Source organism: Molothrus aeneus, chromosome 14 (genome assembly GCF_037042795.1).
Source record: "Molothrus aeneus isolate 106 chromosome 14, BPBGC_Maene_1.0, whole genome shotgun sequence".
NCBI classification, from domain to species: Eukaryota; Metazoa; Chordata; class Aves; order Passeriformes; family Icteridae; genus Molothrus; species Molothrus aeneus.
Window position 1 is genome coordinate 14,828,613 of NC_089659.1, and position 286,166 is coordinate 15,114,778.

General features: G+C 45.2%; 8 protein-coding genes and 2 long non-coding RNA genes across 12 annotated transcripts in view; 6 read left to right on the forward strand and 4 right to left on the reverse strand.

Annotated features, from left to right (window-relative positions):
• TENT5D (terminal nucleotidyltransferase 5D) overlaps positions 1-14,036 on the forward strand; it is an 18,144-nt gene extending 4,108 nt beyond the window's left edge. Inside the window, exons 2-4 of one of the 2 annotated variants that reach the window (XM_066559689.1) lie at positions 2,663-2,784; positions 3,891-4,005; positions 8,844-14,036. In XM_066559689.1, the coding sequence (XP_066415786.1) occupies positions 8,859-10,034 (1,176 nt within the window). In that variant the 5' untranslated portion in view covers positions 2,663-2,784; positions 3,891-4,005; positions 8,844-8,858 and the 3' untranslated portion in view covers positions 10,035-14,036. The remainder of the gene's footprint in view (positions 1-2,662; positions 2,785-3,890; positions 4,006-8,843) is intronic. The other variant, XM_066559690.1, reaches the window with a different exon arrangement.
• Positions 14,037-45,002: 30,966 nt separating this feature from the next.
• LOC136562500 (syntaxin-1B-like) lies at positions 45,003-45,884 on the reverse strand. The gene has a single exon (XM_066559369.1). It carries the CDS (start codon positions 45,882-45,884, stop codon positions 45,003-45,005), a length of 882 nt encoding a protein of 293 aa, XP_066415466.1.
• Positions 45,885-48,284: 2,400 nt separating this feature from the next.
• Positions 48,285-98,100, reverse strand: BRWD3 (bromodomain and WD repeat domain containing 3). Its single transcript, XM_066559405.1, has 40 exons — positions 97,995-98,100; positions 97,851-97,909; positions 97,676-97,705; positions 97,366-97,425; positions 89,640-89,790; positions 87,488-87,586; positions 81,370-81,530; positions 80,185-80,406; positions 78,703-78,803; positions 77,993-78,063; positions 77,044-77,144; positions 75,846-75,886; positions 74,331-74,435; positions 73,205-73,358; positions 72,642-72,776; positions 72,122-72,250; positions 71,497-71,722; positions 70,692-70,862; positions 68,977-69,160; positions 68,444-68,537; positions 67,695-67,844; positions 66,149-66,225; positions 65,511-65,688; positions 64,803-64,919; positions 63,537-63,644; positions 62,371-62,495; positions 62,080-62,162; positions 61,538-61,649; positions 61,089-61,150; positions 60,848-61,003; positions 60,045-60,165; positions 59,412-59,537; positions 59,247-59,328; positions 58,639-58,695; positions 58,161-58,301; positions 57,791-57,943; positions 56,872-57,035; positions 56,287-56,384; positions 55,684-55,842; positions 48,285-54,490 (listed from the first exon to the last, which is right to left on the reverse strand). Exons 1-40 carry the CDS (start codon positions 98,029-98,031, stop codon positions 53,703-53,705), a joined length of 5,388 nt encoding a protein of 1,795 aa, XP_066415502.1. The 5' UTR covers positions 98,032-98,100; the 3' UTR covers positions 48,285-53,702.
• Positions 98,101-102,214: 4,114 nt separating this feature from the next.
• LOC136562442 (uncharacterized) lies at positions 102,215-118,903 on the forward strand. Its single transcript, XR_010784518.1, has 6 exons — positions 102,215-102,304; positions 102,561-102,775; positions 103,056-103,183; positions 107,025-107,197; positions 108,475-108,576; positions 117,993-118,903. It is a non-coding gene; the product is annotated as an uncharacterized lncRNA (long non-coding RNA).
• LOC136562443 (uncharacterized) lies at positions 103,400-109,317 on the reverse strand. Its single transcript, XR_010784519.1, has 2 exons — positions 108,911-109,317; positions 103,400-104,943 (listed from the first exon to the last, which is right to left on the reverse strand). It is a non-coding gene; the product is annotated as an uncharacterized lncRNA (long non-coding RNA).
• HMGN5 (high mobility group nucleosome binding domain 5) lies at positions 116,820-124,624 on the reverse strand. Of its 2 annotated transcripts, none has more exons than XM_066559272.1 (7): positions 124,595-124,624; positions 124,335-124,378; positions 123,173-123,202; positions 122,501-122,530; positions 121,998-122,048; positions 118,710-118,853; positions 116,820-117,525 (listed from the first exon to the last, which is right to left on the reverse strand). In XM_066559272.1, exons 2-7 carry the CDS (start codon positions 124,347-124,349, stop codon positions 117,478-117,480), a joined length of 318 nt encoding a protein of 105 aa, XP_066415369.1. In that variant the 5' UTR covers positions 124,350-124,378; positions 124,595-124,624; the 3' UTR covers positions 116,820-117,477. The 2 variants fall into 2 exon arrangements, with proteins under 2 accessions (XP_066415369.1, XP_066415368.1); XM_066559271.1 differs by having other exon boundaries at positions 124,335-124,437; positions 124,595-124,612.
• An 8,997-nt stretch (positions 124,625-133,621) lies between these two features.
• On the forward strand, positions 133,622-163,888 carry SH3BGRL (SH3 domain binding glutamate rich protein like). The gene is made up of 4 exons (XM_066559554.1): positions 133,622-133,773; positions 155,682-155,867; positions 158,772-158,852; positions 161,813-163,888. The coding sequence occupies exons 1-4, from the start codon at positions 133,729-133,731 to the stop codon at positions 161,843-161,845; spliced, it is 345 nt and encodes a 114-aa protein (XP_066415651.1). The 5' UTR covers positions 133,622-133,728; the 3' UTR covers positions 161,846-163,888.
• A 4,119-nt stretch (positions 163,889-168,007) lies between these two features.
• LOC136562691 (TLR adapter interacting with SLC15A4 on the lysosome-like) lies at positions 168,008-171,159 on the forward strand. The gene is made up of 3 exons (XM_066559663.1): positions 168,008-168,051; positions 169,246-169,371; positions 169,581-171,159. The coding sequence occupies exon 3, from the start codon at positions 169,626-169,628 to the stop codon at positions 170,538-170,540; it is 915 nt and encodes a 304-aa protein (XP_066415760.1). The 5' UTR covers positions 168,008-168,051; positions 169,246-169,371; positions 169,581-169,625; the 3' UTR covers positions 170,541-171,159.
• Positions 171,160-178,127: 6,968 nt separating this feature from the next.
• LOC136562591 (sodium/hydrogen exchanger 2-like) lies at positions 178,128-203,141 on the forward strand. The gene is made up of 12 exons (XM_066559518.1): positions 178,128-178,368; positions 179,765-180,228; positions 180,962-181,212; positions 184,444-184,661; positions 188,224-188,420; positions 191,597-191,686; positions 193,717-193,787; positions 194,830-194,994; positions 195,416-195,530; positions 196,713-196,826; positions 201,688-201,760; positions 202,691-203,141. The coding sequence occupies exons 1-12, from the start codon at positions 178,128-178,130 to the stop codon at positions 202,834-202,836; spliced, it is 2,145 nt and encodes a 714-aa protein (XP_066415615.1). The 3' UTR covers positions 202,837-203,141.
• A 7,209-nt stretch (positions 203,142-210,350) lies between these two features.
• Positions 210,351-225,527, forward strand: LOC136562699 (transmembrane protein 182-like). The gene is made up of 5 exons (XM_066559672.1): positions 210,351-210,506; positions 212,545-212,662; positions 214,597-214,695; positions 217,445-217,582; positions 224,361-225,527. Exons 1-5 carry the CDS (start codon positions 210,354-210,356, stop codon positions 224,588-224,590), a joined length of 738 nt encoding a protein of 245 aa, XP_066415769.1. The 5' UTR covers positions 210,351-210,353; the 3' UTR covers positions 224,591-225,527.
• The last annotated feature ends 60,639 nt before the right edge of the window (positions 225,528-286,166 follow it).

Here is a 286,166-nt window from a genome sequence, read left to right on the forward strand (position 1 = left end):
GTTTAGAGAGGAAACCCCCACACTGCATTGACTGAAGGAGCTAAATCCAGCTTCCAGCAAGGGGTTTTGGGGTGTGATCAATCAAAAAAGAGAAATCCACTCCGTGGATGTGGTTGTGTTGGAGCTCTCTCAGAACAGAGATGAATGTGATCCAGGAGAGTCCTCTCATGGTTTAGTGACCATGGGGATATTTGATAGTTGTCCTTTGGTGTAGATGAGGGAAAGACAGTTCTGGAGAGTTCCTGAGGAGAGCTTTGACTTTGTAATGCCCTTTTTACCCTGAAAGCAGCCCAGCTTTTGGGCTGCAGAGGCACATGGCATCACTCATCCCTCTTCCTCTGGCATTTGAAGAGGAGAGATGATTATGAAGATGGTTAATAGATGGAAAAGAAGGATTGTTTCAGTTTTTACCTTGCCTGCTTTTGCTGCAGTTTAGTCATAATAATGAGAGTTTTTGATAAGTGAGCTTCGGATTGAGTCACTGGGATCTCGAGTGAGTAAATAGATTTTGGGATTAGTCTGAGGAGCTGAGCAGAGCAGTCAGGGGAAGCTGCAGCACACAGGGGGAGGAAGGAATCTCTGGGACCCTGGGCTCTTGTTCCTGCCAGCTCAGGGGGCATCACCTGGAAATGCCCTGGGAGAGCTCATGAGGTGCTGAGCAGCCTCCACATCCACCAAAGATTTGAGGTCCACCTGGAAGGTTTGAGGGTGGATATTCCTCAGGGTGAGACCTGGGAGTGGGGACACCCAAAGGAGTGACCAGCTGGCAAATTGTGGCACAGAGAGAAATCCAGGGCACAGAGCCCCACATCATCTCCCAGACCCTGCTGCATCTCAGGATAGTCCTGTGCTCCTTAGGCACAGAGGCACCAGGGGAAAAGGCTTGGGAATGGCTTTGTTGGTGCATGTTGCCATAATTCACATCCCCAGTTCAGGAACAGGGAAATGTTCTCTTTAAAACACAGGGTAATTGTTGACATCATCATTTTTATTTTTGTTTTTCCTTCAGCTGAAAAAAATCCTGGGAACCCTGAGCGTAGAGTAAGGAAATGATGCTTTTTCCTGTGATGACTGAGCCAGTAAAAGGCAGCTGTTGGGAATAATGTCCCAGTAGGCAAAGCAGCTCATCAATCTCAGCTGCTGCTTCTATGAACATATTATATAATAATGCCTCTTCTACAAAAAAATGCTATAAAGGTCTCTCTCTTCTTCCCCTAAATATCACCAGGGGAAGCCATAAATTCTGCTCCAGTGTTAATCTGTTCTATCAGGGTGATATATCCATTAATGGGTATCATATATCCATGAAACCTTCCATACTTGCCCAGAAAGAAATAACAATGTTTCAGCATTAAAAAGAAATTTGTATTTTTTTTTGCAAAGTGACTGATTTGTCTGACTTTTCCAGACTCCACATGCTGAGATCCTTTTATCTAAGCAGCCCAGAACTCTTCCCTTTGCCATCAAGGCCTGACTGGCTGCTCACTGCCAGGCTCAGAGCTGAGCTCAGCCCTTGCCAGACTTAACCCTTTATTCAGCTGCCAACGTGAGCCGTCAGTGCACGGATTTGGGAGCGGGTCAGGAACACGCATTCAGCTAATTAGTGGCCCGTCAGGAGTTGGAAAGCAAATGAAAGCTGCAGACAGGCCCTGGCACAACAGACAGGTCCTCACAGGGTGAGCAAAGCGAGTGCTGTGCTTCTGGCAGCACTAAAATGGCATTTTCAGGGATAAAAATCTGCCTGCTGTAGCAGGGAGGAAAAATCCATTCTATTCCTAATAAAGGAATAACACATTCCATACCTCCTTGGTCTATAATTTCAGCTTTTCCTGCAGATTATGCAGATATTTACACTTAAATCATACTTTACATATTATCTTTACTAAGAACCATATGTAATTTGAGCATAAAAGCTGAGGTTGTGGAACACAACTCAACAAGGAGTAAATTTCTGTGAATACCAAACCATACAGTGGACAGGCCCTGCCTGGGATAGTCAGGGAACTTGAGTGGGTGTTGTGGGCTTGGCAGCATGGGGCGCTGGAATGGGAGGTCTTGCAAGGAGAATACTGACTGTCATCACATGTTTGAAATGAGAAACAAAGAAAAGGAAGTGCCTTTATGGTAGCAGGTGAATATTTACAGAAATACTTCATTCCAGCACATGGCATGAACATGGAAATTCCAGCAACAGGACCCTGGGCTTACTCTAAATGAACCAACAGCCTCGTGTGCCAGGAAACAAGAGCTTCCTGTCAGCTGCACACTCTGATAGAAAGAATCTAAAGCCACTACACAGTTCATAATACTTCATTCTGCTGAATTATTATTCATTCTAAATTTTATATGACTCTACTACATCCCTGCTAATTTGCATGTCTATTAATAATATTAAATTCCCACTCAAAATCCTGTAGGGAAAATGGCAGGTTTGTTAATATCCTTGCAGAGGATTAAGCATGACCTGAAACCCAGAGTCTTTATAAAGGCTTTGGTGCTTTTCCCTCTACTTTTCCCTTACCATTCCCAACTTCAAAGTCTGTTGTTACACCTGCAGGACTGCCAGGCTGTAATGCATCATTTATTATGTCCAGCAGGTGACCGGTGGTTAACATTGATCTCCAAATGAATGTGATTGTTTGTTGGGTTTTATTTCCTGCAGCTTTCCCGGGGAGCTTTGTGTTTCTGTCAGCGACAAGATGACAATTCATATTTCTACCAAATGATCCAGTGACTCATCCTATTAACTCTGCTGGAATACACACTCCCAGTCGTCCTGCCACGGTGAGTCCGTGGGATTTTGCATTCTTGCTGGCAATATTATTCAGGATTCAGCCCATAAATATGTGTTTGGTAGTACAAATAAGCTTTTCATAAAGCAAGAATTTCCCAGGGATGACCACAGCCCCCAACAGACTGAATATTGCATATGGCAGCTATTTTTTAAAAGTTATTGAAGTGTTTTAGAGCAATTGAGATACTGACCTCATGTTTTTAAAAGGGCTTGGTTGGTTTGGACTGGAGGCCCTGTGAGAAGGAGCCTCATGTGTTTTGGGAATTGATATCAAGTCATGATAAATAGGCCCTTGAAAATGTTGCCCTGTGAGGGGATCCCCATCTGGCTAAGAATGAGTCTGCCATGAGTCATGATGGAAAAATGGGACATCCAAAAAACCCCAAATATCCAGCATGACAGAATATGGATTATGATTTCATACTGGGTGCCCAATTTAAACTCCTCAATTTGTGCCTCTTGAGAACGCCCAGCTCATCGAGCCAATGTCCTGTAATATTCCAGTAGAAACAGAATCCCAGGATGGTTTGGGTTGGGAGGGACCTTTAATCCCATCTTGTTCCATGGGCAGGGAAACATCCTAGTCTGGGATGCTCCAGCCCTGTCCAGCCTGGCCTTGGACACTTCCAGGGATCCAGGGGCAGCCACAGCTTCTCTGGGCACCCTGTGCCAGGGCCTCACCACCCCTAAAGGAAAGAATTTCTTCCCAATATCCCATCCAACCCTTCCCTCTTTCCCTTAAAGCCATTATCCATGTTCCTTTTGTTGGGTGGAAAAAGCAGGACACATTTTTGTGGATCAAGTCTCGTCCTGTGTTGACTTTTTGTGCCCTTGGAGGTGCCATTCTGTGGCACAGCCCAAGCCCACAGCTTTGCATTTTGCCCACCTTGCAGCCTTATCTGCCAGGGAAGAGCTGAGCCATCATTTGTTATCCCAGGGAAACTCGATGGGAACTGGACTGAAAACTGATGGCAATTCATGCATTATCTCTTGATAACAGGATAAATAAACACTGCCTTCAGCACTGCATTAACAGTAATGGAAGGGAAAACTCATGGAAACACTGTCAAACCAGTTTAAATATGTCCCCATTTAGGTTTCCCAGATGTTTTACTGCTTCTCCTTGTCTCATCTGGGTTTAAATTACGACTGGAAGTCTCTCCACATTTGACATTCCTGCCTTTGGAGCTTATGCCAGCTGCAGTTCTAAAGTAAGTGAGCAAAATACTTCCAAATGTCCAGCTTAATAGAGAAATGGATCTTTGAATTAAAATAAAGCTTTAGGAGGAGATCATGGACATTTACAGTGATGTGTATAATGTGTAAACAGGAAAACCAGTGCAGAGGTGAGAGGAATAGCAGAATTTCTGTGGTCATTTCTGGAGTGATCCTCCAAAACAAGGCCACCACAGCAGCTCCCAAGACATTTTGCTGCATCTCTTTTTCAGCCTCTTCTCCCAGGGAACAAGGGACAGAATGAGGGGAAACAGCCTCAAGGCGTGCCAGGGGAGGTGCAGGTTGGACAGCAGCAGGAATTCCTTCATGGAAAGGGTGGTCAGGCCTTGGAAGGGGCTGCCCAGGGAGGTTTGGAGTCCCCATCCCTGGAGGTGCCCAAGGAAGGACTGGAGGTGGCACTCGAGGCTCTGGGCTGGTGAAAAGGTGGGGATCAGGCACTGCTTGGACTCGATGGTCTTGGAGGGCTTTTCCAACCTCCCTCACTGTGGAGTTCTGTGATCTGTGAGAGGTCCCTGCACAGCTGATTTCAAGTGCAAAGTAAAAAGAATTGGAGCATTTAAATATGCTTCAATTCCCAACCTTTATTGTAAACAGAAAAACATGGGAGCAGATAGAAGCAAAGGGAAGAGGATGGAGCTGCCACAGCTGCACAAAACCTGTTTCAGCTGTATCCTGCTTGAAAATGCCAGCACATGGCAAACTCTTTGAAAACACACTGAATCAACATTATGGAATATATAAAAAGAGAATCTAAACAGTTTATCAGTAAAATATGAGCTAAATTTGATGAGACTGTTCTCTAGACTGCAAGTATCTGTTTCTATGAAAGTTGTGGGGAACATGAAAGCTGTCATTAGCATGGCAGATTTGCTTCATTCAGATGTAAAGCCAGATCTGCTTGGATTTTTTTGATGAAGCTCATGCACAGTGGAGAGCTAAGAGGTGGTTAATGAAACATTTTAGCATCATTGTCAGCCCAAACTCAGAGTTGCTTGCTCCAAAAAGAAAATTAGAGCCTCTAATTTCAATAGGAAAATAAATGATAAAATCTAACAATATATTATGTTTAAGTATCCAAACATTTTTCCACATTGTGACTGCTTTGTCAGGTGAAGGTGACCACTCAAGGACAAGTTGGAAGTTGAGTCAGGGAAATATTTTTCTAACCTTATAATAAGAATGATATGTCACAAGATTTGACTGGGTCTGATCCATGTTGTTCTGTGCTTCTCGAGCCAGTGTATGTAAAAGGAAACACCTTGAAAACTGCTTTTCTTCATCCTTTTTTCTGGAAGAGATCTTAAATCAGACAGGATTCGGGGTCTATTGCAGTTTATGGTAACATTTTAAAATCCGTAAACAAAAAACTTCAGAAAAATCACTAGGAGAGAATCTCAGTAAATTAAAATATTGATGAAGTGTGGAAAAAACACCTTCTTTTGAATTTCATTGCCATGGTGGTGATGTTTGTGCATCTTCCATTTCCCCACATGGAGACTTGAGGACAAGAAAACCCAGAATGTGGAGCACCTGAGATGCTTTGGGGTATTTGTGTGGAAGGAGTTTCACAAAGGGAATTCCTTGTCAGAGTGCAGCAGGAGAGGCTTAGGGACAGCTGGGATTGGGGGTGCCAGTGAGGTGAGATGTATCTGCATCCAGGAATCACAGAATCCCAGGATGGCTTGGTTGGAAGGGACCTTAAAGATCATCTGCTTCCAGTGTCCTAGGCTGCTCCGAGCCCTGGCCAGCCTGGCCAGGACACTTCCACTCTGGAATCTGTGCCAGGCCCTCAGCACCCTCACAGGGAGGAATTTCTCTCTAATTTAACCTAAACCTCCCTTCTTTTCAAAACCATTCTGCTGTCCTATCACTCTCTTCCCATGTAAATCAATCATCCTCCATTGCAAACAGCAGCAGTTTCCAAGGAATAAAGTGATTTTCCAGCCCCTTTTCTAATTAAGCAGCTCAGTACTTATTTGGGCTTGGCTTCATCCAGGTGCTGTGGTCACATTCAGGGAGTTTCCTTCCCTTCATCCCAGGATCTCTTGTTTTACACAACCTCAGTGTTGCTGCTGATGTATTGTAACAGAGGATAATTACATTAATAATAACTCCTGGCATTAACCTGAGCACCTCAGTAAGTAAATTTGCCCCTGCTTTGAGAAATCAGGTTCCTAATGGCTATAAAAGTGCCTGGAAATTGTTCTTTTTGCCAGAGAAGATTGAAGAAAATAACAAAATAAAATCCTTCTAGGAGAGTGAAAGGTTAAAGTATTGGCTTGCAAACTGGTAGAAAATTAGTAAATAATAAAAAATACTACTACTACTACTAATGTTTATTTAGGCTCACCTGCAAATTAATTATATTTTTGAAAACTGAATTCCTGGGTTTTTTTCCTAGTACATTTTTCTTACTTGTCAGAGTTGAAGGTGTTATTTCAGCACAGAATTCTTTAATATTTATCATAAAACATTAATGGTGAGACTGAGCTCCCAAAGCCTCCTCAGATTCTCCAGGAATCACTTCAGAGAAATGACATTTTGAGGGATGCCTCTTCAACACAAAAGAGAGATTTACTGACATTACCTTCTCCTTCCAGTTTCAAACCTCAGTATATTGCAATAACATCTGAAATACCTAAAAACATGTAGCAATAAAGGAAGGATTTCTAAGCTTATTCAGAGATATGCCCATCTTCTGACTTTCCACGTGTTTGAAGAGGGTCCCTCTGCTAAAAAGGGGTTGAATTTCAACGCTCTCTTCTCTGCTCCGTTTTTTTTTTACGTCACAGCATCAGTCTCAGAAAGGTCAAAGCTTTGCAATATCAAACAAATGCCATAATAAAAACTACTGCTTAGACAACAATTCTGACAATTTTAAGTTTGCTATGGGATCATTTGGGCTGGTTCACCATAATCTGGCATATAAAAAGCTGGACTTGATGATCTTGGAAGTCTTTTCCAACCTTAATTCTGTGATTCTATGAATGACTCAGGTGACAACATGGCAGCAAAAACATTAGAACAAATCCTTCCAACCTGCCTCCACCCAAGGTTGTCCCACTTCCAGAATTAGCAGTAGCTCTCTGTAAAAGCTGTTTTTAGGATAGACTTGTACTGAGTTGTCATAAAGACTCTGAAGGATGCATGGCTTGTTTTAAGGGAATAACCATGGAATTCTAATGAATATTTAATGGTGAAATCGTTAGCATGTAAAATTGGCAGTGCTGTGAAGGGCAATTTCTCTCCTTTTCAGTTCAAATGTCCTCTAAATGCCTGCAGGAAAAATGTGAATATTTCTGAATACACCTGAAAACATACCTGATATCAGTGTGGAATTATACACAATGTACACAATGCCAGGAGCTACATGGTTCTGCCAGACCTGTGGGACTGATTCCAAGACCTTCACACTGTCAATTAAATTCCCAACTTCAGTCCCACTTTAGCCAACTTTTAAAACATTCCTTCAGCTTCAGACATCTGGTTAGTCCCATTCTTTGTCATGAGGCCAGGAAGGTGCTTGGAATTACATATGCTCCTGATCAGCTTAATGGGAGCTGGAATTCCAGCAGAAGTATGTGAAATAGAGCTCTGCCATATTCCCAAGCCATTTGGCAGCTCACAAGTTACTTGAGATTACTAAAATATTCCAGAATGTGGAATCTGAAGGCGAGGGAAGGGGAATGTATGACAACGTACATATGGAGTCACCACTGGTTAAGAAACAACAGTGGGGACTTTTCAGTAGTGTTGTTACTTAGTATGATTTTACTTTATTTTTATCCTTGAGCTTTGGCTGATAGAATATGTTTGAGCCATCTGGCTGCAGAAACACTCGGGGGTGTTTCGGAAGCGGGTTCTGGGTGCTGGCAGACTCCCAAAGGTGCTTCCTGCACCCAGCTGGTGCCTCACTGAGACCCTTCAGATGCCACCTGGCCACCACCTGAGTGTCTCATCTCCTTGTTAAATGTGGTGCTATGAATTCGAGATATCATTTTAAACTGAGAAGTTCCCAAAGCTGAGCTTTATATCTCGTGTATTCTATAGATGCTTCTTTCTTGAGGTCCTTTTTCCACAAGACTGGAAGGGGTTTTCTCACCAGATCTGCAAACCACGACTTGGAGCATTGATACATTAATGTAAAACATGGCTTATGGCTTAGAAGGAAATATTTTCCACAGAAACATCATGGAAACAACTTGACAATTATCAGATATCCAGTCTTTAAACCACAAGTGATATTAAAGGATGCGTGTGTTTAGATGATCCACAGAGACCAAAGTTCATCCAAGGCATATGGCTGGATAAACAGGAGCAGATTGCAACATTCCTGGTTTTCACAAGAGAACTTCCTAGTCTTTTAGTACTTTTAAGTATTCAAGTCACTGAAGATCAAGGGAGATGTCTAGGCAGGACAGAAAGAACAAATTTGCTTATTTTGCTCATTTTATCTCTTCGTGGTGAAATTTATTTGGAGTTCCATTAGAACCACCAAGTAGTTTGTGTTATTAACCTTTGAGTAGTTTTAAATTGGGTCTATATGGTTTGCTGCATTTACTTTGAGTCATGGGTTATACAATAACGTGATGGCTTCTCAGCAGGATTAAAACCTGAGTACATTAAAATTCAATTAAAAGCCTGTGACAAGCGCAGTGGTTGACTCAGACCGTTAAGTGGGGTTGTGTCTCAAAAATGAACAGCTCTGTCACTACACTGAAGGAGGAAGTTTGGTATAACCAAGTGAAATGTCCTCTCTGGTATTCCAGAAAGTTCTAACATTTGTCTCTAATTCCTTCTTCTCCCTGTTTAGCCAACCAATATCACAATGACTGAGGACTTGGACCACAGATTCAGTTATCTCACCTGGGATCAGATTAAAATCCTGGATCAGGTTTTGACTGAGGCTATACCTATTCATGGGAGAGGAAATTTTCCAACCCTGGAGGTAAAGCCTAAGGATATAATCCATATGGTAAAGGAGCAGCTCATTGAGAAGCAGATCCATGTCAGGGACATCCGCCTGAACGGTTCCACTGCCAGTCACATCCTGGTGAAGCACAATGGCACCAGTTACAAGGACCTGGACATCATTTTTGGAGTGGAACTTCCCAGTGAGCTCGAGTTCCAGGTGGTTAAGGAAGCAGTTCTCAATTGCCTATTGGACTTCTTGCCAAAATGCGTTAACAAGCAAAAAATCACGGCTCAGACCATGAAAGATGTCTACGTGCAGAAGATGGTCAAAGTCTCCACTGACCACGACCGCTGGAGCCTCATCTCCCTGTCCAACAATAGCGGCAAGAACGTGGAGCTGAAGTTCGTCAGCTCGCTGCGGCGGCAGTTCGAGTTCAGCGTGGACTCCTTCCAGATCATCCTGGACTCCATCCTGGCCGTCTACAGAGCCTCAGACCGGCCCCTGACACAGGACTGCCACCCCGCCGTCATCGCCGAGAGCATGTACGGGGACTTCAACCAGGCCATGGACCACCTGAAATACAAACTGATCTCCACCCGCAACCCGGAGGAGATCAGGGGAGGTGGCCTCCTCAAGTACAGCAACCTCCTGGTCCGTGACTTTAAGCCAGCGGATGAGGCTGAAATTAAATCTCTGGAACGTTACATGTGCTCCAGGTTCTTCATTGATTTTCCTGACGTTGCCGAGCAGCAGAGGAAAATCGAGTCCTACCTGCGCAACCACTTCATCGGGGAGGAGAAGAGCAAGTACGACTACTTGATGACCCTGCGTGGGGTGGTGAACAAGAGCACAGTCTGCCTGATGGGGCACGAGCGAAGGCAAACCCTCAATATGATCACAATCCTGGCTTTAAAAGTGCTCGGAGAACAGAACATCATCCCCAACGCGGCCAACGTCACGTGCTATTATCAGCCTGCTCCCTATATCAGTGACAGAAACTTCAGCAACTACTACATTGCCCATGGACAACCCCCTGTGTTCTACCAGCCGTACCCTTTCCACATACAGCTACAGAGCGGGATGGTGTAGGAGCACTCCAACCTCCAAGCACTCACCAGTCCTCTCTTTCCAGTTCTCTCCTTAATAAAGGCCTCATTAAAGCGAGTTTTATCAGCACTTTTGAGTTAAGGACATATTTTTGTGCAAGTTGCCAAAGTTGTTTGGTTGGTCAATGTCTAACTCACCATTAAGCAGGTGAAATAAGTGAAGCATCTGTCATTCGTGAAGTGTTTATACCTTGATGTGTGTTTGGGCTGTATTTTTTTGCAATGAAAAGAGAAGGATATAAATTATTCTAATTTTGTAAAAATGAAATGCACTAAGTTCTGGGTTCTAAAAAAAAATTCTTAAGAAAAATTTAAATGGTGTCAATGAAAACTGAAGCCAATGAAATACCTCTCTGTAGAAATGCCTGATGTTAGAAGGGACAGTGCTCTGGGTATGTCAAAGTCAATCATCCCTTGATTTTATCCATGCAGTTCCAGCAACTTTTATTTGCAGCACCTTTGAAAACAAACACACATTGCTGGGTCATCTCTTGGTGGCTGATCATTCCTCAGGTCAGTCAGAGACTCGGGGTCACTCCCCTCCCCAGAGAACTGGTTTGTACTGGTGAGCAGGAAATGCCCCTACCAAGAGCAGACTCAGCATTTTGTGTATCTGAAATTTCCACTGATCCCAGGGAAAGATTTGGCTGCTCAAGTCAGGCAGCGTCAGAGCCCAGGATCTGCTTCACAGGTAACGAAAGCTGTGAGAGGTACAAATACTCTGATTAAATTGGTTTTGATAACCAAGGCAAGAGGATAAGAAAGAAGGTGAAAATTGAGCAGAATGGGATCTCTTTCTATCACTAATTTGTTATTGATCACAGCTGCTTTAATGCACAACAAACAGAGTCAGGAAAAACTCCAAAAGCCCAGGACTGGCGCTATTTTTAGGTGAATTAAATCCTTGGCAGTGGCATTTGAAAAACTATTTTATACTGGTAAAGTCCTGTCTGTGTTTAGATACCTGCACACATCCACCAGTAGCAAATGAGGATTTACGATCAGGAAGCAAAACATGAATTATACATTTGTGTGTGTGTGAGTGTTTACCAAAGATAAGTTTTAAACATGTCACATAAGTGCCTCCCTGTGCCAGTTGCTCCATGAAATGCTGGAAGTGGTGCCAGAGAGCTCCTAAATTATGGAAAGGGGAACACGCCCTGGGGTTGCAGAGTGTTTGTAGCAGTGATGGGCAGAGGGTTTGCTCCAGGATGAGCAGGTTTGGGACAGATGGATCTAAGGTGGTGTCAGCAAAACCAAAGTTGGGAAAAAGAATATGGAACAAGAAAGACAAGCGGGAAAAGGAGATTTGGAAGGGGTGAGGGTATAAAATGGGAACAGCCAACTGGAAATGCAAGCTGTAGAGTTTCTTACATTGACTTTGTGTGTCGCTGTGTTGTCCCTGTCACTGTTCATCCTCATCTCCTCCTGCTCCAGAGCAGTGGCTGCATTGCATCCATTTACAACAGGTGTCAGGCCTTGGGAATTTCTTCTACTTGGGCATAAGAGTTTGATTTATTTTACAGAGAAATGTGGTCCATAAATGTGCTATTTTGAATCAAACATTTCTAAATTTTCTAAGGTCTGTGAAGTCCAATTGCCAGTGATATGTAGCTTCCCTTTCCCCCATTATATTCCTGTACATTTGAACAAAGAATTGTTCAAAGACCATCATCACTGAAGTCAACTTTTTTCTGTAAAATACAGTGCAAAAAAATGGTATTTCTACAATATAAGGGTTTGCTGATGAATATGATTAATTTTGTGATGTCTTTCATGAATAGAGTACTGTTACTTTTGCTGATTCTTCAGGTATGTCCAATTTGGTGTCTGAAAGCACACTTTATTCCACTTCCACCAAGATCTTTCCATTGGTTAAACTATAATTAATAAAACCATCTATTCTAATTGCTCTGTGATCAGCTATGGTAGCACCATGTTTGCATGAAAGCACTTCTAGGGAATTCCCCCTGTCAGGAGCAAAATGGAGTGAGACATGGTGGATTCCTTTCATTTCTGTTTTAATTGAACTGTCAGGATTATAAAGGGAACCTTTCCATTTCATTTGGTGTTTGCCATGTTAAATAGCACTGTGAAATTCTGTAAGAGCCTTACATGGGTCATGTCCCTGCTACTGCTTGGGATCTGCAGGGATGAGGAGCTGAGAGCTGGGCTGGGGAATCTGTGGGAATCAGGCATCCAAATGCCTTAAACTTCAGGGGGAAGTGGGCTCCTAATCTCTTTAGATTTGTTGGAAAGTCTCAGTCCATCTGCACTGACCTGTGACCTTAATGTAGTGTTGCCACATTGATTTATTACTCCTCCCCTCCCGGTTTCCGTGGTTGCTGGGTGGAAAAATGGGTTGATCTTCCCAAGAACCAGGGAACAGGTCAGGCAGGAAGGAGCATTTTCAGTGTGTCTTGCATGGCCAGTGATCCAAAACCCAGAAAAATTCTTCACTGAGGTGTTCTTTAACCAACAAGTAGAAACATGCATTGGGTAAAGCACTAAAATACTTTTTGAATCAGATATTGTGGAAGTATCAGGAGTGGTGAACTTGCTGTAGATTTGTATAAACCAGCCTGTGCACTTGTACAGAACTTTATTTAAATATATATTGAATTCTGTCACCTCTCTGTTGATCCAGGTTAGGTAAGGAAGGGCTCAGCCAAAGTCCATGGAGCTGGTGGGAAGAACCCACCTGGCTGCAATGGGCTTTGTACCCCAGGAAAGAGGAAGGACTTGGGGGAGCACCTGCAGGCAAAGGTACAAAGACATCAATATGCAAAAATCTCTCAGGTATAAATAAACCCTCTAAATTTATGGAAAAAGGTCTTATATTTCTTACCTAGAGGTAGTTCAGTTCTGAAGGTTGAGGTTGTGATTTTGTATATGTAAGCATAAATATATATATGTGTATATATATATGTAATTTATTTAGCCTTACATATATAAAATCCCGTGTATCTACACTACAGGGGCAATTAACAAAACCTGATGGTTTTAATTATTTCCTTCCAGATGTTCTATTGATACCTGGCAGCAGTAATTAACCTGGAGGGGGTTTTTTTGTTCAAGGTCATAATGACTCTGTAAAGTAATATTAAAAAGGGGATGATGTATTGACTGCTGTTTGCAAAACACTGACATCAGTGTGTAGGATGAAATATTGGAACCTCTTCTCCAGTTGTTACTGATTTTATCATGTGCAGATCTAAATCTACAAAGAATTGAGAGTTTTCTCAGTGCCAGTCTCCTGAGCTTCATGTTTGCATTATAATTATATCTCGTTGTTACAATCTGTTCAATGATTATAATGCCTGGAAATTGTAATGCTGATTTTATTTAATCACAAAACTTCTTAGGGTTTACAGCTTAAAGTAATCTAATGTTGTCAGGACCTAAGTGTTACAGTTTCAAGTGCTTTCCTTAAAAAAAAATGTCCTTTGAATTTTGTGTTTTGTTGTAAAAGGTCTATTTGAAGCAAATACTTTATGGTAGTTCCTTTAAAATGTATTTTGTGAGCTTTATACTCGACACGTTACAGAGGTTTTTGCAATGGATAAAAGAAATGCAAATTGTTCTCAGTGGAGGTGTTGCCTCTCCATGTGGTACCTGGAGCTTGAGGATCTGTGAGGGGATTTGGGTGGTGTTAGAGGAGTTACAGTGATAAATTGGAAATAAATTTGGAGTTATTCAGGTGTGGATTCAAGATGAGCTGCAGAAGTACCTGGAGAAAGGAGGGCAGCGAGCTCAGTTTTGGTTTGATCCTATTTTCTATTAAATAATCACATGGAAGGGCATTCAGGACAAAGCTGTTGCAGATGAAATATTCCTCTTAATGTGCCATCTGAAGCTGTGGAAAAAAATATTGTAATGCTACAAATGTGTAAGAATCCCACCAATTTGTAGGTCATTAGTCCACGGTGTTGACTGGTGCCTTTGGGTATTTGGGGGGTGATCATTAAAAGAACATTTTATTTAACCTGTGGTTTCCTGTAATCCCTTGACTGCTCCAGCTGGAGCAGGCAGGTTTCTCCAGGAAGCCAACCTGGAGTGTGGTAACTGCAAGAGAGATGAAAATTTGGTGACAGCTCCTCAGGTGGATACAGCACAGGCTCAGATTCAGCCTGGCAGACCCACAGGGAAGGTTCTAGAAGGGTTCCCATGGGTCTCCCATCCCTTGGAATGGCTCTGTGCTCCTCAGCACCGGGCTTGTGTCAAATACTCACATTTGAAGTGCCTACATCTCTGCATTTATATAATAAAAACCTCATTGTCTGCTGGGTCATTAAAATTAATATTTCAGTGACAAAGGATTGGACTTTACACATGCACATCCCCACAAATCTGATCCCATATCTATCCAGGATTTCTGGTGATGTTGCCCCAAGGTGGAAGAAACTCCCACAAACCTGTGGGTTTTAGCTGAGCAACATAACCACACTCATCACAGTCACATTTCTGGTTGTTTACTTGGGTTTTCTAGGTTTTGGGGAGTGGGTTTGGGATTTTTTACGGGGGTTTTTTGTTTGTGTGTTTCATGGGCTTGGTTTTGCCCTACTGCTCATTAATTCAGAGTTTTTGAAGAGGACAAGACAATATTGCTCTTTCTCTGTGGTAGGTGTCATAGCTGTTAAATCCCATGGACTCTGAGAGTCTTACAGAGGAGGAGCAGGAACATTCCAGAGGTTTTGAACCCATGTGAGAGCTTGGAAATTCCCAACTGGCTCAAAATGGTCCTCAGTGTTTTCCCCGGCTCCACTCAGCTCATCCTTGGGCACTGGAGCCATTCCAGGGTGTGGGAGGGCAGCGAGACCCCTGCACACCAGGGAAACCTTTTTTCCTCAATTTTATCCAACATTGCTCAAAGCAGAGTTTTTTCACCCCTTTTTCACTGTGCAATGGGTAAATTTTTGTAAAAGCCCTCCCATTATTTTAACCAGCAAACACTATTTAATAATAATTTCAATTCCTGACTGGTTTCTTTAATACAAATCAGATTTTTAAGAGTTTGCCTCAATAAAATGGGAAGTGGGGAATTGAGAAGGCAGCACATATAGGGGAATTTCCCTTCCTTAAATATTCACCAGATGCTTTCCTGAGGAATTCAAAATCTGAGGAAATACATGAAGCTGAGAGAGCTGCTTTGTGCTCTAGTCCCTGCCGCCCCCATTTTTTCTGCTCCATCAATCCCCATCATTAAATACCATTTCATAAGCAAGTGATTTTCTTCTTCTCAGCTGCCTCCATATTCAGCTCCATTTCATCCTGTGCCATTGCAGAACCTGTGCCTCAGAAATCACAATTAGTTACCATGGAAAGCAACTCAAGACCGTAATAAATACACTCGAAGGCTGCTCACTCTGCCTAGGATTCCAAAATAAAAGTAAAAATAAGTCCTCTGGAGAACTGGATGCAGATCATGGATGTTTATGGGCAGTGTGTGCTTGCACATCCCCAGGTTAATGCCATTTTTTATTTCATTTCCCTCCTGTCTGGGTGCATGGGAACAGCAAACCCCTCCACGTTGCAGCCCCACTCCCTCCCAAGCCCACCCTCCAGGAGGAGCCCCTTTCCCCATCCTCCATTTCATTCTCCTATAAATACTCCCCTCCTGTTGTTGACAGGAGTTTATTCACACTCCTCCTGGTTTGCTGCTGGAGCAGACAGGGACAGGATGCTGCCCATATGTTCCTGGATTTCTGCACACACAAACCCAGCAGCACTTCCACGTCCCAGGAGCTGTCCAGGGCTGGCTTTGCCCTCCTGTTTTCCCCATGGAGCAGCAGGAGGAGGAGAATTCCCAGCTCGAGAGGATGAGATCCCGCAGTGCTCTCACCATTCATGCCAACAATTTCTTCCTCCAGCATTTCCTCAGCTCCTGACATTTTCCAGACAATGGGCTGGAATTGCAGCTCGTGGTTCTGTCTCAAGGATCCAAATGGATGTTGGAATAGATCCCTTTATATTGTCCTGCTTATCCCTGGCTGTTCCAGGGAATGGCATTGCCCAAGCACGGATCTGCATTCACCACCAGCCTCAAATGTCTGATTTACCCCCAGATCAGGAGAAAGAGCTGTGACCTTCCCATGTTAAAGTACCCACAAGTCATTACACATCCTTAAAATTGATTAAACCCCAAATTCCATCCCAAACACTCAGTTGTGGAACATTATGATCATTTAGATCTTGAAATCCTGTATCCAGTGAATGAACTCCTCAACTCTTTTTGCAGGAAAATGAAGTGTCCCAAGTGTTTTCACCCAAGGTGTGATCCATGTGTGCTGTGCTTCTTTCACTGAGACACAGCCCTGGGTACATTTAGGTGCTTTCCTGAACTGAAATGGGATTGTTTCCACGTTGTTTCTAAGTAACATAACAAGAAAACAGGTTCTAGGACAAAAACTAAGGAAGATCTCTGGGAGAGAATGGTCCAGGTAAAACCAATCTGTGCTTCTGTGAATGTACACAACAAAGGGTGCTCAACACCTGTGGGCAGCCAAGGAAGAAGGATCCCAGCCTGGAACTCTTATATTATTTTTTTTGTTGTTGGTTTTGAAGCACAAACCAAAGGGGTTTTTTTCTTTTTAAATAAAACCAACTGCTCCCTTGGTCTGGGTGAGGCTGGGTGATCCCAGCTTGGGGGTCAGAATGGACCCTCTGGCCATGTCCATGTCCTGCCTGGTGGCCACAAAGGACCCTCTGTCCCACCCTGCCAGGACTGCAGCTCTATGGAAACACCGCTGGACATCGTCATTTGTGGCACTTCAGTCACCCTGGAAACAAAGTAGCTGCTCCCAGCCGTGACTTTTAGCACAGCTAATTATGTCATTAGTGTCAGAGCCGCTGAACCACGGCCGTGTCCCCTCCCTGCTGCTGCCGATGTTTCCATGGGAATGGCCAAGCTCCACACCTCGAGGTGTCACAGCTTCTGCCACTCCTCCCAGGGCAGGTTTGGTGGCTAATCCCAGTCCTGCAAATAGTCTTTTGCAGGACTGTTTGGAGAGCAAGAAACTGCTGATGAATTCAGTCTGATTTATTGAGAGCTCTGACCTGAAACGTTTCTGGTGCCATCCCCGTGTGCGGGACTCAGCAGCTCTCCCACCTCAGAATCCACTCAAGCAAAAGAATTCATTCAATAAAAGGTAATTATAAAAAAAAAAAAAAAAAGAGCGAAGTGAAAGCTTTCCTCCCTCTTTCCCAGGGCTTCCTGTCATCCCCAGCAATGCTGATCAGCACTTTAAGGTTTCAGAATGACTCAGAGGAGATTTTGGTGCGTGTCCAAACCATTCATTGTCTGGCACAAGCCACTGGTTCCACGGGGAGTGTGACCATGTCCAAGAGCCAGATCTGCTGCAACAAGAGCCTGCCAGACTCCTGAGATCCACAGGCCAGCAGGAAAACGCTGCTGTTTACTCCTCAGTTGCTCATACCTGGGGCCAAATCACTGCTGATGAGGTTTTGTGAAGTTTAACAGCATTAGAGCCACACACTCACACAGAATATTGGCTTTAGTTTCTGACTGAGCAGCAAACAGCTCTGTAAAGAGCTAATAAATGATGCTCGGAAGAAAAAAAACCCACTGAATTATTAAATCCCTGTCCTGAAGGATGCACAGGTTGGCTCTGCAGCCTTACAGAGCTGCTTCCCCCCAGGAACAGCCCTGATGGATGGGCTGGGGGCTCTGGGGCTGATCATCAGCATCCAGCTGCTCCACAGAGGTGCTGCCACCACGACTGGCTGGGGCTGGCAGCATTTTGGGGGTGATCAGTGTGTTCTGAGAGGCTGATCCCTCCCCAGAGCTGCAGGTGGTGGTTGCTGAATAAGGGGAAATAAGAGGAGGGATGGATGGGCACGTTGAAGATGAAAACTGAAACAGCACTTGTGGGTTTAGAGAAATCAGTTAAAAAATAATGAAAATCGCTAAAGAGCCACCGAGAACCACATGAGCCTGGTTCCCCTGGCCTGGGAGAGATGGATGGCCTCGTTAGCAGGTGATGCCCAACAGATCCAGCACTGCTGGAGGCCCAGCTTTAACCAGGGAATATGGAAACCACAGGGAGATGGATGTGGTGGAGCTGTGCCCAAAGCCCTGAGAATAAGCCCAAGTGCCTGCTGGATATTTCTCAGCACAGACAAGAAGTGCAGCTGGGACTGTTCTGCTGGGGTTCAGCTCCGTGGTTTAAATGCAATGGGAATTTTCCCCCTTTTGGGGATGCTTTTATTTATCCCTTACTCCCATCACTCTACGTGGAAAATCCCTGGACCCAGCCATGCAGGCACCTCTGACATTCCTTTACTTCTTGAGGACCCTCTGCCTGCTCTGTGCTGCAGCTGGTTTTTGCTCTAAAGCAGAAAAAACCTGGCAAAATGTCTTTGCAGAGACAATGTCAACATGAAATGACTCCAGACTGGAAATAAAAGGAAGCAGGTGGCTCTTGACTGGAAATCCTTGATTGCAAGGTTTGGAGGGCCCAAATTCCTGCTGCCACCCCATCCCCTTCCACCCCAGCTCTGGGAAAGGCAGTGGGACCAGAGGCTGGGCACTGCCACCTCAGTCAGGAGGGTGGGTTTGGGCTCCTGTCCTGGATTCCTGTTGGGAAAACCTCATGGAAGGTGGGGGTGAAGGGCTGCAACACAGCAGCAGAGCCTGTGCACTGCCACTGTTCCCCTTGGACAGAGGGGAATGGGGCAGGAATGGCTTCCACTGCCAGGGGACAGGGCTGGGTGGGACAGAATTGGGAAGAAATCCCTCCCTGTGAGGGTGGGGAGGCTCTGGAATGGATTTCCCAGAGCGGCTGTGGCTGCCCCTGGATCCCTGGCAGTGCCCAAGGCCAGGCTGGACAGGGCTTGGAGCACCCTGGGACAGTGGAAGTGTCCCTGCCATGGCAGGGGATGGGATAGGGGGGAACTGGATGAACTTTAAGGTCTTTTCCAACCCAAAGCATGCTGGGATTCCCTGTGCTGCTCAGGGCTGTGCTTGTGGCGACAGATCCTGCTGCAGATCCAAGGACACTCTGCAGAGAATTCCTGCTCCCACCGAAATCCCCTGGCAGCCTCTGCCTCAGGTGCCAATTGCTTCAAACCTGACTCCAGCTGAAGAGCACCTGCTCATAAATATCCACAAATCCTCCCACATCCTGTTTGCATCATCCTCCCTGTGCTTTGGTGGGAGAGAACATGAGTAAATGACTGACTCACAAGGTCTCATTTCCCAAATTTCATGCAGTTTTCAAGTTTTCCTTGTACTTTGCATTAAGATGCTTTTATAACCTTCATTACAGAGAGCACAGACACAAATAGCTCTTGAATTCATAAATATGGAGCAATCAATGTATTTTTTTTTGCAATTATTGGGACAAACAAATAGAATATTTTGGGGCTGCTCAGATGTGCTCTGTAAGTGATGCCTCCCGTTGTCCATTAATTGTAAGGATTTGGTAAATGAGCTTTAAAGGGTCTATTAGTATTCATTAGGCAGAAGCTCCCATGTATTTTCTGCAAAATTAATGAAATGGAACTGTTTCCTCTGCTGATGACATGGCTGAGCTGCAGCCCAGCTCAGTGCAGGCTCATTACAGGTATCTTTTTTTTTTGGTTCTGCCCAAATCCCCTCATGGGAAGGTTACAAAGTGGCTTTTTCCAGCTCCTGTCTCTAATCATGAACACAGGGGTGGGGACTCAGCAATTTTCTGAGGATTTTCAGGGTCGAGTCCATTGCCCAGCTGGGAAATGATCCTTGAAATCCAACTGGGTCTTGGAATGCTAAACCAGCATTGCCAGGGCAGCAGCTTTGGGGTGTCCCAGTGCTCCCCATGGTCAACCCCAAAAGTGCAGAAGGTGCTGCCAGTACTGGGGTGAGGGAAGAGGAGGTGACCCCTGCCCAGGGGGGGGTGGGGGCATGTGGAAGGCAGCTCTGCTCTCTTCTCTTTTTTTTTTTTAATATTATTTTACATCAAATGCATTTAAACCAGTTTGCAACTGTTATATTTTTGGTTGGGTTTTGAAACATAAACAAAACTTTATTTTTCTTTTTAAATAAAACCAACTGCAACCAAAAGCCCAAAGGACAGCTACACAAATCCAGAAGGGTTTATAAAACTCCAGGTGAAGAGCTGAGGACTTTTTTCCCTCTCAAATTAAGGAAAACTTGACCTAAGGAGGATTTCAAGCATCTCCACATGGTGGAAAATTCTTGAGGAGGTGATGAAGATGAGCTGAGGCTGCAACAGGCTGTGCCAAGGGGTGAAAATTCCACCAGCACAGCCCTCATGGATTCATGGATTGGATTCATGGATTAAGAGGAGGTTCTGTGGGAACACCCCCAGCAGTGGCTTTGTCAGGAGCAGGAGGCAGCAATGGGAACAAACCCTCCTGCGTCATCCCTGGAAATCGACACCCACTGCCTGTCAGGGCGTGAGGATAGAACACAATAAATTAATTTATAACGGAGCACATGAAAGAAAAATAACCCCAAGCATGAATGGCGAGCTCTGCTGACAGGAGGTTTGTTCTGGGTTTGTTGTGGAGGTGCCAGCTCGGGTCCTGGCAGGTGATTGATGACCCAGGATTGGAGAGATCCTGCAGCCATGCCAGGAGCTGGGTGAAAAATGAGCCAGGGCAGAGGCTGCAGGACGTGACAGGTTCCCACAGACGGAGGTAAAAAATGACTGAGGGGAAGGGTGGCTGAAAAACCAGCTCAAAACCAATCAGGAAAGCTATAAAAGAAATCAATTACAATATAATGAAGGCTAAGACATTCTGAATTTTCCTCTTCCCAAAAGTCTGATTAAATCAGCAGAGGGAGTGGAGGAGTGTGGGCTCTCATCCTGAAGGGAAACACTTGCTGGAACAGTGATCCATCAGACTGGGAGAAAAGTTCATCATCAGGGGATTACTTATGGCAAAAGAGAATGCCAGCCCCAAGTCACAGCAAACTGTGGGATTTGGCTCTAAACCCCAATGGAAGTGGCAGAAGCAGATTCATTTATCCAGAGGATCTGTTTAATAAAGAAGGGAGCAGGTCAAGCAGCTGATGGCTCTATATAAATATTTAAATGGCACCAGGGCAGCCCAGCATTTGTGTTGCCCAGGGGTTTAGGCTAAATAAATGAAATTGGCCTTTCCCACCTTGTCTTCTGTAGCTTGGTAAATATTTGGGATGCTCAGCACCAAGAACAGAGTTTGGGAGCAAACCCACACCAGGCACTGAATTTAAGAGCAAATATCTCCATGCTCCCACTCTGAGAGAAGAAATGATTGCTGCTTTCTGGTTAAGTCAGAATAATAAAGGATTTAGTAAATTTGCTGCTTAAAGGCATCTGAAATTACAGATAAATGATGCAAACTGAAATCTTATTGATCTTTTGATCCATCTCAGGGTCAGGCGAGGACGCTCAGCTCCACGTTTCTGCCATGTGATGTTAATGCATGGAAAGACAAACTGCAGCCTGCTTTCCCTGAGCAGGAGGAGCTCTGCTGGCTTTAATGGACTTTGAGGCATCCTGAGAATTCCATTTAGGACCTGGGCTGTGGTGTGTAGGTGAGGCATGAATGAGTCAGGGGTTTCTCTGGGTTGGAAGAGGCACAAGAACCTCCTCAAGGGCAGAGCAAGGCATTGATCCCATCCCTACCCAAATCGGGGATTTTGCACATCTCCATTCAAGGCAAAATCTCTCCAATCACCGTGTGAGTGTTTTTCTGTCCCCTCCAGCCCACGCAGAGCAGGGCAGAGGCTCAGCAGCCAGAAATAGAAACACTCCTCAGCAGAGCTCGAGCTCCCTGCACTTCCCCACCTTGGCCTCACGCAGGGGAGGGACAGGGAATCATTGCATAACTGGGCTGCTGCAGGAGCTGCTGGGCTGGAGCAGCCCTGGAGGGCTGGGAAGGGACAAATCCCAGCTGGAAATTTCTGACTGAGCTGTCTGGGGTTCAGGTGTGAGCAGAGCCACGGGGCAAGTGCCATGAGCTGGAAGTGCTGAGTGGCTGCCACAGACATCTTTTATGAAAAATCCTTTCCTTAGGATTTTTTCCTCCTGAGAAGCTGAGAGGCCTCAGGAACAAAATGTAAACAATGATTTTCTGCTGTGGAATGCAACAGGTGCATCTGTGATTGGTCTCACAGAGTTGTTTCTAATTAATGCCAGTCACAGTCAGCTGGCTCAGACTCTGTCCGAGACAGAAGCCTTTGTTATCATTCTTTCTTTTTCTATTCTTAGCCAGCCTTCTGATGAAATCCTTTATTCTATTCTTTTAGTATAGTTTTAATATAATATATATCATAAAATAATAACTCAGCCTTCTGAAACATGGAGTCAGTCAATCCTTATCTCTTCCCTCATCCTAAGACCCCTATGAACACCATCACAGAGTGGCTTCCCTACCAAGCCAATTTAAATTTTGTTATTTTATGCACAATGCAAAATAAAAGGTATTTTGTGGAATCACAGGATGGTTTGGGTGGGAAGGGATGTTCAAGATCATCCCACCCCTGCCATGGGCAGGGGCACCTTCCCTATCCCAGTTGCTCCAAGCCCTGTCCAGCCTGGCCTGGGACACTGGGCAGCCACAGCTTCCCTGGGAAATCCATTCCAGGGCCTCCCCACAGGGAACAATTCCTTCCTTCATAAATCCTCCATTCCCCAAAACAGAGCCAAATACAACCTCCTGTAACAGCACAGGGACAGGAGAAATGCCTGGAAATGGAATTCCAGTGATCAATGCAAAACTCTTCATCCTACCCCTGGCTAGACCAGGGCAGCACAAACATACATTGAGGGAGTTAAAACTGTCTGATCAAAGAAATCAATATTCCCCCAGCAGCTTTATTGGATCAGAATTTACCCACTGGGTAAGGCAGGAAGGTTTGGCAAGGAAACACCATTTCTATCCCCTCCCCTCTCCTTGGGGCTCACCTTGTTGAGATAAAAATGGGGAATTGCGTTATATTGATTTAAATCCTGCAGCTGGTTTTGCATCAGAGGAGCTTTGCAGGCTGCAGTCAATCATCCATTTGAAGGCTCAATAAGAATTACTTTTAGGGGTGGGAAGGAGGGGCCTGTATCACATTAATGATTAAACCTGGTCCTGGCTGCTGTGGGATCTCACCATGGCCCTTCCAACAGGGACAGAAATTGGTGCCAAACCTGGAAGAGAATCCTGAGAGTGTCCTGGTTCCTCCCTGCCCAGGCTGCCACAGTCAGAGGGAGATTTGAGATTGAAGAAAAGTATGAATCTACACTGGGTGATAGAAAAGATGAGATTTCTTCTAAAATGAGCCTTCCCAGCTCTATGAGGTGTGGAAAAATTCACTCTGAAGAGGAAAAAACTAAACTGTCATCATTGTGAGCACTGCTCAGAGACATCTGCAAGAGCTCTGCTGAAATGTCACAGATAAATGAACACAATAATGTAATATTGACAAATGAACACAATAATGGGATATTGCTGTGCACATCGTGGGAGCAGAGACAAAACACTGGAATGAGCAATCCCTGCTGGATGTCAAACACTGCACCAGGTGAGTGTGCAGTGCCTGGGGACCCTGTGTCATCCCAGGTCACGTTTCCAGGTGGGCTGGGACAGATCAATGCGTCCTCCTCGACTTGGCATGTGGCTCTGGAGACTCTGCTTTGGCATTTAATGGGATGTGGGCAGCAAAATACACAGGGAGGGATCCTGGATGGCACCCAGGAGCCTCTCCCACCCCTCGTCCTCCTCCTCTGGCCCCTCTGAGTTCATCCAAGGTTTCCCTCCCAGCTGAACCCAACTCTGCCACCTGAGCTGTGAACATTGGGGATTTTTTCCCCAGTCCCCCCATTCCCACTGCTGTGTGTTTTCAGGAACATCAAATCCTAAAAACTTTATACAGTTGGGTTAACACACACCTTTTATAAAGAGAAAATCCTGCCCTCACCATATTAAGTTATTTGTGATGAGGGGGAAATTAAAATAATGCAGTGGACTTTTATTTCAGGGGAGTAAAGGAGAGCACAGGAATTGTGTGTGTTGAGGGAATTTCCATCCTTTCACCCCAGAATAGCTCAGACCTGTCCCATTCCCTCAGTGTCCAAACAGGAGAATGAAGACACAACCCCACATGCACAACTGAAGGTCTGCAACAGCCAAATTCTGGCTGTTTGGCCAGAAATAGGGAATTTTCCAGAGATGGGAGCTGCAGGCGGCATCTGGATGTGGCACTGGAACAGGAGCTGCCAGAGGCACGTGATGGCCCCAGATCAGCTCTGCCAGACAGGAATAACCTGGGGTCCGTTCCATCACTTGGGGGGTATTTGCTGTGTCTTCCATCCTTCAATTCCCCCTAAAAACAGTTTCCCTGCCCAGGTTTTGGGGGCTGTGACTGCTTAGAAGATTTAGAGGTTCGCATCCTATGGAGAAGGAGAATTTCTGCTCATTTGGAGCTGGAATTGGAATTTTGACCCACCTGGAACACAGAGGTGTTTTCATCACTCCCAGGGCCTTTCCTTCCCCAGCCTCATCCCCTGGCAGGTAACCAGGGACAAGCATTAAGCATCCCCAAGAGCTTTTTGCAGATTTCTTGGTTTGTTTTTCAGGGAGACAGAAACATCCCCAGTTAGACTTACTCAAATAAAAGAATGGTAGAGCAGAGCAGAAAAGGACATTTGCCTGCAGAGCCAGCCAGGAGACAACACTGCACCTGAGGCACAAACAACAAAACTTTAATGAAATAACTACAATTTGCATAAAATTGAAGGCAAAGAACTTCCAGAGACCCTTATAAGAGCTCTCTTTCCCAGGGCTGGGAGAAAGGACAGCACTAGCCCAGCCTCTCCTGTTATTTACTCAGAACACCTGGTAGCAATTTCTTGCAGGACATAATTAGCTTTTAATTAGCAGGCAGGTCATTTGCTACCTGAACCTATTGAGCAACACCATGAGTGCTCCTTGGTGAGGGACCTTTGCTCACAGGAGCTGAGGTTGTGTCTGAGGTAGTGCCTACTATTAAAAAAAGGAGTTTATTTCTGGTGTTACTGGCTGTGGCATTGATAAGGCTGTGGTGGTTTTTATGTGCTGTAATGAGGTGGAGCCCGGGGGCTGCTGGTGCTGGGAATTCTCTGTGGGGATAAGGAGCAGAGAAAGGGGCAGGGCTGCTCCAGGGGGTGCTCTGGAGCACGGAGAGGGAATTTTTAGAGAAAGCAGCGGTGCTGCCTGCTTGGATGTTTTGTCACCTGATTCCAGCTGGTTTGGGCTGTGCTTTGGGGCTTGGACCAGCCTTTGAAGGAATTTATGCCCTGGATTGGTGTCAGCAGAGTGGAGGATGCTCAGGTTGGGGTTTGTCAGAGCTCCTGAGGGTGTCACAGGTGCGCAAGAGGCCCCTTCCCTGCCCTGCTGCTCTGGGGGATTGGGTGGAGAAGCAGAGCATGGAGAGGAGCTCTGGGGAAGGATGGGGCCATCTGAAGGAAAACCATTTGTCAATCAGGGTGGAAATCTACTGAGGAGAGGGGACCTGGGCACCGATGGCTTTCCTGGGTGACTGCTCAGAAAACATCCTCATAATGCGGGTTAAAAATCCTGATTTTAATATACCTGCTCATCCATCTGATTCACTCAAACACTTGGAAGCTTTTCTCCTGACTTTCTGTGGGGCAAAAAAAAGCTGAGTGAATATTTTGTAGGATGGTTAGGAAGGGTAAATTTGGTTAGGGTCAATCATATTAGGGGATTATTGCCTTCCTCTGAGGTGTCTCTGTAACAAACTGCTCCTTCCTTGCTCTCCCTGTCCCAGGCTCTGCTCCTTCACAGGTGCAGAGTGTGCAGGAGAAAAGAAAGCACTGAACTGAGGGGAATGCCATGGAGAACTTTCTTTGCTGATAGCTGGGGGCAGCAGAATTCTTCCTGACATGTATTGATTCAGCAGAAAGTCTATGATATATAATAATGCCACTTTGTCATTTTATATCCAATTATTTCTGCTCCACATCCTTGGGATTTCCCAGCTGAGCATTATGAAGTGGGAAGAGAGCAGCCTGCACTTTTTAGCTTGCTCAAAAGACACAGATGCTGCTGATCCTGGAGGAGCAGCTGAAATTCTTCAGCCTAGGCTGGGCAAGAAGTTCCCCCTCATGGCCAAAATGCCCTTTGCTCATCTTTGGGATTCCCCTAAACGTGGCTGCTGCCCTGATTTTCCTGGTCTTTGCAGCTTCCTCCCTGCAGGAAGCCAAGCTGTGATGTTGCCTGGAATCCTCTGTGCAGTGCTGACACAGCAGCCCCTGGCTGAGGGCAGGAGGAATCTGATTTTCTGCACAGATCATCCCTCACCTGAAATTCAGCTGCTCTCACCTGGAGCAGCTGCAGTGACTCCAAACACTGCCTGAGCTAATTACACAAATAACCCTCATAATGAGCCTTGGAAATTAATTGTTATTGATGCTCAAAACCACTGCAGAAAGACCCTGTGCTTGTGACCATTGTTCCAATTAAAGTTTTCTGCTCTGAAAACCTGAGACTCAAATTAAATTTTACAAAGAAATAGCAGGGGAGAAGATTCCTATGTACCACTCACGGTGAGCGAGTTGCTCCTCATGCAGCTGGGCAGATGTGATCTGAAAATAATTTGGGGCTGAAGGAGAGCAGGTTTAGATCAGATATTAGGAGAAAATGCCTCCCTGTGAAGGTGGGGATGAAACAGAGTAGAAATTTTCCAGGAATGGATTTTCCAGAGCAGCTGTGGCTGCCCCTGGATCCCTGGAAGTGTCCAAGGCCAGGCTGGACAGGGCTTGGAGCAGCCTGGGATAGTGGAAGTGTCCCTGCCCATGGCAGGGGTGGAATTGGTGATCTCTAAGGTCCCTTCCCACCCAAACCACCCTGGGATTCTGTGGAATGACTGGAGAAGGTGTCAGGTTGAACACCTGGAGCCACCAGGGGAAATAGCACGGCTTTGCTCCATCTCCCAAGGAAAAACCATCTCAAATACCAACAGAGTACCCAGGACTGATCCTTTCAATGACAGATCACCTCCACGTGTCCCTCTCGTCCCACCTTGGGCCATTTCCCATGCACAGGTGAAGCCCTGCCATGCAGATGAGCTGCATTTCCCGCAGCTGATCCCTTTCTTTTCCCTCTGCTATCACAATTGTTCCTTTCGGTGTCACCCTCGCTGCCTCGGGCCGTCATTACCGTACCGAGCACGGGCTCTTTCGGCGCTGTTAACATTCATTAGCGCTCCGGGTCCTCCCGCAGAGCCGGCCCTGCCCGGCTCATTGTCATTCCCTCGGTGACACCGGGGCCACCGCGAGCCGCCGGATTCCGACGGTGGCATCGCCGGGTGACATCAGAGCCTGCGTCACCCCGGTCCTTCACAGCCGTCCCTGGAGACACCCGGAGTCTGGGGCGGCGATTATTGAGATTCCTCTTGAGCTCCAGAGGGTTCCGAAGGGTTTCTGCTCCTCGCTGTCCTGTGCATCCCGTCGCCATGGTGACCGGGGCGGGATGCTGGCACCAGCCCGGCTCCCCCTCCTCCGAGGATGGGCTGGCTCGGAATGGAGCTGGTGGTTGCCACTGGAATTGTGCCGCACCTGAGGAGAAATGGTAAAAAAAAACCAAGCAGGTAAATCTGCTCTAAAAAAGACTTGGGATTTTTTGCCTGATGATCAGGGATTTGGGGTTTTTGTTATTTTCGTAGAACCACAGAACGGTTTGGGGTGGGAGGGGCCTCAAAATCATCCTGTTCCAAACCACGGCTGGGGACATCTTTCACTCTGTAGCTTAAATACAAAGATGAGAAGCCTAATCCTGGGGCTGGACTAAACTTCCCATGGATGGAGTAAACCTGAGTGGAGCAAACCTGAGCTGGGGCTCCTCAGTGTTGTGCCCTCACACAAATTTACCTCCCTCCACAGGTGACCATCACTCCTGTGACCACACACGGTCCCAGCAGGACTGAGGACAATGACTGACCACACATGGTCCCAGCAGGACTGAGGCTCCACAACTCTGTGCTCTGCCATACTGAGCCCTCTCCATTTCAGCAGGAAAGCACAATTCACTTTCCAAGCAACTGCAGAACTTTCTGCTACATGGTCTCTCACAGGACCATGTGTCCTGGTAGTGCACAGGGAAGTGTCTTTGCAGTTTGGAGTGGGTCACCCTTCGTGACCTGGCTTTTGTCAGAGCAGCTCAGCTGATGTGTTCTGCTGGACACCGTGTCTCACACAACCTGTTTGTGGAGTCACTGCATTCATTAAATACAAAGAAACCCAAGGAACATAAATTTTGCATTATCTATTTACTCACATCTCCCAGACCAATTGTTTATTTTGGTGGACTTTCAATGCCCAGGGCAGACAGGTCGTTGGAGCCACTAATAACATTTTTCTCCTCTGCTCAGCCTGTAATTATTATCTTTCCCTTTTATCTCTTCTTCTCTGTAGTAATAAAGTTCTGGTTCTTCAGTGGTACCTCAGGATGTCTGACCTACAAGACAGATGCCCAAAGGGATGCACTGCCACCAAAGCAGGAGACACCTCCAGCTGAATTTTAATGGGATGTTGTCAATTCAACAAGAAATCTGCTTTTTCTTGCTGGTCAGATGAAAACTTCCAGGCATGGGGAGGTTGGTGACAGAGGAAAGCAGGAGTGCTGCTGCCCAGGGAAGCCCTCGTGGGCTGGATGAAGTGAGAGGAGATGGATCTTGCTCACAGAATTTCCCTGGATCACTCTTGCTGCAGGGTCCAGGTGGCCAAGGGTAGAGTGTGGTGATTATGGAAAATATTTTTATATTGTCACATTTCCCTTCATGGACTGTGGAGTGTGGGACACCTGGAGAACACTCCCCTCTTGGCAGGTTTTATCTCACTTTGCCTGGGTCACCCTGGCACCAGCTCCCCTCATCTCCAAGCCCTTTTCCTCTCCTCCCAGAACTCTTGGATCTCTGTGTCAGGCCAGGAGCACCACTCCAGCTCCACTCCTGGTTTGCTCCTGGTTGGTTCTGCACTCTTTGGGAACTCTCCTCATTTCTGGGCTGCTTTTGCTTACCCTGAGCTTTCTGGGGAATGGTGAAAGCTCCTGCTGAGGTGGTTTCAGCCCAGAAATACCCTAGGAAGAGGTCACCTTCCTTTTCTGGATCCTGGTCTACCTCAGGCTGCCAATTTTAGCAGTGCCAGAGCTGAGGGTTTGTTCTTTATCGCCTTTCAACCCCTGATATTCCATAAACACCCAGGGCTTGACCTTAGAGCATCCCAATCAATATCTCCTTGGATCTGTATTGCACAGAAAATAGATAAAACATCCCCAAACCCTAAAGGATGTTGATCTTAGGGAAATTAGTGAAGGCCAAGCAGCTCCTTTATGTTTTTCTATTACCAGACAGATGTTAATCCTTAATGAATTATGTTTGCCTGAATCCAGGAGCACCATTTATCCCTTGTGACCTTTGCTGAGTTGAGTTATTAAGTGTTATAAATAACTACTCTTAATATGCAGGCAGTGTCCAAGTGCTTTTTATACTGATTCAGGAACAAAAACTAATTCCCCACAAATAATTCCTCAGATATTTGAATAAAAAGAAGGCTGCATTTGCATATCTGCCCAGAAGGAACTCATCTCCCTGAGAAATATTCTGGTTTGCAAACTGCTTTAGTCAATGGCTTTAGCACAGTCACTCTCACAAGAAATTATGCTAATCCATGTGGGAGATTTCATTTTCTTTCAAAAAGAATGGAAGCACAGTAAGACACAGAACGGCCCAAATGACTGCAGGGAGAGGTGCTGCCCTGAGAAATGGATTGCAGGATCTACTCAAATAAATCATGGTTTGTTAGGGAAAAACAGTTGGCAGGTTTAAATCAGATGCAGCCATGGACAAGTATTCAATGAACAAATGGAATTCAGCATTTAATTAGGATATGCAGGTGTTGTGTTACATGTGCAGGACTCGCTGGGATTGGCACCTGGAAAACTGGAAAATAACCACTTGGGAATATCCAAGAGAGAATCACAGGGTCCCAGAATGGTTTGGGTTGGGAGGAACCTTGAAGCTCATCTCTTTCCATTCCCTGCCATGGGCAGGGACACCTTCCACTGTCCCAGGTTGCTCCAAGCCCTGTCCAACCAAAATAGCTGGAATACAACTTAAAATCTCATGGACTGAGATTTGGCTGATTCACCCCACATATCCCTGCAACCAACAGGGTGGAAAATAATGCAAAAATCCTATGATTCTGTGATTTCTAGGCTATTTAATTTTGGATTCAATGAGGAGGACGTGGAGAAGCTCAGCATGGCCCTGTCACGAGGCACCTGAGGTGACCTGCAGAGCTCAAATCCAGAGTTTGCTCCTCACCAAGTGAGACAAACCCAGTGCCAGCACTGAGCACTGAATATTTCAGCAGTGGGGATGTGATGCCTTGGCCAAAACCCTGAGTCCTTAATTGCCAGCTTTGAATGTTGTCTCTGTTTGAATAAGACCATAAAGCTATGCTTTAAAGCAGCTTTTTAGTCAAAGGAAGATACAAATATTCTCATGTCTGTGAAGGATCCCATCAACTGAAAAAATCATGAGAAAGCCTCCCCTGAATGAAGCCTGGGCTGGATTGTGAATCTTTAATGTGCATTTCTGCAGCTCCTTTCAACACTCAGCAAATTCACATTCTCTTTGACAGAGTAGACATTTTCATGAAGTATTTATAGCAGCCAAGCAAAATACCCCTACTTCCTTTTTAACAGAGGTTTTTGGGAGGCAGCTCCCAAATCCCAGTCTTCCTTATTTACACTATAAACAACAGAGAGATCAAATAATAAAATGGAACTGCAATTACACTGGTTTTTTCCGGTGGAGAATACCTCCTTTTGTAAGAAGATCTGGGTAGATTCTGGCTGTTCTGTACAGCTCCATTATTTATGAGTCAGGAGGAGAAGGGAGAACTGGGAAGAGCTGAGGGAGGAGGAAAGAGCAAACCCAAACATGCTCCTGTGCCATCAAACCCAGCCCATCTCCTGGGCCTGTCCCCAGCGTGGGGAGAAGGGTTTGCTCTCCAGGGAAATCAATTCATCAACTGATAAAATTCACTGCCTGGCACAACTGACAGACTTCTCTCAGGAAAAACAGGGCAGACAAAGATTCTCCATCCTACAGGGGAGTTCCTTTCGCTTGATGGACAAAGTCCTGCAGGCTGGAGACCCTTGGAGGGTCCTCAACCTTCCTTCTCCAGTGGCACCACGGTGGCTGAATCCTGCTGCTGTCCCTCCTACCACCACAAATATTCCAGACTTTGGATGGATTTTCTGTTTCCTACAGGCTTGTGACTCATGATTTTCTGCCATTGAAGTGGCTGGGTTAACCAGTGGCAGAAAGAGGAGATTCTACAAATGTGAATCCTCTGCTCCAGCTTCTGCATTTTATAAGTCACTTGATATTTCCCAGTTTAAATGACTCCAATAAATGTGGCTTGCTGGTCAATTTTGCAAGATGAGTGTTTCTAGTGAGGTCAGTGCAAGACAAATAAGCAGGTTTCAGTAGAATGACTCGTAACATTTCATAGAAATTATTAAAAAATCATAAATGAGTGTTGCTTCCCACTAATTGCCCATTTACAGCCATATTCCTATTCCTTCCTTCAGGAGTTGCACCAGTCAGACCTTTAAAAAATATACAAGGAGCTTAGAGAAGACATTTGTTACGATTGATTGGATGCAGAATGTCTATAAAAAATGGAAAATGGTGAAAGGAGAGCAATATCTCTGAGTTTTTCTGGCTTTTATGGGCAGCAGAAGACCCGGCTGCCATCGTTCCTCTGCCTGAAGGCAAAGATTTCCATTACCAGTGAATCAGTCACATGGGCAGGGAAAGAGATAAAAATTGGTCCTTTGTACAATGTTCAGCTGAGGTAATTAATTGGGGATTGATTCAGGAGAAATCCAACTCATTTGAAGTCTATGGTGATAAAATCAGCACAGATGGGCTGGAGCAGGAGGAGCTCCAGCCTGGCAGGACACAGAGAGAGCTCTGGGTGTGGGAGCAGCCAGCCTGCCCCAAGGCTTTCCCAAGGCTTTCCAAAGCTGGGAATCTTCTGTTTAACTCTCAGGAGTGGCACTTCTGTCCCCATTTCAGCTCCATGGGGCAGCTCCCACCTTGGAGAGCTGAGGCTGCAGCCTCATGCCTGGTTCTGCTGGGATGGGACTTTTTAAAGCATGTAAATGTAATTATTCACAAACCACCTCCATAAGCCATGTCTTACTTTCCATCTGCAGAGTTTTCCCTGCTCTGAAATGTGATCCAGTCAGGGCTGTGCTGTCACTGGGCAGTCCTGTCCCTATCCCTATGGAAAAACTGGTGCCACCTACTCCTGGTTTTCCAGGCCAGCATCCCTGATTGCTGGATTACTCAGAGCATTACTGCTCTGTAATCTCTGCCTCCTCCCTCTCCTTCCTCTTTTCCGTCAATCTCTGCTGACCCTCTGTTTGGGAATTCCTCTATTAACACTGTCCTTTTTTCCTCTTCCAAGCCACCCGGGGCCATGGCTTCACCAGCCTGAAATATTCCCTTTAATACCAATTTTTAATGCAATTATGGATCCAAAAATCTGCCAGGCAGAGCAGCATCCCTGCTGATGGTGATGAATGGAGCAGAACCAGCAGGATGTCAGCCCCTGGATCCACCCCCCTCGTCTCCAGGACCAGGATGATGCTGGGATCCGCACACTCATTTGGAACCTGGAGCTGGAAAAGAGATAAAACCCAGGCAGTAAAGTCCTGCTGCAGAATTTAATGTTTCCCCTGCCAGTTTTTAAGGTTTTGGTACAGAACAAGGCTTCTTAAAACTGTTATTCCATAATGATGGGGGGGTTTTAAGCCTGTTATTCCATATTCCACTATTTTACTGGGCACACAGAGAACTGGACCAGAGCAGGAATTTTTTGTCTTTAATGTACAGCAGAGCTTGCTTGTTGTATTTTAGGTACATTAACTTCTCAAAGCAATTTTCAGTATTTCTAGCGAGTTAAATTAAAAAAATAATGAAGTTTTGTGTCTGCTCCTGGGGGAAGCAGAGGTGGAAATAATGAATCCAGGAATATTCCGTGTGTTCCATAAAATGGTGACACAGCTCTGGAGCAGAGGAGGCAGCCAGGGCAAAATCTGGCACCAAAGTTCCTGTGGAATTTCCTCCTGAATTCCCTGAGCCCTCTGGATACCCAGGAGAACACAGCCAGAGTAATCCTGACCCTTTATTTGGTCTGCCTGATATTCTTCACACTCAGGTGTTTGGAGTCCAGTGGCTCTGAGCAGGTTTTACCAGGATGCAGGAATGTCCTGTGTGGATAAAGGAAAACCTTTTAGAAATCTGGTTTTTTGTCAAATCTTGGGAAAAACACATTAAGAGAAGAGCTCCTGTATGTGGGTGGTTCAGGCTGTTTCTGTGTAAGCAAAAAGAGCCTTTTTCAGGTTTAAATTTAATTTGGATATCATTTGAATTTGAAATTGTACAGAAAATGTAGAAAATCGACCTCTCGATTAATCACAGTCCTCCCCCAAATGCTACCAAAATAAATGTAGCTGTTTTTGTGAGCAAAGGAGTGGTTTTGCAGCTCTCAGTAATAAAATAGCTCAGACAGAGCTAATGGCCTCTCTCCAGAGGCAGTGGAGTCATTCCTGCCCTCCAACTTTATAGATCCTTATTTTCATTAGGTTTTTATTTAATGAAAGAATAAAACCCACACACTCACACAGAGACAAAACCCCAGGAAAGTCTATTTTAAATAAGAAATCAATGTAATTTTGCACCACAACCCTTCTTCCTAGTCTTCCCAAAAATCTGCTCAGAAGGATAAATTTCAGGTGGGACATAGTGGCTGTGAGCAATGCTGGGTAGAAGATATTTTTATTTATGAAATATTGTATTTTATTGTAGATTCATGGGTGCCATGCCACTGATTCCCACAAATCTCCTGTCCCATCTGAGCTCTTACAGTTGTGAATCCCTGGATGTGCTACAGCCCTGCATCCCTTATCAGGTTTATTTAACATCTTATCTCCTTCCCTGCCAGCAATAACACCCATTTTAATTTTATAAGTTTAATTTTAATTTTAATTTTTGTTTTCTTGCTGAGGTCCCAGGAGATGGGATTTTCCTGGGCATCCTGGCATTGTCCATATATTAATGTGGATGAATATTTCCTGAATATTTGCCTGACACAGATCACCCCAGGACCTGGAATTGCTTGGTAAGGGAGGAATAAAATTCTTTTCCCTTATTTCCCTGGCTCTCAGTAGCCAGAGGAATGATCTGTGCACTTTGAGTTGGCCTCTGATCTCTTTTAATGGGCTCCCCTAATGGGAAATAAATAGATCAGGGTCAAACCCCTTGTCTGATGCTCACATGGAGATAACACGGATATCACTCCAACAGGAAAGAATTTCCAACCCAACAGGTCCCAGGGAGCTCCTCCCTCTCGGATACCACAGGACAAAGGTGGTTTGGAGCTAAAAATAACCTTTATTTGATCCAGTGGTACAAAGTGATGAGGGAGCTTTAACCTATTGATCCAGGGCACGGCATCATGTGTGGAACGATCCCTGAGGGAGCTCCGGGGCTGGATGTGGAGTTAAAGTAGCATTTACCACACTCACACGGAGCTCTGGAGCTCTCTCTGCCTTCAAACGTGTTCTCCTTGCTGCCTGCATGAATTGTGCCCATTGTTTCCCCGCTAAGAAAAAGCAAAATGCTTTCCAGCATGGAAATGATTTGCCATTTTATGAATAAAATTATCCCATTGTATCCAGCAAAAGGGCATTTGCTCCAGTTCTCATCACTCCCAGTTTTCCCTCTCTCAGTGCAGTTTCACAGCACTATATCCCAGCTTTTTTCCCACTGTTAATGGAGAGGAGAAAACATCACAGCCAGGGTAAATCCTGACTCTGCCCTTCTGCAGGAGCACAAGCACAAACCCCATCCCAGAAACAAACCTACCACCAAAAAGAAAAATCCCATTTTTGCCCTGTTTTGCTCCTGATACAAAGCTATTTTCCAAGGAAGCAAGCAAATAGGAAGGAGCAGTATCCATTACAACCAGAATTCTGTGTTATGAAGGCTGGAAAAAATATCTACCATGAGGAAAATTAACCTTTTTATTTTCCTTTTGCCTTCCTTAATGGTTCCGAAGTCACTCAAAGTTTTGAAGGTAAAAATTTCTTCCTAAGCAAAGCCTTGGACCATCCCAGTTCTGAGGGATGTTTATGGCCAAGCTATAAAGTGATGGTAATGGAAATGTTGGTAATCTTTAGCCACAATGATCCCAGCTGGCCTCTCTGATAATAAAATTATATAAAATGAGGATTTAAAAGGACTCTCTGATTCACCAGGGTTATCTGCAACTGAGTAGTGAAAACAAGTTGGATTTTCAGCCCTGCTGTGTGTTTTGGGTTTTTTCCCCAGTTTTTATTTTTACCCAATGGCTGGAATGTTTTAAATTAGTGTTGTGGATGTGTTAAGATTTTATATCGTGAATATTTCAGTGGATATGAGTCTTTAATACTCTGCTTTTTCATATTCTGCTTAGTTCAGGAAATTTGAGAATTATGGTGCAGAAATGACACAAAAAACATTGTTCTGTGGTGCACCAGGAAAACAACCAGCTGAAATTTCTCACAGTGCTAGCTGCACTCTTGCAATCAATTCAGCTTTGTACACATGCAAAAATGTTCCCTTTGGGAACGTGCTCGATATCCGATTTTCCCCGAGCCTCTGGAACACTGGAGGGATCAATAGTGACCCAAACCAGCAAGCAGATGGATGTTTCCCTCCACAGCCCGTTCAAATGTTCCCGATTTAAAATTCTTTGGGCTAAACAAGTCAAAATGCTTTAAGATGCTGGGAAAAAACCTTGGATCATCCCGTTCTGGAGCAGGGAACTCCCGGGTTTCCTGGGCAGAGCCACGAGCGCCTCGCTGCACAGCCTATGCTGGTGAGCCTCATTATTTAATGATAACCAGCAACATTTAATTAGTGCAGCCATTAGCACACATCAAGCCCTTTAATTAGGCTGGGGGGTTGTGGGAAGGGGCCGGGCCGGGCCGGGCCGGGCTCGGCCGGGCTCCGCTCCGCTCTCGACCGCGGGCAGGGGCAGAGCCGGGATGCGCCCGCGGGTTAATTACCCACGGCCAAGGTGTTAATTGGCACAGGGGGTGTTAATTGGCACAGGGATGGCTGCAGGTCCCTGGACACTGCCCGGGCTGGCGGTGACACCGCCGGGTGGGACAGGGATGGAGCAGCCGAGTTCCAGAGCGGGATCTCGGCCCCTCATTCCCTGCTGGCAGAGCCCGCAGCCTCCCTGCAAACCACCCACAGGCCTCGCTTCCTTCCCTTCCCTGCCGCTTTTCCTCCTCTAAAACGCATCCTCAGCCCTGCCAAGGTCTTTCCCTCTGGCAGGAGCGCCCACGGACACGGGGCCGGGAGAGGCCTGGCCGCAGCATCGCCCTCCTGCAGCATCCACAGGACGGATCTGATGAGGGATTCGGAGCTTTCCGCAGGGATCCATCTGCCGGGGCTGCTCCCCTGTGAGCCCACACATAAATAATTCCTTGTGTCTTCCCCGCTGAAGGCACAAATCCCTGGGACCCGTGTGGCAGATGGGCTGGAGGAGCCTGAGCAGCGTCCCCAGAGCTGCCAAGGGGCTGCTTGTGCCGACCCTGGGACACGGCTGTCGCTGGCTGGGAAAACCGTGAAACGGTGGGAAAACGATGAAAAATTATGAAACTGCCAAACTGGGGTGGAATTACAGCTCAGAGTTTGTCCCTGGAAGGATAAATGGATGCAGGATGTGGACCCTGGGGTGGATGGAGCTCTGCTGAAATCACCACTCGGGTTTTCTTACACTCCAAAGCCTGTGCTTGTACATCAGCCTGCCCCAAAACTGGCTGCCCTCAAAGCCAGGAGGGTTCACTGTCTGACAGTGAAAAGGACTGGCAGTAGCTTTTCCAGTGTCTAAAACCCAAATTTAATCAGTTAATCAAGTATTTCATAGTTAATTTTATTGATTACATCACTTTTCTCAAGAGAGAGCTTTGAATCGCTGAAGACTTTTATTGTAGCCTTTTCTAACTGAGAAATGACCATTTAAATAATAAAACAATAGGCCCAAATTACCCAAAACCACTTTTAGGAATGATATAAGTGCAAAAAACAGATTGCAATGAATTGGTGAGAAATTCTGTGGTGGCCGGGTCCAAGGTCAGGCTCTGAGGTCTGTACCTATTGTAACCCCTCCCACCTACCTGGGACCAGAATGTGCTGGGCTGGGTGACTTCACCCACCTTCTGCTCCTCCAGCTGGGTTATTTTCAACCTAAATGATTCCATGAGATGTTTCAAAGCCACTAAAACAAATTATAAATATCTGGCTTTACAACAAAGTAGTATTTTGCAAGTTTGGAAACTTCAGTTTTCTTGTGGATCACATTTTCTTCTGAAACTTTGTGCTTCTGCCTTTATTCATCAGAAATGCTTTAGTCTTAATTTACCATTATTCTGTGGCTGCTTTATGGAGGAGAACCATGTTGCTCTCCCCCCTCCTTGCATCTGCCAGGAGAACAAAAAGCTGATCCTCTGCACCTGTCCCCAATTCACCACCAGCTGAAACGAAATTCACTCGCTCAACAAAGTGCCAGCAATGACTCAGTATGGAAATAAGAATGATTTCTTTTAAACTCTATTCTGAGGCAGCACAAGAGAGAGGGCCCACGTTCCACGGCAGAGCAGATCTGCTGGGTCACGTCCACAATCCTCTCCCAGAACTTCCTCAACAGCTCAGAGACAAAAGGACAAAATACTGATTTTCTATCCTAGACTGAGGCACATCTGCTCCAGTCCCTATTTACATTTCTGAACGTTGACAAGGCATGGTTAAAATCCAAGAATATGGAGCAAAATTAGAGGAAGTGCTTCAGGTCCCAAGTTACAGCCAACCTACACTTCAGCTTTCTCAATAATCACCAAATTGAATAGAAATTTCTTTAACAGACTCCCCCAAGGGATGATTTCCCAGAGATTTAGGTCTCCATCCCTGGAGGTTGTTCAGACTTGGCTGAGCAGAGCCCCAGCTGACCTGGGCTCGTGGGATGCTGGACTCGATGAGCCCCACAGCCCCTCCAGTCACCCTGGCTGGGATTTCCTGCAGCTGTTGTGGATAGAGCTGAATCCAAACCCAATCTGGGTCAGGAATTTCATGGTCTTCCTGTGCTGCTGATGGTTTTCAGCCACCAGATTTTCCCTGTGAGCGTGGGGATGTCCTGGCACAGGGTGCCCAGAGCAGCTGCGGCTGCCCCTGGATCCCTGGAAGTGTCCAAGGCCAGGTTGGACAGGGTTTGGAGCAACCTGGGATAGTGGAAGGTGTCCCTGACATGGCAGGGGGTGGGATGGGATGGGATTTAAGGTCCCTTCCCACCCAAACCATCCTGACATTCTATATTGAAATAGTAAACCAGGAAACACTTCAGCTCTGAGGATGCTGGGGCAGGAACCATGAAAACTTCAAAAAATTCCTGTAGGAAACCCATGGATATCTGCTGCCCACCTTAACCAACCCAGCTCCCTGCTCCACTCGGATTATACAGCCACTAACTTCCAACAAAAGTTTGGGTTTCAGGTCTCCTATCTGCTCCCTGTTTTCAATAAAATCCTTTTTGTTGTGGTGAATAAGCCTCATCCATTCCTCATGGCAGTGAACACAAGGAGTTTTTGCAGCTATTTAAAAAGTGCTAATTGCTTCTTTTGGAAAAAGTGCCTGAATGTTCCCGTTCCAGCACTGAACGAGCTGCATTTGTACACTGCTCTCAAGATTGTTTATCTTCCCTGCTCCTCTCTTCCTAATATTCTCCACTTCAGTTATTCTGAAGCCTGTCAGGCTCCATATAAAAAGAAAATGAGTAAATGATTTAAACAGGAGCTGGTTTAGAGTTGAGCTGAGTGTAAAGCAGTGAGTAAAACAGAGTTTTATTGCAGTTATGCCATCCTAGTGTGGAAAAGCATGGAAAGCCTTTGTACCCTCACCTCAGAGAGGCACTGACACGATTATTTCTCTTCCCATTTGCATAACATCAGAATTAAATGTAGAAATATCCACCCTCTGAAGGATATGACGTGGGGACAAAAAGGAGCAAAGGTTTTCACCGTGTCACCCAGAGAGCAGGGAGAGGATTGCTCTTGAAAACCACTCTGGAAAACCACGCTTGGAAACAACTCTTCCAGTTTTCCCACTTCATGTTTGATTCACATCTCTGTTAAAAATAAAGATAAGTAAAAACTGATCTTTGTGGCCCAAATAATGATGCCAGTTAATAATTGTGATTTATGACATGGGCTGCTCCTGTTTGGTGCTTTCTGCCCACGATTCCATCTGGAAGTCACCACCAGTCTGCTCATTGTTGGCTGATGGCTCCAAAGCTTTCTACAGGTCTCAGGTTTATTGCTGTGCTAATATTTGGGAAATAGGATTCACTGTTGAGGAACATAAGGGAAATTATGTCACTCAGCCACCGTAATTTCGTGAAGAATAAAAAATACTGGGCCTTTCCTGGAGGACAGAGAGGCCACCTCCTTCTCCCATAAAACCAAGTGCCACAGGATCTGTCTTGGAGACAGACTCCTGCAAGCCAGACAGAACATCTGAGCTGTAAAACAGCTCCTCATCACAAATGGCTCTGTGCCACTACAAACAGGAGGGAAAACTCTCGTTAAGGTGTATTTGATACAGCAAAGTTCAGCCTGACCCATTTGCTGGGCTTGAACTGTCAATTCTGTTGTTTCTCAGTGTTAATCCAGCCTGAAAAACTCTGTATTCTGAGTGAAAGGTTATCAAAGACTCTGTGGAGAGGTTGTAGTGCACATAGATTGACAAAATCATTAAAACAAAGCCCCTTTTTAGAGAAGCAGAAGTTGATCCAGGTCATGAAGCCAAATTAAAAACATCCTGTGAAGAGAGGATTGCACCAGAACTCGAATTTAGGGCTGTTAAAAGCCTTGCTGATCACCGTGGGTGCAAAGGTGGCTCTGACCCGGTTTCCAGGCAAAGCCAGGACAGTCATCCCTGCACTGTCACCGCTGTCCCATCCCTGGGTGTGACTCATCCCCGAGGCTCCCAGAGTCCCAGCAATGCAGATTGCCAGGGACAGCATCCAGCTGTCCCCTGGATCTCACCTGGAGCCTCGCAAACAGCGCTTAGGCACCAAATCATCCCTGAGAAGCTCTCCTTGATCCATCCTGCAGTGCCACTGTGGGATCCTGGCAAACTGTGATGTATCCATCATTCCCGGTGTGATGGGAACATGGTGAGGATAAAAAATTGCCACAAATCCCTCTCCTTTCTCTCCCATCATGAAAATTCTGCCCTCCCATCCAGGAACAGCCCCTGAGTCTCAGCTTGGAAAACACAAAGATTTGTGCAAACAGGGCTTCAGGCTCTGGGAAACTGGAATTTCCAGTCTGAGCTGCCCAGGAGTGACAGGACAAGGGGGAATAGCTTCCCTCTGCCAGAGGGCAAGGTCAGTTGGGATAATGGGAAGGAATTCCTGGCTGTGAGGGTGGGGAGGTCCTGGAATGGGTTTTCCAGAGAAGCTGTGGTTGCCCCATCCCTGGGAAGTGTGTAATGCTGGGTTGGATGGGAATTGGAACAGCCTGGGATGGTGGAAGGTGTCCCTGCCCATGGCAGGGGGTGGGGCTGGATTATCTTTAAGGCCTTTTCCAAACCAAACAATTCTGGGATTGTGTGATCCTAAATTATTGCTGGTAGATTTTTGTATGAGTTGTCTGCAGGAAGAGACATGGAGATAAAATTTCATCCCTGACAGGAAAATCCAACAGCAGTATTTTAAACCTGAAAAATGCAATGTAGTTCATGCCTGTAGTGAAACCCCCTTAAAAACTGAGATGTGACCTGCTCCAGGCTGCCCACACAGATCAGGGACACCCAAGACATCCAGCTGAAGCAAACACCAAAAATGAGCTCAATTTGTTGCTAAAGCCCAAGGATGGGGTTTCCAAGACAAGCAGTGTCTCCCCTGAATTTCTTGGCAGAGATCCCCACTCCTGCAGAAAGGCTTGTGAGCCAGATCTCCATATTTTTTGGAGAGGCAGCAGCAGATATTTGATGAGCTCTATGAATACAGTTGTTGATTCACTGCAAAATACATGAAAAACTGGGGAGAAAACAAATCAAGTCAATTTAAACTGCTGACACATTCCTGGGTTGGGGAGGGAAATGTAAAAAAGTGTTTTGAAGCAAGGCAATCACTTGGTAGCCCCCACAGCAGAATGAATTTCTGATTTGACCTTAAGTATATTCAGAATAAAATTACCAAGTGTGATTTGAGAACTAAAAAATCCCCTTTTGAAAAATTTCTGGAAATATTGAGCAATGGTTTTCAATGAAAAAAAAATGCAAATATAATCCATTCAATATCTCCTATTGAATTAAAATCTTTAGATATTTTGAATGAAGAATTTATCCTTCCTCTTGTGCTGGGGAACTGGAGAACAACAAAATGAAATCATGGTTCAACTTCCTGCCCCCATTTTGCTGATAAATGTGGATGCCCAGATGTTTGGCCAAAGAGATGGTTCAAATGCAAGAGAATTCAGGGAACTGAGTTCCTTTTCAGTGTTCAGGAGGCTTTTAAAAACCTGCATTTACAAGAAATTATTCTGTTTGTGGGGCTTTGTTGTGACATCAAAAATCAACAACATTGAAAGGACCAAAGCTCAGTGTTTGAGCTGGAATTCACAACCTCCCCAGGGTCCCTGAGCAGGAACTCTCGAGCTGTGATAACCCACCTCACCTTAAAAACAAGTTCTGCAGGGTGATTAATTTGCTCTGGAATTATTTACTTGTCTAAATGTCAGCAAAAGATTTTGTGTTCTTAAAAAAAAAAATCTTTTCAGTGACACTTCTTCAACAGAAAGACTTTGCAGGTGCTACCAGCACAGTTACAAAGGCTTTGGGCTTTTCATAAGCTCCTTTTAACACATTTTACCAAAAATTCCTCTTTCAGTGCCTTCCATGAGTGTGAGTGCAGAGCAGAGCTGAGGGGCTTCAATTTTTAACTTTGGCTTTCTCTTATTTTTCCCTTTAAATGTGAACTTCTTACATTTCTGATGCTCATTTGTGACAAAACAGCTCTCTCGTGTATATTCTTGGAATTGTTCCAGCAGGTTCTGCACCTTGGTGTCACCATCTCCAGGAATATTCCTAAATGTGTTCCAGAGGCAGAAGAGAAAGGAATCTTCCCCATCCTGTTGGGCATTCATGCCCACATTACAATATCATTAATTATTTTGCTCTGCAATAATTAGATCCTGTCTGAGGCCAGTATTTAAAGAAAAGCCACCAGGCAGATTCAAAAATACATGAAGGCTCATTAACCACTGAATCCACTGGTGGGAAGATCCACTCCAAGGTATGAAGTTTCTCCTGTTTTCCTCCTCCTCCTTTAACTCCTCATGGATCCCTGAACACAATCAGGGTTATTTTCTCCACACTCAGGAGATCTCTGGCTGCTGAAGCCCCATGAGCACAGGACCATCCCCTCTGTGCTGGGCTCCAGGGGAGCTGTGCTCCATGAAATCCTCAGGGAACACGTCCTGGCTGAAGGCACTGCTGCTGACCCAGCCTTCCCCTGAGTTTGATAATGATAAATGATAATGATCTCCAGCAGCAAAACCAGTCGGGCCAGACGCTGCCCAGCCACCCGAGAGGGCTCCAGGGAGGTTGTTTGCACGGAGCTGTGACAGTGGGGCATGAAAGGAGGTTAAATATGTTTTATTGAGCTTAGATTTGCCACCTCCCAACCTCAGCAGGTTTATTTCCCTTCTCTTTGTATCCTGGGAGGCTGTAAATAACTTCAGTGCTTCCCAGGAGGTGGCTCTTGCAGCCACACAGTAAATGTGAGATGCAGGGCTGTTTCCAATGGTCTGGAAGTTGTGGGATTGTTGTTTTTTTTTAAATGAAAATTAAATAAAGGTGATCTTCCGTTCATCAAAATTTGAATGAAAAAAAGGAATATTCATTCAGACCTCACAAATGGAAAATAAAAAAGGAGGAAGAGGGCAGGAGCAGAGACCACTCAACTTGGCTCCCAGAGTTCTCATAGGGATGGACATTCCTGGCGTGGGGGTCTTCCAGGTCAACAGAAAATATGAATTTATCAGCCTGAAAATTAAGTTTTATACATTCCTAAGAATTTAACTCAATCAACACACTGAGAAGTGATTCAATTTCTGCTCTTCCTTAGCTTTGGGCTCCCTGCTGCAAAGAAATAACTCTCCACACTCAAGAGGTTATTGAGAAATTGTTTTATTAAAGCTCAGCCAGAAGATGAAAATAAATGTAAGGGTGGCTGAGAGCACTGGGATGAGCTGTCAGGACACAGAGGGACCTACCACAAAGGCTCCCAAAAAAACTTAATCAGGCCCAAAGCTTTAATTTGAAAGGTTTTGGGAAACTTAGGTGGTGATAGAGGGACCAGAAAAAAGGGCCACTTGAAGTTTCCAGCTTTCCAGCATGCGTGGGATGTTGGCTGATTTGGAAAGGTGCAGGTTGAAGTAAAAGCCTGCAGATTCCCAGAACAATTGTGCAAACCCTCTCCTGGTGTCAGAGCATGAGATGAGCCACGAGGAACACCCAGCCCAAAGCTGACCCACTGCCTGACAAAGCAGCAACGACCAAAATGCAACATGAATGCAAAAAATAACCCCCAGGGAGTGAAAATGGAGGAAGTGGGGAGAATCAGGATTGGGATGTGGTGGAGGAGCCTTCATGCTGCTCCTTGGTGGCACCAAGCCACTGGGTCCCCTCACATGTAACCACAGACCTGCCAAAAACTTCAACAGGGTTTTTGCCCTCTCTCCTTGAAACAGTAACAAAATCAAGAAATGTGACAGTTCTGAAGTCAGGTTTTGGAGTGTTAAAAGTGCTTTTCTTGGCTGGGTGCTGCAATGGAGGTGCATGGTCCCCATGATGCCATGAAGGTCTGCAAGGCCCCTGTGCCATCAGGAAAGGTGTTGACAGTCCTTGTGACACTGTGCAAGAGGTTCCTGGTTCTCATGCTTCCAGGTGAGGTGTGAATGGTTATTCTATCTCTGTGCAAGGTGCAACTGGTCTCTGTGCTGCCATCCAAGGTGTGCATGGTCCCTGTGCCATTGGGAACGGTGTGCATGGTCCCTGTGCCATCAGGGAAGGTGTGCATGGTCCCTGTGCCATCAGGATGGTGTGCATGGTCCCTGTGCCATCAGGAACGGTGTGCGTGGTCCCTGTGCCATCAGGATGGTGTGCATGGTCCCTGTTGCCATCAGGAACGGTGTGCGTGGTCCCTGTGCCATCAGGAACGGTGTGCGTGGTCCCTGTGCCATCAGGGAAGGTGTGCATGGTCCCTGTGCCATCAGGATGGTGTGCATGGTCCCTGTGCCATCAGGGAAGGTGTGCATGGTCCCTGTGCCATCAGGATGGTGTGCATGGTCCCTGTGCCATCAGGGAAGGTGTGCATGGTCCCTGTGCCATCAGGATGGTGTGCATGGTCCCTGTGCCATCAGGGAAGGTGTGCATGGTCCCTGTGCCATTAGGATGGTGTGCATGGTCCCTGTGCCATCAGGAACGGTGTGCATGGTCCCTGTGCCATCAGGAACGGTGTGCATGGTCCCTGTGCCATCGGGAATGGTGTGTGTGATCCCCATGCTGCCATGTGAGGTGTGCATGGGTCCTGCATCCCCAAGCAAGTCGTGCATGGTCTCTGTGCCATCAAGGAAGGCGTGCATGGTCCTTACACCATTCTACAAGATACACATGGTCCTCGCACCATCATACAAGGTGTCCACGTCTCCTGCCCTGCTGTTCCAGGAGCGCAGGACATTCTCCCTCCCACCAGACACCGTTTCTCGCCCGGCACGGGTGAATCCCGGAGCGCTGCTGCAATGCCCCAGCAGCCCCGGCTCAGCGCAGGCCCCGGCCGGGGCAGGGCAGGCAGGGGCAGCAGGAGCAGAGCCCGAGAGCCGCCCTCAGCAGGGCCGAGCGCCGCGACGGCCGCTGGTATTTGGCGGCTCTCTTCACCCCGCCGCCCGTCTGGGCCGCGTAGTCCAGGGTGCGCAGGACGTGCTGCTCCACGCTGTCGGCAGCGCCGTGCTGCTGGGCCAGCAGCCCCTCCAGCTGCACGAACAGCCCGCGCAGCTCCAGCAGCTGCGCCTCCAGCTCCAGCAGCTGCCGCTGCCGCGCCTGGGCCAGGCCCAGGTGATGCTTGGCCTTGAGCTCCTCCAGGTCGCGGCCGACGATGCGAGGCCCCTGGGGGCTCTCGGCCAGCAGATCCACGTCCTGGGCGCCCAGGTTGATGCCCGCCAGCTCCGCCTGCCTCTGGATCTGCTCTTTCAGCCGGTGCCGGTAGCGGCTCTCCCGGGCGTAGTGGCGGGCGAGGACGGCGCCGTAGCGGCGCAGCAGCAGCCACAGCTGGGTCTGGCGGACGCGGGGCCCCGCTCGCCCCGAGCCCCCCACCGGGGCCGCCGGCGGCGCTCCCAGCCGGGGCTGCAGGGCCGCGGCCTGGCGGGCGAAGGCGGCGCGGGCCGCTCCGAGGCCGCTCTTCTCGCGGGCGATGCTCTCCTCCGAGGTGCAGCACAGCACCGACTGCTGCGTCCTGTCGATGCTCTCCGAGAGCTGCTCCAGCCGCTCCAGCGCCCGCCACAGCTCGGCCGCCTCCCGCAGCGCCCGGCCCACGGGGCTGGCGTCGTCCCCGACGAACGCGGGGTTGTCGAAGCTCAGGGAGTCGTCGTGCGGGTCCCCCTCGGCCGCCACTCGCTGCTGCAGCTCCGCCAGCCGGTCCCTCATGCTGCGCGGGGCTCCGGCACCGTCTGCGGGGACGTGTGAGGCTGGAGCTCCTGCGGGAGCGCTGCTGGCACCAGAGCAAATATTGATGGAGAAGGGCAGGTCCTGCGTCAGCCCCGGGCCGGGCACCGCCGGCGGAGGGAAGGGCTCGTCCCGGGCAGAGCGGGGGAAAGGCCCGGGCCGGGAGCGCTGCCAGCACCGCCCGCACCTGCGTCACGGGCCGGGCTCCGGCTCCTCACCTGATCCGCCGAGGCTCGGCACAAAGACGCTTTTATTCACCCAGGAACAAGGACACCCAGAAATCCCGACAGACGGGGCATGGAGGGGGTGGCCTACCCGGCACCCCCGGCCTTCCAAACGGCTCCAGCGGGCTCCAAACTCCCGCGGCCTCACAATGTACCAAACTCAGCTCCTGGATGTACCAAATGAAGGGCAAATGACACAGAGTCACTGACTCTGCCAGGCTGGCAGGGACCCGCAGGGACCACGGAGTCCAGCGCCTGGCCCTGCACAGCAGCATCCCCCAAATCCCACCCAGCGCCTGGCCCTGCACAGCAGCATCCCCCAAATCCCACCCAGCGCCTGGCCCTGCACAGCAGCATCCCCCAAATCCCACCCAGCGCCTGGCCCTGCACAGCAGCATCCCCCAAATCCCACCCAGCTCCTGGCCCTGCACAGCAGCATCCCCCAAATCCCACCCTGGCCCGAGGCGCTGTCCAAACACTCCTGGAGCTCGGGTCACGCCGTTCCTGTTGGGAACTGGACAAGGATGGAGGCAGAGCTTGGCCTCTCCCTGCTCCGCGGCTCGGGAAGGCTCCGGTGGTGACCGCACGGTGCCCGCGGTGTCACCGGCAGCGCCCTGCACGCCTGAGCATCGTGAGGGTCAATTCAAAAAGATGCTCCTGGGGCTTTCCAGGCTGTCCCGCACATCACTGCAAGGCAGTGTTGAGTCCACTCGCTGCTGAAATGAATAAAAATCACAGCTGAATTCTATGACATCTATAAAAAATACCTTTTAAAAGGTGCTTCTACAAAACGCATTTTCCAAGTGCATAGGGAAAAACAGTTGTCCTCTACCACTCTGGTATTTTATATAATGAATTTTATAACGTGCATTATTCCATATGACCTTAACATGATGATATAAAGTATACAACAGCTATGATATAATATCAATATAATATCAAATCAATAATATCGACAGAGGGACAGCCAAGGGAGGTTTAGCAAAGGTCAAACAGCTCTGAAGGGACTAGAATTCCTTCCCTCCAATGCCATCTGATGCTTGTACATAAAGGGGGGCTCCAGCATCTCTGCAAAACAAGTTTAATTTTGTTCTCTATAACCATCAATAAAAAAATAAAAAAGAAAAAAAGCCCTTTTGTCCCTGGGGTTTGGAGGATGAGTGTTGTGTTAAAATGGAGATATTCATTCCCATCAGAGAGGAAATGCCACTGGAATCAACACAATAAAGTGAAATGTCAAATAAGTCAGCAGATTAATGAGGGGAAAAGTCAAATTAGAATGACAGAATCCCAGAATCATTAATGCTGGAAAAGGCCTCCCAGACCACCGAGTCCAACCTGTGCCTGATGCCCATCTTGTCCCCAGCCCAGAGCACTGAGTGCCACTTCCAGTCCTTCCTTGGACACCTCCAGGGGTGAGGACTCCAGCACCTCCCTGGGCAGCTCCTTCCAATGCCTGGCCACCCTTTCCAGGAAGAAATTCCTGCTGAGACTATTTATTCCATGTATTTATTGTCAGCACCTGCCCCCGGCCAAGCGCAGATCCCCCCCCCCAGCAGCTCTACACAAACCCAGCCCCATCCACCCCCAAAATCCCTGTTTAAACAATCTTATCACTGCTGTTTATCAAGGGCAAGAGCAGAGGAGCAATTCCTTGTTTCCCATGAAATAAGCCTTAGGTAACAGGTACAACCTTCCTCTGGAGCTGTCACCACCTGAACCCACCCGGGTCCCACAGTGGCTGAGGGACCTCGCCCAGAGCCTCCTCCTCCTCCTCTGCTCCTTTCATGGCATTTTTAGCCATTTCACAGCACTTTCAGGCATATTCCCCTTCTTTTTCCAAGAAACTATTAGCTACTTCTACCCTTCTTTCCCAGAAAAATGGGATTTTAGAGCCAGATTGGATGGTGATTGGAGTGAGGGTCTCCATCCCATCCTGCTCAAGACCATCACAGTGTATAAAAGCTTCTCTATCCATTTATAAATAAAATTTCTAAATCCAGTTTATAAAACTTCAAATTAAAACTATAAAATTAGCCAGTTGCATCAAGAAGCAATTTTTTTTTTACATTAAAACCTCCATTTAACCTACATTTTTAAAAATTTTTTTTTAAACCTTTTAATTTGTCAGCTACTCAGGAAGCAATGCAAAACCAAGTAAGAGTTTCTCTTTTTATTTTTTTTATTAAGACAATCCCACAGCTGGAAAATGAAACATCCTAGATTACATCAGTGACTTCAAAAAAACTCTAGAAAAAAATCTTTACAAATTTACATTTGTACAATACAAAAAACTAACAGCTCATTGCATATAAATATTACATTTGGTCTGCCAACATGTGGCATCAAAATCCCTGAAGTATTCATTAAAGGGACCTGAGATAGCGGATGTGAAGATATGGGCATAAATATCACCTGAAAAAAAATAATATAGAAAGTAGACATAATTCTAATAGTTTTGTGCATTTTTGGAGTATTTTAAATCCAGAACACGACCTGGAGACCCTAAATCATGTGAATTTTGCTCTGACATCAAGTGGTATTTCTACATGAAATCTGCTCTAATGACTCATGGAGGAATGAAGAGCCTGAATTAATATTTCTACAGAAAAATAATCCTCAGACATTGAGTTCTGAGCACACCCGAGCAGCCACCACTCTCTGAGGAAGAATTTTAGGAAGAGAAACTGCAGATTTGGATTTTACCTGCAAATATCCTGGCAGGATTTCACCCCCCTCCCCCAAAACAGCTCCTCACAGACCCAAACCCAGGAAGATCCGCAGTGCTTGCCAGTGAAAACCCCCAAACCCAGGAACTGCTCCTGATTTCCCACTGGTGGAATTATTTCCCAACTATTTACACATTTGCCAGCTCCCCAGCGTGGCTGAAGTTACTAGCAGGAGTAGTAACTCCAAGTGCTTGGTTTGCCTTGGAAGTCTCACAGACTCGCATCAGGTACCCACATCCACACACAAAAATGTATTTCAGCACCATTTTTAGAACACTAGAGTTAAGGCTGTGACAGCAATTCCCACTGGAAATCTAAATTTTTCAGGGATTCATAGCACAGTTGTGTGAGTTTGCTGTGGGCCGAACACAACGTAGTAGAAATATACAAGCTTCCAACAGGTTTTTGCATTTCTAAGACTAAAAAAAGACGAGTTTTTAGACTAAATTTTGCAGGCTGTTACTTACTGTACATAAAGGAGTTTTTTTTTACCATGTGTAAACCTCGGATATATTGAAGAGTTGAAAAGTCTCTGTCACTCATGCGCAGGGATTTGCTATAATACACATTGTAAGAACACAACAACAGCTCCCTACCTATTAAATATAGAGTTAGCCTTGGAGGGTTAACTGCTCCTTCAGGAAATCATCAGTATTTTATAAAACTCTGCAGGATGTTTTTTAAATAAAAGATAAAATTAAGACATGTAAACACACAAAGACGTTTTTAACCCATGGAATTCATGACAGGACGCTCCAGATATCAGGACACAACATCCTCAAACCTACAGCTGTTCACTTTTCCCTGGTGTTCACCACTCAAAGATGGAATGAATCAAGTTTTTATCAAAAATCAGTGATTTAAAATGATTTTTTTACACTAATATTCTGTTATTTGAAGCACAGAGAAATTCCTGATAGATCCAAATGCTTTGCAAGGGTCATCTTGCTTTTGGGAGTCAAGAGAGCCTCCAAATATTTTAATTTTTAACATTAATTAAAAACTCTCCGCTACACCCCTGGTGCCAGTTCCTTTCCATGCTCTCTGAACTATTCAGCCCTTCTGCTTCCCCACAGGAGGAGCAGCTGAGATGGACACTGAGGAAAACATTCCAGGAAAATGAAACTATGCAAAGAGGATGCAGAATTTGAAGCAGCCAAAAATACTCCAAGAATTATTTCTCCCCAGTTTTTTTTAGTTTTTGTGTCTGCAGGGTGGGGGTGATTGGGATTAGGGGGTGGCCTCTTCTTGGCTGATGGAGAAAGGAGTGATGGAAAGAGGGACGAGGGATAAAACTGCCCAAATTCATCCGAGTTCAAGCACCGACAGAAAGGTTTGGATTAAACCTAACAGCCTGGCAGCTGAAATAAAATTCATCATGATACCCGAAGTTTCCAAGAGAATAAATAAATAGTCTATAAAGGGAAACTACAGGACAGAGGTGGGGCATGGCAAAGAGGAAAATAAATGGTGATGGAGAAAATAAAAACCAGGTGAAGTCTGGGCTGAACAATGGAATTATTAAGGTTGGAAAAGGCTCCAAGATCATCAAGTCCAACCTACAACCACATCCCATCATGGCCACTGGACCACCAAGGGCCACATGTGCTCAGTTCGTGGATGGTGACTCTGTCACCTCCCTGGGCAGCCTCTTCCACTGCCTGACCACTCTTTCCATGAAAAAAAACTCCCTAATATCCAAGACAACAGCACCTCACTACTGCCAAACAAGCTCTGCCATCCATGCCGTGGTCTGGAGAGAAAGGGGAGCTGCAGGGACACTGGATTGGAGCTGGGAGATGCTGAGAGCAAACACACCCAGGATTTCAGCCCTGTCTCTGCAGGATGGAGTGTGGGGGCCTGGAGCCTTTCCCAGGGTGTCCCCAAGGGCCCTGAGGTGTCCCAGCAGCTCAGCATTGGATCTGCCAGTGGGACATCTCAAGGGAACAGAGGCACCAATGCCCAAACATCTGCAGAGCCGAGGAGCTCCTGGCCTGCCTGCTCACCCTCAGGAACCCCATTCACAATCAGACCTTAAATCCCATTCCCTAGGCAGAGTCTGGAGGTTTTTGTTGGGAGTGCAAGGAAAGACAGCACATTCCTGACTCTGCAGCCTGCCCACAGCTCAGCTTTTGGTTGGTTTAAATCACTTTAAATCCTGCTTCTGATGCACCTGGATAACCTGGTGGGCTTATCCTAAGTTTACCACACCTGTAAGTGGCTCCTGATAGGATTTGGGATATGAGAGCATCCAAGTGCCTATGGAAGTGTAATTATTTCCACAGAACTATGAAAAATGAACTGCCCAACTCAGAGAAAGAATCCAGACACAAATCCAAGCAAAAATAACAGCTCTAAACCCAAGTTATTTGTCATGCTTATAAAAGGTTTTCATGCACAAAGAAAAAGAAGCTTTTTTTTTCAATTTTTACACTAAATTCTGCTGTCCCAGCACCCCCTGCTCTAGCTCAGTCATGGGACACAGTAATACTTACGCCACAGCAAAGTGATGCTTCACTGGTATCTTCACAGTACAGAGAAAAGATACAGTTAAGAACATATTTAATCTTACTCTAACTGCTGCTAAAATACACCAACTTATAAAATGATTTCTCTGGAATCCCTGTGGTTTCTCTCTCCCCGACCACTACACAAAATAAATAAGGAATAAGTGGATTTTCGGCCAGTCAGAAATAGAGGAAAAAAGCATTTCTTTTGCATTTCAAGCTTTTCAGGCTTTAGGATAGAACCCATAGTGTTTACATTAGCTCACAGGACTGATCTAAGGGATATGATTCCAACTATGGACTGATGCATACATGCTATTCCTGGTTACCATATGTAAAAAGACCAATCAGTCAAACAAATAATACATTTCTTATCAATATAAATGTGTGTATATATACAGATATATGAGAGAGATGATAGGACAGGTGTTTATACTTTAAAGCCCAATACAGAACTAGGAGAGCCTCTCCACTTGTTTTTTTCCCCACCCCCCATCAAAAACCAAATCAAGTCTAGCAATGGATTACAGCTGATTCCAAACATTCCTTACAAAATTAAAAGTGTGGGTTTTGTACTGTACCATAAACTCATATTAATGAGCAATTTAGGATATACTCTCCTCCATCACAAAACTAAACCTCTGCTTTTTTTATTTTCAAGTCATTTTTGCATCTAACTAGGATTTTTTTTTTTTTTTGGAAAGCGAGATAAAATAGCTAGTGCTTAATATAGAAAGTCAAAAATTAAATTCCTTCTGCATCTGAGAATATACATGGGTCACTCTTTGCTGCCTGAGGTTTTCCAGAATTATTGACCAAGCTGTGCACAGAAGAACTTCAGGATATTGGATGAAAGCTTAAAAAAACCTAAAAACCTTGAAAAACTCCACTGGAACTTTGTAGTCTGTTCTGACTTGTTCTCTCTGTAACCTGGCTCTGAACTGTCAGACAAGGGGAGGAAATTGGAATCCCACATCTATTCCAGGAGAGCCCAGGAAGGAAGGAAGAGGCCGCTCACCTCCAGCTCAGCCCATGCCACCGCCGAGGTCGCCGAGGAGCCAGAGCAGGGATCTCCTCACCAACTGCACTACCACTGCCAGAGGGTTTCAAGTCAGCATTTCCCAGGACAACAAGAGCACAGTGCAACAGGAATTCTCTTCTGGAAGCTTGAGACACAAGAGTCAGTCTGGGGGGACGACAGCTCCCTCAGCACCTCCAAGGGGCCAGCGGGCCCAAACCACATTTCCGTGGAGCACGGGGCAGTGGGGCCAAGCAGCCTCTTGGCACAAGCAAATCCCCACCTGCCCCAAACATCTCTGAGAACCACTGCAGTTGTTTTCAGGGTGGCAACACAAGGAAGATACAGCTACTCACAACTTCCACCCCTCTACGCTCCTTCTCGCCTCTTCTTCACCATGCTCTGAATAACAGCATCTATTTTCTTTTCAGTTTCCAGTAGTTGTAAATAAGAGGTAGCTGAGCTACTATTAAAAATCATGCTTTGAAGAGGAGGAACCTTTCAAATGTTGAAGTCACCCCTTTAGCTGCACGATCTCGATTAATACTATAAAAATATGAGAGGACAAAAAGAAAATAGATGCAAGTAACTTTTGCATTTGGCACCTTTTGTCTAGATATTCATACTTCTCAAGTATTCTCTTTTTAATAAAGTTAATGCACACATAGGACACACCACATCAAAGGTTTGCTACATATTTACAAGGCACCAACCCTTTGTCACTGTTTTTACACGGATAAAGAACCGATAGAAAGCACATCAGGACCCCCAAAACTGTAGTATGAACATACTTCAGTTCAGCACAATTCCATCAACGTTTGGCCTGGGAAGATTAAAATAATCCAGATCCTTCTTACAATATAGAAACTGTAAACATTTTATAGCTGCCTTTAGGATTGGTGTATTGTGCAAAAGTTATAATTATTACTGTGTCTAAGGATTTATGGCAGAAACCACATAAAAACTCTGTAAGAAGGTGCTATTTCTATAATACAAAAACAAAACGAGGGAGAGAAGTCATAAGCGTGACTCGAAAATGTCATGTTCTTACTGAGAAGCTGGAAGCCTCTGTAATGTGATGAACTTGTAGTGTGTGGGGAAGAATTTCTGTAATTTAAGGCCTAATGACTAAGGCTTGTTTTGACCAATGACGTGTGGAGATCTGAAGCTTTAAAACAAACACAAACTGACAGGATGGAAAAGCACCACTGTGAAACGTGAGTGGAGTCCCCGCACAACTTGCTTGGTAGAATTTCTGGTAAAATCCCTGCAGTAGAAGGCCATTGAAGTTCTTTTAAAATTGTTCCAAAGTTTTCCATCTGTCAATAATTCCATCCCATGAGATGGCTGACCCTGGCTTTTTCTGTCATTTTCCGCACCCTGCCTGACCTGGAAGTACCAAGGTTCAAAGGATCCTCGGTGTGCACAAAATTGTCATTGTCGGAGTCATCGTTGTACAGGACAGTCCTCCTGCCCTCGTTCCTGGTTTTGATCCGAGGGGGTCGGCTGAACCTCCCTCCAAACACGTTCTCCCCAAACTGTCCCCCAAAGAGGTTTTCAAACTCATCGTCGGCGAGCCGGGCGCGTTTCGCTCTGGTGGCTCCTCGTGAGGCCCCTCGGCCTCCTCGGCCTCTCCTTCCTCCCCGGCCGCCGCCTCTTCCTCTGCCGCAGCCTCTTCCACCTCTGCCCCCTCGTCCCCCTCTGCTCCACCTGCCCCACCTGCCCCATCTGCCCCTCCTCCCTGTGCCTCGGCCCTGCCAATTCCGTTTGCCCCCGGTGAGTTTCCGTTTGATTTTGCGTTTGGGTTTTTTGGATTGCACAACTTTGCTGTAGTCGTGGTCGCCGTCGATGTAATCCTGGTCTGTCCTGGAGGTTGATTCCGAGTCGGAATCAGAGCCACTTCTGCTGTCAGAGCTGGAGCTGGATCCCGATTCCCCACTTTCTGATGAAGACAAACCAGACTTTTCCTTTAATTCTCTCTTCTTTTCCTCCTCCTCCTCCGCCTCCTCCAGGTGCTCATCCTCTTCTGAGGCGCTCAGCAGCTTCCTCTTGACTCCTGCCCGGGGTTCTCTGCCATCCCCATTGGTGAGGGGCCCATCAGGAGAGTGATCTAAGCAAAATAACAAAATAACCCATCAACATCACACCACAGCCAAACAGGACACAAAAAGTGGGATTTGCCTCAGTTGCCTTTGGGATTCTCTTCAGCTGTCTCTGAGGTGTGCTCAGGGATGATCCACTGGGAATTACTCACCCTTCAAGTGCTGTGGACACAAGCAGGTGCTCTAAGAGGAAAATCTACCAAAGTAAACACAGTTTTTACCTGGAAGCAATGACTGCAAACTCTCCTGAGCAAGAGTTCAGTGAAGATCCAGGCAAAAATAGGAGCCTGGAGTGACCAGGTTGGACACAAACATCTAAAACTCAGCCAGGTGAATCCTACCTGGGGTGCCAAGGCAGGAAACCTCTAAAATCCATTTCAAAACTATACATACACAAAAATAACATTGTGCAAGCAGCATTTATTCCCTATCAAATGCATGTTCTCAAAAGGCTTAGTCCAGAGAATATTAATGGAAAGAATAATTCAAGAAAGTCAATGACACAAGAAAGCTCACAGGGATTGCTGAACACCTTAAATCTTGCTGGCTTGGGACCCAAAATCCTCCATGTTTTCAGGGTTATGAATGTGACAATGAGGATTAAATATCTTCTTTAGGACAGGAAAAGCTCACCTGCAGCATCCAGCACTGCTACAGCACAGGAGTGTGGACTTGGGAAAGGCTCCAGGGTTCAGGAAATGCCCATGTAGTGCCCACCTTGGTGGGAACTCTGAGTAACTCATCCCCCAGATTACCACACCTGAACTGTTTCCCTTCTAATCACAACTACTTTGTTCTGCATGTGAGAAAAATACTTAAATATTTTTGTAATTTTTTTTCATCTTTGGTTTCAGCTTGATTAATAAAGGCGAAGGTTTTGGGATGGGGATTCTCTTGGTTTGTTTGCTGTCTGTAACTCCTGAAGGAACTGTAGGAGTTTAAGTGCAATCAAGTTTTCCAACTGGAAGGATTTTAAAGGACTTTAAAGTTTTAAAGGACTTTTTAAGGTGTACATGGAATCGTCTGCATTCCATACCTCAGACAAGACACCACAGAGTAAAGGAGCAAAGTAAATTCAATTTTTTGGTATGGTTTAGGAATATAAACAATGCTACACTGAGGCAATAAACATCAGACAGAAGCAAGATCTTTCATCCCTAGTGAAACCAGTTTGCCACAGCACAGAATTATTATTTCTCACCTTGTTTCACTGGTGTAGATTTGCTCCTGACTGGTCTGCTTTTCCCTGGGTCTATGGCATTTCCACTCCGGCTCTGTGCATTTGAACCTGATGAAGATGGTTGACCCTCCAGCTCTTCACCAGTGGCTGAACCCAGAGGTTCTTCTGCTGTATCTGAAACTTCAGACAGGACACCACAAGGGGACAAGGGTGATTTTTATGCTCTGTTTACAGGGCTGTATCTGGGGAGGTTCTGTCAACAGCCCAAGTCAGGGTAATCTCACCAAGCTGCTCTGCAGCCATGGAAAGACAGATTCCTCCTGAGTGTAACCCCAAGTAGGATTAATTTAATTAATTATCCTTCGCTGCTGTACGAGAGAGGCCCATACACAAGAAGTCTGGGCTTTTGTCACTGGAATAATTCTTATCACAGCCAGACCCAGGCTCCCAATTCCCTGATCCTTCCCCAGGACTGCCCAACAGCCAAACTCAGCTAAAACAACCTACAGACAACACATTTCAGGACTGTGTTCCTTCAGCAGGCAGGTTTTGCATGTGCCTCATGAGGACATGACTCAACCTGCACAGACAAGCTGCTCTAAGAGAAAGGCTGGATTTCCTCACCATGAGATGAGACTGAAGAGTTAGTCCTGGTCAGGGGCAGTGAGGTATTTTGGTTGGGTTTAGGTTGAATCTTCACCTGCTTCTGTTTCCCTTTTGGGCTGCAAAATATAGAATACCCCAAAGAGAAAAATCTGTTATCACCACAGACTCAAATACAAAACTGATTTCTCCTGCAAAGTGATCCCTTCTTCCAGGTGTGATAACACTAAAAATAGTTACACCATGGTGCTGTTTGCTAAAGGTATAGGAGTTTGCAGGAACAAGGTTTTATCCCCCCTTTTAAAACCAACAGTCAGTTTACTTAGATAATGTATCAGATGAAGGCAGTGAAGTGTTACACAACATTTTTTCAACAGCCAAAAGGTAAAGAGACAGCTGATCTTTCATTTCCTCCAGAGGGAACACTTGTAACCACATCATCTTTCACTTACCAGAATTAGAAACTACAAATTGAGCATGATTTTATCTCCCAAAAGAGCAAGTTCATCAGGAAATGAGCAACACTGCTGCTGGTTATTCCCAAAAGCACATCTACCCGTTCCTCTGGAATGGCAGTGCCAGCCAGGCTCCCCATGCCTGCTTTACCTGGATGCTCTGCTGGTTGAGGGGGAGCTGCTGCTGCTCCTCAGCCGTTTTCGGTACCGAGGTCTTCTCCTCTTCTGGCATTGCATTGCTGACTTGTACTCAGAGATGATGTTTTTCATGTGATTCTCAAATAAGGCAGAGAGTCGAAGGGTCATGCTGTAAATCTGCAGTGAGGGAAAATGGTCAGGCTTATTAGAGTTGAATAACTTCAAGATCAATCAAAAAAACATCACAGAGATGTCCAGACTTTGTAGCACAAATAAAAAATTTACACTGATGTTCCACTATGAGGCTCTTTACAGAATATTTCCTTCCATGGGCCATGTGTATTCTTGCAACAGAAAGTGTTTTCTTAAAAGGATTTAGTAACAGTACAAAGTATTTCCAGAGTTGAAGGAAAATGGATTTCTGGATTACTGTCCCCTTTGTCAATCCCCATGAAACATGGAAACAGGACTTAAGATAACTTGAATACCAAGGGAAAAACAACTGGATTTCACATTTCCTCATCTTTGTTTTTGCACAGTTCACATCCCTGGTGAACTAGATGTCAAAATCTTTAAACCACTTTCCTGTCCTCTTTCTAAGCCTTGCCTTTGTGTAGCCTCATCCACAATATGTGCAGTTATCAAGCTGATAGCCTTGTTTACAGGGATAAATTATTGAAAAAATAAAAGCAACTGGTGACCAGTTACAAATATTGCAAGGAACACCTGCAACCATCGTCCCAGATGAAAATGGATGTTAGAAGTCATCTGGAAGAGCAGGCAAAGCAAGTTTATAACCACAGAATTGGTGTATCCTGGTTATTTTTATTACACCAAGCAGTGCTTTGCTCTTCAGACCTTATTTCATGTGTTTTATTCATGTAGGGCCAAGGTCTTTGTTAAAAAAACAGGCATTAAAATTTATTACTTACACGAGACTTCTTATTAGGAGTGTAAGCTTTAGAGTTGCAGAATATTAAACGAATATCTTTGTAGAATTCCAAGGGACTGGTGTAGTTTCCTGCTTCCAAGGTTTCTTTCACAGTGCTGAAGTCCATGGGAGTGTCTACAATATCTCGATAATCCTGTGAGAACACACAAGAGGACATCAAAGCTCTCAAATCCTACAGCAGTAACATCACCTCAGCGTTCATCCAGTGGCCCAAGTCATTAGTTTACTTTCAGAGCTGTTGCAGGTAATTCCCTGAAAACATCAGCTCATAAAGGGAGAGGACAGAGCCATGCCCAGCATGGAAGTTCTGCCAAAGGAGGAGCAATTCTGGGAGTGGAAGCTGCACTTACAGGGTAAGAGAAGAGATCAACAGGCTGCCTGAAAGGCTCTGAGTCCTCTCGTTCATAAATCAGGTTTAAGAGCTGCTGGCACTGCTCCTTCCAAGCATCAGCACTGGCTTTCGTGGGCTGCCTCTTCACCCTTCGTCTCACCTGCAGGGAAACAGGCATTACAGATGGTATCACAATATTCACACTGTTCCCTTGAAGTTCCCACTAATCTCCCAGCATTCTGCAATTAAAGCATTACCCAATTAAAAACAGAAATCCAGGAAGATTAAAGCAGAGCTGATGGCACAGCAATATGCAAATTAGACAAATCAAACAAATTTGCCTTTTCTGGACATATAGAATTCTCAAACCCATGAGAACCTGCAATATTTCAGCTCCAGCCTTGCTATATTTATCAGTTGCATCGAAATTTGACTGCTGGAGATATTTTCTTTAAAATCAAATTTAAAAAAATGACCACAGCAGAAATTTTACTCACTCGTCTCTTCCCAGAGGAAGTGCCTGGAGCATCTGAATCCACATCCACTTCTGCCACCTAAAGGCAAAGGGAATGATCACACACAGGCAGGTCTGGAAAACCCTCAGCCATGGAAAAAGGGTTAAAAACCAGCCAACAACAACCATAGGGCAATTGGCAACAGGAACTACAGCACATTTCAAACTGCACTGAAGGGCAGGGAGAAGGTGTCAGGAGAGGGAAGCAGCTCAAGGCAGTGATATCCACCCTGGATTCTACCTGACATTTCACTCCAGGGATCAACTGATGGGAAATGACACAGAATTACATAAGAAAATCAGCTCTGCTGCCTCGTTGACAATGGAGAGCTGTTGTCCTTCTGACTGAGTAACAGCTCCACTTCCCAGCTCCCCTCATTACTCATCCTTCCCACAAAACATCATGTACTGAGAGAAGATTAAAGACAGGCAGTTCCAAGAAGCATTTTTACTTCAGGGAGCTTATTGTCTCAGGTGAGCCTGAACAGCCTCATCTCCAAATCTCAGTGCAATTACCCATAAAATAAAGACTCAACAAAAATAAATTTTCTTTCATGTGCTGAATTTTAAAAAGGAAGGAAATTATCTTACCTCCTCTTCCTCATCAGTACTGCTCAGGTCTTCTGCTTTCACCTTGTTGTAGATTTCTAATATGTCAGTACAGCTCTGATCTCTGCAGGACAATGACAAAAACCAAGGAACACAATGAAGGATCCCAGGAATTGGAGCTGTGGGGTCTGTGAGGTCCAAACTCACCCAATGAAGCGGAGCAGGACATCTGTCACAATTTTGGCTGCCTTGACTATGGGGCTGTCTGGCTCGTTGAAAGTCCTGGCATTGTGTTCAATGTATCTTACCTCCCACATCAGGGCAGAGATTCTCCTGAAAAATACACAACATTTAAGGAATGGGATGGAGAGGAAGGTGTTATTTTTCTTCCATGCTCAGTAGGATTCTTTGGTAAAAAATGGAATTGGGAATTCAGATCAAACAGAAACAGGTTGTCCTCAAAGGGGAAAATAAGAACAGGACATTATTTATTCCCAAATTAACTGGGAAAACCAAGATTTCCAGTTTCCAGCATCATTCAATCCCCTTCTGGCAAGTGTAACACAAGCAAAGCCCCTGCTCAAAGGCAGCAGGGATGGAAACAAAGCAAACATGTTCTGCCTCCAACACAGAGCCAGGCTCAGGGTGTTCAACCAACACTCCAGATCCAGCTACAGCAGCTTTTGCCTTAACAACACGGCCAGGAGAATTTGTTATTCAGGAAGACTCACTTTGCCCAAAGCCAATCTGATCTTCTGCAGTTGCTGAAGGGACTTAAAACAGCATTCAGCTCCACATAATAATAAAAGCAATAAATGTCAGCTACAAACCCAAACTCACCTATAAAACCTGTTTTCAAGCCTCCTCCTGATGGTGGTGAGGTCAGTTGGATAAGCAACAACAGTGCAATACATGGGATAGGCACTAAGGTCCACTGGAACAGCAAAGGGATTAGAAATGTCTGCAAGACAAAAGACCACAATGATTTAGATGCCTCCAAGGGATGTTCCACCAAGATTCCTTTTAATGGTTTCTGGGGTTTCTTTCGAAGAATTCAGCAAAAGCAACGCAGATCTACAGCTGAGAATGTCACTACCCACAGGGCAGGGTTCCTCCTCTTGTACCATCTATTCCTGCTCTTGAAAAAGCACTTTTTGTTTAAGTATCACATCTGAGATTTGTGTGCCAACAGCCAATCTGACTGAAAGGAACGAGGCATTTGCACTTACAACAGGAATACTACAGTGTGCAACACTGAGTAAGAACACACACATGCCCTGGGTGTAAACAGAGGCAGAATTTAAAGCACAGTGTGCTATTAAATGGTTACAAACCAGTTACAAGGAATTTGGGGGTGAGGGTATTTAGTGATGATTTGTTGGTTGGTTTTGAGTGGTTTAATTATTGTTTTGCTCTTTCACCTTTAGATATGACCCACTGGGAAGCTCCACTGAAGGAAATCAGGTGAAGCCCCAGAAAAAAAGGGAATTTAGCTTGGAAACTGAAATATGAAATTTAAAAGGCTCTTTTCAGTAATTTAGTTGAGTACATTTCAAGTCCCAGCACTCCATCCCACCTACTCCCCAGTCCTGTGCCACCTCCCTGCTATTGTTAATCCTTCCCCCTTTTCTCTCCAAACATACCAAGGGAAAGAAGCTGCTCAATCCCCCGGATTACTCGTTCACATTCTTCATCTCTGGAATGGGCCCCCCACTCTCCCTCCTGGGGCTTGTAGAGAAGAGCTGTCAGCTCCTCTGGGGTCACAGGAACCCCAGCACCGACCTCCTCCGGATAAGCAGCTGCAGAGGAACAATTCCAGAGGGTAAATGCAGGGCCCCAGAGCTGTTTGCTTTGTGCAGGGACAGGAATCCAACACACACTTACTTCCTTCTGGGATTGGTTCCATGTCCCATGGACTCATCCTCTCTCTTTCATTGTTGTCCCAGCTATTAAAAAATTCATTCAAATGCACAAGTTAGAGCTGAATATAAAGACACACCTTTTCTTTACCAGATTTGACCCAAAAGGTCACTCCAGTTAGGAATCAGATATTCCAACTCCTTATTTTCCTCTTGTATCTCCTACACAGTCATTGCACTGCTATTTATACCAGAATTGTTGCTTTAGGAATAAATTAAAAAATTAAGTAAATACTCAAGATATTATAAAATGAATATATAGTAAGTAACAAATAAGAAGTACAATATGTGAAGTTAAATTAATAAATAAGGTGTCTGGGTATGTATTTAAAAGGAAAAAGGGATTCTAATTCTTGATCCTATTTCTGAAGTTCTCTGAGTTGTGTAGGAGCCCCAGGACATGGCGATACTCACTGGACACTGTAGCACTGGAAGGAACTATCAGGATATTCTGCCTGGAAAGGCTGCTGACTCTCCACAGTCCCAAACCACCAGGCATCATCAATGATACTGCGAAATCGATCCCCTGCAAGGGCAAACACTGCACTCAGAGAAAGAACAACAGCAAGAACTGCTAAATATTTCCTTTTAGAGAATCAACTCCCTCTTTTGTCAATGCCCTCCTTCCATCCTTGCATTTTGCACCACAGGAGTTGAGCCCTTGCCCTCAGGGCAGGACTTGTCCATCTCTGGGAATTACCCACGGCTGCCTCACACTTCAGATCCCAACAAATCAGGGGATTTTCCTGCTATCACTGCCCTTAGAACAGTTTCTCTCATTTCTCTCTTTTTTTTTTGCTACAGGAATTGCAGCAAACATCAAACAAAAGTTTCCAATAATCTTTACAATATCACGTGTTCATAGTCCTTTACATCATGTAATAAAGACACCGTGTCCTATTAAACAGCTGCAGAAATGGTGCAAAACACATGGAATTGGGGAAAAAAATCCTCACCTATTTGCCAGTTCCTTTCTTTGGCTTCATTATAAAACTGATGCAGCACAAGGAAATCAATAACATCTGGCATATCATGGTACCTTCAGGAAATAAGACCAAAAAAAGTTATTATTTCAGTTCTAGATGAACTGCACAGTCCTCAAATTCCATGCCTTTGGGATAACCATTACTGCCATCATCATGCCTTGCACAGGAAATAAGAAAGGAGGAGGGGGAAATAAGAAAGGGGGGAGCTTCTACACTGCAAGGAAAGCTCTTGAACAGTGCCATCAGCATTCAGTGACTTACTTTATGGAAAAGGATTCTCCTGTCATCTTGCCTGTGATTGGATCCAGGAATGCAAGCTTCAAGCAGCAGAGTGTGGGAGGCCCAACTTCATATTTAATTCCTACAGTCTTCACAAATTCTTGTTCCTAGTTAGCAAGAAGCATGGAACAGCATTATTTTACCTTGCCAACAACAAAAATATCCATTTTAAAGTGAAACATATTAATAAAACCCAAGTATGTTTCCACTCTACAGCACAGGTAATTTCACCCATTAATTTTTCTTTCCCAAATACTAAAATCAATCACTGTCACCTCAAAAAGAAAAATGAAGAAGCTCATTCCCTTGGCAGGTTTGTGAACAGGATTCCTACAAATTATTTAAGAAGGTTCTAAGGAACAAACCCAGTTTTAAGGACACCAAAGGTTCTCCCTGACCTACCCCAGTGCCCCTCACTCTTGCACAGTGGGAAAAAAGGAAATTCTTCCTCTGAAAATGGAAATTCCACAATAGCCTTTATGTTCATGTCCTGTCAAGCCCATCCTACGTGAACAGCTATTTCCTTTTCCTCACAAATTGATGATGCCTTGGAAAATTACAGCTGGAATCACTGAATATCTGGGACTGGTAACTGGGTATTTCCCCAGTAAAGCAATTACTTTCATTAATAGAACCACTGGCATGGTTAAATGACTATGAGCACGTATATGGGCTCTTGATATGAAATCTGAGGAAAGCAGGAAAAAATAAGGCAACACTGTGGATTAAGGCTTGGGAGCTCATCCAAAGCAAGATCCAGTGTTTCAGAGAACTCCTGCACACATTTAGGTGTTTACCCATGATTTCTTACCACAGCATTAAAAACAAGAAACAGAACCCCAATGCTCAGGTCACTGTAGAGTGGTGAGAGAACCACAAACAGCTCTGCAGTGCTGGGTTCTGAATGAATTCAGTGTTCAGGAAAAAATAATTTGTGTGGAAAGAGACCCCTGAGAATCAAATCCAAAACCAGGAAGTGAACAGATGTAAAGACTTTGTGTTAATAAAAACTAACTTTAATATTTACAATTAAAACTTTGATATTAGCATTTTAAAGCAATCCTTTCTTTACATTTTTCATGCTGGTTTTTCATGTCAGTTTAACATTACAGAGACATCCAGCTCTTTGAAGTATTTCTTGAACTTACCCTGAGTTCCATTTTGTTCCATGGTTGTTTTTGCATGTTAATACTGTAAATTTTGGCTTTCCTCACTGCCCTCACATAAGCTTCATGGCCTTGCCTAAAGTAGATGATCTTAAAAGAGAAGAAAAAAAAAAAAAGAGAAAAAAAAGAGAGAAAATTAAAAGAGAAAAAAAAAAGAGCAAATGAGAAAAGTAGAGCAAATTATTTTAATGATTGTGCTCTTCCTGTTCATAATACCAGGTCTTGTTCCTTTGAGAACACATTGCACACTTATTTATTTCATCATAAAACACTCTTCTAATTAAAAATATTTCTATCAGCCAAATTGGCACCTGCTCTGTGCTTTAAAACTGAGATCATTAAGAAATGTGCAGGTGAAGATGCACAACTGATTTTTCATGTTAATCCCAATTTACCTGTGCAGAAAAAGGGACACAGACATCAATCTGTAAGCAACAAACTGCCTGGGAATTAACAAAGTTATCAAAACTCAGCCTGTCCTGAGCACAATTCCCTGCAAATATTGCTGGGTAGAAGAGTCCAAAACAAGCAGAGCTGCTGACTGGAATGTGGGAACTGCTGAGGATGTCTTAGGTTGGAAATGGGAGTGTGTATTCTATTCCATCTGTCAGAGGTGGAGCAGTCATCTTCTGTAATTGGGCAGTTTTCTTTATCTCTCCCACAGCCAATCCTCCCTGCAGGAGATCTCTTCTGTTCATGGGCCATTAATCATTAATTATCTTCTGTCCATGGCCAGTGAGTGTCCCTGCATGGCTGATAACATTCCATCATCCCATGGGGAGATGCTCCGCCCAGGGGAGGAGCCAAGCATTCCTACCTGGATACAATCTGAGGTTTGGAACAGCACAGCAGCCTTTGCCCAGTGCATTGCCAGAGGGAGCCCAGGCCCATCTCCAGCAGCCCTGGAGCTGCAGAGGAAAACTCCCCCCTTGTGCAGGATCCCACAGCTGGCACTGCAGGAGGGCTGAGCCACCATCGAATGGGGCTGTGCCACCCCCTGACACACAGGAGGGCAGGGCCTGTTCTGGCTCTGACAGTGTTGTTTTGTATTACTGCATTGTTTATTTTATTTTTTTTTTCTTCCCTAGTAAAGAACTGTTATCCCTGCTCCCATATCTTTGCCTGAGAGCCCCTAAATTTTAAAAATTATGACAACTCGGAGGCAGGGGGTTTTCATTGTCCATTTCAGGGCAGGCTCCTGCCTCCCTCAGCAGACACCTGTCTTTCCAAAGCCAGACAGGGCAGTACCTCATCCCCCATCTGGGGCACGAAGGGCGAGCGGCGGGGAATGGTGTCCAGGATCCACTGCGGGGCCAGCCACTCCTCACTGGGCTCCCCTTCCAGGGACAACAGCCCACTGGCTTTCTAAACACACACATCAGGACATTACACAGTAAGTCACATAGAGAAGTTAAATTTCTGCATTAGTTTAGAATGCAATCAACACAATATTCAGAGTGCAGTTAATTACTAAATTCATTCATAAATCATTAAAATGTCCATGCCTGGGGGGAGGGATAAGATGATCTTTATGACCTCTACAACTCAAGCCAGTCTGTGGTTCTATAATAAGGAAATAAATTGTATTTTTATAAATATTCTAAATGTCTTTAAAAAATACCAGGAAAAAGACATCTGACCATACCAATACAATACAGATCCATTATAATTTTACAACAAAACCACCCTGTTGTAAACCTGACTGTGGTGAAGAGCATAAATCTGAGAGGAAAAATTGGCATTTGAAATGAGGAACCACCTGTGGGAAACATGGAAGCTCAATAAAACAAACAGTAAAATTTCTTTGTACCACTGGTAGCACAATTAATGTGATCTCTATAAATATTTTTTTTTACTCTATGCCCATTTATACAATATTTTACTTGGAAAACAACCACTAAAACCTAAATTTATATTCATAAAGTACAAAAGACACCAAGAATTACACGTGCTGACCTTCTTCCTTGGCTGTTTCAGTTTCCTTCGCTTTGGCTCCAGTCCTTTTGTTCCCTTCATATTTTCATCTTCAGAACTACTACAGATTTTCCGAGCTGCCTGCCTGGTCTGTCTCTTTGGAGGCTGCAGATTAATCCCAGCATCTGCTGTCCAGTCTGAATATTCACTTGATGAATCACTGTAGAAAATAAAAAAGTTGTAAGAAAGAGAACAGAAGACTCCATTTTCACCACAGGGGATTGAACCACATTCAACCTGCTCTCCTGGTTCTGCTCAGGATTAGCACAGAATTTTGTGAATCATGTGAATTTAGAGAAAAACAAGTGCTCTCTCATTTGTAATTTCAGTAAATTCTTTTATCAATTTGAAATTCACAGTAAAACTACATCTATGGTTGATATCAATTCTCATTATCTCACTGACTCACAGACTGACTTCATAAGAACTGGCAGCAAAAAATGCATGGAACATTTAAAGAACTAGAGCACTTCCCTAAAAATCCAGCTCTGACTTCTTCAATACCAAATAATACAAGTACAGGACTTCTTCAAAATGAAGTCTGAGTATCTCAGTATCAACTGTCCTACTTAAATCCCGTAATAAACCAGGATTCCCAGTTCAGAGCCCAGTGGAGGTACCTGGAACTGCTTTCACTCTGCCAGGCTGCCACAGGATCATCCATGGATGCATCACTTGTGCCAACAGTCTCATCTTCCTGTAGTGAAAACAAGAGGATTCACTCTGGGGCCAAGGGTAAAATGTATCATTTTTGTTTGCAAGCAAGTTGTGTCACATGAGGAAAGCTTTGCATTCAAGGGCTGGTTTAGCTTCAAAGAAATAAATCCACAATTTCTCCCTATACCTTAATTAATATTATAATATATCCTTATATAGCTCCTTTAGAACAAAAGTGAATTTTAATTATATCAGAACTACAGAATGAGTTGTTCTTTAAGTGTTTGATTTTAGTGCCCAGGGCCCAGCTTTTTGAGCTCTTCTCTATTTTCAATGCTTTTACAAAGCAGCAATGTTCACTCTCTTCCTTAAGGAGAACAAGTTATATTTATCTGGTATATTTTAAGTCCTTCCCTTGCCAAAATCAATGATAAATACCAATACTCAATCTCTTTCAAAAGCAGTCTACAGTTGTAGATGAAATCAAAGCACTGCAAAATGAAATCAAAGTCCTGACCCAGACCATGTGCTGCATGAAATCCCAAAATAGCAAGTGGTTTAACACAACCCAGTTAAATTTACTTGAAAATGTTTCAGGTTTCCAAAAATACAGGAGCTGTTTTAAGCTACTTTTGAACCCTGTCCTGGCATTTAGGTAAATGATCCTTCACTCTCCAAGACTAACATGCCACAGGAACACCACAAATCCCAGGGACTCAATGACCCGAGTGTTTCTTCCCATGTGGAGAATCTCAGAATATCCTGAGCTGGAAGGGACCCACAAGGATGAGAGCTCAGCTCCTTGCCCTGCCCAACAATCCCACCCTGTGCATCCCTGGCAGGGCTGTCCCAACCCTCCTGGAGCTCTGGCAGCCTTGGGGCTGTGTCCTGGGAGCCTGGGCAGTGCCCAGCACCCTCTGGGGGAAGAACCTTTTCCTGATCTCCAGCCTGAGCCTGCCCTGGCACAGCTCCAGCCATTCCCTGGGTCCTGTCCCTGCCACAACCTCTCTGGATTCCCAAGACTGCTCAAAAAATCATCAAGAGAGGCTCTGTGATAGCATCAGCAGCAATTTGAGGATTCTTGGATGCATTCTCTCAGACCCCATTGATTTGTAGGAATCCAGCTGGAGCAGCAGACCCCACACAAGCTCAGGGCTGACTGGGAGTTGATCACTCTCACTCATGGTCCACCAGCTTAGAGCACTGGGACCCCCTTGCTACACCATCCATGTTGAAGATGGACACAAAGAATGTGTCAAATCCCTCTGCGCTGTCCCTGTTCATGAGGTGACCATCCCCATCCTGGAACAGGCCAATATTATTTTTACACTGCCTTTTGCCACGAATACATTTGAAAAACCTCTTTTTACTGCCCCCCACCCCAGTCCTGGCAGCTCCAGCTCAAACTGAGCTTCAGCTGCACAAACTTCCTCCCTCCAGCAGACACGCGGAACCTTAGCATGGATTTGGGAAGGGGGAAGCTGCTGGGGGCTGCAGGGAGGCTCAGACCTCAGAGGAGCTGTCAGACTCGTGGCGGGCACAGGGGTTGTGGCTGGCTCCCTGCTGGCTGTGCTCGATGGTGGAGCGCGTCTGGTACGCGTGCTGCCGCTTCCGCTGGTTCCTGCGCAGCGAGCGCCCGCCGCCCGCCTGCAGCTCGCTCTGCCAGGGCACAAACAGGGACACATCAGGGAGCCACTCATCAGTCACACACTGAAAAGGTGCCTGGTGACAGTGGCTGAGTGTTACACCCCAGTTACAACTGAGCAGTAAGAAATCCTTGTAGAATTAGACTATCTCCAACACATTGCGGATGTTTTTAGGTGCTGATTCTTGGTCCAAGAGAAATTCTACTTTATAAAGTAGCAGTCTTTGGAAAGGAAATGATTGAAAATACCATTCTTTTCTATAAAATTCCTGCAGTCTCTGCATAAGATAAATCTAGCCCTTGTAAAAGTTTGGCACCTCTGTTTTCCACAAGTCAAACTGAAAACCCACTGTGGCTCTGCGATTTTCCTTTCCCAGCATCTTCCCACCACTGAAACCCCAAGGATAGAGATTTACCACTATTTGGATATTAGAGACAGCCAAATCACAGTTACAGAAGGAAGAAGACAGTGAGCCAGAGAAACAATTAAGACTATTGATCTTCTAAATAATTCAATAAAATTGGTTTGGGTTTTTTTGTTGGTCTTATTTTTGTTGCTCAGTGCTCAGAACTGCTTCCCAACCAGGTTGTCTCTTTCAGGGCACTAACTCACCCGTTGTAATGTGTGGGATGGCTTTCTCTTCTTGTCAGCAGTGTATAAACTGATTTCTATTTCACCTTTGGCAGCTCGACATTCTTCCTGGACCCTAATTAAATAAGAAACACACATTAAACTCATTAAATCATCATGGAACTCAACAGCCTCCTTAATATACACATTAAAATACTTGTGCTGTTCTAAGAAATCTGTGCATAAAAACCCCTAGCAGCATCCACCCATTTGCTCCTGGAATCACAAGTTAAAGAAGCAAATTCGTTAGCTGAGCAGCCATAATTATTTTCAAATGTATTAAAATTATTTTCAAGTCTTTTTTAAATAAAGCTTGAGGGAAATGTAGTACTTGGAGTAGTGAATAAAGACTGAATTGTGAAAAGAAGGAATTACCATTCTCAACTCCATTCTGATCCCAATATTCCAAACAACCCAACCAACCAAGCGCCAAAGCCGAAAACTCATCCCAGGAGTATGGAAGGATCATTCCACATTACAGCACTGAATGTCTCATCCCACTCTGAGCCTCTTACTTGCTGATGCCTGGAGGGAGCTCGTTGACCACCACCCTCCTGCTCCAGGCCATGAGGTCCCTCTCGGTGGCCATCTGGCTGCGGGGCGCGTTGAGGTGCATCTGCCGCACGCCCTCGATCTGCCCGCTGCGCCGCAGCCCCACGTTGGGAGGAGAGGCCACCTCCAAGCCTGGGCTGCGAAGAGCTGGGAGAGAGAAAGAAAGGGCTTCTTCACTTCCATGGAGCACCAATAAAATCATGGAGTCACAGGGTGGTTGAATGAGGAGGGATCTTAGAGATCAGTGCCAGCCTCCGCCATGGGACACCTTCCACTAGCCCACGTGCTCCAAGCCCTGTCCAACCTGGCCTTGGGCACTTCCAGGGATCCTGGGGCAGCCACAGCTTCTCTGGCCAGCCTGTGCCAGGGTCTCACCACCCTCATAGGCAACAATTCCTTCCCTGTATCCCATCCACAATTTAAAGGCACAAAGATCGATAAACAAAGGCTGATAATAACAGAATCACTGCCATCACTGTCCTTACTTTTCCTTCACAATTCCCACAGGCTTAAACACTGTATATCAAATGATAATATTGCATTTATGGTTGTGCAAAGCTATATAAAAATATCTGGCTGTTTAAATACGCTAAACATACTCCAATTAAATTACTCAAATGGGCAGTTCATGTGGGCAAAGTCACTGATCAATGCAAGCTCTAGAAGGGAACTGCTTTGATTTCCACACTACCCATATCTGGAAACTCCTTTGCACAACTATAGGGACACACAAGTAACTGGGAACTGGGACTGTACCACACATCAACATATCCTAAGCAGCAGAAAAGACTTCGTGTGAGCTAAAGCTGCCTTTTAGGCAACCTTTTTGAAATATCAACTTAGATCAAAGCAAAAATGCATTTTCATATTTTTCCCTGATATTTTTTTACTCCTTCTTGGATTGAAACACAAACAATTCCACATCCAAATCCTAATGAGCTTTGCCAGGAAATCTACTTCAAACACATGTAATCAGTCACTTAACCTAGAAATGATTTATTAGCAGCTGTGAATTCTCCCAAGGCTCAGGCTGACTTGCAGCACAGTGCTGGGCATCTGCTCCCTCCCATCAGCTGCACTCACTCAGCTGCTCACATCTCATTGAGTGTGGTTTCAATTTTTAATCACTCTGTGTATTAAAAATAAAATCACAGTAGCAGAACACTTACCAGGAGAATAATCTCAAGCTTTCTAAGGAAACACTAAGACAGAGCAGCATGTTTATTTTATTAGCACTGATGCTCAGCCTTGTGCTGCAGCAGGAAACCATTAGTCTGTCACAACACTGTATTCCACTGACAGCCCCTAATTATATGCTTTCATTTTGGCATTTTGCAGTTATGAAGCTTCATCTCTGCACTGATATCAACACAACACAGTGAACTTCATGCTTATTTTTCAGGAAACTGGTTTATAACAGGAATAATTCCAGTCTAATAACTCCAAACAATCAGATACAGCCCAGTTAGACCATTGGGTGCCCTCAGCTGCCCCTTAAATTTATAATTCCCCTGTTGGAATCCACAGAACATCCCAGTGCTCCACAGGGGTTAACAGGGTGTACAAGAAGAGGAGAGAAAAGAACTTCAAAGACAATGTGTCAGAACAAACATTAACATTTTGATCAGTCCTTCCTGTGATAAGGAAGGAACTGATGAAGATAAGGCTGGACACTGACCTCCATTAACAGAGTGGGATCTGTTCAGGGGAGGGTTTGGAAGAGTTTCTCCTTCATTAATTAGTCTCAAATCTTGTTCCCTCTGGAGCTCTCTGATCATTCCATCAAGGATACTCTCATCCTGGTCATTGGTTTGCTGCCCGATGACTTGTTCAACCACCTCACCATCACCTTGACAAGAACAAAACCACAAATGCTGTTGAAATGATGGATTTCTGTATTAGCCAAGAGCACAGAAATAATCCCATTTAAAACTCTGCACCACAATTTGCCTGCTCTGCAAAACATCTGATCACCAGCTGGCTTTCTGCTCTCATGTAATAAATGGAGGCAAAGTTTAGAAGAGAAGTTACAATAAAATCCTAAAACTCCAGACCACATGTAGAACATAAATACAAGCCATTAGAAACAGCAGAAAGAAATAATACTTCAGTAGGTAAGAATGGAAGGTCTTTTTGGAGATCAGCATTTTGCTAAAGTTTGTGTCTACAAGAAAAAAGAACTCTTTTAAAAAACAAAAGCTGGCTTTCCATGTCACCCTCACTTTCCTGCTGCTTTCTCATATCCACAGTTACAGAGGTTAATAGACAATGCTTTAAACATCTGCCATATACCTGGGAAAAATCCACAGATTATGGAATACTCTTGCCTCCAGTCAATTTGATTCCACACATAACCCCACCCCCTCTTCTACCTGTATATTGAATTTAAACCATAAATTTATACATCCTCACAGCACCATCCCAGGAGCTGGTGCTCAGTACTGTGCCACACTTGTATTATTCATGAGCTTCAGACAGAATACCATTAGCCACATATCCCAGCTGAGGAATAAGTTGTTCATCCTTGCAATTTTCCCTCCCTGGCACCAGCCTCTGGAATCTCGTGGGATGAGGATTTCCATCAACATCCACCAGGAATGGAGGAGGCATAAGGTGTGGAGCCTGTTGAGTCTGCTCATCCAGCACATAATTATTGGCATCCCGGATCAGGGGCCGGTAATCCGTGTGGAAGAACATCTGATCAGGAATCTGAAAGAAAAGCAATTCAGGAAATAAATCAATGGCCATTTGCAGCTGTCTTGCTGCTCTGGAATGGCTCCCATAAAGCACAACTCCTACACTTGGGATCAGCACAAGGAATGTTATGACAGAGAACAGATTCCTACCACAAATGTGGTTTATTACCAAGGCCTGATGCAGAAATTCAACAGTAAAATAGGCAAGAAAGGTGGACAGAGAAGTTAATGCTTTTCTCCTCTATCTATAGAGTCTCTTGTCTAAATCTTTTTGATTTAGATGAACAGCAACTGCTCCATGACCCAATTATTATTTTGTCTGGGGCAGGTTGAGGGAATAAATTGTAACACAAATACTCCTAAGACAAAATCAGGTCAAGACAGGGAAGAGTTTAAAATTCATTCAACCCACCTTTTCATAATATTTATTGCATCCAAAACCAAATAGTAGCAGATGTCCATGAGAGTCTGTGCAGGCAAAATGCTGCCCATCTGGTGAGAACTTGCAATCAAAAACAGCTCCGTGGCCTTGGCCCTCAATCTGTACCAAGCACAGAGAATTCCTTTCACAACCAGACACTCTCTCTAAGAGCATTTTCACAAACATTTCCCTTGCGCTCCAACACGTACTGATTCTGTGATTTCTCATCTTGCTCAAGACTGATTTACACTTTTATTTATTAGAGTTAAACTGAATAACAAAGTAAAACTTCACATTTTCTCTCTGTCCTGAAATTTCAGCCCAACTTTTAATGTATGTTGTGGAACAACCACCCGGAAGTCTACATTTCATGTTAATGGCAGTCATAGGGCAAGATCACCAAAGATCTCAGAGCTGTACTGGCTCTGGAGGTATTTAATGAAATCTGCTTTTGTCTCAAGACCAGTTTTGTGAAAAAAGAAAAAACCAAACCTTCTGTGATCCTTCTTACCATGTTAAAGTAATTGCGAATTTTTGTTCCTTTGTCTATATCCCAAACAAAAATATTCCCATCGTGTCCCGCCGAAAGCACAATCCTTTGGTCAAAGGGATGAGCCTCCAGAACAAAAACTTCATCATCATGACCCTGCAACGACAGCAGGGGAAAAAAAAAAGTTTTATTTCTCCATATTTCTCCCAGCACTCCAGATGTGCTGGGAGTCACTGAGAGGACATCCCAGATCAGGGAGTCACCCAGGACACCTCATGTCCTGTGCTTGGTCACCATTCCTGCCACAGGCTTGGCAGTGTCACTGCTCAGCACTGCTGAGATGGGGAGGGACAGGGAGGAAGGAGACACCAGGGCACAAATGAAGCCTCCAAAGGGTTCCCAGCAATCACCAGGATCCTGCACATCAGCTCCTGTCCCCATGGTGCACCCTCCTCCCAGGAGGCAGGGACAGCTGGATACTTCAACACCAAACCCTTGTCATGGGAATGGTGATGAGTTCAGCCTCAAATCAATCTTAGAGTGATCTACATCCACTTGGGATTGCCCCCTGGAATTGTACTCACAGATAAGCTATGGAGAAGCTGCCCTGTGGACGAGTTCCACACTTTGAGGAGGAAATTGTTGACTGCAGTGATGACGGTGGCATCGTATCGATCCCAAGCCACCATGGTAACCTTCAGCTTGGTGACCTTGTCCTCTCCAGATGCCACATTGTTTCTAAGGAAATCAGCAATTTAAAAAGGAATAAATCAGTAACTACATTTGGAAACACTTAGGAGGGCTAATTCAGTAGGAAATTTGGGGCAGGATGGATCACAGGCACCTCTGTGACTCTGGGTAAGGCAGGAGAATGAAGGACGGTTTTGCAGTGGTAAAACCCAAATACAGGAAACATTCAGTGCCACTGAGATTTATAGAGCTCTATTTCCTTAAAAAGGACATTTTCTCCTCTGTTCCTAAGCCATCGTCCTTCCCTACCCTCATTTTTCCTTTCAGCTCTATTAGGCTTTTTCCTACAAGGCATTTTTCTTATCAGTCATCAATATCAGTAAACTCCACAATGAGCAGGAACCTGCTAAATAAATCCAACTCACACTTCCGACTGCAAACACTGCAAATGCAACCACTGAAATATGGAGAATTCTGCAAAGCAAGTGCCTAATGGATTTCTCCATTTCTGCTCTTTGTTGTTGTGAATATTCAATTACAATTCAATTACAGGGCACTTAAAAGAAGTCACTTGAGGATCTCAAAAAGAAAAACTCAAAACCCTAATGGAACCTGAGAACCAAACACTAATTTCACCTCTTATTTGGAAACCTAAGGTAGAAATACAATGTTAAGAACCATGTTGGATATATATATATATATATATATATATATATATATGTATTAGCAAATGTTCACTGGGGCTGTACCAAAACCTCCTTCTGTAAGACAAATCATTTGACATTCTTATTTCATATGTAAAATACTAAATATCCCTCAACCATTAGGATAGGGAAGTACCAACACATTTTTATTTATCTGGGGGTGAATTAACTGTGTCAGTCGACAAAACCATGACATTTTCAATAAATGCATGGAAATCAATTAGAAATGGAAGCAAATAACCAGTTTTCAATATAATGGAGGATTCAGCTTGCATGTAAATGTGCCCATGAGGTGTGTTCTGCTTGCTCTGTTTACCCTGTCATTTTTGTAGCCATATCCAGGACCAGACTCTTCCAGTCATGCTGATGGTAGTGCCAGATTCTTGCTGTTCCATCCCTGCTTCCACTGACAAACCTTAAGCTGTGGGGCAAAGGGGAAAAAGAAGCCATGAAAATCTGAATAAAGATGGTTTCATCCCCACATGGACACCAATAAATTTACATATATACACTTAGAAGTGTGTACTTGTGCATCTCTACTTGTCTCACTCATGAGGTTACAATTTTCCTCTCAGATACTGGAGGGTACAAGAGAGTTTCTAGCCCACAACATTAATTACATTTGGCTCCAGCAGCAGATGGCCTTGGAATGACTTCAATGTCGTAATTCATACGAGCTGCACATTCTCTTTTTAATGACATCAGCAAATCCCTGGAGCAGCTCAGAGTGGCAGCAAAGAAAGGGAAACTGAGTGCCAGGAGTCTGGCATAAATTATAATGCATTAACTTAGGGACAGGGTGAAGACAGGCAAGGGAAAGAGCCAAATGGAGCACAAGGAGGCTGTCCTGCCTGCAGAACTAACAGGAATATTTTCATTTTTAAAACTCTCCTTATTAAAAAATTTCAAGCATGCAGCAAATGTATTTAACCACATTGTAATGCTTTGGCCATTGATGTTACTGAAATAATTTTTCTTGAGAAACTGGGGGAAAAAGCTCCTCAAGTAATAAATTTTAGAAGTATATTCCATTTATATACAAAATTATACTTAAAAGGCAAATCTATTCAATTTTATGAAGTAATTGTTTCACCTTTTCAGTTTCCCTGATCTGATTTTTTTCACTGGGATGAAAAAGAGTTTGAAAATGCTTGTGACAAATTAATTTTCTTCTTTATTTTACTTCTTTATATTGAAATAAAAAGGAAGGTACCCCTTTTCCATTCACAGCATTGTTAGAGCATTTAATTTTCAGGGAGTATGTGACCTCCTTCCCTCACACAGGGCTTGGAAGGAACTGGTGGTACAATTATCCCAGCACATTCCCACATAATTCCACATGTCAAAGCTCTCCAAGTACAGGTGTACAGCTACAGTTGGGCTTGGAAGGCTCATCCCTTAAAGGCACATCCCTTAAACCTCCTGCCCACCAAAATAAGGAACAGGAGCAAAAGCTGAGATAAAAACATCCATATTTACTTAACTTTTGCTTTAGACTACATTGATTACAATGCTCTCCCTCCTCCGGCAACCCCTCTGGGGGCTATCTGGGAAGGTTCTTACACAGAAAGGTTATAAAATTTGGGTTCCAATTTGCTGTTTGAAAGAAAAACCAAATTAAAAGCAGAGTTACAGAACATTTTTGTTGTTACAGCAGAGGACAACGAGTTCGAGCTTGTGGACATGACACACATCTTGCAACACTCTGCAATAATTTGTCCAAGATTAAGCCAAGCCCATGGGCAAATCTTCCTGTTGTGCCAAATTTTCCATGAAATGTTGTTTGGAAAATTAAATATCATCATTGTCAGGTCCAAAATCCAGCACTCACCTGTCACCGTTGTTACAGAACTGCACTGCAACCACTTTGTCCTAAACAGGAGGGAAGAGAACAACAGGCGTGAAAAACTCAGCCTAAAAGATCTCCTAAAATCAGATCAGCCTAAAATCTCTATGAGATTTTTACTTAGCAAATAAAAAAAAAAAAAAAGTCAAAAAATTCAAGTGCAGAGAAGTTGTATTTGAAGTTAAAACTTCACCAGACAAATTACGTTAAACACTGAAATAGAAAACTTCAGAGAGGTGATGGTTTCCTGCAATTTTTACACCTAACATGAAAGTGCATCAAAAAACTTAAACCTTGGCTTTATTAACACTCACAAATCATTGAGAAACAAATGTTATGTTTTAGACATAGTTTTGCCCTTTTTAAAATTTGCCCAATACTTGTGCTGGCTCCATGATTTGCTTTCCTTACTCCCACTGATGTCTCTATCTCCTGGTAACTGGGATTTGTTTTAGGGGGGGCTGACAGCTGTCTGCAGGATTAAGAGTGGATTTAAAGAAATTAAAGGAATTACATCTTCTTCCAAACCTGTTCAATACAGAAAACATCCTTTTCTTTTGTGAGCAAAATAGTTGTTAGATGAGTTGGCTTGGAGACTTCAATGTGAGAGCCACGACTCCCACTGAAGTTCATGGAATCAATTTAGACCTTGGGCTTAATCCCTAAAATGTTCCCGAGGTGGTAAATTTGTAGTTTGATTTTTTATGGGAACCCTTCTGCATTATCTGAAAAAAATATGCTTTTAAGCTTTATTTTCTAAATGAAGTTACCATCGTGATCCAAATTTTGACAGCACAGTCCAAATTCTGAATTACTTTGTCTTATGTGGATTTAACTAAACATTCAACAGCAAGTTTAATAGGAAAAAAATGACATTGTGCATTAAAACTGTTTTAATTCCTCATTCCAACACAGAATTCTTTCAAGAACAAGGGAAAATCACCTGGTCCCTCAGTTCTCTGGGGAATGAAATACATGAAGCCTACTTGCACAAACCTCTTGCCTCAAAGGGATTTAAAAATAAACATCCCACAAATTTCCAAGCATATAAATACCACAACGCTGAAAGCCAAACAAATTCTAGACAGTAAATAAAAAGAAATAGGATGTACAGAAATCAAGTTCCTGAAATGAGGAAAAGGGAGGAGGGAAAAAGAGATTTTCTTTTGGATTTGCCTCTTACCGTGTGAGATTCCAGCTCAGCCATTTTCTCTGGAGATTCTGAGCCCAAATAATAAATTCTTATCACGTGGTCAGTACTCCCTGTTGCAATGAACATGCCACCTAAAACAGAGAATTCTCTGTGAGAAGAAAAGTCATCCAAGGAACAACTTATTTTAACTTCATTTATTTTAATTTGCTGCTTTCTTGTCAAAGCGGCAAACTAGTTTTAAACAGAAAATTTCAATGTAAACAGGCAAATGTTGAATAAAATATTTAAATGCAGTTTCAATATCTGCTTCACACGTATCAGAGAAATTATTGCTGAGTTGGGATGCAGTGATTAAGGTATTTTATTGTAATTTCTTTACAGTATTGCTCAAAAAGGGCACTATTGTGTGGTTCACTGTAATGAAATGGGTTTAGTTAATTCAGGATTTCTGGCTTTAAAAAAGGAGTGTAGCTCTACAAAAGTTCTCGATTTCAAAAAGCAAATTTAATGAGTAATTACATCATTTTCTTTGTAAAAATCAGTATTTTTGCTCATTCAAAGCTGTAAAGAAGGTTTGTTAAGCTGAGATTTTCCAATACATTGAATTGATCCTCTTAGAATTCAGCCAAATTTAGAAGATTGGCAAAAGTGTAATCTTTGACAGAGGATTTCCACTACTTTTCACTCAAAACCTTTACAAGATGAAGCCTTAAAAGGATGTTACAGAGAAATATTTCTGATGTGCAAAACAAGAGACTGAAAGCCTTGGAACTGGTCAAGATATTTTAGCTTAAATTACAGGAAAAAAGAGAAAGAGCAGCTTGAGGCAGACACTTTGCAGGGAAGATTTCGAATAATCACAATTTGACAGGACTAAAATTAACAGGAAAAGTGTATAACACTATTTGTATTTAAAGAGAAGTAACAGAACTGTCACCAAAGCCCCAGATTCATGCAACAGCTGATGCTGGACACGTACCAGAACTGAACGATGAACAGGAGATCTGAACACCAGGCCTGGACCTCTCTGCAAACTTCACAGGACGATCCCTACATGCAAAACACAATATTTTTATTTTTCCTTCTTTATTCAACACAAACAGTACCCTGCAGCTCCGCAGGTTGAGGTCAAGCTCATCTTAAATCTCTTAATTTTATAATTCTCACCTAAGTTTGCTGGAATTTGTTTTTCATTTTAGGAATTTCCTTCCTTAGTTTAATAAGAAAACAGTAATTCCCTAAACTGAGAAGATTATTGAACTGATTTATCATTATCCTCACCAATTCAAATCTATTTGAAACAGACCCTGTCAAACCATTATTCCAATAGCATTTCCCCCTGATTAAATATGGATTTGATGACATCTACATACGTACATTCTTCTGATTAAAAGCAAATTAATTCTTCTGCCTGTACATTTTGGACAGGAATTTAATCCTGAATGTAAAAGCTGGAATTTCTTCCACAACTTTGGCTTGCAAAGCACAAACCTCAGAAATAACAACCCCAGTCTCTGGAACCCTTTGGGTTCCAACAACACAGAACCCCAAAGTGCTCCTGCCCCACACACCAGTTTATTGAGCAAGAAAACACCCTTATTTCATTATCTCAGCATTCTTCTCCATGCCAAAATGAAAAATAAATTCCTCCTTGAGTTCAAACAATTGCAATTATCTCAAGAGTCTCACTTGAATTTCATGGTGTTTGCATGCCACTGCCAGAAGCAGATTGTTCCGTCGGCACCAGTGGAAGTGAGGTATCGAGTTGTTCCTTTCCTTGCTGGAGAGAACTAAAAGTAAAAGTTGTAACAATTAAACCAGCTCCTATTTTCTCTTCTTTCATGCTGGAAACTTGTTGACAAGAATGTTTTTCATTAACACATTAGTTTCTCCCCAGGAGTATAGAGATCAGGGGTAAGCACAGAACCTGAACTTCCATAAAAATAAAGCTGAGGAAATGGAAAACACCTACATTTTGGTTAGGAATTCTTTGTTTTTACCACACAAAGGAAGTTGGAGAAATGAAACAAGCCCAACCCTGTAAATGGGGCAAAACCAGTTCTTTCTAGGATAGAACTGGATCAAACATGGCAAATACAACTATTCCTGCATCCAAGCCCAATGAAGAACAGCTGCACAGCAGGATCCCCTCTCCTCTCTCTTCCTAATTCCTAAACCACTCTAAGGAGTGGGAAAGCTTTTTATTCTTGATTTCATAACTGCAGCAACACCTTTAATCCTCAGGCTACCTGGTAATTTGATAAAGGAATCCAGCACTGCTTCCTCAAAAAGCAGTGACTGATCATATTTTAAATTACATTATTAAACACTCAGTTTTACAAAGAGCTTGAGAAAAACTCACACACAAACACACACACACTTATATATGTACACATACATAAACATGTAAATAAGTAATATACCAGTTATAAAGCCATTTCTAACACAATCACCTTTACATGGTTGAAATCAGACAAAACTGGAAGTGTAGGGAAAATGGGAAGAAATGAGACTCCTGGGGAATGCTGGCACGATGGAGAAGCCTGTGCTGAATCCAAGGCAGCACCACTCCAGGAGAGAGGGATTCTGAGCCAAACAGCCCCACTCACTCTCCTCTCTATGTGCATCACCTGCCAAATTGCAGGGATTGTCTTTTTCATCCTGAAATTTTGTTTTTTTGGAGGATTCTGCCTGGCAGTTGTGAAGTTGTTTTAAAGAAAATCTGCATTTGCTACAACATCCAGAGCAGCTCTTTAAAATTAAGATAAAAGGAAACGAGAAATGGGGAGTAAGGAATTTTAACTGATCCTTCTGCAGAACAAATATTCTCAGTGAAGACAAGAGTGTTGGGTCAGGTGCTGTGCCAGGAGCACCACCAAAGATGCCAAACACGAGCTGAGCCAAGGAGATGCTGCTGCTCTCTGAGTTCTGCTAAAAGAGCATGAGATCTCCCATTTTCTAGACCTAAGGAAGCAGCAGTGGGATCACACAGCTATAAGCATGTGGAAGCAGGAGGATTATCCCCTGCACCATAGAATTGAGTTAACCAGGAAAAACACCCTTGAGCTGGGACAAATCACAGCCAAAACCACCGATTTTATCCTTGACTGCCACAGCTCTTTGCTCCCATTCTAATTCAAGGTTTTAGGGGAAGAGCCCATCAGTCCTTACCTGTATGGAAGTGATGGAAGCTGAGTGGCCCTGCAGGACTGCCAGGGGGGCACAGGTCCTGAGGCACCACACCCTGACCACCTTGTCACAGCTGCCCGCGGCCAGCAGCGTGTTCTCGTAGTTGACGGCCATGTCCGAGATCTCGGCCGAGTGGCCGCGCAGGGTGGACAGCAGGCGCCCGTCATCCGTGGCCCAGATCTTCACCAAACAGTCATCTGACCCCTGGAATGGCACAGAATTCCCAAAGGTTACAGAAAATACGGGACAGGTTCCATTTATGTCACACACTGATCACTGCGGATGGACAGGGATCACAACCCCTGTGAACCGACAGGACAACTCTGTGGGATCCCACTGAGGCCCAATTTTAGGAAGAAATTCTTCCCTGTGAGGGTGGTGAGGCCCTGGCACAGGTTGTCCAAAGAAGCTGTGGCTGCCCCTGGATCCCTGGAGGGGATCAGAGCACCCTGGGCTAGTGGAAGGTGTCCCTGCCCATGGCAGGGGTGGCACCGGATGGCTTTGAAATATTCCATCCCATCCAAACCATTCTGGGATTCTATGATTGTATGGACTGTGGAGCCTGGGGATCATCTTATGGAGTAAAGGATTTCAATTTGATAAAAGAGAATCATGGAATCACAGGATGGTTTATGGTGGAAATGGATCTATTTGGAAGACAGGGACACCTTCCACTGTCCCAGGTTGCTCCAAGCTCCATCTGACCTGGCTCCGGGGATGGGGCAGCCACAGCTCTTTGGGCACCTTGTGCCAGGTCCTCAGCATCCTCACAGAGAAGGATTTCTTCCCAATATCCCACCTAACCCTGTCCTCTGGCAGTGGGAATTCCTCCTCGTCCTGTCACTCCATGCACAGGGATTAACATCAACAGCTCAATGCAACGCTCATTTGAAAAATCTCTTGATTTTTAAGTGTGCCCAACAAAAAGCAAAGGCATCACCACAGAAATGGATGTCAATGCATTCTGAAGAAAAACTTAAAATAATTGTCACTGACACACTACAAATCCAGGAAGGTAAATTCAGTAGAAAAGCAACTTGCAGCTGAACAAAGTCACATCTCCATCTCAATCAGTGACTTAGAGGCTGTTGAGGAACCCAAGAAAGAAAGAAATCAAACCAAACAAAGCAATCTTCACAAAGAAAAAGGCCCAAATTTTAAACTTACTGTAAAAATTCTCCTCCCACTGCGATCAAAGGCTATGCAATAAACAGAGGAGAGGTGCCCCAAAATCCTCTTGTGCATCTTCATGTGTTGGTAGGTGGATGTTGGGAACAAGTGGCTGAAACGGCCACATCCAGTTAATTGCCTGGCAGAAAGGATATGAACTGGGAGAGAAAAGAAAGCAAAAAAGAAGCAAAAAGAAGAGTGAGACACGAATTTTGTCCAGAACTCAGAGTAAATAAATATTAAATCAAATATAGTATTTATTAATGACTTTATTATTAGACTCAGTAATAAATCTGAACCTCTTCCACTTTATCAGAACATTCTGTCCAGTGTTATAAAAAGAAATCCCACTCCTGATGGAGCTTTTCAGTACCCACCACAGGCTGCACCTGCTTCCTTACCAAAAATATAAGCAGAATAAAAAATTCCCACCACAACTGGGAGTTATTCCAATGTTCAATTCATGAACAGGTAACAGATACATTTATCCTACATGGATGTGGAAAATCTTTAAGGAAAATCTTTGAAGGAAGAAAGGAAATTCAGGAAATTTAGGAAATTACATGTTACTGGTATCAATTACAAGAAGAGTACAATAATAGTTTAAGTGTCTTTTTGTGATAAAAAGTGATAAAAATCTTTCCTTGGAAAGGCTTTCAGATCACATGTGAGGGCCAAAGGACTTCCACATCCACAGCCTTGCATTCCCATGGGAGTGGAATTGAAGAACAAGACACAGGTGGCACTGATGGGAAACTCCCGGTGGAGGAATGGCAGGTAGGGGAAAGAACTGCAACACAACAAACTCCTTCCCGTTTCCATAGCCAGCTGCCCTTCCAAGAACAGCCTAAAACCTGAATGCACCAACCCACCCTGAAAAAAAAGCCTTTGACTGGATGCACAATTTGAGACCATTTTCGGGTATTTAATCCCACCAATATTCTCCTATTTCCATTTTCCCTAACCTATCCTCACTCACAGCACTTGAACTTTGGATTTGAAAGTTTTGAGAGGGTTTTTCAGTGGCACTTGAGGATCTAACAGAGCTGTGCTGGTGGGTTTGTGGAGTGCCTGTGATAGCAGATCCCCTGGAGCAAAATTCCTTATCTTCCCCTGCACCTTGATGTGGGCTGGGCTTCACAGGAGCCCCACAAAGCTCTTTAGTGCCTTTCACTCCTTCAGCTTAAAAATCCAGTGAAAAACTCGAGCCATGTCCTAATTGTCTCATGATATCGCTGCCAATCTACCCAAAAAAAGATCATGGAATATGTTAAAAAATTAATCTACAAAGTCAAGAAGTGCCATTTCAAAGAGTTCCTAACCTGCAACTCCTGCTGTAAATTGATACCATTGAAGTATTTACACACAAGCAAGGAAAAGAAATTGTTTCCAGCTTTAAAGAAAGCATTTTTGTGTCTCAGTTTTAGGCTCTGAAATGTGGATTATTTTTAATCACTCAAAGCAATTGAAACATGACACAAGGGAAAAAAAGCTGCATAAAAGATGCTTGCAAAAGCCATCAGGCTCCAGCATAACCTCACCTTCAGTCAATATTTGCTTTGCATGTAAAAACACACATTCAACAACACTAAAAAGCAAAACACACTAAAGCAAATTAATTTACTACCTACCTACTATTCAATTGATACCTAATATTATACAGGGCTGTTAAACCAAACTGTCACCCTGAGCAAAATAAAACTGAAATTTTATGCTCTTTTTCCTACCTCTAACACAGAGATCACACAGTGATAAATGCTCAAGGTACCTCAGCTTTGCCTACACATTATTTTATTTACTCTTTGAGTATGACAGCTTAAAAGCTGAATTCTTAAAAAGATTACACCTCCCTTTCCCTACCCTGTGTGCCAACAGAGATGTGGAGTCATTCAGCAACATGGTGATTCTGCTGTGCCTTTCAAGGTTTCAACCATTTCAATATATATATATATTTATATATTTAAATACATAATAATAGTGTGTCTGCCTGTAAGCAATTTCAAATGGCTTTCAATATTTTTTAACCACACAAAGAACTGTGTGAATCAAAAAGATACACTCTTATGTCAAAATATTCCTTATAATCACAATGTTTTCTGTGTCCCCCTGCAATCCTTCTGAACATTTACCACTGCTGTTTGCTGTAAATCCCATGAAGGAAGCACCAAAAGGCACCAAAATCCCACAATTTTGGCACCTCACTGTTCCGGTCGATTCCCAGCCTTGCAATCAGTTCAGCTTCAGCGGATATGAAAGTAATTTCTTTTTTTTTATTTTTTATTTTCTGTGTTTATTTCCCTATTTGCACAATGGGGATAAAACTTCTCCATCTCCCATGGATAATTACCAAATAAAAAGCCCTGTTTATGAAATGCTTCAATCAGAGACATCCAGAACTATTGTTGAGCCATGAGGAGCAACAACTTTATCAAGGCAACACCATCTTTGGACAAAAAAAACCTATCACTGCTTCAAAGGAACAAAGCAAACATTCTCCATTCCTGTATTTTTAGGAAGATTAATACACAATATCTAAATAGGGAATTACCCCCACATGACAAAAATCCCTGTCAAGTTTCCTTTCTACAGCACAATGAAGTTATTGTCCTCCTAAGGCCCCAAAGCACTAAAACCCAACAATTCCCACATGGAGAAATAGCAACTTAGTAACCCAAAAAAATTTTACTAACCTATCTCATTAACTGATGTATTTCATGCCACACTGGATGTAAGAGCTGCCAAGTCCACCCCCTCACTATTCCCTGCCAGGAAAAACTTTCAAGACAGTTATTTCCCATAAAAAGGGAGGAGATTCAGCCTTCTTGATAAGAAAAGTTAATTTTGTCCCAACACTGAAGGGCCACCTCAGCTCCTCCAACTACCAACTTGTAAAATACAGGCATTTTTCTCTTTTTTTTCCCAGTCCTTGGTCCTGGACGGCCACACCTTGAGGAAAACTGCAGTGCTAAAAAGCTGACAAGAGCAATTCCCAAATCACAATTTAGCTCACATTCTACTACAGATAACAGCACAATGTAAGAACCCTTGCAAGAAAGCTCACCTAGGAAGGATAAACCCCAAACCCAGCAACAACAACCCACCAGTGAAAGCTGGATTTAAAAAACAATCATCAGACAAAGCCCAGACTTCAAAGATAAATCACAACCTCAGTAGGAATTCAAGCATTTCAGTGAGGCAAAGTCACTGAGCAGCACCAGCTGGAATTCCTGCTCTCCCTAAAACCCTTGTCTGGATCCACTTTTTGCAAGGAAAATTAGAAAACGGGAAAACTGGTGCAAATGTCTGTTTTAAAATCAGGTTCTCAGGCGTGATGAGCTCCCATCAGACTGTTTCACCTTTGCCAGAAGCTGTGTGACTTTGTAATGAGGATCTGGATTTTGCCTTCATCACAAAGCCCGAGCAGGGATCGGGTACCACTCCCGGGAGAGATCCAAGCTTCCACAGGAATGCCAGCAAACAAACAGAGCTGGCTCCCACATGGAAAACACCTTCTCAGAGAGTGGCTGCGTGGCCACAAAGAGCCTGGACCCAGGAAAAGCAGCAAAAGTACAGCTTGTTCCAGCTCTGGGCGCTGCTGACCTCATGGAACTCATTTCCAGCACAACCATCATCGATTCCTGACCTCATCCCTCATCCCTGCGCTGCTCCTTGGCAGGACCAAGGTACTTGCACCACCTTGGCTGTGAATTTCCACCCAGCTGAAATGCTTATTCACTGAGACTGTGCTGAAAACCTTCTGCTTCCAAATTTTGTGTTGTTTTCACTAACAACAGCTGCTCACAGAAAGATTTCCATCCTCAGGTTAGAGCAGCTCTTGAAGAGTGAAAACAACCTTCTTTCTAATCTGCTCTGAGCTGCTTGCACAAAAAAAAAAAAAGCCCTGACAAAATCGAAGTAGCATCAAAAGCAGGTTTATCAAAGGGGAATCACTCCCAGTCCTGAGGTACTGCATGACCAGTCTTTCCACTTTCTGTCTGGGAGAGCACAAAGGGAGCCCTGAAAGTTCCACTACAGCAAAAAAATCTGCCCAGAAAGGCTCGAGCAGACTCTCCTCCTCCGTGGCATCCTGTTGGCAGCAGGAAGCCCTGCCAGTGTTTTCCCTCCCTGTCCCCCTCCAGCAGATGACCACAGCCCTGGGAATGACTTCCACAGCTCAGCACTTTCCCAGAGACTCTCCCAGCCAGAAGATGCTCAGCTCTGCATAAACACGCTGGGAAAAGGCAACAAGGATTTCCTGCTCCAGTTCCACTGTGCAGGACCTTTTATTTTGGATTATGGAGCACAAGGTCCCATCCCAACCACATGGAAAGGAAACCATTGCAACTCCCAACTTTTGCAGCTGGGCCCTCCCAGTTAATCCCATCAGTGACCACACTCTCTCAGAATTGATGGTGGAAAGCTTAAATCCTTATCACTGGAAGGGAAACGATGTGAGAATACTCCTGGCTGCTCATTCTATACCTTATTTATCTCTTTGCACAGGTACTTAAACAATCACCTCACTCCAGAATACACATTAATGGGAGTCTTTTAATTCAGCCCAACTCCTTCAGCAAGTAATTCCAGAAAAGTTCATCTGCCTGAGCCAGCACAGTGTGGGAATTCACAGTTATGCCAAAATACCAAAGAGGTCGGGCACACTTCATCTTGTACTCAAGAAACACACACTGCAGCATCTCTGGCTGGCACCACTCACCAGGAAAAAAAACACCCATTTTGCACAAATAGACAAAGAATTTTCTGATTTCCTCTTCAGGATGAACAAGGAATCCCAAAATTAAACTCCTGCCTGAAGTCAATTCCTTATTTTAGTATTTATGTACATTTTCACCTCCTAGTAGTAGTTTAGGTAGCTACACCAAGGACTGTACTCTTCCAGGAATCAAGTAAATTATTTCCTGGCTATGAAAGACCCTTTTCCATATAATACCTTTGCATTTCTTAAAAAAAAAAAAAAAAAAAGAAACAATTAGGAAAACATCCAAACAAAGCAATTGTTCTGTTCTTTAATTCACTAGTTACCAAGCAAGCAGCACAGTCTTTTGCCATGAAAGCATGACAAATGCTGAAGTCCAATCTGCCAGGATGCCTCATTAATAATACCACATATTCCAAAAACACCCAGTCTGATGAAAGAATTGATCCAAGAATCCATGCAGAAATACAACCAGAGGAGTTGTGTTCAATAAATCTGCAATTCAGACTATTAGTAATCCATCAGCACAACTGTTCACAGTAAAGTAACTGCAGAACCAGCCTAAAATAATAAATACACAGACAGAAAACTGCCAGCACCATCCCTGCTTCTCCAGAGGGAGGGAGGACCCAAAAGTGAAAGGAGTTCCTGACAAACCAGGAAAATGTATCCATTTGCACAGAGATAAAATGCCCTAAAAAGAAACAAACCAGGATTTACTTTTATGCCTGCAAGAATCAATTTTTTTTTTGCTATAAAAGCAGTTAATGAAAGTTCAAACCATACAAGGCAAACACTTGAGTTTATATAAAACAGAGCAGCTCTGTGATGAGATGTAAGCTGAGAGCCCGCATATATCTGAGTTTTATACAAGTTCTTTATCTAATTGTGTGGACAACTGAGGCTGAAGGAACACAAATGTTGCTTTGGTGATTATTTCCTTTTTGGAGAGGGATGTTGCAAGCAGCCTGTTTTCTGTCATAATCCAACTGAAAGGAATTCTTGAATCAAAGAAGTTCCCTGGGAGCCAGACTCTTTGTTCTGGCTAGGATTCCATGATGATTCCAGGATTCCATGCTCCTGTGACCATGCCCATCCAATCTTACAACCACATGTACATATTATGGAGGCATATCATAACAAAATACTCCAGCCCACTTGCCCTCCAAACAACCATGCAAAACATGGCTACACACACTGTGGAAAATCCAAGCCAGAATAACACAAAAATGATCCTATTGTCATGGAGAGATCTATTTTAGATTAATTCATTATGAAATGTCAGAGAAAACGTTAATGCAAACCCAGAGCAGTGTTTTAGTCAGTGAGAGGAGCTTTCAGTGGGACAGGAATAAATAGAGAGAGGAGAAAAGGGCCTTTGTGGACCTCCAGACTCACCCACGTTCGGTGGTTTCCCGTAGTTCACCGGGAGTTCGGGGGGTCGGCCCCTGTGCAGAGCTGCAAATGCAGATCCTTTCCATAATGTGTGTCTGAAGTCTGCACCAGCAAGAGTGACAAGGGACAAGAAATAATCAATACATTAAATAATCAAGAGATTAAGCACCACTCCCACCAGCCCAGAATAAGATCTGTCTGACTGAACACTTTGTCAGATTCCTCATTAAAAGACTGTGACTCTGACTTCCAGTTCCCCAGCAGTGTCACTGTAAATGGTTTCAACTTAGTTTTTGCTTAATTTGGGTGATTATTGACTCTAAATCCATGGAGGGAAAAAGTGAATTTAAAAAGTGGGTGCACTTTATATTGAGGCCCAGCTGAACTCTGACATGTTTTCCTTCTGCAATGCCAACACTCAAAGCACCTCTGCTTAGGAACTGCACATTTGAGATTTCACATTTTGCTGCCTAAAAGTGAGAGAAGTGAGGGTTTTTTTTCCAATAAATCTGTTTTCCTGCAATATATGGCAATGTGCCCTCCTTTCAGATTTTCATCTGCACCCCACCCCCCCCCAAAAAAAATCATTGTTTTAAAGTGAAGACTGTTCTCTTTAAAGACTCTCCAGCCCGCTGCTGCCAACTGGCCTCAGAGAGACTCCTCTCTAGAACAATAGTGATTTTTCTGAGACTGTTCAAAGTGCCTCAGAAATTAGACCTGGATTTCTTCCATTGCTGGCCATCTGGAGGGAGAGAAATGAGCTTCCACGGTGAATAAGTGCTGAAACAGAAGGACAGTGCCGCAGGTTGGTGGATTTGTGTAGCACCATGTAGGTCTCTGAACATAAAGTGCACAAGCTGAGGTGACTCAGAGACTCCTGAGAGCACCTTCTGATTAAACCCCAAACTGCTGCACAGAGTATTAAATGATATTCATTAAAAACAGCACTCAGACTTCCTAAAATAGATCCATCCACCTAAACCCTTCTGTTCTCCTGCAGAAAAATGTTTATTTCCTCTTTACATTTTGCTGCTGTTTGCTTCTAAGCTGCAAACTGAGTGTGAAGGAATGTTTCTCTTCAAACCTGAATTTCTGCACCTAATTACAGCAAAGCGCAGGCAAAACAAGACTCAGTCCCAAAACTCTGTAGGGCAATGTGTTTGGGAACAGCTCATCCCTCCAGGAGATATCCAATGGATCAGCAGATGCTCGTCAGCATCATCACGGTGTGACTTCACAGGATGCAGGGAATTAAGTGCTCAATTGTCACCAAAACAGGAAGGTCCTGCTCTCCCATCCCTCCTCCTCTCCCAGGATGATGCTCCTCCTCCTGTGTCACCTCCAGCCCTGTGATCCTTTTCCACCAGCTCATTTAATTCACTACAAAAAATTTTGCAACATTCTGGCTCTCTGAATCAGCACATCAGAGGATCAAGGAAGTTCTGGCTCCTGCAGGGAGGAAGTGGCAAGGGCATGGAGTGAGGAGGGAAAGGAGGAATCACTTCAATGGCAGATGGCTCTCAGATCTCTTTAGTTCTAACACAAAACTGCTCTCAGGATCATTCTCTCAAGCAGAGAGAGTTTTTCAAAGGGAAAAGGACTGGTGCTCTCTTCATGAAAGGAATGGGGGCTTTTAAATTAACTTGAAGCAAGGACAAGCAGGAATTGTCACTGAAGAATCAGCCTGGCCTTCTGCTACTCCCTAAACGCTGCCCCAAATGCCACCACCCTGTCCTGTGTCTGCACAGGCAGGGAATCAAAGAATGGAAAAAGCCAGGCTGAAAAATAGCCCAGCTCTGTGATTTTAGACACAGATGTGTGTAAATGTATATGGAAAAAATGGCATTCTTCAGACACGTCAAACCCTTAATCCCATTCACATCATTTACACAAACACCAACACACTGGGGAAGGAGGCAGAGGAAGTAATAATATCAGGCAACTGTAGGCAAGAATTGCTTAAAATGGCATTTTCAACCCAAGAAAATATATCCAACAGGGCCAGCAACAACTGCATTTCAGGAAGAAAAAAGCTGGCAAGCACAGGAGACAAAGCAGGGCTAATGCAAACACACAGATATCCCAACAGGAATGGCAACAAAAGAGGGTTAATCATTAAAACAGAATTCAAGCCCAGATAAATTGAGAATCTCACCTTTTGCTGCCCTCAGGAGAGATTGGCGCCCGACACCCAGCAAAGTCTGCACCCCCAGCACACTCTGGGGGATTTCCTTGTCCAAGAGGGGTCCAAGTCTCTCACAGATCCTAAGAAGATAATCTGGGGGGATGTGTGCATTGACAGCCACCTAAACACACAAACAACATAGACATTTGAAAATTGCTTTATTTTTTCCTTCTACTGGTAGTAGTTTGCTTCATATTTAAGTGTAAAGTTACTGCAACCAAGCCTAAACCCCCTGAAAATCCCCTCAACATTAATTATACTGCATTTTAAAGTGATGTGGAGTGTTGCAAAAGCCACATCAGAAATTTCAGCTTGTAACAGCTTAATTTAGGATAAATTTAGGATATCCCTTATAAAGAAACAAAAATCCCCAGTGCAGTGCTCTGCTCAAACAACTTTTTTTTAAGCTTATTTTGCCTTTCAGTTCATTCTCTTCCCATTTTTGCTTAACTGAAACACCCTTGCATTGACATCACTGTATGAAGCACATGTCCAAAAGAATAAAAACCTTAAAAATTACCTAAAATCCCCAAAATCAATACTCAGTCTCCACTTCCCAGCTCCTGGGAGTATCTTTAAGACCCACATGTGTAGGCTCCAATTTTGTCATGTTGGGAGAACATCCTGTATTTTTCCCTTTGGACAGAGACTGAGTGGCAACAGTTTTTCTGACAGTCTGTTCAAACCACAAATAAATTGTGCCTCATTATCCAGAATGTCCTGCACTGCCTGACTCCCATATTTACAAACTGGCAGGAAAAGCTGCCCATCAGAGCTCCTCTGACACAGGACACACAGCTCCATCCACCTCTGTCCATGGATCAACTCCTGCCTACCCAGGTCCCAGGGATGTGCCCAGCTCCTGCCCCAGCACACCAGAGGGAGGGAGTGCCAGGCATCAGGAAGGAGGAAAAGGTCTGTAATTCCCTCAGCCCTGCTGCCAAAACATTGTTCACTCAACTGTGTCATCAAACAGATTATTAGCACACGTTGTTGGGAATTTTTTTATTCTAATTGGGCAACAGCAGTGGAGCTACAGGACCCAGCAAAGCCAGGCAGGGCTGGATAATGTCACCACCTGCACCATGAGATGGATCAAGACTGTCCCATAATTCAGATTTTAACCAAAAAGGAAAATATATCTAATTAAATATACAAATTACCAGTTAATTAAATATGACTAAAAACTCTTTTCCAGTGTGAATGGAACTCTTGGAGAAGAGACAGGCTCCTCCCTCTTACTCAGCTCTCAGTCACTGCTGGTTAAAGAATCATCTCATCAATCACGATGATTCTAAAGATTCAGAATCATCATTTTTTCAGTGCAGGAATGAGAAGCCTGATGAGTGCATTACCATGTTCTCATTCCAAGACTTTCCATCCTGTGAGTGAGCATCAAGGAATGACCCTGTGAATGTTCTCCTGCACTGACAGCGTTCTCCAGTCATTTCAGCTTTTTTCCCTAAAATCAGAGTTCTCAAACTACATCAGCACCTTCCCAGTAGTACAACCAGTGAAGTTCAGTGTATGAGCATGAACTGTCTCTCACTGTAAATGATGGGATATAACAGAAGTTGAAATGAGAGAAAAGGATTATCCAAACTTTGGTATTTGCCTCTTATTTTAACTCATTCCTGAAACACTGTAAACGTGTTTAGGCTAAAAAATATTTTATGATGCTGCAGCAGTCTCCCTTCAGTGTGTAAGATTTCTGAAAGGGAAGTTCTAGAGAGAGAATCTGCAGTTAAGTAAAATCTGAATATGAAACTCTTACTTCCATCTCTAATAACTAGCAACAAGCCCCTCAGTCACCAATTGCCAACACACAGCGATGTATCAACCTTAAGATTAAAAGATAGAAAAGATCAACCTAGAACCTCTGAAGTTTTACTTCCAGAGCAACCCAAACCATACCATTCTCACTGAAAGTGTAAAAAATCCAAACTATTTTCCCAGTGTAGCACAGCAAACACTCCCTTGTTCACCCTATTCCATGCCTAGGAAGGTGCTGAATTAAGCCTGGCAGCAAATATCCCACTGCAGAGACACAGCCCAAGGTGCTCCACAAGCATTCCTGACTACCTCCAAAATGGAAAAGGACTTGGTGGCTTAAAGATGAAGGCACAGTTTTACAGGAACAGCAAAGAGCAAACACTGACACACATGGGGCCCGACAGCATTCCCTGATCTCACTTCTTTCCCTGCACATTTCCTTGTTTCTACAACCCACAACAGCCCCAGATAAGCAGCCCTTAATCTGAATATTAGCAATGATGTTACTAACAAACAGCTCCAAAAGGCAGGCAGCAAGAGCAGCAAATTCTCCTGGTGACTTTTTTCCATAATAACTTCCAGAAAAAAATGCTTAAATCACAGCCCAGAGCTAAACAAGCAATTCTATTTTCAGGTTCCCAGAAGAACTTGAATCAAAAATCCTTCTTTTCACCTCTGAGAGAGTTGTAAATGGATTTTAAGTATTTTTCTAGAACATGAAGCTCCAAACATCCAGCTGAAAAAACCAACATTTCCCAGATCAGATTTTCCTTAAAGGATGGAAAAAGGCAAAAGGTGTGTGCTTGTCCAAATCCCACGTGGCAAAATGAAACAGGAGCAAGGATATTATCAGCTCCTCAAATATATTAGAAAATATTTTGAAATATGATTAGAAAATATTTTAGAAAATAATCAGAAAACTGGAAAAAATTAGAGATTAATAATACAGGCCAAAACCATGCATGTTCAAATAATGCAGAGCTGAAAACGTGCTAAGTGAGAACAAATGCTGCATCTTGGGATAAATCATAAAGAAAATATGTTTTGTTGCCTTAGGATGTGAAAAATCCTATAAAAGTTAAAATATGAGAGCACAAGAATGCAACAGAACCAGATGAGTTCTCTGACACAGTAACCACACAGGTACAATAGTTCTAGAAAGTGAAAGATTAAGTGAAGCCAATCTATTATTTTTAAAAAACTCTCCCGGTCCTGACTGCTTGAGCCAGGCTGAGATAAGCTGCTCCAGTGATAAGCACAAGGAAAGAACTATTAGTGAAGTCACGTCAGGGCTGGGAGAAATTCAACGCCTAAACCTGTTCATGGTCCTGTGGTTGGAAGCATCACCTCAGAGACCACGAGCAGAGAGTCCTCCCTGGAGCTGGGACAAGCAGCTTCTGGATCCCTGAAACCAAATCCCCTGGTGTGACTCTGATCCCTGTTTGGACAATGCCCACAGGCACAAGGGGGGATTCTTGGGGTGTCTGTGCAGGGACTGGAGATGGATTTGATGATCCTTGTGGGTCGCTTACAAATCAGGAGTCGGTGATTCTACAGCTGCTGACTACTCCTTCTCCAAGGAAGGGAACAAACAACCCAAAAAAGTCTCTTTGTGATTGCTACTTAAACTAAGATGTCTGTTTTGACAGAGATGGGAACCATGGAGCTCTGGGAACCATCTCTTTTGGGAAGCCCAGTGGAACATCTCTTCAGAGCACAGACTGGAGGCAGGAGCTGCAGACTGGAACGCGGCAGCAACGTGGCCCTTGGGAGGCTGCTCTGCTCCCATTCCTGCTGGGCAGGTCCAGCTGGGCCTCAGCACTGGCTTTCTCTCCTCTAGGTAGTCATCCAACACTTCCCTCATTTGCCAAAATAACCATCAATTAAGAATCCATTGACAACTGTATCAAAAAGCAGTGGAGGAGGCCAAGAGGCCAAGACAGCTGAGCAAGCAGGAAATTACTGATGACCTCAAATAGAGAATCTCAGCAGACGGAAGCTCAGACACTGGACCGGCACAAGATGCCATTAATATGCATCTGGACTGGAATTAAAAAAGCCTTTACCCACGGGGGTCTCTGGAGAGAACAGGTTGGAACGACCATGCTACAGATGATGTTTTCCTGAGGTGACAAAACCGTAACATCTCTGCTCTGCTAATGCTGGGATTGGCAGGATCTATAAATACCAGCACCTCGGACTCAGGGCTAGTTTTAAATCAATGCAGATGGGCAAGGCAGGAACTCAGAGCCAAATCCCATAAGCTGTTCCATACCAGCACAGCCGCTCATGGATACAAATTCCCCACTCTCCAAAAACAGCTGATTTTCTGTTTTGCCTGGAATTATGTGTTTTTCAGCACAAAGACCAAACCAGGCTGAGCCAGAAGACTCAGTCCATCAGGAAGTTCTTAAAACCAGAGCAGAGCCAGTCACCTTTATCAGGAATAAACAAAGATAATGTGGAACAGCAGGTCACTGGAGACTGTGCTGATAATCGGAGTCGTTCAGCTCGACTCATCTGTAGAGCAGCTGACTCCACACCAAGCTGCTGTGGCTCATTTAAAACCAGAGCACTAATTGCCTGCAAGTTGGACACACTTCAGACCTTCAAAAGGCCGGGCTGGACGGGGCTTGGAGCAACCTGGTCTAGTGGAAAGTGTCCCTGCCCATGGCAGGGGGAACAGGATGGGCTTGAAGGTCCCTCCCAACCCAAACCAGTCTGGGATTCTGATTCACAGACCCTTCCGTTTACCAACACATCTCATGTCTCAAGACCACCTGCAGTCAGTGAGAATGTAAAAACCACTGTGCAGTACACCTGGAGAATTCAGCCTGGAGAAGAGGGAACTGAGGGGAGTCATTGGGGGCTGCAGCTCCAGTCTCTCTCCCCGAGAGAGGAAACAGGACCCAGGGAATGGCTGGAAGTGTGTCAGGGGCATTTAGGTGAAGATCAGGGAAAGGTTCTTAGAGGGTGTCAATCACTGCCCAGGCTCCCCAGGGAATGGACACAGGCCCAAAGCTCCCAGAGCTCCAGGAGGGTTTGGACAACGCTCCCAGGGTGGGATTGTTGGGGTGTCCATGCAGGGCCAGGAGCTGGACTGATGGTCCTGTGTGTCCCTTCCAGCTCAGGATCCTCTGTGACTCTGTGATTACCTAGACAGGCAGCCACATGCTGCAGGCAAAAAAATGCTCCAACGTGACAATAAACAGGAAAAACAAAGGGAGCACAAATGCACATAAACTTGCATTCTGTGTGGTTTTGCTCCATGCGTACAATACTTATTAGCGTGTCTTAAATTACTCGTCCGCCCTGTGATACCTGGTATTTAAAGTAAAAGATTAGGTTTATTTAAAAAAAAAAAAAAGGAACAAAGGAATCTCAGTGAGCTTTCAGATCTTGCCTAAAAACTCGAGTGAAGTGGGAGTAAACATTCCCTAGATAAAAACCATCCAGTGGCCATTGGGCTGCTCCATCTTCATCACTCCCAAAAGCCCAGGAGCAGTAACAGCGTACTCAGTGGTCACAGTATTGGCATATTTTCTGAAAAACAACACTCAGAACCTGAACAGCCACACTGAGGATGGAAAACAAAGCTGAAACAACAGAACAAGAAATACTCTGTCTGAATATTGGGCACACAAACAAATCAGACTTCTCTGGGTTGTAAACCCTCACAAATTCAATTACCTGCCTGACCAGAGTAGCTGCACTACCCAGCTGAGATTGTAAACGATTTTGGGTTTCTGACTGTAAAAAGCAGAAATGGGTTGAAAAAAGCCCTTTACTTCCAACTGCTGGCATCTCAAATTTAATTTTGGTTCATTATGTGCCTGAGATAATTATAAAGAAGGTTGGAGTGCTTTGTGTCCTTCATAACCCTGGCTCTGTTCTGAACATTACAGTCAGACATCCAGCCAGCCCTGAAGTCGAGGAGCTTAGGTTAATAAACAATCATATGCAGCCAAAAGTCCAAATTCCAAACACAGCAAACCCTAAGCAATGAGGGAGAAAAGGCCTTTCTTCAATATCCTTAACACTCTGAGGATTCACAGACAGAAACTCAGGTCATCCCACCTGGCATCAACCTGTCTCACTGTAATGATTCATTTATAATCCTGTTCCTTACTGTAAACCATGAGAAACAGTCAAATAATACTAGATAAATGGCCAAACTAAAAGTATGGGTTAGTGCTGATTAGTTTAAGACACAGGAAAAAAAATCTTAAATTTAATTATTATATGAATTTATACAGAAATAAGAAATTTCCCATTAACTCCAAAACTCACTTCAAAATGTTTTTTTCTCTTGTTTCTGAAATGTTAAAGAAAAGTACATGTTCACACACATATTTAAAGAAAGATTTTAAGGTTTTACGGCTTTTATATCTGTGCCACAGAGAATGAAAGGAAAAAAAATAGTATGTTAATCAAAGTGATATGCAAAACCACTCTGTCTGACACAAGACTGCACAGTGGCATTGCTAACACTCCTCCTGGATATTGGGTGCAGTACCACGCTAAACCTGAGACAGCCCACAGTTAGATTTCAGATTCTCTAGGAATACCATAGAGTACCAAAGTCTATTGAATGCAGAACTTACTCTATGTCTGCTCACTCAATTTACAGTCCCAGAATTATCCACAAGATGTGTGAGGAAGCCCAGCTTCCACCTGAAATTCTGCAGAGGCTTTAGAAAGGGAAAGGCAGCTGGTCCAAAGGTCTGCTCTGGGCACAAGGAGTTCTGTCCACACCTGAGCTCCTACAACGTTGCTAAAGTGGGAAACCAGCTCCCGAGCCAGATGCAAAGGAGTTTGAGCAACAGTAATGGCAAAATCCCACGTCACTATTGCTCCATGGGAGCCGGGAGAGGCCAGGACGTGCTTTCCATTCCTTGCAGGTGAGTGCCAGCGCTGGGCACAGGTACCAGAGCTATAAACGCTATGGGGAAGTTTACAGTCGTCCAACTGCAAAGTGCTACATCAGCGCCACACGTCATTGCCCAGAGCTCCCAGAAATGAAAACAAGGCCGCCTGGACCCTTTGGAAAAGGACTGGAACAGCTTCAGTTTTGTCACTTTCACACAGACACATCTCGGGGGGTGCGGGGCCAGGGGCCACCCCCCACCCCCGGCCTTGCGGAGGGACTGACCTTCCTCAATGACACACATTGATAGGGTTCAGCACTCAGCAAAAGCAGCCACTCCGTGTATTTCACCGGCATTTAACAGCCACAACACCACACTTCCTAACCCCTCCTTTCCTGCCTGACAGCAGGCCCAGACGCCGCGGAGAGGGGCGGGTTTCGCGCAGGCCGCCGCAGGCCGGGAATCCCTGACCCAGCCCGGCAGCGCCGGGCCCGGCGGCACGTTCGGCACGTCCCCCCCGCCGGGCCGCGGCAGCGCGGCCGAGCCCGGCCCAGAGCGGGGCAGCCCCGGGGGCGCGGGCGAGGCGGCGGCGATGGCGCGGGGGGACCGGGGGGGATCCGCGCCCCGCGCCCCCCGCCCCGCCGGCTTCGCCGCGGCGCCGCCGCAGCCAATCAGGGGCCGCCTCACATCGCCGCGCACCGCTCCCCGCGTTGTAAGGCGCAGCGCCATTGGCCACGCCGGGTCCCGGTGCGTGCCCTCGGATAACCCCCGGCCCCACAATAGCGCGGCGCGGCCGCTCCGCCGGTGCCACCGGGCGGCCCACGGGGGTTTCACCGGCAGCCCCCGGCCCCGCCGCGCCTCCGCTCCCTGCCCGCCCCTCCGCTCCGCACCCCGCGGCCCGCCGCGGCCTCGGCGGGGAGCAGCCCGCAGCCTTAGTGGGGGGGACACACACACACGGGGCGGGGAGGGGGGGGAGCGCGGCGCCCGGTGCGGCGGCGGCGGCGCGGGGGGCGGAGGGAAGTTGTCGGAAAAGTCAAGAGTGAAACTTGTCTCACCAGGTCCTCGAAGCTCCGGCGGTGCTCCTTGCCCTGCCAGTCCAGGCGCCGCGGAATGAGCTGCGGGAGGGACACGGGGACGGGGGCGGCCGTCAGAGCCCGAGCGACCCCTCCCCGGGGAGCCCCCCCCAGTGCCCGCCTGCGCCCCCCGGGCTGGAGCCCCCCGGCCGCTGCCCCCGGCCCCGCCGCGGGGCAGCCGCGCTCCCGCCGGGTGTCCCGGGCGGAGATGGGCTGGGTTAGACGGGGCAGGGCAAACGCCGACCCCGCCGTCCCGAGGGCTTCCCCCGTCCCGCCGGGACAGGCGCCTCACCTGGTGCTCCTCCAGCTCCTCCACCAGTACCTGGGGACAGAGGGACACACAGACACACACACACAAAGGACGTGAGTCCGGCGACCGCAGCGCAGCTGCTCCGCCGCCCCGTCCCGTCCAGTCCCGTCCCGTCGCCGCCCGCCCGGCCCGGCCGGAGCGCCGGCTCCGCGCTCACCTGGGCAGATTTCTTGCAGGGTCCGGACTGCAGGAACCGGGCGATCAGGTAGTAGAGCTCTGCGGAGGGGCGGGGGAGAGCGGGTTAGACACGGTTAGAACGGAGGGGGTGCGGAGCGCAGCCCCCGCCGCCAGCGATACCCACCGGCTTCCAGCTGGGTCGGGGCGGCCGCCGCCGCCATCCTCCTCGGGAGGGGGAGGGGAGGTGGCGGATGGCGCCCCGGGGGGACTCGGCTCCTAGTGCGGGCGCAGCCCCATGCCGGAGCGGCGGTGCCGGTGCGGGGCGCGGGTCCCGGTGCGGGTGCGGGCGCGGGTCCCGCCCGGGCTCATCGCGGCTCCGCGGACCGAGCGCCGCCGGCACCGCCCGCACCGCCGCCGCCCGCCGCCGGGGGGCGCGCGCGGCAGCGCCGGGCGGGCGGGGGGGCAGGAAGGGCGGGGCGGTGACGCGCCGCGGGGGGGCGCCCGCCACTTCCGGGCGGCGGCTGAGGGAGGCGGAGGAAGAGGAAGGGCCGGGCCGGGAGAGCCGGGATGTGCCTGAGGCGTTTGGCCGCCGTTACGGGGCTGCGCTGAGCCGGGCCGTGCTTTAGAAACCCCGGGAGCCGTCACGGGGGAGCCCTAACGGCTTCTGTCCTCGCGGGTTCCGCCCTCAGCGCTCCCGGTTGTCCCTGCCCCGGCCCTCATGAGTCCAGCTCTTCCCGGCCCTCAGGGCCGCAGTGTTCTCGTCCTCTGGTCGTGGCCTCCTCCCTGGCAGCGCCTGGGAAATGGACCCCATGTGTGCCTCAAACGAAGCAGTTTTTAAGAGAATGAAGGGATTCAGGAATCTTAGGGGTCCTGTCAAGGGTAGGGGGACGGAGCCGGCCACGGAGGGGACACAGGATTGCTCAGTGGGGAGGTGACAGTTTTCCGGGCTCCCGGTAAACAAGGCCTGGCTGCAGGGAAGTGTCTCAGGTTGGGGTGGCTTTAAGAGTTAAAGTGTTTGCTCCCAGTGACCAGGAAATTCCAATATGATGGATACAGCACCTTTGTTCTCAAGGAACAAAGGGGTCAGGGTCAGAGTAGATAGTTTTAATGGAAGTAAATATTTTTCCATGGGATGCATCCTGTCAGAGCTCCTGAAACTGGTGTCACTTCAGCAATGAGTTGCTAAAACACATCAAGTGAATTGTATTTTATCTCAAGTACCTTATATTTGGTGTTAGAAATCCAGTGTAAAAACCACTGTCATCATGGCATAACAAAGGACAGCCTCTCTTCATGCCTAGAATACTGAGAGCTGAATCACTGTGAGTCGATGCTCTGGTAATATTAAGAATAAATTCAGATTGAGCACATATTTATAGCAGCTGCTCGGGACTGGGTTTGCTGTGGAGTGCTGGCTCAGGGTTTTGTTGCTGTGCAGTCAGGAGGGACTGCATCCTGACTCACAGCTCCACAGGATGCCTCCAGGCACCCAGGGAGAAGGATCTGGGGATTTGGCATTAAGCTGCTCCACGTAATTCACCTGTACTCACCTGCCCCTTCATCCACCTGTGGAAGTTGTTTTGTGCCAGGATCTTGGATTAACTGAGCGATTTGTGGACCCTGTTTCCTCTTCATCGTCCTCTAAAGTTCTTGAGTTCTCAGTGACTGTTGAGATGATCACAGAATGGTTTGGTGGAAGGGACCTTAAAGTTCATCCCATCCCACCCCTGCTGTGGGCAGGGACACTCCAAGCCCTGTCCAGCCTGGCCTTGGACACTTCCAGGGATGGGGCAGCCACAGCTTCTCTGGGCACCCTCTGCCAGGGCCTCAGCCCCTTCACAATAAAAATTTCTTCCCAATACCCCACCTAACCTTGCCCTCTGGCAGTGGGAAGCCATTCCCCCTTGTCCCAAGTCCCTTTCCATTTTTCTTGTAGGCTCCAAACAATTACTCTTGAAATGTCTTCAGGGCAGGTTCATTGCTCAGCTCCTCAGTGGACAGACACGAGGTGCCACCTCACCAAGCTGCGAATTCCAGTGGCTTCCCAATAGTAACAGCTCTCCCAGCAGGAGCCCAGAGGCTCCAGAGCTACAGAGCTTCCTGGGAGATACAGGATGAAACTGCTGTTCTCAGAATGAATTCCCAGCCATGAGAAGCACACACACTGATCCCACTCTCCAGAGCGGTAATGTTTCTCCCACCTGTCTTCAGAGCCCAGAACTGCAAGCTCATCTTTTCATGCATGATGGGAAGGCAAAGGAGAAAACACAGATGATGTTTTATAATATACCCTGAAAGTACAAATGCATCTTCCTGAGCTGAACAGAATTCCATGTCAGGGGAAAAACAGCTCCATAAATACTGGCCAGCACCATGTCCTGGTGGGTGCTGGTGTTGGTGCCAACAGCTCCACATCCATGCTTAGGTGAGACCCCACCTGCAGCCCTGGGATCCCCAGCACTGGAAGGACATGGAGTTGTTGGAGCAAATCCATTGGAGGCACCAAGATGGTCAGAGGGAGAGTGCAGCTCTGCTGTGAGGAAAGGCTGGGACAATTTGGGTGATTCAGCCTGGAGAAGAGAAGCTCCAGGATGACCTAACTGTGGCCTTCCACTGCCTGGAAGGGAAGGTGGAGAGAGAGTACATCAGCCTGGAGTGCCAGGAAAGAGGGAATGGCTTCCCACTACCAGAGGGCAGGGTTAGGTGCGATACTGGGAGGGAATTCTGCCCTGTGAGGGTGGAGAGGCCCTGGCACAGGGTGCCCAGAGAAGCTGTGACTGCCCCAGGGTCTCTGGCAGTGTCCAAGGCTGGGTTGTATGGGACTTGGAGCAGCCTGGGATAGTGGAAACTGTCCCTGCCGGCATTCCTGACTCCCTGGCACGTCAGTTTCCTTTCCTTAACGCTCTCCCAGTTGCTTCATCTCTCCCCAAGCCTGCTACAAGGGCTGTTCTCGATACCTCTTCCCACCTCTCCCGGGTTTTCCCCTCCAGGAGTCATGTGTGGTGAGTAACGCCCATCCTCTCTTTCCCCAGGAGCTCCATTTCCACACCACACGTGGATTCTGCAGCTCCATGACTCATCTTTTTCCAGATCCTCTGCATCCAAGCAGCAGCATGCTGGGGGTGATAGTAAATCTCGGAGTGAAAGCAGGATTTTATGGATGTGCTGATTCATCTTTCCTCAGAGCAGAGCTCTGTTATGTAAATGCCAGCAGCAGCTGGTGGCAGGAGGAGGGAGAACAGACTAATGAGCCACGGAAGGATTCACGAGCAGAGATGCTTTAAGGAAGAAGCTGGATTGTAGCTGTTTCTTTCCAAACTGCTCTTTAAAGAAAAAAAAAAACGAAATTTTTTGAGGGATTTTAGGACTAGGAACTGATGACATTCAAATACCCATCGCTTCTCCCTGTTTGGTGTTGTAGGGAGTTTTACTCTCAGCTGTAGTCAAAAGTAAAACTCAATCCCCTGTTTAATTTGACTACAAAATTAAATGAACTTTCCCACAATTAGCTTGTAAAGCCAGGTAAAGGTGTCTCTGTCATTTTTTATTTATGATTATTCTGCCCTCATGAGTCAAATCCTGCTTTAGCCATGTGTGAAAACAGACTTGTTTAGTATAACCAGAAATGTACAGTAAAAATCAGAAAAAGAAAGTTTAGAGTGGAATTGGGCGGGTGTGGTGGGTTCACCTGCAGTTGTACCTTTTCAGTAAATGTAGGTAAGGATTCACATGCCTGAATTCAGCTGGATTTAAACACTGGAACAAATTATGCATTTTTGGCTTTTTTAAAGAATATTTTCTGTGTACATTTCATAAAATACCCCTGAGCTGGAAGCAACCCACAAGGATTTCTATGAACATTCTGCTCATCTTAGGTCTTTCATATGGAGTTAAATGACAAATAAGGATGGTAGTTAAATTAAATCCAAGTTTTTGTTTAGCTGATTCAAAAATAAGAGTTGTTCAGAAGGAATTCAGGAGTTGGTGCCTTGTGCTACACAGCTGTGAATAAAGGAATATTGAAAAGTCCAAGCTTATTTTAAGATCTTTACATAGAAAAATCTCAAATTTTGATATCATAGTTTATTTTAAAAAATAAATGAGATGCAAAATACTTAGCACTAATTACAGTTGCTGGAGTGCAGGGCTTGTGTGTGCAAACCAACATCCTGTTTTTGCAGGAAAAATCTCCAAGTTCCCACTCCTTCCTGTGGTTCTCTTCCTCGACAAGAGCTGTTAAATAATATCTAAATAGCTGTTGGATATTACACAAGATCTGCTCTAGGATTTTTGCTATTTTTAATAATTTATTATTTAATTTCTCTGCTGCATCATTCCAATCATTCCTCTAGATGGTGCCAGACACCCAAGAGTTGGGAGCGACATTATCCCATAGGAAGGCGATGGAGGACGAGCCAGGACGCCGCTCGCCTTTGTTTCTAAATTCTATCTTGCAGCAGTTCATCTTGTTGATAAATTACTTGTTCTGGTGATGTAAATATGATGGTTTTTTCCTTTTCAGAATCCTAAATTCCATTCCGCTAAATTCCAGCTGCCTGGAGCAGTGTCATCCCTTGCTCCGCGGACTGATCCATATCTCACATTCCTTATGGCAGCCATTAGCTGCTGTGAGCTGTGATCAGTGTGTGCAGCCCTGCTGCGACTGGGGGGACTGAATCTGCCTGCTTTGCAAAGCAGTGAAATTTCTGACTATTATCTAAACGTTTCTCCTTATCTCTATTTCACACAGAAATGCCAAATCCAGCTGTGGATGGAACACCCCGGAAAAGGGGTGGCTCTGTGTCCCTGTGTGCTCTGAGCTCTGCCAGCAGAAGGACTGGGGGAATGATATCAGTGTCAGGTCCATCCTCAGCTTCTCTGAATTCCAACTTTGTACCTCAGAGTGCCTGAAACCCCCAAGTTTTATAGCAGCAAATTTACTACTGGGTGTAAGTGACCAAGCAGGTAGGTTTTGTTATTGCTGGTGTCACTACTGCGCCCTGCACAATCCCTGTCTAAGGGCCTGATTCTGACATGTGTCCCCTGGTTGGGATCAAGCCCCCTGTTCCCAACCTTTTCCAGCTTCTCCTGCTGTACCCTGACTGCTACCAGTCCAGGGGTCCCCTGCAGAAGGATCTCGCCCCAAAGACACCACTGATATCACTGCTGGGCTAATTCAGCAACTTTAAGTCATGCTAAATATTTGTAAATAATCCTTTGATGGTTTGTTTGTGATTTTTTTTAGGTTTTTAGGGCCAAATCCTGCATTTTTGGCTTCTCCCAGAAGCCTGGGCACAAAGCATCTGACTGCAACTGGGAATTCATCACCTCTCTCCCTGGACATGCAAATTTTGCTGGAGCTCCCTCAGCTAAGTAAACAATTTTATTAAAATTACATCTCTCTGTATCCCATTCCCTTTTCCATAAAGTTTTGAGGATTTTTATATTTTAATTATATTTTTCATTCTACAAAAAATATTAGAAATTTTGGGAAGGAGTGCAATAGGTTTTTTTACAGCACTGCCTTTATTGAAATAAAAGGTTATTAAATTAGGTTAATTTTGAAAAAATAAAAAAATATTAAAAAGGTTAATTTTGATTAATTTTTTAAATTTATTGATATCCCTAACAAGCTGACATTGTAAATAAGCTCATTAATACCCTTTGAATACAGTCTTATAAAATTAATTCTCAATTACTGGATGAGGTGATAGATTAGAAAACTGTCCTGTGTAAGTTTGCTCACAGGAGTGTGAGTTGAGAATGAACTTTCTAAGTCACTAATCATGGAATCCAAGGATGGGATTTTGGAGCATTTCTCAAAGTGCTGTCCCATACAGGAATTCTCTTCCCATTACCTTTATTTATTGATTATAAAGCCTCTTCCTCTAAAGATCTTAAATTTGGGATGACGTCTCCCTCTTATCCCTCATAAGGAAAAGCTTTAACATGGAAGCTTCCATAAATTCCTCTGCAGTAAAGTGACCCCATTTCATTTCATTCTTGCACTTCCATCATTTAATGGACATTCACATTCTCCTGTAGCTGTCCAGCTTTGTATCTCTGGGAAAAGTCTTTCCCCTGATGTCCTCAGGAGTTCAGATCTCAGAATCCCTTTTTATTTTGGGCCTTAAATTATTAGGGCTTGAGACATAACCTGCTACAATATGTTTTGTGTGTCATCTTGATTTGGAGAGGCCTCATGTTCTTGGAAGGTCTTTTATACTGTTTTTTTTTTAATCAAAGGACTAATTTAATTTAATTTAATTTCCAGTGAGGTGGTTTTCAACACCTGCAAGTTCTTGCCCTGTTGACTGTTCCCTTTCATTTCTCTTACACCAATAAAAGTCTGTTAAGAGTTTATGAAGTCCCCAAGTTCTGTGTGGTTGAGTTTCTGCTGGAAAACCACCATAGATGGAAGGTGAAGCTATGAATGCACATGGACAGAACTGTGCCATCATCCTTATTTCCCTGAGGTTTTCTTTGTTATCCCTGGATTATAATGGCATAAGTGTGGAATATGCTGTAGAGGTGGAAAAAAGCTTCTCCTGTTTGTTCTCCACTTTGTCCTTGAAGCCTAAAGGATCTGCCATTTCCTGTTGAGGATCCTCCTCTCTCCATGTGTTTCCTGATGTCTCTGGACACCATTCTCCCTCCTCCTGTGCAGCCAGCACATCTCAGTCTCTTCATTTTTTCCTCGCTTTGCTCCTTCCTCCTGCTTGCTGCCTGCTGCTGTTACCTTGTTACAGGTAACACCTTTCAGACCTTGACTTTCTTCCAAACCCATCTTCCCATCTTGACTTTGCTGCTGCCTGTGGACTCTTCCAGCCCTCTGTGCCCTTGTATTTGGGGGTTTTGTCCTTGCTGACTCCAGGATGCCTCTGGAATGGCTGAGGAACATTCCCATGGGAGACACAGTGCATCCTGAAATGAGACATGGAAAAATCCCATTGAGAGTGATGCTGTCCTCTTGGTGCAGGTTTCAAGCAGATATTGGAGAAATGCTGGGAGCTGAGACCCGAGGGAGGGATTTAGGGAGACCAGGGGCTCATGAGATGCATCAAGACTCTTGAAAATGTTGTTTTGTCTTTCTTGAACATGTGGAAAACAAACCAGGCTGCAGCACTCCCTGCCTGTCAGAAGAAAGCAGCAGGACAAAATCTGTTGTTGGAATTTCCCTCCAGCAGCACTTCCATCCCTCCCAGCCAAGGGCAGTTGGGGTGAGCCATGGCCATGCTTGGGGGGACTCATCCCAGGGGATGTGGGTGTCCCAGAGCTGCTTTGTTCCCTGCAGCCCCACCCACCCCCTCAGCTAAAAATGACATTTTTCACCAACTGCTAAAGTCTCCTGCTCCTGCTTTAATGTTAATTTTGGGAGTTTTCAACTGGACTCTGAGCTACCTCATTCAGGAATCCACGTGGCAGCCCCGAGGTCCAGCCCCATCTGGGTGACAGAGTTTGTTTCCTTTGGCAATACGGATTTAACAACCAGGCTTCCAGCCCTGGGAATCATTTCCCTCAAATAGCTGCAAAATAAATGATGGGACATTTTCCAGTGCAGTGCTGCAACCACCCAAAACACCACTGTAGAATTCAGAGAGGCCAGGCAAGAGTGAGTGCATTAAGCAAGGCTTAGGGGGATTATGGAATTAAATTGGGAGCCCCTTCCACCCTTCCCGCAGTCAAAGACATTCAGAAATAAATATTAGAAAAGGGTGTTAAAACAATGGCTTTGGCTAAAACCTCTGCAAGCAAAGAGCCTTGTTGTGGAGGCTGTTGCTGAGCTGTGGACTGGTGTGTCCAGGCTGTGTTCCAGAGGGTTTCCATCAGGGAGCCGGGGTGATCTCAGGAACACCCAACGGCCGTGGCTGGAGTGGCTCTGCTGCCCGAATTCCCTCTGCAGAGGAGAAGTGCCCCAGCCCCTCGCACAGCACAGGACTTTGCTTCCTCTCCTCTGGACCCTGCTGCTGCCTTTGGCATTCCTTATCCTCTGCCTGCAATTCCCAGCTCTGTCCTTTCCCAGCATCAGGAGCATCCTGCTCCTTTCAGGCAGAGTTTGTGCAATGACAGCTTTGCTTTAATCTGGGCTGGATTTAGCCAGATGCTGCAATCCTGGGAAGGCTTACACAGGGCTCAGGTCTGCCATGGGAATGTAGCCTTGATTTGATAATCTGGGAATGGTTTATTTAAAATTAAAAACCTAGAAAACCTTTGAAACAGCTTTTTTTTTTTGAGCTCCTTTTGGCCTTGCAGCAGAACAGGCACCCTAGCTCTCGGTCACATACAGGGCCTGGCACCCATGAAATAGGTTTTAGGCTAATGATGCACACTCTGCCTGCTTTAATTAAATTAATTAGAGCCCAAAAAAGGCACTTTCCATTAAAAGTCTTTAGCATCATAATAACACAATGAATTTAAATATTTAATATAGAAATACATAAAATTAAATATTAATTTCCAATACACTTACAGACTCCATTTGACCAAATAACCCCACAAATATTCCCTTACCAGAGAATCCCATTTCTTTACATCTCTATTAACATAATTACAGACCTTTGCATTTAAAATCTTTATTTTAGTGCTGTTCTCTTTGTAATAAAATTAATCCATGAGACACCTGTGCAGCAAGAAATAGGATTTACAGAGATTTTAAGCTTTTGGGGGCAAACACGGTTTATTCTTGTCCATGTCAAGGCCTGGGGTAGATGAGCACAGTGACACCAGAGGTAGCTGAGTGTATTAATTAGTGCTAATTAATAAAGCTACCGGGTTCTTTGACCTTCAGCTCACTGCACGGGAGGGAGGAGGAAGGATAAGGAACGGGCAGAGGAAAATCCTTTTGGTCGGAGTTTTTCCGTGCCTGCCTCTCCTCTCTGACTCCCCCAGGTCCTTGTCCCCCTGTGCCTTAACAGGGAGTGGTGACAGCTCATCCTGCAGGCTGGAATTCCAGGGAATCCTGCAGCCCCCTGGGAAGCTGCTGCCCGGGAAGGGGCTGGGGATGCTGACTGCTTGTGACAAGTCTTGCCTGGGAGAAAACCAACACGGCAGCGGTTGGAAACCTGAATGATGTCACTATGGCAACAAAATAACTCACCTTAAAATAAAATGTGCATTGGAAGCAACCTCATGTGCTCAGGGAATACAGGGAGGAAGGTCCTATTTTTTATATGTATATATTTTTATGTTTATGTATTTTTTAATATTTTTTCAGCTTCCTGAATTCTTGCTCTGTTACCAGATGCTGATGCAGATGTAAGAAATATTTTAATTTCTCTCAGCAATGAAATGAAACAGAACATGACCAGACCTCCAGAACAAGGAAAAATGTGTTTGCTGGAGGGCAGAAAAACCCTGGAGCTGCTGATAACTACAAGTCATTCTGATGTATGTGAGATCCAGACTATCAATATCTGCAGCTCACAGCAGGGATTTGGGACTAATTATTGCTAATATTTTTCATTGACATAGTCCATCCCTTTCCAACAATCCCAAATTCCATTTCCATATGTCTGTTCCATATTCCTGTTCTTTTCAGACAGGTTTGTTTTCCCCTTGTTTCTGCATTAAATAACAGCAACAGGTGGAAATTCAGAGATTTCTCTGGAAATTCCAAACTCTCCCTGGCTCTTTTTATCCGATGAGCATCTCAGCCAGGTTGGAGCTGTGCTGATTCAGCCACAGTGCTGCTGGCGAGGTGTTCCCAAGTTTTTTCATAATCCTGGATGCTTTTTAGACTGGAGTGGGTGACTTTGACCACCTCTGTGTGAGGGAGGCTGGGATGGGCAGTGCAGAGGTGGAGCGAGGCCATGAGCTGTGCCGAGCTGCAGCAGCCCTGACAGCTCCTCAGGGATCCAGCCCTGGTAGCAAAGAGGAGTTGTCCTGTCAGGCTTTTCTCCTGCTTGCTAAAGGCCAAGAGCATTTATGGGATGAAGCATAAGGCCATGGAAAGCCCAGCACCCCTGATCTGGTCCTGCAGCGACCCTTGACTAATCCAGGGTAAAAATAGAAACACAAATTGTCTGGTGTTTCACTGGGCAGCAGAAATCCGGCAACGCTTGAGTTTGAATCATCCAGATGATGCTATGCAAGAGGGGGCTGTTGCTCTGGAAATCCCACTGATCCCCAGAGACTGATCCCCAGGGAAATCCCACTGATCCCCAGGGGCTGGGCTCATGGTCCAGGTGGAGAGATGCTCCCAGTGCTCCAGCAGGAAGGGCAGGGCTGGAGCTGGTGCTGTTTTAAGCCGAGCAGAGGCAGCTTGCATTGGCACTGTGCTTGCCCAGCTTGTGTGTGCTGGGGACAGAGCATCTGCCTGGGAATGGGCAGAGAAGTGCCAAAGGCTCCACAGCCACAGGCTTTCCCATGGTTTTTGCAAAGTTCAGCCCATTTGTAAAAACTGTGGAAAGCCCAGCACATCGCAGAAGGAATCGTCAGCAACCACAGCTGCATGAGCAGCTCTGGACTTCCAGTTCTTGCAGTGCAAAAATAAATACATTTATAGAATAACTGTATTTTATATAATATAATACTTATATAATGTATAATTCTCTATTATAATTATATAATATCATAATTTTCCTCTCTATATCCCATTTTTTGAGAGCTTTGCACCCAGTTTAATGACAGTGAAAATAATTTACTTCCAACTGCTTGTTTTATAGGAAACCAGGAAAAGTGGATTAAAAGGAATGAGCTTATGGAGCATGAAATAATACTCCTAAACAACTATGAGGAGGGAAGAGGAGTTTCTGCTCTGACCCTAGGTGAGTTCAAGGGGGTACTTTGGATACTTGGGTGCCAAATAATGCTAACAATTGAGACTGTCACATTTTGACGTCATCAGCACAGCATCCAGACACTGCCTCTCTCCTTCCCATCGGTATTTCCTTGCAATCCCACATTCTCTGCAGCCTCTGCTCATTGGGAGAGCAGGGAATAGCTGCTGCGGCTCCCTGCTCCCGGCAGCGCGGGAGGGATGAGCCGAGATTGAAATCGTTTCCTACCACTGATGTCAGGACGACTCCAACACCGGCTCCGGCTCCATCCACATCACTCCTGCACCCCATCTCTGCAAGGAAAAGTAATCACTTGTCTTACCTCCGGGTTTAATTAGTCCCTGCTCCAGGGCTAATTAGGAGCGCGGTCCGCGCGGAGGTCGGGGCCGGAGCCCTCTCTCCCTCTGCCGCTCCCGTTCCCGCTCCTGCCGCCACTCCCGCTCCCATTCCCGCTCCTGCTCCCGCTCTGTGCCATCTGCCATTGCCATGACACTGGCTTTGCTTTTCACGGCTGGCTGGGCGCGCTGGATGCGCGGGGTAATGGGGCTATTTTTCCCCCCTTGGTCTTTGGAAAGGAAATAATAATAAACCCAGGAATGGCTGGAACTGCTGCACACTGCCCTTTTCCTTCCCACTTTTGAAGCTTTTTAGCATTCCAGTTTTCCAGCAATTGGGAGGAAAATTGCCCTGAAAGAAAGAAAGAAACAAAAATCTTTGTTATTTTTTAAACACCCCCCCCCACCCCCCGCGCCACACAGGCAGCTGCAGAGAATTTCTCTTCCAAAGGGATGATGTAATGGGCTTTGTCAGCCAATGCTGGAATGAATAAAACCCGAGACCCGAAATCCATCCAGGCTTTTGATGAAACTCCTGAGGTTCCTGGAGCAAGTGGTCGCCAAAATAGGCTGGAACTGCTGGTTTTGTCATGCAGCTCTTGAGAGAAGCGAGATGGAGAGTCAAGGGCTCCAACCAGGGAATAACCAAAACCACCAGGTTTTGTCCCTGCTGAGAAAAAGGGGACCTTGTGGGGCATCTGGGGACACTCAGTGAAGGGGTGATGTCCTGGTGCCAGGACATCAATTCAAGCTTCAACACAGAATCACTTCTGATCTGAACATGGCACCTACAACCACATTTTATAGAGAGATATAGATGTGTATTTAATATTATGTATATTATATATAATTCAATAGTATTGCCCAGAGCAGCTGTGGATGCCCCTTCCCTGGAAGTGCCCAAGACCAGGTTGGATGGGGCTTGGAGCAACCTGGCATAGTGGAAGGTGTCCCTGTCCATGGCAGGGGGTGGGACTTGATGGGTTTATGGTCCCTTCCTACCCAAAGCAGTTGGGGATTCTGTGATTTATATAAAACATAAATATATAAACTATACACAAGTATCACCAATTCCTGCTGGATCAATGGGCACATTGTTGCTCTCCCAGGGATGTCCTGGGCTGCTGAAGCCAGGAGATCTCTCCTCTCTCTCTGTGACTGATCCCAAGTCTCTGTCTGGCTTTCTTTGGGGCCCTTTTAGGCACTGAAAGAGGCTCTGGGGTCTCCCAGAGCTTTTTCCAGCGCACCCCCAGCTCTCCCAGCCTGTCCTCATAGGACACACTGCACTGTTCCTGTCACCCCAAATTCCTGCAGTGAAGAGGCTGCAGGGCAGGCAGGAAGAGCTCCCAGCATTCCAGAAGGTTCCAGCTCTTGCAGAAACATCACACTTCCAGGTGATGGAGGAGAATCATGGATACATTTTGCCTTGGCTGCTCTCTGGTCCCTGCTTGGGCATCCTTGCTGGGCATCCCTGCAGCAGGAGCTGGGACAGAGCTGCTGCCACCATCCCCAGCCCTGTGGAGCCACCGGCATGATGCCACATCCTCTGACACCCTGAGAGCTGTGGTACCTGCTCCTGGTCCCTGTGCCATCACCCCAGCAGCTGGATAACCCCAAATTCCCAGGGGTGACCTCTCTGTGTGTGCAGAGCAGCCGTGCAGGAACCCCCAGCCAGGACCACCACCTAGAGGCTACAGCACCAAGTGAAGCCAAGAAGATTTATAGCCAAGATGGGCCACAAAGGGGGTTGGAAATAATTCCCAAGCCCAAATGGAGCAGCACTGGAAGCTGGGAATCTGCACCCCTTCTCCATCCCAGTGGTGGCCATCACCCCACCTTCAGCACCAGCAGCACCCAACAAACCTGGGCCCTAGGGTGGCATTTGGGGAGGGAGTTTTGCCAAGAACAGGAGGATGTGGTGCCCTTTTCCTCCTGGGAAAAATCCAGCTCCAATGGAGAATATTTCCAGGAGCACAGGGGGATGTGCACAGCCCAGGTCAGTGGCACAGGGCTTGGCAGGGACACAGGTGGTACCTTGGGTACATCCACGCCATGTGTCTGTCCCACCAACAGCCACACACAGTGAACAGCAGGGAAGGTTTCCTCCTTTCGAAGTGCCCAGAATGTGGCTGGAGGGGCTCAGACCACAGGGGAAGTACAAACCTGTGTCCCCTCACCCCCAGCTCCCTCCAGAGGTCCAGGGCTGGGGACAACTCCAGGTCCTCTCCCACACCCACGGGTTGCTGGTCCTGCACTGGTGACATGTCTTTGTGTCCCACAGCCCTGCTGGATCGTCTTCCAAGAATTTGTGTAATCACTTCCTAAGCCATTATGATTCCTGGGCTCCATTTGGGCAATGAGTTACATGGTTTAATTACTCATTGTGTGAAATATGCTCGTTTTACATCTGCCACTCTGTAATTTCATTTGGGGCCTCTTTGTTTGCTTTGTGTCCCCACACAAGAGCCACCGACCCCTATTCACTGTCCCTGTGCCGCTGCACCAGGGAATACAAATCCCGCATCCTTTTCCCCCCTGTCTGTCAATTCTTTGCAAGACAAAAAGGGTAATTTATTTAATTGTTGCTGATATAATGTCCTAAAAGTCTCCTTTCCCCTCCAACAGTTAATTACACTTGTTAATTATTTTAATTATTCCCAGGGTAATGTTGTAGGTATAGAATAGCATAGGAGTAAACACGGAGTGGGGAAGTCAGAGTTTACTTCAAGATCTCTGTTGATAACCAGGCTGTAACCACATGGGTAGTGAAACCACAGCAGGGAATGTTTGGCCTGGATTTGGAACTTTCTGTTGGAAGGATTTATAGGAAGAGAAGGCAGATCCTGCAGGATTGCCCTCAGATGAGGCCCAGAGAGGCAACTCCAGCCTTTCTCTCCTGGCAGAGCCAGCACAAAATGGAACCGTGACTTGGGGAAGTACTTCTGGTCAGCACCTCCCTGATGGTGGATTTATATGAATGAAGAAACCAAACCAAGCAAAATTCCAGCCTGCTGGAAAGCTGAGTCTCAGCCTGAGGCTTAGGAGCAGCCCACCTCCAACTCCAGCCCTGTTCCGAGGGGAGCGGCGGCCCCGGATCCATGAAACAGCAAAACTCGTTTGTGGTCCCACAGAGCAGCCTCTGCCAGCGCCCCTGGAGCCAGGGTGAAACCCGAGAGCTGCCGCAATCCAAACCTTCTCCATGGCTCCTTTTATCTTCCTGGGGGGAAAACAAACAGCGCAGAAGCTGGAGCTTTGTGACTGGGTTTTGCACATCTGGTTTGAGCTCCAAGAAATGCACTTCCACCCCCTCCCCGAATTGTTCATGTTAAACAAACAAAACCCCAGCGATTTTGTGAGATTTTGGCTCTGGGATAACTTTGGAGCAGCTTTTACTGAGAATCCCAGGCTTGTGCTGCACTTCATCCCCAGTGGAAGCAGCACACCTCACTCACTGGGAGGGAGGCACTTCCAAAGGGGAACAGCCGTGCCCTGGAACCCCCTTACTGGGAATGCTGTTGGGAGTGGGAGGGAGAGTGGTCTTGACCACTCTGTTTAGGTTTCAATCCAGCATTTTTCCCTGTGTAATTTATGCTTCCTCTCCCCCTTTTAAGAACGTCTGGAATTGTTTAAGATGTGTCCAATTGTATTAAGTTGCCTTTGAGAGTTTTATGGTGTCAATTGGATTCCTGCTCTTAGGAACAGAGCTTTCCAATTTGCTGGTTTTCCCTTTTCTATCACATCAGCACCAACTTCCTTTCAGTGCTTTCAGGTGTTACCTCAGCCTGAAGTTCACACTAACCCCTGGACATCACTTCCATTTGACACTGTTCCAGTGATTCCCTGGTTGGTGCTGCAGGAGGAAGGGAGTGCCATTCCTCTGGGGTCCTGTCCCACCAGCCCCTCTTCCAGCAGAGGTGGATAAATCAGGGCAGATCATGGAATCATGGAATCACAGAGTGGTTTGGGTGGGAAGGGACCTTAGAGCCCATCTTATTCCCTGCCATGGGCAGGGACACCTTGCACGAGACCAGAGTGCTCCAAGCTGGTCCAGCCTGGCCTTGGACACTTCCAGGGACGGGGCAGCCACAGCTTCTCTGAAAACAGATGAAAGGTGTGGGTGAAGGGGTTAGGAGCAGTTCTGATCCTCTCCCCATCCCCTCCTTGACTCACCCTAGCCCAATCCCAGTCACACCCCTTCCAAAGCAGGGGACAATGGCCACACGAGTCACCAGTGACATCTGTTCCCTCGTCCATGCTCACTTGTGACCACCTCCAGCTCCTCCGGGCACTGGGACAGTCTGGAAGCCACGTTGACATTGTTCTCTCAAAGGACAGAGCTCCTCGAAAGACGCCCAGCGCCAGCCCGGGGTGTTCCCAGCTCCTGGAGCCCATCCAGGGCATCAAGTTTCAGAGCGGGGGCTCCCGGCAGCTGCACGGGAAAGGAGCAGCAGCACTGAGACAGTCAGAGGGAGGAGCCATCGTTGCCATTGCCGAGATTCAATTTTCTTCCTCCTTCATCAGATTAACACCAGTGTTACTCCATTAACTGCCAGGGAGCTGCTCTTGATCTGAAAATCAGACCTAAATGTCACAGAATCCCAGACTGGTTTGGGTTGGAAGAGACCTCAAATATCCTCTGGTTCTGTCCCCTGCCATGGGCAGGGACACCTCCCACTCTCCCAGATTGATCCTAGCCCCATTCAGCCTGGCCTTGGACACTTCCAGGGATCCAGGAGCAGCCACAGCTTCTCTGGGCCCCCTGTGCCAGGGCCTCCCCACCCTCATGGGGAAGCATTTCTTCCCAATATCCAAACTAAATCTATCCTCCTTCATCTTAAAGCCCTTTCCCTTTGTCCTGTCCCTCCATCCCTTGTTCACAGGCCCTTTCCAGCTCTCCTAGAGCCTCTTCAGGCACTGGAAGGGGACTCTAAGCTCTCCCCAGAGTTTTTGTTCCCCAGGTGAACACCCTCAGCTCTCCCAGCCTGGCTCCAGAGCAGAGGGGTTTTCTTTTTTTTTTTTTTTTTTTTTGTGTGTACAGTCCCTTCACTTAAAGGAGCACAGGTAAATGTGGGATGAACCTGCAAAACCCTTCCTTTTATGTGCTTGGAGGGGTTGTTTGATTTTATTTTCCCCATTTCCCCCTGTTTTTTGACATCCCAAGGACCTCACTGTGTTTGCCATTCTCTTGCTTGCTGAGGCAGCAGTTCCTTTTCCCTCTGTGCTGTTCCAGCACGTTGCTGATGGTGGAGACCAGGATGAAGTCTGGAGGTGCCTCCTGTGATTTCCTGTCCCTCCCAGGACAGTGACCAGTGTTTTCAAAGTGGTTTTCAGTGGGTTTATTGTTCTGAGCAAACAAAAGCAAATGCTTGCCCAGTTCTGTTGAAGATCCCGTGAGGACACTGTGTGAGGACACTCTGCTGCTCTGGGAGCCTGCACCAAAAGCTGGATCATGGAATTACAGGAACATTTAGGTTGGAAAAGCCCTCCAAGCCCATTGAGTCCAACTGTTCCCCCAGCACTGACAAGGCCACCACTGGCCAAGTCCCCAAGTGCCACATCCACAGTTAAATCCCCCCAGGGAGGTGACTCCAGCCTGTGCTGGGGTTGGAAAACCCTTTTTTCCCTAATATCCAACCTAAACCTTGTCTGGTGCACCCTGAGGCTGCCTCCTCTCACCCTGACCAGCTGCCTGCACACCTCGCCATGGCAGGGTGTTGCCAACACTGCTCAAATCTCTTCCCATGACATCACCTCAGAACCATCACTACCTTCACACTCATGAATCTCTTCACCTTTGCATCTTCAGGATCCCCAGTTGTTTTGATGAATAATGATAACCAGATCCACAGCAATCTGTTGATCTTTCCTAACCAGCATCAGACCCAGTAACACCTGGAACACAGGGAACAGCCAAGAACCCTGGGGAAGGCACTTTCTCCACAAATTCCAAATAAACCTGAAAGTTTGAAACCTCTCCTTTTCAGACAAAATAAGCCAAGCTTGGGAGCTGCCATGGAGCTGGCTTTGGATTCAGTGTCTAGACACCAGGAGAGCCGTGGAGGAGGGTTTGGCATAAACCAGACAATCCATTCAGTTGTGCAACTCTCTCAATACCCCGTGGCTCCGAAAAGTTATGAATTTGAGCAAAATGTTCTTGGGCAATTTTCTGTACTTATTTGAAAGAGGAATTTGATTAGAACAATAGTTATAGAATTAAGAACAACTCCCACCCTGGCACTCAAAAAAGAAATAACCAAAACCAAACACTCAGTTGTATGCTCTGTGTAACAACCTCTGGACTCAGATGGAGAGACACGACTTGGGATCAGAGTGACCTCATTCCAAAGGGTGTTTGTACCTTGGCAGATGGATGGATCCTGTGCTAAGGAAGTATCAACTGTACTCAGTGCCTGCTGCTTAAATCACAATGCTTGAGACACTCAGTGACTGGAGGCTGGAGCCAAAGGGAGATGGTCCCACGGCACCAGGGCTGGGAAGGGGCTCCACCTTCCTGCAGGACTGGATTCCCGTTCAAAGCCCTTTAGAGAAACCACTGGGGTAGGAAATCACACAAATCTAAAATATTTCCAATATGCATTCTCTCCCTTGACCAGGCCCATTGGGATTTCTCACTGACTGCTGGCTAAACTCATGGAATCATGGAATCCTGGAATGATTTGGGTGGGAAGGGAACTTAGAGATCATCAAATCCAACCCCTGCTATGGGCAGGGACACCTTCCCCTATCCCAGGCTGCTCCAAGCCCTGTCCATCCTGGCCTTGGACACTGCAGGGATCCAGGGGCAGCCACAGCTTCTCTGGGCGCCCTGTGCCAGGGCCTCACCAGCCCACAGGGAAGAATTCCTTCCCAGTATCCCATCTAACCCTGACTTCTGTTTGAAATCATTTCCCCTTGTCCTGTCACTATGTGCCTCTATAAAAGGTCCCTCTCCCTCCTTCTTACAGGCTCCCTTAGGCACTGGAAGGGGCTCCAAGGTCTCCAGAGCCTACTCATTTCCAGGCTGAACATCCCAGCTCTCCCAGCCTGTCTTTGTGGAATGGAAATTTGGTGAATCATTTTTAGATGTCAGTCAGGATGACATTTGAACTATTGCTGGACCATGTTCCAGCTGGGATGTTCAGTCTCCTTGGTTTTACCCACATCCCAGCACGCTTCCACCAGGCACAGGGAATCCAGTTACTGCTCCATCAGTTCTCACTGGAGGAGAGACCAGAGCATGGCCCAAACTCTCTGCTGGATTAAGGGAGTACAGTGCCAAGGAAAAGGCCCCTCAGAACTCCCTCAGCTTCACTGCTCAGGAAGCGGGAGCCCAGTTAACCCCAGGTGTTTGTACAGAACAGGGGGAGCAGCAGGAATAACAATCCCCAATGCCTCAGGCCTGGAACATGAAATCCACATTTAGACATCCTCTAGTGGCCCTGGGGGACTCATCCTGAACCCCACTGCATCCAAGACACTCCCACTGAGGTGCTCTTTGGGGTTTGGACACAAAATACTCGAGCTCTTGGAATTTCCCATTGCTGGGCGAGAGAAGGTTTCTGCATTGCAGACATTTTTCTTCTTATTAAATATATCCTGTAGATATATCCTGGATGTGAAGAGACTTTCTATAAAAGCAGGTTTTAGCAGGAGTTGATAAAGTTGCAGAAAAAAGCTGTAACAACAGAACTGGGACTTAACCCCAGGTCACTGCTCTGTCCAGTTCTGCCCCAGAATGAGGAGGCCTGGATTAATGGGAAGTCACAGAACTGAGGCAGAGGGGGCTTCACCCCCAGCCAAAAGCCCAAAGCTCTCCAGTTCCATGGGCTCTCCCTCTCCCACTGCAGCTCTCCTGGAATTCGGGACCTTGCCAGCAGCACAAGCAACAAACCACAATCAGCTTTTGAGGAGTCTTTTTTATTAAGATAAATCCAGCAAAATTCCTAACAGTGGGTACATACAACCAACCTGCCCTTTTTGAAAAGAAATGTTTGTATTTCATTTAAAAACAGGATTACACTTTTATTTATTTATTTTTCTTTTTTTTTTTCAAAACTGACAAAATAAAATTACATTTGGGAAACAACAGATTTCCAGCTCTTAGGTTTTTTCATGAAAATAGCTCACCTTCTTTATAAAAGCAACCCACAGAACCACTGGAATGTTTCACACGGTTATTTGTTTTGAGACCTCCCCACTTTAAGAAACCATACAACACATACAAGGGAAAAATTAAAATCTGAAGTCTGTAAGCATGACTTACACAAAAAGGGACACACTGACAGAAGTCAAAAGCTACCACCACTTATTCTTTCCATGTACCATACAAACTATTACAATCACAAAATTTAAAAACAATGACTTTTTTTTTGTTGTTTTGTTTTGTTTGTTAGGGATTTAATTCCCAAGTAACCGAGATGAAGATGTTCCATAATTAAATTCATGCTAAAAAAACCTGCATTTATAAAATAGTTGATAAAAATATTCCTCTCTGTTAACAATACAGCATGGAGGTACGGATACCAAATGATGGAGATATAGGGCAGGGTTAACATTACTCGGACTTGGCTTCCTTATCATCAGATGCTTCAGCAGCTGGTGCCTAGAAAAGGGGTTGGGAAGAATAGAAATATTATTGGTAATGCTAATTGGACAAAAAGAGACCAGTTTGTTAACACAGGCATGGACAAGGCTTGGTGTGGACAGACAAGAATGCACAGAAAATATCAATATTAACAATGGGCTGGTAATTCTTAAAATAAAAACACAGGAGTATTAATTAGTGAGATAATTTTGGAGTAAGTGCCTGCAGAGAGGCAGAGGTTTGGAATGTATTTTAATTAGGATCAATGATATATTAGAAGTTCAAGCCCCCATCATGGGGCAGTGGAAGAATTACACATCAACCACAATCCTGCTCTGTTTGAACTTTGAGGAATCATTTTTCACCTTTCTCTATCAAAATGTGCTTTTACTTTCCAAGTCAAACCTGCAAAGCCCTCTCAAAGCCCCTCTGAAGCTCATCAGCCATGTAGTGCTCTAACCAAGCAGCTCCTGATCTTGTTTTAGAGATGAAAGAATAAAGGACCCTTGGCTGGATGGTGACACTCAACCCATGAAGAGACACCACTGTCAGTGACAGAACACAAGGGCAAAGAGAGCCCTGAGCAAACACTGCTTCACTACCAGCAAGGACCCTGCTGGGACAATCCCTCAGCGGCTGATGGAGCCTGCAGCTGGACCCAGCAAAAGGCAGCTGAGGTAAGGAGCTGCCACAGCCAGGACCTGTGAGAAGAGGCTGCAGATAAGAGGCAAGAGCAAGTCTACTTTGCAAATCTCTTGTTGAATTGTTCTGAGCCAAATAATTGTTTTAAAGAATTGTGTAGAACTCAAAACCAGATTTCTGGCCCAGCACCAACCCGTGCTGAGCAGCAGAGGAGCCCAGCAGTGCAGAGGGGATGTGCAGAGTCAGCTCAGGGCTGGAGGGTGGTGATGTCCCTGGGCTCCACTGTTCCCCAAATCCTGGGCACTGCTGAGCCAGCCCTGAGAGGGAGCAGGGCCAGCAGACAGCAGCTGTGGAAGGGCTCCAGCACAGGGCAGCAAGGAGCTGGAAGGAGCAGTCCATTCCTGCAGGCTCTCCCTGGCAGCTGCCCTGGGCAGGTACCACAGCTGCTCTGTGCTCACAGTGTGGCAGTGACCCCCCACCCTCTGGAGCCCGGCAGAGCTCCTGCAGCTGTGCTTCCAGCACATCCGGCTCTGTTCCCAGCTTTAGTGGAGCTAAAGTACCTCATTAGTTTTGGTATCTCCATTTTCAGAGTGGTTTTCTTCTTTAGCATCCTCTTGTTTAGTTTCCTCTTTGCCTTTGGCTCCTTTCTTCCCTTTTGTTGCTGCCTTTTTCTCCTCCTTTTTATCATTTGCTGCTTTTTCTTTCTGTTAGGAAAGCAGACAGTAATATATTAAATTCTGATTTCCACCTTGTACATCAGCATGTTCTCAACTCTCTGCAGAACCTCCTTCCACCCCCAAACTTCCTATTGACCAAGGTGAGATTGAAGTTTCACAGGAGAAATGTTTTCCTTCTGTCTGTCCTGAATGTGCTACAGGGAAGTGCAGAATATAAAAGCAGCCATGGCTGGGGTTAAATGAATTCTCATTTTAAACAGGCATTCAATTAAATTAGCTAAAAAATGTTGGACTAGCCTGTACTTCTGCCCTGCTGCTGAAATGCAGCCTCAGAAGAAAACCAACATGTGCAAACACCAGAATACTTCAGATGTGCTGTTAATGCCTATTTAGAAAACTGTAACAAAGCTGTAGGCAAAGGACTTTCCCCCTTCCCTGCCAGAAATATTCCTTGTGATAATAAACTATTTCCATGGCAGAAAAACTGGGGACTCAGCAGCATCACTTTGCTAACCACAAGAGAGTTGCATTTATTATTTAAGTGCAGTTTCTTATATGTGGATCAGGCTAAATCAAAACAAAACCCAAAACCTGATGCTTCTGTAGTAATAGCTTTCCATAGGCAAGGTCAGATCCTGACCCAAATACCTGACCCTCATTAGTTTCACTTCCAAAGATGTGCCTCTTGCTGCCAATAAGTAACAGCACTGGCTCAGCCCCTTGCTTGATTAACCTACTTCCCACAGAGGAACAGAAACCTGCAAGATCTGCTCACAGCTGAATGAGGATAAATGGAAATTACTGCATACACATTTATCTACTCAGGAGATTTGTCTCAGTGACTACAAGTTACTAAAAGGTTACAAAAAGTTTATTTTCTTATTTCAATCCCTCTGTTATTAATGCACACAGTTAATTCACTTTAAAAATGAGCCAATAAGGGCAAACTCAAGAGTGTTAAGGGGTAAAGTCAGATTCTTCAATTAAAAATTCACCAAATTAACAGCAAATCCTCCAATAATGCAGAAAATTTAAGGTGGGGTCAGTACATTCAGTGAGTGAGGGTTTCTTTCTTCTCTAACCTTTCACTCCCCAGTCTGAGGGATTTCTGAAAACTCTCCTACAGTGTGATGTCAGGAGTCCCTGTCTTGGGAATACCCAATATCCTGGTGCTGTTTGGCAGTGAGAATCACAATTGTACTATGGCACTGCTTATCTGTTCCCTTATCCCACCAAAAAACCCCACAACAAAATATTAACAGAGCTAAAACCAATTCTCTGTGCTGGAAAAGTGGAGGAGATCCCAGGGAAATGGACTTCCATGGCTGAAGTGACTGGAGAGGAAGGGTCCCACAGGACATAACAGGTCCTCAGCTACAGCATTGTGTTCATTTTCCTCAATAATTTTGCTCTAGAGATGGCAACAACAGCTCAAAATTCACGTCCTGCATTTTAGAAGTGACAAAACTCCTTTGCCAGCTCCATGTTTTTCAAAATGGCAAAGTTTACTGGGTGAAATCTATTGTGACACATGGAAACCATTCCAAGATCCTGCAGGCTGACAAGGAAAGCTCTTGGAGCAGACACAAATTAAAAATGCCTCCACAATTCTTACTCCATCACCCTTTGCACAGGTGTTGATGCAGTCTGGGGAGCTCTGGAGAGCCAAAACCACAGCTCAGGTGTCCTGGCTTCAAACAGCACCTCAGGAGCAAGAGGACCAACACTTCAAAAGTCTGTCTGGGGGCAATTCCCAAGGCACAGCTCCCAGGGGATCCCTGCATGATCCCAAAGGGAGACCACAGCACCCAGCTGTGCACTGGGGGCCCAAAGAAAGCTTTTTCAGTCCCCTAGAGACCTTAACTCCTGCACCCCATTCCTCCAACTTTTCACATTCTGTTAAGGCAGCTTTAGTGTTTAAACCCTGCAATGTTTCCATGAAAATAAATAAGGAAACTTGGGAAAAACCCCAAATACAAGAACGTGGATCATTCAGTGCTGCCCTGTGTGCCACCAGCAGCTGGCTGTGCTCTGCCTGGGGCACCAGCCACTAGAGGGAAGTGCAACCCAGAGTGTCCAGTGCTGCACCCAGCCAGGAACGTGGTCTAGGATGCAGCTGCAGCCAAGATGGAACGGGAAAAGCTCACTCTGCACAGCACTGAGATTACAGAGCTGAGCCCACAATGACATGTGGGGCTCTCTCTCTTTCCCACAGAATCTCTGCTGCTCCATACAGAGGATGTGGAAGAAAGCAGTTCCCTCAGCTGGAGGTCTGCTGGGCCATAGGCAATTGCAAATTCCTTTTCAAAGCAAAAGGAAAAAGCTCCTGGTTCCCAGCTCATCATCTCCCTCTGTAACCAAAGTGTCTCTTCCCCCTGTGCTTTGCCCCTCTCATTATCCCAAACCACAAGGAAAATGTGGTTTTAACCTGATGGGATCAGGTTAAAAACAGTCACTGAAGTTTTGTTGCTGGAGTGTTCATGTTGATTGTTTTTTGATTTTTTTTTTTTTATTTTTAGCTGCAAAATCCTAAATGTTTACAGAAAAATCTAACAAAAAGGCACTGCAAACTGATGGCTGGGAAGGCTGGTAAGAAGGGGATGGAAAGAGATCCCTCATGGATTGCAGAACTGCCCCCTTTGAAATTTCAAACTGTTGCTCCAAACTAAAAAAGAGCTTTAAATAGTTTATTTTTAAATTATACTGTCAGACATACCAATGTTTTTGACATTTCCCAAAATATCCAGCTGAAGAGGTCTCTAGAACTCTGAGTGCTTAAAATGTGATAAACTGATAACTGCAGAGAGGGCCTCAGAATGGAAATGTAGTAAGAAACTGTAATTAAAAGCACAATTTTCAATGCCTCCTCTAATTGAGTCTCTGATCTCTACTCCAGGCATCATTTTCCCTACAATGCATTATATGAAACTTCAGAATGGCCTTGTAAAGCAGCAGCAAAGCCTCACCACAAGGGATTTAAAATCTGCTCAGTTTACCACATTCCTTCAGTAGAAATTGGATAAAATTATGTCTTTCTCATTCTTTTAGCTCACATAATTCCATCTTAAAACTTTCAAGATAATTATGAATAAGCAAAGTGGTTAATTGTGGGGGGTTTATCCCTGTAAATACCTCAAGAAGGAAAATATCACTTCAGTTCGGGACCCTTACCTTAGGTGCTGCCTTTTTGGGCTTTGGCTCCGGTTTGGGTGGAGCAGGTTTCTGCAAAAAACACAAGAAACAAGTCAGGTGAATACCAGAAATAAATACTTATTTTTATGAGCATTATCTTGGTAGCTTTTGAAAATTATTTGTTAGCCCTGCAAAAAATCAATGGGCAAATTACCAGGCTAAGGAGAGAGCAGGTGATTTACAGAGCCATGAGCATTTGTATGGAGAAGTCCTACAGGGAACAAATCCATCCTGAAATCAATATTCCTTAACTCTGGATACTTGTGTCCAGATGGAATGTGCACTAACACAGACCTTGTATCTCATGTGAGAAGCCTGGGATGTGGGGATGTTCAGGGAACAGAAACATGGAATGGGAATTTTAAATATTGCAATACTCTAAGTGTGCCTTTTCCAATTCTGGGGGAAAAACCCCAATTGTTTATTTTTAACTGTCCCCATCCCAAGTGATAAAATATTAAAAGATAACTACAGATACTCACAGCAGATAGTCTGGCTGACCTTCTCTTTGGCTGCATAAGGAAAGATATGTCAGTAAAATTCAGAGAGCACATAAAGCACAGCTTTCTCCTAACTGCCACCCAAAATAACATGGCATCATGAAGCCCCACAGAAATCCTAGGATTTATGAAATTATGGGCATTATGATGACTCCCCATCTCTGGGAGTGTCCAAGGCCAGGCTGGATGGGGCTTGGAGCACCCTGGGATGGTGGAAGGTGTCCCTGTCCGTGGCAGGGGGCAGAACCAGAGGATATTCGAGGTCTCTTCCAACCCAAACTATGCTGTGATTCCATGATCCCTGTACACACAGCTCAGGGTATTCTATGATTTCCCAGAAGTGCACCTTTGCCACCACTTTACTCTGCTGACGTGGTAAGGGATGAACGTTCTGTACTTGCAGGAGTTGTGACGCTAAAAGGGACATGTCCCCATTGGAACCTGTCCCTGACCTCAGCCCAGGGGAGCTGCTGGACCCTCCGCACCACCTCGGGGGGTCACCTGCCACCTCAGAGGACAGTGATGGCCCCGAGCACCCCAAAACCAGGCACAGGCCACCCCCAGGGGCTGAACCCCTCATGAGCTGCGTGGGCTTCCTCATTTCTGCAGAACCCCACGGGAATTCGTGGAGTGGGGACCACACACAACTCCTACCTCCTCCTTTGCCTCGCCTTCAGCTGGAGCCTGTAAAGAAAGCGAGACACTGAGATGAGAAGGCAGCACTGTCCCCTGTGACTCCACCTGAGCCTGGAGGGGAGCCGGGGGGGCTCACAGGGCCCCCCAACACCACCCGCAGCAATGGCGGCCTCCCCCCATCCCCGCCGCCTCACGGACTACAACTCCCACAATGCCCCGCGGCCGCCGCCGCTACGTCATCACATCGAGTTCGAAAAGTTCCCGCCAATTTCCCCTCGCACAACAAGGTCGCCGCGGGCCCCGCAAGGACAATGAGGGACAACCGGGAACGTGGCGATCGCGCCCGCTCGAAGCGTTTCCACTGGATCCGGGCCCCCGCCGGCCCCGTCCGGGGCCGTGAGGCGCCTGGACCGGGTCGAAACCCCTCGGGCGAGCTCCTCGGTGATTGAGGGGCGACCGCATCTCCGCCCCGCCCCCCCAGCCCGCGCTGTGAGGGGAGAGGGGGGCGCCCCATATTCCCGCTGCCCCAAAGTTCCCGACTACGGCGATAAATCCCTTTTCCCCGCTTTCCTTGAAGGCCAGTTTCAAATTCTGCGCCGCCTAATGGCCCCAAATTACCATTGCACAACCATCTGGTATGACAAGAAGTGGGAGGCAAAAAAAAAAAAAAGGAGAACAAAGGCAAACGCAGGAGAAAGAGGCGACGTTTAAAGGCGAATCCAGCCGGGAATGGCGCGATGGGGATTAAAACGCTGGCGGAGGTGGGTGGGGGGGCCTGGGGGGGTCGTGGCGCAGGTTTTGGGGGGGTTTTGCTGCCCCGCGTTCTCCACAGGGGCAGCACAGCACTATGGCTGTTTGTAATCCAGCATGGAGACACTGCTGCTCCAGCCTTCTCCTCCTTCCCAAACAAAACAGCCCGAAAGTGAACTCGCCGCGCTGCCCTGCCCGCCCCGAGCCCTCTCCCTCCGCTCCCCGCTCCGCTCTAGGACATACACCAAAAATTAAAAATGCAAAAAAAGAGAAACCAACCAAAAAACCCAAAAAACTCCACACACACACGCGCGCGCGCGCTAAATTTTTTTTTTTACAGCTAAATTTCCGCGATTGCCGCTTTAATCTCTCCCCCTTCGCTCCCCATCTGCCTTCCCTCGTTTTTGAATTATTTTTTTTTCGTACTTACCTTTCTTTTGGGCATAGTTGCACCTTAATAGTTGATTGCAAAACCTAATAGAGATAAGATATCGAAAAATAAATGGAAGCGGCGAAAAACTGTTCCGACCGTCCTGCAAAAAAAAAAAAAAAAAAAGAAAAAATAGATAGGAAAAAAACCCCAAAAATAAAAAGGAAGATGTTTAAGGGACCAAGAGTTAATTGCGGCAGAAACTGAACAAAAAAAAAAAAATCCCCCCCTCTTTATTGCAAACAGTAAAATACACCAACACGCAACCAAACTGCATGAATGGGGAGCGCGAGATGGGCCCGGCCGCTGACTGACGGCCGCAACGACCAATGGGAGCGCGGGGAGCGGCGCGGGGGCGGGGCGTGGGTGGGGCCGTCGTAGCGCGAGCGCCGCGCGCTTTCCGCGTGTGCGCGGCCCGGAGCGCGGCCCCGGCGCCGCCGCCTCCGCCCGCCCGCCGCGGGGCCCCGCGCCGCCCGCCGCCCCCGGGGCCCTGCCGGCCGCCCCACAAACTTCCCCCAAAGTTCCCGCAGACCGCAGGACCACAACATGGCCGCCTCGGCCCCGCGGCCTGCGAGAGCCGCCTCCCGGCCCTGCGGTACCTGTTGGAAAGGGCCGTGGCCCGCCCGTGGCCTCGGCCCGCGGAGGGAGGGGGCTGCGGCCTTTGTCCGGCCCGGCCCCGAGCGGGGTGAGCGGGCGGTTTAAGCCCCCCGGGATTGTCCGAGCACTTCGGGCTCTGGCCGGCCTCTTGGGGTATTGCACCTCGGCTGACGCTTGGTGAGGTTGGCCCCGGAGCGGGGCCTGCGAGCCTGAGGTTGTTCACAAGGTGAAGTCTCAGATTTCGGCGTGGATTAAGGAAAATCAGCTCTCGTGTCCATCATAGCTGCAATGTCTGGCAGTGCCTCCACCACCTATTTTGTGTATTTCCAAAGGGAAAGCACAAGGTGTATTAATACCACCTTCAGGACTTAGCACTTTGCACTAAGACTTGAAGCAGCAGCTGCTGCTCTGATGTGTCACAATTCCTGCCCAAAGCCAGGATAACCCTTTCTAAAACCTACATTAAACTCGATTCTGCCATCTTCCTAGAAAGCCACTTCCAGCACCCAACTGGCTTTAATCCCCCAAAGTTTTCCCCAGCATCTAACCTGTACTTTGGTTGTAAATTTCAGCTTCTTTGTGCCATGCCCAGCAGATCCAAAGAACGATTACTGAGCATCAAATTCCAATAACATTTTACAGACTGTGCCATTTCACATAATATTATCATTTTCTCCCTAAAACTTTATTTTTATAGACTAAACAAATTGTTGTAGGCCCCATGATCTCATAGGCCATATTTTCTAAACCTTTTGTCATTCTTAGGCTCCTCTGGACTCCACATTCCTGCCCAGGTCTGCATCCAGTAATCAGGTTAATTAGGTAACAGATCTGAGCGTGGCATTTGCAGAGTCAGCAGCAGCATCACCATGTTGGTTCAGACTCCTCCTGATCCCCTGTAATCCCCGGATCCCTTTCAGAGCTGCTCCCTGAACAGCTGTTCCCCCGTTCTTGACAAATTCATGGTGACTTTTTGATTTGTCACTTTTTACGTCACCTCCCTCTCCAAGGGCCGGGATGTCAATAGTTTATTATCTTCCTGCACTTTGCAGTTAAGCTGAGCAATTTTCCGTCCACGGAGCCACCCCTCTCCCCCTTCTTCCAGTCAATGTTGATCCATCAATGCCATGATTATTTTGTTAAAACACACCAATTATTTAAGGATGGCTCTGTCTGGCCTCCTGAATCATGGGAAATGCATTTTCCAGCCTCAGTGTAAACATGTAACCACATGCAATCACACCTCCTCCGAGTTCTCCTGCGTTAATCAAGATTTTAAATAGTGTTCCAGTAGTTTTGTCCATTTTCTGAATTAAACAGGCCTGAAACACATTTCAAGAGCTCTTGGTCTCTGAGCTCTCCATTACCAGCAAGGTTTGTGCTTGACTTCCCTCAGGAGGTTTCTCCTGTCTCCCTGCAGTTACTCTTTCATCCTTTCTATATTATGGGAGAAGTTTTTGTGGAAGAGAAACAGGAATTTATTGAAGGGTCTGTGAACATCTTCTGAACAACTTGCACTACCAACAGTTTCGATCAAAATGTGCAAGCACAGATTTAAATCCACAACTGAGTTTTGCATTATATTTGCTCTGCCTTCTTTTTCACCTTTACATTTTCTCAAACACTTTTATTTAAAAAAAGAAAATTCATTAAACGACAAACTGACCTAAATAATGACCAGTGAGAAGATTGTTTCCTTGTAAAGAGACAAGCTGCTGTGAGATGCTGCTGTGCTGCAAGTATAAATGGCTTTAACTATGCAGGAAATTACAGACCTGGTTGCAGCCAAGAGAATAACTTTATTCTGTAGCAACAGTTTGTAACATCTGATTTTTTTTTTAATGTTTTTGCCCAAACTGGCATTTTTATTCGGTACAAAATCCCCTAAAACTATATTTATGAACCATCTCGAATCAAAGCAACTAATCAGAAATTAATCTCCTTTTTGTGTGCCACTGTTTCAATTAGCAAAATTCTATGCTAAAATGTGAATTCTCCTTCTATAAGGAGTCACTGACTCCAGAGGTAAAATCATCCAGTCTGCAGACAGAAACATGGGCCTACATCAAACCAGAAGTGACCAGCACAGGACGGTCAGTCTGAACAGCTCACACTGAACTTGGAGAGTGATGCTCAAATGCTGAGGAATGGTCTGAAAATTGGGAATGTCCTGCAGAGGAAGAGGGCCTGCTCCTGTTAGCAGAGATCTGCAGTACTTCAGGAATGTTTTCCTGGACCACCTTCTTGAGCTGAAGTAGATCAGGAATTCCTGAATAAAGGCAGAACAGACCCGAGTCACTCTTGTTGATTGACTTCTCACCTGCCTGGAAGAGGCAATCAGATACATGTTCCTTCCTTATTCCTTTGTGCTAAAATTCGTAGGAGTTGGAATGTTGGAGATTCCTTTCCACACATTTTGCTCTGAGCCTGGTTCATTTAACTGTGCAACAGCCCCACAGTCACAAATTCAGAGGAAGGGAAATTAGGATTCTGTGCATGTCATAGTCATGGCACATATGATCAGTAATATTAATACATATTTTTGTGGCAAAATAGCACAAAACACATTTTTGTGTTCTGTACCTGGTGTTTGAACTGTCCTTCTGCCTTATTTTATATAACTTTTGGGATGAGTGGATTATTGATCTACAGAAGAGGTTTGTGCTTGGCTAATTTTATAGTTTGTCCTGGGTGATTCTGTGGTTTGTCCTGGGTAAAAATTGATTTATGTGTCAAATTCAGTATTGATTGCAATAAAACATTTAGAGCTTATTAATTTGGGAAGATGAGGATGAGGAATTTAGGATTCTCATTCTCATAGAGTCATTCTCTATTCTCATAGAGTCTGTTCATCTGTGCTTCAGTAAAACCTTTGGCTTAGCTACAGTTTCTTACCTGGTCCCTGAGGGTGAAGGGGGTGACTGCAGAATTGTATTAAACACAAAACACTGGTGTACAAGAATGACTTCCAGGAAGCTTCAGGCATCTATCCCAAAGCAGGAGCTCACACTGGAGTTGTCTGGACTCCCTTGATAGCCAACAGAAAAATGCTGGCACCTCTGGGAGCTGGTGCACTCCATTCTAGGACAGATGTTCAGTCAGGTGTTCTAAACCAGAAAATGTATTTCTTCATCTAATACAAAGGAGATTATTCAGAGATTTGGTGCATAAAAATAAATGGAAAAGTCTATTTCCACTTACAACACACTGGCACAGGTTGCCCAGAGAGGTTGTGGACTCCCCATCCCTGGGAGTGTCCAAGGCCAGGCTGGATGGAGTTTGGGGCACCCTGGGACAGTGGAAGGTGTCCCTGCCCATGGCAGGGGGTGGCACTGGACGAGCTTGAAGGTCTCAACCCAAACCATCCTGAGATTCTGTGAGATTCCAGGTTTTCAGCCCAAGTAACAGGAACAGTGGTTCTGTTAATGCTGTTTTAGGACACTTTGCTCAACTGGGCCTTCAAGGGTGGCTGCCCTGAAAGGCAGAACACACAACCCCAAAATCTGCCTGTGACCCAGGACTGGGCTGGACAGAACACATTTTGTGCTCTGAACAATAAATCCTGCCTTTCTCAAGCCCATCCTGTGAGAAACCTGCAGTTCCCACTGGCTGTGAGCTTGGAGCCAGCTGGAAGGAAGGAAATGGGGCTGCAAATCAGTGTCTGCTGCCTGCCATAAGGTGTTGGGGGTTTTTACATGCTTGGAGATGGCCCCTTGCATTCACAGACTTGGACTTTGCAGAGGCCTTGGGGTCTCCTAGGATTGAGTCAGCTCTGGTCAAAGGATCTGCTCACAGACTTGCTCGCCCCCAAATTCCCTGGGAATCTTCAAATGGCTTCTGGGAAGACTTCTAGTAAAATAAGTTCAAAATCAGTGCTAAGAGTAGGATGGTTTGTGAAACTTTGCTGAGCTTTCTTGGTCACAACCCTGTCAGTTCTGAGTCTCCCTGGGAATGGATTGTAAAAGCTGGGAGCACCAGCCATGTCCTGAGGCTGCGTGTGGAAGCAGTTTTACCCACTCCAGGGCTGCAGGGAGGACCATCTGGCAATGGTTAGGTTGTTGTTATTCGCTGTGTCCATTGATTCTACCCCAGCCCGAGACAGATCCTCAGGCGAGCTCGTGAGTTCCTGTCTGGGAACTCCGCACCCTCCTCCTCCTCCACAAACACATGCAAAAAATTCACTGGGGTTTTCTGCCCCAATTTTGTCTTTTCTGCAGGTTCCTGTTAGCCCTCCATGGCAGACTGGTATTAGAAATCATCTTTCAGGCCTCCCACTCCTGCTAAGAGTGAAAAATGACTTATTGTGGGTTACAAGTTTTTGTAAGTTGTCAAAGTCTGTTTTTTACACAATTATCTTCAACTTCAGAGAATCACAGAATCCCAGGAAGGGACCTTAAAGCTCATCTCATTCCACCCCCTGCCACAGCAGGGACACCTTCCACTATCCCAGGTTGCTCCAAGCCCTTTCCAGCCTGGCCTTGGACACTTTCAGGAATGGGGCAGCCACAGCTTCTCTGGGAACCTGTGCCAGGGCCTCACACCCCTTACAGGGCACAATTTCTCCCTAGTACCAATCTAGACGACCCTCTGTCAGTGGGAAGCTGTTACTCCCTGGATGTTTCTGTAGTCTTGCAGCTGTAGTATTCCCTTCCATGTACATCCTTGGGTACTCCAGGGTAACTCAGTGCCCTTCAGGAGCAGGCACAGCTCTTGCCAGAGCCCAGGCTGGCTGCTGGCTCAGGGCTGGGAGGGTGGATGGCCAGTCTGGAGCACATGGGATTAAACGCTAAGGAAGGAGTTGTGTGTGGCCAGCCCCACTCTGCATGGGAGATTGTCTTCAAAACAGGGAAATGGTGGAGTCACCATCCCTGAAAGGGTTTAAAATTGTGTATATGTGACGCTCGGGGAAATGGCTTCGTGGTGGCCTTGGCAGTGCTGGACTGTAGGGTACACGGTCTCAGAGGGCTTTTTCGACCTAAATGGCTCTTGGAAAGCACTGCTGACCCCACCCGCGGGCACCAATGCGGACGTCTCCGGGCCTCCAGCGTGTCACAGAGCCCCAGGCAACTCCCTCCTCCTCTTCTTCCTCCTCCTCCTTTTCTTCCTCCTCCTCCTTTCCTTCCTCCACCTCCTCCTCCTCCTCCTCCTCTCGGGCCGAGGGGAGCGGGCCGAGCCCTGGCCGCGGTCCCGCTGAGCGCCAGCAGGGGGCGCGCCCCGGCAGCCAGCGCGGGGCTGGGCCTGGGGGGCTGAGCCTGGCCTGGGGGGCTGAGCCGGGCCGTGGGGTGCTGAGCCGGGCCGGGGGGGCTGAGCCTGGCCTGGGGGGGCTGAGCCGGGCCCTGGGGTGCTGAGCCGGGCCTGGGGGGCTGAGCCTAGCCTGGGGTGCTGAGCCGAGCCGTGGGGGGGCTGAACCGGTCCTGGGGGGCTGAGCCTGGCCTGGGGGGCCTGAGCCGGGCCGTGGGGTGCTGAGCCGGGCCGGGGGGGCTGAGCCTGGCCTGGGGGGGCTGAGCCGGGCCCTGGGGTGCTGAGCCGGGCCGTGGGGGCTGAGCCTGGCCTGGGGGGCCTGAGCCGGGCCTGGGGGGCTGAGCCTGGCCTGGGGGGCCTGAGCCGGGCCGTGGGGTGCTGAGCCGGGCCGTGGGGGGGCTGAGCCGGGACTGGGAGGGCTGAGCCGGGCCGTGGGGGGGCTGAGCCGGGACTGGGGGGGCTGAGCCGGGCCGTGGGGTGCTGAGCCTGGCCTGGGGTGCTGAGCCGGGACTGGGAGGCTGAGCCGGGCCTGGGGGGGCTGAGCCGGGACTGGGAGGCTGAGCCGGGCCTGGGGGGGCTGAGCCGGGACTGGGAGGCTGAGCCGGGCCTGGGAGGCTGAGCCGGGCCTGGCAGGTCTGGGGATGCTGAGCCGGGTCTGCGAGTGCTGAGCGGGACAGGCGGTTTTAAGGCAGCTGCACTGTAATGTCACTCACTGCTGCCACTGCTCAGGTGAGACCAGCACTCAGAGTCCCCGCTCTGTGCCTCCTCCGCCGTGTGCCTGCCACAATAGCACGTAAATCAAGGAAACCTGGCCTTGCTGAGTTTCCAGATGAGGAAGATCTCTTGGACTTCCCCACCTGCTCTCACGAAGTCCTTGGAGCAGGGAGCAGTTTCCACCTCCTGTGGCATGGGATGCAGCAGGGCACGGGCTCTGAGTCAGGTTTGCCCTTTGGCTCCAGTCACTGCCAGGTTGGGACTGGGAATAAAGCACAGATTTCTGATTTCCTGTTCAGAGCACTGAGCTGATGTCCCTGGCCCATCACACCTTCTCCATTTCACACGGATCCACATCATCTCCTCCGGCACGAGGTCCGACAGGGGACCCTGGCACAGCCTCACGTTACTCACAGGTGGATTTTGGATTCATTTCTCTCAGTGGTTACAAAGCAGCTGTGGAGCATGTGGAGTGTGTTCTTCCTGACCTTTTGGAGGAGAGGGAATTTGCAGATGATTACTGATGTATCTTTCATTGTGAGATTCTCCTACAGTTCTTTTTAAAAACAGCTTAATTTGCCAGCACTAGGAAGGCTCCATCCTTGCCTGTGCTGAAGGAAAAAGCCAGGGGATGCTTGCCATCGCTGGCAGTGTTTTACTGTGAAATCCCAGGATGACTCTGCCATGGCCAATCCCTTGGGCACCTAGAATTTGGTCATTTTGCTTTAGGTTTTGGTCTACATTGAGAAAGATATTTCATAACCTTCCAAGTGTTTAACAGTGAAAACAAAAACAACACCGTGAATTTTACAGGAGTAGCGTGGGAATAGAAAACATCACACTTTCCCATCAATAAAGTAGAAAATTTACTTTTATGAGTCAAGATAACCAGGTTGTGTCAACACTACCTGATTCGTGTATTGCTCTTAACTTAATAAATCTCATTTCATGAAGATAAAATGCCTCCTAGAGAGCACTTTTGAGAGTAATGATGATAGCAGCATTTTTAGGAGGCAGGAGCATGAGGTGCAGCTCGCTCCAGGTGAATCTCACCTCTGAGGAGCTGATTCCAATTCTCCAAGGAGAGGAGAGCTGGCAGCCAGCCAGGGATGTGATAGGGGAGCCCAAAGTTCAAGTGACCCTCCCTCTCCTGTTCTCCATCTGCACTTTTTCCTTCTTTCTGATAAGCTGGGGTTTCTCCCTCCTGCGTTCCTTGCCATGAATCAGGTTACACGCTGGAGCCAACAGGAATTCCCAGGGTGTTTCTCAAACAGCTGGGAAGGGGCTGCACAAACACAACTGAAGAAACATTCCTTGAAGAATTTTAATCTCCTGGACTTAAGTCAGTTTGTTTTAAACAGATTGAAAAGTACACCATCTATTTTATTAAAATTTGAAATTCCTTGAACCAGGGAATTTTTATGGCATACCATCATCCTCAATCAATTTTGGTTTATTGCTTTTTCAAACATACTTAAAAGTCATGACTGCTTCAAAGATTCAGATAAGTATCACAAGTAATACAAAATTGAGGCATATCCTCCTCAAAACAGTTTCCTTTACTATTGGCAAATTAATAAAGCAAATATAGATTACTTAATTCAATACTTTTTAATTAAATGTGTTTTTAAAAGATTTTTTTTGTTAGAAAAACTAATAATTTGAAACAGGAAAGCTTGTTTGGAAAACTCATTTCAGAAATACCTCCTCGTTTTTTGCCAAGAGCAGAACAAACATCTTGCTTTCATCTTAGTTTGTAGGTGTAAAATTGCAGCTTCCTGTGCTTATCACTGTACATATTTTCCATTTGTTGTGAACCTGCTATCGGAACAGATAATAAAATATATATGAGGTAATAGTTGGAGTACCAGAGGCAAGTGGGAGACAGGTGCTGGATATAAATTTCCTTCAAAACATGTCACCATGACTATAACCATTAAAAATGTGGGGGATTTGATGGCTTTTTTTCTGTGTGGAAGATACTTTTCAATAACCACAGGAAGGTGAAGAACTCCACTGGATGCCACCTGTTCTTTGGCATGGGCTGGCACATCACCTGGGCACGCTGGAATAGATTTTAAAGGGAAATTCTTCATTCTAAACACCATTTCCCAGAAACAGCCACCCACCCCCGAGTTCTTGTGCCCCAGACCGGGGTGAGCGGCCAAGGCACGGGGCTGGCGGTGCCGCCGCTGCCCCCGCACGGGAGCGGGGCATGGCCATGGCAGCTGGAGGGCAGCCGGTAACGATGGAGCCCAGCATGCGGCAATCGGTCCCGGGGACCCGGCCGTGAGGGGAGCGGCCATGAGGGGACCCGGCCGTGAGAGAAGCCGCCATGAGGGGACCTGGTGCTGAGGGGAGCCAGCACTGAGGGGAACCAGCCGCTACCATGGCGACCCCCCTAAGCTTGGCTCCCTCCCTCTCTCTGTCTCCCGCCCCGGTGTTCCCCGGTTCCCCCCGCCGCTGTCACCCCCGCCCTGACGCGGCCGCCCCGCCCGAGCCCCCGCGTCCCCTCAGCGCGGCCGCGCCGCCATGGCTCCCCCGCCCCACCTCCCCCGCACGTCTCGCGCAGCTCGTCGAGAACGCTCCTCCTCTCCCCTTTCTTTCTTCTGCTTCTTTTTTTTTTTTTTTCCTTTCCTTTTTTACTATTTAATTATTTAATTAATTTTTAAAAAAACATTTTCCGCCCTTCCGGGCTCGGGCGGTGGCAGCTGCGGAGCGAGGCGGGGCGAGCGCTCCCGCCGCCTCCCCGCGCCCGCCCTCCCGCCTGAGCCCCAGCCCGCGCCCGAGCCGCCCTCACACACCCACCGCCCGCCCGGCTCCGCATCCCGCCGCTCCCAGCATGGTCATCAAGGTCTACATCGCCTCTTCCTCCGGCTCCACGGCGGTAAGCGGCCCCCGGGGGAAACTTATGCCGGGCGGGGGACGCGGGGGGCGGCCAGGCAGGGTGGGGAGAGGCCGGGGCAGCCGCGGTCCCCTCACGGCGCCCGGCGCTGTGCGGGCGGTGCTGCGGCTGCCGCCGACGGAAAGCGGCATTTCCTCGGTGATCCCGCAGCCCTCACCCTGTGCTGGGAAGGCAGAGCCACCACTATCTGGGGTTTTTTTTTGTTGTTCTTGAAGTTCAATTCTGAATGTGTCGTCCGTCGTTTGGTTTTGATGAGTTTATTCCTCGTTGATTGTGGCAGGCGTGTGTGGCCGCTGTCCCAGTAGCCTCTGGTTCTTGCCCTGTTGGGAATACTGGATTTCGCTTTTCGTGGCCCCAGTGTGTTATAGACAGAGCTCGGACTGTGTTTTTCAAGGGGAAAATAAAGAGATACACAGAAATAGCGGGATTTGTGCCTAGATTCAGGTGTAGCTCTATGTCCTTAGGATCATCTGGTTTCTCTTTGATCTGTGTGAGAGATGCTCCGAGACTGAAATCCGGGGGATTTGGTTGCACTTGCTGTGGATGTGCTGGAGAACTACAAAATGCCAGGGACTCAGAAAATGCCAGCGATTGCAGTTAATGATCAGTGACTTTTACTGCGAGGAGATAAAGAGTCTGAGCTGTGGCTGTATGATGACCTTTTCCTGTCACTGTTCGTGCTTCAGGTCCCTAAACTTTGGGAGGACAGTGATGTACAGAAGATAAAAACAAGCCCTCAGTGCATTCTCCTTCTTTGCTTGAGTGCAGCCATTGGTCTGTGGGCTTCAGCAGATCAAATACCAGTTGGTAAGCTTGGGGTGACGGGCTGCAGATGGCACAGGAGCCTGTGCCTCAGGTGTCCCTGCTGTCCCTCCCTTCCTGGGTCATTTTTAGTAAACTTGATGCCAGCGCTGACAGTGCTGGTGGTGAAAAGCAGAGGATTATTTCATGATGACTGGTGAGGGTCTTGAAATCCTGAGTAGTTCATTCATAAAAGGGATCCAAAGGGATTTCTACTGGGTTCGTACAGAATGATCATCTGTAAGGAAAGCAGCAGATTGGAAAAGTAATCCTTTCTTTCTAATGCAGCTGTTAATAGGTTTCAAGTTGACTGCTTCAGTTGCTATAGATTTTTATCAGTGCTCTCTTCATGGCACCTATTGATTTCTGTCTGTCTGGTGATACTGAGCTCCAGGGGTGCAAGCAGAGCTCTCAATCCCAATTGCGTTTTTATAGTTTTAAATTAAGTTTTTAATTATTAGCTTAGTGTTTTCTACAGTGCTGCCTGGTCCTTGTGTGGGTTGTACATGTTACAAAGCTCCAGTCTGACTAACTGCTGCCTTTCAGGCTCCTTTGTGCATCCCTGCCTGTGGAATTTTGAATGTAGCGTTGGTGTAATCTGTTTTTTGGGGAATTCGAGTGTAATGTGCACATGATTGCCAGTTTTATGACGTGTATATTTATATATATATATATATATACACATGCACATACACTCATGCCTGTGTCTAAAGCTGGAGCAGCTCAAGGGATCTTGTGGTAATGAGCAAGACTTGAACATTCTTAGATTCCTGCGTACACTGAGGGTGTTTCTGTTGGCAGGACCAGCCCAGCACCTCACTGGGTGATGTTTTCTTTCCAGTATAAGAATTTTAATCGATGTTTCAACCTAAAGTAAGACAGAGAGGCACCTCTTCGGAGGGAATGGGAATGAGTTGTTTCTGTGGCTCTTAAAACCGTTGGTGAGACAGGCTTTGCTTGGAGGACCAGAGAAGCCTTTCTGGGTGCTGAATTTGAAATAACCCACTCCAGGAATGGAAAATCCACATCAGAGAAGATTGCTACAGAGGGATGGAACAGAGACAAGGCTGTTTGCAGCAGAGTGACTGAACTGGGTAACATCAGCTTGGGAAGGGCTCTCACTCCTGCTAAGTCATCTTTGTACTGTGGTGACACTCGGCACTGTGTTATTTTGGGTTTTAAAAGGCTAATTTGCCTGAGTAGAAGCAAACCAGAAATAAGTATCAAATCTCCTCCTTCCTGCCCCATTTCTGTAAGCTGAAGAAGCTTTTGTGAAACTGGAAAGTGTCTCCCAGTGAATGGGAAAGGGTTGAGGTTGCTTCACACCTCACGCCCTGGGGCTGTGAGTCTTGGAGGGTGCCCAAATTTTGTGGTCTATTATTGGCAAAGTCCTGCTTTGCTGTATGGTGTAATTTGCCACATCACAGTGTATAAAATGTTTCCCCAAGGCGCTGTTCTCTATAATGTTTATATTCAGTATGATGTATCTGTGAGGAAAAAAACACTGTGTGAAGCTCATGTCTAAGCAAAGACATTTTATGAGTGTGTTTCAAGGGATTTCTGGAAAGTATGATGATTGACATCTTCTCTGGCCTCCTACTTGAATTTCACTCCATATTGTGATAGTTGCAGCACCAGTTTCCTGCAGTGTTTGAAAGTCTTGCTTGGGAAGTGGCCCCTTGTATTTAATCTTCCTCACCATGGATGCTGTGCTGAGCTGTGGGCTGGGCAGGGATGCACGGGGATTGTAATGATGAAGATGAGGTGAGGACACCCACATGGGAATGGAGTGTCATGGAGAGCCTGGAGCTGCTGTCAGGAGCCTTCCTGCATGGCAGACAGGGGAAGTGAGCAGTGTTCCTCAGCCTGGCACAGTGGTGGAGGCTGCAGACACAAATGAGGCACAAATGCCGCATTTGGAAGTGTGGGGACGTTGCAGGAACAGGGACTGTGCTGGCTGTGAGAGGGGTCTCACTGCAACCTCCCATTCCAGTCCTTCAGGAGGTGAAAGGAAGAGGGGCCTAAGAGTCATTCAACTCTTGCTTTTGGTAGAAAAGGATATAAGGAGGGAAGATGATGAATGGCACAAATCCAGTGTGTGATTTTCTCCACAAGATTTTGGTATTTTGTTGATTTTGGGGCAAGAAATTGCCCAGCATCAGAATCCCTTTCTTCCTGAAGGCAACTGGATTGCCCATTTTATTGATCTCATGTGGAAGGGAGCCAGGTGCTTAAATTCTTCTTGGTCTTACAAGTGTGCATTTGTTGCCAGCAACTGCACAGGTCTTGAGTACGGACTTTGAGAGTGTTTGTTTATCCAGCACCACCCTGCAGTTCCAGGGGGATGGCTGACACTGGAGGCTGTGGCTGTGGAACTGAAGTGCCAGCACTGGATGTGGTGGGCTGAGCTCTGCCCTGTGCCGCTGCCAGTGCTGTGGGCTGTGAAAACTGCCACATCAAATGTCTGGTGTCCAGATGCTCCATGGAGCCAATTGCTTCATCTTTGTGATCTATAGCCACATTTCCATCTCTCCCAGCTCTGTCCTCCTCCCTTGTTGTGATGGCAGTGTGAGTGGTTTTCTTTCCTTGCCTCCTACTGGGACTGCAGACACGGCAGAAAGAAGAGATGATCTCCAGAGTCAGAGTCTTGTGTTACACAGACCTGCTGCTGTTTACAGATGGTTTTAGACAGGAAAGGAAATTTTAATTTATTTTTCATTCACAAAGTTAAGGATGTGGGGGGTTCATATTTTTCTTGTATTGTCTTCTTGCTTGGGAAAGGATCTAGGTCTTCTCCCAGGAAGTGAAGATGAAAGTGGTCCATGGTCTGGAGAACATTTGCTTGCAATTACTCTTCTCTTTTCCCAGTAAGACACCAGAGAACTTGCTGGTGCTACTGGAGACATATAACCAGTGCCAAGGGCTTCCTGGAACATTCCAGGGGAGAAGAGCTGTTGGAAATGATGAGAGCATGTGTAACCACCAGCTCTTGTCCCTGCTCAACAGCTCAGTGCTTTGGGAGGGCTGGTGAGGCTGCTTCATTCTTCTGAAGTTTGAATCCCAGGGAGTTAATACATGGAGAGATGGAGATTGTATAAAAAAATGATATTTTGCATTTAAATCCCCCAAGGGCCTTTTCTCTCAGATGGTCACAATAAATGCAAATAATGCCACCCCTACAGAGAATGAGCAGAGTCTGTGTGTTTGTGTTTGTGTTGTTTGGCTGCTGTGAGCTTTCATGGAGTCAGAGAATCGTTCAGGTTGGGAAAGGCCTCAGAGCTCATGGAGTCCAACGGCTTTGCTGTGGCAGGAGGTGGCTCAGAGGGGAAATGCAGCCGCAGCAGGGTGGCTCTGTGCACGCAGCCTTATCAGTGTGGATCACAAGTGTCCCTTGTGCTGCCCCGTTCAGGGCTCCCAGCTGCTGTCCCAGCCCGGATGTCTGTGGTCACGTTTGTCGCTGCGGAAGCCCCAGCAGGGGCAGCAGACGGTCAGGAGCAGCTCGGGAACTTCCCTGGGTTGCCTGGCAGGGCAGTGGCTGTGGGAAGAAAACACTGATAGAAATCTTTGGTAAATAGTCTTGGACTGTGATGCAAGTTTGGGTAAACTCACGCATTATGGGGAAATAAGCTGCATCTGTAGTTCAAATCAATCTCATGGTGTGTGTATGTTTGCATGATACTCAGTTCATGCAGTTTATGTGCCGTGGGTGAAAACTGACTTGTTAAGCTAGGTATTGATATTTAAACCCCTCTTTTGTGGAAGCATAATACATGTGAAGGACTTTTTTGGATACCCAGTGTTCACCAAACAGAGTTTCTCTCAATAAAATGGTAGGAGTTGTTCTGAGTTAGAGCCCTTGGGATGGAAGACAAAATCCGTAATGCGGCTCAAGCTCGGATGTGTTCCATCTGCCTCCTGGTTGTTTTCTGTACAGTCATTGTTCCAAACTCGAGAGAAGTCAAATATTTTGCTTAAAATATTGCATTCAAACTTTTAATGGACCCAGAGATTAAGTTGGCTGCAGTTGTTGCAATAGTTTTAATATATCAAAATAAAAAACATTCTACTGTGCTTAACTAAAACCAGTTTCTGACAGCAGGAGAATGATGGAAAATTCTACTCCACAGTTAAAGCCAGGAAAGGCTTTTTGCTGAGAATTTTTCTAGGTTGTATATGCAGGTAGGACAGTGTTTATTCTGAGGTGGTGCATCAGGATTATGTCTGTGCTTGGGGAGAAGAGGCAGATTTTGGGGAGAGGCTGGATGCTGTCAGCTTGTGCTGGCTTTCCCTCTAACCCTAAACCACAGCACATTCTGACACAGGATGCACACAGCATCATGTCAGGGCTAAGCACTTGTGGGTTTTAAATAAATATTTATAGAGTTGAGCACGGAACTTTCCTTTGTCCTGGGGCATTAAAGTTACACTCACAAAATTCCTGTAGAAGTCAGTGAACTGGCGTCTGTGTTAACGAGCAGAGGGTGCCAAGACTTTCATCTCTGCAAGGTTATTCTGACTCCTTCCAGGAAAGGAGGGATTGGGGAGAGGGGAGACAAAGGGAACTACACCGACATTGACAGAATTCAGCTGTTCAAGGTCAAAACAGAATTGAAATATTCCCTTCTAAGAGAAAAACAAGAGCTACGGATGCATCGTTGCCATAGCCAAAGGGAGCTCTCCCTGTTCCTTGTGCTCCCCAGCCTTGGAAGCACCAATCTCAGTTCTTGGCTCTGACTGGAATGCTGGAAACCTGAACCAAATCCACATCTTATGTCAATATTCTGCTGTTCAGGAATGCTTCTGCTCAAACATGAACATTTGGTGTTAATGCCATTTGTTTAACCCTGGCCATACGCAGGGGAGACTTTCAGTTTATGATTAAATTTAAATGCTTTTGTTGGTCAGATATTTAATCAAGCCTGAAAGAGCTTTGATTGTAATTCTTATCTACTGTTGTTTGTCCCAGAATAAAAGCCTCCATCCAGGAGCATGTCCTTCCTGGGACAGCACCTCCAGCTCAATGTTAAGGCCATTTTCTAACACTGAAAAGGCAGCAGAGTGAGACTGAGCTTTAAAGCACCAGAAAAAAATGTGAAAGGTCAGCATCCAACTGGCCTGACTGAGGATTGTGCTCTCAGGATACAGCTGAAGTTGTTTTCACATCCTGACTTACAGCTCCTTCCTGGACATGGTTTCCCCTGTGAGACGTGGATGTGGTGATTTATTTCTTTAATTAATGATCTGAAGTTCAGTTTTCTGGGGCTGTTTTCATGCATGAATCAGCCTCTCTAGAAGTTCTAAAGGCGCTCGAGTGTAAAATTTTAACTACTACCTTTGTTTGATTGCTGGAGTGTTGGAGTGAAGAGAGGAGCCAAAGGCAGCTGTGGTTTGAAAAAGGATCTCAGGGAGATCTGGGAGCTGGGAGCCATCCTCCAGTGCTGCACAAATGGGTGTTATTCTGCACTGGGCTCTTTCCCAGCAAATGCATGGACACAGACAGAGCAGGGAGGAGAATCAATGCAGTGTCAGAGGGGAAAGCTGTGCCTCACACCTGAGCTACCTGCAGCATAGGAGGGAGGGGCATCCATAATATTGAATCCCTGGATTTCTGGAAAGTTTTGGACAAGCGTTAGCCAGGTTAAAAATCTTCCTTTTTTAAGTCTTTGACAATCTGCAGAAATTACCAGAAGATTCTCACAGAGGTCTGTGCTGGAATCTGAGCAAACAGTGCAAGAACAGCCTGCTATTGCTGTCCCAGCTGGAAAACTGGGAAGCAACAATAGTTGCAAGAATGAGATTTAAACTCTCCTAAAATACTGTTTAGCAGAGAGGTCTTGGAGCCATACTAGGTAATTCTACAAAAATACCATATTCATGGCCATGAAAAGCAAACAGAATGCCAGGAATGTTTAGGATGGGAAAGGGCAAATGAAAAAAAAACCCACTGTATAAATGTGTGGTGAGTCTGTCTTTAGTAGACTGGAATTGTTGTCTTTAAATGATACAGGAAGGTGGGAAAAGAGAAGAAAGTAGGGTGAGATGACCACTGTAGGAGGAACAACCAAATAAGGCAGAATTTGTGGATGATGAGGTGGAAGCTGTGGCTGCCCCATCCCTGGAAGTGTTCAAGGCCAGGCTGGACGGGGCTTGGAGCAGTCTGGGACAGTGGGAGGTGTCCCTGCCCATGGCAGGGGGTGGAACTTGATGGTCTGTAAGGTTCCTTCTCACCCAAACCATTCCATGACTCTGTGAATTCTGCAGTTGAGGAAGAAAGAGCTGAAAAAGTCTGAAATGTGAAAACACCACGTCAGGCATGGGAGAACAAGCAGGAAGGGATTATTAATAATTTTTCCTAATGGAACGACTCGGGGAGAGCGAGTGGAAGTGGCAGGTTCAGAGTAAATGAAATGCTTTGTTTGACAGCACAGATTTCAGGGAGGAGCTCCCTGCCAGAGGACCTGGTGTACAGCAGAAAGTGCATGGGCTCGAGAAGCAGTGAGACAAATTAAGGGGAAAAGTCTCTTAAGGGGTTTAAACATTACTACTACACCTCTGCCTCAAACCTGTGAATTGCTGCAGTCTGGGAAGGAAGCTGGATGTGGGGAAGCTCTTTGTGCTCAGCCTGATGGCGTGCTCTTCCCTGGGATCTGGGACCAGTGGAGACAGGAGACTGCGCTAGACAAGTGTTGGATCCAGCCCAGTAAAGCTTTCTTCTCTTCTTGAACGAAATTGGCTCTGCTCCCAAAATTATGTTAACAGTTTGCATTAAAAAAATTAAGACCATGTTGTCCAGGAAAATGTTGGGTGGAAAAGAAACACGTATGTGTTTGGGATATGTTGAGTTGGTGCATTTCTTACATACAAAACAAACGTTTGGGGATTCCAAGACCAGCATCATTGTGCAGATGCTGACACACTGCATGTTTAGTCCATGTTTAGGGTAGGTGATCACACACCTCTCCTGCCTTAGGCATAGATCAAAGTCAACTGGAACAGCCTGATGGAAACAGCAAACACAAAGCCTCTGGGAAAAATCATGGCAGTTTTCACATATACCCACGTTTTTATGGGAGTACTTGTTGCCAGGCAGGTTTAAACAGCACATCTGTATTCACCTCATGGGATCAACCTCTGGCTGTGCTTATATCACTGGGAATTCTGCCATGGACTACAGCAGGACAAGATTTTATTCCTTAGGAAATACTTAATGCTGCATATCCAAGACATTCCTGTGCACATGTTGCAAATGTATTTGGCCAGAGCAGCAGCTGCAGAACAACTGGCGGAGCAGGAAAGGAGGAGAATAACTCCTTGACTGAATTAAAATATATCCCAAAACATTTTCACTGGATGTGGATAGAAATGAAGTTCAAGTGAAGCTGATTTATGGCTAGTAGATGTTTGGTGGTTTTTGATTTCTCCAGGCAAGAAACACAGTATACGTGAATAGAAATAAATATAAAGGAGCAGGTTTGCAAATTTCCTTGTTAGTGCCCTGGTAATCCTGATTAAGAACTGGAAATTCCACCCTGTAATGCAGACAAACAAGTCCCTTGGTTCTGGTAGCTCAGTCCATGGAACCTTTGTGCCTGAGGAATCTTTCCAATTTTCTGTTCCCTTCCATCACATTAAAGTGTGCCAGGAGGTCCCTGTGAGAGCCTCCCTTCATCTGCAGAGGTCTGGGCTTTGTTGTGCATGCTGTGGAAAGATCAAAGTAAATCCATAATGCTAACCTGGGAAATGTTCCCCTCAGGAATTTACACCTGGAGGAACTGAGGAGCTGCTGGACAGACAGCTCCATCTTCCATGGAATGATTTGGGACCCAAGCTGGCAGCTTGGAAGGCACTGGGAGAGCCATCACCTCCCACTGCCAGCCATCAGCATTAGGCTGAGACTGAGGAACAGCAGGGGAATGAAGCCATTTTGGCTGCTTGCCCAGGCCTGGAGAACTCCATCCTACAGCAAATAAACAGCTGGGGACTTAAACTTTGAAAAAATAAAATGCTGTGTGTATTTATCTTCGTTTCTGATTGGGGTAAGCAGATGCTGGCTTGCACTGAGGCAGAAGGAAGCTTGTGGTTTAGGAAAAAAAAAAAAAAAGCAGATACCATGGTGACAAGAGGGAAAGAGGGATCTATAAAACTTATAAAAGACAGTGGGGAGTTGCAAAGTAGCTCCAGGTCGTGGCTCCAAGGCATGGGCAGCATCCAGATGAGTGCTCCTGCTCTAGGGTGAAGGTGGCACTTCCTGGGGGCTGCAGGGATGCAGTGGGTGAGAGCAGCTGGTGATGGAACAGCCTCGCTGTGTTGGGAAATGCTCCATTTTGTTAATTCCTGAAAGAGTCACTTCAGGATGTCCCCTGAGAAGCCCTGAGAGCACAGCCCAGGCACTGGCCTCCCTGGCTATGGCAGGCAGAGCTTGGCCGACTCCTGTGTTGTTTCAGCTGCCCAAAGTGCTGGAAGCTGCAACATGGCCAGGTCTGGTGAGAACAATTTATCTCTCCCACTTAGAGACACAGTTTTTAGACAATATTTTGTCCAAGTAACTTAGAGAAGGATCTGGGGCCTTCAGGATTATTCACACTTGAAATGTTAGCCAGGGCAATTAATTACTTGGTCAGAAAACTGCTGCCCATCCAGGCTGTGCTCTGCTGAATCTTTCCTCTCCAGGAAGCTTTTTGGATGCTGTTCTATCTCATGGCTCTTCTTGCAAAGAGGAGGAAAATTTGTATTTAATCCATAGCTTTTCCTCTTCCTTTGTATTATGATATTTAGGTATTTTAGTTGAAGAAATAAGCTTTGTTCTCTCTTAAAGAATTACTTGGTTTAGTTTTAGAACAGCAGTCAGCAAAAAGACTCTTTGTTAACTAAGATCTGTGGTATATGAATTCTTCAAAGATAAAAAGTAATACACATCAGAGGCACCTGGATCCCTGAGGCCATGTTGTATTTCTTCTTAAAGTAGTCTTTTATTTAAAGAATAAATGCCTGGCAATATAAAGGCAGTGAAACAGCAATTAATGCTGTAAACTTTTACTCCTGTCGGTTAATTTAGCCTCTGTGTGCTAAACCATACAGGAAATAAACTTTGCTTTTATTGTAAACCACAGGGGCCTCGTGCAGAACTGTCGGTGCTTAACTCCTTCCCTAACGTGAGTTCAGCTCCTCACACAAGCACAACCAAACCTGTTTTCCCTCTGCTGTGCAGGGCTCCTCATCACCAGCAGAAATCCACAGCTTCTGAAAAATAATTACAGGAGCAGCTGTTTCAATAAACCCCAAAGTGCAGCCCTGTGTGTGCTGTCATCTCAGGCTGCTTCCCTGGAATATTACTGGAGTGCTGGGCTGGTGGGAACGGTGAAGTCTCCGGGGCACTGAGGTGGGACTGGGCAGTTTGTGTCAGTTCTTACAGGGTGGGGCTGCTGCCAGTGCTGCACAGACCCATCCTGGCATCTCCATGAAGCTGAAGATGAAGGAGAAATAATTCTTCTGGCTTTCAGAAAGAGGCTGGCTGAAAAAAACAGATTTAGAACCTGACAACAGAGGTGAGGTCCAGACTATCAGGACTTTTTAAAGCTTCAAGCAAGCAGTCAGGTGACCAGCAGCCCCTTCAGGGCCTTTCTCCTGCTTTTCTCAGCCACATGGTAAATGTTTGAGTATTGAGGAATATGTCATGTGTCAGAGAGTTGTCTGCATCTTGTGATACTGAGCCTCACTACCTTGTTGGAGATCAGTTTTCTGTGTGGTAAATTGCTTTACAGTGTGCAAAGCCTGTCTGTGGGGCTGGGCTGGGGTGTATTGATACCATTTGTAGAATGAGCCAGAAATGATTCCTGAAAGTAAATAAGCAGTGATTTGAAAAAATAATTACTCCTGATGACTCAGGAAAGGGAGCTTTGAGGTGAAGAGAAAATTGTTCAAGGAGTCTGTGACAGAGGTAGCTTGCACTTATGGACTTTTTTTTTTTTCTTCCACATAGCAAAAGTTCCCCTTTCCCTGTTTTGTGACTCAGGTAAGAGAGTCCAGTGAGATGCTGAGGCTGTGGAGACCCCAGAAATAGCAGGACAGCTGGCTGGTGGGTGGGAGTGCTCCCAGACCCTGCCACTCTCAGCCCTGTGCTGTTCAGGAGTTGTTGGTTTGGTACTGGGCTTTGGGAGGAGTGGATCTGTTTGTTTTTATTTAACCCAGCCCTGAGTTTGGATGCTGTGACAAGGCACATGGAGACTTCCAGGGAAACTCAGCCTGCTAAGCTCCACGTCTGCTGCAGAAAACAACTGTGTGTAATAAATGAAGAGTTCATATTCTGCTGCTGCTTATGCTTTGTCAGTGCATAACTGAGATAATGGAGCCTGTATTCCACAGTAGGAAGCTTGCTCTCTGTTGGTTTTGGACCAGACAAGCAGTTTTCAGGCTTATAAAAGTCAAATGCCACAAGACAGACTTAGAAAATTGCCAAGGGTCAATTTATTTAGTATTGCAATGCTGGTGTTTTCCTTTGGATGATGACAGTTCTGGGTGCTGCAGTGTCAGCAGTGGTTAAAGCTATAGTTTGCCGTACATCAATGTTTCTTTACATCCTCACTTAAAGGAAAGTAAGAGAAAGCCTAGGTTTGGAAGCTTGATTTTGCAAGATGTTTATGCTGGATAACTAAAGTAGTCATTAAAAAAAGTAAAAAAAAAATCCTGATATGTGAATATTTGCATTTGCAAGTCCTTCCTGCTGCTGAGTGAAGCAAAGCCTGCAGCAGGAATGACCCTAGGCCATGGTTTGATCCCTGCTTTCAGTCCTTTTTGCTGCTGGGAGAGGCAGTCCTGCTTCCCCTGGCTCATTTCTTCCCTTTGCTTGCCATGGCACCAGAATCCCCCTGTCAGCTGTGAGCTGGGCTGGCCCCAGAGCAGCACTGCTGGAGGAGACTCCCGGCTCAGAGCTCCATGGAGCCCAGCCAAGGCATAGCCTGGCACCGACCTCTGCTCTCTGACCAGGGACAGGACCCCAGGGAATGGCTGGAGCTGTGGCAGGGAAGGTTCACACTGGATGTTATACAGAGATTCCTCATCCAGAGGGAGGTCAGGCACTAGAACAAGGAATGGTCACGGACCCAGAGCCCCAGGACTGCTTGGACAGCACTCTCAGGCACAGCATGGGATTGTTGGCACGTCCTCTGCAGGGCCAGGAGCTGCACTCAGGGATCCTTGAGGGTCTCTTCCAACTCAGGATATTCTGTGAGTCTGTGAGTTGGTGGAGAAGGCCTCTTTCCATATCCCTGATCTATGCAGGTTGAGTGTCTGTGGTCCTGTAAGGAGCTGTGCTTCCCTGTCTGTCTGTCCCAGATAATCCTGCCCAGACCTGGCTGGATGAGGGCAGGTTTGGGGACAGAGCCCCTGCAGGAGGATGGGCAGGCTCTGCATGTTGGAGGGGTCAGGCTGCAGCAGTTTGGAGCTGCTGCCAGGCAGTGCCCAGAGACTTCCCAGAGCCTCAGCCTGCCTCCCGTGCAAAGTTCATCCCTAACCAAACCCAGCTCCCGGTGGGGCTGTTTGCAGAGATCACGTGAAGGGAGGGGAGACTCCTGCTGCTGTCCCTGGGCCGGGAGCCCGGCCTGAGCAGAGTGAAGAGGAGGCACCCTCCATGCCTCCCATCAAACCTTCCTTGTCTGAGGGGACAAGTGTCAGTTGTCACCTCTCCAGATCTGGGACACCTCCCAGTGCTCAGCAGCTGGAAGCTTCAGTTGCATTCACTCTCATTCAACTCTCATTCAGTTGCAGTTACTCTGTGTTCAGGCTCTTGGGTTGTCTACAGAAAGTAGGCAGGGAGGTTTGGTGCCTCTGCTAGTACCAGCTCCAGTGCTGCCAAAACTTCCTTGGACTTTTGGGTTTTAACTTCTCCCTTGCCCAGCTGCTGGGTGTAAAAAGGCTCACTGTCTTCTCATGAGCAAACACCTCTATTTTTTGGTTGATGATGGAATGAGGTTTTAAATGTTAAAATCTTGTATTAAAATCCCTGCAAATGGAAGTTTTGACTGCGTGGGGTTTGTTTGGTTTTGAAATCCAGGCAAATAATCCCATTGGGTATTGCTGCCACTTTTCACAGAACTTTGAAAAAAGGAAAAAAGGAAGGAAAAATCCCAGAGAAACAGAAAGTCAGTCTCTGGATGCACACAGAGTTTGTGTTTGGGGAGGCAGTCTTTGAGCAGGCCATGATTGCTGTGGGGAGGAGCTCTGGCATATCCTGACTTTTGAATGACTTTGACTTGGCAGTAGTGACCCTCTGTAAGACTTTTACAGAATGAACAGAAGCATCTAAGCTGAGAGTAAAAGGATGTGTCATTTCTGGCTGTGGTGAGAACACAGCTATTCTCACTAAAGGAGGGTGCATCTGATCTGCACAGCCCTCCAGAACACTCCCAGCAGTTTGTGCATCTCTGGTAGGCTTGAGACTGAGCTGGGCTCTTGGGCAAAACAACTGGATGCTGCCAGTGCAGTCAGGAGCCTGGCAGGCCAGGAGATGCTGAATGAGCAACTGAAATGCGTTGGGGAGCAGCCAGGAAGGAGGAGAGTTGAAGGAGAGTGCCCTGTGTCACCTTCTTTTTATGGAATCATGGAATATCCTGAGTTGGAAGGGACCCGCAAGGATCAAGTGCAGCTCCTGGCCCTGCACAGACACCCCAACAATCCCACCCTGTGCATCCCTGGGAGCGTTGTCCAATCTCTTCTGGAGCTCTGGCAGCCTTGGGGCTGTGACCATTCCCTGGGGAGCCATCTCAGTGCCCCACCACCTTTTCCTTGCAGCCAAAAAGAGAGAAAGATTTACTTCTGAATTCAATGCTTCACTAGGAAAAGAGGTGGGGTTTCAGCTGACAGAACCATTTTCATGTACTGGAACAAAATGTGAAGTTTATTAAATGGTGCTTTTAACCATGGGCTTCAGGTGTTGTTCATAAGATGTTCTCTGTTAGGATCCTGGTGACACCACAATAGTCCTTGACAAGCAGGTGCTAAAGGATGAATGGATTCACCCCCACTCATCTCCCCAGTGCTTGGCTATCATTTGTTAAAAGCAGAATTTGCCTTAAGCTGTGATAATAATGTTAATCCTTAAGGTGCCTTCATGGAAAGGAGACCTAAAACACATTAAAAAATCATCAGGGCTTTGTTAGGCAGTGCTGCTGCTGCTGTGTGCCAGAAGCTGGGGAGATATAAATAAGGAAATGTTACTTGTCCTCCTACTTGACTAATGGGTAGAGGAATCTGCTTTTGGCCACTGCAGGAGGAAGGCAGCTAAACAGACACTGGATGTTGCAGCAAGACAGTTCTGACTTATTTGGGGCCTTTTAGGATCTTGTAAGAATTTGACTGTAGTCAGGTGTGGTGGTGGAGTTGGCTGTGCTGTCTGACACTAAAAAGCTTTGCTGGAACATGGAGCTCAAACCCTCCTTGCTGCAGCAGGAGAGAAAATGTTTCCTATTTATTCTTCACTAATTCCTTGAACTCCAACAGCAAGTTGGCAGAGTGGCACTTAGGAACCTGCTCAGCTGTGCTGGCCTGTGCCAACCAGAGGGGCCAGGCCGGTGTTGCTGGCTGAACTTCCCAAAGCAGCCCAAGGGAACTAAATGCCAAATCCCCCTGGATTTTATTCTCTTTGCAGTCTGTGTCAGCGTAAATAAAAGTGAGAGGGAGTTTGGTCTCTAAGCGCCCTTGGCTCCCTTGAGAATCCTGATTCCCCAGGACTTTAGCACATGGAGGTGACCTGAACTTTCCTGTTGGGTTCTGGTAGGAAAAAACTTGTTGTGTGCACAAGGATCTTTGGACCTGGGTGTTGTTGGTGTGGGATTTAACAAGTTTTTAGGCTTTGGGTTATTGAATGAATGCAGTTACAATGGCATTATAATCCATGAGAGAAGCTTTTATTTTTGTTCTCATGAATCAGCTTTTTCATTTATGTAACTTTCTATGGTTTCTGGAGCAAGTTGTGGTCTTGTTTTGGGAAGTGCAGACTTTGTCCTTTGTTCCAGCTATATTTTTGGCTTGTGTTACAAAATCTGGTCTATGGGGTGGTACCTTATGCCAAGCTAAAGCCCTGTTGCAGACAGCCCATGTGTGCTGCCAGACATGATGTAACCTTCAGGTTAAATTGCAAAACCCTTTTGGTAGCCTGGATTTCCCCCCAGCCTCGCTCTTGAGTGGTGGTCACTTTGCATCCTCTCACCTTTTCTTGCTTTTAAAAGGTGTTTTCCAAAGCCACACATGAGCAGCAGGAATGTGGTTGTTGCTCTCAGTGGGAGCTGGAGCCTGCTTCCTCCTGCCCCAGGTTTGGTGATGCTGACACAGCCCAGGGGCAGCAGGTGCTTGGTGGTAAAAACCATTTCCAAATAAACCAATTTTAAGCTGTCAGGGTGTAACCACATCAAACCAGCGCTGCTGTGCAGGATTCATGTGGATATTGCCATGGGCTTTCCCAAAGGACCCTGCAGGAAGAGAGTCAGGACATATGGAGTCCATCTGGACACTGCTGAATTTCTGGAAGATGAAAAAAAAGAGCAGCACAAGTCCAGCGTGAACTTTTCCAGCCTCCTGTGCTTGATTCAGGTCCTGTAAGTTCATGGTGGTTTTGCTGTGTTTGTCCTCAGTCTCGTTCCCTCCAGACCAGAATCCATCGGGAGAGACAACGATGGCACCACTCGTGTAATGCTCTGCTTAAAATAACCAGAACAAAGAAGTGCTTTCAGTTCTGTGATGATAATTATCCAGACCTAAAAATAAGCAGATGTTCTACCAGGCAGGGAGAAATAAGAGTGAGACAGGAATTGCTGGGAGACACCTGGCAAAGCTCTGATCAAGCCAGGTCATGGCTGGAGTTGCCTGCAGGTTTCCCACCCTCTGACCACATTTACAGTGGCACCACCAGAACTGGCACTCTGGATTTTTAAGCTAATATAGGGGGGAAAAATGGCTTATTCATACAAACAAAACCAACAAAACAACTCTAGACAAAATAAAATCTTCTGGAATATTAGAGTAATAGCAAGGAAAACTGTGATGGAGGGCAGGACTGGGGCTGCTGGGAAGGGAGCCCTGCCATGTGCTGGGGTGGGAATGAGCTTAGGGGGCCAACGGGAATCTGTGACATTTAAATCCATGGCTGAGCTGCTGGGCTGTTTAACTCCTACAAATTAGCTTGTTGTGGGAGGAGAAATTCTAATCATTTTGCAGCTCATTTGCAAGGATGAGCTTCTGCATTAGGGCCTCTGGGTGAGGAAGGCAAGTTCATTTGAGAAATTAGGTGAGACAGATAAAAACCAAACCAAAACCCCCAATAGTTTTTACTCTAATTCCAAAAAGTGGCAGTGGATTGTGGCAGTGTGGCCCCAGCTCAGTTCACAGGTCACCTGTGACAAGTCAGTTTGTCACGGCAGCACTTTGCATTCCTCATGCTGCCCACTCCTCCCAGGAAAATCCCTTCCTGGGGTTTCCACCTTGCTACTGCTGGCTCCCAGTGGAGTTTGCTCAATGTTTCTTGCGCTGCACTTTTCCCATTCACTGCTTACATTTCAGCTTATCCATCTTCAGGAGAATCTGAAGCTTCTGGAGAACTGATGGCTACAAGTCCAGCTACAACCAGTAGCATAACCTGGAGTTTGGAGTTCACCTTCCTGCACAAAGCAGCTGCTTCTGGGATTTAAAGATTTGCTCCCACTAAGGAAGAAGCAGCATCTTTAAAACCATCATTGGCACACAATACAATTGCTTTAAAGCTGTACTTGCTTTTGGTTATCTGGAACCCCGAAAGCTGGAACTGGAAATGGAAAAAAAATTCCCCTTTTAAATGTGTTGTTGTCTTGAAATTGAATTAAGAAATATGTAAGCTCAAATGTAAGATCTGCTCTAAGGTGTTGCTTCTCTGTTGTCCTGGTGCTGGATCCCAGCTGTGAGGCTGGGAGAGGCAGCTCAGGACACACCTACAGCAGGAGCTGGAGAGAATCACAGCATGGTGGAATTGTTATGGTTGAAAAGACGTTTGAGATCATCGAAGGTGATGATGACCTCAACCATACACCCAGCCCCACGTTCATCACTCAGTCATGTCCTCAAGTGCCACATCCACAAGTATTTTGAACACTTCCAGGGAATGGTGACTCCACCACTTCTTTGGGCAGCATGTTCTAATGCTTCATAACCATTTCCATGAAAAACTTTCTCCTGATTCCTAATCTGAACCTTCCCTGGTGCACCTTGAGGCCATTCCTTTTGTCCTGATGCTACAACCGATGATAGAACGATGGCTGGGAACATCATAAGAAATCCATTTATAATTCTTTTAAATCCTCACAATAAAGCATGAGCCATTTAATCCCATCATTGGGAAAGAAATTAATAAAATCAATGTTTTTCCCCTGCGTGGAGGTTGGGACAGAGGAGCCACAGAAATGGTGGAGAAGCCCCTGCCAAGGGCCAGGATGGCACAGCTGCAGTCAGTAAGTTTGTGTTGGATCAAAACAGCAGCACTCAGACTGTAAACTTAATTTGAGTTCCAGTGGTCCATAAATAGATTTCCAAAACATGTCAATTGTCCAACCAGGGATTTATTTATAAACTGAAAAAATAACAAGACTGAAAAAAACTAATCCAAACCCCTTCTTGGCCAGCAGTGTGGACTGGACTGTGCTGCATGTGTGCCTGTGTACACCAAATGAGATAGACCCTTCTGTGAAGTTCAGTTCCAAAAAGTGTTTAAAATTAGTGTTTCTCTGCAGTGGGCTGGGAGAAGCTGGCTCTTGAATAGGCAGCACAGTCCTGGCTGGAGCTGAGGCTGGAATGCTGCCTGCTCACTGGACCAAGGTTCTGCAGCATCATCCCTGCCTCCTTTCTGCTTATTATCTTTTAGCTGAGTTCTTTTTTTAATTTTTTTTTCAATGATTAAAGATTTGGAAGAGAATCCAAAATGTTGCAGCATTTTCTAGAAAGTTTATTCCCACTTTGGGGTTAAAATTTTATTTTGGATGGATTGATTTGTTGGCAAACATCACCTGTTTGTACTCTTGGCAGCTTTGATGTGGTTTCTCTTGTGGTACTGACATCACTGATGGGAGTTAGATTAAGAACAGTAAATTGAATTTCTGATGTGTACTCAAGTGAGGGGCGATACTTGTTCACAATTCTACACTCATTTTTGTAATGTTATTTTGTGCCCATGCTCTGTTGAAAGCTTAATGTTTCGTGATTGGCTTGTAACTGGAAGACAGGGGAATCTTGATACCCAGTGGATCTTATAGCCCAAGATCACAGTGTGTGGTGAGACTTTGCTTAACCACCAATAACTTGCCATAAAGCTGTTTCTGTCCTGAAATCCAAACCAAAGAGAAAATAGATTTATTTAATTAAATGTTCCTTTCAATATTATCTTGGGAACATCAGCAAGGAGTAAAATATCTCTGCTCACCTTAGGAATTGTTTTTCTCCCAAGTGTGTGTTGAGGCAGGATGTGTTTCTGTTTCTGGGGTCGGGTGAAGCCCACTGGGCTGTTCTGAGGGCAGTGGGGACTCCAGAGGATGCAGCCCTGGCTTCACCTGCTCCCACCCCGTCTCCTTCCATCCCTCTGTCTCCATCCCACAGGGATTTTCCCCTGATCTCTGTCCATCCATTTTGTTCATTCCCTCCACTCCTGCCCCCAGCCTCTTCCCTTCCTTACAGCTGTCTGTCCATCCCTATCTTTCGTGTCTGTGTTCCTGTGCTCCCCATAAATGCTCCTGCCCCGCCAGTGCTGCTCCTGAGCCCCAGGGCCCTGCTGGGCTCCCCAGCTCCTGCGCTGACTCCAGACACGTTCCCGGCTCTCCTGCTGCTCTCGGCCCTGCGCAATGTGTCAGGAGCACTCGGGATAAACAAGGATTTTCATGTTTGCCAACTGCAGTGAGCTGCCCTTCACGGGCCAGGGCGGTTTCAGACATGACAGTTGTTTATGCAGGCTGAGGTGCGGGCTCTGGGAGGCGCTGGCCGCTCTCCACGCCCGCCCAGCTGGGGGAGGTTGTGTGGGCAGCGAGTGCTGCTGTTGACAGGCGCATCCTGAGGAGAGGCTCCTCACTCCTTCCCAAACATGGGCAGCAGGAACCATCTTCCAGCTCTGTCCCGAGGAGAATGTGTGCCCTTTCGAGTAAGACAAAACACCCTGAAGCAGCAGCAGACGTCTCTTGCTCTATTTTCAGCCCTTTCCTCCTGGTGCTATTCCACCTCCTGTGATTAATGGAAGTTTTCTAAATAAAATCCCATAAAATAACAGGATCTGGCAGCTCAGTGTCCCTGCTGCCCAGCAGTTGGTGCCCTGTTTCTCTGGAGCATTTACTGCTCTTGTGTAAGTGCTCATCACCGTGGCTGGAGGATTTGTCTGAGGAGCTGGGAGAAAGCAGTGCTGCTTAATCTCCCAACTTCTTTTGTCTGGCCAGAAAACAAGGGTTCCAGACTAATATTCCTCATGCATCAACACCATCCTTGCTTTTCTGTAGATTTCTCTAGAGAATTACCTCCCTTGACTACAGACGGCCTGAGAGCAACAGAGACCAAACTTCATGCTTGCCTTACAATGGTGCCTTTTATAGCAGAAAAAAAATACATTTCCAGCTTTGCCAGCTCTTCAAAAACAAGCAGAGAGGGTTGTGATCACCCTTTGGAGCCACAGTCAACAGTTTGGGATGTGGTTGTACCTCGTGGAGCTGAAAAAACAGCCCAGAGACTGAGATGCTGGGAGGGTGTGAGGATGTGTGTGTGGCTAAAACAATCTAATAATCAAAATGATTAAAAAAAAAAATGAAGTGACTTCTCGGGGGATCAAGATGCTGATTCCTGTCCAACTCAGAACTCCTGTTTTATGTGGCAGAGTGTACAGGTTAATGGCAGAATGGGTAAAAGCTTGGTTTTCTCTAATTCTTTAATTCTGGAGCATCTCAAAATGTTTTCACTAAGCAATGGATTTTGGACAAGTTAAGCACCTGAGAGTAATAAAAACTATTTGGATCTGAAATTTAGAGATTGTAGGAAATTGTTAATTAAACATGTAACTGGTTCAAGGAAAAAAAAATACATTGACTACCAGGTCATACTGACCAAAGAGTTTACAATCCCAAAGACCTTCCCTTATTTTAGCCCTACAGAACCGTTTAGGGGAGTCCTCCGTTTTCCCCCCTCTGTAGAGCACAACAGAAAAAGCTTCCCCTCCTGCTGCTGTTAGAGGCAGGTAAGGAAACCTCTTACCCAGAGCTTTGAGTCTGCTGAGAATGTTTTTATACAGCCTCTACACAAATTATTTCCTCGGAGCGGTATTAACTCCTCCAGTTTGATTTATTTTTAGCCATGATGAAAATCAGCAATATCCTTGTGTTTCAGGGCGCTTGCACAGCGAGTCCAGCGGCTCCTGTGCTGACGTGGTGGGAGGAATTACCCTGGCTTCTCAGCAGGCAGCTTCCCTGCTGGAGCTGGGAGCACAATTCCTATGTCGGGAGAGCAGGATCGGTCCCTCTGAGCTGCCCTGAGCTGGACGTGCCCCTCCGGAGCTCTGCTTGAACCTGCCATGGACAGAGCAGCTCCAGACCTCAGGGAGTGCCTGAAGATTCCCTTTAGGATGTGCTGGGCTCTGTTCCCCAGCCCACATCCTTCAGGGCAGCGCCCTCCATCACACTCCCTGCTGCTCCTGGGCTCCCGGCTGCCCGTGGGTGCGGGCCTGTGCCCGTGGCTGCGGGGCTGTGCCCGTGGGTGCGGGGCTCTGCAGGGCCCGGCCCGGTGCCCGTGGGTGCGGGGCTGTGCCCGTGGGTGCGGGGCTGTGCCCGTGGGTGCGGGGCTCTGCAGGCCGGGGCCCGGCCCGGTGCCCGTGGCTGCGGGGCTCTGCAGGGCCCGGCCCGGTGCCCGTGGCTGCGGGGCTCTGCAGGGCCCGGCCCGGTGCCCGTGGCTGCGGGGCTGTGCCCGTGGCTGCGGGGCTCTGCAGGGCCCGGCCCGGTGCCCGTGGGTGCGGGGCTCTGCAGGCCGGGGCCCGGGCTCCATATTTGGCTCCGGGCTGGCTGTCCCTGACCCCGGCAGCTCCGGGTTTGCCTGTGGCCGTATATGGATGGAGTGGCTGCTCCGGGAGCTGCGGCTGACCTGAGTTAGCACCAGCAACATCTGTGTGAAACGCTGCTCCTGCGGCAGCCAGCTCATTAGGGTAAATCCAGCCCTCTGATTGGCTTTGCAGAGAAGGGGGTAATTTGAAGAAAACAAATTTTCCATTAAATTCCATTTTTTTTTTATTGTTTGCTAGGATGTGCATGGTTATAATCTCCTTTGTGGTGCTAAAGTCGGGCAGAGGGAGACCAGAGCATAAGCAGAACGTCTCTATGTCAATAAGTCTGTAATTCATAATGACAATAATAAAAACCTCCTTCCTTGTGCAGTGCCAGCACCATGCTTGCCACACAGATCCTGCTTTTCCCTGGGATGCTGTGTGAGTGCACAAGATGGATGGCATCAGGTTGGGACCTCACCCAGCTCCCCTGACAGAAGTTAGGATGGGGATGTGGGGTCACAGCTCTCCAGAGACTGTACCTGCCCTGCAGACACTCAGGACACAAGGGGAGAGGGGTGTCTGTGCAAAGAAGTGTGAACCACTTCTCTTTTGTCACTGCGGTGGACAAAAGCCTGGACTCTGAGAACGAATGGGGAGGTTCTGCCTGTGCTTCCAAGGGCACAAGGAAGCAGTTTGTACCTCAAATGTGCCTCTAGCAAACTCCACTGCACCTGAAAAAACAACGTTCCCCTGAGTTAAATGTAAAGTCTGGCCAGCACAAGGGCCCTGCTCACACCTCTGCTTTTGGGTGGGCACCTTTAAGGTACACAACACTCACTTTTGTGTAGGGACAGCATCTTTAAGCTTCAGCCTGTTCAGTTTTGTAGGAGCCAAGTCAAGGCTCAGCTCTGACTCCTCAGAAGATACTTTTTGATTCTAAGAATTTTCTTACCACTCCCATTTTCAACCTGATTTTCACCCCCTGGTTTTTGCATTGAACCCCAGAGCGGCATCAAAAACTATTTCACTGACTTTGTTTACCTTATCTCCCTTCCTTCTTCTTTTGTGACAGATTAAAAAGCAGCAGCAAGATGTGTTAGGCTTCTTGGAAGCCAACAAAATTGAATTTGAGGAGAAGGACATCGCAGCTAACGAGGAGAACCGGAAATGGATGCGGGAGAACGTCCCCGAGGACAGTCGGCCAGCGAGCGGGAACCCCCTGCCCCCCCGGCTCTTCAACGACAGCCGCTACCTCGGGGTGAGGGCTGCTGCAGCCTCCTGTGCTCATCCCTCACCTCCAGCTCCCCTGTGCTCCTCCCCCTCAACTCCAGCTCCCCTGTGCTCATCCCTCACCTCCAGCCTCCTGTGCTTGTCCCCTCAGCTCAGCCTCCTGTGCTTATCCCTCACCTCCAGCTCCCCTGTGCTCATCCCTCACCTCCAGCTCCCCTGTGCTCATCCCTCACCTCCAGCCTCCTGTGCTCATCCCCTCAGCTCAGCCTCCTGTGCTCATCCCCTCAGCTGCAGCCTCCTGTGCTTGTCCCCTCAGCTGCAGCCTCCTGTGCTCATCCCTCAGCTCCAGCCTCCTGTGCTCATCCCCCTCAACTCCCGCTCCCCTGTGCTCATCTCACTCCTCTTCCTCACCGCCACTGCCTGTGCTTCACTGCAGTGAGCAGCAAGGCAGGGCTTGCCCAGCTGCATTGCCCAAACTGGGAAGGCTGTAGGAGGTGTTAGACATTGCCTCCCATCTTGGCTTTTAGTAATAATTGATTCATGAGATTTCCAGTCACACCATAGGAAAGATTAAAATGTAGACCTCTTGATTTGGATCCTACCTTGCAGTACATACTTAATTTTCTTTTCCTGTGGGTTTTTTCCCATCTTATGGCTGTGAAAGTTGTCAGGTTTTTTTAATCCTCATCTTCCCCATAATTGTGAACTAACACCTCAAAGAAATCTGGCCCTTTTACACAAAGCTTACATTCTGTAGCAAGTTCAGAGATCTGTTCTGCCCATGTGGGGTTTGCCAGTACATGTGAATCCCAGATCATATGAATTGATGTCTGCCATGATCATAAATCAGTTTTCTGATCCTTCTTGGGATGAGCTCTGTGTGCTGCTAAGGTTCACTAACTCCAGTGCCTTGGACAGATTAAAACTCGTGTTGCAAACAAAAATCCTACTGTAGTTATTTTAATGCTTGATCAAAAGTAAGTTGCCCTGCAGTACTTGTACTCAGCAGGCCATGCTTGCATGATTATTAGATTAATTGTTAGTTTTATTTTTAAAACTTAGTATCTTCTGAACAGAGCTCACAGTGTTCATTCCTCTGGTCCTTTTGAAATCTGTTTCTGACCTGCACAGTCTGTAAGTCAAGACCTGCCAGTTCTGGACCTTTGTGAGACAAATCTGTGCCTACTGAAAGAAATTATTCTCAATGTGCCAAGATTTTTTCTTGTTTGTAATAGAAGCAGAACTTGAAATAATATCCACAGTGAACTGTTGTGCCACTTGGCTCTCAAAATTTTACTGACTGGTTGTGACAAGGAAAAAGGTTGGTTTGGAGTGACAGACATGAGGATCAGTAGTTATCTGAGAAGGGGTGGGTTGCAAGGTTCTTGCTATGGTTTTATTTCATCCCCAAAATTTTGATTGATGTCATGTTGAGCTCTTGAAATTTGGTCAGTTTCTGTTGCTGGATTCAACATTGCTACAGTTCAGCTTTCAGGAAAGTAAAAGTTAATTCTGTGCCCAGAATTTGAACCTTTTTCTGTCTTTATCTGATGACTCTCAAGCATGAAGTTCCCTGTTTGTTCCATCTGATGCAGCACGAGTGGCAGAGCAAAGAGCAAATTGGCCTTCCTGGCCCGTGCACAGCAGAGAGGCTGAACTGGAGATGCTGTGTGGGCTGGCATGAGCCCTGCTCCTCAGGCCCAGGAATTCCTGTCCTGGGAGATGCTGTGGAGCAGGCTCATGGCCTGTGCACCAGCCAGATAAACAATCCCTTTGTTATCAAGCAGCCCCAGTCCTGTCAACAGAAGGGCTTCAGGGAGGATTTACCATAATCACACACATTTTTATCAAACCAGCACATGAATGCTGCATGTGCAAATGGAGCAATAATTTGATATCCCTGAAGTCCAGGCAGCTGGAATCTTCTGGTCCCTGTACTTTGTTCTGTTCTAGCTGCAGCAGCCTCTCCTTAGAGCTGCCCCCTCAGCTGCCGCTCCTTAGGCTTTTGCCTCCCAGACAGTCAGGAGTCCAGAGCAGTGTGCCCTAAACAGCTCTCCCTGATTCCAGCCTGAGACCGAGCTGCTGCCTGCCTTGGGCTTCCCAGCCAGGACTCCTGCATCCAAACATTGCCCAGGAAAGCTGGAGGAGGCTGGTAAAGTTACAGTCAGTTAAAAATGGAGAGCAGGAAAGTCACTGGACTGATCCCTGCTGAGTTCAGAACTCAGAGTGAGGGAATTGTGTAGTAACTTGGACAACAGTGAGCTTGCACAAAACTTGTGGGTTCCTTTAGCTGGACTTTGGCAACTGGTATTTCTTTTTATTTATTTATTTATTACCTTAATTTTCCTGGGAAGTGGCTGTGTGTGTTCAGGGCATTTGTAGTGCTCTGTGAGCAAACAGTGCCACCCCATTGCCTTCACTTGCACAGACTAATCCTTAGTGGGAAATGTGATGGGAAAGGTGGATTCTCAGTGTAAAAGTTCCAGTTGAACTTCTGACAGATGTAAGAGCTGGAGTCACAGTTGCACAATTGCCATCCCTATCAGGAATCAGCAATGACATCTGGGAACATCAGGGTTTCTGATGACAAGGTCCAGGCTCAGCTGCTCCTGTTGGGGGAATGTCCACATCAGACCAGTGACACCTCCTGCCTTGTGTGGCGTCTGTCCCTTTGGGAGAGGCTGGAGCACCTCACAGCAACATCTTGTTGGGACATAGAAAGAATTCCCAGCTTGTCCTTTCCAGCCTGACCAGTTGGTGTGCTGTTAGTGCTAATGCCACGTACCTGAGCTGATGCTGGATTTTGCATTTGGCCACAGGAAACAGGAAGGTTGCTTGGTGTGGGTTGGGTGACACCCTGAACTGATTTGAGATTATTCCTGACAATTCAATCCTCTGTCTTTCATTCCCCCTCCCTCCTGCCACGGTGAAGGACTACGATGCTTTCTTCGAGGCACGGGAGAACAACGCCGTGTACGCGTTCCTGGGCTTGACTGCCCCTCCTGGGTCAAAGGTGGGTGAGCACCTCCTCACAGGGAGCCTGTGGCTTTCACCTCCTCCTCCTCTGCTCAGAATAGGATCTGGTGCATGTGCTGTCATTGCCCTCATCAATCTCCCTGGGATACTCGGTCTCCAGAGGCCCTCAGGCTTCAGTTTCAAAAGAGTAGTTTATATTTGCACTAAAGAATGCATAAGAAACCTAGATGAAAAAAATTATCCCAAAATCAAAGAATGTTTTCAATTCAGTAAAAAAAAAAAAATTCATGTGAAATTTTGATGAGATTTTTCTACTAGAAAATCCCTTGAAACCAGAGTCACTGTTTCTGAAATAACATGGGCTTGCTTCAGAGTAATTTTTTCCTCTGGCTTGTTATCCAAAGCTTATTTTCCTTTGCCAATTACGAACTGGGTTACTGCTTTGTGGATGCAATGGGCTGGAATTCTCCTTTTGATTTTGATAGGATAAGACAAGCCTGCTTTATACGTTTCACTTGACAGCAGCAGGATCCTCCAGGTCACTTCCAGCTTTCCTGTTCCAGTGGATAAACACGCCGCTCCCTTTCAGCTTTACTCATGTACGAGTCGAAGGTCGTGCCGTGCACATCACTAAGAGACCTAATTTTAAAGGTGGATGGTGACCCATGAGCAGGGAGCACTGCAGGTTTTGGGGCAGACTGAAGCAGTTTTGAGAGCCAGATTTCCAGCAGTAGCTCCACTGGGGATGGTGTGATGAGGAAAAACTGCCTCATGCAGAGCTGCCCAGAGCAGAGGCTGGGATCTGCACCCCAGCGTTACCCACTGCTGGCATCAAACCAGCTGCAGACAGCTCCACAGTCCTGGTGAAGTTCCTTGAAACATCTGCACTTCACTGCTCAGCAGAGTGTGCAGGATGGAGCCAAGGAACCAGGGAAGCAATCCTGAGCCTGTGGGATGCAGGGAAGCTCATGCCTTTCCCCTGGGAAGTGCAGTGGTACCAGAGAGCAGCTGCTGCCATAACAAATCAGGTCACCTGTCTCAGTAACGTTGGGAACGTCGCTGCTTCCCAGACCTGCTGGGTGGCAGGAGCAGCCAGCATGGCTGTCAGGAGCTCTGCTTCTGTCCTAAGGGATGCTCCAATTCTGTCCTCACCTAAGGAAAAGGTGAATTTTAAACAGAAGGGATAGAACACAGCTGTACCCTGCTGAATTTCCATGTTGGGTTGGGCTGATGATGGTAAATAACCTTTGCAGCAGTGATCTTGTACCCCTTGTGTCCTGCTCTGGGCCTGACTTTGGGAATCCCTCCCACAATTAGGATGTCCAGTCAAGTTGGTTGCAGGCTGCTGAGGAGGGTACACAGATTTGTAGGTGCTGAAAATGATGTTTCCAGCACAGCTGTGTGCAGCTTGGATATAATGCTATAGGGAACAACATGGCAACTGCAGAAAATGGCAGGAGGCTGCGAGCAGCCTTGGCAGGAAACCTCCATTTGATGCCATCAGGAGAGATTTGGGAAGTTGTTTGACTCTCAACACAAAGATTTGATATTAATGCTAAACAGGACTGGCTCAGAAGTGAGCATGGTAAATTCAAGTAACTATTTTCTGAGCCCTGATGGTTTGGTTTGTCCTTTGGATCTACAAACTCAGAAAAAGGCTGGCCTTTAGTTTTTCTTAAACATCTCTGCTACAAGCAATATGGGTGGATTTTAAAGGGAGAGGGTTTTATGAGTTAAAAGCTATGTTTATTTATTTATTTATGATGGATTTAAGGACTGAGAGGATGCTCAGTGAGGGGCCTTGAGGGAGAAATAAGGAAAAGTATGAAAGAGGGACAGTGTCAAGCCTGGAAAACTGAGCCTCTCCCAGATAACTTGGAGGCCTATGCCCAAGGAAATGGAGTTTGACCTCCAAGAAAAATAGGTCAGCAGGTTCCTTGTACCAACCTTCCTGGGCATGAGGGAAATACCAGGAATCCTCTCCAGCTTTCCAGTGCCTGTTCTGAAGAAATGTACTTTGTATTGAAAAAAAAACCCCAACCAGTGAGGTGCCACCATTGCAGTGCCCTGGGCTGGTTGAGGGAGTTGTTACAAAGCCAAGGGAACCTTCTCCTCTTTCTTACCATTCAAAGAACCACTTGTCTTTTAGAGAATATCAAACACACTGCTTTTTCCAGGCTTTGTAGCTCTTTTTGATCTTCCTTTCATTGCTCACCTGCCTTTTGTGCCGCGGATGGCCAGGATGTCCTCACACGAGGCCTGTGGGTGCACGGTGACATCCGAGCCCTGGTGATATCCTGGCCCTGCTCTCTGACCCATGACAGGCCAGCAGAGCAGAGCACAGGCCAGGAGCACAGCAGCTCCAGCCAGGCTCTTCCCACGCCCTGGGTTCAAAGGCAGGATGAGGGCAGTTAGCCAGGACAGCCAGAGTGAGCCACACATCCAAAATACAGAGATACACGTGGGACTTCCTGCTCTGCAGGCTGGGGTCACCCACTGTGTCTCCTCCTAAAAAAAATCAAATAGACTTCTTGGAAATTCCCCTCTTAGTCCTTTCTCCTCGTGTGTTTTGTTTATTTAGCAATGCTGGGTCATGGTAACAATGATCTTGAATCTGTTATCTTGAGTATTTCTGTGCAGTCACAAAAGCAAATGGCTCCAGCATATCTTGGCAAATGTTGAACTTTGTCCTTTCAAATAAACCAGCTGTCCCTGCTGAGGTGCTGCACTGAGGGCACTGGGAATTCATTTCTGATTCATCTCCTTCTAGGTCATGGTGCTGCTAGCAGGTAATTAAATTAATCTGCAGTCAAAAGTACACTCAGAGAAACCAAAGGGAAATTCCTTTTGCATTTCTTCTGTTGTCATTCTGTTCCCATTTTTGATCACCTTACAAAGGCTGAAAGAAGATTGAAAAATGCAGGTTATTGTTTTATAGTGTTCCTTTGGAAACATACTGAGAAACTACTAACGTGTAATTCTTCTTTGCTATTTCAGGAAGCTGAAGCACTGGCCAAGCAGCAAGCGTGAATTTCAACTGCCTTAAATGTCTGTAAAGGGAATTTCCACAGCTTTTTATAAAATAGTCCAACTGTCTCTGCTTCAAGAAATGTAGATGTGATTTCTAACATTTGATTGGTGCTTGCAGCATTCACTGTCCATAACACAAATTGAACACAGGATGGAAATGGGAATTTCAGGGTAGGGAGCAGGAGTGAGTTCTGATGGAAGCTGAAGCAATCAGACATGAATGAGTTACATTTAGTTTAAACTGTCCTGGCAATTCATCCATTTTGTGTAAACTTAAAGAAACTATTTTAGTACTAAAAATGCAGATGGGTTTTACCTAGAGATCCAACTATTTAAACTATGGAAAACAGCATCTAAAACCTCGTCAGATACTAATTTAGTGCCTGAGTTGCCTCAAAAATGTTACTGAGTTACACAGTAAATTTTCAGTGTCTTTCCTGGTTTCAGATGAATTTGTAGGTGATACTGTGTAGTTTAACCATTGTAGTCACTTTGGAAAGTTGTGTTTGTCTTCTGTAGAATGGATATTTAAGGTTTGTATTGTTACACAGTTGTACAGGTGATAAAACCCCCAACAAACCCCATGTACTTCTCATTTAAGTGATCTGTGTGGGCTCTTTGGACAAAAAGGGCAATGGACACGGGTCCCTCACAGCTGCCTAAGCACGAGCAATGACACATCTGGGGCAAGATTCAATGTTGCAAACAAGCCAAAACAGCCAGAAATGGCCTTTCCTTACCTGTGTAAGGGTGAAAGCCTTTAATGTATTTCTCTACAAAAATACCAGTTCACACTGCTTAGAGCATTAAACATCTCACTGCATGTTCAAGTAGCCATTAGGTTCATATAGTATTTTTTCAAATGAGGAAATGTTTGAATAGCAAAAGTTATTGTAATTAAGCAAGACTTCTTTTTTTGAGGTTTAAAAACTTAATTTCCATTCTTATTGCCATATCATAAAACTATTCTAGGAATTGCAAATCTCTCAGTGTCTTGTGTGGGTGAATTTACCACGTGCAATATTAACCTGTGTGTTCTCCCAGTGCTCATGAGGGAGCCTGTGATTCCTGGCCATATTTTAATTCCTGATTTATCATTTTGGGAGCCTGGGAAGCAGTTGGAAGCTTGTGCTCACAAAAGCAGCACAGCCTCACAAGGCAGAGGGACAGATGGATGCTGCCTTACCTTAAAGATTAACACACACACGACTGTGCTTTTTTATTAACACCTTTTGTCAGGAGTTACTGCAGTTCTGTGAAATTTAAGATCTTTTGGGGATGGAAGTTTGGTTATGTTTTAAATCCAGCATCAGATTTTTGTTGTTTGTTCACTATGATTTCATCTTTCTGAACGAGGTTGTTTTTCTTTCTTAATATTGGCCAAATCTTTCTCTGTGTCTAAATTCCTGCCCAAGTTTTTGGGAACTGTGGAATACTAAGTGAAGTGTGGTGAGGAAAGTGGGATTTGACACACAAGTCTCTGCACCCACAGCAGTTTGCTGTGCTTCCTGTGCACGTTTGGTGAATTACAGCCATTATTTTGGAGAAGCTGTAATTAAAAGTAGCTGCCAAATTCTGTCAGTTCAGCGACCCAAAACATTCTGAAACGAGCTCAATCCCTGTCTCAACAGTCAAGAAAATTGCCAAGTTTAAGAAAGCAAAGTCACTGCCCTCGTCTGTCCCCCCCTTGCCATATGGGAGCATTCAAACTGTATCAGCATTCCTAAGGCAGCTCTGGCGAGCCAGGCTGAATTATTCCTTTGTCTGGGGAACAAGGCACCAACACAAACTGAAAATACCCAAAATCTCTTTGTTTTGTGTTTAAAACTTGAGTTTTTTTGATGCAGATCTCTTGCATGACTTTAGGAGTGCCAGGAATCTGTTACCTCTGTGCTGGTTTTCTGTTTCCATGGGTGCAAGAATTGAATTTGTTCTTTTCTTTCTTATTTTTTTTCCTATGTAGAAAGCAGGCATTGAGGATTTAACCTGTATGTTAACCATTCCTGTATCATTCCAATAAAGTTGGTTTAGAACACTTTCTCACTCCATGACTTGTTTGCATATTTTGTTCACCATTTGAAGTTTGAAGCTGAGGGAAGTGAAATTTTCAGATGAAAATACTGCTTTTCAGAAGTTCAGGATTTATACAAGGTGAACATCAGGGATCTGCTGCTGAGGGTGAAGTCTGCTGGCTTGGATCTCTCACCTGTTGCAGCTAATGGGATTTAATTACTAAATGGGATTTAATTTAGGATACACCTACCCAAAACAGTGTGTCAAGGTTTGGGTTATTTCCTCATTCTCCTGCTTTCCCACTCCTTCCCCAGGGCAGGGACAGGTCAGAAGTGGCTGGGACACAGCAGCTGCTCCCACACTCAGAGCTCACCCAGCCCTCCCCTGATCCTTTACAAACTGTAATTAATTAGCTTTATGCTGCTCCCAGCAGGGAGCTGTGCTGTTTTCTATTTGTGTTGCCACAGGGCAGTGCAGGATAAATTTTAAACTAAACCTTCACTTACACCTTCCCTGTTTGCCAGGTAAATCAGCAGGTACCTCCTTCCTGCTTCACATGCTGAAGTTCTGCACCACCTGCAAGGTCTGCAGAGTTACAGAAATGACATTCTCTGCCTCTGACCTGCCCTGGGATTTGCCCAAATTCCAGACTTCAGTTCACATCCTCTGGTGGAAACCAATAACCTGATCCTTTTCAGAGTGGTTGGTAATTTGTGCAGGATCAGCTGAAGCACAGCCAAGCACCATCAGGCACAGGGGATTATTGCTGGTCCCTCAAACCTGTCCTCTGGTGTCTTAGAACTGGTCCATGGGATGGGAAAAGGGCCAGCAATGCCATTCCTAAGTTGTAATGAATCCCATTTACTCCCCCTGTATGTCCACTACACTTGTGCCACTCAGAAAAATCGCTGCTTTCCTTCTTTTTTTTTTTAATTAAAAATCCTAAAAACCCAGTTGTTATCCATTAATGTAAAGTTCTATGAAAACAGTTTCCCAAAGTCTTTAAAAACCAAGCTACACATGTGCATGCAATATGTGACAACTTTCCCTACACCAGACTGCTCAGATCCTAATCCCATGGCACAAATAAATCATTCCCAAGTCGTTACCATTTACTGAGTTTCCTGCAGAAATATTCTGTGGCTCACCCATATTCTGGGATCTTGGTAGAATGTTTTAGATTGAAGGGTTCGTTATGACAATTTTGAAGTTTATTATTAAAATTTTTGGACTGCATTGGTAAACGTGCAGAAATTAAAAAAGAATTTAAAAAGTTGAGGTGACGAAGTAGAAATTGCTGGATTACTACAGGTAAGCACAATAGTGAGTACTGAGTATGCAAAATACATATATTTAGTGGAAAACACACCTATTTAGTACAAAATATAAGTGTTGTATTCATGAAGTATCAGACTTGGCCCTGTATATCTTGTAACATGAATATACAGTAATTCATTATGTATATTATTATATATATATATATAAATATTTATACACATACACAATATAGTAATATATAATTCTTATGCTGTAATTCCTTGTAGTAATTCCTTCTCTTAAAAGTTGGTTTATTGTAGATATCATCAGGAACTTGGCCATTTCTTCATTTTAATTTGCTCACTATTTCAAAATCCTTAATAAAAGGAAACCAGCACATCATTAATCCAATATAATTCCCACATGGCCTCAGTTCTTTCCGGAACCCTTTCCCAGCACGCAGAGAAGGTTATTTTGGTTTACACGGAGCGAAGCGGATCACACGCACATTTTCCAGCCAGAACCCGCCCGAGTCCCGCCCGCCCGCTCTGAGGGGCCGCAATGGCGCCCGCACCCCGCAGCGCCGCCGCGCGCGCCGTTGCTGCGGCAACCAGCGGCCACTCAGCGGCCGAGGCGGGCCCGTCCAGCCTTCCTATTGGCTGATACAGCTGTCAGTCAGCACTTAACCCCGCCCCTCTCCTACTTAAGCCGCTCCGGGTGCGGTGGGGTTGTGTGTGAGGGGCTCTTCTGGGGGGGGCGGTGTTGGAGTGAAATTCCTTTGGAATGGGAACTAAAGGGCCCGCAGCCGCTGTGCTTAGGAGAAAAACCACAACACACAACACGATTTCTCACATAAAACCTTTCTAACCAGTCAATATCTGTGTCATGTTTATGTGCATGCAAAGTGCCCAGCCTGTGCTGAAAGAAGGGACTTCTTGGTTTACATGCAGCCATAGGTTCTATAATATCATTCAGTGTGGTAGCATTTGTTTTCTCCATATACGAATGGTACTATAAGAAAATTTTTTTATTATTTTTCAATGTATATTCAGCTCTAAATTCAGACATCCTTGCCTTGCTGTTTATCCTAACTGCAATCTCTGCTCAGCTTCTGAGCTAACCTTCGTTCTATCTCCTTCTGACTTTATTTTTGTAAATAAAAGGGAATTTCTTTTTGGTGAGATCAAATTGAGAGAATCCGTTGATTTCCTTGGATATTGATGTATTTACCACCTGAATCCCAGACTGGTTTGGGTTGGAAGGGATGGTAAAGCTCATCTCATTCCACCCCCACCATGGGCAGGGACATATTCCATAGATCACGTCGCTGAGTATGAAATGGAAGTTGATTTGCTTTTAATCACTCCACACAAATTACCTGACTTGATTTCTTCCTCTCTCTCTCTCTCTCTCTCTGTTACTTTTGTGTCTTGTTGAAACAGCTGCACAAAAATTCCAGCTGCAGCTGGCCCTAATTGCAAGCTTGGTGAGCTTTAAAACTGCTTGGAATTTGATCCACCCTGGTTCCTGCCCCCAAAGGCGGTGGGCAGTGACTCTGCTGGAGTCCCAGCCACACCTTCTGTGCAGAAATTGCTCGTGTAACATGATTAAAAATCAGGTAATTTTGAACAGCTTTTATATATGAAATGAGTTTTATATTAATTTGGTGGGAATAAAAATAGCTTTCATTTTGCTTCCATAAAAACCTGAAGTTTTTCATGAAATACCAGGGAAAAGGAGGGAAGAGAGATAATTTTACAGACTTCATTGAACTTGTATGGCCAGAATTACTCCAAACCTAATTTCTAAGGCACAACATGATTTCCCACTGACAGGGGGCAGGGTTAGATGGGATATTAGAAGGAAATTCTTCCCTGTGAGGGTGGGGAGGCCCTGGCACAGGTTGCCCAGAGAAGCTGTGGCTGCCCCATCCCTGGAAGTGTCCAAGGCCAGGTTGGACAGGGCTTGGAGCCACTTGGGATGGTGGAAGGTGTCCCTACCCATGGCATGGATGATAATTTGTGTCTTGCTCCTATCATTAAACAGTGACTTTTTAGAATCTTTTGTCTTGTACTTACATGAGATTCAGCTTCTGCTTCATTGGAGTTTTTTTAAAATTCTGAGAAAAAGGAAATTTAGAAAAGTCACCAACAGAAAACTCTTCAGACTGTCTGTGGGCTGGATCCTGTGCTGAGGGGAGGGCTCAGTGCCTGAGCTTGGCTTCAGCTTGAAGAGGACACCTAAAACCACCATGGGAGCACCTGGGATGTGCCAGAGGTAATATTTGAACCCCTAAAGAGCAGATTTGGTCTTTAGGAGCACACGAGGAGCAGAGCTGTCCCGAGGAGCACACGATTGTGCAGAGCTGTCCCTTGGCTGCTGCCTTTGGGTTGGCACATTGTCCTGTTTGCCAGTCACAGACACAGGGTATTTCATCAAATCCGGGTGAAAGGAAGTTGCCAACTTCCTCCCCATCAGTGGCACATCACCAGACTCTAAATTTAGCTGCCTGTTTCCAAAGGGGAAGTGGTGCAAGTCCACAAGTCAGCTGAGCAGCACCGAGCTCCTGCCAGTGGAAGTGTTGGTGGAATTTGGTTCCAATTTCAGCCCTGACTCTCTGTTCCTTCCCTGTGCCCCGTTCTGGCTGTCAGCCGCTCCTCAGCATCACACCGTGGTCAGGAACATCTCAATTCATTTTCAAACATCCTCTTTTAGATGTAGCCCTCTCTTTGTGTTCAAAAACCGCGCCCTCTCCCAGCGGGATCACTTCTGTTTTATGAGCTCAAAATGCTGGGGAGTTGCATCATGAGCACGTCAGGCTTCTTCTGCACAGGCAGCACAGTGAGGAAAGGCTGGGGAACCGTCTGCCCCTTCCCAGCAGCTCTGGCAGGACAGCTCTGGGCTCGGGGAAATCCTCCTCAGACCGACTGGGCTTGGTGAGTTGGGCTTTTTGTGCCTTTTTCTTTTCCTTATGCTTTGTTCCAGAATACAGGAACCATTTATTTTATTTGGAGGAGACCAGTTTTTCCAAGATTAGCATGTTTTAGCACTTCATGAGCACTTTGAAAGCAATAAACCAAAATTTATCAGCAGGTAAGGAACTGGGTACCCTGAGGTCCTACAGACCAGGGTTAGGACCTGGTTACCCATGTCCTACAAGGCACAGAACATTCCAAATTCCATGGATCTTAGCAAGATTTAGACTGCCAATTCTTCTTTCTTTGGAAATTGGTTTATCAGGTCCCATGAGTGCTCTAGAAAGTGCTGCCCTGCTTTATGCATATGTAAATGACTCTGTAGATAACCAGCTCTGCTGCCTTTCCTGCCTCCTTTGGCCTGAAATTCCAGTGTTCCTTTCAGCTTCTGTATCACAAAAATAAAGAACCCTACAAAAATAAATAACCAAACAGTTGTGCTGTGCCAGTGTGTAAATTTTGGGGGAAAGGCGAAAATTTCCATCTCTCAAATAACTGAAGTTTCAGAATATCTCCTAGAAGGAGCACTGGGATTGAAAAGTGACCCAGTGTAGCGAGGAATTTCAAATATACCAGGGTGTAGGGGCATGTGAAAAGTATTGAGCCACAAGCACGCTTTGGGTCTGTGGATACTTCAATTATGCAGAGATTTAAAGGATATTTGAAGAACTGAATGATTTTCTTATGTTCATGTTTCCCATTCTTCTATAAGAGCAGTGGTTCAGGTCAGACTTTTAATGCGAAGATTCCCATTCATTTTAACAGTAGGTAAATTGGGAAGGGATGATAAGGAACCATTTAAGTGTAGTAAATTATTTTGAGACACTTATCTTTTCACTATTGACACTATTGGGGAAGGCAAATTAACTACTTATATCTTTTAAGTTCATCATTAAGAGGGACTCTAAACACATTTGATCTGCATTTTGAATACAGTTTTATTCTATTTGCAGAACTCTCAGTTTCTTTTGAAGCTCCTTGGCACCTCACAGGAGTGCTCAAGTCAGAAATGCCTCTAAATATGAATATAGTCTTTATTAGCTTTCTATGTCACCTCTTTAGCTCTTGGAAATGGTTATCTTGTAATGGAAAACATTGATTAATTACTGATGGTATTGATACAGACAAGTAAAATAATTCTGCTGATTTTTACAGCTTCAAAAGTACAATCTGTCTGAAGTAGCCACGATGAGGAAGAGACCTGGGAGCAGAAGGGATGTTAGAGATGAAGCAGCTGATTAAAGCCATTCCTATACCTTCAGAATGATTTTTGTGGACACGGTAAAGAGGAAAAGCATGCAGTTTAATGCTTGCTAAACATAAATGCTTGAGAGGGACAGAAAAATCACTGTCCTTGTGAGAAGTGCACTGTTCATTAGTAAAAATAACAATAATAACAATAACAATAATAACAATAATAATGTAATTATTCCATAATAGTTGTTGAATAATAGTTGTTATGTTGTACTGTGCCTGTCTTTCCATCCCAGGGCTCCATGGAACTCTGGTGATCCCTGCTGCTCACACTTGTCACCATGCTGGCAGAAGGCATCCTAACGAGGCTCATCTACAGAGAAAGCTGTCATCAAGATAAGCCTCGCAAATCTCCTGCATCCCAAAAGGCTAAAGAGGGAATCTGGAGACAGAAACTTGTCGACATCCCAAAAATCGAAGGCTTTGCTGATGGATGTGAGAAGCAGGAGAAGCTCTCTGCCAGAAGCAGCAAAGTGGAAGCCGGGAGCAGCCCCCGATGGGGATCCATAGAAAAGGAGCCTGCAAAGGATCAGGAAATGCTGGTTAAAGGCACTGCATCCCCAGCTGTACATATCCCCAAGAGAGGAGGGAGCCTAGACGAGGTGGATTTGTACAGATCCTGGCCATGCAACAGCATTTACCAGCACTACCCTGACCTGCAGATCGGGGGGGACCGGGTGGGGGGTGACTCAGGCTGTGTCCTGGACCACGTGTGTGATGAGCTCCCTGAGGGGCCTGTCCTGCTCTCCATAGACATTCCCCTGGGTCAGTCCCCTCTGTGTGAGCATCCCAAAAAGCCCAGTGGGATGTCCCTGCCTGGAGATGAAGCTGGAGAAAGGAGCCTCCTGCTCAGTAAGGAGCCCCTGTCCAGCTCCACACTCAACAATTATATGGAAGCCAAAGTGGCAGAGCTCTACAAACAGTTTTTTGAAGAAAGCCTGGCCAGGTGTGGTTCCATAACAAACCTCTTGACCTGCAGCTGGATAAGGAACAGCCTGGACCAGATAAGTGTTCAGATCTCCCAGGAGCAGAACATAGAAACCTCCAAAGCCAGAGGAGCCCTCTTGCACTCGTTGGCTTTGTTCAGCTCCCGCAATGCTCCCAACAGGAACAGCTCCGAGTTCAGCACCCCAAACCTCCAAATCTCCAACACAGGGGCTGCAAAATGGAGCTGCAGGGTGGAATTCACATCCTGACTGAGATGCTCAGCTCAGGAGAGGGATGGGATTCGGGTATGAATGATTCACTCCAAGGATTAGGTTGGGAAATGGAAACATTTGCACACTACACTTCTTCTAATTCATATTTTAAGTCTTAAACCCCTTTGGTAGCAGGACAAGTAAAGGTCATTGTTTTCTATTTTTTAATGGAGAATTTGAAATTAATTTCTCTCCAAAATACTGGTCAATCATGTTTTTATAATATATATAGAATCATAGAACTGTTGAAGTTGGAAATGACCACTGAGATCAAGTCCGACCATCAACCCAGCACCACTAAATCATGTCCTCAAGTGCCACATCCACACATAAAAGCATTAATTCTCTGCAAAATCAGCAAGCAAAGATGACTACAGCATTCCTGAAAAAACAGTGCAAGATTCCTTCATATTCATTTGGAAATTTAAATGCAGATTTTCATATGGAAATACTTCTGTTTAGCACTGAAACACATCTTCTCCCTTTGCTCTTGCTTCTCAGCAAATATTTCAGCTGGAAATTATTCATTATGTCACCACTGTAAAATGATAGATGAATTGAGACTGTTACCTGCTCTGCAGAAGTTTTTTTTCTAATAAAGTTTTTTGTTGGTGTTTTTGCTTGTGGTTGGGTTTTTTTTGTTTGCTTGTTTTAATCTTTATTTCTTGGGCATTTCTTAAAATCATCTGTGAACTCAAAGAAAATATCAGCAGGACTGAGAAAAAACTGTTCCCGAGGGAAAAGTGATCTGAGTGGGCAATGAAAGGACTTCTCTCTCTTTATTAAAATGACAGAGAAAGATAATTCTTGGTAAGGAAATAGATTAATAAAATCAGATTCATACACATCCAAGACGTGACTGGTCATTGCCTGATCCAAAATTCCCACTGACCTTGGTGCAAGGAGTGTAAGCAGTACTGAATCTCATCCTTGCTTTCTAGGAGCACGAGAGGAAAAGGATCATTTGCTTCCCTATGCATTGCCCTAATTCCATGTGCGTCTCATTAATCTCCTTCTCAGCATTCAAAATCAGGCCAGGAGTCCTTTGGAAGAGGCCAAATGACTTCATTAAATTTCAGAGGAGTGCAGGGTGGGCAGAGTTCTCCAGATTTCCTTGGTGGAGGTGCAGAGAACAATTTAACTGCGGCTGAGATGGGAAATATTCCAGAGGGCAGCAGCAGCCAAAGGCTTTGCAATTATCCGTAGCAAGAAGTGCTCCGTGCCATTTGCGCTGCCGTGCCCCGGCCCTTGCTTCCCCCTGGGATCTATTTATAGTTCAAGCCAAAGTCTGGAAAGGAGTTAATTGCACGAGGTTCTTCCTCAGGAAATGAGGAAGTTGGAGGTTAAACCTGAGCTCCAGGCTGGGGTGGTTTTCTGTCCTTCCCGGCGCTGAGGAATGCGTTGGAGGAGCCCTCTCTGCCCTGCTGCTCTCCCCAGCCCGGGGATTGAAACCAATGGATCAGCAGCAGCTGCTGCACTGGGACAATCCCTGATGGATCTGCTGCTCCATCCCCGGGACAGAAATGGAGTGGCACAGGAGAAAACACGTAAATAATGAGAGTTCGGCAAAACCTGAGGTTACTGGGAAGTTGTGTTCATCCCATCCCTTCTTAGGACTGGTTTCAGAGCTTGTTTTTAAATTAATTTTATTAAATATGTGGGTAATTTTAGCTGGAATGAAAATAAAACCACATAACAGCAGTGTTTTGAGGAAAATAGGTAATTTAGACCACCCCAATGACCCGTGTTTTTTACAGCACAAATTGAGGTGCAGGTAAATGCACATTGTTAATGTAAAGCGCATTGTATTTTGTTATTGATTTTATGTAGTTTTGTCCATGGAAAAATATTGTCCATGTGCTTTTCCCCCCAGCATTTGTTAAACTGGTATAATCCAGAAGTTAAGTAACTTCTCAAAACTAATTTCTCTCTGTAGGAAGAAAGATGTTGCTGCAGAATACACTTTAGGGGCAAAATCTGTTAATTTCTAAAAAGATGACACAAATACTTTTATTACTAACTTAAATACTATTTTAATTAATTTTTATTTTAATTGACATGTTGCAATCCATGACCTGCTTTGGATTTATTTATATTTGGAAGATGCTAAGTCCCATTATGACTTTGAGTAAAACTCCATCAGCTGCACTGGAGCTGTGCCCATTTTCACTAGGAGGAAAAATGCCTCAGTGAACTCCAATTCCGTGGGGAAAATCCCTGGAAAGGTGCTTTTCCAGCCTGCTGAAGGGCAGCAGCTGGATTCCATTACAAAGGAAAGCAGTGCCATATTTTACAGGGCAGACATCCATGGCCAGAATCTGCCTGGAGTTGATTTTTATCCCCATGCCAGAAAATCTGATGTTGGAGGAGAAATACTGGCAGGAGATTTTTACCTTCCTATCCAGCTCTCATTCTGTGTTCCCACAGAGGAATATTCACCAGGTCCTGGGACCCAGACCCTGTAGAAAGCTGGACTCCTTAGTTACATTTCCCCAGTTAATCCTGTAGTCAGGGCGTTCCCCAGCCTGCCTCAGTTGTGGGAATTAAGCCCCTCTAGAAGGTGACTTCATCAGCCTGGAGGATAATTAGGATTTTTACACATTACCAATTTTTCTGAGATTTATTAAATAGTCAAATGGTGATATCTAGTGGTGGTTTCCTTTAGTACCTTCCAGGTCAGGATTTCCAGGGCTTTACAACCATTTTGCAATGAAATCTCAAAGTCTGTCTTTCTCTGGAGGGAGGATTGTTTCCAATAAAAAGGATGCCCGGGTGTGCAGAACAACAACTTCCATCAATTAATGTTCTATTCCAGGAAAAATCAAGAAGGACTTAAAACCTGCAAGGCCAAACCCTTCACTTTGTGACTAAAAATTCTGACTGGCAGTCAGAAAAATCTCAAACACCAAATATTTGTATTTTTCATTAATCTCTCTTTTAATCAGGAAAAAGCTGTTAAACAAATGAAGCTAAATCTGAGTGACTTATTTTTTTCACCTGAAATGTAAAATATTAAACTACTTTTAGTGGGTTGAAATCTGCTTTTTAGCTGAGTGTTCTTTCTTGCTCTCCACTAGTTTATACATGGCATGGCAAAACTGATTTTTTTTCTCTCTGTTTTGTTCCTGTTTTAAATACAGATTTCAAAAAATCCAAATATTTGATTGTAATTACCCTAATTTTCTTTTTCTTTACCAGAATATCCTCATCACTTAATCCTTGCCTGCTTTTCCTTTGAGTTCATTTATTTGTGATAATCCCATAAATCTGTTGGGAATATAAATCACTTGTGAGGGTCAGTGGTGGTTTGGTAAATGAGTGCCCAGGTGCTAATGAACCTTCCACTCCCACATCCACCATCATGGGGGGAAATAAAAGGGTTTAGTGTGGAGCTGTGGCTCCCAGGAGGTTGAGGACTTTCCCTTTTCTATCCTGGTCCATTTAGGGGTTGTGGATATTCCCCTTCACTTGTGGGCTGTGCTCTTGGGAAGGCAAAAAATCTGGAGGAATATTTGATGTACTGGAGCAAAGTGGGAGGAGATTTGTGTGTGGAGCTGAGTTGTTGAAAGTTGTTGGGAGTTCTGTGTGATCTGTGTTCATCAAGGCTTTGTTTTCCTCAGGATGTTTGTTTGGGGCTCTCTTTGGAGGAGAAAATCTGTTGCTGTTTTTTTGCAGCCTTTTAAACTGCAATGCCTTGGGAACAATGTGGCATCTCAGCACTTTTCCTGGGGCCTTTCTTTGGTGGTGCTTCTGAAAGAAAGGTGAGTGAGGAGCTGGAGCTGAAACCAGCTCCAGAAGAAGAGCTGGGACTTGCAGGGGTTTTCTGTGTCCCACCACTGCTGCTCCTCCTTGAGGGTAAGTGGGAACAGCATCTTTCCTAAAAGTGGCTCTGGTTGGGTAAAGCTGAAATATGGGCTCTGGGATCTGTGGAACTGGATGATTTTTAAGGTCCCTTCCAACCCAAACCAGTCTGCCATCCCACTGTTTTTTTATCCTTTTTCCCCATGCTGGTGCAGGAGGGGTTTTCCTGTCTCTCACTCCTGTGTTGGACACAGAGGCTTTGCTTTCCTGGGCTCTGGTTTGCTATTTAGGGATCCTTCATCCTCCTCAAAAAAGTTTCTAATTTTGTGCAATAATACAATTTCCTAATCTGCTGTGTTACTGTTTCTTGTTCTCATTCCCCATCTGCAGTGATTACACACTTCTGCTTTCCATTGCCAAATTTCTAAGACCCATGGACCATTTATTCCCTTTTGTTGTAGCTCAACCATACAAAGTTGATATTTCAATAATTAATTACTAATCTGAGAGGTAAAAAAGTTAACAAAGATGAGTGAGAGAACACCCAGACCTGCTGTCACTTATTTTTTTTACTTAAGCTGTGTTGGCTCTTTGTTTCAAATGAGTGAGATTTATGAATGTAATGAAATAGGAAACAGACCTGCAAACGAATATCTTAAAAATCTTGCCTTGAAGTTTTAAAATTCCAAAAAATTTTGTTCCTCTTTCTTGGTAGTTGAATTATAAAAAACCCTTTCCTAGAATAGAAAGCAAAAACGTTCATGTTGCCCACGTTAAATTTACACAAATCAGAGTGTGAAATGCTGTGTGTGGATATTGGTGCTGGTGTTTGCCCAGCTCTGCTCCAGCTCAGCCATCAAACAGCAAGGACAGGTCACTGATCACAGGCAAATGGCTTGGGGACAGTTTTATTGAATATTTTTATGTAACAAAAACATCCTTGGAAATAACCACCTGCTCATGTATATTCCACTAAGAGAAACAAAAGGCTGCATCCAGCAGGTAAAAAACCAGGGAACGTTTGGATTTCTCCTGACAATGTGTGGGACCTGAGTGTGGTGTCCTGGGGGCAGCCAATAAATGGGACCTGATCTCCACCCTGAGGTGCAATCCATGAATGAAATACCCCAGATCTCATTAGTAAGGAGGCAGAATGTGCTCACACCTCTGCTGAGATGTATTCTTTTAACTTGCTCCTTATCAATATTCCAGCTGCTCGATGTGACTCTGTTTAAATCCTCCTTAAACCCAGATTTTTGAGTGGCATCACTGATGTTCTGTTGAACCTCAGCCTGCCTGGGCTCTGGGTGCCCACAAGGCTCCCCACTGTCTGCAGCCCCAGGTTACTTCTCCGTGTCCCCGTGGCTTGTGATGTGCTGGCAGGCCCCACGTGGTGGCTCGGGGGTTTCCAGGGTTTCCTCTTCCTGCTGCCCCCAATAGCTGTGGGTGGGATCCTTCCCAGAAGGGGAAGTGGGATGAGTGGCTTGGAGGTTTATAGGGTAAGCAGGGGAAAAAAAAAAAAAAGTTCTAAAAAGGAGAAAAAAACAAACAAACAAAAAAGGTGGTAACACTAAAACATCTCCTGGGTGTCCCAAATATCTGTCCCAGAGAGAGGAGCAGGTGCCTGAGTTTTGGTCACTGATATCACATCCCACAATAACTCTGTACTTTTCTCATTCCACCAGGAGCAAGGTGCTCATCAGCACAATTGTGAGGATAAAAATCCAGCCTGGAGACTGAAGAATGTAGAGAAGAGCATCACATTTGGGAAAAAAATGAAAGCCTGTCCATAAACATTGGATCAAATGGTGCTCACATGAAAAAGTGGATCAATAATATCAATAGCCATTAGCAGAGGAACAGCACGAATTCTGTTATCATAGAACTTTAGAAAAACATTTTGTCTTTGGCTTTTGGCTTATTTGTAGCTAATATATAATGAACTTGGTGGTCTTATAGGCCTTTTCCAGCCTTAATGATTTTATAAGGTAGCTTTCTTTGAAAAATGAAGCATATTTTAAAATTATCCTCCCTGTTGACCTTCCTCAAATTCTGTCCCAGCTCTGCTGGGTTTTTTTCTGGTTCCATTATTAAATATAGATTCTATACACAAAACCGGTTTCCAGGGTGCTGTTGAACTGCAAGGCTATTTCCCCCTCCAAGATGCAAACATTTTGATTTTGGCTTAAGGAAAGTGTAGGTGAGCATTAAATTTTTGCTTTTTTTGCAAGAATAGCAAAAGACAAAATGGATCATTTGGGGATGGAGGGGAATGGGAGCTTGGCAGAACTCCTTTCCCATGCTGCCAAATGGAACAAGTCCTCAAACCCTTAACTTTAACACCCAATATTTCAACAGAAAGAGGAAAATATGATGGCTTGGGATGTGAGCCTAGGCTCAGAGCTGCTTCCATTGCTCTTCCTCTGGCTAAATAATTCCTTAATTACTTCTTAATTGCTGTCAAGAGCACTGTTCTCCCTTCTTCAGAGTAATGAGTGATTTCTTGTGAGATATTGGGAAGAAATTCCTCCCTGTGAGGGTGGTGTGGCCCTGGCACAGGTTTTCCAGAGAAGCTGTGGCTGCCCTGGAAGTGCCAAGGGATGGAGCTTGGAGCATCCTGGGACAGTGGGAGGTGTCCCAAGGACGGGGGCTTGGAATGAGATGAGCTTTAGGGTCCCTTCCAACCCAAACCATTGTCAGATTCTATAAAATCCAAGTGAACCCTGGTAAAGCAGGAGAAAGTCACTCCTTGAGGGTGTCACTGCATCCCTCCTGCCTTCCAGAATGTATCCTCCTCTTGCTTCACAAAGGGATGAGGAGCAGGGAGTGGTGCTGAGGGCCAGGATCTGTGTTCTGGGCCCCCACAGCTCAGAAGTGGGTCACCAGCCTGTCACTGGCATCCCTTTTGGTGTCACCTAGGGAGCGGCTGAAGGGAGCAAATAGGCCATCGATCCGTCTGGCAACAGCCCCGGATTTTAATTACCAGTGTTCTTTGGGCTAAATTTGTGCCTCTTGAAGCATCATCAGCTTAAATGAAGCTTCACAATGGAGGAATGTGACCCAATACATTTTTTCTCTGCTGTTTTGTTAAACACTGTTGCAACTACCTTTATTTTTCCAATGATTCTGAGCCACTCAGTTTTTGATGCTGTTTTCAAGAGAGATGAAGATAACTTGTCCTGTTAATCTCTTTTATAGCAATTGTATAAAATCTCTTTTAAGCAATTGTAGGGCCTTATTTGTCCCACACAGGTGCCCTCTGTTCCTACAGCTCTGTGTTTAGCTCAACAAACTGAGTGATTTGCTTGTTTCACAAATGAAAACTGAATTCCAGTAATGTTTGTGTGGGCACTGCAGACATCCAGGGAAGCCCCCTGTGTGTAGGATCTGTTTTCGGATGGGGTTTTTTATGGGATGTGGGTCTATTCTAACAGCAGTGAAGGTTATTTTTTTCCCTCCAAGAGAGGTTTATGAGGAACTGGGAGCCAAAACACATCCAGAGCTGGGACTAAAATGTGAGTTGTGCCATTGGTCTGAGGGCACGCGAGGCATTTCCTCAATGAAGCATCCACAGAAGGAGACCCTATTTGGGCACGTGGCACCAAAAAGTGCCACTCTACAGTGGGATCTCCCAGCTGGAAGCTGATGGAGCAGGGAGGGAAACCAGCCTGAGGTGGAACATTTGCTCCTCCCTTTGCAGCCTCCCTCACGAGCTCTGGCACCTTCGGCAGCGCTTCCAACCACTCACCCACCACAGCAGGAGCAGCTGCGGCTTCCTGGGCCATGGAGGGCCGGGGATGCAGAGCTGCAGCTGTCCTGGCTGGCTCCTGGCTCTCCTGCATGCTCCGAGCCCCCCGGGTGGGAGCCCTGGAGGACGCGGGGCTGGAGAACGTCAGCTGGGCTGCGGAGGACGCGCCGGGCAACGACTCCTCGGAGCACGCCTTCTTCTCTCTGGATTATCAGCACGTCCAGGTGCCCTTCGAAATCACCCTCTGGATCATGCTGGCATCCTTGGCCAAAATAGGTGAGGCCTCCTGAGGGGATGAGGAGGGATGGGGAATCTCTGTGGAGGTGGCGTGGCCTTTCTCCATCTCGCTCTGGTTTGGAGCCTGAGGTAACGTCCCAAACCCTCGGAATTCACACACTGTGCGCCAGAGACGCTGCACAGGTGGAAAACAAGTTGCATTTTAGGGAAATGTGGTTTTCCATCTGGAGATGGTGATTTTCCATCTAGAAATTCACACCTGGGAGTGCTGTTGCTGTTAGGAGGAAAAATACCGGGTTTCCAGTAGGAGGAATTTGATTTCACTGCAGGACACACCAAGGTGTGTGTTCACCTTGATTTCCTTTCCAGCCATGCTCTGTGTAGGTGGTCCATCTTCATCTTAAAATGGAGATTCCTTATTCTTCTAAAAGTGCCCTGTGTCTGGCCAAGGAATAATTCCATCCGTGTCCAGGCTGTTACACAGCCTAAAATAAAATCTCTGTGCATTGATTTTCTGTGCAAGGTCATCTAAGAAAGATTTAAGTTATGCAAATTATCTGATCTTTTTATGTCTTCCTCTGAAAAAGTGGGCACAGGAAAGTGAAAATTATAGAAAAATATTTTTCTCCAGGCATTGTCTTAAATTCTGTTAAATTACTGCTAGAAAAGTTATCTTACAGTATTTTTTTTCCTTGTATTTCTTTTCCTCAGAATGGAGAAGTTTCTAAGATCAGGTCTGATTAGAATTTTTCAGATGGAAAGAGTCTTTTTGTCTGACTAATTTCATGCTACATAATGAGACGCTAATTCTAGTCACATGCATGAAGGCATAATAATGATCAGAGATTTTTAAAAATTGTTATTTTTGTTCTAATTAGGTTTGTTTCAATGACTTTTTCTTTTAATAACTCACCTTGTACTTCTGGTGGTTTTTCTAATGTTGGGCATTGCACAAGACACGCTTGATTGGACATTTTTTAGCTTTTTAGCTTTAAATGCTAATGGTTATATACTATTAAAAATGGACCTGTTCATAGTTAGTGGCAAGGCTTTTTGTGATTTTTTTTTTAATGTATAGAAACTGTATTGTGTTTAAAATTAGAAATTGCTATTTCTGCTAGTGCTGAAGAAGGGCTGCTGACTAGATTACATCATTTATAATTCCAAATACTGTTTTATTTTTGCAGATTATTACTTTTTGTTTATTACCTCAATATATATCTCTAACCTTATGCTATGATGAAATGAGGTCTGAACAGGCAGTAATTTGAAAAAGTTTGGTATTTTCGGTAACTTTTAGATTTTCTAACCAATTTCTGAACAACTACACCCTCACTGTGTGAATTTATTTTTTGCTACTCTGAGGTGTAACCCGCAGTGGGAGTGTGGGGACCTTGGTGAGGTATCACCAGTTTTATCCTTCCCTGCCCTGCAGGGTTCCATCTCTACAACAAGCTGCCCTCCGTCGTTCCCGAGAGCTGTTTGCTGATCTTTGTGGGGCTCATCATGGGGGGAATCATCTATGGATTAAATGATAGATCACCACCAGTGATGGACAGCGACATCTTTTTCCTCTACCTCCTGCCCCCCATCGTGCTGGACGCCGGCTACTTCATGCCCAGCCGCCCCTTTTTCGAGAACATCGGCACCATCCTGCTCTACGCGGTGGTGGGGACCATCTGGAACGTGTTTGGGATCGGCTTTTCCCTGTATGGGATCTGCCAGGTGAAATCCTTCCGGCTGCAGGACGTGTCCCTGCTGCACAACCTCCTGTTTGGCAGCCTCATCGCCGCCGTGGACCCCGTGGCTGTGCTGGCTGTCTTTGAGGAGATCCATGTCAATGAGAAGCTGCACATCCTGGTTTTTGGGGAATCACTCCTCAATGATGCCGTGACCGTGGTAAGGACCAGCCTGAGCTGGGGTGTTTAACCTGCAGAGCATGGTGCTGAGTGATGGGATGGAAGAGCTGCAGAAAAGGAGGCTCAGGGAAGACTTTATTTCCCTCTACAGCTCCTTGAGATGAGGTCATAGCCAGGTGGGGGTTAATCTTTTCTCCCAGGGAACAAGTGGCAGGATGAGAGGAAATGGTCTCAAGTGTCACCAGGAGAGGCTTAGATTGGCTGTCGGGGAAAATTTCATTGTGGAAAAGGCAGTCAAGCATTGGCAGAGGCTGCTCAGGGAAATGGTGGAGTTACAACACCTGCAAGTGTTTAAAAACCATGTGGATGTAGCACTTGGGGACATGGTTTAGTGGTGAACATGGCAGTGCTGGGTTCTTGGTTGGACTTGATGATTTTGGAGGGCTTTTTCAACCTCAGTGATTCTGTGATTTGTTGAGGGAAAAGTCGTCAACAACCCCTTCTAGCAGAGGATCCTGGTCCAGTTCTCTGGCACTGAGGTCCTTGGCAGTATTCAGGTGAATTTAGAAGTTTTCAGGTTTCTCTTTGACTCTATGTCTGGGGACAGAAATATCTGTGAGGGCCACAGCAGTCCCCTGGTGGGAGCCAGAGCTCCTGGGCAGGAGGTGACGCTGCACTGGCAGAAATCCCAGTATTTGTATTTGGTGTCATGACCATGTCTGGTGAACATCCAATTAACAGCTGTTTCCCTCTTTCCTTTCTCCCCCCACAAGGTGCTCTACAAACTCTTTCGCTCTTTCTGCGAGATGCCAACCATCAAAAGCATGGATGTTTTTGCTGGAATTGGAAAATTCTTCGTGGTTGGGCTGGGAGGAGTTTTAGTAGGGCTGAGTTTTGGGTTCACTGCTGCCTTCACCACGCGTTTCACCAAGGACATCCGTGTCATCGAGCCCCTCTTTGTGTTCCTGTACAGCTACCTGTCCTACCTCACTGCAGAGATGTTCCACCTCTCCGGCATCGTGGCGTAAGTGAGGCCCTGCAGCTCCTCTCTCCGGGAAAGCTTCCTGCCTATATTCACTGAAAAATATCCAAAACCATTTTAAAGTTTGGAAATCTGTGTATAACGAAGAGCAGGGCCCTCTCCAAGTGTCACTCTGTTTCCCAAATTGCACAATGATGGCTGATGGTAGATTTATGTAGGTTATTGAGGAATGTTTGAGCTCCATGGTTTTTGTTTGGAAAGGCTGGATGTTCCAACAGTGAGAGGTCTGGTAGGTTTGGCAGAGCCAGAAGAAGTTTCTTAGCTTATTTTGTTATTTTCCACATGACCCAGTCAAAACCAACATGGGAAGAGTTACAAGGAGAATTTAGTCAGCTCCTTGGAAAGGTTTGATCTTGGTCTGCAGCACTTCTGTTCTCACATCCCCTTCCCCATCTGCATGTCCTGCCTGGCAGCCCTTGGTGTGACAGCAGTGAGTGATGGGACAGGAACTGAAGCCTGAAATATTCCTGGTTTTTTGGGAGCAGAGTATTCTAATGGAAATCTCTGCTTTGGAGATTCTGAGTTGGCTCCAGAAGCTCAGACACAGCTCATGTCTGGCCTCAGGTGTCAGCCAACACCCCTGTCTGCAGTAACATTGGGAATCTGCTGGCCAATTTCAGTCAAAGCTGTCAGAGATCATTCAGTTAATTTAATTTTCTTTTACCTGGGTAGATCTTTTAATAAAATGAATAATTTTGGGCCAGATCGTTCAGATTTAATGGACTAATTAAGCTTTGTGCTTTCCTTGATGGACATCTCCATGTCAGAGCAGATGCTGAGACAAAAATAGCCAGAAAGACCCCAATGTTCACCAGAATCTCACCTTGGAAAGCAGAGAGAGAGGAAAAATAGAGGGATCCAGCCCTGTGTTTTATTGAGTGTGGTTCTCCTGCCCAAACTGAGTCAGCTGGTGCTGAGGATCACAACCATTTAATATTCCCCCAAAGACACCAAAATGCACCTACCCTGCATCAGTGGCTGTAGTGTAAACAACTGTGCAGCTGACGAGAAAAAAGATAAAAAGAAAATAAAAAATGAAGTGGGCTCCCAGCTCAGCACAGAAGTATCTGGGAGATCTATTTTAAAACTAATGATGTTGCTTTGGATATAAACCATTCCTGTGTCTTGCAGATTTTGTTTCTTCGGCTGGTTAATAGGAGCAATATTTGAGTGTTACTGAAAACAATTCCAGCTCTGGGAATAGGTAGGAAAAGCCTATTTATAGGAGTGCAAGACAGAACAGTGAAATAAATATGCTGCATAATCATCATGGAGCAGAAAACATTCAATCCTAATGGTGTCTCCTTCTATCAATCACAATCTGCTGTACCCATTATGGAACCCATTTGCTGTTCTTTTGAATAATGCATTTTTTTCTAAAGCAAAACAATGGCAAAGGCAGCTGATTCCTGCACTGTGCCCTTCTAATTGCCAAATTATAAATGCCTGTCTTATAGATCTGGACTTCAAACAATTCATTCTGTTGTGGCCAGGGAATACTGTATTATAAGAAGCGGCTTTTGGCAGTTTTTTTCTTTGAAAAATAATTTGATTGCCAAAAAAATCAATTCTACATACTCAAAAAAAAAAAAAATCTGAATACAGCTCACTCTGTGAAACTGTTCTGCAAATGGGTTTTAGTTGGATTTTTTCCTTTCTTATTCTCTTTTCCCCTGCCCCTTGCCTTGGTGGCAATGTCCATCTTTAGCCAGGACAAGACAAGTTTCTTCTTTTTCTGTGACCGTGCTGTGATCCCATGTCCATTCTCCAATAAGCACTCCCCAAAACCACAGCTCTGGAAGTCACTTGCCCATAAGTACTTGGATTTCTTAGTTTTTAACTGGAACTATATTCCCTACTATTTATTGAGGCAGACACAGAAATGGAAGAATTTTTTTTTTCCTAGTCTGTGGTTGAGTCCCTGTTGCTCTTTCTGGCAAAGCAGGGCAGACCTAAAAAGGATAAATCAAACCAGACCTGTATTAGAATATTTTTATGTACTGGTACATTTTCTGAGGAGATGAAAGATGTGAACTCAAACATTTGGTGAAAAAGGGACTTGAATCTTAGTCTCCTGCTGCTGGAAAACAGAGGATCCCATTCCTCAGCAAAAGCATTGTGACTTTCCCAATTCTGACCTTTCCTATTCTCTCCTTCTGCCACAGATCCTCTCCCTAAAACCCAGTTTTAAATTCAAACAGACCCAAATGTTTATGTCTTCAAAATAATGCAAAATGTTAGTGGAATTCTGGGGTTAAACAGGGTATTTTCAGTGCAAAGCAGTAATTGCCTGGCAGTTCTCTGAGCATCTTTTAGTTGATAGTTCTGGGTGAGCCACCACCTCTCTCAACACCTTTGTTTGGGTCACTTACCTGTCCTGGCCACACCCAGAGCCAGGGACAAGCCAAGGATCTTCTTCTCTGTTGGCTTTTCTGTGATCCAACATTGTGATGTTCCCTGTGGAGTTGGTTTTCAGTGCAATAAAAATATAGATGGCCTTACCAAGCAGCACTGGAAGTCAGATCTTGGAAATTAGAACCGTTTTTCTATTCCTGCTGCAATATTTAGAATAAAAATGTTTTGGTCCAGATTAAAATATAAAAAACGGAGCTTCAGCACTTTGAGCGCTCAATTGTTTTGACCTCCTAGGATTGCTGGCCTGAAAATACATTGATTTGAAAAGCTGATGGATTAGGCTAATGCCATGTTCCCTGGAACTTGAAGAACCAATTATCCATGAAAAATTGCCAGGCAATTGCAAGGTCAGAGTTCCCAAAGTTAAAGAACTGGAAATGGTGTGTGAGGATGGGAAGAGTTGGGTGTTAGTTGGAAGTGTTGCTTTGTGCTCTGATGAAATGCAACAGGTGATGAATTGTTCATCTGTTAAAATCCAGATTTGGACAGTTTGGGCAACCTATGAAGTATTTTATTGTCCTAGTGGTCCTGATATTCTTGGCCTGATGCAGGAAGTGAATCAGCCCTCAGTGAAATGTCTGCAAATGTCCAAGACTTGATGAAACTCCCTTTTTTCATAACTAATGTGTTGATTTTCTGTGTTAAAGTAGAAAACCATATTTTTCTTTTCATACTTCAAACACATTTCTTTTCATATTTCTTTTCATTCTTTTCATTCTTCTTTTCTTTTCATTCTTTTAAATTCTTTTCATATTTCAAACACATTTATTTTCTGTTGTTTATTTTTCACTTCCTCAGCATCATTTCCTGTGCCATGGGTATGAAGCGTTACGTGGAGGCCAACATCTCCCTCAAATCCCACACCACAGTCAAGTACTTCATGAAGATGTGGAGCAGTGTGAGCGACACCCTCATCTTCATCTTCCTCGGAGTTTCCACCATTGGAGAAAACCACGAGTGGAACTGGCCCTACATTTGCTTCACGGTCATTTTCTGTCTTGTTTGGAGGGCACTCGGTAGGGGAAATCGTAGATCTTGGTTTTTCATGTGTGTTATTGTTTATGGGAGTGAGGAATGAGATTCCATTGGATGAGAGGGTCCTCTGCCCCTCCGTCCTCCTTTCCTGCTCACTCTGCAGTGTGATTATTCCAGATGGGAATGCTCAGACTGGACTGGGACTTCCCAGCCAATGCTTCCTGCTCCTCCATCTCACTCAATTTCAAATCTTGCATTTTGCTGCAGTTCCCTGCTCTGTGCCCTCACTGGTGCTAGAAGCTCACTGGGTAGAAGCTCTCATGAGATCTATTTTATCCATGTCCCTTTTTTGCCATGATCTTCCTTCACCCTCCTTCATTGCCACGATCTCCTCTTCCATTTCAGTGTTTTTTAGTCCCTTGGTATTCTTCCAGCAGGAGGGAATTTGTAGGTACATACCTTGGGGTGAGAGATCCATGAAAATCCTCTGAATTTAGGGGTTTAATTCCTAACAAGCTGGTGTACAGCAGCATCCTTCACTGGGAAGCTGGAGGAGCATTCCAGTAGCTCTCATTCCAGATGAGATTTGGGACCTAAACTGTGAGGATGCTCCTGCTCCTACTCAAGAATTTCAGGTCAGGGTTGAGAGTGGCAGAATTGGGGAATTGCTGAGGTTGGCAGGGGCCTGTGGCGATCATCTGCTCCAACCCCCTGCTCAGGCAGGGTCAGACAGGCAAGAATGTTCCAGATGGCTTTTGGTCATCTCCATGGATGGAGGGTCTACAGCATCCCTGGAAAACCCATCAGGGTGTGTGACCAACCTCACAGCAATAAAGAGATCAGGGCTTGGTGATAACGAGGGGCAAGGCAGGAAAATACTCTCCTGATAACTCATCTCTGCAGTTTCTTTAGCCACAATTACAATGCAAACCCAACTCCTGGTTCTAGGATTCCCTGGGATCCCATTTTCATGCACTGAAAATGACCAGAAAAAATAGATGTGCTGTGTTTCCATTCTCCATGGTTGCATCTTGTGCTGGTTCCTTGCTGGGAGAGGCTGGACCTCCATTCCTCTTACAGTGTTGGGCACCTAATGAGTGCCTCACTTATGGGTATTTTTATATCTTAACAATATTTGTGAAAATAACAGCACACATTTTTGGCAAAGAATTCAAGCGCTTAAAAATGTTCGACAGGATTTATGTTTACAAACCAGTAAGTCGAGCAGTGAACTCGAATTTGACAGACACTTCAAGAAATTGTTTAAATAGGTTAGGCCATGATTAGCATGGCAGAGCAGAATGGGGTTTATTAGCTGTTAGGACATGCCAAAGTTTGTTTTAATAACTGTGCGCCATACTTGGAAATGTGCTCATTAGTCAGTTTTTTGTACATTCATGTGTTTTATTTCCATTAAGTGATTTCTCTTAAATTATTTGCTCAGATGAAAGGAGTTCTCAGTGAATTTGATTTTTTTATTTTTAGTTCAAAAATTCTTCATTGCAAGATATAAGAACACAGCAATGCTACAAAAGTACCCCAAAAATCCTCCCTTAAGCACAGCCCTTCTGAGAGCAGCTTAAATTATGCAGCACATTATTAGGGAAGGGCTCAGGCTGCAGCCACCCTTTTCCAGTCAAAATCTCCCTGGAATTAAATAAGAACACACAAACCAGGGCTGGAGATTGTCTGGGTGGTCCTGAGCAGGGTGTCCCTCTCCTGCAGCACCTTCCTGGGAAGCTGTCAGGGAGCTGGGAGGGTGAGAACTGGGAAGGGGCTGCACCAAGCCAGACTAGGAAACTCCTGCCTTGGAGACAGTGGTTGAGATTAGACCTTGGCCTGCTCTGAGCCATCCAGCAGCTCTGGATTCATTAATAATTAATTAATAATTAGATTTCTTCATGGAAAGGGTTGCCAAACATTGGAATGGGCTGCCCAAGGCGGTGATGGAGACAACAACCTTGGAAGTGTTCCAAAAACCTGTGGGTGTGGCACTGGGGGGCATGGATTAGTGGTGGCCTTGGCAATGCTGGAGGAATGGTTGGACCTGATGATCTTGCAGGACTTTTCCAGTCTTAATTCCAGGATTCTGGAGGGGCTTGAGGCACTGATCCAGAAAAGGGAGGTGCCCCCACATTTCCCTGCAGGAATTGGGGATTTTTGGGTGGGCAGTGCTGGGATTGGTGTGTAAACTGTACCCAGTCCTTCATAGAACACTCTTAGTGCTTGAAATGTTTGAGAAATGATTCTGCTGAAACCTGGGGAATTCCTTTGGTATGAGGAAGATCATCTAAAAAGGAAAGTAGAGCCCTTGCATGGCAGCACTGGGGCTCTGCTGATACTGAAGCCCTGGGGAGATTTCCTCCTGCTCTTTCCCAAGGTATCTGCAGGAGAAAATACATTCTGCTCAGAATGATTAATTGTATGTCATCTCTTGGAGCAAACTGGCCTTGAATTAGTTTAGGGAATGCTAATAATAATTTATGAGGAAGGATTAAATTAAGACAAAGGCCAGGATATCAGCTCAAGTAAATTTTGTTCCTTTAAATCATCGGCGCTGCCTGAGCTGTAGAGTAGGGGTGGATGTGATCTGAGGGAGGCTTTGTTTTATTTCTTTTTTAAGTTGCAAAGAACCTTGACACCCAAGTGCTTCCTATCTGCTGGTCCGGGCACCAGTTCTGCAGAGCTCCAGAGATGGGGAAGGTGCCACAGGGTTCAGTTTACTGAGTTCCCTATTCCCAAACATCCCCAGCTTTTTGTTTTCTTCACACTCCTCCAATGTACGGTAAAAGTTCAGCTATTTTTAGCTGGAGGTGTGTGGGAAGAGGTTTGATATGTACATAATAAATGCACTGTTTTTATTTCTTTTACAAACACCCTCTAGAAAAGCAACAGTGCTGTGGCTCCAGCTAATTCCTAACAAAAGTCAGTGACAGGAGGTGCCATCAGTTCTCAAAATGGCTGTTAATCTTTGAGAAATGGAATGTTTATCACATCCATTGGGATTAAAATCACAGCCTACTGATTTAAGGCCTGACTTTTTGTACCTTTCTGCATCTGTTTGTGCATTTGCAAATGGCTGTAAATCACAGCAATTGCTGTGTCACCTCACCTGGCCTTCAATTTGTGTAGTATAAATCTGAGGGAAAGAAATAACATTAACACAGGTGGAATATAGCTACTTATCCGAGCTACTGCTTGGAAACTTTGGCAAATAGGAGGGCAATTTGTGGTTAAGTTGTTGCTGTTAATTTGCCTCAAAAGCATTTGTAACCTCAGCAATTCAGTCATTTGTTATCACCAATTAGAATAAATCAATTAATATTTCAGGACTGTAGCCAGTCAATATTTGTAATCTCTCCAATTAGAAATATGTTGGGGATTAAGTTTTATCTGCACAAAGCAAATTTCAACCCGTTGGGTCAGACTGGAAGAAAAGTTCTCCTGTGGCATATTGGGAATATACTCCCTTGTGCCCTGGCTTGTTCCTTGCAGTTGGTGTTTCCCAATTCCATGTTGTTTTACTGGAAAATGTAAGATCATGAGTTTTCTCTAATTGTCCTATTTAACTGATGTGCCTCAACCTACCTTCCTGCTTTCCAGGGGTTCTTGTGCTGACTTTCTTTGTGAACAGATTTCACGTGAACACCATCACCAGTAAGGACCAGTTCATCATTGCCTATGGGGGGCTCCGAGGGGCCATTTGCTTCTCCTTGGTTTTCCTGCTGCCTGACTTCCACAGGAAAAAGCTCTTCATTGCAGCAACAACTGTTGTCATCCTCTTCACCGTGTTCGTGCAGGTAAAACCAGTGTTGGGCTCAGATTCGGGATTAGGTCCCCTCCAGGGTCTGGTGGAGAAGGTTCCTCTCCCTCCCGCTGGGGCTGTAAGTTCTGGGGCTCTGACACTGAGTTTTAAGGAATTGCGGCGCTCCAGGGCTCAGAGGAGCAGCAGCGCTCAGCATTGCTGTGACATCTAGTGGTAAAACCATTCCTGCAGCTTTCTGTGGGATCAGGGTCTTGGATGTGTCCCTGCTCTTCTCTGACCAGCTGCAAGTCTCTAAGGGCTTCTCTAAAGTACAGCTCTTGGTTCATCTGCCAAACACAGCCACGTTTGAAGGAGGCTGTGGTGGAAAAGTTGGGGTTGTCTGGTGCTGGAGTGAGCAAGGCCAATGTCCACCTGCTGTTTGTCCCAAAAAGTTAAGAGTGGGTCTCCACAGGACTGAAGTAGGTGGGATGTGGATGTTTGGGAAAGATCTCGTGTAGAAAAACTCCCTGCGAGCTCCTGGTCAAGGAGATGAGGTCCATGAGGAGCTGCTGCCCAGGAGCAGAGGAGTTTCTGGGCCTTTGGGAAATGGTGGCTTGGGGTGGCAGCTGCAGAGTGGCCCCGTGGCTGAGCATCACCCTCAGAGCAAACTCCTTCTGCTTCTCCTGACTGAACCCCTCAGGTGGGTGTCAAGCACTGGGACAATGTGGAGGGTTGGGGTTGATTTTGCTTCCCCACATCCACCCCAATCCTCATCCTGAGCTGGAGGATGGATCAGAGCGTGTTGTGCCAGTGGGATCAGAGCTGGGAGCTGCAGGGCAGTGGGACTGGGCACAGCCTCAGCCTGAAAGGAGAGAGCAGGGCCCAGGCCCGGCGTGGGGGGGATGTGCTAAGGTGGAGCTTGACAAGTTTTAAGATGCAAATGTGGGTGAGAAATTGAAAAGCCCCGGTCCGCAGGCACGTCCGCTCGCGCAGCGCCGCTCCCGAGCCTCACACAAAGGTTGTTCCAAGGCAGCAGCTCCAGGCTTTGGGAAAAGGGCTTTTGTGTAACCTCAAAGCTCAGCTGGTGATGTCATCCCCGTGCAAAAGGGTGAGAGTTAAACAGGGTCCCTGTGTCACTGGGGAGACCCCCTGACCCTCAGCCTTTCAGGGATTCTGTGTCTGCAGAGGGGCTGTGCTGGGCTCCAGGGACTGCCAGGGCCACCACCAGAAAGATACTTAAAACCAGAAAGATATTGCTGCAGCTCAGCACAGGAAGAGGTGGGTAAATGTAACAGACTCTTCAAAAACCTGGGTTTGCAAATCAAGTTTGTGGTGCTGCTGCTAGACACGTTGATGGATGCATTATTGGGGGGGAAATATTTTTACCATCCCAGTGTTTTTTGTGGTCACTCTGTGTGGAAAGGGCAAGAGGAATATTGGCTGTGAAACAACTTCAGTGCATAGTGGACATTTTTTGTTCTTTTTTTTAATGCAAAATGTTTTCTCTATATTCACAGTGGTCTTAATATAGACTTGTTGAGGAGTGTCTGTGTTAAAACAGGACAGAAGGTGATTTGAGCCCTTCTAGGCGGGTTTGGGCCATCTTGTCAGAGCTCAAACCCTCCACATTAATGATTCCCTTGGAAATCCTGCCCCTGCTGGCTGGAAACCCTTGTGCCACAGAGGAATGACCACCCTGTGAACAGCTGGGCTTGGCCACCCGTGGCTCTATCAGAGCATTCCACGAGCCAGAAAACTCCTCTCTTTCGGCCTTCCTAACCCAGTTGCATAAGGCTCTTCCCACAACAAGCCTGGTTAATCATTTTGAGGAGGGTGACTGAGCCATTGTCAGTTCCTCAGTGCTTCCAAGCAGGCTGGCTATGTGCCATTGCAGACCAGGAAGTTCTCCAGGGAGCTCTCTGGGCTTGTCTGGAATGTCACAACCCCCTCCTCATTGTTCTGCCTCTTGGTGTGGTTTTAAAATCAAATACTTCTGGAAGTTCACTCTCTCAACTTACTGGCCCCTGACCTCTGCCATGAAATTCTGCGCAAATGTAATAATTGTGAAGGGGGGAGGTTGTTTGATGCCTGCACTGTCCCACTGGATTTCTGGAGGTGGAAGACGTTGTGTGAGCTGTGATGGAGCTGTCAGACACTCACTGGGATGAGTTATCCCTGGTGGATGGAGGAGCAGCACAGGGGACCTGCAGGTGTGCTGGGAAATGATGTGTGGCCTATAATGACACATGGGATTCCCATAACAGTCCCAAATGCTGCTTTAAAATGGAACCAACTGCAGCTGATTATCCAGGAAGGCAAGAGGCCAAATTGCATAGTCTCTGCCTAATTTTTGTAATATCTGTTATTCTGGAATTTGTGAGTTCTGTGTTATTGACTGAATAGCGACACATTTTTTATTGCTATTAGCTATTAAAATGACACATTAATTGTTTCTGCAATTAAAAATGTGTTCAACTCTTCTCCGTGCCAGCATTTGTGACATTCAGAAGTCATAAACATCAACTACTCCATCATTTTTGCTGTAAACATGTCCTAGAAAAGTCATTTCATGCAGCAGCCGGACTAAGAAACACACCACAGCAGCATTTTAGTTCTCTCACGAGGCTTAAAGGATATTAAAACTTTTCCTTGACCCTTCCCACCAGGTGGATGCTTTGATTGGGAAACTCAGCCACTGGCTGGCCATCAGAGATTGCTGGAGTAATGGTGTGTGACATCCAGTGCTTAAGGAGTGAGCAGACAATTGCTGGTGGAGGCTCCGTGCTGAGAAATCTCAGGGATTATCCCCATTTCAGGCATTTGAACTTGGATTGTTTCGAGCCCCTTTCCATCTGGGAGGCCACGAGCAACAGCAAACCACAGGCTTGACCTTGGAATTATTGGTTGGGTTTTTGTGGTCTCAGAGAGGCCGGAGGAGGCAAGTGGAAGTTTCTTCCCCCCATCCTGAAGCCTCTCTGTGAGTTCCTCTCCATTGACAGGTTCCTACCAGGAGCAAACAAAGTGTTTGGGGTACACCTGGGAGAACAATTTCTAGTCCTGTTGAAGCTTGGCAGGTTCTATCCTGCCAGGAAAGCAGGGCAGGTGAGGGAGGCTGCTCAGACACCAGAACGGGGTTGCTGTGGCTCAGCCCCACGCTGCTGGCTTTTGTTCCAGTGCAGGAAAATTGGGTGTGAGGAAAGGCTGATTTCTGTGTCTGTGGTCACTCTGCAGGGAATGACCATCCGCCCCCTCGTTGACCTATTGGCTGTCAAGAGGAAAAGGGAAAGTGCTCCCACTGTGGGAGAGCAGATCCACATCAGGGTAAGTGGAGCATCCATCAACACATGGCCAGAGCCTTCTGGTATCTCCTGCAATGTGTGTGTCTCCAGGGACCCTGCAGATCTGCAGTTTTACCCAAATTTGCAAAATCTGCAGTTATACCAGCCCCTTTCCATGTTGTAAGTTCAGGTTCCTAACCTATTTTTGCATTGGAAGAGTCTCTGGAACAAGAGAAAGAAAATGAGGCTTGATTTCTTTTAGGATTAGGAATTTCCATGTTGCTTTTAGGATTAGGAATTTCCAGTCACATCACCACCATTGGTTTGGATATTTTTGCAAAAAAATGAGGAAAGGGAGGATAAGGTTGGTGCTATTTTGGAGGGAACCTCTGAAGTGCACCATCCCAGGAATTATTCAAGGCCAGGTTGGGTGGGGATTGGAGCTATCTGGGATAGTGGGAGGTGTTCCTGCCCATGGCAGGGGCTGGAACGAGATGAGATGTAAGGTCCCATCCAACCCAGACCATTCTGTGATTCTACATCCATAACTCAAAGGTGGGATTTCATTCCCCTTGTTCTCACCACCCAAATGTTGGTATTTGTAGTCATAGAGGACTTCAAGGAGAGGGTCAGCTGCTCTCCCACTCAGCTGAGCCTTTGCACTTGCATCTGCATCCAATGGAAAATTAATATATTTCTGAATCTAATTGCTCAATTCCAGCCACGTTTCTGTGGGTATGGCTCCTTCAGGAATATTATTGTCATTGTTTCTTTAGCAATACAGCCATTGGGGCTGAGGACATTTGTAAAACCTGTTTGGCATCCTCACAATGGGGTTGGACTGCCGGGCTTTGTCTGAGGTTAACACAGACTTTTCAAGTCATGAACAGAGAAGACTTTGTTCTTTTATTAGGGTGTGAATGGTATATCATCTCAGAAGTGTGTTTATTAGGAGGTGTGAGCTGAAAATGGCCATGCACCAATTAAGTTGAGAAGGTAAAAATGCATAGTTGGAAATCAGGGTTGCAGAAGCCAGAAGTAGCTTTCTTCCTCAAATTTATTTTGCGATCTGGATAGTTGGGATATTCTTGCTTGTAGGAGTGATGATCAGAGTGTCTGAGTGTAATTCCAAAGATTCAGAATAGTTTGGGTTGGACCTTAAAACTCATCTCATTCCACCTCTTGCCATGGGCAGGGACACCTTCCCTTATCCCAGGTTGCTCCAAGCCCTGTCCAACCTGGCCTGGGACATTCCCAGGGATGGGACATTCCCAGGGATGGGACTCTTCAGTGCTTCCCTCCAGTGTTGTGTTTGTAGAGCTCACAGCTGCCAACAGCCATGTGAGGGCACTAAACCCACACCAGGCTGCAGGGCTGAGCCAGCTGCTCTGAAACTTTTCTGTCTCTGACCCCCCAAAAAGATAGTTTTTTAAAAATTTAGAGCTGTAGAAAGTTCCAGGGTCATTGGTACCTGAGTGTGGAGGGCAGCAGAGCAGAAGCCTCTCCCAGTTTAGAGATGCCATTAGGAGGCATTTAACTTGGAGGTGGAAAACACAACCAGGCTGAGATTTTTTATATGATTTTAAACAATAACAATGTATTCATATAAAGTATGATGTGATGATTTTATTTAGTGGGAAGTGTCTGGGGGAAGGCAGTATTTATTTTTCGAGATTAACATTTATGTGTGGCCTACATTTATATCCTGAAGATACTGATTCCCTGAGACAAATTGTCCTCAAAACCCCAAAATGAGCCTTTCCTGCTGGTCAAGGCCCAGAGGGCAGGACATGGGAGCCATCAGCCCTCCTGTACCCATCACAGAGAACAGATTCATGGCCCTCAGCATTTATCTTCTGCTTGCCCACACCTGGGGCAAACCACTCATTGTACTCCAGCACCAGTGGATGAATGGATGGAGAATGGTCCCAGTGCCTTCTCTCCTTGTTTCCCAGCTCCATATCCTGAGCTGGAAGCATCCCATCCCCTGTTGTGTGCATGGCTTTTGCTGTTTGCTGGCCGGGTTCATCGCGTATGCAACCGGCGTAGAGTGAAATCCTCTCTCCTCTTTAGTTCCTGGATCATTTGCTGGCTGGCATTGAAGATATATCTGGACACTGGGGACAGTATTACTGGAAAGACAAGTAAGGATTTGCCAAAATACAACTGTGTACACGTGTAGGAAAAAAAAGGAGGTCGTTTTTTATTCCCAAAGTTTCTGCTGTGAGCAGCTGGGCCTTGCTCATCCTCATGGCACGAGGGAGGGGACAGAGGAGCAGCTTTTCCTTGTCCAAGGGGATACCAGGTTTTCAGGGCACTTCCCTGCTTGCAGACACCTCTTTTGCATCACCCTGAAAAGATCCTTTCTCCTCTCCTGTCGTGTTTGTCCCTTCTTGCCCAAAGAAATCTGCTGGAAGCGCCATGGCCCACTGTGCCAGGCTGTGCACAGTTAACGTTAAAGAGCTGAGTTTGCAGCTCAGTGTGGAATGAAATTACAGAGGATCTCTACAGATTTCTGTAGCAAAGTGTTCGATTTTCATTAAATTCTGGGAGTTTGTACGTTTTAAAATTTAAATAAAAAGGCATCAGAATTTGCAAAAAGAAAAATACAATTTCCATAAAATTTACTAAAAAGACTATTTACCAGGTTTAATTCCTTGGTGGTCCAGACACCAGATGCAGCTGGTAGAGATTTTTTAGGAATGCCCATGCTTGGAAGTGCCACTAGAGGGTATGGGAGACACTGCTGCTGAGGAGCATCCTGGCTCCTTGTGAGCAGATCTTAGAGAGATTGATGATCTCAGAGGTCTTTTCCAACCTAAATTATTCAAAAGTTTGAGCAGAAAAGAAGAGGAAATGGCTCTAGAGGGAATCTGGAAGTATTGACATCTGTGACTACTGCAGATGTAGCACTTCTAGAAGAGTTCACGATATATCTGTCACTTTTGGGGAGTTTTTATTGTAATTAGTGAAGTTTTAATATTTTGACTCATGTACTGTAATGCAGAAATAATTAGGGACTGACCTCTTGGACCATTGATTTCTGAAGGAGGAGTTAATGGGATATAATGGAATTTAATGGAATATGGGGCATTCATGTGCTGTGACCCTGCTGCCTTGCTCAGGTCTGTTGGTGCTGGGGAGTCAGGGGAGAGGCTAAACCCGTCTCATTTTGTTCTCCGACAGGCTGGAATATTTCAACAGCAAATACCTGCAGAAGATCCTGCTCAGGGAGTACGACCAGCCCAAGTCCAGCATCGTGCTGCTCTACGAGAAGCTGGAGCGCAAACACGCCATGGAGCTGGCCCAGGCTGGGCAGCTGGGCCACGGCCTGGCCCACCCCTCCTTCCTGTGAGCAAACACTGCCTCAAACTCAGCAGCTGGGGGCTAAAAATGATGGGGTGGGTGAGCATCACCCGGCACTGGTGGTGGCACATGGAGGGCCACCTGTATCCCCACGAGTTGCAGGGAAATGGTGCTCTGAGGGAGAGGCTCCTGCCCAGTTTTGGATGGGTTTGCACTGTTAAATGTTCTGAATGGCCTCTTCAGACCTCACAGATGGTTCTGCTCTGCCACAGCTCCCCGTGGCTCTTTTATCCACCAGGGAGCATATGGACAGCCCAGCTCTGATGCAAGTGCCAAATTCCTGCTTTGCCGTGAGCTCCATCTGCAGAGATGAGCTGTTGGTCACGTTGGCTGTGGTGGGATCCCAAAGGAGCACTGAGATTTGGGGATACACTTCCAAAATAAGGTGTTCTGCTTTCCTTTGCAGCAGCAGTGACAGGACTGTGATAACAGACCAAAAACTGGAGGACACTCCAAATCCTGATGTCCTGGACAACATGCAGGAAATATTGGCGAGGAACCTGTACCGGATCAGGAGGACGGTACAACTTCTCCCTCCATCCATATTTTAAGTGTCCAATGACACAAATTTCCTCGGTTTTCCGAACAGCCTGAGCAGATGTTATGAATATTTCCATAATTACCCAGGATGTCTCTTTGTGAGGAGAGAATAGTTGGCTGTGTGGAGCCAGATCCAGTTTCCAAGTCAGTGGCACATTTCTGTTTGCTGCCTGACAGCTTTTGAAAGGTTCACCCAGTCAGCCTATAATTTCATGGAATATTTTCGGCATCGGTACCCGGCAGGGATAGGAGAAAGGAGGAGCATGTGGAACTTCAGGCACTGGGTTAGCACATCCAGCAGCAGCTCTAGGGCAGAGCAGGGATGGGGTAATCCTCATGGTACATTTTTCCCCATGGAACAGTGGGAATTAATCTGCAGAGCTTTTAAATCCACCCAGCAGTTTTGCCCTTGAACTGGTGCCAGTGGTTAAAGGGCATAAACCCCACTTGCTGTTTACAGAGTCATGGATCATGTCTGGGGTTTCACACAGCAGCTGGAATTGCTGTTCCTAGGGAGACATAGCCTTAAAATCCACCTAAGCCTTTGTTTTATGGATCACACACAAAATACAGAGTCCTCAGGGGTGGGGCTGGTGTGGGCAGCTCAGCACAGAGGGATCAGCCTGTCCTGATCCCCCTCCTGTCCCTTTGCTGAGCTGAGGGAAACAGTGGATAAGGCTGGGAAGAAACCTATGGACATGGTGGAGGGATGAAGATGAAGGCACAGCTCCAGTTTGAGTTTAGTCCTGCATTAATCCAGCCTAACCCCTTGTAGAGACAGCATTATCCCAGCTCCCACTGGTGTTAGTGGGAGATTTCAGCTTGGCTGGGTGGTGGCTTTTGAAGGAGGATTTATGATTCCCAATGATTTATATGGGACAGTGGAGTTAATACAAAACATGGGGAGCTGAAACTGTGAAGGCACCTCGGGCTGAGTCACCTGGATACCAGGTGTAACTCAGTCTTGTCATTCAGGGATTTCTTGGGTGATTTCACGTAAAAAAGAGCAGAGTTTGGAGTCCCATCTCCCTTCTGTGGCTCTTTCCATCCCCACCTCTCCCAAACCAGTGTGCGTATAGCTGGGCGGGATGGCTGCAGGGGCAGGAGGCTCTTGCAGGAGGGCAGCGATGTCCCGTGTCCAGCAGCTCCTGTGTCCCCTGCAGGGCCCGGCGTACAACAGGCACACCCTGCCCGGGGACAGCGAGATCCTGATCCTGCGGCACAAGAGCCTGCTGCTGGAGCTGGGCGGGAGCGACACCTGCAGCTCCAGGAAGGAGGTGAGAGGGAGCACAGGCTGCTTTCCCCGCAGCCTGCTCAGTGCTGATGCTGTTTCCCTCGAAGGACAAATCTTGTTATTTCAACTTTAAAAAGGCTCTCAATCCCAAATCGCATTCCAGTGAATAGAAAAAATACCAAGGGAAAAACTCCCCAACGCAGCTCCTGGCAAAGCAAGGAGCCATCCTAAGTACAGCCCTGTTCAGTGCTTTGTGACTTCCATCCGTGCTGGGAAAGTTCTTCACTGAGCAAATGTCACTGACTGGGCTTCACTCTGTACATCCTGAAGTCTGGTTTTCCCATGTTTTCTTTTCTGGGAGATTTCATCAAAGACAGGAATTTGTCTCCCCCATTGTCAGTGGTCCAGAGTGTAAATATTTGAAACTGCTCAATGTTCCCCCCCCTACCACCCCCAACTCTTTTGAAAGGACAGAAGCATTTTTGTGATCTGTCTTATGCATTCTGGGGGTGAGTTCTTTGTTTTTAAACACATCTACAGATCTGGGCAGGCTTGAAAGAAGTAAAATAGAACGAAGTTTTGCTTACCAGATTCCTGTGAGAAACGAAAATTTTTCCAATTTACTGCTTGCATAGCTCTGTGTTGGTTTATGTTCTGAATCAGAGGAGAAACAGGGTTAATACAATGTCTGTGCCTGGTGAAGACTTTTGCTCTTTGGAGATTGGTGAGAGAAGCTGGGCCAACATTTAGCTATGGTAAAAAACCGTTTCCAGGAATGATGCATGGGGAGTAGGCTTGGTTTTTTCAGTTCCTCCCATCCACTGTAACTCTTTAGAGGAAAAGCATTTAACTCTTATCATCTTTTGTTCACAAATGCCTAGGTCAGCAGCAGTGCAGAACCACAGAACATCTAGAATTGGAAGGGATCCATGAGAATCACTGAGCCAGCTCCTGGCCCTGCACAGGACAGCTCCAAGAAATCCTACCCTGTGCCTGAAAGTGTTGTCCAAACACTCTTTGAGCTCTGGCAGGGTTGGTGCTTGCAGTAATTGCTGAGCCATCCCTAAATTTCACTCACTTCTCTGAATTTTAGGTTTTGATGGCTTGAGCTGGAGCACTGTCCAAGTGTGAGCGTGATCTCTAATCTGAGCAGCCAAGCTCCATCACTGATGAGAACAAAATGACCTTTTAAAAAGAAGCAAATTACACTTCCCTATTTAGACAGTAATTTTCCATGACAGCACAAGAACTCAGGAGTGCTGTGGACTTTTTTCCACTCCGGTTTCCTTGTGGAAGTGCCAATCATGGAGGAGCCCACCGAACGTGGCAGCACCGCACCAAACGCTGCTGGTGCTCAGCCCTTCCTCCCCAGAAAGGTGTTCTGGCTCTTGCAAACAACTTAAAAGATTTAATTTGATCATTTACATGCTGATTGGTACTTACAATTCAGAATAGATAGGCAAGAACATGGCATGTTCCTGTAGAACATTTGGTATAATTAAGCTTCAAAAGAGCAACATCAAACTCCGGCTGATTTTGAGCACGACGTTCCCTCCTTTAAGGATATTTGATTGTTAACCCTTGTGCTCCTGCTTTCCCCTTCTCTGCTGCATTTGGTGGGAAATGCAGGAGCTTTGGGAAAGCTGTTCCTCCTGTTCCTTTGAGTGCTTGCAGCTGGGCTTTGGGGGAACAGAATAGTTTTTGGGGAATTGCAAAAGCAGTAGGATTCACTCTGTGTATGTGCTGACTCGTGGATGATGGAAAATGCCCTCTGAGGGTGGGAAATGCCCTGTGGATTATGGAAAATGCCAATTTGATGCCGAATATTGACTGTTGTGTCATTGGGGAGCCACTTGTTTGGTGCTGCTCACACTCCTTCACTGCAGCCACCTTGGCTTTGTGCCAGGCCAAGAGAAGCAGATGTAAATCCCAGAATAGTTTGGGTTGGGAGAAACCTTAAAGATCATCCAGTTCCAACCCCCTGCCATGGGCAGAGACACCTTCCACTAGATCAGGATGTCCTGTCCGACCTGGGAGATGATAGTAAATACTGGGAGCTGATCCCAATGACACCTGTAAGGGTGGTTCTAACCCAAAAACCATCCCTCAGTGCCCAAAAGGACAAGCCGGGCCTGTTTTGCGTCACCAGCAGCTTTCCTGCTCATTTTTAAGAATAAGTGCCTCATTTACTGTGAAATGAAATAAAATGATGTCCCAAAGTGATGGGATAATGCTCTAATAGAGCCCTGAAATATTAACACCATATTAATTTTATATATATAAAATTATATAATATTAAGGAGGGTGGGTGAATGCTGTTACTTCATGCAGTAGGAGGACAGATTGCAGAATTTGTCAGTAGAAAGAAAGAACACTGTGCTAAAAAGTAGATTTTAGCCTATTATAAGCAGCTCAATACTTACCAGTTTTTGGGAAAAAAGCAGCTACTCATGTTTCTTCCATGCCAAATTGAAAAGGAAATGGTATTTTCCTGATTAAAAAAAGCTATTAATGTAAAATGTCGATAGTGTTAGAGATTTTTCTGATTGTCAGATATTCCATCTTTTGTAGTCCCACAGGGAAGGGTTTGGCCTTCCAGGTTTTGAGTCAGCAAGAAAAACTTGGATGCTGCTGCTCCCCAGGTTTTTCTATTCTACATCTCACCACGAGATGGAAGCATTACAACTGTGTTTGCAACCCCAGCTGGCAATCCAGGGACGGGGAATAAACTTCCAGCAAAGGGCCACTGGAACCCCTGTGGTGCTGGTGAAACTCCTGCAATTCCACTGCCAGTCCTGGAAAAAAGCTTTGGTGATACCTTGAGCGTTAGGAGCTGAGGGAATAATTTTAAAATCCCCTTGCTTCAGTAGAAACCCTGTTTTTTCTGTTTGGTGAGTGTCTGTTTTTCATTTTTAGTGAAGCTGCTGAGAGCTTTGCTGTTAAATATGAAGCTCTTGTAGCTCAGTTAAATATTTTATTTATCATATTTTATTAGGGGCTGGTGGGTTTTTTCCCCCCCCAAACAAAATCAGGGATGTGTGGGGGAACATCCTTGTGCGGGTTGGTGGCTTCTCCAGGCTGGGCAGGAGCCAAGTTCACCTTGGCTGCTGGGCAATCCCCCTCCTTCCAGAGGAGAAGGCGGTGCCCTCCCTGTCCAGGATGGGCACAGCTCTGTGCCCAACACCGGCTCCAGCCAGGAGGGGTTGGGATGGAGAGGGACGATCTCTGAAGTCCCTTCCACCCCAGACTGTTCTGTGGCTCTGGGTCGCCTCTCCTGGGTGGCTTTAGGTGCCTTAGAGGTCTCCTGAACTTCAGGGGCTTTTACAGCATGGGGAGGGGGCTCTTGGAGCCTCCTCCAAGGAGAGTTTGGAGAGCAAACAGGCAGAAGCAGCAAGAAAAGAACAATCTTCCTTCCTCCAGAGCAGGTTAAATGGTTTACACCAGGCAGAAGGACCTTGGCAGGAGAACGAGGTGACTTCAGCTCTGAACCACAGCCCAGAGGATTAACTCCAAGACTATCTATTTCCAGCAGAAAGTTCGCCTTCCTCTGCCTAAGGACAAAATTCCTGCCGAAGGCTGCTGCTTCCTGGAGCTGTGCATCATTGCTGGCTTCCAGCACTGGCTGCTTTTGGGGCTGGCCTTATTTTAGGCAGGGATCCAGCCCAGCCTGAGCTGGCAGGGCAGGTTCTGAGACCCAGGACAGCTTTTATTTACCACGGAGCACCCAGAAAATCCTTGCACCTGTAGCCAGGCAACTTGGTCCTCTTCTCTCCTGCCAAAACAGGAGTGCACTCCCCCAGAAGGAGCTTATTTGGAGCTGCCTGTGAGCCATGTGCGTAAATGACAGAGTGCCTTTGGTAATTATGTCAGAGCCCTTTCATGGAGCATGCTCTGAGAACCGTTCAATGCCCCTGGGAATGGCTTTCCAGGAGCCGGGAAGGCATTGTTATTAAAATGGTCAATAAAAGGGAGAACAAGGGATGGAGGGCAGCGGTCCTCGTTAGGGGAGGGAGGAGAACGAACCGAAACAAAACAGAAAACCAGGCTGGGAGGTGTCCAGAGTTATTTTGGCAGTCTGGGTTTCTGGACCGAGGTGCCAAATCACAGCTGCGTGAGAGACTTATTCCCAGTTTGCAGAGGCGCCGAACAATCCAGGCGGCATTGTGCTACCTGATTTTTATTTTTTTTCATTCCGATTTTTTTGTCCTGGAGGGTGGAGATTAGCACTGGAGTGAAAGGACAGGGAGCTCGTTAGTGCCAGCTCGTTACCTGCCTCCTTGGCCTGCAGCCAGCGTGGGGAACAGCCAAGGTGAGAAACATCCATATCCTGGGGACAGCTTTGCCTTCTGCACTCCCTGCCCCATTCTCACAGCTCCAGGGCTGCTCCTTCCCATCCTCTGCTGAACCATTCCTGGGGAGCTCACACCTCTTCCAGAACTCAAAAGATAATTGCTGTATTGTGCCATTTTAATTGTTTAAGCCTCTGACACTGGCTCAGTTTTATTTCTAAATTCTTGACATTCCATAAAGAGCTTGCAGTGTTGTTCAGAGAAACTGTGAATGCCCCATCCCTGGAAGGGTTTTAGGCCAGTTTGGATGGAGCAACTTGGTCCTGTGAGAGGTGTCCCCACCCGCAGCAGAGGGATTGGAATGGGATGATCTTTAAGGTCCCTTCCAATCCAGGCCATTCCATGATTCTCTGTTGTAGCAAATCACAATCTGCAAATACTTCCTGCCATCTCTTCAGCCTGTTTTTAGCAATCCTTATTTTTTTGTTGTTGTTGTTTATTTTTACATGGCAAAAGCGAACCGAAAGGGAGTGGAATCCTTAGGGATTGCAGGTTTATGAGGCAGGAATGTTGTGAGCAGGTTTCACCAGGCACTGAAGCCCTTCTCTCCCTCAGTCGCAGAAGGAGGACTCGTGCTCGGCGCAGGACGAGCCCAGCCCGCAGCCCAAGCTCTGCCGCTCCCTCACCGGTAAGTTGGGGATCTGGGGGTCATTCCCTGCCCTCCCCTGCCCACCCTCATCCCCATGGAATGGCCCAGCAGGTGACAGAGGGGTTGTGGGACAGAGTGGGGCTCCTTAAATGAGCCTCATGGGAGAGCAAGAAGAGCTGAAAGAGCCCTGGTGTCACCTCTCAGCCCAGCCTGAGGTTGGAGTGAATGGTTTGGGCTCTTTCAAAACCATCTAATCCAACCCCTCTGCCACAAACAGGGCTCTTTCAAAACCATCTAATCCAACCCCTCTGCCACAAACTCCAACTATGTCAGGTTGCCTCATCCAACTTGGGATGTAGCTGTTTTAACCCACAGTTTACCAGGAATACTTCAGTAATGTTCTTCCTGAAGAAAACCATGTAAGCAGAGAAAAGTGATAAAAACTATTATTTCTGGGTAAAATTTTTTTCCACCCCAAAGAAAACATGAGCACCATGGCCCCTGACATACAGTGGTGTCAGAACAGAAGGAGCTTGTAACCCTTCTGTCATGGTTGCATGTTCATCCCTGTCAAACAATCCCGTAATATGACAACAGGACATTCCAGGTGCTCCAGCAGGACACCTGCATTTTCCAGAGGTATAGGAAGTCACCAATGTGAATTTTTGCTCTGCAAAGCTGCAGATGTGGACTGACAAAAGAATGATGATACTGATCCAAATACTTTATGTATTTTGAAGTGTAAACCCGGGTTTAAATCTCTTTTTTTTTGGCTTTTCCTTCCATGAAAACACTGATTTTTGTCTCCTGTTTTATGAATGGGAAGTGGAGTGGAACAGCTCATCCCCAAAGAGCACGTGGCCACCTTGGTGTTCCTTCATTCCTGCTGAACCACAAAGAAAGATGTTTCTTGGGGTGTTTCTTGTGATGTTTCCCGTGGTGGTTCTTGTGCTGTTTCTCTTCCCACAGTGGGGAATACGGAGAAGGCCCGGGAGGTGAAGGAGAGCCGGTCCAAGTCCGTGTGTGCCATCCCACCGCCCCAGCCCAGCGGCACGGGGCTGAAGGAGCTGACTCTGGAGATGTACAAACACAAGGGATGCTCTGGCTGCCCATGAGGGCTCTGACTCCTTCAGGGAAGGCTGCTGGATGTGTAGATAATGTAAACAAGATGCACTTTGGAAAGGACAGCGTGGACAGGGTGGAGTATCCAGAGTGGTTTGCATGGAAAGTCATTCTTATTGCCCAATGTTGGGTTTTCTGTGGGAACTGAGGGAAAAGATGCCCAGCAATGCCAGGAAATGGCTGAGGGGAGATTTTTAAGGAATTTCTAGGAAAAATTAGCCTGTTCAGTCTGGGAAAATTGCTGAAACTGCCTACAACTGCAAGGAAGGATATTTTAATAAGGTGAGATATGGGATCTTCTCATTAGTTTTCAGGGGTAGGCTAAACAGCAGGGAGCATTTGGATTATAGGTTGGGAAAAACTTGATAATCTCAAAGGAGGTTTTATTAGGGGATGGAGGAAAGAGCAGAAACAGCAACAGATTTCTTCTTCTCCTCCTCAGGAATTGATGGGTCCTGAGTATAAACATTAATCTCGTGAAGCTCAAAGTTAAATGACATAGTTCAGTAAGGGGCTGTGTCTTACCTGAGGATTGTCCCACATCCAGCCACAATTCTGCTAATGAAAAATTATTGCAGCTGAATTAAAAGGGAGACATATATTTTTTCTAATTTTTGAAAATTTATGTAAGGAATGATTCACCTCAAAGTTAAAATGAGGGGGCTCCAAACCCAGTGGTGATAGCAGGAGATGGCGGTGACAGCCCTTAAATAAATAAGAAAGGTTTCTGATGGGGTTGGTTGGTCGCATTAATCCTGCAAAGATATTTTTGGATGATCTGTGCTGCCATAGCTGGGAGCTGTGGGTTTAGGGGGGTTTGAAAGGGCCAGGAGGGTGACCCAAACCCTGGTGGCTTTTCCCAGGAAACGTGTGAGCCCTTTGCACAGCAGAGGCAGGAAAACTCTGGGAATAGGACCTGAGGAAGACAGGTAGCCCCAGCTTTGGGTAATTTTCTTTGAAACTCCAGGTAAGTTCAAGCCTGTGACTTCTTGTCCTTACTGAACCTGACAGGGCAAGTTTTAGTTTCGTGTTGACATTTTTCTTTCTCTTCTCCTTCCTCTCATCCAAGAGTGTTTAATCTGAACGAGTGGCTCTTTTTGAAACAGCATTAAAAGAAACTGTAGGAATTCACAGACTCCCCCCCATGATAGTTTTGGGCTCGCAGAACCAAACTCCTGTGGGCAGAAATACTCCCTTAGGAGACCCCTGGTACGTTGGGGCTTTCCTTTTAAATTAAAGGCCCAAATTTGTGTGAATTTGCTTTGCAACGATCCAAGATCTCATTTTCTTCTGAAGATACCCCTTGATGGTGTCCTGGCATAAGCTGAGGTGGTTCATGTTGACTTGAAGGTCATTCCATCACTGGAAATGCATTTCATTGCAAAGGAAAATTTGAGCTTTTACCAATAGATGTGTGTTTCACAGGTGTATATACATATATGTACATATGCATGGATTTTAATATAGGCTCATTGTCATCTTCCATTCATTACAATTTTGGATTTTTTCCTAGTTTAATCCATGTGCATGGGAGCCATGTGGGTTTGGCTGTACTTGGTTTAGAAAACAGCCCATCTTTGAGTTTGTTGTAGTATATAATACAATCTAAGACATTTATGAATATGCTGCAGTGTTCTACATTTCTATTTCAATTAAACTCGCTGTGTTGTGGGATCATCTCTGAGTTATTCTCTCCTTGCATCTTCAACGTGCTGCTGGTGACATCATCAGGAGCTGGGGACACTCAGGGGCGTCTCTGGGTGTCGTTCCAGGCTGATCCTCTTGGATCAGGGAAGATGCAAGAGATCCTCCTGGACCAGCAGCTCCTTCAACCCTTGGCCAGTGATCCCAAGATCACGAGTGAGGAAAGCAATTGTAACAAGGAAATAAAATTGGTGTTGTTGTTCATTGGTGAAAGCCATTGCATACAAGGGAGAGAGAAAAAAATACTGAACCTGAAGGTCCTCAGCTCTCTGGGGTTGGAATGCCCCTGTTCACCTGCAGTTTTATGTCCTCAGTGTTATAAATTTCTCCTTAAATTCTGCACAGTAAATAGTCATAGGAGGATTTACTAAAGTGAGTAATTTTTATTCTATAGTGGGAGAGCAAAAAGGAAATTAAATCAATTTGCTTGTCTAGGAGTTTGTAATCAAGGGTAGAAACTGTGATTGACTAATTCTTGCTTGGGTTTTGTTTGGGGTTTTTTGGCTCTTTTATTTTGGTTTTATGCTTTTGCATCTGACCTGTGTTATTTTTGCCTGAAATACCTGCGTGTCTGTACCATCTTTGTCTTGCATCCATCCTTGTCATCTTTGTACAGCATGCATCATTTTTCTGGGCATCAGGCACTTAAATAAGGAACTTTCTTCAGCTGAGACTCCCATCAGTTCTTTGCAATACCATTATGGGTTATCAAGGGCCTTACTTAATGGTAGCTCTTTTGGCACAGGTAGATTTCTTTGCAGTACTGCTGTAGGCAACAGGAGTGGTTGGAAGAATGCCAGAAAATTGAATGGAAATTTTATCTGATGTGGAAAAAGAAGGTAAAAAAAAATACTTGGATTTTTTTTTTTAATGGTACATTTTCATCTCAATTCAGCACAAGGGACATTTCCATGCCAGCATCTCCCAGCTCCTGGCACTTCCAGAGGTTGCTGGCTCTGGGTGTGCAGTGGCTGCAGAGGCTGCTCCAGCCCAGCCCCACATTCCCATGCCTCAGGCATGGGATCCTTCGTGGATCCCAGCCCATCATTCCCTTCCAGCCCCACTGGGAGTGCTGGGTCCTTCAATACCTCTCTGCTGCATGAACAATTTGCTTGATCTGCAGAGAAGACAACATTCCCAGCAGGACATTTTTTCCCAGTGAGTCACTCTGCCCTAAATTTAACCTTCTGGATACTGCAGATTTTTTCTTAAAATTTCTTTACAAAATATAATAGCCTAGCTAAAGCTTTCATGAAGTATTTTCCAGTCACTCAGTGGCCAAGCCCTCTGACTAGTTTGTATTTCAGCCCAGAATACCTTTGATAATCTTTGCCAGTATCCAGTGTTGGTGGTCTTAAAATTCTACAACTGAGTGGAAAACTGTTAAGTGCTCAGGCTTCAGAGCATGCCTAATTAATTCTTTCCAGGGTTTTAGTCCTTTAAAAAGTGTTAAAAACACGGATTCAGTGTATCATTGAATATTGCATGGTTCTCTGGAAGTAAATTGCATCAGTTTGAATCCTTTAGGAGTTCAGAGAGTTTTTGCTCTGTGCCTACTCTGGAAGTTTACTGGAGTCTGTGGAAAGTTCAGGGTAAAATGAGCAAAAGTTGTTAATGAGGGAGTAGCTTGATGGCAAAGCGAGAACCCAAAAACCACATCAGAAAGCTCTTTGCAAAGACATCAGTCAGCTGCATTTGAAAATCAGGAAAAATCTTCCCTGTACTCACAACTCCAAAAGCATTTCCTCATGTGAACTTTAGTATTTTTATTTTGAGCAGAAAACCACACTTGTGTTTGTTTTATTTCATGACTGCTTAAGGAGATTATAATGACTTAATCCTGGAAAGGGCTGGCAGTGCTTGAGAAGCAGGTGAGGCAGATTTGAGCTTTTTTTTCTCTACTGACATCAAGTCCTGGAGGGGATTCAGCCTCAGAAGCACCATTAAGGATCTTTCAACATCCAGGCTTATGTGCTTCTTCCAAGAGACGTGGAGACGGGAGAGATGAAAAAGGAGCATGTGATGGAGATGAACTGGAGATTATAAATTTAATGCAGAATTAAAGGGGCAAATGTCAACATGGGTATCTATTGCTCTCCCTTCCAGCACAGCTCAGCCTGGGGGAATGCTCTTTGGGAAACCATTGGGGACATTGGGTTTTTCCAGGGTAAAGTTGGCAGTGCTGGGGTGCTCTTGTTGTGGTCTGGCTGGCTTTGCTGTCCTTGGTGTCTTCTTGTTCAGAGGTTTGGGGAGAAAAGAGTAAAAGAAGAGACTTGAGAGAGATTCACTGACCTACCTGAGGAAACACCACGTGGGACACCTTTTGGAGCAGGGCAGATCATGGAACCATGGAATAATTTAGTTTGCAAAAGCCCTTAAAACCATGGAGCCTGACCATTCCCCCACTGCTGACCTGTGTTTCCAAGTGCCACATTCACAGAGCTTTTAAATCCCCCCAGGAGTGGGGACTCCCCCCTGCCCTGAACAGCCTATTCCAGGATTTCACCACCCAGGATCATCAGGCCAAGCTCCAATGAGGAAAGGTCTGCAGATCTCCAAAGGGAGTCTGTGAAATCTCCTAAGGCAGCCCTGGAAACTCATCTCTTTATCAAATTCCAAGAAATCCTTTGCTTTCTGCTTGAGAGACTGAAAATATGTTGATCTATCTACATAAAATGTAAATTATTCTGTGAGCACGGATCAAGCTACAGGAAATAACAACACAGCCTGTGTTGATGGAGTCTTTGATCAATTCAAAGGTAAAACACCCAATTCTGTGAAAAATCTGAGCTGACTTGCCCCAGCTCCTTGCTAGAATATGTATGTTTTGGAGAGTCACAATTTTGGTTTAAAAGCTTAAGCGAAAACAACAACAACAAAAAATCCTCAGGGTCAATTAGGAATTAATAAATGCTCAGGATATGTTTCCTTTTCAACCACTGAAGTCCTGGAGCTGCCCATGGTGGCACTGTCATTTAACCTCTGTGGAGAAGAGGATGCTGAAGGCAGGTCCCTGCAGACACCAGGAGAGGCAAGGGAAAAAAGGAAGGGCTGTTTTCCTTGGGAGTTAAATGGCATTTGTGTCTGCCTTTGCATGGAATGAGGTGCTGGGTGGTTGATTCACCCCCCTGGCTTTGGTGTGGCATTCCCAAAATCCCAACACAGGTTCCAAAGGACAAACATCATCATTCCCACTTTCTACAGGCTGTGGGAGAGACCACATGGTCTCATTGCCCAGGAATTTTTTGGATCCTGAAGGTGATGAGGACGTGCTTGGGGCTGTGACAAGGAGTCTCAGAATCATTCTGGAGTCACTGGATGGTTTGGGTTGGAAGGGACCTTAAAGATGATCCAGTTCTAAATCCTGCTGTGGGCAAGGACACCTTCCACTGGACCAGGTTGCTGCAATCCCTGTCCAACCTGTCTTTGAAAAGAAACACCTGTCAGGAGTGGGATTTCAGGGCCTGGAGAGACATTTCAACCTTGGGAACTCAGTTCCTGATCCACAGCCTCAGAACCTGGAGGATGTTTGACTGGGCACAAGGCATCCTGTGGAGAGCCAAGGCTGGGCACCAGCAATGTTCTGCCTCAGCCACGCAGAGTTTGGCTGCCAGTGGGACCCAGAATTCCAGAGGACACTTCCAAATGGCAAACAGCACTAACTTGGGATGTGCAGTAGCACAAAAACAGCAGTGCCAAATACAGCTGGCTCAAAACACACCCAGAAATGTGGAAGTGTGCATTAATCCCTTTTTTAAACCAAAAATACACTAGTGCCCACTTTGCATTTTAATTTTATGTAATTGCACTGTGAGCTACAAAAAAAATCCTCACTCCTGTTGTGAAAATCCTTGTTTTCACCCAGCTCTGGGTGTTGCCAAGGCTCCTGTCAGTTGTGTCCAGCTTTGAAGAGGAGATCACAAGAAGAGATGGCAACCAATGGTCATTGTTACTTCAGACAGGTGATTAAATGGCTGATTGGAATTGCACTAATTGATTATTTAGGTGATAGATAAGTTGCATTTTGTATTTTATCAGCCATTTTATGTTCACTACCAAGAGCAGCAGTGAAGCACCAGTGACTGGGAGATGGGTGTTCAAAACTATGGGAAAAGAGTGAATATGCTGGGATGAGGTGGGAAAGGGTAATTTGTGTAGGAATGGGGTGAGTGGAGGTTTAGGGAGGGTTGATCACAAGAACCTACATGGAAATCCTTTGCAGAGCTGGGAGTGTTTCCAGTGGCATGGCAGGGCAATGGGGTGGACAGGGTGTGTTTATTCCTGCAGAATCCCAGCTCTGTGGCTGAGTTTTGACCCTGCATGATGGTAAGTGTGCACCCTGTCCCAGCTCTCCTTTTCCCTGTGTCAGTGAAGGGATTGCTCTGGATCCTGGGTCCTGTTGAATTCCTCACATGGTCAGATTAAACCAGGAGCAACTCTGCCCCTGGCACAGTGAGGGAGAGAGGTCTGATGTGTTATTTAACAGCTAGCCCTGCAATATTTAAGAAAGACAATGCAGAGGATAAAATAAATTATTATAATTTAAATTCTGTTCTGCTTATAGAAGCACAGCGGAAGATTGAGAACATTCATCACTCTGTATGCCTCAATAAGAAGTATGGTCAAAATTTTTCCCAGCCCTCTCCAGGTTCCCCAAACAGTGTGCAGTTGCTTTGAGATACCCATATGTTCACAGGTAACTTTAAATAATAAATTGATTTGGAAATTAATTTGGTAGCACAAATTCCCAGAGGATAGGGAAGTCAACATCATCACCCTCCCTGTTTAGAGCAGGTCATGACTAAGGCTAAGGTTAGAAAATCAGAACTTGATTTTTGACTGTAATTTAAATTTCTTCTCCCAGCCTCCTGGCATGCCACAGGAATATAGTTATTGCCCTACAGAAATTATAATTTTCCTAGTCTGGCATCCCATTCTTGGCAGTGATCTACAGCAGATGCTCCAGCAGAAGCCAAAAACATTAGGAAGCAAATGGTAGTGAAATTCCATGCAGGAATGTCCTTGCTCCCAGGAGACACTTCTCCCACAGCAGGCTGGGTGGGTGGGAGGGGTATGGACCCACATAATTCACTTTTCCACGGCAGGAGGGAGAATATAATTTAGAGCTGCAGGACATCCCTGGTGTGTCCATGTGTGCACCTGGCTGGATGCTCCTTGTCCAGCTCCATGTGGACCTGCCTGGTGCAAAGGTGGTGATTGCACCCCTCCCAGGAGCACTGGGATATTTCAGATCTCCCAGTCTTTTAATGTTTTTCTTGCATCCCTGGGGTTACTTTCTGTAAAAGCCACATCAGAGTTTTGCTCAGAGGAAGGAGGACACGCAAATTCCAGAAGTGCCATTTGTGGGGTGTCACCTCAGTGGCTGAGGACACCACGGGCTCCAGGGTGTGGGGAAGACCTTTGAGTCCACCTCTGCTCGTGTGTGCAGGGAGGGGTGGGAGTAACTCCCCGGTGTCCCAGGAATTCTGCACTCGTGGCCCAGAGCTGTGTCCTGAGGGCTCCTGGCTCTGCTCCTCTGCCAGCAGCAGCAGCAGCCATGTGTCCCCTTGGATGGCTCTGTAGCTGCTGGTCATGATCCTTAATGCCACAGCTGCTCGCTTACACCAGGTCATCTGCTTTTATTAGTCCTGCCCCACCACCCACTGAAACTCACACCAGCCAGGAGATCATTACCCACACCCAAAAATAGCATTGCTCTGGCCCTGCTCTCCCAGAGACCCGGGAAACTCGGGGCTTTTCCTCCTTTCCTGAGTCCCCCTTGGGCTGGTTTCCCCCCTGCTGCCCCATGAAGGCTGGAGCAGCTGCCCTGGCAGCCGGGATCCTCGGGGGCACCGGGGTGCTGCTCTTCCTCATCGCCTTTGGGACGGATTATTGGCTCCTGGCCACCGACACCTGCGGGGTCTTCGAGCATGGGAACAGCACTCTGAGCACCGGGGGGGTGAGCTCTGAAATCTTGTGCTTTGAAAGAACTTGCCTAAATCATTGCAGATCTTAAAATTTTGATATCTCTGATAATGTTTATGCTCGATGAAAGTGACCTGTTAATGTAAAACGTCAGCCTGAGGTAAAACTTTAAATTCTTTAAAATCCAACACGGCTTTTCCATAATATTGAACGTTTTGACTGGAGTAAATTGTGTCTAGGAAGCATTAAGAGATCTTTGTAATCTGGCAGATATGAACATTAGAGAATGAAAGGCAAAAATGTAAGAGCTTTAGCTGTTGACAGCATTTCCCTCTCAAGACAAAAGATATCTCCTGATATTTGCCATTAAAAGATTTCTCCCTCTGTAGTTTTTTCATTTAAAACTAGTTCACGTTTAAAAGGGTGGGCCTTGGCAGTCACTTCCATCTGAAGAGGTACAGCTGCAGCACAGACACCAAACTAAAGTGAACATCAGACACAGAGCAGAGCAGACGGGTTCCTGCCCATCCGACCAGTGGCCTGGATATCCTCAGAGTAAGGTTTATATAGGATTTTAGTTAGCAGGAAATGTAATTTTCAAGGGACAGCTTGATATTTTAGTGCTAAGGGCTGGTGTCACTCGTTTATAGATCCCTCAAGTTGGATTCTTGCTGCACTTGCTGTTGTCTAACTCTTCAATGAAATAACAACCAGATCAGTTCCTCGAGCCACCCACTCCCCCGAAATGTTTTTGTGCCAATCAATGTGTGGTTTCCATTACAGAATGACAGGAAGATCCTCGTTGTGTGCAGACTTTTTGTTACTTCAAAGTTCAATCCAATTAGGTTTGATTTTTTTCCTGGTGCAGTGAGTCACCCTGGGTAGGCATCATGATGCCAGCAAGAAATATTTTTTCTTTCATTTCAGTATCTCATAATCAAATGTAGGGCACTGTTTGCTTGAGTCATGGTTCCAAATGACTTTTCTAACTAAAAAAAAAAAAAAAAAAAAAAAAATTAAGATGGAAAAATGCCTCGAGAAGTGAAACGGAAAACAGAGTCTTTAGTTTCAAGCAGCTCAGTAAAGCCTGGGGATGGCAGAGACAGAGAAGTGCTACTTGTATTTTGTGTAGTTGGGAAGTGACAGTGTTAGTTGTTTCACATTTTAGTTGTTTTTAAAAGTGGAGAGAGCAGAGGTGATGCACTGCACAACACAAATAAGCATCTCAAACATTTCAGAGATGCTCTTGGCCAAGTGCTGGGGAGCCTGACGCTGAGGCAGTGACTTCAAAAGCACCAGGCACAAATAGGAACTGCTCTTACTCTTCCCTCTGAGCTATTTTATTTCTATTTCAGACACTGTTTCTATTATTTCTGTAACTGGTTGTGGATAACAGGCTCTGTTTTTACCTTCTCTGCCCTTTCTTAAACTGTCAAATCCTGTCCCTTACAGATAAGGATGGGCTGAGTATCTGGCAAGCTCAGTGAAATATGGATGCACCAAGTCAGAGCCACCAGCTGAGGAGGTTGCAGGGCTGAATGTTCCCCTTGTCATAGTCAGGGTTTTATCCTGAAAGTAAAAGGAGAATCAGGTCAGAGCTCTGGAAGCTGCTATAATGTGATACATAAAACATCTAGGAGAGGGAAGCAGAAGATCTCTGGGGAGACCCCAGAGCCCCTTCCAGGGCCTAAAGCTGGTTTTGAGGATAATTTTAGTAAGTTCTTTGGTAAATCTTCCATGGCTGACTTTGCAATATTGTCCCTTCAAGAAAGACCATAGTCTTGTGCTCGCAGGTCTGGTCTGGGGGTTGGAGGAAGGTGTTTGAGGAGTAGAACACACCCAGAAGGCTCAGATCCCTGAAATTCCCATCCAGCTCTGGCCAGCAGGGGTTTAACAACAGGAGGAAAGGAGGCAAATGGTTTGTGCAGGTCTGCAGGACAATTTGTTGTAAACTGACTCAAAAAACAAATGAAAACCCCACAAAAAATTAAATCAATGTCTGTCTAAGCAAAGCATCCGCTCTTTGTACCATGACGTTCCCTGTTTCAGCCTGGACTTTCATTCCTCCCCAGGCTGAAACTCCAACAGAAGTCGGGAATGAGATCCTCACTTTCCACCACGAGGGTTTCTTCTGGCGGTGCTGGTTCTTTGGTGAGGGCCACCCTGAGAGCATCTGGACCTTCTGGTACAGTGAGTACAATGCCATGCTCCCTATCCACAGCATTCCATCACAGCTTAATGGGAAACAAACACAGGAAGTGCTCCCGGGGATGAGGAGACAGTTTTTATTTCATTTTTGTCATTCTCATCTTCTGTCAAAAGCAAAACTGGCTCTTTTTGTGCCCTTTCTATGCTCATTTTTTGACTTGGATTTTGCCCTCAGAGGGTTGTTCACTGAAATGTTGCAACCTCTCGAGGCCATTTAATTGATCACCTACAAGGTTATGTGAAGTGGTGGCTTCCACCAGCAAGGAGATGCTGATCCTTCCTCCTCCTCCCTCCCAATACCGCTTGATGTTTGTGCTCAGCAAAGTTCTGTAAATGTGATGCCCTTCCCAGCATTGCTCTTCTGTCCCTGTTTTCTGCCTTCCAGGTGCTCAACATTCCCAACTCCCACTGGTTTCAGCACTGGGAAGGCTGGAACTGCACGTTCATGGAGTCCCTGGGTGCCAGGATCAGTGGTGCACCCTGGAAAGCCATTTTATCTTAAGTTCTCACCTTTTTTACTTTTTAAGATTGTTGAAATTACACCTGAGAATAAACAGAGAGGGATGCAAAATCCTTTATTTTTTGGAAAACACATTAACTCCTCAAAAACAAATTGAAGGAAGGGATAAAACCAGTTCTGTGACCCTGGTTGGTGCCACCCTGGTGGCCCTCGTGCAGTGAAGGCTTGGCCCAGTGAACCAGGTGCTCCCATCAGGAATAGGAAAGGAGTGAGACCACACCAGGACACACCTGGCACCAGCCCTGTGGGGAGCCACAACTCTACAGTAGGATTTGTGACAACCCCCCCCCCCCCCCAGATTTTAAATAAATTCTGCAAAGGCTTCAAACACCACAAAAATCTTGGCCCTGTGCCCACCGAGGCCTCTATGGAAGATGCTCCTGAGGTTGTGGAGCAGCACAATCACCTCAGAGGGCACTTCCCTGCAAATAGTGCAGGTTCCCACACTAAATTTACTCTGCAGTGATTAACATTTCAAATGACTTCGCTGTCCCCCAGCCCCTGACCTGTTTCCTGTAAAATCTTGCAGGAATACTTCCCGCTACTCAACAATGGGAGGTTTTTCACACAGGAAATTTGTGATAAAAAAGGACAGGCTTGAGACAGGGAGTTTGCTACTGAATTACATTATATGGAAATACATAATATAATTTTACCTGAAGTAAAATGAGTCACTCTGATAACTGGCAAATTTTTTGCTACTTCTTTAGGTATTTATTATAATAGGATTGATCATGGCAAATTAATTTGCTGGTCTTGTGGATGTAATAATTAATTCAATAGGTATTCCATAGTCAATTTAGCATGAACTAATGTCCACCTATTATAAAGTGCTCCTTTGAGCTGGGGAACATATTTAAATAAGTGGCCAACCATTAATTAATTCATTTAACATTCATTCTATTACTGTTAATCATGATAAGCCTCAGTGGTATTAATATTGATGGGGCACTTACATTCTAATTGTGCTTTTCCTTCTCACCAGCTGGTGGTCTTGGAAGTGCCTTGTTCTGGTACCCAAACATTTTGACCCTTCCAGGTGGTCAGGCACATTCTCTGGAGGAAAACAGCAACAAGAATGTTGACACTGACTTCAGTTTTTCCATCTTTCATGATTTTTATTTCCCTCAGACTCAGGTTATGAAGATGAGAAGATGTACAAGAAGCAGTCTCAGATCCTCTGATATCTCCCCTCTTTCATAATTATTATTTCTATTTTTATTTTTCTCTCTAACCAAGATTTATTATCTTGTTTTTCCTCCCCAGCCTTCTGATTTCACTGAGGGTTTTGCAGGTTTTGCACGACAGCACATCACCATCTCAGTACTGTAACTGATCCTGCAGGAAACAAAAGCAAAACTGGGATTTAATTCTTCTTTTTCTTTATCTTTTCCAGCCAGCCAAGCACACCCCAAGTTCTGCATGCATGGCTACCTCTTCCCCATGCCCATTGCTGTGGGACCTTTCCCCCATCCCTCCTATGACACAACTGCAGGTGAGTTTCTTTCCTTCTCCCCCAGCAGCTCCTTTTCCAAGGGATCAGGCAGAGATTTGGGATATGTGTCAGTGCTGTGGTTTTCCTGTTGTAAATTCACACTGCCAAGACCTCTGGAAAGCTCCTTCACTACCAGTCCTGCTGGCTTGGCTGCCCAAGCCCACCTTGAGAGGTTCTCCCACGTTGTCTCCTCCAGCCTGGAGTGCTGGGATGGGCTGAGCTCCCTCCCAGGGGTCTCAGCTCCTCCAGGTGAGCAGGGCAGGAGGATAAATCCATTCCCTCCCATCTCCTCTCTCATTGGGAAGAACTGGAGCCAGACCACCCAAACCCAGCCTGAGTGCTGACTCCATCCCAGAATCTGGTTTTCTGGGATAACTCAGGTGTTGATTTGTTGCAAGACAAAATAAACAAGCACTGGAAAATTGGTTAAAGACCAAACTGTTAGAAAATCCACGTAAGTGACTGGCTTATTTTTAAAGCAATGAACACTACACAGTTGGAGAGCTTCCTTTCAACCAGGTCCCTTTTTATTTATGTTTCTCTATATTTTCCAAGTTCTTTAATGAATCAGTTGCTGTTAGGAATTTTAATTTACTAAATTGGTGGCAGCAGTTAGAATTAATTCAATGATCTTTTTTGAAATGAATTGATTTCTTTAAATAGTGTGCATCAGTCTGCCTTGCCTCCGGGGATGCAGGGCAGACATTCTGCACAAACAAACATCTTGACCTTTTCCTTAGCCTTTAGTAGTACCTTTTTTTAGTTTTATTTTATTTTTTTTTCTCTATGAGAAATTAATTAAAAAAAAAAATATTGTCAGTAGGAGCATGTGAGGAAGGGCAGCTCATTTCTTTGGCTGTGCAGAATTCCTGCCCCGGGGAATGCTCCGTGGTGTGGAATGGATCCGAGGAGCTGTGGAGGGAGGAGGAGGAGGAGCTGGTGCAGGATGTGCAGCAAACGCGGGATGAGCAGTGGGATTGTTTCTGCTGGGGAGAGACGGGCACGGCATCCCGGTTCTGAATGATCCTGCTGATAAACACACACACACACACACACACACACACACACGCACAAACTGCTTTTTCCATCCTAATAAAGGGCGCTGGAGGCATCTGTCCCTGCCTGTCAGCCCCGGCTGTGGAACCCTCCCAGATGTGTCCCCTGTCCCCTGGGACAGTCCCGGGACCATCTCGGGATTCTCAGGGCTCTTTTCCCACCCCAGCGGTTCTGTGGAGATGGGAGCTGCACCCGGGGCACTGCGGGCTCTGCCTGTCCCCATCACCTCGGGGGTGGCGCAGGGGGATGGAGCACCGGGCTCCTCCCTGCCCCGATCCTCTGCAATTCCCTGGGGAAGCAGAGATAACACCGGGCTCCTCCCTGCCCCGATCCTCTGCAATTCCCTGGGGAAGCAGAGATAACACCGGGCTCCTCCCTGCCCCGATCCTCTGCAATTCCCTGGGGAAGCAGAGATAACACCGGGCTCCTCCCTGCCCCGATCCTCTGCAATTCCCTGGGGAAGCAGGGATAGCACCGGGCTCCTCCCTGCCCCGATCCTCTGCAGATCCCTGGGATAACACCCTGCGGCTGACACCTTTTCTTTCTAACCAGCCCTTGCTCATTTGCCAAGGCTGACAAAGCAGGAGGCTGCCCAAGGAGAGGGGTCCTGCAGCTATTACCTGCTCCAGAGATAATTCTGCCTTATCTGCATCCTCTTAGGCTCCCTGAGAGAAACGGGTGACGGGAGGTTAAACATGAAAATGAATTCTGTGGTTTTGGAGAGTTCAAGATACTTATCTCTCCCTAAGTGGCTCTCCTGACAAAATGGTTTCAAATGAGGAAAACGCATCTTCTCTGTATCATTTTTCTTTCAAGTGTGAATCGTTTCAGCACTACCCACTTGCCCGTGCTCGGCTTAAATCGAGCTGGAGCTTCTGGAAAACAACTGGCAGGGCGAGAGGGGGCGGTCCAAGGCATCAGATAGATCAGGGGATGGGGAGCAGAGGGTCTCTGCTGGAGGACCACTCCCTTTGGATGAGGTTTATAGCAGTGTCTGCAAGACACTTGGCTACTGGGAGGCTTGGGTGAGTGGGCTACATCCCATCCTGTTCCATCTGGTGGGATGTGATGGACGAAGCTTGCTCAGCTCTGCCTGGGGTGTTGTATGAAGTCATAGCCAAACCCCCAATTTCCTGGGATGGACAGGCCGCTGCTCTCCTGCCCCTTCTCTTTCCCAGAGTCTAACAAGGCCATTAATGGGGGAACTCATGAGCTCCTGTTTTCCCTGCAGTCCTGCTAGCAAACACTGCTTTTATTTTAAACCAGGAGCCTGGCACCTTCCTGAAGTGTTAATTAAAGTGAAACAAAGCTGTGGTCTGAATCCACCTCTCCAAATTTTGCTATTTTCTTTCCTTTCCTGCCAAGCTTTTCCAACGTTCCCCAGCACAGCTAAGAGCGGTGTCCTTTCCTCCCACCCTTTTTATTTGTGTGCTTCCCTGGCAAATCTTCCCAACCCTTTGGCCTCTTTCCAGTCCCATTCTGTGGGGCATGACATTTCCCCTGAACCCGTGGCTGTTCCAGGTGCCCTGGCAAAGCTGGAGCCTCAGCTCGGCCTGACACAGCAGCGTCACAGCTTGTTGTTTTTACTGTTGCTAAAGCAGGAGTTAAACATGGCATCATTAAGAAAAAGCATTCTGAGGTTGAAATTTCCCTCTTTCCCTCTCCTTTCTGACCGACTTTGCTCCCGTTGCAGTGTACAGAGGTTTTTGGACGGCGTTCATCCTGCTGGCCGTGGCTGCCGGGCTCGTGGGGGGGCTCCTGCTGGTCTGTGGGGTCCCCTTCTCCAGCCCTCACTCCTACAAAGTTGGGGGAGGATTCCTGCTGCTCTCAGGTGAGGGGACAGGGCAGGGGCAGGGTGGCTTTGGAATGGGGGCAGGTGGGGGTGGAGTGCTGCCATGGGAGATGGGGCTCTGATGGGAGCAGCAAATTATTATTTCCCTCTTCCCTGCTGGGATTAAACCCCTGGGAGCTCTGAACAACCTGGTCCAGTGGGAGATGTTCCTGTCTGTGTCCTTTATGGCCCTTATGGCCTCCTTTATGGTCCCCTTCCAACCCAAACCATTCTGTGATTTCATGATCCTGTGTTCAGCCAGGCTTTAGCAAGATAGTCCTTAGTCCTAGCAGGGCTGAGGTTTTTGAAAATCACTTGGTTTTTACTACTGTATGCAACCCTTTTATTTCAGTAAAGCCTGCAGGTGTGTTAATTCTGGGCAGCATCAGCCCTGCTCAGTTCCCCAAAGTCAGGCTTTGCTTTTGGGCTGCTCCTCTGCTGTTAGCTTTGATAGAGCTGGAAACCCACAGAGGGATGAAAGGCAAACCCCATGATCCAAAATGGGAGGGCTGGCTTAAGGAGACCTGAAAAGATGAAACGATGGCACTGCAGGAAAATGAATTAAAAATAGGCATTTATTCATTTTTCCCACTGCTGTTACCAATGATTCTACTGAATTATCACTTGGGCTTTTTCCTTTTCTGTATTTGAGAGTTATAACTGGCTTCAATATTAGAAATACTTGATTTATACCAGTGACTCAAACTCAGAAAAAAGCTCTTTTATGACTCAAGCAGCCACAGGCTGGAGCTCAGTTGAGCTGAGCCAAGTGAAGAACTTTGTAATGAAATCAGGTCTTTCTCTGAAAAACCACTGCTTAATTGCAGATCCTTCACCAGCTCCTGCTGCCCCATAATAAACATTAGTGAAAATATATAACAAGAAAGGTTCTCACATTGACCCATGCCCCCAGCTGTCACATCTACACAACTTTTAAATTTCTCCAAGGATGGTCATTCTACCCCTGCCCTGGGCAACCTGTGACAGAGGTGGACAATGCTTTCTACAGAGAAATTCCTGCTTATCTCCAACCTGATTCTCCCCTGGTCCAGCTCGTGGCTGTTCCCTCTCCTCCTGTTCCCGTTCCCTGGGAGCAGAGCCTGATCCCCCTGGCTGTCCCCTGCTGTCAGGAGCTGTGCAGAGCCCAAGGTCCCCCCTGAGCCTCCTTTTCTCCAGGCTCAGCCCCTGCCCAGCTCCCCCAGCCCCTCCTGAGGCTCCATTCCCTGCCCAGCTCCATTCCCTGCCCTGGACTCACTCCAGCCCCTCAATGTCCCCCTGGTCATGAGGGTCCCCGAGCTACCCCCAGCACTGGAGGTGCCCCAGCAGTGCCAGCACAGGGGACAGCCCTGCCCTGATGCCCTGGACACCATTCCTGACCCAAGCCAGGTGCCATTGGCCTCCTGCCCACCTGGGAACCCTGGGCTCCTGTCCTGCTGCTGTCACCCCCAGGGCCTTTTCCACAAACAAATTCCCAAGCCTGTAGTTTTCCATGAGTTTGTTGTGATCCCATAATGGATAGTAATCCAAGGGCTGTACCAGGGCAGGAAGCTTTTCCTTCCCATCTGCAGTCCAGGCTCCCAGGAGCAGCAGATGTCCCTGAGGAGGGTGTCCAGCCTGCACATTGGGCAGACATATCACAGAAAAGGATGCCGAGTAATACTCAACTGTCTTCCTTTTTTTTTCTTTCCCCTTTTCTTCCTTGCTTTTCCACTTTATTTGACTACTCCTTGATTAAAAGGCTGGGGCTTTGAATGTGACACTTTTTGGAAGAGCTGATTATGCATCACATAAACCTCTTGGCATTAGACAAAGATGCTGCTGTTAAAATTGAAGTTTGTATTAATGCAGCTTCAATCTGAACAGCAATCATTGTTATTAACAGTCGTTTGGGGGAACAAGTTCAGCTGGAAGACACTTCCTGCTATATTTTCCACTCAAATGATAGCAGAAGGATTCAATGTGTTTTTCAGCAAAGTTTCCTTAGTGTTTCAACTGATCCTTTTATTTGGGGGGCTTATCCTGATCTCAGACCTCTGGATCCTGCTTGGCCCTGGCTTCTGGATGGATTTGGGTTGCATCCCTCCATGGTTATTTTCTCGTTATCCCTTCTAAAAATATTTAGCATAATTGCACTAAGCAGTAGGAACAATGGATTTAACAGAGGCTCGAGTCCTCAGCCATCCCTTTCCTTTGGGAAGCGGGATGTGCAGGGATGATGCAGGAGAAAGCTCCTCTTGTCTTCTAATCATGGCCTGCGGGTCAGCGTTAATTAACCTCCCCTGCAGAAAGGATCTCTCCTTGAGGAAGTGTGAAAAAGCTGGCAATCTGCAGAGTGGGAATGTGGTCTGGCAGCAGGAATGGGCGATGGAGCACCAGGACTGCGGGATGTCCCGGCAGCCTCGCAGGGAACCCTTCACCAGCAGCTTTGTTCTGCCCACCACCTCCCTGCTTTTGGGAGAAGTCATGGTTATTCCTTGCAAAATGATGTCACTTTTTTCACCAAAAGGCTCTAAAGACACCACTGGTGCAAATGCATTCCCAGAGATTTATGGATGACCAGCCTGAGGAGGGTGGTGTGTCCATCTGTTGCTGGGGGAGTCCAGCGCCAAAGGGTGAGGATTGTTATGGCTCAACTGGATCCCTTTGGATTTCCCCCTGGGATGCCTTTTATTTACTGTACATTCCAGAGGGCAAATCTGACTGTGCCAGCTCCAATAACCAATGGACTGCTCTGGGAGGTGTTTCTGAGGGCCCTTCCAAAGCAGTGGAGCCATTTCTCTGGATTTCCTCCACTGGGTGACTCTGGAAAGAGCCAAAGTTGATCTGACATTTGCTGGTGCTACCTTTGCACGTCCACAGCCCCACCTGAGCAGTTTTCCCTGCCAGCCTTCTCCCAAAAGCACCTGGAATACATGAGGCAAGAGCCAGTGTGCTGCTTTCCTCCCAGCATTTGCTATCTTGGAATGAGCTTCAGTGCTTCCAAGGGGTGGCAGATCCTGCCTGGTGCCTGATTGTCCCTTTGTTTGAGTAGTCAAAGGTTGGTTAATTGTCACTACAATGTCACCAAGAGGGCTGGGTGAGCTCTGTGCTGCAGCTTCTGGAAGCTCTTTGAGTGGCTGAGACAACTTTCCTTCATTTTGGTCCTTCATTTTTCCCTACCTTGTGCTCCTTGGTTTACTTTGAGCATTTTAGAGACCAAACTTGAAGGGCAGCACTGGCACAGGTTGCCCAAAGAGGCTGTGAAGGCCCCATCCCTGCAAGTGTTCCAGGCCAGGTTGGATGGGGCTTGGAGCAACCTGGGATGATGGGACAAATCCCTGCCCATCGTGGGGCCAACCTGTTCTTCATCATGACCCAACAGCATGGAAAAAAGGGCAGATTTCCCGCTCCTGTGAGTTAGAGTGCTGGATTTTTTTTCTCAGATTCTGCTTCCCAAATGGAGCAGCTCCACTCTGGCAGTCTCAGGCTCCCCACGTGCAGGGAAGGCTGACAGTTATGGAAGGGCAGCTGAAGGTCACCCCTCCATTTCGCTGTTATTAACATCCTTAAGAGGCAACGAGCGGGAGAGAGAATGAGTCAAAGTTCATTATTCTCCTAATTAGCAGATTACACAAAAATTCAGTAGCTTCCCCAGAATAAGAGTTAAAGATTGAGTTCACTCACCTGTCCCCACAATTAGCAGCTATAAAGGTGTCACAAGGAAATAAAGTGAGAGAAAGGAAAAGCTCCACTTCAATTTGCCCACACAGAAGACGCAGGTCCGTTGGGAGAGGGGGATGGAGCTCCAGGCTCCCAGATCTGCAGTGCACAAAGGAGACAGATTTAATGCCCCACTGCAATTTTCTGGCAATTAGCCCCTCCCCAGAAGATGCCATTGACCTCATCAGTCTGGAGATGGAGTTTCGCAGTTAATTTTTCCCAGTACCATCCTAATGAACAGAGGCAAAGAAGGAGAAGGAGGCAAGGAGAGGAATCACTCAGGTAATTTTCTGGTGGAGAAAGCACAGGGGTGCTGAGAGGAGCATGGGGATGAGGTTTGATGAGATCTTCACTTGCCCAAACCCAATACACACCTTGTGTCTTGGGTGTGGGTGCCAATGCCAGTGTCATGTTTCAGACAGAAAATTACATTTTTTCAGTTTTGCATTTTGCTGCCCAAAGCAGGAAGGAATCTGTCTCTACATCTAAAGCTGTCAGGAAACAAAGATAATTTCTGCTGTGTCCAACAAAAGCCCCAGAAAGGAAGGAGTAAACTGAAACCCGTTCAACGGATGAAAAATCCTAAATACAACAGCATTTTAAAACAAAAATGCCAAACACTTTGGTAATATAAGAGTGAAACATTCTGATTTTCTCATGATGAAGAGGCTGCTGATCGATGTAAGTGTGACAAATTTTAGGCAGATTTAGGTACACTTGTGATTGCTCCAAACAAGCATTTCTGGCTGAACAGATTTTGGTGAGCTGTCCTTCCTGAGCTCCCACATCCTTTGGCTGCACCTGCCCTTCTGATTTTTTCTTCCCACCGAGGACATCGTGTAAATCCCAGGGATTCTTCATCACTCAGCTGTAATTATTCCAGGGAAGAAGGCTGCTTGCTTTACATATTCTTGTCATTTGCCCAGAGTGTGAAAACATTCTTAATTTAGATGCCATGGCCATGCCATCACCTCCAGTACCTGTTTAATAATAAATCCTTCCATGCCAAGACCTGGAGCTTCTCCTGAGGCCAGAGAAGGGACCAATTCCCATTCCTTATCTCCCGAAGAGGTTGGGGATGGCACCACCCACACATGGGACTTCCCACACCCTCCTCAGTACGAACTGGAAGGTTTTGATCTGATTACTTCAAAAAACGAGACTTAGGCCATATAAATTGTCCTGGGAGAAATCAACACGGAATTCCTGGTTATTTAATGCAAAATTCCAAAGTATATTTCCATACCCACGTTCTCTGTCCCACCGGGGCTGCGCTTTCATTTGCGTCTCTTACGGTAGGTATTATAAGTTAATGAAATAGAAATTGATCTTTAAAGGAGCACTTTTCAAGGTTCAGTTGCTATCTAATTAATTTAATTTTAAATTACATCAGTAATAAAGACTTAATTGCCTTCTTATCAATACATTGTATTTTGTAAAGGACGTGCGACTATTTGAACACACCATCGCTTTCTTATAGTAGAATAATTGGTATTTTAAGCATACAACTATCATGGTAAGTGTAAAATATTTATTTGTGCACTTAATTTCAAGTGGTATCAAAACCTCAATGAACATGCAAATGTTCCAGCAGCTGCTGTTTAACTCCTTGCCTGCCTCTCCAGGAAAAACAAGGACTCTTCCACATCAGGGAGAATGGCTGGAATTTCAGTGAGGGGTGATGTAAAGAATATTTGTATGGCTACACCAATTTTTGATTGGTAAGATTGCATCTTTTTAGGGCTTGGGAGGCAGTTTAGTAAATGTGACAGCTTAGAGTGGGGAACTACAACTTCTATCTCCCTCCTAGTGAGGACTTTGAAGCCTCTTACCTTCATGTGAGTCTTATTTTTGTCTCTGAGAGGTTTCATAACCATTATAAACAGAATCACAGGAAAACACGGACATGTTTTCTCTGACTGAAGATTCAGTAACCTCCCTAAGCAGATAAATCAACATCAATCTTTACCCCTTTCCTTTCCTTAGCACAAGAGCTGGATTTTGGAGTGCATAAGCTGCCAGGAGGAATAATTAAATACACCACAACTACCTTTGATTTAAAAATGGCAAGGGGAGAAATTAAATCTTGCAGAAGCCACAACACATCCACAGAACTGTGTGGTAACTTGTCAACTGAATTAATTTCGAGCAGTTCACTTCAACCATAAAAATAATATAAGCTGTGATGTATTTCTTTCATATGTGTGTGTGTGTATATCTGTATGTTATACAGCACCATTTAAAAATAGCAGCTTCTACCTGTGAAGTAGCAAGATCAGATATTTCTGAACTGCATTCAGACCTGTCAACACACCATCACTATTTAGCTTTAATAGATGTTGAGTTTAAAATGCACCACAGAAATATATATTTTTTAAAGATACGCAGTAAATGAGATTTGGGCCCCTCTAATTTTTGTCATCTGCTTCCAGCTTCGTGGCATAAGCTGCTGTAATAATTCTCCTTATTATTCTGGTATTTAGTAGTCCACCTAAGATTAATATCTCATGGCTGTGTGCCTTTCCCACCCCATAATGTGCTGGCCCTGCAGGCTCTGCTGGCTCTGTGGGTGTCAGTGCCAGAATTTTTCCACCAGCACCAGGATTTATCACGGCATCTTTGTGTTCCTGGTGGGGATTGGCTATGACACTGCTTGCAAAGGTAGATACAAAAAAAGGAAGAAGTAAGTTTTGGTGTCTCCTCATTAATCTCTGAGAAATTAAAAGTGAAAAAGGTGAAACATCCCACCTTGGAGAGAGGAAGGCAGCTCCCTGCTGGGAACATCAGCCCTGCTCCAGTGGTTTCTCCGTGGCCTTATCCTGCCAAAGCAAAGCCTTCAGAAGTGCTGGTGGTCAAAGCAGGAGGTGTCAGAGGCAGGAGCAGGTCACTGTGGTGTGGGGCTCTCCATGGCCAGTGGCCTCAGCTTCCACAGGAACCTGCAGAGCAACGTCAGGAGCAACAACTCCGCCACACAAAGCTTTGATGCCGAGCACGGATGAAAAGCTGCAGCGATCTTTTCTCACCTTTATTCCTGGGTTCCCTGCACAGATGATAACTCAGTTTTTTTCTCTCTTCCCAGGAGGTTTGTTTCTCCTGCTCGTGTTTCTCTTTGTGATGTGGAAGGAGTTTGCAGCTGACTTCCAGAGGTACATCCTCCTGGAGAGGAGTGAGAGGTGCCTGGATGATGTCCCTGTGCACGTCTACTATGGGTGGTCCTTCATGTTCGCTGCCGCCGGGGTGCCCCTGGTGCTCCTCTCTGGACTCCTCTTCTTCCTGGTGGGCAGAGACATTATGGATTCCTTGCAGTAAGACAAGTGTGGAAACGGCTTTGAGAAAATTGGTGATGCTCCTTGTAAAGAAACACACCCAAGTTTTGAGGGCTTGATCGTTTTTTGTAGCTCTAATTGTTACGCTCACTCTTATGGGGAGGCAGGGATGGAGAACTGAGCATCCACAGAATCCCAGGAAGGTTTGGGTTGGAAAGGACCTTAAAACCCATCCTGTTCCACCCCCTGTCACGGACAGGGAGACCTTCCTCTATCCCACGTTGCTCCAAGCCCCACCAGCCTGGCCTTGGACACTTCCAGGGTTGGGGCAGCCACAGCTACTCTGGGTCTCTGCCAGGGTCTCAGCACCCTCACAGCCAGGAATTCCTTCCCACAGTGCCATCCATCCCTGCCCTCTGGCAGTCGGAAGCCATTCCCTGAGTCCTGTCCCTTCATCCCTTGTCCCAAGTCCCTCTCCAGCTCTCCTGGAGCCCCTTTAGGCCCTGGAAGGTTTCCCTGGAGCTTTCTCTTCTCCAGGTGAACACCCCCAGCTCTCCCAGCCTGGCTCCGACCACTGCCCATCTCAAACCAACCCAGCTGAATATCCAGCTCCAGCCTTTTTCCACTTTGGAGATATTTCAGCACGTTGGTGGAGTTTGCACCAGTTTTTTCCACAGCTCAAGGGAAAGCAGCTCTCTGTCAGCAGAGCTCCACATCCATATTCAGCAGAGCTGGAGTTTTACAGCATTCCCAGCATCCTGGTTTCTTGTAAAAGGAAATCGAATCTGGCTGTGATGGTGCAAGCAATAATGTCTATTTCTAAAAAGCAATTAAGGATGATTTTTTTCCCTTGGCCAGCTTTAATTGACGTCAAAGGACAACCATTTTAATGGGATGTCGGGAAACATGAGAAACTTTTTTCTTCCTTAAAAGCCCTGATTCTGAAGATACAAATGTACCTGGACCTAACCTAACTTTCAATAAGGGAATAAACCAATTTTTGTGGCTTGAAACATAGCATGAATTAATTAGTATTTTTTTACAGCAATGCTTTACTCTGCATTTAATATTTTCCCTGGATGCAGTTTTGTGGGGATTCCCAACCCAAAAACTGAAAGTTGATCCCAATTGAAGGAAAGGGAGGGGGGACAATAGCATGATAATGTGATATCACCTTGGTCTGTGCCAGTGCCACATCAGTTCTTCACGTGGCAATTTCTCACTATAAATTTGTTTTGAATAATTTTTGTCATTACTCTGAATTTAATATTTTCCCTGGACACAGCTTAGGGAAGTTTCTCAACCCAAAAATGGAATGATGGTGGGAGCTGGAGGAACAGGAGTGGGGACAATAGTACTGCTATTTTTTTGGCTTTGTTTTGGTCAGCCCTATCAGGCAGCTCAGCTGGGACCCTTTTGTATTCTATGGACACCTCACAAGAGTCAGATCTAAAATGACAAATGATATAACACTTAAATACATTTAAATTCTTGCAGTCATCCAGGCTGATGTGGCAGTGACCCTGTGAAGAGCATTCACCTCCTAATTCTCCACCAAACTATCCAGGTACTGGGGGTGAAATAGTTTGTCCTGAATAGGCAGAGGTTTGTAAAGACACTTGAGAAATGACAAAGATTTGATCTTGTCGTGTTTTTTTCGGGCTGGAGTGTGGTGCTTTGAAGTAGTTTGTTGGGTCCTTGTTTGCTGAGCTCATTTGCATAAATTTTAAATCAAACTTCTCAAACTGCGCCGTTCTCGTGGATGTCAGAGTTTGTGCTCAACTCACATCTCCTGAGCTTTATGTCACACTATTGACTCAGTGCAGTTAATTAATAATGGAATGTAAATCTCTGCTAGGAAGCGCTGAAGATTGTTGGCAGTGTAAAAATGTTTGTTAATGCTCTTCCTAAAATATTATTCAAGTCTGGCGTTTCTTTCCTTTCGGAGCAAGTTCTAATTATTCTTTTACAAGATTCATGGCATACACAGAGTGAGGAATTGTAATTCCCCCATGTAAAGATTAGTTCTTTCATATGAATAACAGGCTTGGGCTACAGTTCTTTAGCAATATCCACACTGTTTTCCCTTAATAGAAATTTTGTTTGAATAGAATTGGGATGTGCAGGTAAAAATCACGGGTTTTTTCCCAGTGAATGGATGTTTCATGACATTCCCAAATACACAGAGATTTTAGTGTTTTATTTGGCCATTCTAAACTTTTTTTTTTCCTGATTCTCCTTGGGTTATGCCTGTTCCCCATCAGTTCTTCAAGGTATAATTTCTCACTATAAATTCCCTTTGAATAATTTTTGTCATTTAATTATCTATTCAATGTGAAGATGAACACTTATGGTCACAAAGAATAAAAGTATACAATCCAGGAGCAGAAGAGGTCAAGATTTACAGTCACTTGCCTTTCGCTGATCCCATAAAACAATCCAAGCATGCAGAAATGATGATCCCATAAGAGACACCAGGGCAGAAGAATGAGAATGCAGCAAGAAATCCATCAGACTTATTGATATCTGTGAAGCTGAGGTTCCCTGAAGTTGTGAATATAGAAGTGAGTTTTATATTATAGAATGAAATATTTATTAACTTTCTCCATCTGTTCTTTAAAAAATTTAGTTTAATGTCATCAAGGCATTTATGGAATACATTTAGCTTAATCATGCATTCATGCCTTAGGGAGTAAAGCATCCCTGGAGACCTGCTCTTTCTGGATCAGCTCTAGAACAAGCAATAGTTTAAAATTCCGTCATTCTTTGGAAATAAACCACATGGCTTTGAATCATTCTTGAACAGAGGGTGTTTTATTTTAAATATCTGGTATCGAGCACATCCAATTGTTGTCTGGTATTGAGCTTTTGGGTAACCTCATCAAATCCTCGGATTTCCCACAGGTTTGGAAAATCTCTCAATATTAGTTATATATCTAATGGTCACAGCACTAAGAAAGAATGAGACTGTAGAGTTGCATAATTAAAGCAATTAACTCTTTCATTAAAATTCCATGTTTACTGCCAGCACAAGGCCAAATACATCATTTTGGTGGATTAAAGACTCCAATTCCTTTGCTCTCAAGTTTCTCATGGCTAGTATAACTCAAGCAGACAAAATTTGCTGTGAGAGTCATCACTTCTGTAGGAGAAATTTTAAAAAAAGGAACTCATGGGCTCGGTGGTAGAGTTGAAAATTGCAGAAACCACGTTTGCTTTCATCTGTTGAATGTGAAGTTTGATGAAAGGATATTATAGAGTAGTGACAAGGACCTAATTCTGATCCAAGTTTTGTCATTATAAATCATGAGTAATTCCGAAGGCTGCAGCAGACCCTTATCACTGCTAAACATCTGTAAGTCAGATCAGAACCGGGACTAATAAATACATTCAAAATGCATAATTAAAACAGTGATTTCACATCACTCTGATGAATTTTAGTCAAGGATTTCTTCAAGGATGCTTTTCTCACATTAGCATTTGATGTTAGTAAGCAATGAATAATTCCATTTTTTCTTTCCAACATCTGGGACACTTCCTGCTTTATTTGCTACTTACTGAGCACTCTGCAGGAAATATTAATGAATCCCGGGTGTTGAAACACAGGCCCTGTGGATCGTGCTCAGGAGGCAGCCTGACGTAGGAGAGGTGTCTTGAGATTAAGAGCTTGATTTTGGTGAAAGATATTGGGAGATTTGCCAAACCTGAGGGAGATGCAGGGATTTGGGGAGGTCACCCAAAAGTCCCTGTAGCAACTTTCATGCCATGGAGCTCTTCCCTCATACCTAAGAGACAGCAATTAATAATAAAAGCCTTTCCCCTTGGTCAGATCAGCTCTTTTTGCAGTGATTCTGAAAGCCAGCTCCCAAAGATGCCCTGAGGCTGGGAAGGTCTTTCCCCTTGGTCAGATCAGCTGGTTTTGCCATGATTCTGGAGGCCAGCACCCAAGGATGCCCCGAGGCTGGGAAGGTGCTGGTGCTGGCTCCACCTCACCCAAGGAGAGATGGAACAGGGCACCAGCACACCCCAAGAGCATCACTGCCCTGTCCAGCTGCTTCCTCACACCTCCAGGGGCCTGGAGGTCTTTCTCTTCCTTGGGAGATCATGAAGTTCTGTGTTTGGAGAGATCTGCTGGCCCTTCAGAGCAACCTGTGGAGGAGACCTGAGCTGAGCACCAGGAGAACTTCCAAAGGAGGAATTGAAATGTCCTTCTGTGTTAGTGTGACAGTTCAGCATCTGACCAAGGAGGTGAAAACACTCTCTGCCATGGAAAACAGGTAAATTGGAACTTTCCCAGCTTCATTCCACCTGGGTGTGCAACAACCTCTCTGGGATTTATTACAAACCTTCCCACTTTTTTTTTTTTTTGTCCAGAAAAACTCATCTGTGCAGGTCATATTTTTACCTTGGTCAGGCACATTCCTTGGTGGCTCCCATAACAAAATGTGAGTGTGCAGAACCTGGATCCCCACTTCAGCTGCTCCCCTGAGGACCCTTTGTCCCCTCAATGCCCCCAAAACCCTCTGGAGAAGGGAAGCGCTGGCCATTCCATCCCTATGGAAGATGCCCACGGCTCCCTTCCCGCAGCAGCCCCATCCTGCTGGCTCAGCACCTCCTGAAGTGCCCCTTGTCCCTCAGGCAGTGCTGGGGGAGAGGCACAGATGTGGAGCAGCAAATGAAGGCAGGGACCAAATTAAAACAAATGGGGAGAGGGGTTTGGGCTCCACGCTCTGCACTGGGGCAGGATTCACCAGATCAGGCAGAGCCCCCTTTACAGGAGAGCACAGCACCTCAATCCCAGAATCAATAAGCTGTACATGCTGCAGCACAAAGAGCTCTTATCTGCAGTACCACTTTGAATTTAGTGAATTTATTTAATCCCTGATGCCTGCAGAGCATCAGTCCTGTCTTCTGGGTTAATTTATTTATTCCGGTGATGTATTTTTAGTCTTTCAAGTCCTTGACATTTGAGAAGCAGATTTTTTCCCCCCCCCTTGTTTCCTAAAAACCATCTGAATTGGAAAAAAAATTATTTACAGAAAAGTGTTTTTTTTTTTTTTTTTTCCTAATTCATTCCCCACTTTTCCTTTTGGGAGCCAAGAGAAATACAATATCAATACTAATAACCATAAATGGAATGGATTGGGAAAGGCTCCTTTTCCCCCCGCCTGGCAGAGCCTGTTTCTAAATCAATGCTGGACATTCACTGATCTTCTCTCTTCCTTCTCATCTTGTTGTTTTGTTTTTTTTTTTTCCTACAAGTATTCTCTTCTCCTCTGTAAATTAAAAAAAAAATAAAATTCACCTATTTTCTAGATATAGCCAAACTTCTGTGCTGCATTTAGTTTGAAAATTGTCAGGAGGGCAGGTGATACTCTTATCTTCTGGATCTTGGTATTTCCAGATGGATCAGATGAACCCTTGCTTTAACCCAAAGGAACCAGTGGGTTAAAGAGTGGGACTACTGGTAAAAAGAAATACCAAAGGAAAACAATAGGTAGGTACTAAACATTTGGTTATGGAAAAGTAGATTGAAGCTTTATAAACTTCAGGATCTGCAAAGAGGGAAAAAGTCTCACCTGGCCTCAGTGAGTCAAGGACAGCTGCAGCAACGCTGGAAAAATTAAAAATAAAGTAGCATGAAGGGCAATGTTTTGAAAAAGAGGGTTTATTCTATATTCCTTATCTATTATCTCCCTATCCATTGCCCAAGATTTCCTTGTGTTGAAATTAAGAGAAGCAACAAACACCAAGAAGAAAGAGCCTCTCCTAGAACAGGGACTCTGCAAAAATATATAACGTCCTCAAAAATAACTATGCAAAGTCATAGAACATAATTGTTTTTCCATTTCAGATATATGAATTTTTTTTTTTGTATTTTCTTCTATTTAAATACCAGTCCATGAGAGAAGATATTCAACGAACCATCAATGCTCAAATAACATTGGCTGAGCTGGCTGATTTAACATTTTAATATTAATTAAACCTCATTGGTTGCAAGCTGGAATAATTGCAGTGCACAGTGAATAAATGTGACTTGTTCTGAAACAGAGGCATCAACCTTTGGGCATCCCTGCCCCCCAAAAAAGTAGAGAAATGTAACAATTTAAACAAATCAGCCTCAAAATTGTTCCTGCTGGGTGTTGAGGTGGGGATTTTGCATCAGCCCCCCTGAAATGCAGGCAGAGGTTTTACCTCTCAAAGCACAAGCAAGGTCATTACATGAGTTAAATGATCAGCTCCAAAATCCAGCCATTAACCAAATTTATTGCAAGGCTTTTGCATCATACCCCCAAAATAAGCTCAGGGTGGTGCCAGCTGCCCTGTGGGGATGGGCACCCCCAGCCCCTTGCTCCTGGTGCCCCCAGGCTTTTTTGGTGGCATCTTTTCCTCTAAAGGAAATCCTGGTGCTGGGAGAGTGAATGAATTCTAAGGGCACTAAAAAAATATTGTGGTCCCTCTGAAGGTCAGATAATTTCATCTGCATCTTCAGGATGGTGCTGGTGAAGGCTGGAAGCAGCTTAAGAGATGCTCTCAAGGTGGTTTTTCCTCCAGTTTTGCTCTGCAAGTCAAGATCCCGTCCCTGTTTTCCCACCTGCCTTGTGAAACCCCCGTTATCCGAACCCAAACACAGGCACACACACTTCACACATTAAATATCTGTAAAATAACTGGTGTTCTCTGAGGAGAGCCTCTTCCTGTGCCACAAACACTTCAAAGGCTTCAAAGCAGAGGTGCCTGCAGCGAGGGCTGAAGCTGAGAGCACAAGTGCCCGTTTCAGCTGACACCAGAGGTTTCAGCCTCTTAGGGCATAAAGCATTTTTCACTCTGTTTAAATTAATTTAATTGGAAAAAAAAATTGAAGGAGAAATAACTGAAGACATTTTTGAAGGTGGAGGTTTTTTGTGTGCATGTGATTTTTTTTTTAAGTGGAAAATGCCATTTTGAGATTAAACCTGCCTTTAAGTAGATATTTTAAATGAAAATATCTTCAGTGTTTAAGGAGGGACTGCAGAGACCTTCTATTTAGAGGGGTGGTTTTGCTTTCTCTGCTTTGCTGTTGCTCAAAGGATGTTCCAGCTCCAGGCTTTCCTTCTGCTGCCCCTTCTCAGAGTTAATGCATTGGTTCTGCAGGCAAAAAAAGAGACATTTTCAGTATTCAGAAGCCAAAATGCTGCCTGCTGGATGGGAGGATTTCCTGTACATCCCAGGCAGGAGATGCAAATCCAGTTTTATACTGGGAATGCAGCACCCTGTGCCCAGCACCTCCTGCACTCCTGCCCAGGGAAGGAAGGGTGACAGAGAGAGGACATTCTGCTTTTATTTTTTTTACAATTTTTATTTTTTAAAATGAAAATGCCGAAAGAGTGGAAATACCTTGGTTTTGATAGTCATGGCATGGGAATCTTCTTAAATTTTTCAACTTATTTATTTAGCTGCTCACCCAGAGGTTGCCCCTACACTCTGATTGCCTCAGCAAAGAGCACACCAGGTTTGGGAGCATTTTCTGGTGCCTGCTGGTGTTTGCAGGTTGTTGCAAGAATGTCAGTGCGGTTTGGATGCTTTGCAGTGGGACAAAGATCTTCCTAGGATACATGGCTGCTCGAGCAGCTCAGGCTGGGCAAAGATTCCCTGGACTAGGCAAAAGCAGATCTTAAAAATGGAGATGGTCTGTGCCATCTCATTAATTTAAAATAAAAATGCATATATATATATATATATATATACACATACAGATATAAAAATATATAAAATATATATAATATATAAAATATATATATAATATAAAAATATATAAAAATGCATATATATATAAATTTTAAAAATTATTGATTTAAATAAAAATATGGTCATTAATACAAAAGGAGAATAATTAAAATGTTGTGGGAATGGTTGTGTGAGTGCAAGTACCTCCCTGAGCCAGTCCAGGGCTGCATCCCATGCTATCCAGCACAGGGAAAAAGGGATTTCAGCCCAGCTTTCCTGCACCACATTCCCTGTGATTCCCTGTGCCCTCCTTTTAGACCCAGCCCTTGGTTAGGGAGAATCACTGGAGCGTCACGGCCGCATTGATTTAATTGATTGAGGCTCTGCCCAGAACCTCAGCTCCACTCCCAGGCACTGCTAATCAGAGCCAAAGATAACAGCAGAAGGAATGAAAAGATTTCTTCCCTAGGACTCCAAAGTGCCTTTGGAAAAGAGGAAATTACCACAATGTGTTTTCTCTCTGCTGCCCTGGGTTCGCCAGCGGGTGCCCAGCGCAGCCTCCGAGGGTCCCTCTGGATCAGCACGGCTGCAAGGACGCTGCTGGAGCTCCATGGTTTTGGGATTTTATCCACCAAATTTTATTATTTTTATCCAGCTCTACTGTGGAAAATCACAGCTGGGTCTCCAGCCAAGGCAGTGACTGAAATTAGCAGGAAAGACATAAAACCTCATGGTTTAGAGGACTTTGTTCTTTACTTCAACACAACTCTAGCGTTTCCCAGTGTGTGATGATGACATTATCCATTTCAAATGGATATCCAGGATAAATGGACCCATAAAATTAGGGGAAAGCAGGGCTGCTGCAGCAAGCCTTGAAAACACCCCAAATAATTCACCCTCTTGCAGCAGCTCCTCAGCCCAGAGCCACCAACCTCCCCACAGGGTCCCTGCTTCCACCCCATTAAAGAGTGAGGCACAGATGGGTTGGGTCCTCTAAAATCACATCAGAATAAAGAATCTCTCTTTGCTCCCTCCTTGCTGAGGTGTCCTGAGGTGTATTTTGAGTTTGGGCCAAAAAGAAATAATTTTCTTGTAGCTGCCTAATGCTGCTTCACTTTGACTTGAGCAAGGAGGGCATGGCCTCAGCTCGACCTTCTGCAGTCCCTGTTTTGGGGTGAGGAAATACCCAAGGAATTTTCAGAGAATACAGAATTCCATCCAGTCATGGAATCATTTAGGTTGGGAAAACCCTCTAAGATCACTGTGACCAACCATCCCCCAGCACTGCCAAGGCCAGCACTTCCCCATGTCCCCAAAAGCCACATCCACATGGATTTTGAACCCCTCCAGGGATGAGGACTCCAGCACTTCCCCAGGCAGTTCCAAAGCTTCTCCCTACATCTTTTGGACAAAACCAAAGCAGAGCTGAGAATGGTCAAGGGCAATTTGGCCATCGCTTCTCCATGGGCATGGGAGGGGTGGGGAGCTGCCCTTAGGATGGGTGATTTGGGAGCAGACTGAGTGCAAACAGATCCTGTGTCTTTCTTTACCTGGATGTGCTTCTGCCCTAAATGAAATGCAGGAGTAAACTCAGGGCAAAAGCTGAATCACTCTCACCTAATTTAGCGGTGAAATCACAGGCAAGGCACTACAGTACCTGCTGAAGGGTGCAGTGATTTCTAATTATGGATTATGCAGCTAATCAGTACCAATCAACATTTTATGATCTTGACTTAATATTTAATATAATGTTAATTATAATTGCTTTTGCCACAAACTGTGTCAAATCCTAGGTGTGATTTCCCCTCCCGGTGCTCCTCGAGGCGCTGGGTGGGCTCTGGGATGGGGGCTGAGCATCCCTTCCCAAAATCCCACCCAGCAGCACAGACCCACCTCCCTGCTCCCTCTGCCTTGAGTTGTGATGCTAATTAAGTGCTGGTGAGTCTCAGTGTTATTAGAATGGAGTTTTTATCTCACACAAGTACCTTCCAGCTACAAACAGGGGAAGTTCATTTAATTAAAAATAATTTTAGTGTAAGTTAATGTGAACACAGTTCAATTACTCTGAAATATGTTTAATTTTTTCCCCTTTTCTTCTTTCAAAGTCTACCGATAGGCTGTAGAAAAACACTCCAAAACCTCAAACTAACATCAGATAGTCCAGATGATGCATTCAGGCCATTTCTGTGTATTTAGACAGTGGCCAAAATGTCATTACAAACAGGACCAGAAATGTGCAATAATGGCAAAGTCACATTCACGGCACAGGCACCATTCCTGTGATTGTTTATTGAGCATCCTCAGGGTTTCTGTCCTTAAGTGCCTTTGTGCCTTTTCAAAGTGCTTTTGCCAGCTCTCACCTGATGTCTGTGCATGACAACTCCAAAGTCCTCAGCTCTGCTGTGCACAAACCACCTGGGACCATCTTCACAGGCCTGGTGGTTTTTGATCTAATTTAAACTTTATTTTAAAAAAGAAACCTAAAAAAAGTAAAACCAAAGGAAATCCAGAAAGTTTAAGGACATAATTACCACCCAGGCAATTTTTTAATATCCTAAATGCTCTGTGTGAACATCAGCAGGATGCTGCTGGCCCACATGCCTCATTTAATTCACCTACATATTCCCAAAATCCATTTCCAGCTGGGCTTGGGATCTGGTCCCCCCACCTCATCTTGTCCTGGGGTCTCCCCTGAGCATGAGCTGGGGTTTCCTTTGCAATTAATAATTTATCGACTTCTGCTTAAACACAGGCACATGTGATGCCTTTTTTTTTTTGCTTTCACAGCATTCAGAGGAGCTACAGCCCAGTGTCAGCAGCTGGAGCACTACCAGGGGCTGCACAGGGAAAGGAAGGAGTCCTGGGAATTAACAGGAATGGGGACAAAAGGGGACATGAGCCCATGAGCTATTCTGGGGCTGCAGCCCCAAAAATTGGCTGCTGGGATGTTTCATCCAAACTCCCAGAGACTGGCACAGCCTGGTGGGGTTCAGCACTGACCAAGAGACTCTTGGAAGTTTTTGTTGAATCTTTATGGCATAAAAGCCCCTGGAAGAAAATCTGTCTTGAAAAAAATCAAATAAATTAAGGAAAACAAGCAACCCCAGGCTGGTTCCTGCAGGGAGCAGACCTTGGGCACCAGCTGCAGCCCAAAGGCTCTGGTGGGTGAAATCCTTCCTCTCCAAACCTCCCAAAGCCTTTCACTCGAGTTTGACCTCCCTGATTTGGGAAAACAAAGCACCAGATAGGAGAAAAGGTCCTTAGAGTTAATAACAAAGCCCATTGACTTTCAAATGCAATCTTGTTGTTTTTTTTTTAAATACAAATTTGTTGTGTTGCATCTTGTTTCCTTTCTCTCAGCACCCATTAACTTCAGGGACTATTACCATAAAGGAAATTAATTCCACCCCCACCAGCACATGGGAACTCCTCCCATGAGGGTACTTTAACATCCCTTAGGTGCTGATGGGAGGTGATTATCCCACCATAACACCTCTGGTGCCACTACAGCAGGTGAAGTCCTTCCATCCATTAAAGATCCTATCACCTCTTGGTACATGTGAAGTTACATGGTAAATCCTATTCCCAGGAAAGGTTAATTAAAACCTGTAATTCTGGTATGAGCTGGATGAGGGGGAGGTCAGGCAGGAATTTCTCCCAGCATGGCCCCTTACTCTCTACTTAAATAAGAATTAAGTTCCCAAAAAGGGCTCAGAAGTCCAGCCCAACTTCTCCTTTGGCAAAGGGTATCTATCAAAACCCTCTGCCTGTACAACAGAGATTTAAAATACCCTTGTAAAGCCCTGTTCAAGAGCTGGAGCCCAGCCTGGTGACCTGCTGGGACAGGGCAAAGGCACGGCATGTTTGTAATGCCATGGGTGATAATTCTGGGGCTGAGTGGACAATTTAGGGAGAGGGGATCTTTCCTCCCTTGAGGAGTATAACCTAAGGTACCCAAATCAACCCTCCCTGCTCTTTGAGGGGGTTGGACTGGATGACCTTCAAAAGGTCCCCTCCATCTCAAACTATTCCACAGTTCTACATTCCCAGAATGAACTTCCAAAGGCAAATGGAGTGATGGTCCCACCACCCACCTTTCCAACCCCATCAAGAGAATCCCTGCACAGAGAGAGCTGGAGGAAGGGGCTTTGTCTGAGCAGCTCTAAGGGGTTCATCTGTCTGCTGCAATTAAGCAATTAGCAGAGAGGGCTAATGAACCTCAGAGACAGGCAGCTGAGTGTCCCTTCTAACACCTCCTCCCTCGAACAGCTGCTGTGAGGAAGGTGGGCTCTGAGACCACCACCATGTGGGAGCTGCTTCACTGGGAAGGATCACATTCCTAATTTATTTCTGTGGCGTGAGGAATGAAGGGGAAGGCTATAACCACCTCAGAAATATCTCCACACACAGCCCTTGTGCACATATTTAATAGAAAATAGAGGCATTGGAGGAGACCACCAAGCTCCAAGCTCAGTTTTTGCCACCTTCCCTGTGTGCTGGTGGTGAGGGAATGTGCAGTGCCTGTGATAAAGGCAGCAGTGGGGTAGAACCATCAGTGCTACCTAAAAGCAAATGAAACTGGCATAAATAATTGTGCTGTAGAAAGCCTTTCTGTTGCACCTTGCCTATCACTGACAATTTACATATCTTAGGAAAACCTTTGTCAGCTTCTGTCATTTCTGCACTATTATGTGCCTTTCTGGATAATTACCAGTTAATGTGAAAAAGCAGATGGAAAAAACCTTGAAATTTCTGATAGAGAATCCTCAAACCTCTCCCCTTATCTGTGCACAGCAGCTTCCTGATTTCAAAAGAAGTTTGAAAACCTTTGTTAAAAATGTCCCTGATTCCCAGTTTGAATGAACCAAATGACATTCAGCTAAAATTATTCAGCTTTTTCCACAATTAAATTCCATTATCGTGAACTGCCAAAGTAAAATGGAAGGTCTCTTAACTAATGTGTCGGTTGTTTGCTTGTGTTTTTCGTGGTGTGTATTGTATAAAGCTGTGTGAAGTAGAAGGAGGATAAACAATAAGTGTAATTTTGCATCAATGAGTGGGGCATTTTTAGACCCTTTATTATGGGAACACACCAGGGTTGATGGGTTTTCTCTCTTCTTTATTCCCCTCCTTCTTTTTTTTTTTTCCTTTTTTTTTTCCTCCCGTTATTTTATTTATTCCTTTTCCTGAAAAACCCACTGAGACTGATTGGATATTTCAGCAAACTTAAGGAGCAGTGTCAGGTTGGTTTTTAGCACCAGGGATGATTTTTTCCTATGCAATTCCTGCTCACCATGAGAGCTCAGGACTGAATAAGCACACACTTCTCCTGTCCCTCTAATGAAGAGGCAGTGTAGAAGTACACAGGGGAAATAATTTCATTTAAAAAAATCCACATTTCCACATGCAGGGGAATTGTCCTCATGTTGTCTCAATTGGTTTTCCCCTTGTTCTTCTGCAAGACTTAAAATTAAGCTGCCCATGAGAAAGGCAGAAAAGTTAATCACAGAATCTTAGAGTGGGCTGGGTTGGAAGGAATTAAAATATCATCTCATTCCCTGCCATGGGCAGGGACACCTTCCACAACACCAGGTTGCTCCAGGTGTGGTTTGCTTCTGTGCAGGATGGGGTAAAGCAAAAATAACTTCTAAAGCCAAGGAGCAGCTGAGCCTGCTGTGCTGCCCAGCTCTGAACTCCACAGGGAAGTCATTTCTGTGAGCCTGCAGTGAGAAAAAGAGAGAAGCCTTCTGAACACTGATGACAGGGTTTTATGGGGGGAATTTTCTGTACAAAATGCTTATAACAGGTTTAATTTTGCTTGGCAAAGCCAAACCTCATTCGAGGTCTGTGGGCAACATCCCCCTGCAGATGTGCTCTGCAATCACAGAATCATCATTTAAGTTCGATAAAACCCTTAAAATCCTCAATTCTGCTCAGCAGGATTTTTCTAAGCACTGAAAGCTTCAGGTCCTTTGGGCAAATGCACCTGAGCCATCCCTGCCCGCCCTGGAGCTCAAACCCAGCTGGAGGATGAGGAGGAGGCTTGGGAGAGGGCAGAAGAGAGGAAGGAGAAGTCAAGCTGGCACTGCAAGGCAGGGTGAGAGAAGGGGGACAGTGAGGAGCCCCGAGGACAGACAGGAGCCCCAAGGACAGTGAGGAGCCCCAAGGACAGTGAGGAGCCCCAAGGACAAACAGGAGACCCAAGGACAGTGAGGAGCCCCAAGGACAAACAGGAGACCCAAGGACAGTGAGGAGCACCAAGGACAAACAGGAGACCCAAGGACAAACAGGAGACCCAAGGACAGTCGTGTTCCTGCTGGGACTCCTCCTCTCCCAAGAGAGCCAGGAGCAGCTGTGAGCAGCTGTGAGCAGCACAGGCAGGTTTGCACCAACCCCACTGCAGAGGGGTCACTCCTCTGCTTTAATGAATACAAAACCACCCAAATACCCTCATACAACCCCCATTTCCCTTCAGTTGCTTAAACAAAGCCAAAAAAGCTCACTCCACATTGGGTGACCTGTTCTGAAAACAGAGATTTACCAGCAGATACCTCGTGGTTCCTCGTGGAGCCAAAGATCTGCTCAATTGAAGCTGTGAGTGTCTGTTACAAAAAAAAAAATTTGTTTAGATATAGAGAGAATGAAAGCAAGGTCGTGTTGGTGGGGATCACTGAGATGGGAGCTGAAGGATCTCAGTATCAGGATGTTGCATCAGAGCTCCATACACTGAGGCTGCTTCACTCTGTGGCTGCCCTGCTGGTTTGTGTTGATGGAGCTTCTCTTCCTCGCTGGCATTTAACAGCCACATCCCCAGAGAATGACATTTCAGAGCCTGATTAAAATCATTGTCTTTCATGGCAGAGAAAGTTTGTTCTTCAAAGTAAAGAAGATAAAAAAAAATGCTGTTGCAAACAGTGCTGAAAACCAGATGAATAAAAACAACCAAAAAAGGGTTTAATTCCATTATTTTCAATTAGCTCTTTAATTTGATTTAAGTCATTTGCACTTGTTGCTTGTTTTACATCTCTTATTGTCCAGCATTTTATTTCACACATCTAACAGTATTAAATCAAACTGTTTTCTAGTCTTTGCCTTCTTTTGAAGCCTCTTGAAAGTCAAAGGCAGATATTAAAAACAAACTTTCATCTCTCTGCAGGTTATTTGTAATCAGACCTTTCTCATCAAGGGCTCATTTCATATGTGTTTGGGATCTGGGAATTATTAAAAATGCCAATCCATCTTTTGAAAAATATTGCCCAGGCTTCAGTGTTTTGAAACTTCAGCATCATGTGTGAATTCATCAGCAGCAGTGGAGACTTGGTGCTCCTGGTTGTAGGTACTCACACGTAGTAATGGCTCAGAAAGTCTACACAGGATCCTACTTCATGTTGCAAACTCCTGTGTATTGACCCTTGCTGGTGGGGTCAATGGCTGGTGGTTTTAATAATAAATTATAAAACAATTTATTATTAAAGGGACAGTGTTGCTTCCCTGTTGCAAATTCACAAATCTCCATGTGTATTTTGGAGAAGCCCATCATAGTCCCACAGCTAATTTCTCAATCAAGATTGGGATTCACATCTTACAAATAAGAAAGTTTCCAGTGTGGTGTTAAAATTTTCCACGTTTAAAAATTGCACAGTAGAGTCAATTCTCTGTCCCAAGATGGAGACCCATCCCTGCTGGGCTCCAAGGCAGGGAGAAGGTCAGGCATGAACTTTTTCTTTGATGGAGGCATCCAAAAATTGGAGGTGAAGCTCCCTGGGAGCAGGCAGGGGAGGTGCTTTTCTCCTGGCGGGTGTCTCTCAGGAGGAGTTGTCCCAGTGGTGGGTGGACATCCCCGAACAAAGGAGAAACCTTTCAAAGCAGAGCCATCTTTATCTCAAAGGCAGCATTCCCTCTTTGATCTCAAGATGAATCAGGCTGGCTTTGTGCTCCTCAGCTCCTCCTCAAATAGCACCTTTCTCCAGATAGGAAAAGCCTGAATAGATGTAAGGCTTGCGTGGTTTAAGAATCGCTTTTCCCTTCCGAGAGCAGAATTGGGTGTTTCACACCCGATGTGGAGGTGGGCATGTGGGAAGGAACCCTCACATGCCCACCTCCAGACCTTGTAATTCACCCAGATCCTGCAATTGAATTTTTGCAGGTGTTTTTTTGCCACGATGGGAGGAACTGGACCCATCAGAGGATGGGGACACTTGGTGTGCTCTTGCAGTGGGTTTGCCAAATTTAATTCCACACGAGCAACACATTGGTGTCCCCTTCTTCCAAGACATCCCTGGTCCTTCTGTTCCATTTCTGCTCCATCCATAAAAGGGCCCTGATTAAAAGCGTGGCCTCTTGTTTGATGAACCAGGAATCCATACATCCTGTAATTTTCCTTCCTTCATCCTCTTTCCCTGAGTTTCTCTGTCATATTCAGTAAAGTCTCTTTTATTGAACATCTGTTTGGTGCATAGCAAGCTTATCCGAACTCGGCAGGAAAGCACCTTTACTCCAAAATAAATTAAAACAATGTATGTGCCTCTGGCCAATGGATCATTGGATGGGAGTCATGAATGTACATTTGTGGATATTTGATGGGAAGTTTATCATTTAAATGATGAAAATACAGTACTTCAACATATGGATCATTCTGAGCTGCTCTCTTTCCTTTCCAGTTGAAGAATCATTGTGCATTTAGAGGAATTAGACAAAATTAAGAATTTAAACTGGTCTGCTTGTAAAAGCTATTACCAAAGAGTGGAAATGCAAAAGCAAATGCAGGGGTGGAGTCTGACTCTGAGATATACATGGATTAAGCTGGTTTAGTTTTAGGTGGTGCAAACAAAGAGCAAAACATATTAAATTAGCAAAGAGGGAATTAAAAAGTGAATTAAAGACTTAAGATATAAATTAAACTACATAAAACCCCTCTGCAAGGATGGTAGTGATCAAATAAAGCTGGAAAATCAAAATTTTTGTCTTCTCTGCTGTTTTATCCTGATTAACAAGATGAGTCCAGTGTGGTGGTCTGCACTAGACCTTTCCTACAGCTCTGAAATTGTTTTTTCCCCTTTTCATACAATATCTATGATAATTTCCATAATGAGAAATGTTTTCTGCCCTGGAGAGTTGTGATAGCAGGGGAGTCCTTCCCCTGCTCTCAAAACCATCTCCTAATTCCTGAGGCAATTGAACAGCAGAAAAACTCTTAACACAATTATCAGGAAATAAAATCAAGAATGCTGAACTCCAAAAGGAGCCTTGGAGTAATCAAGGCATTCAAGATGATGCTGCACTTTGATTCCCAGCTATTAAGACACTTTTTGGTGTTTGAAAGTGTGAAAAAGATCTCCACATCTATCCCGTTCATGCCACTGTGCAGTGTGACCTTGACACACCAAACCCATCCTACAAAATGAGTTTTAAAGCAGACACAACTAATATTCCTCTGAGACTACAATATGTTTTCTTGCCTGAATTTTCTGCTGTCCACACTGTATAGATATTGAATCCTGACTGAAACTGTTCAATAAAATGTACTTTTTTTTCAGATTTTGTTTGCCAGTATTTCTCACAGAAAGCTTTGAGATTTCTCAACTACATTTTACAGCTACTTTTAAACCAGAAATTATCACCTTGTGTTCAATTAGTGAACTCAGTCCATTTAAGAAGCAAGAGCATGTGTAGTAAAGTATAAATAAATACTGATATATAAAAGTGTGAGTTCAACTGCTGCCATGGAAAGAGAGGTCACAGTACAACAGGCTCAGAAAATCACACAGGAGTGGATTAATGACAAAAGCCAATATCAGAAATAGACATGAAAAATAGGCTGTATTGCATTTCTCAGTGTGCAATAATGTCTAAAAGCCAATATGCCAAGTAAGGTTTTTGCTATTTTTATACACCCACTTCAGCCCAGTTCCCCTCTCCATGCTTGTCCAGCCCAGCAGGATGGGATGCCCATGGCTGTGGGAAGAAGAGCTGGGAATGCCCAGCCCTTCCATCCTGGTGGAGATTTCAATGACTCCTGTTGGTATTTTTGCAGTAAACCAAGAGTTTTCCCTGCCAAAGCAGTACAACCTCAGGGCACATTGCACTGATGTTTCACTGCAGATTTGTGCTTGGCCCTGGACTGTGGAAAGCTGCCTCTCTGGCAGGGCTTTTCCGTGGGGTTTGTCGTCAGAGGCATGGAAGAGCTGCTACCAGTCTTTTAAAGAAGACCTTGCCTGAGAGTCTGTAATCACTTGCCAGAGCAATCTCACCTCCGAGGGGCAGACACTTAACAATCTATTATGTCCTAATTAAGTTTGGCCGTGTTTACACTGCTTGATGATGATGCATAAAGATTAATTTACCTTTCCAGCCCTGCTGCCAGAACGTACTGCCACAGAATCCCATTAAAAATGGAAATAGCAGTGAAGTCTCCAATTATTTTATATCACCTTAAGTCTACCAGAATTCATCATTTTATGTGCTGTTACTTTAATTTATTGGCTTATTGAGGTAGTAGCAGTTATTACAAGTCATTCTATATATATTTTAAATGTGGTGTTATCATTTCCTATGGACAAACAACCCTTATTTACAGTTTGTCAATTTAAGAAGGCCAAAGAAAGCAATTTAATCGCTTTTGAATAAAAAAATCTTACAGAGCCACAACTAAAATTGGGTTCCTCTGACTGTCATTGGAGTTTAGAATTAAACAAGCCTGAGCTCTTCAGTGTGACCCTGATGAAATTAAGTGCAATCAGGATGAAGGCAGAACCACAATTATACAGGTTGAGCTTTACACTTTGATTTTCTTGAAATATTGATTAGGGATGTGAATATGAATTAAAGATCTTGGCTCTGTTTCAGCAGAAGACTGAAATTTGCAATGAGATCTTGAGCACATTCATTTTTTCCTCACTTTGACAGGTTCTGGAGTTTGCAAATCGTGCATTGGGTCACTTGTTCACCCAGGAGCTGTGGCCAGGAAAGGTGATGGTCACACCATGTTGCCAGGGGCTCCTGATGGAAGAAGTGTTGTTCCAGAGGAATCCTTCAGCCTGGAGCACTAAAAGTTCACCTTGCTGCAATGACACAGCTGGAAAGGTGTTATTTGTGTTTGAATTTTCTGAATAGTGGAAGAAACTCCTCATGGCAGAGGCTGTCCCTTCCTCCCATGGGGTCTGGAGCTCTTTTTGTTTGTGGTCTGGGACATCTCATCAATGTCTGGCAGGGCTTAGCTTGAAAAGGAAGGATGGAGGCTGAGGATCTTTTTCACCATCCCAACAGGAGCAGGATTTTCTCCCTTATATCCAATTTCCTAAAGTTGCCAGAAGCACCTTCAAAATTCCTTGAGATAAAGAGGCACTGCCAAGCCTGGTACCACAGCCCTGCCACCTAAGTGATAGTGATGAACATTCCCAGGAGTCATGGTCACCAGAGCTGTGCCAGACCTTCAGAGGGATTAAATCAAGGATAAGAATCCTTAGGAAAAAAGAGCATAATTAGCTCATAAACATTATTTCTTAGTGGTTATTCCCTTCCACTCTCATCCTCCATGACAGCCCTTGTGCTTCCTCCTCCTGTGACTTCCTACACATCATTCATGGGATGCTTTACTTATTTTTACTGAGTTGCCCCCCTTTTTCAGCCCAGTGATGCCAGAGGAGATTTCAGAGCAGGTCAGGTTATTTAACAAGCAAACACCCTAACAAACAGCCGGTGTTTCCACACATCCTTGCTGGTTTATGGGGTCATGCACAGCAGTACATGGCCAATAAACCTTTTGACCATTTGTCACAGGTTTTATGAGCCATGCTTGGCTGGCTCAGATGCACCTTCCCAGGGCCTGGAGAGCCACAGGCATCATTTATCCCAACATGGGCAGCACCCAGCACCTCACCACAAGCTGGAAACCATGCAAGGCACCTCTTTGTACCCAATCCTTGCTTTTTTTTCCCCAATAAATTAAAGTCTTGGCTGCCCATTGAGTGTGAGAAGAAACCCAGAGCTTGGGGGCCATGGGATGGAAATCTGCCTGATCCCAAGCTCCTGTAGGTAAATATTGGTGGGGTCATCCCAGCCCATATCTGTTTGCACCCTCCTGCAAGGGGTGGGCTCATGGTGCCCCATCCCTGCCCAGTGATTACAGCTGGGACCTGCCACTGCATAACGAGTGGGGCAATGGAGGAAATATGAAAGACCATCCATGCTATGCACAGTGGGAAATAAATCCAAGGTGAAACAGTAAATCTCCAAGGAGTTACAGAAATCCAGATAGATATCCTGGTGGAGGCGCATTTATTGTGAAGTGCTACAAGGTTTTTCTCTTATCTCTAATTTTATAGATCTGTGCAGCTGCAGCAGTCCTTGGATAGGGCACATATTTGAAAATACTATAAATTTCACCTCCTATTTATTTCAGACTCATTGGCACTCTCTGTCTTTACTATCTCCTGGTATTTTATGCCTCAGTACTTGGAGAAAAAATGCTTTGTTTGCACTAGATGTAATATGGAAACTCTCTCTGACATTTAAACTTTAGTATCAGTTTGCCTACAGTGTTAATATCACTGAAACTGCTTATAAGGATTAAATTGCCTACAGTATATAATGCCAAAATATGAACACAGCACATTTACTGATTTAAACCCTTGAAAGAATTATTACCATTAAAATATTTAAGGTCACCTTTACAAATGCAATAAATCAGGAGGATGTCAAACAGAGAGTGTTTAAAGCTCCCGGTCTGGAGTAGCCCAGTGGGAAAATGATGGTTGATTCATTGTTGTGTGCAGACAGGGATTTGGGCTTTGTCACATCCTTTTGGGGCTCACACCTTTTTGGGGTGCAGCCTGGGGGCTCAGAGCCCTCTGCGTGTGGAGGACCAAGGGGACACAGCTGTTCCCACCCAAATTCTGCCACTCTTGCACCAACTCCCAGCCTGGTTCCACCAGCTCTGGAGGTCTCACAGGAGGAAGGAGCAGCAAAACCTCATTTCTGTCATTAAAGCCAGACACAGCAGCTCATGTGCCCTCAGGAGGCAGAACTGATGAGTAAGAAGATGCCATTTTCATGCAGTCACTTTTCTGCACAGAACAGCCTATTCATGCTACGGGTCCAGTTCTGCAAAAACCCTTATTGAGGTCAACACAATTTACTGATAATTGAAGTCAGAGGAAAGTTTTGCTTCAGTGGGAACTGGCAAATCAAGCCTATCAGACAATTTAAAAAAAAAAAATCATCCTTCATTATGCTTTCATCTTAAATATTAGGATTCAGCAAATTTCCCGAGAACAACCACTGTGTAAAACTTTAATCTTTTGAGAATGGATTGGGACTGTAATTGCAAAACCCAACATCCTCCTCCTGTACCACATTCCCTCTCTCCAAATGTCAGCATTTACTAGCAAGTTATAAATGGAGGAGAAATTTGCATGTGGTTATTACTCATGCTTTCATTTGTTTCCAGGTGACTGTTTTTAATGTTTAGCACAAACCCCTTATCTACAGTGGCCCATCATAATTTGCAGCATGAGGAGACAGACTAATGTTCATCACCATTGCCTGGGAAAAGTACAGGAGGATGGATAAAATCCTACTGAAGTGGGAGGGTTTTCCCAAAGGGTCTTTCAGAGAAAGAAGAGATTTTTTTTTGCTGGTGATTAGAATACATTTGATTTAGTAAAACGCTCTTAAATGAAGGTAACCTGGTGCTTCCTCAAAAATTGGGGCTTTTTAAAAGCACATAATTTGTTTGCTGCCTCTTCAAAGAGGCTGACTTGGGGAGCACCATTCCCACTCCCTGTTCCCAGAAACTCCAACTGCACCCGGGACAGCCAAGCAACAACACTTGTGCCTTTCTTTACATTTTTCTCACAGAAAGAGCCTGAATTCCCTAACAAAGCACAACTAACCCTAAAGAAACGCTGCTGTCAGGGGCCAAGAAGTAGCAGCTCCCAAGCTTGAGCAGATGCTTTGCTGCAGGAGGAGAAACGGAGCCTGACCCTGGACTTTGGACTGCTCTATCCGTGAGATTTAACAGTTGGATAACACATTTGATAATTGAGTGTGTTAATATTTTGCAAGAGAGACTGACAAGCAGATTGTTGTCAAATCAAGGCTCCGTCAGGCTGCGGATATTGAAGTTGGCAGAGCCCAATAATTTACGGCTTTCTCCTTCAGCTTCTCATAATTTACTTCCCAGCCACTGAAGGGAAACCTGCAGCCAAAGAAAATTGATGGACTCATCATGCAGACATGACACTCCTAAAACCTCAAATTGCTATTTTATACACATGGTGCAAAGAGGAATGATCAATGGGAGCTGGAAACTCCTCATTTACAGGAATCTTGGGGAAGCTGCACCGGACCTTTCTGCTCTCCCACTTTCCTGGGACTTGCTGGTAAATTCCAAATTATTTCCATTTAGAAATTTCCTCTACTCAGTGACCTAATAATAGTGAAACCACTGACTCTAAGCTATTAGTTTATATTGGTACAGGGTCTTAGGCCCAAGTGTGTGATATTTTGCTAAAAACAAGACCCAAAGTCACTCCAAGTCAGCCCAACTCCTGCTGACTGTGTGATCTCACCAAAGGGAACAACCCAGCTGCTCATTTCCAAGCCCAGGTTTATGTTTGTTACTAAAGTCATGCCTTGACAAAGTTTTTGGGAGTTTCTCATTCCACATCAGGAGCCCTGAAGGGTGTCCATCAGCCATACATACATGGCAGTAATTTCCTTTCCACTGCCATAATACACACCTGCAATCGTGGGAACACAAAGTTTAAAAATTTCTCCATTCCTTCCAGAGAAAATAGAAAATCAAGAATTGTTTGTATAAATAAAACCACAGAGGTTTCAAGATAAAAAATGGGATTACTGGGACATAATGACAGTCACTGAAAACAGGACAGGGCTGGGGGCTGATGTTTCCCAACTGAGTAAAGTCAATTTTTGAAGGCATTATGTGCACGCTTTTTTAGAATCTGTGCACCCAAATTCATCACTGCTGTCTGCAGATTTATCTGAGCAGAAACCTACCTCAGGCTCCAAGAAACTTGGTGTTGTCAGTGGGAAGGAATCCAGGCAGGTGCAAAGGCTCTTCCCAAAGCCTCATCAGCTGCTCGGAGAAAGGCTCAGGCAGCACCACCATGGGGAAGGGCGGAGGAACTCACTGAAACTCCACAAACACATCCAGAGCCTACAGAAAAACACCACTGAGTGTATTTTCCCAAGGAAGGAAGTCCAGGGAGAGGCAGAAAAATTTGCTTCAGCAAGGAAATAAAGAGAATGAAATAAAGGCTTGGCTTTGCTCGCCAGGACAAAGAGTTTTCACACCCATAAATGTGCATGGATGTGGATAAACCTGTGGATTCAGGAGGGCTACAGCACATCTCAATCACCTCAGGCTGAGGTGCCTGGCTGAACTGGGCTTTAATGTGTATTTAGGTTTTTTTATGTTGCTTGGGGTATTTGGGGTCAAGGTATTTGTATTTGTGCTCCTTAGAGACCTGTTGAAATGGGGTCTTCTAGAAGTTTGCCCTATTTTAGCTCTGCTGTTCATTCACTGGATCTGTGGTAAAATTATTACTTTTTCTTGGGCCTTTTTCATCCCTAGTAAAGGTGCTCTAGGATAAAAAAGCACAGCTCATGCCACAGAAGAGAAAAAACATTCTTACGGTCCAAACATGTAAGGCAGCGGAAAAAATAAAGCAAAAACCACTTCTCTGAAGATGCAGAATCACCCCCAGTCTGACCTCACAACAACATGCCCACTGTATGTTGTAAAAACAAAAGGAGGAGTTTGGAAATAACACAAACACACTTGGAAATAACAGATATTTAACCCCTAATTCAGCAAGCAGAATTCATTTTGCTGTAGTATCCTGCACCAACAGCCAAACTGAATCTGACCAACACGAACTTATAACAATGCACATTTAAAACTTATTTTTAACCATCATAGAATAGTTCTGCACAAGTCCCAAAATCACACCATGTTAATAAACACTACCCTGTATTTTTGCGATGTTTCAAATGGAATAAAATATAGTTCTCTTTTTTTTTTTTTAAGTTTCCAAAGATCAGCTGAGGTGAATCTGCTTGAAAAACATGGTAAGCTTCAGATCAAATACCACAGTTCTAAGAAATCCATTAACCATTCACATCTAAACCTCAGCTTCCACGCTTCACCCTATAATGCACATTGTTGTCAATTTTTGTCTTATTTACCCCCTGCTAATAGCTGGGCTCCATTCCAAGAAACTTAAGACAATTGTGGAGAGATGCAGATCTAACATTCTTCAAGTTGACAGCCAATAGTTCTGAGCATTTAATTCCCAAGACGGAAGAATCTCCAAATCCTGCTTTTGTAATTCACCCAGGAAAACACATCAGAGCCAAACTGTGTCTGTGCAGCCTGAGTAAAAACGTTATTGTTTGATCCAAGTTGTATCTTTCTTGGCAGATTTGTAGGGATTGATCCTGGCTGACTGGGGTGTTTTAATAGGAAGCTGAGCACTAAACTCCTGATGAATTATCATTGTATTGTAGCCATCGGCACAGCTGAGGTAAAGGTTCACCCCTTTACCCTCCTTAAACTTTAAACAGCTCTGCGAAATTCCACCAGACTTGGCATGTGTGACGTGACTAATGACTCCTCTAAACTTGGAGTCAAAAGCTTCCAGTGGGAAATGCTCCATCTTTTTTATCTGCCCCCGAGCAGCAGTGCAGGGAGAAATAAATAAATAAATAATGAAATAAATACATATGTAAATACATAAATGCATAAATAAATAAATAACATTATTCCTTTTGCTCAGGTTGGAAATTTAAGCAGCTAAACACAACTCTGAAAGTTGCACAGTGTTTCTGCGTGGATTTGATAAGGGGTTTATGCTTAAAGCAGAAAACATGAAGGGTCAAGGACCTCCCTCCTCCCTTTAAGGAGATAGCGCCAATGAACAGCCCCAAAACATTTGCTTGGATCCTCAGAGCCATGGTGCAAAAACACATCCTGGGGCTGAGCTTCAGCCAGTGGGGGACAGGTGGGTTTGCCTGAACCTCACATGGTCCTTCTGCTCATCTTGCTTCTCTCCTGGTCTGTCTAGTCCTGCGTAGCCACCTATTCTGGTATTCAATGTGATTTAAAGGGAATTATTCATCTCCCTTCCCCAGGCTGATTAGACTTATGAGTACCTAAACATTGTGGAAAATACCACCACACTATTTGCCTTTTCATTCTTCAGCCTGTTTTTAAGCAATACTCACTTTACACCCACTTGCAAATCTCCCTGTGTTTACGCCTCCAGGCTATGCTGAAGTACCAGATTTTTTCCCCTCTGTGATACAACTAAAACATGCCCTTCTCTCTTCATCCATCAGCAAACCATCAGCATTTTGTGTCTCCACAGGACCCCTCTGGACCCCTGGGTGCCACCCAGGCCCAGCTGCTGCTCACAGCCACAGCAGGTTGCTCAGGATCCAGTCCAGTCAAGCTCTGAACTTTTCTACCTCAGCCAGTTCAGTGCTGGGATGCCAATAGTTTCAAGAAACCTATTTTCTCCATTTATCCAAATAACCCTACACATGTAGGAAGAGTGACTGGATTCTCCTTTAAATCCAGCTGTGAAATTTCCCTTCCTTGGCACGGCCATAGAATGATTTGATGTGGGTCAAATTTATGGTATGTAGGCAATTATTATTTCGCTTGGTATTTTCTTGTACAATGCTAATTACAACCCAGTCTTTCATCCTGGATTGGAGTTTGCTGTCATGAAGCACTAACACAGATCCATCCCAGGCCACAGCTAAAGCATCCACGGGTGGTCATACAGAAAAATAATTAATCACCCCATTCTGCAAGTGAGTCATTCACTGCTGACACAGGTTTTTGTCCAAATCCTGGGATTCTGGGACACTCCATATCAGCAGCTGGAGACTTTGACTGGCATTTTCCTTATTTCAGTATCATGAGCTGTATTAATTTTGTGTGCTTTGCTCCTGGTACAATTCAATATCTAGAGAGATTGTACAGGTTTTCTTCCTGTGTTTATGCAAGTCCATCCTTGTCTGGAACATCTGTACAGTGCTGTTCTCATGTTTGCCAGCACAGAGGTTTAGTTTCTCCTGGAGGAGCCCCAAACTCCAGCTTCCATTCCTGTCCTACTGTAAAAATAAACTATTTGGAAAATTTACCTTAATTAGGTAAAGATTCTCCAATGAAATATTCAGGAGCCTACAAAATGCTTTGCTTTTACTGGAAACAAATGTTTTGCTTTGCCTTATACTGAAATCAAACCTTTGGTCTGGGAGAGAAGAAAATCAGGATGAATCCTTTCTAGAACAGAATATGCCCCATCGTGTTTATCCATGAGAAATGTGCCCTTTGCAGGAGACCTTGTCTTCAACAGCTCCTGACTCCTGCTGACTGCACAGCTTGGAAAAGGGTGTACAAAAAATTAATATATTGTTGAAAAGCAGCCAGCTGGATGCCTTGGCCACCTCTGGGAATCCCTTCCTTTGATGGAAAATAAATATTTACAGTTAAATAAAACCTTGAATGATTTTGGAATAATTCTGTCAAACAGCAGTGCTACTGTACAGTGTGAAAGGACTCAAAAAACCTCAGCTGGTTCATTTTTTAACTTCAAAGTTTGATGGATACACTCTAAATCCAAGATAAAGTACATTTAGGCCAAAAGGTTTGAAAAGTGATCTCTGATCTTGGTGTGGTTCTCCATCATCAGTTCATAAAAATGCTTGGCAAGGTGTTCAGTATCTGTGGGTCTGTTCCTTTCCAGGTAACTTTATGGAGCTGATCCAGTTCCCTGTAAAATCATCAGGGAATTGGGCACTGCCTTTACTGCAAATTTTGAGAGAGAAAGGGCTGAAAGTTTCAACTGGTGCAAATCAGTTCTGTTCTGGTAAAGCCAGCATTTACAGTCTGTTCATGGATATTTGGGATCAAATAAACTCTTCATTTCCTTGAGAAATTCCAGAGTTTCAGAACTAAAAGAAAATAAACTTCATTTCTGCTGAAAACCAGCATTTGCCAAAATAATTTCTCAAATCCAGTATTGCAATGTGCAAAGATATTTAAGTACCATCAATCATGCCTTGACTTATTTTATACCATGGAAAGAATCAGCCATCTAATTGATATTAATATCTCAATCTACCAAAATACACTGTTGAAAGTGTGGTTAAATTTGCCCTTCAGCTCTAGGTATCACGGCACACAAATGAAGAAAATTAATTTCTCTATAAACATCTCATTTAAGATCTTAAACCCCTCAATAAACCTGACAACAATGAAGAGTTTTTGGTGTCTTTCAGTAGCTCACGAGACAAAAGAGCCAATACAACATGTCCCAAGCTCACTGTGCTGAGTGAATGAGCAGGATGTCCCTTGGCTTTGGTGACAAACAGTGTAAACTTTCTGCCACCACAGTCAGACAACTCAAAGAATCAGGTGCCCCAAGAACTGCCATATCTACTATTTGCTCCCAAATCACCTGTATCAGGGCAATATTTTTATGGATCTTGCCTCCACAGCATGTTTGTGGTGGTTGGGCACCTGCTCCCATCAAAAAACCTTTGATTCTACCAGGTCTTGATTAAAATTAGGACAGTCTTTCTCTCTCAGAACATAATTGGTTAAATTGTAAATATTTCTTGCTGTAATAGCCAGGCTGCCCCTCCTTATCTCAGGGTAGTGTGTTCTCCCAGCAGACTCATCATTAAATAAACCATGAGAGAAAGTTAAAATTTCAGTTCCTGGAGATTTGCAGGACTTACCCATTTCTTACTGTTGGGTTAAGTCATGGAGATTTTATAGAGGAGGTTCCTGAACAGTATTTATGGATCTCTGAAAGGTCATCAGACTCACAGCTTGGTGAGTGTATGGATTGTGAATTAATTGCCAGTTTGAGGAATTTGTAGAGCTCCTGCCCAAGAAGAGAACCAGGATGTGGGAATGCTGGGTATTTATGGCTGCAGGGATCTCCAGCAGGACTGGATCTACCAGGAATGCTGACCAAAGGGATGAGGTCCTGGTTTGGGTCTCTCTCCTCTCCCAACATCAGGGAATTTGTGCCTCTCTGTTGGACACTGGAGACCATCACCCCAAACACAGTGTCCATCATCCTGGTGATACCACCCAGATTAGTTCTTATTACCATGGAATATCTCCTTATTTAATGGCATTTGTTAAATACTCACCGTGGAATGTGAAAAGAACGCTGTCAACACTTGATCTGGGATGAGGAGAGCACAGCAATCTTGGATCAGCTCTGATGTTCCACTTGTGGCAGGGGACAGTGTGGGTGGGCATGCCTTTGTCCTCACCCTCACTCACACTTGTCACAGCTTGGTGTCACCCACGGGCTGCACAAGGGACAGGGATCAACTCACCAGCAACAACACCTGGCAGCAGAATAACAAATATTAAGTGGTTTCAGCTGGTATTTTTCAGCTGAAGGAGTGAAAGGAGAGAGCTGACCACTGAGTTGTTGTGTCAACATGTGATGGCAGCAGTGTCTGTCCAGGAGAGAGCCCTGCAGGTGACAAACAGCTTTCCTGGTAAACACCAGCTGGGAATCTCTTCCACAATGCTCACGGTTTAGGTTTCTTTACATCCATCCTTATGTGCTGGCAGTTTAAGCCCTCAGGGTTTTGCTGTAGTTTTTTCTCCTCAGGTGCAAGCAACCAGATTAAACACATGTAAACTCATTTAAAATTCCCATTCAGGTTAGTACATATTGCATTGTATACATGTATGTACAATATATAAGACAAATGTGAGTGCACTGGAGACAAAAGCCACTTGCAAAATCAGCGTGGAGTTCAATGGTCTCTTGCACACAAAAAAAGAAATTTCCTGAAACAACACATCTGAAATACCCTTACAGATGTTTCTCTGCATTACCAAAAAAAACCCGTCCCCTGAGCTAAAATGAAAATTGATTTTGAAAAAAAAAAAGCTGAAGGATATGAGTGGATCATCATAATTGGATCAACATGCTCCAAAAGCTTCAGGCTACTTCAACTTCATTTCTTAGCTGACAGCTTTCTTTTGGAATTCTTCAAACCAAACACAAATGGTTTGATTGCAATATGTGAAACATTTGACCATCATATCCTTGACAGTCAATCTGCTGCAGGGGAGATTTGATAACTGTTGTCAAATTCATAACAGCCAGTCTAATCCAGAGAACCAACAAAAAAACACAGGAGCTGCTTCCACAAAACCAGAGATGATATTAATGTAAAATGACACCATTTACAGGGAAAATATAGGAAAAGGCTGTATTGGGTCTTTTCCAAATAATGCTGCAACCACATCAACTGATCTTACTGGTTCTTAACTGGGAAATACAAATTAGAGCTGTTTAAAATCCACTTGGTTTTCTGTTCAAGTGTCACATGAGAAATGAATGCAGCAAGATCAAGTCCCTCAAACTGAGCCTGCATTAATTTAGGGACAGCATCGTCTGGGGAGATCAGAGCTGAATTGTTCCTGCCCAGAAAAAAGGTGTTGCAGGGTAGATGTTGGGGCAATTGGCAAATTTCCACATCTTCCAGCATTAAATGGATGAAAAAGAAATGGGAAAATCACCATAAAAAGAAAAAAAAAAGGTAATAGAATAAAATCTAATGGTACCTTCTCTGTTTATTTCTATGCCAGGCAAAATTGAAAACTGCAGCACTAATTGGCAGAAAAGAACTGAAGGATATCATGGGTGAACTAATTACTGGGTGTCAATATTGTACTAAACATCCAGTTGGAGGAGTTTTAATAAGTACATGCTCTCTAAAGTTGAAGCTGCAAGATCTTTATCAAAATTTTATGGAGGATTTAATTCACAGTCCTGGATTTTAGGAGAAAATATCCTTGATTCTCACTGTAGCTATGCAGGGTTAGGGAGGATGACGAGTCAGGATCTCATCTTCAGCAAGTAAAGATTAATTTTAACAGCAAACCCCTTTTTCCTGACAGATCTCAAGCTTTCAGTCTCCATCAGAGCCAGTTTTAGGGAGGTGATAACTGTCAAACAAATCCCTCTCTGCAGGGAGGTTTCCAACACTTGACTTTCCCAACACTGCCAGGACGTGGGATTGATCCCATTCTCCAGAACAGTGATTGAGCTTCCAAGCCTTGCCCTTGCACTTTGCTCCTTTTCTCTTTTCCATACCCACAATAAACACATTTACTCCAGAGTTTTCCTTTGCACAATTATCCCTTGGCAGTGGTTTGGGGTTTTTTTCACCATTCTTTTATCTGTTTCTGTCTCGGAAAACTCAGGAAGCAAAAGGGATAAAGTTTAACGACTGTTCACAGTTCAGTGTCCTGCAAAATCAGAGAAACATCTGGAAGCTGTTTTTGCTTTGGGACGACTTTTAACAGACTAAATGATCTCATCTGCAGAGCTGGGCAGGCTGGTGGAGGATGGAGAGCAAGAGTTGCTCCCTCCTACCTGAAATGCACCACAAATCACATTCCAAGAGCTTTTCTAGCTCGCTAAATCCTCTGGATTCTTTTCTACCATTTAGGAGCAGCCTTCATTAAACAGCTATAAAAGTAAATTAAGAGAAAGCAATAACATCTGATTAGAGCCAAGAAAAAAAAAATCAATTGCTCAGCATGAGCAACTAAGTAATAGCAAAATATTCCAGACACTTCCAAAAGAGGAATTTTAGCATAAAAACTTTGCTCATGGGAAAAGAGCTGTTATGTGAGCTGGAATTTGAACAACTGGGATTAATAAATCTGCATTCTTTAATTCCTTCTCTAGCTCTAACAGCCAAGAATTTTCATTTCTAGCAGGGAAGTGCTGTGGTGCAACATTACCCAGTTTGTTTCTCCTCATCCCATTTTTGGGATGCCACCTGTGAGGAAAGGATGTGTTTCCTGTTGGAGTTGCACAGGTGTTGGGCAGACCCAGCAGGACAAACCTGCAGAGGATCTGGCATCACAGCTGGACTCTTACAGAGGGAAGTTTGGGAATGACAAAGGTAAATACAACTAAATTGTGACATTCTTTGGGAATTTCAGCCAAGAATATCACCCAGGATAAAGGATGGTAAGGAAAAAGCACTATAAAAACTGGTTTTGTTGAGAAAACTGCCTCTAATTTATTTTGGAAAGTAGGTTTTTTATATAAATATATAGAAAATATTTATTTTTTTTCTTTGAGTAGCATTAAAAGCAGAAAAATTTGGACTGGAATATTAAGCATTTGAGGATGCGTTTGTGACACTACTATTTTTGATGTGATAATACAGATAATAATTTTATTTAGGGAGTAAAAATATTTGTGGGAGGAGCCAATTCTTTTCTTATACCACTGAGCCAGAAGGAGATCCAAATCTACTATTTTCATAATCCATCTTCATCTGCTCTCCTGGAGATATTTTCCCTCTTTTCTAATACTCCTGTTAGCAAGACAACCTTCCCTCTCTGTCAGATTCCCTCACTCTTTGCTCAAGTTAGCCTGGAATCAAAACAGCACTTACAGCTCCTCTGCACGTGTTGGAAATCCATTTGATGGCCATTGCAGGAGACACGTTTTCAGGTGGAATAACTTGGGAATTCTGCCTGGATGCATAGAGACAACAGAATTACTCTGCTGCGCCAGTTATTCTTCCCAGATGGCACTGGAAGGGATGCTGGGGTGTTTCTGCTGGGGAGGAAAGGAACTTTCTTCCTAAGCAAATGTGATGGCTGTGTGAAAAGCCCCAATCTGGGCCATGTGCAGCACACATTGTCCCAGCACCTGGAAGCTGTTAGTGCTCAGGAGCACGGTGAGGATGGAGACTCCAGGGAGCAGCTGCGGCACGGCCGGGATTGCCCACAGAACCTGGATCACTTTCCTGATAAACAGAGAGCACCAAAGGCTACCTGGAGGAAACCTCAAAATCAGGAGAGCAAATGAAAAGCAGAGATTGTTTTCCCCTACAAAACTTCCTGAGGGAAAGCGCTGAAGCTGGGTGAGCTCGGCCTTTGGAACAACAGAAATGGTGCATTTGGGTGGGTTCAGCCTTTGCAGGCTTGGGCTGGAGATGAAGCAGCTCATTTGCATTTCAAAGCTGGCCTACATTCTGCTGATTGAGAGTAAATAATGCTCCATAAATATGTATTCCCTGCTCCGAGGTAACAGCACATCACAGCACGGGAGCTTTGCTGTGGTGGCTTCAACTGCCCTGGGTGGTTTTCCCCTGGTTTGTTGGGAGACATCCCAGTGTCCAGCCAGGTGTGAGAGCACCTGCCTGGAGCAGCCAGATGTGTCAGGTGGCAGCAGGGATGGCTGCTGGGCACCAACATCTGCATGCAGGAAGAACCTAGAAGTATCAAGGTTGGAAAGACCAAAGTCATCAAATCCAGCCTCCAATGAATGGCTCCCACCATGGCCGCCAAACCTCACTAGGAAGTTGTGCCACATGAAGTGTCCACTCATTTTTGAGCACCTCCAGGGATGGGGACTCCATTTCTGCCCTGGATAGCTCCTTCCAATGCCTGACCATTCTTTCAGTGAAGAAGCTTTTCCTAACATCCAGCCTGAACCTCCCCTGGCCATTTTTCCTTGTCCTTTGCTGTCCCTTGTCCGCTGGGAGCAGAGCCTGATGCACCCTCCTGTCAGGAGTTGTGAAGAGTGAGAAAGTTCCCCCTGAGCCTCCTTTCCTCCACAGCAAACACTCAGCTCCCTCAGCTGCTCCTGATGTTCCAGACCCTTTGCCAGCTCCATTCCTTTCTCTGGACACAAGATTCCCAATTCCTCAAAGCCCAGCTTAGGACTGTTCTCTCAACAATGGCATAGATGGATGATTATTTATCCAGAACAATTTATCACTTGCATTCTGATGAAAATTAATGAATTTGATGATAAACTTTGTTATGAAATTAATGATGCTGAATTCCGGATATTAAATATAGACCTCGAGAATCCATGATTAAAAAGCTGTGAGATCTCTTTTATTTTTGGGGCCTAACAAAGACACACAGTTATCTATATTTCTCCCAGCTTCAGTTAGTTCTCCTCCTACTCAAAATGTAAAATTGATTTGTTGCATTGGGAAATAAACAACAAAAAAAGATGTTTATCTTAGTTCAGTGATATGGCCATGACAAAAATTAATTGGTCACCAAAAATTAGTATTCAAAGCAAGGAACACTCAGTATGAAAAAGAGAAGACTGCTAAAACAGCCACCAAAAATGTAGATTTGGAAATATTGTTCTAGAATAGCAATTCAGGTTCTCCAAGCTATCAGTGAGGTGATGGAGATGGATGGGAGCTCAGGAATCACAAACGTTGGGCAGGGATTTAACAAAAGGACTTCAGGTATGAGCAGAACATGGTGGATTTTTGCTTAACCTGTTTTATTTCTCATGTCAGAAGGGGCTTTGGGTCATTAGGATATTTCAGAACAAGGCACAGACTCTGTTCCCTTCTGTTCCCAACCCTCAGAAGGAATTTGGTCCCTTCAGCTCCCCTGCTCACTGTATATATTTAAATAAATAAATATATTTATGAAATATCCATAAGAAAAAGTCAGAAAAACCATCATGATAAAATGAGGGAAATGAAGGCAAATGAAATAATTCCTCTGAAATATTAATACAGAATATTTTTAGACTCATGTAGGCATTTTTTCCCAAAACGAAACCAATATTTAAATCTTATATAAAACATCCACCGTTTTGGATTTTATGAATTAAAAAAACAGACATTATTTGAGGGGTAAAAAAAAAAAGGGAAATATCCAGAGACTGGTGTAGACTTTGACCAATCCTGCAGCCCTTGAGGGAAATTATTACAATAGACATCAAAGATCTTTCCGTCCAATTACACTTAAAGTGTGTTACAATGTGTTCTGTAAACATGCGGAGAACATCCTCTGTCCTTAAATAACAAATAGACTTTTGAAGTCAAGAAAATTTGAGATCTCCAGAGGAAGCTGTGGTGGCTCCAGAGGAGTTCATGCTTTGCAGAAGGACTCGGGGACATTCCACGTGGGACTACCACAAGAATAGCTCAGTTTTGGAAGAGGGAAGGGACTGACTAAAAACCATCTCAGTGGAAAACGATGGACAATTGTGTATTGGCCTGAAGTAGGTTTTGTAATCCAGCATCACTTGTTATGGAATGTGAACAAAAACAAAGGCACAGAAAATAAGGACAGGATAATCCCAGCTGAGTCTCTTGAAAGGGCAAGAAAAAGAAATGCTGGATCCTGGGGAAAAAAAAATAAATTCTGTGAAATGTTCAGGCACACGAATAATTGCAATTAAAGCCAGAAAAGGCATCAATCACATTGAATCTCTGAGACCCAGCTCCAGTGAGACAGACTGGTGTAGACTCAGCAGCCACCAAGGAAATTATTTCCCTATCCACAGATGTTGTGGGGTTTTATTGTTAAAAATCAGAGGAAGCCCGAAACAACAGATTTCAGGGGAAAATCCCCAATAAATCAAGAACCCCCCACTCCTCTGTAACTTTCTATCTCTTAAAAAATCTGATAAATTGATTATTCTTCCTTTTGCCTGTGGCTCACTCGTCCACACTGCACCCACCTCATCCATCCCACCACCCGGAGCATCCCCACAGGGAGACACCTGGGCTTCACTTCAGGGGAGGAAGGATCTTATCCACAAGGAAAGAAGCACAGAAGGGTGTTAAAGCCATGGGAAGCAGTGGAAGAGCTGCCTGTGTCAGCTGGGAAGGCTGGTGGAGCTGGAAGCTGCTCCCAGATGGGAACAGTTGAAAGAGCTGATGCATCTGAATAGATGTAGGAGAAGCCATGAATAAACTGGGGTGAGTTCAGAGGTTTGCCAGTGTCTGTGAGCCTGACAAGGTGACTGTGGCCAATAGTCACCACCAGCCCAGGGCCCTCAGGCTGAATTTCAGTCTTTGCAATGAATTCAGCGCTGGACTTTAAATGGACTTTAAAAATTTGAAGTAACAGTATCTAAATCCAGCATTGTTGCCCTCCAAGAGCAGCTCAGCAACCCCAGTTATATTTATTAACCTTCTCCAATTACTGATTTTGCAAGCTTGTGACAATGTAGTTGAGGTTTAATTACTCTCATAGGGTATTAAGGGAAGATTATCCAAAATTTGGTCTCCTTAAATATATCTATTAAAAATAAATATAACAGGTAATGAATTAATATATATTACTAATACAAAGCAAACAAGTTAATCCTTCCACCTTGAACCTGACTTCCATCCACATATACATTCCAAAATAACTATTTTTTCATTTCAATCTTGTAATTTAAACCTTTTAACCCTCTTGCTGATCCACAAGCCACACAGCAAAGCATTGTTGAGAGTTGCAATGACCCAGCATGAGGGACATCAGATCCTTGATCCAAGAACACCTCAAAATCATACACACATATACATAGATATGCACACATAAAAATACAAAAATTGAAGGAATAAAAGAGGAAAGAAGAAAAATTATGGATTGGAGCAAAGCCACCACTGCTGGGACCCATTTGAATTCACTGCCTCTGCCTTGTTCCACACCTCCATATCCCTGCTCTCCTCCTGCCACACAGTTGGGAATAAAAGTTTTGACTGAGAGATACTTTTTAAGTGCTGAGAGGAGTCATGATGAAAATGGAATTCAGAAATCTGCAAATGTGGAGCATGCAGAATTTTTTACTTATTTCTATTTCCCCCACCACTTTCCTCTCCATACAGGAAATTTAATTGGGTGAGAAGATTCATGATTGCAAAGATGCAGACACACACAATATATATTATAGTTTCACAGACGTGATTCTTTGGCACTTATTTTACTAAGAATTTCCAAATCCACTTTAACCCAAATTAAGAATTCCCCAATCCAGATTAGTGCTGAAAAGCAAAAGTAACCCCAAGCTGTAATTTGAGAGGTAATTTGCCAAAGTGAAGGCCCCACTGCACTGAGAGAGCAAAGTAAAGGGCTTCCCTGTAAATGAGAAAGGATTAGGCCCATGGAAAAGTATTGCTATAGCAACAAAATAATTCATGGGAATATGGATAACAAAGCCAGAGCCCCGGAGATGGGAGGGAAGAGGCTTTAATCACATCCTGCTCCCCTTGGCCCTACAACACACGGAAAGAAATGAGCACCCGGTTGGTTTGTGGGGTTGGTTCTGAGTTCATTTTTTCAACACCAATGGGCAGCTCTCAGCCTCACAGACCATCCTGGCTGAAGGGGAGATGGGTGATAGAACACCCTGGCTGAAGGGAGGATGAGCAGCCACAGAATCCGATGGGAACCGCGGCTGGGCCAAGCTCGTGTGGACATCTCACAACCAGCCCCGCTCATTCCCTGGGCAGGATTGTGACTGTGGTGTGCCCAACCCTCTGTCCCACCCAGCAGAAACCTCCCATCCTGGCAGGCAGCTCTTTCCCAGTATGTTTTGCTAACTGGAAGTTCCAACAGGGGTCTGCAGTCCCAGCTCTTCCCGCTCCACAACCATGCAGGAAAAGCTTTCTGCATCTTCCACTGGAAGATGGCTTTAAAAGTTAGCAAAATTTATTATCAGTACCATTTATCCTTTCAGGCTGTAAAAAGCTGCCAGTGAAACCCCCCCAAAAGGCTTAATGCATTACCAAAGCACTAATTTTATTCTTCATTATTCCCCCAAACCTACATTCGGAGCTGGAGCTCCTGCTCTGCAGAGAGCTCCTGGTTAATGTATTTCTGTGTGTAGATCCTTGACAGAGACCATTTTTCTTGCCCCTCAGGTGGCTCGTAGAGCGAGATTTATGTCCATTATGCATAAATTCCTTGCAATATTGCTCCAGCATAATCAGCAGAAAATCTGAGCCAGCACCCACAGCAGCCACAAAACACCGCCAGAGACAGCTGAACTCGGGCCACTTTCCTCAGGTCCCAGGGACTCTGTTCCCATTAAAATCAGAGGTTGATTTTTGTCCCTAATGGGTCTAAGGGACCACAAGGGTCCCCTTGCCATGCTGGCACCCAGCACTGTCCTTGTTTGGCCTCAATGCAAATGTCACCATCAGATGGGACAGCCCAGCTTAGATACCAAACCTTTCATTGGATCTGAGCCTGAATTTCTGTAACTAAACAGAAGAATTTAAAACCATTTAAAATCACTCTGCATCCCTAAAGCAATATTAGCATCCTTCTCTCTGGCTTATATTTATTATCCTTTTGCACATCCCCAAGTCTGACCGCATGAATATCCTCAAGCCCCAAATCGCCCAAATCCTTCAGTTTCATTTTAGGTTTGAGTAGGAAGAGACCTTAAAGATCATCTAGCTCCCACCCCTAATTAGGGTTAATTAAGCAACCAACTACTAATTCTATATGTGTATCTGTCTTATCCTGGTTTCATCAGTGATTTCATCCTGCAAGAGGCAAAGGCTCATCAGTGTTACACAAACTGCAGCCAAGCCTTTGGTACCTGAGCTGGGGGTTCAGGAGCTATTCCTGATTTACACTGCAGTGCTGCAAAGAAGAATTGTATTCAATTTGGTCTGGGCTCTTTGAGAAGTTTTTTAGATTTTTCTCAGCGACACTGCCATGAAATCTTTATAGAGATCCTCGGTTTTGCTGAGTGAAGAGCCATAATTTCAAAGAGATGAGTTAGTTTTGGGCAATGGGAAATCATCACAATGTAAGTAATTGCTGGGGTAAAGAGGATTCTTTGTTACCCCTCGGGGGGAGGCTGCAGCAGCCCACGAAGGAGCTGCTGAGAGGGATGAGATGAACTGCACCTAACTTGGGCCAGCTAAAAATTGGGCACTGACGTCCCATGCGATGATGTGGTGCCTCTAATGAACACCCTCCCCCAGAACATGACTCATCCCAGCTCTCAGCTGACTGTGAGGAAGCCTCAGCCTAAATCTTGGATTGTTGAAATTGGTGAAATGAATCTCTGTGTCCCCGAAGTAAAACGAGATCTTTGAGAGCTGTACCTGAGTCCTCGCACAGAGCCAGCCAAGTCATTCAAATTACATGGGCTGCCTTTCAATTCCTGCAATTCCCACTCGTGCCTCTTGGAAGACTGTCCTTTATATTTTGATTGAATTTATTGATTTATATTTATTTATTAGACTTCTTTTCTTCCCAGACTCTTAGATCAATATCAGGTCAACAGGGGCACAGAATGATTATCATGGCTGCCTGGCCACTAAACAGGGGCAAATTCCCACTGCTCTTGTTACTGGAAAAACAGAAAACACAAACTACCCTGAAAGTCCACAAAGGCATCAAATTAAACTGCAAACTCAAAATTCATCTCCATGAGTTATGTTTAAATGCTGCATTATGGCCATTAAACACTTCTGGTTTCCCATTTCAGCAACCATTGAGATAAAAGCCTGATGTTCCACCTGGTTTTCTTCTTTGCTGTCAGCTCTAGGGACCATGCCTGTGTCCCTATCCCTGCCCGTGCTCTGCAGCTGCATCAGAGACCCAGCAGCACCTCTGGAAGAGCATCTCTGGCCAGCTGGTAGCAGCAGCCACCTCCAAAATGCCTGAGGATGCTGCAGAGGAGGGGGACAGATACCCAGGGAGGGAGCAGTGTCACCCTGCCAGGCTGGGGACAAAGACACAACCACCTTCATCCTTCATCCACGCAGCAAAACCACACAGGCTTAGAGCTCAGCCTCCTCCTCTCCCAGAGGAGAGGCAGGAAGTAAATTTCTTCCAGAAAATGTTATTAAAATATAACTTTTAAGCCTCATTTTCCACGGGCACACGGGGTTTGTGTCACGTCCCAGCCCCTAGGAGCTGGAACACCTTTACTCAGCACACGGGAAGCCTCCGGTGGCAAGGGAAGGGGGGACTCATCCTCCTCGAGAGCCCCTAGAGGGAGACATGACCCCGATTTTGGGAGGAGGCTCTGCCGGCATCCAGGAGAGACCGGTCGGGAGAACCGTGGGATGGGGAAAAAGGGATGGATGGGGAAAAAGGGGATGGATGGGGGGAAAAGGGGATGCGGAAAAAAGGGATGAGGGAAAAAGGGACGGGGAAGGGATGGAAAGAGATGCTCCGGGTCTCAGCTCCAGCTCCTTGCCCCGCGGGGGATGCGGGATGCTGGGAGAGAGAAACCACCCAGGGAAGCGCTGCCGGACCCAGGGATGCTGGAGCAGCCCCCGGGATGCAGGAACAACCCCTGGGATGCTGGAGCAGCCCCCGGGATGCTGGAACAACCCCTGGGATGCTGGAGCAGCCCCCGGGATGCTGGAGGGGATGGAGGCTGCCAAGAGCAGCTTCCAGCCGAGCTGGGAACGTGGCAGCTCCAGCTTCTCTCTCTGGGAAAAGCGTGGCTGTGGCAGCCCTCCATGTGCCTCTTTGTCAGCTCAGACCACGATGGGTCTCTTTATCTCCTTGTTCGTGGCCACTGTCGCACCCCAACTCCAATAAAGAAAAATGGCTTTTCCAAACGCCACAAGAAGAGCAGGACTAGATTATCAGCACATTTGCATGGACAATGAAATATCACCAATTCGCCAAGATAAACTACGTGGAAGATTAGTCTGAACTGCCAATTTCTTAAAATGTTTCTCATTTCTTGGTTATGGCTATTTTTTGCAAATTTCCCTTTTGGAAATCACATTTCTTTCAAATCAGCTCATTGCCCTAGGGTTGTTGACCTTTATTTCGCCCATCTGGAAAACAAATGAAGCAGGAAGGATAACAATATGAGATCCTAATCAGAAGTGCTGTTTGTTTTTTTGGAAGCTTGATTTCAAACTTATATATTTCCCCCTAAAGGCACTGCCAGCAATACACTGGATAACCCTGCTGCAAGGAAAATCAGCAGCTTGGCCAAAAAGTCTTTGTGGGCATCTTATCAGTGGTGAAATGAAGACCAAAAAAAGCCAAATTATCAGTAAAAATGAACACAGATGTAGCTGCTACAGCAGAGCTCAAGGCCCAGGTGAGGAGCCTTGATGTTGTTTCTAAAGACTTGGCAGCCCAGATTTGACCTAAAAAGTTTAACCTGAGGTTAACTGGAGTGACAGGCAAGGATAAAGCAAATTATTACCGCTAGTTTTGGTAAAAAAAAAAAAATTAAATTGTAAAAAATAAGTATGCATAGGGAGGGGTTCATTGAGGTGCCTGAGCCAGAGGGAAAGGGAAAAGCAGCTGAACACCAAGAAAAAACAGTTTTGGGTTTTCTCACCAAACAGTGCCAGCTCCCAGGATAAGGATAAGGATGCAGATGAACACAACAATTTGTTAGATTGGAAGAGGAATTTGTTAATTTGGAGGATCCAATTCCCATAGTTCTAACCGGAGAATTTCTGAGTTCACTCATGCTGGAAATTAACCTGATTTGGGGGAATGATAGCAAGGCTTTAAATTTTTTATTATTAGAAATCTGTGGGCAGCAAAATCAATAGTTTTTAGGCAGCTCTGTTAAAAAGGGAATAATACATTTCAGTGCTCATTAAATGCAATTCTTTTCTCAACAATCTCATTGTTTTTCTCACCACTACCTGTCACCCAGGTATTGAATTAGCCTTAAAATCAGCCAGGTGTTGGACTCCTTGGTCCCTGAGGGTCTCAGGTCAGGATATTCTCTGATTCTGTGATTCTAAAACTCTGCAAGGCTTTGTAGAAAAACATCACAAAAAACCCAGCTGGTCTTTAAGGTGCCTTCCAACCCAAACCAGCCTGTGATTCTGTAATTCCATGGGAACCTCAGAGCCATGAGAGACCTGTGGCTGAGCGAGTGCTGCCTGACCACAGATGGTGAGAGGTGGGATTTTTAAAAACAATAATATTGAACCAAGGAGAAGAATGTGGGGAGAGCAGCAGCAGCTGCCAGCTGGGGCCGAGCCAGTTTGGTGGCACTGATGGGGACCTGCCCAAGCCCAACCCCTGCAGCTCCAGGAGCAGAGCCCTTCCACGTGCAGCTCCTGTGCCTGCTCCCAGCCCTCAGGGGACCTTCGTGGATGATAAATCGTACAAAAGGTGGTTGTGACCCCCAAATTCCACAGAATCACCAGTGTCCCCTCTTCGCCCCACCAGCAATGAGCACAAGGGCTGTTGGAGCAGAGTCTCCTCTGAAGGACAGGCTCCTTGTATCCCATAATAGCAGATTCCATTTAAAAATAGCAAATGATAGTCAGAGGAATAATAAAAACTAGAAAACCATCCAAAACCCCAGCAATACATCAAAGCCAGTTTAATAGCCCTTAATACTGTCACTGACACAGCTCCTGTGCTTGCAGGGCTGGATGATGGAATGGGCAGAGGTTCCTGGGTTTGGAGCCATTTCACCCTAAAACTCCGTTGCTTCCTGCATGCAAATTATAGATAATGGTTCTGCTGACAAGGGGCTGCACTTAGCTGACTCTGCTGTGAGGTAAAATTGGAAGAAAATACCTGGTTAAAGAACTTTTCTCATTCTTTCCCCTTGCAGAAAAGAAAAAAAGAAAAAAACAAAACCAAAAACCCAAACTGCAAAGAGTTAATTGCAGAGGGCCTCTTCTGTCTCCTGGCGGGCTACTGAGCCAGAGCCATAACTGAGGGCTTTGGGATGCTCAGAGAGGAAACATGATTTGATGTAGTAGGGGCAATCCCATGCTTATCAAATCATCTTGCTTGCCTGTAAAGCTAAGCTCCAATTTATGGTGTTTTATGAAGCCCCAGATCGAGCTAAGGCTATAAAAATTGGGACTTAATATTCAGGAATAAAAATGCAGAGAGCACCAGTGAAGTGATTTTTTTTTTTTTTTAAGTGCTTGCATCCTCCTCACGTTAAACATAACCAGGGGTGTGACAATAATGGGATGCTGCCCACCAGAGAGAACAGGACAAACAGCCCAGGTCTGTGATTCCTCAGCCACAGGAACTTGCTGCTCTGCATTGATTAAGGCAGAGTGTTGGCTCATCCACCAGAACAATGGCTAATAAACCACCACGCATCATATAGCCCTTAGCAAGCTTATTCTTATTTTTAAAGTTTTTCCCCTCTGAGAAAGCTTAGAAAAGTCTCTCAAACATCTGCTCACCAGATAAGTTGTTTCTTCTAGTGACCAAATGCCCAGAAAGAAGCTGAACATTTGTGTGCAGCTGCTTCGAGAGCTCCTTTCATTTACTCACCTGAAGAAAAGGATGAGATTCCCTTTTTATGTGCATGAAAAAGGAAAATAAGAGAGATGGGAAATTTCTAATCCATCCCTGCACTCTCCAGAGCCACCACTGCATCTGACACACTTTGCCACTGCTTTCCCCTCACTGATCTTATCACGGTCATTAGGGGGAACACCCATCTACTTAAATTACATTTTAAGGCTTATGATACCTGTTTAAAGTTAGATCTCTGTTGAGCAAACCTTTAAACACTCACCTCATTTCCTAAGGTGTTCCTATGATTTAACAGCTGCCCAAATTATTGCTGTGCAGAGATAAAGTTATTTACACATTTATATTAAGTGCACAACTGATTTAATCTCCTAAATCCAGGTTGAAAATCCTCCAGAAAAAAAAAAATAAATTAATCAAGACAGCAATTATACAAGAATTGGTTAAAGCATCACTTGATTTTTACTTGGAGATTTTGGGATCTAATTAAGCAGCAGGACTGATGTGTTCAGCTCTGTCCTGCTGGCTTCCCAAAGGGATCCAAACCCTCCCTCGTCTGAACGGTCCAGCCTTGATGATAAAAGGATGTGCTAATGACGGGCGTGGGCACCACCAGGCTGCAGGAACCGAGCGAATTCAAGCACTGCAACACCTGAAGTCACTTTTCCTGTGATTTAAGGATAGGAAAATGCGCAGTCTTTTCAAATGTCTTAAGGATATGCATGGATAGGTTCTTTAGGAGCAGCCTGTGCCAGGAAGAAGTCGCTCCCCCAGCTGCTCATTAAAAGCTGCTTGCTGCAGGTTTTGAACAGATCTGTTGGCAAAGCAGTTCAAATGAGCACTTTAATTCTCTCCAGGCAGGAAAAAAAAATAATAAAAAAAAATCAGCTGGGGTAGCTGGGACCAGTAATACAAACAGTTTAAACCAACCTGGCTGAGAGGAATTAGGAGCCTGAGCACACAGCCCTGGACCAGCAGGCTGGCAGAGGGGGGATACCATCAGCTCATCCCACTGGATTTTCCCTCAGCTGGCACACAAACTGTGTTCCCATTCCTGCCCCATGTGAATCAATTGTTTGTGTACTAAAATAAAAATACTTGCTGCAACAAAGGTCCAAAAGCAGTCATTGCATTATTGTAAATATTTTCTCCTCGTTAATATGGATTTCTAAATTACTTTTCCTGAGCCTTTTTTTCCTGAATAATGGATTTCTGCAATTTCTGCATTGCACCTGACTCAGAGGACACAGCACAGGGCTCAGGAGACAAAGTCCTTTAGATGCAGCATCTCTCCCCATGACTATTTATGTGATCCCAGCAGAACTGAAGAGATTCCTTGAAGCATCATTATGGATCTGCAGTCAAATTCCCAGGTAACACAGCCAGGTACAAACCTGTCTGGCATTGCCATTCCCTGAATAAGCCCCTGGCTCTGCTCACAACTTCCTTTGTACCAGGTTGGAATTCCACCTGTGGGTGCAGGACCTGGGCATGGCAAGAGGTGTTTGAGGCCCAAGGTTATTTCTGACCACAGACAGAGGGCACTAAGGTGCATTGTAGGTAATACATAATAATAATAACACCAAAGGTGCATTGTAGGTAATATTTTTGTTTCCTACAGTTTAAAATTCACAATACAGCTGTGTAGTCAGCATTTAAAATCCAGGATTTTCTCCATACTCTCTTCATGCACTGGGAGGGGAAAAAAAATTCTAATCCATGCTGAGGCAGAAAAACAACTCACTAAAACACCATCTAAAACAGGAGGTTTGAACTCCTTGAAACTCTATTATATGCTTGAGTAACTCCTGGAACAATAGAAAGCTGTGCATGATTATGCAGGCAGGCAGAAATATTCCAGGCAGATGTTGTCCTTACTGCCACTCCTGGAGTCTCATCCCTGCCCTGGACACCACTGTCCCTACAATTGTCCCTTTGAGGTGGCCACACCAGGAGAGGATGGCAATGGTACATCTCTAAGCCAGGTACTGAAGTTCCTTTATGGTATCTATATGATCTCCATTGATCTCTGCTCTCTTTTAAAAAATAATATGTGGCTGTCAATTTTTCAGGGAAAAGGTTTAAAATAAGGACCTTTGAGGATGTGCTATAAAAGACAAGTAATTGGGTTTTGTTTTTATCAGGGGACACCTGACTGATCATTTCCAAGGTCTTGGTGATGGGGAATTGTTAAAAGTGTAGTTTTGGGAAGGCCAATGGGCAAAGAGAAATCCATCAGTAATAATGACCCTAAATTCCCAAACAAATTTACATGGGAGAGGTCACAACTCTGTCATAATTCAGTTTATATTTAGTTCACACATTTGCACCTGCAAGCCACACAAACCCCTGCCTGACCTCACCCCCTGGACATGGCACAAGCACACAAACTCTGTAAGGAATCAGACTTTTCAACTCCCTCTGCTCTCCTGTCACCCCATAAAGAGGTGACTTCTGGCCACATCGCCAGTGTCACCCCCGGAGTGACAATTGTAGGTGCACTGCTTTGCCTGGGTGCTTTCATCCTATGCAGAAAGCCCTGTGGAAGCCCTGAGCATGGCACAGTGCCTGGGACACCTTGCTGAGGTTGCACCTTCCAAGAGAAGAAGCAGGACCAGCAGAGAGCAAGGCTGAGCGCAGACCACGCGCAGGCTCTTCCCCGGTAGCTCAGTTTGTTCTGCCCTTGGATAGAAAACCCTGAGCAGGGAGGAGAACCTGGTGTGATTTTGGTTTTATTCTCCTGTTTTATTTCAGCAAAAGGAAGAAGTGCTGGTTTAGAGATGCAAGGGCTCGGCAGCACAAGGTTCACAGGCAGCCCTGGCTCCCCAAACGCCGCCTGCAGCCGCTCACTCAGCCAGGCAAGCACCACCTCCAGTCAGGTAGTCCATCACGTGAGAAACCCAAAGAGTTTACAGAAATGATTGTCAAAGACCCCATCATTTTGCAGTTAGGATAATTAATAAGGTGTGCACAAAATCCAGGAGTGTTTTACCACACGTTTGCAGCTGAATTACATTATTGTTGTTATAATAAAAGAGAGCCACATGGTAACAGAGCACCAGGGACCCAGCCTGATGCAACTGTTAAGCATCAATAGGAAAATCAGAGGGGAAACATCAAGTTTTCCTTTAAAATTGGTTTGGTTTTCAAGAGCTGTGACTTTTATTTAGTAGATTTTGTGAAAGAGCTTCTGTTTATAAAAATTATTGGGTAGTGTTGGCTGTCAGAAAACATAAACAGGCAATTAGAGCAATAACAAGAATGATGGAACGAACTCCTCTGGCAGCCTCTTATTTGGAGCCAAGCAAGGCCCCAGTTCCACAAAAAATCAGGCATGTGTTTAAGTCCACAAGATCATCCAAGGAGCCTATGGGGACTACTCACACATTAAAGTGTGTGTGAGGGGCTTGTAAAGGCTCAGAGATACCTTGGGGAAACGGGACTGCAGGGACAGTCAGTGATTCTGCTGGGATGTGGCACTACCTAGAACTCATTTCAAAAAGTCTCCTGGAAGTGTGAAACATTCTGCACAGAGTTTGGATTACCTTTAATGGATATCACCTGTCTGGTGACCATGGAAGGACTGTTTAATTCTCTGTCTCTCTATTCCACACCCAGATTTTACACTGTGTTTTCCTGCTGAGTCTCAGGGTGGAAATAGCTGGATCTGCCATGGAATAATAAGGACTTTTGGCCTTTGTGGTGACTATGAGCTTATGGACTGCAGAATTTTGTGAAGAACAGAACAGCCCTAACAAGAGAAATGTGATTAAGTGCACAACATCACTCCATTATCCTTGTTCCTTCCACTCTATAAAAATCCATTGAGCCCAATTTCCTCCATGAAAACCTGACCATTGGTGTGCCTGAAACTGCTCTCAGTAGCTTTGCCCCAGATCTGCACATCGTCTCCTGCACGGGTTCCATCCTCAAAGTTATTCTGATGGATCCAAAGGAAGCAAAAAACTGCTAAAATGAACTGCTGTGGTGCTTTAACATGTTTTTGAAATAATCTTGGGGATGACTGGGCAGTAACAACACGTGTGGCACTCTGGATGCCTTTCCCAAGATTGCTTCCAAGGGATGCTCTTCCTGAGCTCCTTCTTAGACACAGGAATTGTTGTAGGGATACTGAACAGGGGGAGCTGAAGCAGATTTCTGGGTGGATAATTCTGAAACAGCTGTTCCTGAAGAGTTCTCACAATGGGAAAATGTTCTGGAGGAAATTTCTCAGTTATTGCTGAAAAAGTGGGCAGAAAAAAAACTGGGCAAAACCAATCAACAGAGGAATAAAAGCTGTCAAGAAGGATGTCCTTTCTTCCTCCCTCTCCAAAAAATGTATGAAGGCAGACCAGATACAATTATATAGTACAATTCCCCCAGAGGCAGGGCAATTACCCTACTGGCACCTTGTGTTGTGGGTTTTGTCTGGGTGAAGGGCAGCGCTGAGACCGGACAGTAACAGCCACTCTTTGCTTCAGTGACTTCTTAGGAACTTGAACACTGAGGAACGACCTTCTCCTGGACTTCCTAAAGAGGTCAATCTATGGGGAAGGTCTTCCTAAAGGGTCTACATGACCTCTGCCAGCCAGGAGGCAGAAGTGGGCTGACTCACCCACTCCTTCTCATCCCTCTGTGTTTTGTTCATACCCAAACTTGACCTGAACTGGTTCACCCCCATCCTAACTGAAGCCTTTCTGTTAAACTCAGCAGTGCTCACACCCTGCACTCGGGAAGGGTGCAAGTCAGGCAGTGAGGCACCACAGCTAAACCCTGCTCATCCCTCAGCTCCCTTCCCAGCACAGGGAGCACGGCCAGTGTCAGCTGAAACAGGCAATTAGTGCCCCTTTAGCACGAGCAGCTCAAACTGTAACATCATGCCAGCCGTGATTAAGAGTGATACAGCACATCATCATTGTCAACACTATTCAACCAATGTAAACCTTAGTTAGAAATGTACTTGTCAGAGAAAAATGCGCCTTTGATTTCTATTACACTTTCCCCAGTAATTGCTGTCATCAGTGGCAGGTTATTATTACAGTTGAATAGAGTTTCAGTAATTACTTTTGCACAGATTCTAACAGCTTTTAGATTGAATGATATTCTGACAGTTTGAATACTCTTGACAACAATTACCTTTTTCCTGGTTAACACTGATTCAGGAAAATTAAAAATTAAATCTGTTCAGAGGAAACACTTATGTATGGCACTAGTAAGTGGGCTGATACAAAAATGTGTAAATTACAGAATGACTTAGAATAAAAAGTTCTTTTGCTCTTCCTCTTATGCTTTTTAAAAAATCAGCACTTAGGGTACATGCAGTTCATGCTGGTTAGATTACCAGTAAATGATGTGAAATGATTTAAAGCACTTCTAAATCCACTTCCTACTGATCAGCTTGAAATGAAGAAAACACTATTATGGAGGAAGCCTTGTTGCTCCCACCCTAATTTTTGTCTTTGGTAACAGTCAGATAATGGCTTTTGGCTTCCAGGCCATTATTGTTAATCTCACATCATCAGATTATTTAAAAAAAAACAACAAACAAGCAAACTGCTTTACAGTGGTAGCCTAGGAAAAAAAAACCTAGCATGTTTGTTATTCCTGAAAAATTTATCTAATATTGCAGGGGTCATAACTCAAATGGCTTGATTAAAACGAAGTTGCCGGCACAGAGCTCTCCAATTTAATTTTGACAGGATAACTGGCCTTGTGGATAAGGGAGACAGAGTTGATGTGATACATCTTCTTGTTAGTAAGCTTTCTGATACTGTTCCACATGACATTCTTATAATAAAACTAAGAAAATATGGTCTAGAACTAGATAAAATTACCATGAGGTGGAGGGAACAATTGGCTGAAAAACTGCTTTCAAGGAGTAGCTATCAATGGTTCACTGTCAAAGCAGGAAGAAGTTTCAGGTGAGATTCCTCAGGGATCTGTCCTTGCTCCAGCTCTGTTCAATATTTTCATAATGACTCAGTTAAAGGGAAAAGAGATTGCATTTATAAAATTTGCAATGTTGAGGAGCTGGGATGGTGGGAACCCTTGGGAGGTCTGGATCAAAATCTGAAAAGATATTAACAGTTTGGAGTGATGGCCTGAAATTAAGATGAAATTCAATAAAGGCAAGTGTAAAATGTTACACTTAGAGAGGAGAAATCAGATGCAAATGGGAAATTGCCAGTGAGGGAACTCCATTACACATTCGAATTTATAGTGGCCTACAAGCTCCATATTAAACAAAGGAGTAAAACTACTCCAGAAAAGGTAATTTCAGGGATTTGTTAACAGGGGCATCCTACACGAGAGCACTGTGGTAATTCTCCCACCATTGTCGAGCTGGGATGTTGTGCCCTGTCCTGACCTCATGGTTCAAAAAAGGTGCAAAGAAACCAGAGAGAATTTAAGAAAGTCCAGCTGGGAGCAGCGAAGATGGTGAGGGATGAAGTAAGACTCATGGAAATACAGAATCATGGAATGGTTTGTGATGGAAGGGGTGATAAAGCCCATCCCATCCCACCCTGCCATGGACAGGGACACCTTCCACTATCCCAGGTTGCTCCAAGCCCCATCCAAGCTGGCCCTGGGCACTTCCAGGGATCCAGGGGCAGCCACAGCTGCTCTGGGCACCTGTGCCAGGGCCTCAGCACCCTCACAGGGCAGAATTCCTTGCCAATATTCCACCTAAACCTCCCTTCCTTCAGCTTAAAGCCTTTCCCTCCCTTACACTGCCCTGCCTGTGGAGTCTGTTGCAAAGCTGAGATTGAGCCTTTAGTTTTTGACACCACTTCCCACCTCTGCTCTACTTGTGTATTAAAATATCATCGTCCTTTTTTTCTCCTGCACATTAGAATTATAGATATAGTTTATTGTTATACTTTCCATAGAGCCTTCTCTTTTTATTAGCATTGTACAATCTGTACAAAAGCAAAATTTAGTCCTTTCAGGGAGCTGAAAGGAAGCAATCGTTTACATGACAAATCCAACATTATCATATGTAAACCTCATTTACTATGTAATGTCTTCCTGTTTCCAGTTCATTAATTGAATGAAACCTATTTTTACATTCTGGTAGGCAGCAGGATTCTCCAACTAACAGAAATAGTACTTTTAGGGAAGAAAAATAAAATGTAATGCTAGAAAATATTTCACTTACTGGCTGGTTGAAAGCTATATGGATTTCTGAAAAATAAAATTATTTGCTATATATTTGTCAAAAATAAAAATAATGGAATTTACCCAAGCCAGGTTTGTGCAGCAAATTTGGATGGAGACCTGCCTGGTAAAGTACCACACTTTAACCTTCATTGTGTATTAAAACGACACTTGTGACACCCAACCACGTTCCTATAAATACAATCAGATAAACACAACCAAATTATAGCCTAATTTATGATACGCAACACTTTAGAGAATTAGGACTGATGGTTGCAATGGAAAGATGCTGACAAATATTTTGTTGCATTTCCTCCCAAGAAAATCTATAGCCCTGAAAGAGCAATGGCAATAAAGCTCCTCACAGGTTCCAGACCGACAAAAAATACCTATTTTTTGAGTTCTACTTAGGTTCAAGAGGAAAAAAAAAAGCAAACCAAAAAATACCCAGCTGGAAAGAGACTTGCTAAAACCAATTATTGCTCAGTATTTGTATTAATGTGGAATGGAAACTAAGAAAACACTGATGATGTTTCAGAAAATGGTGACATTTTCTATGGCACAAAATAAAGCAGCATCACCAGCACATCACGCTCAGGCAAACCAGAGAAACAGAAAAGGAATGAAATTATGAAATATCTTTCCCTCATCCTATTAGAGAAAGCCCTGGGCTGGATCCTGGGATTTTGGACACTCACAGGGTTTTGGGCTCTGGTAGCACAGCTCCATCTGCATAATGTGAACAAGCCAAACAAATCTGATATTAAAATGAGAAAAATTGGCAATTTAAAATTGCCTATTCCATTCCTTTTCTTTTTGACCTCAATCCAAAGCCTTTCTAAGCCAAAGAAAAGACAAGCTCACAATTAGTGACTATGACCAGTTAATGGGTCTGTTCTGAACAAGCTTTTAAATAAAACAATAAGCAAGCCTGGGAAAAAGCAACTTACTGGGCTATCTGAGGCCAATTTCTTTTAAGCACAGGTCACATTATTATAAAATAAATTCCTTTTAGCAATTGTTCTATCAAGATTATGTCAGTCCAAAGGGAATAGACCCAAAATCTCTTGTTGCCAAATAACTTCATCTTGGTACATCTGTAACTCTATTTTCTCCAAAGAAAACTAGTTCATAATATGGGTGGATTTGTTGTTTTTCTGAACAAAGTTGTTCCCTGGCAACTTAAAAAGCAAATTACGTATAAAAAAACCACAAAACAAAAAACCCCCAATGTTCAGTTACAAAGGTTGGTAAAAAATCCATGGAGCCATAACAACCAAATGACTTGGTAAGAAAATAAAAGTGCAGCTGACTGGAAGGAAAAAAAAAAAGAGAAAGAGACAACTCCAAAGTGTTTCTGAACAACCAGGTTGCCTAACACAGGAAACTGGCAGAGATGGCAACAATAAAGTAAAATATTCCCAAAAAAAAGCAGCTCCTGATGCCCCTCTCGCTACCTCCTTGCTTCATCAGAATTCAAATCACAGCTACAGTTCCAGAAGCATTTTCAGTTCCATGCCTACCAAGCAAGATACCAAATGATGAACAGGGATGATGGGAGCATCCTTAGCTCAGCTTTGCTGTCCTCCCAAACCCCAGGCAGGGACCAGAACAGCCCAGTGACCCCACACTCACCTGGCTGTGCCCAGCAGAGCTCCTCTCATCCCTCTCCTCCTGCTCCCATCCACTGGCACTTCCCTCTCCCCCTTCCCACAGCTGACCAAACAAGGGCTCTCCCAGGTGTTTGCCATGAGATTGAATAATCAGGTTGAATTTGTTACCCTCTAACAGGCACTAGAAGTGAGCAGTGAAAATCCTGACAACCACCAGTTACCCTCCAGGATTCCTGAGTGCTAAAATCACCCCTTTGCCCTTGGCAAGGTTGGAGGGAAGTGTGCTGATGGTTTTGTTTTGCCATCCAGCATGCCAGGAGTGTCTGATTAACAGTTTTCTATCCCTATTCAGGCATCTTTGTTAGGAGTAAGTCTTTGCTCTTTTAGATCCTGGTCCAAAGCCTTTCAAGGAAATTGAAAAGTCTCCCATTGATGAGAAGGGGGTGAGCCCTTGCTAATTGTTCCTTTCACATCAGAGTGAAAACAAATTCTTCAGCTTCCATTTGAAACCCATGAAGTTCAATCCCTTGATATATTGGACCCTTCTTTTAAGGAGGCTGGAGAGGAGAGGAGAGGAGGGGAAGGGAGGACAAAGCCCAGGGCTGAGGGCTGGGTGTAGGCTCCAAGTGCGTGCCTTGCACAGCCCACGCTCTGACACATCACAGGCCTTGGATTCTGCTTCCCAGAAAGGCTCCAAATCTTTTAGAGCTCACAAGTTCATAAAATGCTGCATTTAAAGTACTCATTGCTCGCCACCAAACTTGAGATCAGAAAGCCACTCTGATGCTCCCCAGGTGCTGCTCACTGGGAATAATTTCTCTTCAGGAAGAAAGTTTTAGTTTCTGGTAAAGGTGTGGATGGAGAAAAGTGGGAGGTCTACAGGGCATGGGACATTTGGTTTGGGCCATCTCAGCGCCAAAATGATATTGAGAAATCAAAAATGTCTATTCCAGACCGAGAAACGTGGCTGGTGAACAGAAATGAAAATTCTGAGGGAAATCAAAAGTTAAGCACACACATGTTAGTGATAGTGGAATTTTACAAACACCTTAAACACAAATCAGCAAACCATAATTAATGTAATTATTTAGAAACCTGAGTTTAACTGGTAACATAGGTGATGTCCTCTCCCAGCACAGGAAAACTAGAAGAGCTCCATGATGGGATAATTAAAGGTTGCTTTTAAAACAAACCTTTGCTTCAAGAGGGAGATGAACCATATAAATTGTCCAACTATAAGCTAAAAAAACTCCCTGTAAACACAATGACATAAATAAATACAGATTTATAAAAGAGGAGCACATGGCTGATGATTTGGGAATCCTGGAGAGAGCCTGGTGAGCCAAAGGATTCCCCAAGCTGTGTGTTGGAAGAAAACGGACTTATCTGGACAAACCACCCATTCCATCAATTCTGCCATTTCAGCAGAAGAAAGAGAATTTTAAAAGAGACAAGTATATAAACTGCAATATAACCTGGAAAAACACCTTTCAAAAACTGTCTTACAATGAAATAATTTTTCTTCCCTCCACAAAGAGGGATTTCACCCTGGAGTTGTTTCTAAAAGACAGTAAAACATAACAGATGAATGTTGCCTTGCATAAGGAACACACACATGCATTTAAATCACTTATATTTTACTTTTTTATGATGCAATTGTGAATTGTGTTATTTTGCATTTGTAATTAGAGGTTCAAACAGATGGCAGAGGCTTGGTTTAAAGGGATGTGCTGGATGATCAGGTCTCCTGCTCCACCGAGGGCTGAGCATGGAAACTCTTCCATGAGCTGGTCAAACAGCAAAGGGATTCCTGCACATCAAAGAACATTGGAAAGGACCAAACTGGACTTTCTAGAAGGTGAAAAAGCACAGGTGATTTTTTTTTCCCCCCAAAGTGCTCTTAGAACGCTCCCAGCACCATGCTCTGGCTGTTGGGGTGGGTGACATTTGACCCCTCAACAAAAGCAGCAGGATTTTGGCGCCGCCTCCAAAGGAGAACAAGACCCAAGGGTCTTTTCCAAAGGAGAAAAGCTTGAAGAACTCTTCAAGAAAATCCCCAGAGGAGCAGTGACCCCAGGAACATCAGAACATGTAAGCATGGAACGCCAGCCATTAATGAGGGGTGGCTTTTCCAGCTCTTTCCTCAAGGAACAAAGCTGTGGCTACAAGGAGGCTCATCATTCCTTTCCCATCATATGCAATTTGAGACACAACCACTTCATTCCATAGATATTCCAGCCTGGGTGAGCCCTGGAGCTGGGACTCAAGGTTGCTCCGCAAAGGAGAGAAACCTTTAACTAACTTTGGATGAGTCCAATTGGAGTTCTCCTTAATTACAGCTCAATATTAATTTATTAATTTGTATAGATGCATCCATTAGACATAAACCATTGTCCAAGTCTGAGACTAAGGTTAGGCCTACCTCCACCTAAACTTCTTCAATTTACTGGTTGCTCATTTTCTACCAAAAATGGAGCAAATCCTTTAAGTGCACATGTACCTTACCAAAAATAAATATAATGGATTTTTAAGCCTCAGGGTACTCATAAAGCAGCCCCAAAGTGGTTTCTAGAGCTACGACCCTCAGGGATCCAGCAAAGGATCCTTTCACCCACAAAAATCCAAATCCATGAGCTCCAAATCATCATTTTAATTCACTGCAGAGCCTGGATCGCTATGGGAATATGGAAAAGTCATGCTGATATTACAGGGTTTATATATGTTATTATAAACATTAATTAAAACAGCTTTTACAATAACTACCAGTATTATCTACTCTACTAGGCTGTTACCAGAATGATTTTTAATATTTTAATGATTTTTAAAAATATTTTTCAATTTGACTTTTTTTCATTCTAGCAGAGCAATATTTACTGAATGTCTAGACTGAAAAAGGCATCTCTAGCTGCTGCTTTATCACTTAGTTTGGTTTCTCTGCATTTTTTATAAATACAAAAAAGGATCTGAAGTAAACAGGTCGTAAAATCTCCCTATAAATATTATCTGTTTACTATGTTTGGGGATCGGCATGGACAAAGAAATTGAACCAGAATGCTGTAAGAGCAAATTTTCTTTGGGGAATTCATTCACATCTGTTCCTGTACGACAACAGGAGGAACAGAAATTATTAAGAAAAAAAGACAGAAAAGATAGGAAATGTAACTTTCAAAAGGAAAAATGGCTTCCTCTGATCTTTAGCTGATGGTTGTGATGAGTTTTTATTCTGCCTGACCTGATTAGCCCAATTCTAATAGAGAGCTAATGAAGAAGAAAAGACTTATCCTGAAAGTTAACTCCTTTCTGGAAAGGAGATGAATGGGTTTCTGAAAAGAGGGGTAGTTGGAAAATACACTTGTCTGATCTTTTGTTTCCAAATTTTAATGCATCCCCTTTTATAAGGGCTTCTACTCATGAAATTTAGTAAATCTTTAATTTAATTTATTTAAATTTTAACAAATTAACCAAACTGTTGATGTGCCATCATCATTAATCAGCAAGCCATGAATGAAATAGAAAAAATACTTTTTCCCCTTTATCTCACTGGGGACCTGGCATTTCCCTCTCTGCTGTGGGGAAAAGGGCACTGGGGTTCTGCAGGAGCCCATGCCAGCTCTTCCTCCCCATCCCTCGTGGGAAGTGGGCCTGGAGAAGAATGAGATGGGCTGGATAATTCTGTTTGCAGACCCTCTTTGCACCCCAAGTACCCCTTCAACTCTCCCTTTGGAATTTCCATCAATGTTGCCAACATTGGATCCATCCTTCCAAGCCATGGACAAAGACTGGGCTCTGCACCTGTGCTTTCAACACAACACACTGTAAATTCAGTATAAATACAGTATATTAGTGATAAAAAATCGCAGGGACTCCTTGGACTGAAATGCACCAAGGTATGAAATGCAAATTATTACTATAATGCCTTTTATAATTTATAATTAATCTATCCTGCATCAACCTAAATATTTTTTCTGTTTGTGCAAGAACAGGCCTGACCCAGAACCAAAGGAAATGACTGAGGGCTGGTTTTGACCAATATTTAACTCCAATCATAGTATTTACGATTTAGTAAAATAAAAATAAATAAATAAATAAATAAGTATATTTATATGGATAAAAGGACCCAGAAATGATACAAGAATTTTTATAATAAAATGGTTTTTATTAATTGACCTGATTTTTCTCTTTCTGGTCTTTCTGCAGTGGAAAATGGTGACGTAATTGTGTGATGAAGAAAAAACCACCTCTATTAAATAGACAAAGATCATAAAGTCTATTATGCTTAAATTTCCACAGCTTCAGTGCACAGAACTGAAGGCCTGGCAAGTACTGAATTCTTTCAAGAACTATTTATCTCAAAGTTACAAGGCTGATGAAGGCTTTAGAGTTACAAATTCCTGTTTTTCTTGGAGCAATATCTTTAAAGATATGCAAAGAGGGATTTCTCAGCACTATTCAGAAACTAGTCTCAAGTGATTTGCCACTTCGGAGTACAGAGATTGTTTTCTAATTCAAGCAAACATTTTGAAAAAAAAAAAAAAACAAAACAGAAAAGGATGTGAGAAAATGCTCATTAGGAAAACAACAGCAAGAATCTCAGCAGAAATATTTAACCAACTTACCTGATTTCACAGTTCTGCTTTTAAGTCCTGGAGCAAGAGCAATGCACAGGTTTTTTTATATAAGGAGAAATGCAAAAGTCACCAATGAAAAAAAATGAGGTTTTCAAGGGTTTGAGACAGGCTTGGAAGAAAATCCCAACCTAAGGTCCACTAAGATCATATCCCCAAGCTGCAGTTACTGCTGGATCTTAAATTGTTATAAGTTCTTTTTTTTTTTTTTTCTTTTTTGAGGTGCTATTTTGGGTGCAGCATGCTGTGGAAATATATAGGTTACCTCACACAAATAGATATTTAGAACGGGACTATTTACATAATAGATGGACATTTTCACAGGAAACATTTGATAGATGGATGCAGAGATCCAAATTCTCTGGTTTGCTGATAGAAGAGCTCTGTGCTATGCATAGAAAATTCCCTCTGTGTGGGTAATGTGTATTTGACTTCACCTTTTGCATATTGATCACTCCCTGACTTGCAAATCCTGAACCATGTGCAAGTGTGCGTAATATGAATAACTTTATTTCAAACTTGCATGTCTTAAGCCATATGTTCACCAAAATCTGAGCATAAATCTACTAAAATTTACTGTCCTACACTGCAGATCAATAAACCCTACAGTATTTCAGAAGTGCTGGATGTATATTTTGTTTGATGGCTTTGAAGATGCATATTTCCAGCTATAATTATTTACATATAGGGTCCAGGACCAGGAGATAACCTTCAGCTTTGGTAACATTAACACTTGCAAATAATCATCACTACTCTATCACTCTCACACCCCATAATCTGCTAACATATGTCTACATTTTCTATGTGTTTATGTAGTACTTTATATGGAAATGTTTCATTACTGCCCGCAGCAACATGTGGCATTTCTTCAAGAACATTTCAGCACCTTTTAACATGGTTTCTTCAAACGTCTCTCTAATTGTGAGGATTTCATTCTGCAAATGTTATCACTGCTCAAGCAGATCAATTTTCTTAACTGCTTAATATGCATGCTCTAGGCATTTCCACAAAAATGCAAAATATACAGTACGGAATTAATAGAAATAAACTACTACCAGGCTATTATGGAGCAGATTTAAGGCAGCAGGGTTGGAGATAACTCCATTTCCAGATGTGCAAGTCTACTTACTGTGGCAACATATAATCTAAAACATAGATGATGAACAACATATCATCTTCATTTTTTGTTCAAGATATAAAAAATATTTCCAATTAATTATTACAGTACCATTTTCTCTAAACCAAATTATGGTATTCTTACTTACCAACACAGTGACTGCTGGTGCAGAGAGGGTTTATGGTGGAAATTTCTGTCACAATTCCGGATTTTTTGAACTATGGTTGATTGTGCTCATATTTCTGGCTGACCAAGCATCTTCTAAACCTGCACAAAATCCAGTTGGGTGGAGAGAACTCCAGGCAGGCACAGATGTGGAGAAAAAAGTGGCATCTCATTAGTACAAAGGCTGGTGGCTGCCACTGATGCTTTTATGTTCAGATAAGATTTCATCCTTCCAAAAATAAGGGACCTAAGCTGTCCAGGGTGAAGGGCTCCCAGGCCAAGCTTCTCTCAGACAAGAGCAGGCCTAGACTGAATTAGAAAGAATAAAAAACAAGTGAGACCAATCCAAGCCCCATTATTGGATTGGAAACATTGTGAATCTCAGGACACCCTTGCTGGAATGTGTCCCTCCATCATCCTGCTCATATTCCACCCAGGTCTTGACAGTCTGGAGGAGTGCTGGCGAGAGAGGATTTATGGTGTACCCTTGATTTTTACATCACTGCCCTCACCCTGGCTGCACAGAGGTTCATCAGTTGCTGGTGTTCCTGTGGGTGATGCAACAATTCAGCTAATTACATGAAGAGCTTTGAGAAGAAGAGCCTGGCAGAAGAGCACAGCAGAATCATCCAGACCCGAGCTGTCCATCCCAGCCCTTTCCCCTGCCCTGCCTCCTCTTGCCCTGTGTGCCTTCATCCCGCCCTTGGCAAACTGCACAGAAATTTCCTCTTTCAATGAGGAAACAGAACAGAGCAATCCCTCTGAGACGAACAAGCTGATTTCTTCAGGAAGGTCCACAGAAGCTTTTCAAAGCTGGCAGAAATGCGGTTTCCTTGCTGTGAGGTTTGGTACCGATGCTGCTGGAGGGATGAGTCATTGTTTCTTTCATATATATCATCTGAGTACCTATAACTGTCTCTCATCTAAATGTTAATTGTATCCAACAGAATGACTTCAAATGAATACTCTGTCAATAACACTGTTATTAATGTTCCTTGATAGGCATGGTTGGAATATTTTGTAAGATTAGTCTAATATTTCCTACAGAATCTGCTTCATGTGTTGTGTTATTGCGTCTACTTTGGATCAAAACCTGCTTGTAAAGCCTTGGGTGGCTTTTTTTACTCTCCTCTCAAGAATTCCCATATCACCAAGTTTTGATAGGTTGATTTTACTACAGGCATAGCAGTGATCCTCATTTCTCTGGACCACAAGCACAAGTTTAGGTGTTAAATTGATATTTTCTGATTGCTCAGCAGGGCGTTTTATTGCCTTCACTCGGTGCAGCTGGTACTGTAGGAGCTGATGGCATTAGGGGGGACAGAGTTAAGCTTGGTTTAGCCATGTGAATATTTTGATTTACACCAACTCCACCTCTGCCTCTCCAGGAAACCATGACAGGAACAATTTGGCAGCAATTCCTCGCTGTTGGCCGCTCACCTGCCTGAGACAAAGCGAGGCAGAGAGGAGAGCCCAGGTGTTTGACTGGAAAAGGAGACAGAACAGCTTTTCCATGGTGCCCCAGGTGTATCCCTGGCTGATCCAGAGGAGCAGCAGCAGTGTCAGGAACACCTGAGCAACAGGTGGAGCCTTTGATGGGGCTGCTCTGCCGGCAAACCCTCGGCAAGTTTAAAGCGCTCCCAGCCCACTTTGTTTGCAAAGAGCAAATAACTGATCCAAAGGCTGAAAGCCTCTGGGTTTTTGTTTTTTTTTTTCTTCTTCCCTCCCTCTCATCTCCTTTTTCTCTCCTCCTGCTGTTCCTTCAGATTTAGGCCTTTTGTTTCTTCTCCTCCAGACATCTGTCCTCTGCTGTTCCAAGAACAGATATCCCACCTCAGGTCCAGCCCACTTTGATAGTTCACAATGAGACACCAAAGCTGGAATAAACACATAGCTGGGGGGGGGGGGGGAGGAAGGCGGAAAGAAAAAGTTAAATCCCTACTTGAAAACCTGTTTTGTGTTTTCTTATTTCTTAAAGTTATTTTTAAGTGTTTAAACCAGACCAATTATAGTCAGAAACTACTTCACTTAATCCATTCCTTTATCTCCTGGGAAAAATCACCAAAGCAATTCTCAAAATGTTTAAATCCCACAGTGTGCATAAAAGCAGCAAGTAAATCTGCTCCTTCCCAGGCAAACCTTAAGGATTTCACTGACATCTTTAATTAAACCAGCAAATAGGTCGGTTTCTCTTGTATTCTGACCAACACACTGTCAACAAGGAGGGGAAAGAAACTGAAAAGGAGGATTTGTACTGAAAAACAGCACCAGAAACATTTGTATAATCATGATCATGGACTGGAACGGGAATGTAATCAGGAATTATTAAACATTATCAACTACTTCCTGGCAACACATTGCTTGGATAACACTCCTGCAACTACAGGAGAGTTAGTTATGAAATAATTAAACTGCAAAATTGGAAATAGAACAAAAAAAAAGCAAACTCAAAATGCATGAAGCTGTGCAGAAGAAAAGTATTTTTATGTCTGTGAATTTATAAAGATGGATTTAATTCCAAAAGGGAGAATTGTGCAGTTGTTATTAGATCAGTAATAAGCACAGATGGCTGCAAAGGAACCATTCCCCAACCCATCCTGCCATCTCTACCCTGCAGCACTTGTGGAGGAGAAGGAAATACAAGAGTAGGGAGCAGCAGAACTGGGAATTTAGTGTTTTTAAAGACTGAGTCTACATCGTTGTGTGTTATTCTTTATCAGTAACATTCCTGGCAAATTCACCCAACACAGATTTTAAGACATGATTGTCTAAGCTCCTCTCAGAAGTTAGACCCGATGCCACCGGGTAGCTTGTCACAATCTTCTGTCAATATCACCCCCTTACAGATTTTCTTCTTTTCCTGCAGGAGGAAACTGATGTTCCCAGGGATGAAAAGGTTGCATGCAAAAGCAGGATCCAAAAAATCCTGCTCTCAGCTCTGTGGAAGAAGGATTTATGATGCTCAACTAGCAAAGATAGCAATTAGCTGGAATACTCAAGAGCAGAGAGCTTGACAATCTGATGAGTTATTCTTTTGAACTGGGGCAGCAACTCATGCATAAATTTCCTTGTAAACAATTATTACAGAAATGCACTGTAAACACAATTAATCATCTCAAGGTGTTATCTCTAGGTATTTTCCCCACAGATTATGTGCCACTTGCTCAATAAATCAAATTTTAACATAAAGACATCAATAGCTGGTATTATTAATATTCCCATTCAGCCAAACATGGTTGGGTAGAAGCTAACAAGCTTTGATTACATTTTGAAAACACAGAAAGTATTACAGAAAATGGGAAAAAGATGTGAATTGTGAAACTTTGAATGAAAATAGGATTAAAGAGGAGACATATGAATCAGAACATTGGCTCAGATAAAATACGAGTACTTTGTAATTTAAAATGCATTTTCACTGATATGAATTGGAAATAGTACAGTACGTCTTGTTAATAGGAATATTAAGTTTTACATCATCTTAGATAGGTTCTTCTTATGAAACAGTATTTACAAGAGCCTTACAATAATAGGCTGCCTAATATTTCCATATGATTTCTTCGTATGATATATCCCAAGCACATTTTCATCCATTGTTGGTAATTATCAGCCAGGGATTGGAGCAGCCAGCAAAGGGAAGGAACACACCTCGCTCCATTTCATCTCCCACAGAGCCCTGAACAACCTCCACTCCAGATTTATTTGAAACCCACCCTTTCAGACACCAAGGCCCCTTTGGAGATCATCCCATGGACTTTGGCAGGAGTTGAGAAGAAATGTGGTTCAGAAGAGTGGGGCTACCAAGGCTGGGGGAAAGTCTGATGGGGAAAGGAAAGAGGAGTGGCTGGACTAGGGAAGAGGGGAGGAGGAACACAAGAGGAGGAGGATGCTGGAGAGGACCAAGAAGCATCTCTCAGCCTGTCAGCTTTGAATAGTTTGCAGCATGGGGAAGGATAGAAGAGGCACAGAAAAAGTTCACACAGGAATTTGCCGCCAGGAAAGGGCACAGGAGCACTGCAGAGGATCTACCAAAGGGGCTTGAAAGACAGAGGGAAGAGAAAGCATCAACATCTGCAGTTTCTGCTCAGGTATTCCTGCTTATCTTCCAGTCAACATAATTATTCCTGTTTACAAAAGAATGACATGTTTGCTTAGCCTTCTGCTGCTCTGCCCAATGGCTCGTGCAGCTGGTGACACAAACACGCCAGCCCAGCCAAGCAGGTTACTTTGGGAGAAGGGTACTTGTGCCCCATGGTTTCCATGGACGGGAATGAGTTCTGAACTATCCCCTGAGGAAAGCCACAGGTGACACCTGAGAGCAGATCCCCTGGAAAAGATCAGAGCTCATGGCCTTGGCCTGGTCTTCACATGGGAAACCAAAGACACTGTGGGAAGAGGAAAAGCAGAATTTGCATCTCCTCGGGTTCCTCTGCTGATGGTCCTCTGTTAGTCCCCAGAGTTCTGTGGTTCTGCAATGTTCAGATCCACCAAAATTGGCAAGTCAGGACACAGGGGAGCAATTCTCTTTTCCCACTTCTCAATATCTAACCTGATGCAATCTTTCCTCAGATCTCCCTATATTTGGAATCAAGACCACAGGAAATGGATACAGATATTTCAAAGCCTTTCCATACCAGTGTGCTTTATTTCTTCAAGTTCATTCATTTAATTTTGCAGCCTCCTGCCTGTCTGCGGTGATGATCTTCAAAATTTTAAGAAGTTTGGTCACCTCTTCTCTTCAAGAAGCCGCCTGTTTTATGATCCTGATGCAAGGTATTCATTTTCTATTCACTTCCTGAGCAGGATGATGGAAAGTGGCCAACAGACAAATCCCACTAAAATATTGACCTAATGGTCCCCGAGATTTTTAAACTGACACTATTCACCGAGGGTAGGAATAATGAATGTATTGCATGTAGAGAGATTTATTGATTGATATGGGCAGCAAAACAGCACTGCTCAATAATTATTTCAAAGATCAGGAAGTCACCTTGCTGTATTATTCCTGGGTTGTTGCCAATTTTTGTTAACTGTCCACTTCTGGTGTCCTGTACAGCCCTGAAGATAACTTGGTGTCTGCAAAACTCTCATTTGCAAATGCAAGTGAAAATCAATTAAAAGCAGGAGCACATCTGTGCATATACAGAAAAGGGCCATGTTTGGAGACATTTGTCCCTTTATGTCAG

Excerpts from the sequence above, each read along its gene's own strand:
- LOC136562691 (XM_066559663.1), top strand. The coding sequence starts at position 169,626 with ATGCTGGCAGAAGGCATCCTAACGAGGCTCATCTACAGAGAAAGCTGT.
- LOC136562500 (XM_066559369.1), bottom strand. The coding sequence starts at position 45,884 with ATGAGGGACCGGCTGGCGGAGCTGCAGCAGCGAGTGGCGGCCGAGGGG.
- HMGN5 (XM_066559272.1), bottom strand. Across the intron at positions 118,854-121,997 it reads CCAAAAAGGCAGCACCTAAG|AAAGAAAAAGCAGCAAATGA; the intron begins GTAAGGGTCCCG and ends CTTTCCTAACAG. Across the intron at positions 117,526-118,709 it reads GAGATACCAAAACTAATGAG|GCACCAGCTGCTGAAGCATC; the intron begins GTACTTTAGCTC and ends CCCCTTTTCTAG.
- LOC136562699 (XM_066559672.1), top strand. The coding sequence starts at position 210,354 with ATGAAGGCTGGAGCAGCTGCCCTGGCAGCCGGGATCCTCGGGGGCACC. Across the intron at positions 212,663-214,596 it reads CATCTGGACCTTCTGGTACA|CCAGCCAAGCACACCCCAAG; the intron begins GTGAGTACAATG and ends TATCTTTTCCAG. Across the intron at positions 217,583-224,360 it reads AGGATTCCTGCTGCTCTCAG|GAGGTTTGTTTCTCCTGCTC; the intron begins GTGAGGGGACAG and ends CTCTCTTCCCAG.
- SH3BGRL (XM_066559554.1), top strand. The coding sequence starts at position 133,729 with ATGGTCATCAAGGTCTACATCGCCTCTTCCTCCGGCTCCACGGCG. Across the intron at positions 133,774-155,681 it reads CTTCCTCCGGCTCCACGGCG|ATTAAAAAGCAGCAGCAAGA; the intron begins GTAAGCGGCCCC and ends CTTTTGTGACAG. Across the intron at positions 155,868-158,771 it reads ACGACAGCCGCTACCTCGGG|GACTACGATGCTTTCTTCGA; the intron begins GTGAGGGCTGCT and ends GCCACGGTGAAG.
- BRWD3 (XM_066559405.1), bottom strand. The coding sequence starts at position 98,031 with ATGGCGGCGGCGGCCGCCCCGACCCAGCTGGAAGCCG. Across the intron at positions 87,587-89,639 it reads TCTCCTGAGGGCAGCAAAAG|ACTTCAGACACACATTATGG; the intron begins GTGAGATTCTCA and ends TTGCTGGTGCAG. Across the intron at positions 75,887-77,043 it reads CTGAGCTGGAATCTCACACG|GACAAAGTGGTTGCAGTGCA; the intron begins GTAAGAGGCAAA and ends CCTCCTGTTTAG.
- LOC136562591 (XM_066559518.1), top strand. The coding sequence starts at position 178,128 with ATGGAGGGCCGGGGATGCAGAGCTGCAGCTGTCCTGGCTGGCTCCTGG. Across the intron at positions 178,369-179,764 it reads GGCATCCTTGGCCAAAATAG|GGTTCCATCTCTACAACAAG; the intron begins GTGAGGCCTCCT and ends CCTGCCCTGCAG. Across the intron at positions 180,229-180,961 it reads TCAATGATGCCGTGACCGTG|GTGCTCTACAAACTCTTTCG; the intron begins GTAAGGACCAGC and ends TCCCCCCACAAG.